We start from the raw sequence: 225,357 nt of genomic DNA, 5'->3' as shown, positions 1-225,357 counted from the left end.
ACTACCTCTAATCAGTTCTTCTCAAACAGTTTTTTGAGAGTTTTGAGAGAATGTTTTGCCAAACCATTGAACTTGTCTTCCTATCAGGACATGCTCAATCAGAGCCATCGGGAAAGAAAAGAATCCGCTTCAGCCAATGAAAACTCTCGGCCAGGGGTTGGACTTGTAAAGCAATGTCTAATTAACCCTGGCTTGCCTACTGAACAAAAATATCATACCTTCATTTATATATATATATATATATATATATATATATATATATAGAGAGAGAGAGAGAGAGAGAAAAGCTCGTACCTTTATGGTGCTTGATGCTTGGTTCAAAACAAAAGTATCGGTCGCCAGCTCTTTCCAAATCTAAGTACAGCCAGCCTAACCTTAGCTTAAGCTCATGCAAGGACTGACGCCTATGAGCCTATCACATTACACTAACCTCTTTGTCAACCCATATGGGTATATGATTAATCTCCATAATTTAATACATACGCTGTATTATGAAAAACACAAAAAAAACACGAGATCGAAGAGATTTTTGAGTAAACCGACCCCAAGATTGAAAAGTTCAGCTTCGGTTGTGAAGCCTGCCGCATCGACAAGTTAACAACCCAGGCTTTCCAGGCAAAATTGAGAGTGTTCCCCCACATGTTTCCAAAGACATACTAATAATAATAAAGCACATATACATTCCATGGCTAACTTACATCTACAACTTCATTTCTGTCAAACAGTTAAATTCCTAAAATACCATTTTACCGTCCAAAGAAGTATACAAGAAATATATGCAAATTTTGCAAATAGACGTCTCCCAAAGGCATATACGCATCCAAGGCGTAACAATACAAAAAGGATTCACAATAGGCATTTGATCACTTTTGACTTTTGAGAGGATCCAAGCAGCTTTTTACACTGGCTGCTATCCTGGTGATAAAATTAATTTTCCGTGCAAAAACTGATGAACATTTTTCATCCTCACAAGCAGATGCCTCAAATCATTATGGAGAGTGAGAACCAATCAAGTCTGCATTGCCTCATCTTCCTCAGCCTCTCCTGGTACTTCACTGAACATGTATTCGCTCTGATACTCCATCAGGTATTGGGTTGACCTTTTCACATCGAGGAACAATTGATACACCCTGCTAATGTCTTCCATTTCCACGACTTTCCCTTTGCGCTTCTGGCAGGCCAAGGAGGCAGAAGTGATCAAGTTAATCGCATACCTCAAAGATGTCTCAATACCAATTTTTGTTAACAGAACTTTGGCATCCTCAGACATGTCAACGTCCTCCTCTTGACTTCGAATGTCAATGATCTTTCTTATCTCGTCCTCTGTATATGGCTGGGTTGTAATGATCAGCAATCGATCAAGAAAATCAATAGGAATACCGTGTGGGGACTTGTAATTTGTGCCCCTGATGGTTGTAATTCCTCTGTTGGTAGCAACGACCAATATGGGTGCCATTTCATTTTCCAAAGCCCGGTTGAGAAAGGAAAAACATTCAATGTCGAGCATGTGAACCTCATCTATGAACAGAACACCCGGGATGATTTCAGCCTTTCCTTCCTCTCTCCATTCTGCAACCTTGGTATCGATCTGCTCCCGCACCTCAGTACGGATCTCACCGGTGTCACCAGTGAACAAGGCTAGGAATCCCTGTGTTCTGATTCCAAATGCTTGGTAAGAATTATTAGCAGCAGAATACAACTTGATCATCAAAACAGAAGTTTACAGATGCTACCTAGGGATATCCAACACACAATAACAATTATATGCATCTAAGGACTGAAGGAAGCAAGTACAGCAAAAGCACTGGGCAACATTTTGTTACAGCCCTACTTGCTAGGAAATATAAACATAGAGAAGAAATTACAACACCTGTGGATATTAAAGCAAAACACGCAAATGTTCGAATCCAGGGCTGAAGCACACAGATACATGGTAATACAGACAAGAAAAATTGTTTGAAGCACACAGAGAATAGGAAGCACCCTTGTTTCAAAGGGAACACCTTCTGTGGACCTTAAAGCAAAATGTGCACAATTAAGCATGACATGAATAAAATCATAATCCTAGAACAAAACAGCAAAAATTGGCAATGCCAATTGTAAAGACTTGGAAGGTACTATCTCGCCTGGTTGTCAGTAAATTCTTAAAATATTCTTAGCAGCATTCAACATGAATTCCATAAGACACGTGAATCAGTAACTATTAACTAGCATAGGCTGCAGAAAAAAATGCATTAATCATATATCATGATAATTCTCTCTTTAACAACGTGTTCACTACTACCTTCACTGTAACACAAAATAGCATCTGTTGCATCACTTCAATATGAAAACATTGTTTCATCTCAGCTTCCAACTGCGCTACAAAATTTCCATTGTAGAGTTGAGATAGTCATTTGGAAGAAACCAATCTTAGGCCACTAGTTCCTAACAGAGAAGCTGAGACTACATTAGGGAGATTACCTTGGGAACTTTGGTCAAACAACTCAAGCTTCAGTTCAAACGTTTAATCTAAGAAAGAGCTAGGGCCAACCGAGCAGCGAGATGGATCTTTGAGCTTTCTAGCAGAATTGCCAAGCACTGAGAATAAAGTAATTAATTATCATGAACTAATTTTGAATTGACGGTCAAAAACTTTGTTTGTGATGAGTAGGGACAACCAAGAATGCTATCAAATCAATATGGGCATGGGTCTTCCTTAGAGAAAAAGAGAGGAATAGTACATCCAAAAACTAGCAGATCAACATCAAGCGCTCCTAGGCACAGGGCAGCAACCTAGACTGAGATACCTAGACAACCTAAACCTAAAGAAACAATTATTTCTTAAATTTGACTCTGAAGAAATTACATGAATTTAGCACAGGAGACATAGTGCATGCCAGGGCTAAACCAGCTTCTTAGTCATGGCCAAAGACTCAAAATGACCTTGCAGTCTTTGCACCCTGACTTCTCTTTTAGCGAGCTAAGATGAGCTTGTATATAAATTGATAAGCTATGTCACATGGGTGTGGGGTGCAAGTGCTGGTGCGGGTGTGGGTTCTGGTGCAGGATGCAACAAGTTCCCAAAAAAAACAAGAAAAAAAGAACGGGTGCAGTCGGCAGCACCCGATTCGGTTTGACCGAGTCGGGCGCCGTGTCGGGCCGCGCCCACACCGGTGCGGGTGTGTTGTGTGACTTTAGCTGATAAGCATTTCAAGTAGAAAAAGAGAAAGAAATATCATTATGTTTTCCCCCATGTTGTTCATCGAGATAATAGCCACAGCCAGTGTTGTACGTATCGTACGATACGTATCGTACGATACGTATCGTATCGATTACGTTTTACGATACGATACACCCCCTGTATCATACGATATGGGGCGATACGCCCCGTATCGCATGATACATGCTAATTTTTAAAAAGAGGCACCCGACGCCTCCTTTTTCACTTTTTCTTTAAAACGTCTGAGGGTTCTTCATTTGTAACATGAGGATTGTGTGTCCAAGGGGGAGATCATCAATTTTCACCATGAAAACATTGATTTTCACCATGAAAACATCGATTTTCACCATGAAATCGAAGATTAAAGGGTCGATTTGTGCGTGGGTGGTTGATTTTCGTTTGGGAGGAAAGGGGTTTTCTTCATTTCTTCTTTGTAAGGTATGAAATCTCATGTTTTTACCATATATTCATAATTTTTTACTGTACAATCATAGATTGAAAGATTTTGAATGTTTTTCATTAAGTTTACCATAGGATTTCGCTTTTTTTTTTAAGATATGGATCCTACATGGCAATGGTGAGAAAGGGTGAATGACAATAACCGCTTGAAACACAAATGTAGCTTTTGTGGGAATACATTTTCAGGAGGGATTAGTAGAATGAAACACCATTTGGCAGGGACCTCCAAAGATGCGTCTCTTTGTGTTGGAGGACCAAACAAACCTTTGTCTCCATTTGTGAGTCAGCAATGTTTAGATATGCTTCATGCTTTACGTCAAAAGAGGACACAAAAAGAAATTGAAGAGACAGATGTAGGCTATAATGAGCCTTTCGAAGATGAAGAAGAAGAGGAAGAAGCTTATGAATGTGATGATGAAGATGATAGCAGTCTAAGAACATATTTGGAGACCTCAAGAGGTAGAGATCGTAGAGGAAAAGAGATCATGTATGAAGGAGGTCGATCTGGCATAACGAGAAGGAAGAGAAGAGGCACAACAAATATTAGGGCCAGGCGTGGTAGGCGACCACCTAATGGTAGAGTTCCTACTGGTAGGTCTAGTGTTGGTTCTATTAAGAGTTTTTTCTCTTCATATACTAGCCCAGGTGGTCAGCCGCAGATTCGTGCTGCTATGACATCTAAAGATATGTTATAGCATGCACAAAAGGTGGTAGGGAAATGGTTTTATGATGCATGTATTCCATTTAATGCAGCTAATTCTTTTCAATTCCAAGCCATGGCATATGCACTTGCTTCCATAGGGCCCGGATTCAAAATGCCATCATATCATCAATTGAGGGGGAAAATTCTTCAGGATACGGTCAAAGAACTGTCTGAACATTGCAATGAGTTGAAATTATGTTGAAAGGAAACATGTGTTCCATTATGTCAGATGGATGGACTGATACAAGGTCAATAACACTTGTAAATTTTATTGTTTATTGCCCTAAATGTACAATGTTCTTGAAATCTCTTGACTTATTAGATGTTCCTAACACTGCTGAGATTTTGTTCAATGTTTTTGATAATGTCGTACAAGAAGTTGGACCTGCAAACATTGTACAATTTATTACAGATAATGCTGCAAATTATAGAGCTACAGGAGATTTGTTATTTCAAAAGCATAGAACATTTTTTTGGAGTCCATGTGCCACTCATTGTGTTAATCTAATGCTTCAAGATCTTAATGAGATGCATGATATTAAATCAGCCATTGACCAATGTCAAGAGGTAACAAAATTTATTTAAAATCATGCACATGTATTGAGTTTGATGAGAAAGTTTACAAAAGGAGTTGAATTAATACGACCTGCACAAACTAGATTTGCCACAAATGTATTGACTGTGCAGAGTGTGGTGAAACAAATAACTTCTTTGAGGCAGATGTTCGCTAGTGAAGAATGGGCTGCATATCCACATGCTCATAAAAGAAATGCTTCTTTAATTGTGGATATTGTATCCAATAACGAATTTTGGGAATCATGTGTGAAGCTATTGAAGGTTTGTGTTCCATTAGTTAAAGTTCTCAGGTTAGCTTACAGCGAGGATAGAACTTCCATAGGCTACTTATATGAGGCTATGGATAAAGCAAAAGAAGCAATTCGAGACAACTTGAAAGGAAAGAAAAAGTTATATATGCCCATATGGAAGATTATAAATAAAAGGTGGACTGGACAGCTTCATCAACCTCTTCATGCAGCAACTTACTATCTAAATCCTGCAATTAGATTTTCTCCTACATTTAAGAAGGACAGAGAAGTCTTAGGTGGTTTGTTGGATTGTATTAACGTGTTAGTGGCAGATTCTAGAGAACAAGATGTTGTGCACAATGAGTTGGATCTATGTGATACTTGTTTTCGGAACATGGGACAACATGTCGCCATTCGAGCCACGACAACCATGCGTCCAGGTAAATACATAGAAATTTTTAATTTACTTTGCATTTGTTACATTTGGTTCTTTTAAAACTTTCACATTGATTTGTTATATTATTTAGATTTGTGGTGGAATAGGTATGAGTTTGATTGTTCAAACCTAGCACGTTTTGCAATCAAAGTCCTCAGCCAAACATGCAGTGCTAGTGGATGCGAAAAGAACTGGAGTGTGTTTCAACATATCCATAGCAAAAAAATGAATAGGCTCGAACATAAAAGGTTGACTGACCTTGTCTTTGTTTGATATAATATGAGGTTGAAACAAATGTAATATAGGCATATAGCTTAATGTTTACATTTTTTGTACAATATATTTATATGAAATTATATATTAACAAATTTTCTCTTATTTAACGTAGAGAATTAGAAAAAACATTAGCAAGGAAGCACACATCTCAGTTCCATCCTATCAGCTTGGAAAATTTTGACGATCTAGAGTTATGGATTGAGGAAGAACCAGCTACAATATTTGATGATGAAGATCTTGAATGCTTCAACCATGAAACTGAAGCAACAGAAGACTTTGTTGACGAAGGAGGGTCTGCTACTGGCATTGTTGGTGCTGAATATGTTGGTGAGGATCTTCCAATTCTCGACGATGAAGATGAAGATGAAGATGAAGATGAAGAAGAAGATGAAGATGATGAAGATTATGAAGGATGAATCATGATTGAGAGTCAAGTCAAGACTCAAGAGTGCTTTCATTTTATATGTACCGAACGCTTTAAGAGTTATGAATCTATGGTTGTTGAACACTTGAATGTTTTATTACTTTATGGCTTATGCTTTGTTGAATGATATTGTTATGAATTTTGATGTCTATGAATGATGAACTATTGAACACGTAAGTTTATAGCAATAATAAGTCTATCATTATCTCAAACATGTTTTCTATGAAGAATTTATTATTTTTAATTTTTTTTGATTTTTTATGAATTTTCCGTTTTTTTTTAATTTTTTCTGATTTATTAATAATTTTTTTAAAAAATTTACGATACGGTTACGATACATTACGATATGGCATATCTTAAAGCCCGACCGATACGGCTTACGATACGCGTTTTACAACATTGGCCACAGCTACCGTGACAGGATACTACTATTTAAAAAGAAAAAAAATGAGAAAACATGAAAAAGAACAAGTTTAACACGTTGTTATCACAATTTCCATGCCTTTCGCTTATTTAGTTGGAGCAGTTTACAAAAAGGCATTATGACCATTAAAGGAATTTTTAAGAATGAATTTAGCATGTTGTGAAATGTTGTCTCTACAAGGGGCGCTCAAAGCTAAAAAGTAGGTGAAGCAGACGATTCTGAACATGCAGTTCCTTTTCAATGGCAAAAAAGGAACTGAAAGGAATGTTTGGGGCTTCCTAGAATTTAGCCCTTACATTTGCAACTTGCAATCTTAAAGCTGAGACTTGGGAGGAATGTCACACTCAGGAGAAGCTTGCGATATTGAGGGCATTGAGATTGGGAGGAGAGAGGAAAGGAGGTAAAAGGAGAGAGGAAAGGAGGTAAAAAATAGGCAGAAGGTCCTATTGAGCATGTTGTACATACATATATCATTTGCTTGACTGATTTTGTTACTATGCTGATCCTTCTGTTTTTTTTTTGTCTACTACGGTTCAGAATCTCGGATGCTTCATTGAATTAAAAGAGAAGCGGAAAAAAAAAACCAAGAGGATTCTAATAAGTTTTGGTCGTTTTTTATCATACTCAAAGGCTTAAAACAACTGACATGTACGTATTCATTTTTTATTTATTTATCAAATTTTTGTTCCATTTTCTTTGTCTGCTGACTAGTCTGTTGTTTTATGTTGTTGTCTATGGTTCAAATGCTTAGTTAAATTAAAAGAAGAAGGAAGAACAAAAAAGGGGTAATCAGATAGGAATTATTAGAGCTTACGATTTTTTATACTCTACTCGCACAGCTTTTATGCATGGATTCCACATTATTAACAAAATGGTTCTGTTTCTGCTATTTAGGTCCCACGAACTACCTTATAACAAGCCAATCGCCAAAAAGGAAAAAAATGCAGCAAAAGAAGTGAGCGTCCTCATCAACGATAACAAGATTACACACTAACTACGAACAAGTAAACTCAAGAATCAACTTAGAAACAACTAAGAGAAAAAATAAGAAGACGAAACCAGGCGATCATGCCAAGAGATATGCTACGAAGAAGCGAGTAAAAGATTACAACACAAGAAGAACAAAAGGGACAAGGAGGAAAGGAAAGGAAATGAGTAAGAGGAACCGATGAAAGTCGGTACCTGCTGTTGATAACATCGATCTCATGGAGGGTAACGCAGTGTACGACCTCTTTACGCTTCTGGAGTTCGCCGTCGGGACACTGAACGAATTTAGTATGAGGACCCATGGCATCGTAGTCCTTCGACCTCGCGAACGACCTGCCGAGCTTGGTAATCTTCCCGGACGACTTGTCAATGACGACGACATCGCCACTCTGAACCTTCTCCTTGTTGAGCGCCTCGATCATCTTGGCTCCCAGATCGTAGACGGTCTCCATCTCGGTGGTCTTGAGGGTGAGCTTGCCAGTCTTGGAGGCCGCGCCGGCGACAGCAGGGCGGTCAATCTGGAGCTCGACAACCTCGCCTTCTATTATCTCAGTCTCCTCCTTAATGCGGACACCAATGGCTCGGCGAAAGGACTGCATTAGGGCCTCAGTTTTGCTCATCTCCAGGGAATATAGCTCGCTGCCGGATAGCATGGCGAACGGGGTCTCGTGGCCGAGCGCCTTGGCCATGCCCATGGCAATGGCCGTCTTGCCGGTGCCAGGCTGCCCAGCAAGGAGAACGGCGCGGCCAGCGATCTTTCCATCGCGGATCATTTGGAGGATGACGCCGGCGGCCTTGCGAGCGGTATGCTGCCCCACCATCCCTTCGGAGGCGCCGCGGGGCTCCAGGGCGTCGTCAAGACCGAGGCCTCTGATATGGGAGTGGGCGCCAATGCGCTCCACCCGCGTCAAATCCCTCATCTCCGACAACTTCAGCTCCGCCATTGCCACCGGACTGTGAGAGAGAGAGAGAGCGAGCGAGAGAGAGAGAGAGAGACTCCTTTCCGGCCGCCCAGGAAAGAAGGGTTGGGGTTTTAAGACATAAACCCTACCACGCCAGTCCGGCGAGGGGAGGCCCTCGTCTAGAAAACGTCGTTACAAATACTTCACGGTAACACAACGGCATTGAAAATAACCACGAGAAATTGGAAAAACGTCAGCTTTTAAGAGAAAAAAAAAAGCCACATATTCCAAAGTTAAAAACGTAAAATATATATGAGAAGGAAAGAGAACTCGTTAGAATTGAGACGATAGTGCGACATGTAGGGCTGTTTAACAATAGTTAATATAGATTTGTTTAAGTGACAGACTAAACTTGTATAAATTGGCAAGAGAATATGTGAAAGTAATTTCACAAGATTATCACAAAAACACTAGTATTCTAGTACCTGGCGAATATCCAGCTGACTCGGCTCATGCTGGGCCTCGAAAAAAAAAAAGGCACCGGACTAACCGATCAGTTATCAGGTCGGCCCGGGTGGACCCGATTAAGCCTGGTTCTTCCTTAGAAGATTTTCTTTTAATATATATTTTATTGAGATTCATTATATTTATATATTATTTTATATTAAAAATATATATTTTTTAATTTAATTGAATTAGGCTAGAGTCTGGCTCGAGTTTTAAGTGTCCGGCTAGATTTCTGGTGTGGGAGACATAGTTTTGCAAATTTGCTTCTAAGTCATGTTTTTTTTTTATCAATTGTTGTCAGTGAAACAGATAAAAATTGCTTCTAATTTGTTTTAACTATTTAGTGCAAACCAAAGTCATTTTTTCAAACGAATTGAGGAGGATGACTGCAGAACGATAGTTAAGTTCATAAAGTATAATATTTTTAACTAGGGTGTTTTACCTCTAATAATTAGTATTCACGATGGCATATATTTTCAAAATGGGTAGGTTGCTTCCCACTATAACTTGCCATGGATAAACAAAATAGGATAAGAAAGATTTTCTTAAAAAAAAAAAAAAAGAACTTGTGTTCGCATGTCTTTCCATGGAAATTGAGATCACGATTGAAAAACCTTTATATGGCCTATTATTAATTGCAATAACTGACACATCCCAACCCGCGCCCTAACAGCATCGGTTTCACTCTTAAAAAAGCTAAAAGCCAAAATGACTAATCACTTATCAAACCTCTTTATAAGTCGCATGAGATTTCTCCCAAAACGTGATAAAAACTTTTTAAAATGGAGCATTACAATTATATTTTCACACAATATAATAAGTAATTTAGACAAGGTAGTGATACTTACGCCCTGTTTGGTTGGAGGGAAAGGGAGGGAAAGGGATGGAGGGAAAGGGAAAAGGTCGAGATCATTTAGTTTAAATGTGTCGAGACCATTTTGGACTCAGGTTTGAAGATCAATTGTAAAAACTATGGTATCCAGCTATGTTTATTAGTTTCACCTGCTTAATTTATTGATCTTCTAAATGCTCTTGAATTTGGATAAATATAATCTTTTTTATATATATATATATATCAGATTTGAGAGTGTTTGGTTTGGTCAAGATCCAGATCTCTTTTACACGACAATTCAGCCTTGCCTGGTAAACCACAAGGTTCATGAAATTTCTTTTGCTCTTCTCATATAGATCTGGTCGCATGCATTGTCGTACCAAGTTTTAATATATACCAAAGGTTAATGCAAATCCATTTCAAATCCACTATTGAAGTCTACTCGTCTAGATGCTATTAAAGGGGTAGAAGCATTTTCATAAGGGGGTCAAATTATAGTTTCAAAATTTCAATAGGGGTTGAAATATAATTTTTAAAATTTGTATGTAAGATAAATATGAAATTTTTTAAATTTACATGTAATTTTTTTTTTAGAGGGGGCCGTAAGCGGAAGCGTCTAGCATCAATTTCCAAGAGGTCGCGTGAAGGATCTCATCATATGGTGAACAAAGCAACCAGCTAAGATGGAAACTTGTCCCTTGCGTGAAGCAATTTGTCAGGAGGATTGTAGAGCCTGTCATGGTACAAAGCCCCGGGTGGCATAACATAACTGGTCAGTCAAGCAATCGCTAACATTGCGTCGTGGGATCGTTTATGTAAGTTTTACTTTTTTAAACTGCAAATGGTGGTAAGCACGACACTTCAATTACTATATATATGTGTTGCTACACTCCAGGGACAGAAACAAAGAGGGAGGCCGAGCATTGGGCCTAGCATTGTCAAACACAAACCACAAGTGTTTTAGAAAGAAGTAAGTTGGATTATGGATACTATCCTAAGTTGCTAAGGGGTCAACAACTAAGAGAGATAAGAGGTGGAGAGAGCGAGAACATATGGTTATGAACAGGGGCGGAGGCAAAAATTTTTCATGAGGGTGGGGGAGGGGGGTTGCGAATTAAAGTTTCTAAATTTTGATAAGAGTTGATTTTTCAAAATTTTTACATAAAACAAGTGAAATTTTTTAAAAATTACATGTAAATTTAAAACAAAATTAAGGGGCAGCCACGGCCCCTAAGGCCCCCCGTTGGCTCTGCCCCTGGTTATGAATAGAATGCACATGGTTAAGGAGCTTAAAGTTTAGACAGTGGGGCTGAACTGCCACTGAGGAGCAGAATGTCTCTCTTCCTCCTCATAAAACTGTTGTAAGGAAGTCCACTGTCAGGAATTGATCTCGAATTATCCTCTTCTTCTAAACATGTCCAAACTACGGGCCGATCCTGCCACTATTTCGATGATATATATATATATATATATATATATATATATATATGTGTGTGTGTGTGTGGAAATTGGTAGGAATAAAAACCAGAATCTTTAAAAAATTTTGTTAAATATTTTAAACCAATTTGGTATCAAACATGCTATAATTTAAGTTGTTTTTATGAAAAAAAATATGGATTTGTCTATTATCAAAATTTGTGTGTTATATGAGCTTTTCAGTTTTACTTATTATAAAAATGCAATAAATTAAAAAATTGTTCAACTTAATATATGTTTCCTATAGATTTATTCCTCAGATCAATATGTAAGGTTAGATTAAAAAGATATTTTAATCGTTGCATTAAATGGTCTGGTTTTTTCCCCGACCTAATGGTTTGGGACTTACCAATTACTCTCTCTCTCTTTCTTTCTCATTTACACACACATACATATATAAACTAGAACCTTTAATTCTTTATTAAAAAGAGTGTAAAAAACTAGACCCTTTAATTCTTTATTAAAAAGTTAGTTTACATAAAATATAAACATCCTAATATATTTATAAAAACTATTTTGATATAAAACGTGGTTTGAATCTAGGTGTTTTTATGAAAAATGTTGGATTTTTCTATTGCCATGAGAGCCATTCATTTTTTCTTATTATAAAAATACTATCAAAAGCCAAAAAATGATCAATTAACTTAATTAATATGTATTTTGCATCAACCTATCCTTAAGATCATATTGGTAAGGTTAGATTTCAAATAATAATAATAATAATAAAACACTTTAAATATTTTAAAGGATCTGCTTTCTACCAATTACCAAAATTAACGCGACCATTCTAATCTCATGCCTAAGCTACTCGTCATCTTAATATGCTATGAATTAGAACCCAAAGTAATAAACAAATCGAAGTATATATACAGTTTCCTCTAGCTATTATGACTTTCCTGAATGGATTACTGTTGACAAGTCAATCTAACATATGACATGTCTTAATTCATCTTTAAATTCATTCATTTATAGCCCTGATCTTATTCAACGGCTGTGATTTATTAATGCACGTTAGCGACCATATATAAAATAATTAAGAAGATTTGTTATAAAGGGCAATGAACATTGTCATTCAATGCCACAAGGTCAATTGTTTCTTCTTCGATCGTAATTTCCTATACATTTTATGCTGGTAAGTATCGCTTAAGATTTTAAAAGGTAATGGAGCCCTAAGTTTCTCTCTCTAGAATCTCCATATGGTTGAAACCAGTCAGTGGTGTTAGTGCAGTGTTTACAGAACACGACTTCACCATTGAAAGTACTTCAAGATTCACTGTTTTGGAGTCGACAAACCTCTATTTTCCATCTTGGAAGAGTTTGTTTTCATTTGGGTGGATGGATAACTTGGACATGGTACTTTGAAAGAATTAATGCATGGGAGACTGCCAACTTTCTGCGGAAAACAAACGGCGCAAATGGTATTGAAGGTGGAAAAACCCGCGAGAAAGTCATTGTAGATCATACTTCCAGGAGTACTGTGTGAGAAGAAATGTACTTGTTATAGGATGGATGTTGGATCTAAGGCTCCAACTCCTCTAAAAGAAATCAGTAACTTGACAAAGAATAGCGAGAGGACAACTACATAGACAATGATCAGATGCTTGAGGGTGTGTTTGGCATTGATACTGTTTCATAAATCTGTCCTTAAAAATGAGTAGATTCATAAAACAGTGTCTTACAGTATTTTATTAATTTATACTATTATCTGAAGTAGATTTATGAGACAGTAACAGTTTGTTCATGTTGCCAAATTTCACCTTAATATCTTGGTGAAGTGAGATGAATTTTGATGAGGATGCAGAGGGAGGGGAGGTGGTAGTGATTGGTTTTTTATGCATGTTGTTGCTTGGAATGAAAGGGATTAGTGAGAAACAATGTAGCTCAGACTAATCTCATGTTCATCTTTCATCATTTAAAACCTTGCTATATGTTTTACCTTTGATAATTTTTTTTGTCAAAGAGGAATCTCATGCTTATTACTAAAGAAGAATCCCACATGATCATAATTGAACGGGAATTCTGGGTTATGTCGTTAGCTCATTTTGATGGATGTCACAACAACCTTTTTCTTCACCCTAGTTGTGAATGTCAAGTAGGACCTTATGAGTCATCATGAAGAGTGAATGGTGTTAATGTTTACTTATCCTTCGCGGAACTTATTTCACTCAAGATTGGGTATCTATGCCAGGTGTTAGGCCCGTGGTTTCAGGGGGTATTCACGTTCGGCATTGCCTACATTGACCGAGATATTTGGGGATGATTTCGTGCTACAGTTCAGTGGAGGAACTTTGAGACACCGGGGCCCACATGAGCCCTGTCCCCACCTCAACTTTTTTTTAAAAAAATTACATATAAATTTTAAAAAATTTACTTGTTCTATATAAAAATTTTGAGAAATGATATTTCGACCCATATCAAAATTTAAAAACTTTAATTTGGCCCCCCTCATGAAAAATTTCTGGCTTTGCCCCTGGCACCTGGTGCAGTAGCTAATAAAAACGTAGCTTTAAAAGTTTGGTATACAAGCTCGTAACGAGCGACATGATCTTGCTCTTGAAGGTAATGAAGTTGTTTGTGAAGCTCGCAAACAAAGTCCTGAACTGGTTGCTGCTGTGAGGTATGAAAAGAGATCAAATTCGTATTCGAAGCAACGAATGCCTTCTAATATGGCTATTAAAAACTTTAAGTTCTTGTATCATGGTGAGATTATAGAGGTCAGCCTCTTCCTTGTATTCTAATTAGTCGTTTTAATTTCATCGAAAAGCGAGTTAATTTAGAAGATTAATGGTTTGACTTGAAATTAATTGGTAGGCCTATGGTGACAATTAATTGAATTTGTTGATATGATTGAGACCTTCATGACCAAGACTGGAGTTAAATTAACCGCTAATTTATCTTCAATTTATCCGGATGACAAGCAAACAGTATGGGGACCTTTCCTCAACAGACTGACGATAAATAGACAGCTCAAGGAATGGAGTGGGTCCGTGGCCACATGCAAAATGCTACTATCTTTCCCATGAGTCACGCCGTTGTGGGGTAGCAGGCCCAACCCTTGTATTTGGTTTTAAAAACAAGGACAAAGGAATTAATTAGTAGAAATAAAAGAAAAAAGTAAGTTATTTCTGCTTTATGTGAATGCAGTTTACCAGCTATTAATTAGTGGAAAAGAGGTCAGAAAACCTCTCCCTTCTATCTTGGGTCGTAAGTTGTATCAGGATCCATGTGGAGCAGAGTACTCCCATCAATAAGGAGGCGTTTGATATACCCAAAATAATAAAAGTTTAAAATCAAAATATTTATTTTAAATAAAAATACAATTATTAAACAAACGGGGTGTTTCGTTTCCGAAATTAGGAAACTGGACCTTGAAATTTTGATTCTATTCTAGTTTGAAAAGGAATTATGATTTTAAAATTTTCATTTTTGAATCAAAATTCGCTTAGAGTATGGTGATTCTACTATTTACAGTTCAAGTACCTACCAAAATCGAATTGATGACATACCTTCTATACAACTGCTCGACCAACTATGTTATGCCCCTCGAATGCACCTTTTTACTCATGAGAAAAGACTTTATGTTTCTACATCTTTTGTTACGGGTGCCACAAGTTGAGCTTACATATGATTAAACTCATTCAAAAATCTGATTTCTGAAAGTTGCCATTTTGCCCATGAAAGGTTACGAAAGCAAATCGATTTTAAAGAATTGGATTACTGGTCAACTGAAATTTGACGGACAAAATTTTGCTGTCTACAACAAGATATTAGAATATTCTACTTTTGTTTGAGAGCGTGGTGTTTGTTCGGCCTAGAACATGCAACATGCAACATCCATGGAAAATTGAAATGGAAGGTACTTATTACTTATCACTTATCATATAAAAAAAAAGAACATTTTCATCATTTTACCAACAAAATTTTTTCCCAAATTTATTTATGCAGCTAATATGTCCAACAATTCTCTTTGCCCCCATTGTTTTCGGAGTTATCGATAGAGAGTGAGATATCCATTGTTTTCAGAAGAATCGAATTGACAATCAGATTCATACTGGTCTACCAGTTCAACCAACTATGCTATGCTCAACTAACTACGCTATGCTACACGAAACAAAACACTGAGACAAAATTTCTTAATCCTACTTTTACCCATAAAAAATGGTGTTCCATTTAATTTACAAGGACAATTTAGTCATTTCCAACTTATCACATATGTGCCCTTGTTGGAGGCTTGCTGCCACACGAGAGGGGTGGGTCTCTTTTTCACATCCGAAAGCTACTCTCATAAAGCCTTCTCGGCTTTTTTGTGCCTCACTCTTAAAAAGTGAGGCACAATAAAGTAAGCTACACGTAAAGAAATTGACTAAATAATAACTAAACTCAGTTCCACTTCAATGTTTATTTACGCCATTGTATTATGAGAACAGAGGTATCTGGAAGATGGAGCGATGGATAAGGCTCTCTATTGAATTATGAGAAAAAGGTCATCCTCTAAACAGAGATCACGGCTTTTTCGTCTTGGGTAGGGGGAAGAAGGATGTTTTCTCTTCCTATAAGTACGTAGAGGGATTCCTGTGGGGAGCTTCCCCTCAACAGTGTTCTTTTCTTCGGGTTCTCAGGTTAAGTTGCAGGTTGAAGTTGAAGGAGACAATGGTGTCAAGAGTTCAGCAGCAACAGGCGCAGCAACAAGCTTTTCGGCATCATCACCAGCAGCAGCAGCAGCAGAACCACCAACAACAGAAGGCAGCAGCAGGAATGCTTTCGGCGCAGTTTGTGAAGATTAAGGGCTCCAAATTCAAGAGAAGCAGCGTCAACGGCGAAGACGATGCTGCTACATCCGCTATCCTCCTGATAGCTTGTGCTGTCTTCACTCCTTAACTTTTTCGCCTCTCTCTCTAGCTCATGCTTCAGAATGTAGACCAATCGTGTAGGTTGTTTCTCTGTTCATGTTGTGGAAAATTAGTGTTAATCTGTGCTGCCATGTGTAGAGAATCAGAACGTAAAGAGCTTGGGACTCGGTTGGTAGTGGTCGAAATCGAGTGTAATTCTGAGAAACTATTTCTTCTGTTGCTGGGAATCGAAGAGGCGCTGTGTTCAGATTCTGCAATTTTTTTTTTTTTGGTGCTGTTCCTTCCACAGTGAGCAATTCGTTTTCTTGCTGTCAAGTTTCAAACCAAACACCTACTTTGTCGAGTTGCTCTTCTTCTTCGATGTCCTATCTTTGGCTTCACTTTCCCTCTCCTGCTCTTATAAACGAATTGATCCTCTTCTGCATATAACCTTTATAACCTTTTCGTTGGATTTTGATTTCCTGTTTCATGATTAAGCAGCTCTGTCACCCATGTTGTGGGTTCAAATAACCTTTTTCTTTTTCTTCTTCAATGATGATTTTCCCTTGTCGTCTTCTATCTTTTGAGGCGGTGTTTGGTTTAGGGAAAGAGATGAGGAAGCAATTTCCTTGAGAGAAGAAACAATTGTTGATGTGATGCTCAAAATGATGCTAGGAAGGATGGGTTATGAGCAAAATGGTTTCAGTTTGTGATGTGTTAGATCAAAATCACAGATTAATGTTCGGAAATTAAACTGGGATTTACAAATCTTCCATGATCATTTTTTCCCAACGTATCATTCTGGTGCTTGCTTTATCTAGGACACGTTTGGAAGTCAGAAAGTATTTGCTACGTTTGGAAGTGAGAAAGAATCTGCTAAGGAAAGCAAATCCACAGAAGAGTAAATTTTGTTGCGACTTTTTTTTTTCTCTCTCTTTGTTTTTGCGTGACATAAGAAGAAAATTTTTACCGGGGCTATGTACGTAGAAAGCTACAAAATTAAAAAGTAGCAAAGTTTGCTAAGAAATCTTCATCAATCTCAACAGAAGGAAGAACTCAGGAAAAAGCCACTTCAGAAAATATTTGCTAGTGGATTTGTTCTTTCATTTTGAAAATACGAAACAGCTTTTCTTCCTCATAATTCTGCTTCTTAATTTCTCTACAACCCCTAGTTTCCTGGCTTCCAATTATGCCTTCAATATTAGGAAATGATTCTAATTTTCCCTCTCTTTATATAAATACATATATAAGTATAAACCAGACCAGTAGGCCCTTCAGTTTCTGCTAATCCTAATAAATTTATAAAAACTATTTTGATAAAAACATGCTTTAATTCAAGTCGTTTTTATAAAAACCGTATGGGAGTCATTCATTTTTACTTATTATAAAAACCCTATTAAAGTCTAAAAAATAATCAACTTAAATGCATCAACCTACTATTAAGATCAACTAAGATTGTATAAAATAATCAACTCCTATCCTAATGTTGGATATGATTTAACACTTGCTTTGTTCAAATCATTCATCGGGAAAGGTGACGGACGGTACAATATGACTGAGATTGTGAAAGGTTCCGAAATGGATCCGCCAAATGCATAAAGCCAAATTGGTTTCAGATATGGTACAGCCAAAAGACATGCCCTTGAACTTGGTACTTGAGAGCTGGCCCTGGAATAAGGTGTAATGAGTACATTCTCAAATATCGGCCACATTTTTTCAACACATTATCGGAGAAGCAAAGAATACATTACAGATGGTACTTGCCAATTTTTTCCCATCATTTATCAAAAAAGGTACAACTAAAAAAATTTTGTTAAAGTACCGGGTTTTCTTACATTGGGCTAATCAACTCAAATCTGGATCCATTGAACTGGATGTAGTAGGATCCAGTAAGTTGTCAGAGTTGGATTCAGTATGCAGTTCTATGTTGGAATCTGGATCCATGTCCAAGTTCCAACGAAGAACAACTTGATTACTTGTAAATGTCAGATCTTGTGTTAACTCGATCCAGATTTGATTTTAAGAGTTCAGAGTTCAGTTAGCAATCCAATTCTGGACCAAAATTTTGGAACGTATGAGGTTCTGCTAAGCCGGATCTGACAAATGCTGGACCGGGATCAAAATTTTAAAGATTGTATTTAAAATTTTAAGAGCCACAAATATAAAAATGAAAAAAAAAAATATTAATATAAAAACAATAAATTTTTTTGGAGTCCGTGTGGACAATTGCTCACACAGAACTCACACCTGACTAGTCTCTACATCCTTACCTGTCCACCACTCGGACAAGACCTTTTTTACAAGCTTTTATCTATCCATTGCTGGTCACAGTAATGAGACCAACCGCCGTTAATTGAACAATGGTGCGAGATCTCTTATCTTCCTCACCAAGCTCAACTACTTAGATTAGCTTTTTGAGTTTGAACAATTTTTTTTTTAATGTTTACTTAAAAGGGAAGCCGCTTTCAGCATAAAACCCCGAAGGCTATACCATTATATGATTATATCTTCAAGGTTTTATCTTTGCTTCCGAGCTTGGGTAGACTTACGATACAACCTTTAACTCAAGTGTCGCACTTGCCAACATTTGCAACCCATAGGAATAATGCACCGGAACTTGATAGCGGCCATGAGATTCAAACCACGAACCCCTTATATGTAAACTTGGTCCTTTTTCATGGCAAAACAAGGCAAAAATTTTGCATTCGAATTGCTTATTGGAAGCATCTTCGGTATCAATATCTTTCAAAACTTCAATTCAACTTGATATTTAGTCACAAGTTTCCACTTTTTTCGTGTTTCTAATATTGGCAGATTAAACCAGCATTGATCCTGGCTAGCCTCGCAGCAGTGATTCCTCCACTGTAAAAAGGAAGGGGGAAAAAGGATAGACAGTTCAGGTTAAAAAGAAAAGGGCTGACGTCTTCTTCTTGTTGGTTCATGTGAATGAGGACGACGAAGCAGTTCTTTGGTACCTGTAAAAGTTGAAAAAAGAGCCGTTCTTTTTGGTTTGCAGGATGTAGGAAACCAAGCATGATGTGAGCCTCATTACTCTGTCTGCTCTGCTGTACTTGCTTGCTTTTGTCTCTTCTTTTCTTTGTTTTCAAAGAGAAGGAATGTCGAGTTGTGCCCATTGCCTGTACTCTCTCGAAAGAGTGACTTCACTCTAAAATCAGGTGAAGAAGAATGTCAGTCCTCTCTCCACAACCAGCTTTCTTTTCTTCGATTTTCAGGCCAAACAATTATGCATTTGCATTACCAAGTGTTTGATCGCCTTAGATATTTAGCAATAAAAGTTTTTCGTCGCTAGTTAAAAGGACCTACGAGTCTCCCTTTAAGTTGGTGAAAATTTGTCATCTTGTCATATGAAAAATAAAATGAAAGGTATACTTCACTTTGTGAATATATCATCTTCTCATATGAAAAATAATTGACAAGAAAAATGTACTTCACTTTGAGAATATACTAAAATGGGGGTGTTTGAACAGAAAGATTGAATCTAGAGCAGGTAATCTGTTATGGCATTCCACGTTCACAGGTAGACACCCTCGATCGAATGTACTTATGCACTTCATTTCAAGCATTTAGTCCCAGGGAGCTTATCTTGGATAAGTCACTTCATTATATATATATATATATATATATAGCATTTTAGAGTCATCCAGTCATCTATATCTGATCCGATGGATGGTTAAGAGAAAAAAATGTGAAAAGTATTTTTGTCATCTATTATTAGTTCACACATTTTGTTCATTGTTTTTCTCTTAACAATTTATCTTATTGGATTGGATGGCTGAATAACTTTTAGAAGTTAGAGTCATTATTCACTCTATATATATATAATGTTTTTGTGTAATTTTCTTTTAGAAACCATTATAAATAGACACGCAATTTTTGAGCCCATAACAAATCTATGCTGCAGTTTTTAACTTTGAACAAAGAGGGCCCCAAGTTTTCACATTTAATATTGAGCAAATTATTTGAAGATTTGCATTGCTCAATCAACTTTTTCTCAAATCCCATGCTGTCCGAAGCCCAGCTAAGCTAACTCATATTCCTTTTCCAATAAGAAAGCATCTTCAAAAATAGCTTTTGAATTAGCGCTTGGGGGAAACCTAACTGATTTGAGTGAAACTGGACATGCTAGTATTAATAGTTATTAATTAAAATGGATTGTATAAAACTAATAAACACAAAATTTGGTTATATTGAGGATATTTTTGTTGTTTTAGATCATTGGCCAATCTTAAGTCAATCTTACTTGAGGATAATCTAATGTTATTACCGTTGCTAAGCTATGGTGTAGTTATGACAATATGAAAAAGTTAAGCTATGGTGTATTTATGATAATATGAAAAAGTTAACTTTTGTTTATTTGTCGTCCCCAAAGTTTTTTAGGTGTTCTTTAGAAATTCTCCCCTTTTTAGTAGAATGACAGAGAACCTCCAAGGCCATATCATATTGGTATCATGAAAGCCGCTTCTCTTTTTCAAACATTTTTTCAAACATTCATGATGCTGCTGCCGCTTTACTGCGCCCCACCACCACTTTTTAATTCTCTTTTTATTTTTTTTACTTAAATTTTTTATAAAACATGCCCAACTTTTGAAAGACTATAAAAACATCAATTATTTGTTATGTCTTTTCACCTGCGACGATGAAAATATTAAACATGCAGCAGCACAGCTCCCATCTGAGATAGTGAAATAGTAAATAGGCCTTCACCTTCACCTTATAGGTGTTGCGTCTCCATTCCCATTGCTGGATCAAAGACTGTTCAGTTTTCTTAAGAAATTCACCTTGTTCAGATGAATCAAATTTAGTATAAAATATTTCTTACACCATTTATTTTATTGTGTAGATCCATATTTGAAAAGAAAAAGTTTTGAATTTTAAGTTCTTTAAACGAAACACTGAAACACTAAATAGCTGAGAATTTGAAAGAGGTCGCGAAATCCAACACTGAAACATCGATGTATCCCATTTTATACAGAAAGGAAAAGAAAAAAAAAATGGTGGTGAAGTTTACAATGATAAAAGGCTTTCTTATCCAGCGATCTACCAAAGTAAAAAGTAAACCATTTTCTTCTACTTGTTTTTTGCCATTTTCACTGCTGATCCAAAGGCTGGAGATGAACAAGCTGTAAATATTATGTAGGCACTTGTTCATCTCCATATTGAATTCGACAAGTTGAATGAGGTCATGCCTGAGTTGAGAAAATTCTAGCTAAAGGAGTACTAATTACAAACTTTTAAATTTTAAAGAAATAGCCATAAGATTTTAAATTCTAAAGAGGTAACAATGTGTAAATAAAAATTACCCTAAAGTATTAAAATGAAAATGCTTCATTTTTGTTCGTCTGTATAGGCAATTTGCCCACACAGTATGAGCTCATAAGTTCTAGTTACAATTAAGCTGATTAAAAGATATAAAGGTTGCACATATTATAGAAAAAAATCTTTGGTGAGCACTTCAGCTCAGTTTGATATGCAGCTTGGCTCAAAGTCTGATCATATTGCTTCGGTCGCGACTAGCTCATCTATCTGCACGATCCATTTGCACCCTTAACTTTGCATAGAGGTTTGACCGTAAACAAGTCGCGGACACGGCCCGGACCGTTGGTGCAGGACCTCATTGAGCCGAGTCAACAACACGTTGCGGAGTCAACTTGGATCCGGCTAGCTTGCCAACTATGAAACCAATTAAACCATATGCAATCAACTACAGGGCCACATAGGTGGAATTTCAACCGGTGGTCCACTAGTGATACAAATCAGATCTCACTCGATCTAAATACTTATCCACAAAAGGAATAAGAATATATGCAAGTGGACGCACGCATCCAACCCGGCACCACATCCGAAAAAGTTTAGAAAGGGTGGCTGTAAAAGAGCCGTTTGGCAATAGTAATACATTGTTACCATCTCATATATACCCCAAAAAAATAGAACAGATTCATGGAACACTTTATGAGCGCAAAAGCGAACAGAGAAGGAAGAAAAGAAAGAACCGAGTCTAGAGGATCTATTGGATCTGGGAACCAAGTCATTTGGGCTCTGATCAAAGGGGGCTTAGTTAGGACTCCAAGACATCCAGGTCAGATAAGAAAATAAGTGGACGGTGAAGAATATATCTAACTTCCATGTTTTAGGACAAATTTCAGAAATTAACAAGGCAAATCAAACACTGAAGAGAAGCAATGACTGGCATGTAAAGTGCAAACTTAGTAAAATTTTAAAGAACCAAACCTATAGTAGGCTTAGTAGCTTTTTCCCCTTATCGTTTCCTAATGAATCGACCTTACTGCCACGAACAGAATCAAACGTTGAGCAGAAACAATGATCCCAACAACTGATGCTAACGTGCAAATTTCGTGGAATTCTATACAAGTTCATTTAAAGTAGCTTTTTCTCGTTTCCAATGAATTCTGTACAAGTACATTTAAAGTAGCTTTTTTCTCGTTTCCTAACAGGCTTCACATGTTAGTGGGAGATGTAGTAGAAAGATATTGCCATGACACTTTCAAAAGCAGACTGGTAAATTTCCTTGCAAAAATTTTGAGAAAACTTTCACGTTCGGTTCGGAGAGCACTTTAGTTGGATGTTATCTTAGACGACCCTATGATCGATTCCAGTGGTTCTGCTAACACTTGGGTTGTCAATAGTGTGTCTGCCTTGTAAACCCACGAGAAATCTGTGTTCCAAACAGGGATACCAAGTGGAGGACAAGGAAAACCGAATCATGGGGCACAAAAGGTTCAAAGTAACCCACATTACCGGCCGCGCCTGAACTAACAAGATAATATATCTGATCATGGAGTGAAAAATGATACAACAAGAACCTGTACACAGGATTTATGGACATTATGCAAGAAAGAACCTGTCAATAGCCATCTTCATCTTGAAACAAGATGGATACGTAAGCAAGACTCAACTAGGTTGGGATTCCAGTCTAGTCTCTCAAATGGTCATCTCCATCGTCAGGAGATTGGTCATGGTCACCTCTTCCTGCAGAACCATTCATGAGCAGGTCAAACAGCATGCTCATGTCAAGCACAAAGCAGAAATCTGTAGGAATTTCATGTGATTGCTAGTTTGCTCTTGAAAGGCATAAAGACAAAGACTTGCCCAAGCACACAGTAAGAAAATGGAAAAAAAATAACGAATAAAATGCTCAGAAAAATCAATGAAAGATGGTACTTAGACTTCACCTTCAGAACCCATATGGTGACTCCAATCAGTTGCTCGAGGATTAACCATATGCAATGTCCGAGATTGAAGCATAAACCCACCTCCCGGCATATGGTCACTGCTTCCTCCTTTACCTGAAAATTTTGAAGAGTCTGGCACTGATCTAAAGCTTACAGGTGTAACTGATGATGTAACCATTGATGAAGGCAACTTGCTAGCTGGAGCTTCAGATTTACCAGCATGGCCGAGGTCCTTCTTTAGATCCATGATAAATGAACCAATGATAACCTGTGAAGATTGATCGATTAGAGCCTATGCAAGGACAAAGGAGGACCGATAAACAGAGTTCCCCTTAATTGGAGTACCTGAACTGGGCTAGCCGCAATTAAAGGACCACCTACACCACCCCCAACAATACGGCCATCCGCCCCAGATAAGCATATACTAAGCCCGCCAGTTCTTGATGACGCTCCGCTTACTTCTGAATGTAAGAATGATCCCGACAATGATAAAATTTCAAACCTGCCCTGCAAGTCCCAATGAAAAAGTATTAAGAATTTATTACAACAAAATCAGCATCACTTGAAGCAGACTGCAGAACAGAATTCAACACCTATTGAAAGGAAAAAGACCGAACAAGCATCTGATTAAACAAGACCATGGAAAATACTCAGCTTGATGCATAGGAAACATTGACCTGATTTAACATTGTGAAACCAATGGAAGTAACATACTGGCAGCCAATCCAGTCTATTATAAAAAGAACATAGATTTCAAACAGAACAGAAACATAAAAATTAGCATCCAAACTGTCGTGGAGAAGCAAGAAAATATGCAAAATATTAGCAAACCTAGGATGGCAACTTATGTTTTGATTTCCACTTGAGAACAAAAGAAACAAATTTGAGATTTGGAGGATACCAGCAAATGGAAGCTATGAGAAAAACTCATCTCTAAGATGCTAGTTGAGAACAAAATCAAGACAAACAAATTCACAGAAGAAAAATAAGGAATTAAACCATGAGCTATGCCAACAAAATGCTTCAAATGGAAAGCATTTATATTTAAGGCTTATGCAACTATCACAAATGAAGGCCGCCAAAATTTTACTAGGGCAGTTGAGTGCAAGTTCTGTGATATAAGTAATACTGTGAATGCATCTTGAGTTACTTAAAAAACAAAATTCCATCCAAAGCAGGGGTATACAGTTACAATGCCAATGAAAAAACAAGATAACTTTGTTGTCCAAAATGCATCTTGACCCTGTCAATTACTCAATCTCAAGCATGTTCCAGATGAACCCCAGTAATAAATATGAAAAATGAATCCTTTTATATTCCAAAACATTCTTAACCTAGAACCCAAAGAAAGCAGACTTTAGAGATGCATCATGCATGCAAGCAGGAGCACACGACAATGAACATGTCTCCACACCACAAGTAGACACTGAGGTCCAAGAGTTTACAAAACATCTTAAATTTTTGTCCAAAGAGTTGACAATATGAAATGCTTTTCTCAATTTTTCAGATTTTAATTTCTTTAATCATTACAGTTTTCCTTTATCATGTCCAACCAAGAGAGAGAAATTTTGAAGATCCCAGAAAACAGAAATACTGATACAGGTGGTCATAATGAGCGAGTGCATGTCAGTATGAATCCTGAAAGCATTGAAGTGGTTTACAGATCACAATTAAAAATGAATATAAATAGGCAAGGAAGATAAAATAAATTGATCAAAAGTAAGAATTTCAGATGTTAGATCAGGAAAAGGAACACATTAAGGGAAGATATTGCATTTGCTATTCAGAAGTGCCTATTATATCTAGTTGCACATATGTAGTGGCATTCCACAGGTAATAACAAGGTTTCTGATAGTCACCTCATATGCCACAGTCCCTCCTGACATTGCTGGTTGCCGAAGACTTGCATTAGATATTGATCCATTTGCTGACAGGATACAGATAGCACGCTTTCGTTGCTGCATGAAGGACATGATTTTTTTGGAAACATCCTGTTCATAAGTATGTCATTAGCATCTTCATGAATGTCTTAGCATCTAGCATAGGAGACAGAAACCATAGTTGGCAAACCCATGAATTGGGCTCAGACCAGCTGAACACTGGGTCACGGGTCAGCGAGTTGACTTGGTGACTGGTTCAGGTCAGGTAATAAATTTTTATAGTCTGTTTTCAACAAGTTGATGAAGAAGTTGAACATAGTAAAGAAACATATGATAAACAAATACTTACTGAACTAAAAACTATGGTAAAGCTGCAAAGAATTGCATTTTAATAGTTAAGACATTGTATTATGAGATTAACAGATACATTAAGCAAACAATACTAATAAGACACATTAACTGAACTGCTAAAGTAGGGGTGCGTGTTTGTGTGTGTGTGAGAGAGAGAGGCATATCTGTCTGTTGTAGCCAGATGCCATTGGCTTTCTTAAAACACTCAGGCCCTAATGTGGGGGTTTATACTTTATACACAAGTGATTGAATCATTTTAAAACTTAAAGAACATGTCAAAAAGCAACACAACTCGCCAAGACTGAGTCCTGTCAACACAAAATGAATAGTCCAGTCTCTGGCGATCACGACCCAACCTGCTGAATCAATGATCCAGCCAACCCACACCTGATTCCCATAGAACTTGGGTGTAGGTCAGCTATGAAATTGAGATCTAGTTAATAGGTGATCTCAGTCAATTTTCCTAGTCAAAGGTTTGACAACTATGACAGGAACTCATGCAGACTGATAAATTTAAAATCCAGACAAATAAAACTACCAAAATTTGGCACTCAAATTGATGCACATGAATCCAGTAAAGTTAGCACTTTGGGGGGATAAAGCATCTCATGGAATCAAGCAATCGTTCCTATAACTGTTTAATTTCTCACAGAAAATTACTTTATATTCTGTTTATCGTAGATGCGACTCTAAAGAGATGCATGACCTACTAAAATGCTTGAAGTTTTTTTAGGAAAACAATGTGGCACAAGTGAAGCCATTGGCAAGATTCTGAAAATATCATGATTCTATTGCAAGATGTTGAGAAACTAATGTAACAAGTAAAACTTTAGAAGATATTTATTCGAAGTATAGAAGATTCAAATAGTTTGCAGATATTGCGATAATGTCCAGATACTGTCCAGCAAATTTCAATGATGTCCCTAATAACCAGTTTCCCTTTTTTCTTTTTCTCTGTTTCTACATTTTCAAATTTCTGAGATCTTCAGAAAACCATTAATATCATGAGTTTTTGCCTAACGCCTATATAACCAAAACCAACTTGTGAGTACTTTTTCCCTCTTCAAAGATCTAAAGTTTGGTTTCTCCCTCTTCAAAGATCGAAAGGAAAAAGCAATCTGCTGATCCATATTCTGTGCAAGAAAACAAGGTGCCTTCAAAGTATCCACCTAAACATGTTAAAGTACAGAAATATGGTAGCAACTAGCAATTTAACATGACTGACAAGTTTGACATAGTATGTATATCCATAACATTCTCCTAAAATAAAATTTTCCCCTTGAAACAGTAGATGTATTTGCATCTCATATATCTTAGAATATTGTTAAAACAAAATTTTTTTAACAAATTTGTGGTTACGAAAAGTGGCAATTGTTAATAAAAAAAAAACAATCAACAAATCCTTCTTTTAGAGCTTGATTGACTTTCAAGTATTTGCGCATCGGCAATGTATGCAGTCACCAAACTGTACACTGAGATGAACCAACTAGGATCAACCTCATAAGATTCTAATAATCCATCTCAAACCACTCTACCAAGATGACAATTTTTGCCACTCTTTTCATTGATCCTTATTTCTCCAACTCTGTCCAATCTAAGAAAAGCACATCTTTCATTTCTACTAATTATTCAAGGTAGACATTTAGTAAATAAGAGACATGCAAAAAAAAAAATTGCAGGAAACTGCCTTGAATTTCAGAAGCAAGATCAAGATGCAGATTCAACAATATAGCATGCTTTACATATCATGAATGGTTAAAGTGATAATTTGCTTAGTTTTACAAATAGAAGCTGCAGAACACAAATATATTTGAAAAGAAAACTTTTTGAATGGAATTCTTGGTCTGGAAAAATAGTATATATTACTCAAGCTGCTTGAATGAAACTAATCCATGACAAGGTTAAAACATGTATGCTGCCAATGCAATCCATTTGTAAAAGAGAAGATTGGCGCCACAAATTTGAAATCTCAGTCTTAAATACAAGATGTGATTTTTTTCTATTTTTTTTCACAAAAAGAAGGAGAATAGAATTATAACAGCGAGACACACTTCTCCAGCTGCAACCATGACAATATGAGGTGTGAATCCTTGCCCAGCATTGCCTGCATAATAGTGAAAAGAAGGATAATTATGGTCCAATTCAGAACCAACATGACAAAAGCATTGTGGAATGATAGTTAAGGCAGGCATAGATCTACATGCAACAACTAAGAAACCTGGAGGCAGACAAAGTCACAAACTTCATATCATGAAGGAACAGGCAACAAGATATCATAATGAAGCAGATTTTCCAATAATAAATTGCAGAACAAAGTAAAAGTAAAGCAGTCACCACTATCTATGCTTTATAAAAAAAGTCTCACATACTGCCTTCTTCAACCTGCATATAATTTATCTTTTAGACAATTCAAGTGATCATTGATATCCCCAGAGTTTCATGCCATTACTATCTTTGTTTGGCTGGTCCCACAGGTAGCAACAATTCATTTTGGTGGTGTCTCAAACGTGTATGTGATGCCCAGAAAATTACATTTACTAAACACCAACTATCTGTGACATTCATTTTCTATTCAGGAACTTTGCATCAGCACAACCTATTTAATTACAAGAGCAGGATGAAGAACCAAAGAAAGAGGAGAAAAAGTAAAGAAAATATTATGAGAAAAGAAAACTAGGAAGAAGAGGAGACAAGAGGAGGAAGAAGAAGAAAAGAAAAGGGAAACTGAAATATAGGCCTGGTCAAAATATTTCATCAGGCTATTTTTTGGACCAAGTTGATCCTGAACGCTGGATATGTTGCAGCTGATTTGGTGTAACTGCATCCAAGTGACCTGAGCCATATGCAATCAAGGGACTTTTTGTCTGATGTGTTGCATGCAGCAGCCAGACATGTGTGGCACCTTCACCTCCACCCACATCATGTCGTGTCTACAAGCATCTGTATTACAAAACGCAATCCCAAGAAAGCATGATAAAACAAAGGTATCGACTTTCATGTTATTTTGTTGCACCTAGTTAAAATAGTTCGAATGGGAGTTGATAAACCTTTCAATTGGATCCTTTTGGTTAGGATGCCTTGAAAATGCATCACATATTCTAAACTTGCGTCATCTTTGTGCACTTTCTTAAAAATATTCATGCTTATTGCAGGCTTACCTAGCGCCATTCTGCATATGCACAAGTCTTAATCATTTTAGTGGTTTTTTTCCAACAAGATGATGTCTCAGTTCTTCCTCTTACATGTCTGCTATTTAGACCTAGACTTCTTCTCGTTTATGTATGTTTCTCTTGGTCCTGTTCCTTTTTCTTTTCTGCCTCCACTAGCGTTTTCTGTAACTTTAATGGACCTTGTTTCGGTGTTATTTTCTCTATTACATGCTGTATATGATACTTCTCGCAACAGATTCGGACAACCTAAAATATCCCATTTATAATAGCTTCACCACATATAATGACAGTCATTTCCGTTCATCTTAATAACTGCTTGGTCGATTATAAATAAAGCACAAGGAAAGAAAACGTAATCCTCAGATCACATGTTAGGTGTTCAAAGATTCTTTATAAGCGCTCGTCAAACAAACTCGACTTTTGCAATACGACCGCCATAAGGTATTATCACAGGTGGAGAGCAGGTGGTAACATTGCAGTAAGGAAGGGTGCAGAGGTGAAGAGACTTGATCAAGTCGACAAGTCCCAACTCTGTCACTCTGCACCCTAAACATTTTGCTATGGTGTTGGCTCGTAAGGGACGAAAAAGTTGGGGATCCTCTTCATAAGCCTCTACGTCTTCAACAACAAAATCGAATACTGACAATGCATAACTTCGAGGTGAAACCCAAATTTCTCTGGAGAAAAACGGATAATTCAGTCTACAGTCCTCGGACTAACAGTCTACTCTTACTGTAAATTTCCAATACATACCCAGTTTGTTCGAGAACCCACAACGCAAAACCCTGCATCAAATAAATATGACATTCCCGAGTAGCAACTAGACAAGCTGTCCACGATAATGGGCATACGAAGAACACCAGTTTTCATCCATCTACAACCAAATACTCTAAGATCACCCAGCGAGAAAATAATTATGCCAAGCATGTAGAAAGAAATTACAGCAAAGGAGTAGGACAGGCAAAATTTTTCATTATATACATGCAAAAACTCAAAACCAAGAGACAGGTTTCAGAAAAAGCTCTGGAAAAATGAAACAGGCTCTAAAAAAAATCTCCAAAACAAGAAATGGGTGTTCAAGAGTTCTCAAAAATAAACAAATCGGTGGCCTCCAAACCGCTTAAAAAAACATACCAAGCGCAACCATTTGAGCCTTCTTAGCCGAAGCAGGCTCTTTCTTGCGAGCAACGGAGGACAGAGGAACACCTACAGCAGTAGAATGCCTCACGGGCGCATCTGCACCCGGTCCATACTTTCTCGGTCTGCCTCGTTTCCTCCGGACGACCTCCGGCACGGTGGCGGCAGGTCTGCCACCAGCAGAATGAGGGAAGACGAGTGCAGTCCCCTCAGAGTAAGGGGAAGTAGAAGAGGCGTTAAGGTTGGAGTGGGGAGGTGAACCAAACATGCCATTGTTGGCCGATGGGCCTGCCTGGTAGTAAGAGTTGAGGCCGCTCTCGCCGCCCTCCATGCATGGAAAGAAGCAAGACCTCAACTCATAGAAGACCAAAACACACACCAGAAAGTAAGAAGCAATAAGCAGCAAGGAGAACGAGTTGGCGTTCGGACTCCTCCCTTTCGCGCATTAATTTAGCAGATCCTCTGGTTTCTTTTGCAGTTCCACCTCTCCCACTCTCTCCTTCGGATGGTGAAAGAGAGGCTCTGCCTCTAAACTTTTGGATGAAGAAGGAATGTGCACGTTTGGGGATGGGATTCTTCTTCTATCACTTGGCCTTTGTTTTTATTTGGTTCATTGGTTTCTGGCTTGCATTATTTTTATCTATAAAGTGAGGAGACAATCCCAAATCTTCGACGGTTCTCATCTTTCCAGAGAGTGGCCTTAAACAAATGCGATGGGGATGAAGTTGGCCGCCGCCACGTGGGCTTGTGCCTTAGACAAGGTGGCAGAGCTGGTGGGCATTTTTTTTTTAAGGGAAGAACATTCCAAAATAGGAAAAAACAGCGACGATGGAGGTTCCAAATTGGGGCGGTGATATCAAAATCGAAGGTTTACTGTGGGTGAATAGTGATGGAAAGTTGATTCTTTTGGAAGGAAATGTGTGGGGCTTCTGGAATTTCATGGTTTGACTCCAACAAAGTGTGTAGATTTTCCTCAATAATGAAAAAGAGCTAGAGAAGTGGACATCAGGATTAAAGGAAAGAGGAAGGAAAAAGCAAAACACCGTGACAGAGATGGCGCAGGAGGATACGTGATGATTGCCGGGGCTTGACTCCAAAAGGAGTTCTGATTTTGGATGAAAGTGCACAGCAGTAGATTCAAAGACAGACAAGTAATTGGAAAGCTCCGGTCACCTAAGTTCCAAACTCGACAAACTTTTGCATAAAAAGAACAAGAATTCAATATTTCTTCGTATAAATAAAATGACAGAAGCCGTTTTAGAGATACACAATGAGTTCACTCCAACACTCTCCTAAAAACTTGACTCGAGTTTAAACCAGTCGAGAAAAATGTCAAACTAGTCAAGTTCAAACTATAAAAATTCAATCCGCTCAATTTTTAAACGATATTGTGATGCAAAATATGTGTATTTTTCCTTTCGTTTTTGTAAGATCAACTTTAAAAAGTAGCGTACGAGATGGGAGTTTTTTATTATGCACCATGATTTGACGTGACAATTTGAGGTAAGGCCCGAGTCTGTCATAGGGACTTGCGAGGAGGACAAACGAAGTGGACCTCAAGTTAGTTTAGCAAGGAAAAGGAAAAACCAATATAACCATGGCCTCAAGCGTAAGTGACTTCTTGTGCTCGAGGCTTTTTGTTGCCTAAAATCATTACTCTCAAGAGTTCTTTTCTGTGCTATGGCTTCCTCGACGAGTTCTCCAATCCTTATCATACACATATCATTGCAAAAGTTAAAAGATTGACGTTTAACTATTATTATTATTATTATTATATATATATTATATTGACATTCATACGTCTAAATGATGCACACGAGGAGCAGAGCCAAGGTAGCTCACCTTAATTTTTTTTTAAAAAAATTACATATAAATTTTACTTATCTTATATAAAAAAATCAAAATTTGATATTTTCAGTTCATGTTAAAATTTAAAAACTTTAATTCAGCTCCTCTCATATCAAAATTTTAATTATACTTTTGGGTGCACATTTTTTCCAAAGTTGAGAGTTGTTTGAAAAGTATATATATATTAAATATAAATTTTGTATGTACTTTTTACTATAATCGAGTCCGGCTGGGCCGACCCAACTTTTCTCCTCCCTTTTTAAAATAAAGACGAAAGCAGGAAACGAAGATAGTCATGATCTATTATTAGCATATTTGTTATAGGGTTCCAAAAATTATAGTTTGAAACATGTGAATAGTTTCTTGGAAACTCAACCATCAACTTTTGCTGAATAAATATGTTTCTTTGCGTCTCCTTCATTACGCTGAGACGTTAGCCTAATGTAATTTAATTGAGATGTCAAATTCGTTAGTAATTGCTCTTTAAAAATTTGTCGACAAAGTTAAATGATTTATTTAGATAAAAATATCCTGAAAATGCAGTCATATATTTGTTGTGAATATAAGGAGTTCAGAAACCTATTACCAATGCATAAATCACATTATTTAAACATTTACATAACTATTGTATAAAACATGAAATTAACAAAACATTAACTCAATTTAATTAACAAATAACAATTTTTTTCACTGCTGAGTCTATTAAGGCCGGCTTGTGAGCTAGCTCTTGAAGATCAAGGGTACTCCTAGTCCTGGAAAAGAAGATCAAGGGTAATCCAGTGAGTATTTAAGAGATGAAAGAAGAAAAGTAATAAGTTTTTTTTTTTTTTCGGTAAAACTATAATATCAAATAAGATTTTCATGCCCAAAAGTTTCAAGAATTAAGAGACGAACTTTTTCTTTTCATGCACACATAAGAACTAACAACATAAAAAGAAAAACTTTAGACCTTTTGTTTTTGAAGTTTCATGAAATCAGTATATTAAAGAAACATGTTTTTTTTTTTTTTTATCTTTGTGTTTAAGTAAGTTAACAAAAATTTAACGGCACAAATGAGATCCATGTTGTTAGAGAGGAGCAGAGGAGTTGCAACTATCTTGGTTAATATCGCGTTATTTTTCAAGTATGGAAGGAAGAATTTTTCGAATTCAATAAAAAATTCATGGTAAAATTCTCTGTGTTTGATGTTGCAGAAAAAAACCATATAAACTTGAAAAAAAAATTCACGTTTTTTCTTGTGCATTGAACGGGGCCAGGAAAGAAACATGATCACTGATACCAGAAAAATATATTATAGTAAATACATGATTTTATTGATGATATGAAGTCAGCCTTGACGCCTTGCCAAAATGTCAGTGAAAGGTGATCTTAATTCTATTTGGGCTTTTAATGACGCACTGGATACTCGTTGCAAATTGTTGGTATTCCTTTTCCTTCGGATCGCGCGACAGAACGTTATTTCAAATGCCTTTTTCAAACTTGTAACCACAGTATGGTTAACGTATACATAAATATCAATATAAATAATGTATAACCACTCATAATGGGCCCATCTAATAGTAGTGTCACACAAAAATTACATCAATAATAATCTATCGTTTACAACTATATGGTTTTAGGTGTTTAACTGAAGACTAGTAAGATAAAATAATCGGAACCGTGCTTTCATAAATCTACCCTATGAGTCGCTATATTGAAAAAAAAAATTAATTACATATGTATATATCCCAAAACAATTATGTTTTGTTTGTTCATGTTGAGGTCAACTTTGCTCAAAAGTTCACTATTCTTTCGTGACCGAGCCTAGTTGGTCTCAACCATGGGTTTGATGCTATGGCCATGGTAACTCAACTTTCCACTTTAAATTCATGTTTTTCATATCCTTTAAAGTTGTTTGGCAGCAGAGACACTTTGTGAATCTTTCAAAATAGGTTCATGGAATAATGGTTATAGTATTATATGAATTTGTCTTAAGTTTTAGGTAGATTCATCAAACATTTACAAAGTATTCTTACTACCAAAACTACCTTTGTAATGTACATTTGCCTTATGGAGCTATGTGCTCACACAAGACCGAGAATGTCATTGAGATTCTTGAGGGACTACTCTACTTCAGAATCATCCACCTTCCTATCCACAAATCCTTGCATGGGCAGGGAGCCGTGGTACCGAAGAAGGTAGCCCATTTTGTAACTTGGTTTTCCTTTTTAAGATGGCACGAGGCCAACTATATCAGTTACATGCAATTAAAAAGCAAGCACAAGTTGTTTTTCTAGGGCTTGTTTTGCATAAGTAACAACATGAGAGTGTTTCATGAATCTATCTCAAAATTAAAATATATTCATAAAATATTTGGACATTTGTTCAAATATTTCATCAGTCTATCTTAATTGTATGGCGAATTTATAAAACATTTGCATCTTGTTCCTAATGCCAAATGACTCGCTTAGAAAAATAAAGTAATTGAGTTCCTTGGGAATGCCTTTACTTGTGTATGTCCCGAGGAGCCAAAGCCTGCCCAGCCCATCCGTCAGGGTTCTAGAGAGGACTTAAGCCCCACGAATAAGGAGGAAAATAAATGCCCATAACAATAGTCGAGGTTAGGAATGGATAGAATCAGGCCCAGTCTCAATAGCCATCTTACTGTCACACACGCACATGCAAAAGCAAAAATGTTGTATTTAGGATTATCATTTTTAATAGTTTAGCATATTAATTTATTTTAGTTAATCTAATTATGTAAATATGTTCTTTTAGCTGGTTTAAAAGATAAAATATGTTGGCATTAACCACTTTTATGCGTCTAAGAAAGTAATCAATTGATCAACACTTAATTTAAAAAACGAGACGGTAAAAAGTGAAGTGCTTTTTTTTTTGGAAGAAAATTATGCAAACTAAAGCATTTCCATAACAAGCAAGCCATAGTGAATGGTCCTCGATGTCTTTATAAGTTTATACCAAGTCCAAATCATGCGTGCCAAATTTCCTTCTAGTTTGTCTTAGAAATAAACTATTCAAGGTACTAATCTCTCTCTCTCTCTCCCTCTCTCTGGAATAGGCTATAAGAAATTCATAGATAAAGAGGACAACTAGGTAAAAAATAAAAACCAAACACTTTGGATTTTTGTGAAAAGAATATTTTTCAACATGATATGAGCATTATAATATTGTTTATAAGAACTAATTTATATCAAGTGTGCTTCTAAGAAAGTGATTAACATTTCTCATCAATTATCAGTAAAATCAGATTGAAAAAAAAAAGAAACACTTTAGTAATCACATTTAAACAGACTTGTTTTTATCCCTGACCTAAGTGGTGTGGGATGTACCAACACAGACATACACATATACAAAAGTTCAGTTAATTCTTTGACTATTCGGTATGTAATGACTAAAATGCTTCTTATAAAAAAAAACGATTTTTAGAAGGATGAAAAGGGAATATGAAAATGTTAAAAGTTTAAAATATATATTTCTTTATAAATTTTTTTAAAGTACCTCAACTCTTTTCTTTTTTCTTTAAGTGTATATTTATTGTGTGCACAGTTTCTTTGCGATCTCCTTCCTTACGATTGCAAGAACTCATGCCTACACCTGGCCCGTTCAATCAATGAATTGGTTGTGTGACTGAGCCACCCAGACAAATATCAGGACTCCCCTTGTTTTATTTCATGTGCAATACAATTTCTTTGCTTTGACTTTTGACAGTCTTCGTCTCAACCAATTCATTAATGGAAGGGCCATTCTAGGAGGACTATAATGAGGTAAGGCAAAGAAATTTTCGTTCTGGTCGGTTCAGTTGATGCAATGGTAGAGAAGGAAATGACGGAGAAACTCTCTGGTTTTGGACGGAAGGTACAAGATAACAATTAACAAATGATGTCCCCCATGCAAAAACATATATACTTCCTCATGCGCTACTTCAGATCCATGAAAACTTGGTGCAACATGGATGCAGCGAATTCGTCGCTTCCACCAATATTTCTCATGTATTGTTTCATCTCTGCTGCCTTTGCGATTCTTGCCTGTAACAGGGCATCATCAACCCTTCTCCATCTAAGCAATTCTACCGATGAGGCTGCGCTTCTGTCCTTCAAATTCGCCATTGCAAGCGATCCTCAGGATGCACTGTCAAACTGGAACGCCACCAACTCCTTCTGCAATTGGAGTGGAGTTTCATGTGGTGGTCGTAGACAAAGAGTCGTAGCCCTGAACCTCACCGGCATGTCGTTGGCGGGCACTCTTTCTCCAAACGTCGCCAATCTATCTTTCTTACGTGCTCTTGATCTGGCTTCCAACAGTTTCTATGGCAGCCTTCTTGTAGATTTCAGCCGCCTAACCCGCTTAGAATATCTTCGGTTGGCGGGAAACCAGTTTGAAGGCCTGATCCCCCAAAGCTTGAGCTTCTGTCTTCGGCTACAGACGATTTCAATGGGAAGAAACCGATTCCATGGGGACATCCCCACATCATTAGGCAGTCTGGAGGGACTCATGACCCTGCTTCTTAGCCGCAACAATTTCACCGGCACCATTCCGGTTGCCTTTGCCAACCTTTCCAAATTGGAGACACTTGATCTTGCTTATAACAGCCTACGGGGGAGCATTCCAGCCGAGATGGGGAGCCTGGCCCGCCTGAGATGGTTTGCTGCAGAACAGAACAATCTCACAGGTACAGTGCCTGTGACCATTTTTAACTCCTCTTCTCTTCAGGCTATAAGCTTGACTAACAATCGGTTGGAGGGTTTTCTCCCTAAAGATATCGGCCTACTGCTGCCTAATATCCAGATCTTCTACATAGCAATCAACAGCTTTCATGGCGTAATACCAGCTTCCCTTTCTAATGCTACAAGACTCAGAAGTTTTGATCTGGGTACCAATAATTTTGGAGGTCCAATACCCTCGGAATTAGGCAGTCTCCAAGGTCTCAGAACCATTTATCTTGCTGAGAATATGCTTGTTAATGCCCCCAACAGCCGTGAAGTCTCCATCCTTGCATCATTGACCAAGTGCCCTGTGTTGGAAGAGGTTGAGCTCTCGGGCAACCCTCTAACTGGTATGCTTCCCGCATCCATTGGGAACCTGTCAAGCAGCTTAACGCGGCTCAACATTTTCTCCAACCAGATTGAAGGTACCATTCCTTCAAGCATATCTAATTTGACCAACTTGATATACTTCAATATGTTTGACAACAGAATTAGTGGGGTCATCCCACCAAGCATTGGAGCTCTAGGAAGGCTGCAATATTTGCATCTATCCAAGAACATGTTAGAAGGACCCCTGCCACCTCAACTTTACCAGCTGGTCAACTTGGGTGTTCTTTTCATCAGCAGAAATAAGATTTCTGGACCAATTTCAAGCTCCATAAAGAATATTACCAGATTGCAAAAGCTATACCTGTACTCTAATCTTCTGTCTTCAGCAATCCCTGCAAGTCTTTGGGATTTGAAGGATTTGGAATTTCTATATCTGCGAGAAAACTCCTTCACGGGTCCTCTTCCTCTGGAGGTTGGAAACCTTCCAGTACTAAACGAAATGGACTTGTCTGCAAACAAATTATCTGGCAGCTTGCCTGTTTCATTATCAAAACTCCAGATGCTTCATTACCTAAATGTTTCCAGCAATTCATTGGAAGGCCACATTCCCGAGGAACTTGGTGGCATGGTGAACATCCAGCTTCTCGACCTTTCTTACAATTCTTTCACTGGCACCATCCCAAAGTCATTGGAGAAGCTGAAAAACATGGAGACTCTGAACCTGTCATTCAATCGGTTGGAAGGAGAGATACCAAGTGGTGGCATTTTCTCAAACATTTCTAGGAAATTATGCACTATGTGGAGCTCCCAGATTCCAAGTGCCAATGTGTTCGGACAGGAACGCCAAGCCACAGCACAAGAGAGCAAATGTGATTAGAGCTACTGTGTGTGCAATAGGAGGCTTTACTCTTTTTCTTGTTGTTGGCTTACTGATTGTGATGGCAATTCGTCGTAAAAGGATGTCAAAAAGACAGGACTCTGTTCCAGATTTGACGAGAGTTGAACATCCGATGATCTCATATCGAGAAATACTGCAAGCAACCGGCGACTTTACCGATGCCAACTTGCTTGGAAGTGGAGGCTTTGGCTCAGTCTACAAAGCAATCCTATCAAATGGAGAAACTGTCGCAGTCAAGGTTTTCAATTTGTCATTTGAAGGGGCATCAAAAAGTTTTGACATCGAGTGCAATGTTATGCGCCAAATTAGACACAGGAATCTTGTTAAGATCATTACTTCTTGCTGCACGGAAGATTTCAGAGCTTTGGTTCTTCAGTACATGCCGCAGGGGAGCTTGGAGAATTGCCTGCATTTGAGTACCCATCAATTGAGCCTTTTGCAAAGGCTGAATATTATGATCGATGTCGCATGTGCTCTGAAATATCTTCACTGTGGTTATTCAGAGCCTATAGTTCATTGTGATTTGAAGCCAAGTAATGTACTTTTGGATGGGGCCATGACTGCATATGTTGGTGATTTTGGCATCGCAAGGATGTTGCTTGGGAAGAAGACTTCAACTCTTACCACCACTCTTGGCTCCACTGGATATATTGCACCAGGTACTACCCATTCCTACTCATAAGTTATTAAATTAAACGTCTCTCTTTCTCTCTCTCTCTCTCGAGTATTCAAGTTGTAAATAATTAGACAAGTGTTGCCGTTCAGATTTTGTTGCAAAGCTGCTTCACTGCGCAGTTAATTAATTTCATGTTTTGCTCCAGAAAAGTAACGACACAATTTTAAAGCAATGCACATAATTATATCATATCAAATATTAATTTTTTTGCCTATTCATTCTCAACTTATTGAATGGATGGATGATCAGAATTTGGGTCGGCCGGAAAGGTGTCAACCAAAGCAGATGTGTATAGCTACGGGATCTTGCTCTTGGAGATGCTTACAAGAAAGAAGCCTACTGATGCCATGTTTGATGGGGATCGGAGCTTGAGGCAATGGGTAGCGGAGGCGCATCCAGATGCCATTCTTGAGGTCATCGACAGTCATCTGCAGGACAAAAGTGCCGCCATCGGCCATGAAATTAGTGAGCAGCGAGAAAGTGAAAGATGTGCCATCAAAAACCAGCTCCTCGTGTCGATTGCAGAGATTGGTTTATCGTGCTCAATGGAGAATCCGGCGGACAGAATGGCCGTGGTGGAAGTAGTGGTCGCGCTGAAGAAGATAAGAGAAAGGCTGCAATTCTTGGAAACCAGTGCCACGTTAATCACTTTAATCAGAAAATAATAGAAACATGATCTCGTCTTTCAGTTGGAAATGGGCGCGGACGTGAAGGCCAGGCTTCTTATGAGATGCAGATTATACAGTACTGAACCAGTGATGTATTGCTTTGTGATTAATCTATCTTGAACTATGTTGTCTGTTGCTGCTAAACATGTGTCAGACCATTCAGAGAGAGAGAGAGAGAATCCAACTACTTGATTTGAATCAAAATGATCCAACTACTTGCAAGTAAAAGCTAGAATTTGTGTCACATTGAAATCCAGATTCTATTCAAAAAATTACTGGTGAGACCAATCTGGAACATGAAGCGGACTTATAGGTTTTAACCATTAATTGTTAACCTTGGTAAAAAGCTTGAACATGGCCGCCCACGTCCCTCTCTCAGAGACATAAATATACTGCCGTTTCTTAAACCAGACACTGCTGTTTCTTAAACCACAGTGCCCAAGAGTTGTTGCTATTTTTTTTTTTTTTTTTTAAAAAAAGATATGCTTTTGAGGAACATAGCTCAAACCGATCAGTTGAGACGTGCTATGCGAACCTCTCCAATTTTTGAAAAGAGAATTTATATGCAAGTTAAAGCAGGTGAATATCTCACTACCTAATACCAATATAATTCTAAACTTAATATCTCACTAAGGGTGAACGAGCTCAAACTCGTTAAAGTTTGGTTCCTGAACGAACGAGTTAGAGCTGAGTCATTTGCTTCACGAGAAGTTCATGAGTTGACTCATTCAAATAACCGAGTTGAGTTTGAACTCAACATTTAACTGTCGAGTCGACTTCGAGTCTTAATTGAGTTTGTCAAGCTTTAATGAAGTCGATATATTCAAACGAGTTTACGAATATATCAATCTCAATTGAGTCGAGTTCGAGTTCAACACCTAACGATGAATATCAATTTATTCAAATGAGTTTGTCGAGCTTTAATCGAACCAAGCTCGAGCTCAACAAATAACGATAAATATCAATTCTATTCAAACGAAATTATCGAATCTTAATTGAGTTGAGCTCGAGCTCAATAAGTAACTGCCAAGTTGAACTCTAGCCACTTCTATCGAGCTATTGTCGCCGTTTCTCGGGCTCGACTAAGGTCTTCACCCCTACTCACCACCTAGTACTAATATAATTCTAAATCTTTAACTTTTTTTGCTCACAGGAAATTATTTTTTAAATTTGACAAAAACAAAAAAAAATAAAGTGGCAGAAGCCAAAAGACAGCCATCCGTATCGGCCGATTCACCGGCCTCCTTAGGCCAAGTGATTAAAAAGTTGGTACAACTTAGTTGACTAGAAAGAAAAAATATATATATATATATAAGCCATTGAATTTTGTGTGGTTGAAGAAGGCGGAGGGTAACTTAGGCCGCAAGGCACCGATCAATCCCAAACGATGACCAGCGCCACCAATGGAGAAAAAACCGTCGTCCCCACGTTTCCTCGCCATTAAAAAAGCTCTCGGGCCCTCCCTCGGCCCATTGCTTCACTCCACCACCAACCTCTCCTTTCCCATCCTTCTCCTCCTTCAACCTCAACTTTCTGTTTCATGTTCTCTGATCGCGTCGAGAACCAGGAAATAAGCAAGAGGAGAGGAATGAGGAGGGAGGGCAGGCAGCACGGACTCGTTAGGAGCGTCATCACATCATCGACCAGAAATAGGGTCGTCAACAGGTTTGATTCTCTTCCGACGGCCGGAATGTTTCAAAAGGTTCCCTGCAAACCGACGAATCACTCCAAGTTTACCGGCCCCATGAGCTATGCTGGGTATCGAGCTTTGCCGGCTACCAAGTCCAGGGGAAAGGCCAAAGGCAACCACAAGTTGAAGTGCAACGATGTATCCATGAATCAAAAGTTCATTGCGTGGAGGGTCATGGACAAGCAGAGACAGTCCAATTACATCGGGTTGTCGGCGACCGAGATCTTGGATGGCCTGGTCAGAGATGATCCCAATGAATACGACGAGTACCATTTGGAGGAGGAAGAAGGAGACGAGTTCAACGATGAAATCGCCTTAAATGGTGGCGAAATTGAAGCGCCGAATGTTGTGGATGTCGATCATGCTGTTGCCGGAGAAAGTGGTGAGCTTTTCGACGTTCATGATTATGGTGATGATGATGACGATTATGATTTGGTATTCTATAATGTTGAAATTGATTACGAAAACGAGGGAGAGGAAGGTTGGTACCTGGTGGATGAAGAAATGTGTTGAAGAAGGTTGCTACCCAGCAATCAAAATCCAGTTTGGGAATAAAGAAGAAGCTGCCCTCATCCAAAGTGTATTTTGAGCATGGTTGGGGGGACAGTAACACGACAGATTAACACAAGTAGGGACCAATTGTTAGTTAGGAATTTCTTTCACCTGTACGGTTTGATTCAGCGATTGTTGATCATGTAGCAGTCTTCTGCTTTGTTTGATTGTTTCACCTTCATTCATCGTTGGAAAAATCTGAAAAGAAACTGTGACTTTGTTCTGATTCCATTTTTGGTTTTCTTCCTCGCTGATACCAATCTGTTGAATGTTCAACGAACTCCGTTTCATCGTGCCAAATTTGGAAGTGAAAGGAGGACCCTTTTCCAAGGGAAAAAATTTACCGGGTATTTATTTTCTCGTGAGAAGCAAGGGGGAAAAAAATTGTTTCGGTAGCATAGTTGGGTAGAGTGGGGGTATTGTAGACGGCACGTCCTCATTTCGAATCCCACCGGTACTTGGACTGTTAAGTGTTACGAGTGACTTCCAACTCTCGGGTCTCATTCAAACAGTGTTTTTTCATTCACAGGAGGTAACTCCGAGCCCATGAATGCAAGATCAAGTATTCCCATTTGCTCCAAGGGGGGTTTTGGCATGGGGGCAGGCCAAAAATGATTGGCAGGCGGTCATGGTTCGAACTTCATCGGTGGCAGCCCTTTTCTACAAGCTTAAGTAGCTATCTGTTGGTCTTAACATCACAAAAAAAACTTGAATTGTATACATTGACAAAACTATGTTACATATGTTTTTGCAATAAATCTATCGCTAAAGTTGTGTTTAAACGTTGGTAGTCCGACTCCTCAAAGAACTTAGGTTCGAAGCATGCTCTGTGAAAACTCAGGGGAGCAGGCACAGGTAGAGATGGTGGAATGAACCACTCACCCTTAAACAAAACAAAAAACGACAATCTCAAAAAATGGTATCCAGTGTTTTAACCAGAACCTAATTTTTATGTTTAGCTAATGAGAAAAAATAACCTTTTTGTGGATAATTCGGAGGAACTCACACCCATCTGAAAATGAAAATGTTGTTTTCTCAAAACTAGATTTTTCAGAAATCCAATTTCAACTGTCACCCACACACATGTTAAAGGCGCTAAACACACCCTAAAGGGTTAGCAACCGGTGACCTTATTTTTTAATATGGTTATTTTCTAAAATGGTCTTATAGAAATAGTTTGACAGTAAGAACATTTTGTAAGTGTTTCATGTAAGTAAGAACATTTTGTAAGTGTTTCATGATGTATCTGATAGAAAGATTGAAATAAATTCATAAAACACTTGTTTTAGTGTTCCATGAATCGCCATGAAACACCTACAAGAGTGTTCCTGCCACCACCAAACGACCTTATAAGGAACATTATAGTATTCATTGGTAGGAAAGAAGCCTACAATTTCTTTTTTTCTACATATTTTATCCGAAGCACCACTCTTAAAGGACATGTCATAGACTCATATGGGAGTTGACATAGATTGTCCAAACAGAACTGGAGTACCCATTTCTCCTGTAAATGGAGAATGCCTTCTAACTGTAGTCCTTCTAAAATTATTATCAATTATTTACAAGAAAAAATGCCTAAAAACAAAAAAGTTTCAAGCCAGATATTATGATAAAAAAATCTTTCATTTTCTGATTTTGGAACAAATGCATTCTTGAAAATTTGTGGTGGACAGAAGCTCGTGTAGGTTTCCATGGATTTCCTCTTCAATGGAACGGATAACTTCACTTAACAATGTAATGCAACAAACAGTGCTTTCATTCCTTCTTCCCTCCCGGGCAAGGGAAACCTCATAGGTCTTTGGACCTGCAGGTCTTTCAGATTCACGAGTAGAGACGTCAAGCATCGGGTAGAATTTGATTCCCCATTTTGTATCCGAAGCAAGCTAGATTGTTTTTCTCAGAAAGGCTAGATGTGACTGGGAAATTTTCAACAGCATGTAATAAAGAATTGATAATAATAGAAAATGCACATATATAACCTTTCGTATTGTTAAAAACAATACTTAAATTTTTCTATAGTTAACCGAAAAGATTCATAAGATTATTTTTGAAACTTTAATTGTTAAATCAGTAAAAATTTACTTAAAAACATAATGAAAAATATGTCTACTTTATTAATGTATTTAAGTTTTCATTGGAGAACTTTCTGCATTTAGTAAAAAATATCACATGATTACTTTAGATATTGATAGAAAAAAGTAATTTTGAAATCATTAGTGGATATAGTTGAGAAAATTAGTATAACATGATGGGCTTACAATGTGTTTGTGTTAAAGGTATGTAGGCGTTATTGTAGGTTAATTGAGAAATTATGGTTCATATTATGCTGCAAAACTTTAGATGAGGAGGAGGTTAACAATCTACTCCCTGAAAAAGACGTGCAGGGTAAGGGAAACTCTTCAACATGAATGTTACGATCCCACCTTTTATGGTATAGGAGCATAGCAGTATCGCACCCATGACAATCGAATAAGTGACGTGTCTTCTACACGCCTGCCTACCCGACTAGTTGTGCTTTGCCCTTTGAGGCTATTACGCTGCAAAACTTAGGTGTCTCCTTGACAATATAAACAAAGTTAGGAGTTGTACTATATCAATCCTGTAGGGCATGTTTATGAAGATTTTCCGATCTGATTGTTATTTGAATTTGAGTTTGTGACTCTTGTGGGTACCCATTTTGGCATTCAAATCTAAGTAGACGTAAAACAATTGGTTGCATGCCCAAAATCAAAGCTTAACCTGGACCCAACAAGCAGTGAGTGCTGTTAAATATGGCATAAACTGAATTTGATCTGGACCAAACACGCTGCATCTCTATTAAGGTAAAGTGCAATTAGCATTATTTGATCAAGTTATCCTTGGTTTAGGACGTTAGATACTCTCTCCCCACTCATGTATAGGGTTTCAGAGTAAACTCTCTGCATGTTCTAAAACCCTCTTCCTCGATGGTTTTAGAGCTCTCTCTCTCTCTCTATACCGGAGAGGGTTGTCTCAAGGGTTTTAGACCTCATTGTTCCTGGTTTCTGAAAAAACAAGCCAAATTCATGATGGTAATGGCTCGTTGCAAGATCTTGAACAACATACAATTTAGGTTTTGAGGGATGAACAAGTTCGGTGCACTGGGAATATTTTGGCCTTTTGCACTTCAAGAAAAGCGGAGTACAGGGATGTTCAATGACAAAGAAATTGTGCACATGAACTTCTCGGAGCATCAAATTTAATGCACAACATGCTGATTGGGTGGGAAGATGAAAAAAGTGAAATAAAAATTGAGACGATGGTTACTACGTTGTTGGCTGACCCAATTCTAAAGCCTTTTCTGTTCTGCAGAAAGCATAAATTTTCTGCTCATGCTTGCTTCAAATTACAGAACCAAAGAAGATGAAAGAAGTGAAATAAAAATTGAGACGATGGCCAATCCATTGTTGAATGAACCAATTCTAAAGCCTTTCTCTTCTTCAGAAAGCATAAATTTTCTGCCCATGCTTGCTTCAAATTACATAACCAAAAATACACGAAAAAAAAAAAAAAACTTTGTTCAATTACAAAAAGAGTATTGCTTCCAATGAGATGCTTCTTGCTCCTTTGGTGTCTCTAAAGCTGCCATGACATATGAAGCCAACACTGCTATGGAAGGTAAGACACCACTAGCACTTTCTTCCAACAATCACATATCAACCCACTTGCTCCAGCCTTCACTCTCATCAAAAAATAATTTAATTAATGTAAGCTCTTTCATTCCCTGAAAGGTCATAATCTCAATGAATTGCACATTACCTGTTATCTAGTAGATACTCTCTAAATTAATGCTTCACCAACTCATTGATCCAACAATTTTCTGTAATTATATAGAAGAGTATCTGTACTCCTAGAAGTTATATGTGGATCTACCTCAACGAACAATAAAGTTGAAAGCTAATTAAATCTCTAGGACTCTAGCCCCGTCATTGTTAAAGTCATGGCTATCAGCATTTAATTCCAGTACTGCAAATTGCAAGCTCTCATGTTATTTCTATTCTTTAGCCTTTGCCCTTTCCAGTCTTACTTTTTTCCTTGATAATACCACTGAGAGGACCAACAAGAACCCAAACACAGAAAGCATCCATACACAAACCATCCAATACCTAGGACGCACAATCACAACATCAGGTGGATCATGTAGGCTCTGTTGCAAATCTCGGTAAAGCCTAATTGTTGCTTTCTTTCTCTCTTGCCATCTACCGTTGGAAACATTCATTTTTGACTGGCTCAAGTTGTCTTTGCCTGCTTCAATGCACTTCCTTCTCATGTGATGAAGATAAAGGGCTTCGTTCAGCTTTTGGGCACATTCAATGGATAGTTTGTCCTTCACTAGAGTACTATCATCTGTAGAGGAAAGAGTTGAAGGATCAGGAGGCTCTGGAAACTTCGACCAGCAGATGTTGACTACATCAGTGTTCCGCCAATCTGCTTTGTCAAAACTCCAATTCCCTACTCCAAATTTCAGCCCATAATGAAAGACCCTAGGTTCAACTCCTTTCCGAGGGGAATAACCAGGGTAGATTAATATGTCTGGGTTAATTCTGTGCCTCAGATTTATCTGCAGCAATATGGAGATCGAAAGTGAAGGAGAGTCGAACAGGAAATAGATAATTAATAGCTTATCATCGTGCATGCAGGTAAGATAGGTTTTTATTTGCATTTAGGATCACAAACTATGTCACACAGGGCAAAAGAACATTGTGCAGATGGGGCAAAGTATATATATATATATATAAATAAAAAAAATCCACAAACAAGGAAACTAATAATTAACAGTTAATAAACTTATTTGACAAAAAAGAAATTGTCCACTGCTGCACCCACACGTGGCAACCCTTTTCAAGAGTCCCTGCACTTAGATCACAAAAAAAGTAATGTGGGAACTGTTCCCAAGTGCATGCACAACATTACTCTACCAAATAGAATGAAAACTCCTAGTTATTACTTAGTGCTACAGAGTATTCCCTACAGGTGGTTGAAAAAATGATGTAAGCATAAAAACAATTTTTTGGAAGAGTTAATGAACTTTTCTTTTCATTTTTGTCATTCATAATAGATAATTTAATAGTGAACATAGATTGGAAGTTTTTATCGCGTGTCTATCCTGGGGCACCTGCGCATACACGTGGGTATGTTTGCATATATGTGCATGTGTACCTGTGATGATACTATATGTTGGTTTTGGCATTAGACCATACCTCAGCAGCGCCAAAAGAATAGCCATACATTTCACTTATCCAGCCACTTGAATAAATGTCACCCGTAAATTTAGTTGCATAATGTTCCTTGTCAGCCCTCACTTCCTCTGTCTTATGGAGCCAAAATAGTGAAAACTTCCGTAGATCATCTATGTGCATGATGATTACTCCCCCAACTTTGTCACATGCTTCAGGATGCCGTGTATGAATTTGTGCAAGCACATTGTCACAACCAACAAGATACCTGTCACGACATGAACAAATATTTTAAATGGAATCTTCAAAATTTAAACAAGATAGTCCTTATAACTTACCCGTATGGAGTAGATACAGGATGCCCTCTCTCTGCATTGAACTCCCATGGTGTGATTGGACCTCTTAGAACCATGTCTGCATCTAGAATTACAATGTATTCTGCATCTATAGCTGCATGATTTAACCAGTGAAGAACTGCTGCTGGCTTATTAATTGCTGGATACCTGACAAGAAACTGGAATTTACTAAACACTTGAAACAATAAGCTAGACACATCAACCTCACAACATGTTTTCAAGATATAAAAAGTATTTTGTGCTCGAGAAGTCCACTAAGATTGAACTCTTGAAACCAATTATCATCAAGATCAATTAGTGGGAAGAAACAAATAAATGTAGCATATAAATAGAATACTATGAATGCAGATGTACAAACTAAGGTTCACGAAATTTCTGAAAACATAGAATGTGACATGTAAAAGTACTATTCACATGCAAAGGAACAGGGTGCATATTTATTAATGGAATGTAAAGAACATTTAGACCAGCTATAAAAGGATCTCGATGAACATAGTCACGGCTCATGTTTTAAGAAGCTAATTCGCTTTGGTGACATAGCATGGTTACAGATAGAGATGGGTAAAATAGTAAAGATAAGGGTGAGAGGATTTGGAACTAGATCACCTAGAGAGTCTTAGTTGTGGATTTTGAGGGAATAGTGGTTACACTTCCTGTTGATGCAATCAATACTTCTAGATATGCAAAAACAAGGAAACAAAAACTATCATGAACTCTTGATTATTGATAAAGAAAAATGTGTATAAAAATGCAACTACATTTCAAGGAAAGAATTAACAAGGACTCGTAAAAGATTTTAAATCTAAAGAAACTTTTTGTCCTTGAATACAGCCTGTATAGAGTCTAGAGACATTAGAAAATGTTCAAGATATATAAAAGGATTCGAAGTCTAAAAATATTTTTTCATCTTTGAGTTCAAAGTTACAAAGCTATAGAACCATTAGAGGATGTGCATGAAATATATAGGCTAGCCATAGAAAACTGACTTAACAATTCCCGCCCCCCCCCCAACCCCACCCGGCCAAAAAAAAAAAGAGATGCTCCTAGAAGCTAAAGAATATCCTTAAAAGAGGTACACAAGATAATGTTCGAAAATATATACTATGCAAAAGCTGCACTGAACTAAAGGACTAGCATCACTGGTAAAATAAGAATATTGTTGAACGAAAATGCTTTCAAATGCATAGGACAACAAGAGGAGATCACTCATTTATATAAATAGAAATGATATCCAACAATTGGACCAGCCAATGGCTACTCCATGTGGCAGGTCAACTTTCTATTGACCGAAACCAGAAACACTAAAGCAGAACAAAAGAAGCCTCAAGCATTTTAAAATATGTTAAAAAATCTTCTGAACAAATGTTAAAAACAATAACAATACAAAAAACATAATATTTTCATTTTGGCATTTTTTCAAAATATCCCTTTTATTTGTGCCTTTTTTGAAAAACATGCCAATATTTGTGACGGAACATATATAATATGCACATGTCAAGCATATGTGTGTGTGTGTATAAGGAGAGAGAAAATGAGGTAAAGTTCATGTCTTGTCCCCAATAGGAATTGGAAAAGAAAATATTTTCCAAAAGAAGTCTAAAGCATTACTCCTAAATTTTCAGAAATAATGAATGCACATTGAGACAAATAATGCCCATAACAAAAGAACAAACCAAACCACAAATACTAAAATATGAAATTATGTTTGAAAAAGAAAAAAAATTTGATGGCAGTTTACCAGTCTCCTGTCAAGGGGTGGCGACTCATTGATGGAACATAATGGGTAGGAGCTAGATCATGCCCTTTATATTTCATTAAATCCTTCTCTGTACAGCTTAAAAGTCGTGTGATATTGCCCGGTTGGCCACTAAGATGGAAGCTGTGCATGAGGCCAACAGTTTGCCAATCAAAATAAGGTGAGCATTCAGTTGAGAAAACAGTATGAATTTTTGGCTTTATTCCTCCTGGCTTTCCACTGGACTCTGTCTTTACTGCTTGCAATCTTTTGTGCATTTGAGGAGTTAATGATTTTGGTTTGGTCATTTCAGAAAACCTTTGGCTCTTTAAGAAGCTTAAATACTTTGACCATGTAGGTTTAGGGCAGCCAGTTGCTGCATGGTGTATCAGTAAACCTTCATTTAGAGTATTTACACATTCTATGCTTAGAAAAAAGCTTCGCCTTTTGTCAGAATCAGCTTCCATCTGTTCAACCTACAAAAAGTTGAATACAAAATAGTCAGCTTGATTCATTTCATCTATGCCATAATTTGAGAGCTGTCAACTTCTAAGACATAAGTTGAACAAATTGCATTTACAAATAAAACTTGTTTGAAGCTTACTTGTCTTGGATAAGGAGGGGGAGGAAAAAGCTTGCCACACTTGTACACAATATCATCTTCATGATGCTCTAATTTACTGAAAGACCAATTTCCCACTGAGAATGCCAAACCATAATGCAGAAGGAGAGGCTCGACATCCTTCCGAGGCACATACCCAGGATAAATCATCAGGTCATCAGTTGTCTTATGGTGCAGTCCCACCTGCTCATAAAAGGAAAAGTAAATATGGAAGGTGTATTGAAGGTGATGTGTTGGAACTTCTGAGATTCTAACTCAACCCGAGATAAAAGACACAAGTACTTTTCACAAGGAGCTAGTACATAACAATGTTTAATTATTGGAACTGGCTTTATTCTCACCTCTGCGGCACCAAAAGCATATCCATACATCTCACTTATCCAACCACTACTGTAAATATCACCTGTTATGTTAGTTGCCCAGTGTTCTCGATCCTGCCGTACTTCTTCTGTCTTCGAAAGCCACAATGGTGCCACTGCCTTCAAATCATCAATATGCATTATGAAAAGGCCACCAACTTTGTCACAATATTCTGGGTGTGCAGTATGCAGTTTCGCAAGAATGTTATCACAACCAATCAAGTATCTGCAACAGAATTGTAGGTGTGGACAATTACTTACTAGCAATTCTGCTATACATAGGAGTATAAAACAGAAACAGAAAATAATCACAGGCCAAGTAACAGAAATGGGATACATAAAAGAATGCAAAGAGTTCCCCAAAGACAACTACAAACCTCATGTTGATAAGATAAAGACATAGCCTTATAAAGACAAAAACATTAAACATAATACTGGTTAGTGTATCCGTAATCTTCAAACTTACAAAAATATAATCATGTGATTTAATAATGTGAAAATGAAGGTACTAGTAAAACTTGTCCTGATACATCAGTAGTTCCCAGAACAGCAATGATATGTCAAAAATATCAGCAATTGTTTGAAAATATCAGCAGTTAATTTACACTAGATATATGTTAATAACTACAACAGTGTTTTGGATCATCAATTGCCCCAGAGCATAATATTTCTGTGGTGCAGGCTAGTGCAAGGCAATGCAAATATTCAGTTTATATGTCTGCCAATAACATCTACACTTAAAACAGAGCTAATAAAAAGATGAGTATCACTGTCGGCAACCACTATGCGCCACCTTAGGAATAATTCATATGCCGCAACTGTAACAGGGCCACAGGCCCAATTTGCAGTCTTGAAGCGACTCTGGAAGTGTCTTTTATGAAAGGGAATACCAACTCTAGTCGATTATTATCAGAGACTGCAGTTGATTATTATCAGGGTTCAGTAAGAACTAGGTGTCACCTAAAGTTTCTCATTGAGGCCCTTCTGCAGGAGTATTTACTTGAAAATGGAGGCTTCCATATGTCTCACAGACAAATAGCTAACAGACTAATGGAGGCACACTTTGCCTGAACAGGAAATCTTTTAGATCAAGGTGCTTTCCTAAAACATCACACCAAGAAAAAAATGAACGTTAGAAACAGGCATTGTTAATCAGCAGAGAACACGAATTGAACAGAAGTTTCCCACGCTTCTCTGGATCAAGTCCACGATCAACTTGACCAAGTAAGCATCTCCAGATAAAAAACTTGTACAAGTTTAGCCAACATTTACATGAGACCTTAGTTTCTACAGTTACCAGTTTTCTGATATTATTCTGATTAAAAACCCTAGAGAAGAAAACAAAATTTTCATGTCAACAAAGGGCATTTTGATTAAGAAGTTCTTCACCCTACCCATAGTATGCTGCAACCGGCTTTCCCCTCTCGGCACCAACCTCCCATGGTAAAATAGGGCCTCTCATGATCATGTCAGCGTCCAAAATCACAACCCAATCAACGTTCTTTGCGTCTTCACTATGATTAAGCCAATGGGCAACTCCAGCAGGTTTATTGATTGCAGGATACCTAAAGATGTTTTGAAAAGGAACAAGTCACTACCAACAAGCTGTTGCAACACCAATTACCAGTAATGCTAACACTCTGTTCTTCCTAAGATCAATCACCATACTGCCATACAATCAGACAATTGGCACGTGAATCCAACACATCTTAGACACAAAACGCACAACTGTGTACGCGTCACAAACTCAGTATTACTTGTTTCCAGAAGATAGGAAAAAGTCACAAATTTCCTGAAGTAGTGAGGAGGAAAAAGTACTGGTAAATGCAACTTCTTAAAAGGAAGCCGACACGGATAAATCATTAGACACTGAAAAATAAAGAACTACAAGTTAGAAATAAACGCCCTTAGAGAAAACGGTCTAAGAAGAAAAACACCACCAAAACCCGTAACAACTAAAACAGCTCGGAAGTTGCCAAATTAAGAAACTTCAAAACCCAATTGTCAAGAGAGAGAGATGTCTGCGATGAGCATGTAAACCAATAAGACGGCAGCATCACATAACCTAATCCACTCAAGAAAGAGAGATGCGAAATTTGGGAAATCGATTATCAGAATGCACGGTTTCAAGCCATTTCTCAATTACCAGTCTCCTGTCTTGGGGTGCCTGCTCATCGAGGGCACCCGGAAGGTGGGCGCCAAATCCATCCCTCGATAGGCTTTCATCTCCTCATCCGTGCAGCTGAGCAGCCTGGTGATGGGCCCCGGCTGGCCGCTCTTCCTGAAGCTGTGCATGAGCCCCACCGTCTGCCAGTCGAAGTAGTCCTGGCACTCTACGGAGAACAGGGTGTGGATCCGCCACGGAGCTCTCCTCACCATGTCCCTATTGGATTCCGACGGATCGCATCGACCAACTATCGCCATCGCCGCCACCACGATCACCACCATCGCCATCACCATGCCCACCTTGTCCATCCCCATCCCCAAGTCCCCCATTGCACTGGATGTCACTCAGATGGGTTCCTCTTCTGTCTCCTCCCTCCAGCAGCATCCATGGTGGTCTGTTCTGAAAGTTCCTTTAAAAACAAAATTCACTTGATCTTTTTGTATTTCAAATATTCTTTTGTCAGATGTTTTAGTTGGATGATCGTGGAGTCGGACGTGAAGCATTGAAAAACTCAATGTGAACACCACTCCTATTCGGAACTTCCGTAGCCAATCATTAGTATTTATTTTTAGTTTACTATTTGCTACTGTAGCTAATCTTCATTATTCAGCACAGTAACAATAACAAATTTATTATTATTATTATTTCTGTTTTGATTATTGCTATTCCGTTGATCTACATTGCTTGCAACATCATTAAATTACTTCCAATAAACAATGTTGTTCCTGTTGTTCACTTATCAGACTCCTAATGGCTACATTAACTATTGTGGGCCGTTCGTGCATTAAATCGACAAGTCGGGTTCCATTATTTTGTGGAAAGACGAAAGCAGGATTCATGTAAGCTCTTTGGGTGGTTGCTTTAGGACTTCCCAATGATGATGTCAATGGCACTAAATTTTAGCAGTAGGGTCCATGAGACCGAAAGTTGTAAGATGAATGAACATATTTTGAACCTACAAGTCGATCGTTGAGAGTTCGTTCTTTTCTTTGAAAGACCGAGTGTATCTCAACTAATGAAGACGTTTCTTTATTTATTTCATGTGAAGACGATCCGTTTGGCTTTCGAGTGCTTCATAATTAAAAGGGCAGATGAACAAGAAAACCTTGAATTTGGTTTGCCTCTTGTATCGAGCTACTTTTAATTATTTGTGAAGCTCACAACTATCTCCTTAAAAGAACAACAAGGGTCATGTGTGTGTGTGTGCGCGAGTATATATATATATATATATATATATATATATATATATATATATATATATATATATATATATATATATATATATATATACACACACAAATTTAATAGGGGAGTCAATCGGGGATAAATTGAAAATATGAAAGTTAAGTTTTTTTAAAAGATTGAAATACCCCTCAATGGAGGAATGAGAGAAAGAAAGAAACAAATCAGTTTCCTAAATGCAAACGTTTGCCTTTTTTTGGAGAGTCTTTCAGTCTCTTGAAAAAAAACTTATAGACATTCATATTCTTGAAAAAAAACTAAGACATTCATATTTCAACCTAATCTTTCACCATCATCAGTCTCTTTGACATATCGATGGACGAATGTCTGGATAATATATATATATATATATATATATATATATATATATATATAGAGAGAGAGAGAGAGAGAGAGAGAGAGAGAGAGAGACTCAATTTTTAAATACACAGGCCAAATCTATCTGACAAAATAGTTGACATTTATATGTAGGACATATCTTTATCGGATCATGGTTCAGATATCAAACTCCGAAATAAAATTCAATTTTTTATTTGTGACTAAATTGAGATCTTTTTACCAGATCCGTGATAAGCAGCTTTGAATTTGCATGCGTAAACAGGTTCAATTTTGTTTGCAACTTTTAGTTAAAATATAAGTGTCTTCGTGACTCAGATTATTTAGTGAGATACTTGGTGAGATATCTCGACAATGCTTTCCAAGTCACTCCATTTGAACGGTACATTTCCTGAATCAAATAGACGAAGCGTCGATCGTACTAAACTCAATTTTCTATTGTCTCATTTTTACCTTAACATTTGTCCAAGTGGCAGGGGTGGGATTCGATGTCGTAGGTCATAGTTTGGAGAGAGAGTGTGATCTAACACCTTTTCTGCATAGAGAGCGTGACAGAGTCCTTCCCCGAGAGAGGGCTGCTCATTCTCATTACAAGAAAACAGCATAGGCCGCCGGATGCAGGGTGCATCGGACATCGATTCTCTCTCTCTCTCTCTCTCTCTATATATATATATATATATATATATATATATATGAAGTTAAAACTGCCATTTGCCGGATAACTAAAATTAAAAATTCATCATCGCTAAAGCTTTGATTCACTTGTTCCAATCTTTCTTTTGTTGATGAAAGGAAATGTTAGCCTTCATAACGTGTACAACACAATCTTGCCATTCCAAATAGTTGTAAGATTCATCGCAGATAGCAATCAAGGGAGTTACGAGATTGTGAAGTAGAAGCAGATGCAGCTCGATGACAAGTTACACCATGAACACCGGACGGTAAAATTAACTTCAGGTTCACAACCCAGATGTCTCAAAGTAAGAACCTAAACATTTCTAGTAGTAAGAAGAGTTACGAACACTCAACGTCAGCAATCCTAGACTTAGATCAGGTTAAATCATGTCTCAAATAGACTGATATACAATTCCATAAAGACCAACACAGTGAGATCTAGAAGGGAGGAAGGACAGGCCACCTCATTCAAGCATCTGACTTTCAGAATGGCAATGAGAGATGATTGCATTATTCTTAAAACTGGCATTGAAGAAGTCAATTAATTATTAACAGCACTGTCACATAACATTAGAAATTTACAGACAAGTAGAACAATTATAATATCAGCTGCTTGCTTTATTATAATCAACTTGCGCCATAGTCGATATTCAAAAAACCTGAGTCTCTCTAGTATAACAGGGCAAGCGTCATCAAAGTCTCAACCAACTGGTTAGATTTTTCAGAAACCATTCTGCTCTGCACTACATATGAGAAATGACAAGGAAAAAATATTTGGGACAAACTTAACATGATGTATTTTCCTCATGTTGCTAGTTGATCCTTGAAGAAAGCAAACTAAGTACCAGTGTATATGTGAGTTTTTGGCACACCTCATTACATGAGTTTCCTTGAAAAGCAGTATGGAACTCAGCCACCTCAACCTAGTTATTATCTTAGTCATGGTGGCATAGTTGCTTGGGGAATACATACATTGGACTGACAAAATCAGGATTGAGATATAAAGGATACATAATTGCATAGTAGCTCACACTAGAAGCTGATCTCCATCCAAGGGCAATCCCTCGTCCATAACAAGGTGTTCTGGACCATAGAGGCTGCTGGAGTCGAACACTGATTCACTCTGGAAGCAGCTTTGTATTTCTGCCTTGGATTTCAGTTCATTTATCTTAAAAGTCTCCACAACATCAGGCCCAAAATCTGCAAAGCAGTCAAATCCTTGAAGTGGATAGAGTTGGAACTCATTGTATGTGTAGTCCAAGCTGGAATCTTTTGGTAATACATGCAGATAAGGTGACTCCCATATGTCGATGCCTTTCTGATCAAGTTCATACATCTCATTGAGGATCGAGCTGCTAACAGAAGAGACTGCCCCCATAACCTGTTGGCTGAGCATTGGATTATCACCTTGGACAGCAAGGAGATTGTCTTGACCACATTCTGACGGGAATTCCAACCCTACAGCACAAGTGCTTCTGCAATCACTACATCCAAGCTCATTTTCATTAACGGGTGTGTCAATGTCAACACCAGAAACAGATGTTTTCCCATGGAGAAAGGGCTCTTCAGCCCTGCATGGTGGAAAGCCTTTTAACTGATCAAGAATGGCCTGGTGAGGCTGACTGCGCATTAGCATGTCAGGATAGTCGTTCTCCAGAAGGGCATATGAACTCTGAGAATGTGTGATATGCATCGGATGTTGCTTGAATTGGATACTTGAAGTCCTTTCACCCATTGGGTACCGTTGAGTCGTGGTCGTTTTAAGCAATGGTTTATCCATTTCTGGGACTGTCCTCTCAGTAGAAAGAACACAATTTACCTGGGAAATTGGGTTTGCTTTTGTAGTATCAACCATGTCATTGGTCAAAGGCCACGTGTTAACCGTGATTGGCAAGTTGATCCTACTCATATCATCTTCGTGAGCTCTTTGTATTTCATCACCTGAGAATCCAAAAGTTGTAGCTGAGTTTGCTCGATGTGCTGTAATTGAACTCAGGCAAGTGGAACTTCCTGACTCCACTGAGCCGCAGTCTGGTTGCATAGTCCCCCCAAAAGCAGGTTCTGGTTTACTTTGCTTCTGCAATCTTCCCAAGTACAGGCGATACTTCTGTAAAAGAAGATGCAGTTGATACACAACGCCCAATCAGGAAAAGTACATAAATAACCACATTTAGGCAGGGGAGGCTGAGGTGTGATTCATACTTGTCCTTTTCCAGTTCATAGGCTCAACCAGAAATGCAAGAATTGAAAAAGCAAAAAGTGCATTTATACAAGAAATATGAAAGACATTCTGAAAAGAAATGAGAAGGGTCATTACGAGGTTAACACGGACTGGAATGATAAGAGTAATCCCTACATAAGTCATACAAGAGCAAACATGTAATTTTGCTATGACAAGGACTATGTCTGAGGCTTGCAACTTCCCATCATCCAACTCTTGTTTGCCTTCCATTGTCTAAAATCCAAAAAAGAGCGCAGACATGGTCCTCACAAAAATCAACTTCTAATTAGGCATACTCAAGATTCTTGATGAAATCAACATCAATTTATTTTGACAATGAAAACTATTTTTTTCTGTGAATAATTTCCTTGTTTTTGGGCTCAGGCTCCTGGATTGGTGGATCCCAACCTGCATTCTAGCATATTCGGATCTTTCCCCAGAAGGGCAAGGAACCAGGACATTATCACTTAGCCGGCCCCCTTATATGTCTTCGAAGATTCATCTTCGTCTTTGATACAAGACTAAACTCTCACATTTACCCCCCTTAAAGTACACACCTCCATACGTGAGAGATCCCATGTCCGAGTGTCGAACCGGCTGTAATACCAACTGTCACAACATGGCCCACTCTCATACCGAGCTCAAGCTCTCGGTTTGGCAAATCTTAACATGCCCCCTAGCAGCTTTAGTTCCAACCCTAAAAGGGATAGAAAATAGGACAACTAACCATGTAGCCGACCCCCTTATATGTCCCCGAAGATTCTTCACAAACTTTGATATGAAACTAAATTTCACATCCATCTCCCCTTTAAGCACATGTGTCCGTGCGTGTGGGACCCCAGGTCGAAGTGTTGAACCGGCTCTGATACCAATCATCACAGCCTGAGCCTGATGTGGGAGTGGGTTGGGTTGTGATAGCGAGTGCTTCAGATTTATTTTTATCATTTTATTAAACTGCATTTTGTCTTGCACATTGTAAGTTTATCTGACACTTCATCAATTATATATGCAGATACAGCAGAAGTCTGTTTGGGATAGTCCATGGCGATCTCGATTATGATGGCATAAAGTTGTAAGCACCATCTTTGCATTGATTTAGGATGTGCCTAACACAGTTTCCATACTCGCCTGTATAATTTTATCATGTTCAGTGTTTGTATGATTTAATTGCTGCAATGGTAAGAAAATCAGAATCTTACACTCAAGAACATAAGGATGGTTTTGGTCTAAAAGACCACACTAGAGTGTGAGAGAACTAATATGGTAAATATGAGTAAGAGCACTAATTTATTTTTCTGAAGACCTGCACTCCATCTAGCTATGGTAGTTCACCACCAGTATAGCAGTACAAGCGCCTGCACATACACACACACACACACACAGAGAAATGGGGTTTCTCTCAGCGAAACCTTGTGGAGTTGGTTCCAGAACATATCCGTGTTTGCAGTTCCATCCCCTTTCAAGTGCTCTTCTATTTTATTTTATTTTGGTCTACATTCTTTAAGAAATTCTACTTTTTGAGCATGTTGTTTCATTGTTCCATATCGAACACAATTTTGATTATTATCTTAACTCATTGGTAGTGAAAAATTATAAATTTGCTACTTGCAACTTGAGTAATGTGAACACCTATTTTAATGTTCATCCTGTAGACAAGCACAAACAACCAAGAGCATGACCGAGGTATAAGTCGGTTAACCTTCCTTTTCATGCTCTGCTACAATTTCATTTTCTAGAACAAATCTAGGCCTTTCAGAAAACACGAAGGATTTTTTCATGTATCTGGATTCACTACAGAATAAACTGCCCAACCACGAGATTGAAGTTATTGAGGCAAAGCATCGAAGAGAACCTCAAGGAACAATTTTACTTCTAAAATTACACATCTAAACTAGCCCGCCAAACAAGGTACTTATCTTTTGACATGAGACATAACAGATATCATCAATGAGAACAGCATTCAGATGTTTTCAAGCTTAAAGTGGCCTTAAATAAATTTCACACTTTCTAACAGGATAGTTTCCCTTACTGGATAGCAAGTACCAAGCTTACTTCTGAGGATATGCACAGTTGTTCTCATCATGATTAGGCAATCTGCATAAATGCCATTGCCTCCTAAAAGAATTTAGCCACTGCTACTGTCTTAAAACATAAACTCGGGGCAATAGGTCCAAACAAAACGACATCTAATGCTTTCTGTTGTAAAACATAAAAAAGAGAAGCAATAGGTACAAACTACAAACAAAGGGCACATATTGATGTTAGAAAAATCAATTAGAGTTTTTGAATCACACCGAAGATGAAGCAGCTCCTTAAAAGGAAAAGGGATAAACTAAACACGACGCACATCTCAATGGCCTGAACAAGCAGAAGAAAATATCTCCAGATCTATGTTGCTGAAATGCTTATATTAGGAAATTAAGTCATCAGTAAGTTCATGAGTCTCCAAAACACAACATTGCCAATAACATGTCAGCAGCATGTATCATTAAGATTATGATAATACACCATGCAATAGGCAAAGGAAAAGAAATGAGCAGCTTTAGCTGGGATGGGAAAAATGGGTATGTCTACTGTAAATCCTAAAGCAAATTCAAGTTGTCACGGTTTATCAAAGAGTTACCTGCAGATGACTTGCAACATTTTCTCTTGTCAGACCAGGAACTTGCATCAAGTCGAGTATCTTCTTGGGGCCAACTTCTAAAGAACAAAACACAGTCCAAAATGGTAATCAGCAACCAACAAAAAAGCTAGAGGTAGGCTATTTCAGCCACAATTATGTACAATGGAATCATTTGGTAATCTTGGACTTTGATTCTGACAATGTGTTCTGATAGGGTCCAACTAATATCAAGGCTACAATAAACTCCAATTTTGGTTTAGACTCCACATCTCGTCTTCAAAAAAGTGTCAGACCAACCTAATCAAATTTTATTTACTTTTGGATCCAAAAGCCAAGGTCTAAACATCCACTCTAATGACCAATTTGTGGCCTGGGATTTTTGTGCTGCAACCAGTAGCTCGGTCCAAGGTCATCAAATGCATCCAACATAAGAAAATGAGAATTAGCACAGGATTACTCACTCTCAAGTCCTATCTGATTGACAGCATTGACAAATTTTTGATGTAGATCGACTGACCACACAACCCTAGCTTTCTTGACAGCAGAAGTGTCACCACTCTCATGTTCATCATCATCCTCATTTTTCAGGTCCTTCCTTTTTTTTGCTGATTTTGTATCACCTTCATTTGATACATGGTCGTCCTCAAAATCGTCCAGCACATTTTTTACAAGCTGAGTTTCTTCATTCTTGTCATGATTTTCAAAATCCTTCATCTCATGCCTTTTCTTTCTGAAAACATGCTGCCATATATTTCTAAGCTCCTTCATTCTTACAGGCTTAAGCAGGTAATCGCAAGCACCATGATGGATTCCTTTCATTACTCTGCTTGTTTCGCCGTCCACTGACATCACTGTTAACATAAAAAATTGCTAAAATGAGTAATATTTGAAAATTGAAGGCTAAAGCTAGAGCAGACAACATAAACAAGAAAAAGAACCCTGTCAACTAACTAATGACTGGCAGATCCATTTCAAGCCCAACATGTTCAAGAAGCTTGAAACCATCCATGTCAGGCATGTTAACATCACTTATGACAATGTCGAATCCATCTTTTCTTTCACGAAGAATACTCAGGGCTTCTCTCGCTAAACCACATGTTGTCACTGCAAGAGGAACATAGATAAATCAGCAAAAACCCATGCATTTTAGGCAGATGTTTGTCATGCATGTTAAGAATATCAAATTGAACTAGAAAAGACTCCGTGTAAAGAACATCAAAAAGCAAATCAAAAATGAGCAATTAATCAGAAAATTGTTCCTTTCTTCTGTGTTTTTAATTTTTCCACTTTATAATTAACGTTCAAGACCAAAAATAATAAATAATAAATAAATAAAAAAAGCAACCAGAACTGAGAATGGCTGAAATGACTGAGGATAAATTAACCATCTCTGGTGAACATTAACTGGTACATCACATCTCTGAATTTTAGTTTTCTGCTAAAAGAAAATATGATTAAGAAATTTTGAGATCCATGTGGAAGAAAAGTGATACACAATATTACCTCCATAAGGTTAACCAAATGTGATTCAATCAGGGTAGCCTATTCTGTCATGCTATAACAACAATAAACCAATTAAACTCTAAATACAAGGGTACCCTGAATGGCACAGACTCCTTCGGAAGTTTACTCCCTCCATGCATTTGTAAAGGGACCATTGTAATTTGAGAGCCAATAAACTCGATGCATACACTGTTAGGAAAAAAGAAAGATAATTTCCATTTGCAGATAGAATTTCCTCTTGGTCATTGTTTCCACTGGCAGATATTTGGAAGAAAATGCCAGTATCAAGCAAAAACTGTAAATGTTGGTTAATTTTCAGATCGTGCATCATTTCAGCAACCAAGAATACAGTGAGATTGCCATAATTAGCAAGGCCTCCAAAAGTGTCAACAGATACCTGTCTGGTGTACAATAAATTCCAAGATTCTTAGCTGTGCTGAGCAAACATCTGTAGATGATCTTTATTTTCTTCCTTTTTCTTTTTTTCCTCATGGACATGTATAACATAAAAGTAGAAATTCAAGAAAAGAATAAAGCCTTTTATGCTTCATCTTCCACAGTACCCAGGGTATCATATTTCATATTGCACAATCTTTTGCATGATTCTAGTCTCCACTAGATATAGATATAGAAGAATACTGGAGGATATCTTGAAGAGCATTTTCGTCCCACGAACCCCACCAAAAAAAAAAGATGGAAAAAGGGTGCTAGAGGAAAGCAAAAGATAAAGCGGTTTGATGTCATGACATACCGCCCCCCCAATCTAAGAAGTTTATTTTGTTATTTCTCAAAAGTTAGACATTTTCCTTTCCTCATGATGATAAAATGCAAAGACAATGAAGGAAACTCAATGAAACAGATAATGAACATCCAAGTTTAATTCTCTATTTCATGAGCATCCAAGTCTAAACTTCATTGCATCGAATAGCATTTACCAACTACCAACCATCCAAGTTTATTTCTCTACTTCATGAACATACACTTTAAGCGCTAAAAGATAAATTGGTAGCACTTCTTATAAAACAAGCGTCATCAACCGACAAACATAAACGAACGTAGCAATAAGAGATATGAAAACAAAAGAAGAGGAAGACACAACAAAAATTTGTCAAACTGATCCTCTTCAAAAGGTAAAGTTTCAGTTGGTTGTGAAAAGTAGCCCCCAGAACTATACTATATATAAAGCAAATGATGAAAACATTTCGACGCAACCATGGAATATATCACAGACAAAGACGGATGGCCACCTAAAGCTTCTTAACTAAGACCATAATATTCACCGGAAAAAAAAGGAAAAAAGAAAAAGAAACCTGCATGAACGAGGACGGACAGACATAAACCATGAAGTAGGACGGAAAATTCATCGAAAATTAGGAAAATCAACCTTCATATGAGCACTTCCTGAGCATTTTCTGCAGGATCTTGAGCCATGTGGGATCATCATCCACAACAAGAACCCGCAGTCCAGCTGGGAACTGAGGCTGCAGATTAAACCCATTATTTTCCATTACGAAAATCAACTACTACCTAGAGAACACTCAGCAGCAGCAGAAGAAGAAAACCCAAGTGGGTATTTTTCCTTCTTTGTTTCTGTTGTGGAGGAAGGCTAAGAGAAAGAGGAAGACGGTAATAAGAGTACAGACAGATTGTTGCAGATACAGAATGAAGACCCAAGCAAGTAAAAGGAGAGGAATAAAAGAATCTCTAAGCAGAGAAGGGGGGAGGTGCCTATAGACGGAGGCCAACTTTAAAGAGAGAGAAAGGAGCATCATTTCTAGGAGGAACTCTGCTTAGCTCGCTTTTCTCTCTTCCCTACAGATTGAATAAATGAATACTTTTAGTGTATATTAAAAATTGGGTATCGTTTTGCATGGGCAGGGAATAACCACATTAAAAACTAGTATCTAAATGGTAGTGAAATTCTATTGTATAGATGAATAAGCCACACTCCCCACTGTAGGTGGAAGAAGAGTCGAAAGGAAAACAAACGTAAAATGCGAGCCCCACTGTCTCTCTCTCTTCCTCTTACGTGCTTTCACAGGGAGAGCGCGTCGGGTGATTTGATGCTTAAAAGGAATAAAACCCAGGGAGAGAGAGAGAGAGAGAGAGAGAGAGAGAGAGAGCTTTTGGGTGGCCGTGGTGCTGTATCAACTGCCACACAGAATTCAGGTGCGGAGCATGTGACGGTTAAACAGCATCTCGGTCGGCAGGGTTTGCACGAATTTTTCGAGCCTACCTTGTTCTCCAAACTCATTCCTGTCAACAAAAGAGAGAAACGGGCAGACTAAAGTGAGTTTCAATATAATATTCCCCTTTTCAAGAAAGGTGAGAGGCACAAGGGACGGAGCATTACTTGAAAGTTTTAGGTTGTCTGAATGACTTTTCAGTAATCGACGTTTTACGAAAATCAGGTTTTGTGACAGTTTGGTTTTTGTTTACCAGTAATAAAAACTCGGTTTCTCTGTGTTTGGATTGAGCATATGTATCAATGAATATTTGAGTACTGGGGACCCCTTCTCTCTCTCTCTCTTTTTTTTCTCTCTCTCTCTCTCTCTCTCTATATATATATATATGTATATATATATATATATATATATTACTTCATGATGATGTCAACAGCAAGCTCCTTTAGAAACTCTTGACATATTGTCCATGGTTCCCTTTAAAAACTTTTGGCATATTGCTGAGCACTCCCTTTACTTGATATGTTGCAGAGAGTTCATGTGATATTAGAAAAGGAAATGTGTGAAGGGGGGCGCCTGATAGTCTTGGATTTAAGATCATCAAGATTTGAGAACTGTAGATTTAAGTAAATCCTCCTCCCTCCGATCTTAAATCCAACCAACCTTTTCTCAATGCAAATAAGCAAAATAAGTTTCTTAAATGTGGATCTTAGGCCTGATCTAGGATCTTTAGTTTGATAAACTATTGATTTTTTATCACATTAGCAAAAAGATGTCATGTCAGATCACACCAGATCCTAGATTTTAAATATGGAGTAACCAAATTCTCCTTAAGAATTTTAAATAAGGTGGTCATTGAATCGGGTATCCGATGGGTATAAAGTTGACGGTTGTGTCGACTAAGCAAGCCAGACTTGGGCTACCATCAGAGTCTTTGAGCCTGACCTAGTCCGGGATTGTCGAGCCTAGGGGGCCGTCGTTTGGATGACCCAACAAGAACGATGTTTTCACCCTATGAGGAAACCCGGCGTTTAGATCATGTAATCCAGTTTTATGAAAACCAAGTTTTTAATGAATTTTAAAAACCTTGTTTTTTTTTTTTTGAGTGACACATCTAAAATCTGAATAACCTAAGGGGTACTATGTTTTTTCAAAACTGTGTTTTCTTTAAACCCAATTTTGATGGCACTCAAACACCCCACAAACCTAGTTTTGAAGGCAAAACCAGATTTTACTTCCAAAACCTGGTTTTGGATGTCATCCAAACACCCCATAAGAAATTTCTACATTCCATATCTTAAATATTGAGTGGGTACCCTTGATTTTCTTTATGAGAGTTTAAATGGCTCTTGCATAGCAAACGCTCCTAGTTTTGGGAATAAACTTCCACAAACAAAGTCCATTTATATACACAAATTAGCCACAGGGCCAACCAAAATTGGTAAAAAAAGTGAAATAATTTAAGTAAGATCAAATCAGGTTTTCACGTTAACGGACGGACAGAATACTGCAAAGTAAACATGCAATTTCCCAAGTTGACAAATTGGGCCTGGTACCGGAGGGGGTACCTGATACCCAGCCTCATTCGGATCCATGCTAAGACCTTTATATATATATATATATATATATCCCACACTATTCCATCCAGGATAAAAAGTAGACCCTTTAAATCTTGATTAGAAAAATTTAAACAAAATATAAACATCCTAATGCATTTCTAAAAGCTATTTTAGTATGGTTAATGATTTGATTCCAGTCGTTTTAATGAGAAACGTAGACTTTTTCTGCTATCAAAATGTTGATATTATGGGAGCCGTTCATTTTTGCTTATTATTAAAATGCCGTTAAGCTCCAAAAATGATCAAATTAATAAATGTTGTCCATCAACTCAACTCATTCTTAAGATCACATCAATAAGATTAGATTGTAAGATTAACCATATTTAAGTCATCTGGTTTTTATCCCTGACCTAATGGCCTAGGACCTATCAATTTCCCTAGATATGTATAATTACATATATTTTGTTATAATTAGTTATATTTTTATAATTAAATTATATTTTTATAAAAATTGAATTTTGGTGGCCCAAGCCTAATGTTGCGGTCCTAATTGAGAGAACTCCAATGGTTCTTTCTAACATAGAAAAGGCAGCCATGATGTCTCAATTGTGCATAATATTATTGGGAATGCAATTAAATCTGCAAGAAACTTACGGTAAGTTTTGAGAAATATATGAATAGTTAATACCCAAGCTTGAACATTTTCATATGACCGTCTTTTTTCGATCTACGAGAGCACCTTCATCCGACCAATTATATAAGAGATAAAACCCAGACCAGCTAAAAAATAAGGTGTTTTTATTGTACAATCTAACTTTACGGATATGACTTTAAGAGTGATTTAACAAGGAACATATCTTAAATTAGTAATTTATTGACTTCAATAATGTTTTTTAACAATAAAAAATGAACGACTTTTATAATATCAAAACTTTGATAAGTAAAAAAAATCAATTTTTTTACCAAACATACTTAAATTAAAACATGATTTATGTGAAATTAGTGTTTATGATCATGTTGCGATGTTTATTTGCTGTTTCCAATATTTTTAAATAAAAATTAACCTAACCTGTCTATGTAAGTGATATATCTGTATATAAACACGCACCCACATACCATATGTCAATCCAGTTTAATTTTAAAATTTTGTTGACTGTATCTACATTAAAAAACGATTTTAAAAAAGGAATTAAGAAAATGAAATTGCATGTTTGGAGACACAGAAACTAACACAACTCACGTCTGTTAGACATGTAATGTGAAGTTTAATAATTAATATCTTATGAAACAATCATCTATGTATTTCAGAAAATTTATTTTTTAAAAAATAAGTTTATATCTCATAAATATAAAGATCATATATTGTTATGGTAATATATAACTAATGAAAAATGTTAAAAATAGATGGATTAAATTATTAATGGCACCATTCTCACGGGTCAGGAGGGGAACCCAATGCGCGGACAAAGGCACCATACAACCCGTCTATAGTTTCCTCTCTCTCTCTCTCTCTCTCTCTCTCTCTCTCTCTCTCTCTGACGCACACAGACACACACACACATATATATTAACATTCTAACGTGTTTATATACTAATTCAAGTTGTTCTCAAGGAAATCATTGATTTTTGTATTATTAAAAAGCTGAAGTTATAAGATCCCACCGTTTGTTTTACTGCTATTGAAACATGTTAATATAAAAAAATCACTAAATTCTCATAGAAAACATTCCTAAGATCATATCTGTATGGTTCAATTATACAGAAAAGTACTTCAATAATCAATTCTGAGTGGTATTGTTTTCATCCCTGTCTAGTGTGTGTGTATATATATATATACGGTGAGTCAACCAACCATTTAATGAGGGTCATCAATGGTTGAAAGAAAACAAAAAAAAAGGTATGAACTAATACTATATGAAGAATATATCTTTTTTTTTTTCTTAACTGTCTAGTATGATGTGTGTGTTACTGTGTTTTTCTTAACACACTATTATTTTCTCATGAATTTATACTAAAAAATGAGATAGATTTATGAAATACCGTTATAAATGTGCCATGAGTATGTATGAGCCCTAGTCATAAAGGAAGGAGAGAGATAAGACCATAATTTGGCAATCACAAAGCAAAAAAATCCCGTTCTACATAGCACAGAGTCACATATATTCAGGTGTGGGCAGTTGCATACTAAGCCCCACAAAAACTCTTTATATTCATATTGATGATTTGTTCATTTATAGACAATGGTGCCCTTTAGGACCACGATTTGGCACTCATAAAATAAAAAATTTCATTAGTAGAGCCATGTGTGGGTAGTTGTAAATTGTTCCTAGCATTAGCAAATTTTTTAATAATAACAATAACAATAATAAGAATAATAATAATAATATTATTATTATAATATTATTATTATTGTGACAATGGATCTATCACATGGCAAACTTAGCATCATCACATGCAAATTGTCTCTGTGCAGCGGATTCATCAAACTGTTGTCAATGCAAACTGATGTGCAGAATAATTTTAAGGTTCTCTACAACTTGTTCATCAAGTTGGCGCCTATGTCACCAACATCGCGTAGGCGTAAGCTTCCGTCCTCTCCCCATCGATTATCGCGTTAAAAATCTTGCCGACTCTTGCAAGATGCCCACGGCGACACGTTCCCAAGGCGGAGCGCCCCTTTTCAACGCATTGCAGAGTTTGTCAAAACACCAGCCCGCCCTTTGCTTTTGCTTTAATATATTCCCCTTTCACTATGTGCGCTTCCTAGTTTTATATAGATGCTACCACTTGTTTATAATGAGGAAGAAGAACATAACATCACTCCCGCCTAACCCACTGATGTCATGACCACCAAGACCCTTGGACCCGTTCTCGGCTCAATCACGCTTGACTAGCGTTCTCGGAACCGGTGGAACGGCACGTTGACCTGACTCGAACCATAGTCGGCAAACTTCCCGAGAAATTGCTCCGGTCTGCTCAGATCACCGATAAATCCAGCCGCAAGTCAAGGTTGACCAGGCTCACCCTAACTCCGCCGATTCGCCCTGTCTAATTCAACTGCAATGATTTACATTTTGGTTATTTGAATACTCAATCGAGTCGACGAATCAACTAGCTGACTCTGTAGGACCTTGTGGATGGAAACAAACAGTGGACATAAGGACATGGTGGGACCCACAGACATTTTCAAGTGAGCAGGGTTTTCTAGTTCGCCAAAGGGACAAAGTCTTCACCCAACCTCTTATTATCTCGTGGAGCATACTTTCAGTATCTCGAGATTTTGCCCATGCCGTGTTTCAACTTGTGCATCAATTGTGTTTTTTTTTATAACATAGAGATTTGACACCCAAAGGTTTGGAATAAAAACTGGCCGCCCACTAGTCTTCACCACTTGCACCAAACCCCTATTTGAACTCAACCAGACACCTTGTTATGTGTTCCCTGCAACCATAGAGGACGGTCCCATGCGTCCGTCCCGTTCAAACCACATGCTCAAAAACATCCAAAGTCAAGTCCTTTTCTTACACATTAAGTGCATTCTGCAAGAGCCCTTTTGTACTTGAGCGAATAAATTCGTTCTCTTAACAGTTTAATACCTAGGGTTTGCGTCCTTCGCTACAAGAGGGAAGCAGAGAAAAAACCATTCCGGTAGGCAAGATGCTAAACATGCATCTCCCAAGTCTCTCTCTCCCCCACTCTCTCTCTAATATATATATATATATATATAATTCATTTATTTATATAGAGACACACACACGTTATCATCTTATGCCTCAAAATATATTCGAAATATGATTACAGACATTGTTGGTTTTTCTGTATTCACTAAGCCAGTTGCTATCAGGAACCCACAGTTTTATGAGGAGATTTGAGTGTTTCATGATAATGAAATATTCGTGTGATGCATTTTGAAAAGCTTTTGCTATTCCTCTAGTTCAAAACCCATAGCTCTGCTCTTATTTGGATGCCAGAGGGCATGGAAGTAACAATGGCTCCCTAGTCAAACGATGATGGTGACTCCTTTTCAATGGGTGCTAAAGGTTAGGCAAGAATCCTGCAAGAGTAGATAGACAGACAGTGTGGACTTTGTATTAATATTTGCTTCTTCATAAGCGACAGTAACTAGTCATTTGCAAATATCACAAGCTTCTAATTGTAGGCAACCTTTAGATTCAGGTGAGAAGGAGAGAATCCGAAGTCTCATTCCTGCCCGCCCCTTGGGGTCCAGAGTTGCGTTGGGGCCGGGGTGATCTTACAGTACACCCTTCAACTCAAGTGCCACGTATACCACAGTTTACAGTCCAAATGAGTAACACCCACAAAAATCAAACTGAGGACGTGCCAATAACACACCACTCCCACGTCTTTTATAAAACAGATATCATTGGTCAGATAAACAGGGGCCACACATAGCTGAAGAGAAATTGATACGGAAATTTTAATGCTGAATCCAAAAATAGTTAAGCAAAAATAATATATATTAGCACATCTGTTAGATTTAGTTGGAGAAACCTAATCCACCCATAAGTCGAACTGGTCGCTTTCGTCTTTTCTTTGGCAAATTGGATTAATTCGAATTTATTTGAATCAGATGTTGGATAATCTGTAACATCCCTAAATAGAAAGGTTTGCAGCTAAGCATAAGAGTCTAGAATTGCTACATTTCAGATTTGCTAGCTATGGAGATCATTATATATGCAGATTCCTCATTGCATGTAGATTTAACAACTCAATTTTTTTTCTTCTTTTTATTAATTCAACTATGAACTAAAGAGGAGGCCATGCGAGTACCTTAACATAGTTTAGTGACAAAATTCCTGCTTTATTTGCCGAGATATGGTCATAGATATTCCAGACACATGGAGTCAAAATAAACGGTACATTGCCCAGCATTAGATTCGATCCGGAGAAAATGAACTTTTTCTTTTAATGAGCAGGCAATCTCTCCAGTGTGTCAGACTGATCCAAGTCAAGTTCAACTCCTAAATGAAAATTGTAGCAGCCTGTAGAATAACACTTTTGCATATTTGAGTTGCTGTCATTCTTTTAGGTCCTCATGAATAGCTGAACTTTTATAATTGAGCACATTGGTGACAAAATTCGTACACTCCAAAAGCTTAGCCTCATATTAAAACAAAGAAAAACATAACAAATAATAAGCAAAAAAAATTTAGCCTGGTTTTCCACCATTGAAGGCCACATCAGCTTTAAGGGGCAGAGAATGGCTGCTCGGAGCCAGGGCATATAGTTGGCACGTCTCTATTTTGATTCTCGTAGGTGCTACTATCCTGAGCTGTTAAAGGTGGAGTGAAAGGTGGCCTGCTGCCGAACTAGGCTCTAATGCAGCCTAGGACCCTGGAAGAAAGGAGAATGAGGGAACTCTTTGGGCCTCGTCCGTGGGGTGGATAATGCTGCCCACCTGAAAGGCCGCCATCGACCTTAGAATAGATGGTATTCATGTCCTTTATTTATAGAGTTTTTACATCTATGCGCAGCCTAAAATCGAGGAACAAAAACCAAGAACTTTATAATGGCAGCATTAATTTTGCAAAATTCCTTTTGATTTTGCTAATAAACATTCTTTGATTTTCTCCTGACCGACAATCTCTTTTGGTTTTGCCAACACATATATCTTGATTTCCTCCTTAATGCTAGCATGCATTGTAACTGTTGCATGCTTGAGATTAACCTCTCTTCCATCAGGTTCTTGGAAGTCTTCAAATGTTTAGTTGTAATGGTTCCACTTTCAAGGGAAATCTCACGCACATGATCCATTTTCTTTTATAGTATGAAAGACATGCGTGCATTTTGTCCATTTTATTTGCCATCCTTTGTGAGTTTTGGTTGTCAACTACTTCTTTTGTGGTACTGTTTTACATTCAGTATCTTTCTCCCTTCTATTTTTCTTGGTTATGCAGATCCTATTTGTGCGAGATGAAAGCCGAAGTCCCCTTCCTTCCCCTCCTAGGGCCTAGAGCTATTCGGTGTCTGGGTCTGAGCGTGCTGTATTTCAGCTCGTATATCACTTCCCTCTGTGGGCGCGTATGCTACTAAATCCAGAGACTAGCTGCCTACCAACCACTGACTGATCGAGCTAGTCGCCGTGCTACATCCCTCAGGGCCATCTGCTCCCTTCTAGTTACTTTTTAACTATTACTTTTGGCACTGAAAATAGGAATATTGTCAAACACTAACCCCATGACTATCATGTCTCATGAGCAGATATAAAAGGTCAATAATTTGCCATTTGTGCAGCCATCCATTGAGTTCAGTGTTCAAGAAGACATAGCAACCTGGTCAATTTAAGTATTCTTGTGACACTACATAAGTTAAATGGCTCCTGCCTTTAAACTTTTCATAGAATTGAGAATCATAGGGTGCCCACTTGATTGGTACTTATTCCAATTCTGTGACCTCTTCTAGATTTATGGGCCTTTGATTATACAGGTGATTAAGGATAAACCTCTCGTTCTTAACATTGATAATGAGCTTTTAGTCACCATGCATGATTGGTGCAAAACCAGAATGTGATTAAACAATGGCTTGATACCATTTTAACCCCTCGATCTTTGGTCCATAAACTATAAATAAACATCAGAAGTGGCTGTAGGCTTCATGAAAGGTTCTTTGTCTCTTTTGCTATAGAAAAAAGAGTAAAAAAAACTAAAGCATAGATAAACTATTTTCATGTCACATTTCAGCAAATGACCATATGATTGGGACATTGGTGCTACATGCACCCTACTTCATGAAATGATGAAGACAAAGATCATAGTGCATGCACTCACACACACACTCACATACACACAGAGGGTTAGATGGGTAGGCCTTTAAGATAAAAGGTTGCATGGAGATAAGCAAGTAAAGACAAGAACAAGGAAAGTGGCAAAATGCAAAATGAGAATCCAAGTGAAGCAACCACTGATGATGAAGGGCAGGAACAAACATAAAGTAAGAGGTAGCATAGGATTCAGGCACAAAACAAATTTCTTTTATTATAAAAAGGAAGTATCCCATCTTGGTCCTTGACCCACAACCTTAGCATTATTTAGGTCCTTCACAACAATATTATATATAAGTGTGCATCCAGCAAGGCATCACTACATAATGCTACTGAAAAGAGGCATAGGAAAATAAAATGTGGGAATCTTCTAAAGTTGATGATAATGCTACATTCATGGACTACTTTTTAGGGTTCACACACATAGTGTCCACATAAGACTACTCTACAACAATTGTTAATGAAAAGCAAATGATTTAAATAAGTTGAGAAGGTGACTGCACTTTGTCTCAGGCATAGCAAGAAGGGTCCTACATCTCCAATTGCAAAACAAAGGGGAAGTGCAGTATTTTATGCTAATTTTGGGATTGATGTGGAGAAAGAAATGTTTTCAAAATTTTAATGGGCTTTCCATTTTTTGCGTGGGTGATGTGCCTCAGATGAGACCCAAGCACAAGATGCATATGGAATAATTTCATGCTGGCAACAACATTCATGGGCTCCAATTCAGATTGCCAAGGCCTTGGCTATATGGCTAGGCATAAGGCTAGATGAAGTGATGTTTGATAAGAAAAATGCATCATGAACTTTTTTGTCATCTATTCCTGAATACTGACCTTTTAGCTTGCATAGGTTCCATGGCCAAACCACGCTAATTAATCAATCATTCATTCTACTTCAATGGAAGCTAATAGTGTGTCTCCTAACCAGTGGCGAAACCAAGATATTTTGGCTAAGGGGCACTCAAGCTAATAGTATGTCTCTTAACATAAAATCATTCTATTTTATGTTAAGGACGTTGATGCGAAGCGATGTGTTGAGCCTGTGTCGTGAGGCGATGCGCAATATAGCAAGGTGATGCGTAAGCATCAGGTTTAAAATTTTGAAATATATGATATTTTCAAAAAACGTAAAAAAATAAAAAATAAGATGTAGAAATAATTTGAAAAACTAAATTTATGATCAACTATTTATATAATATATATATATATATATTCTACAACTAATTGAAGCTAACTACAGATGTATGGTCTCCAACTTTAGAAACATAAAACAAAGAAAAAACATGTTTCATTAAAGTACTATAAAACTTCATGAAAATTTAAAAACCAAAGATTGACTGTTTTTCCTTCACTTGTAAGCTGCTATGTGTGCATGAAATAAAGAAAATCTTTGACTTTCAATTCATAAAACTTCTGAAATGAGAAATAAATGAGCTTAACATACAAGAACTTATAGTATATACCTAATAACAGGTGAAATCAAGTTGACAAGTTTGGTTCCATAAAATAAATTTCAGGTGACATAAAATCGAATCCAGATGTCGAATACCACATAGATGAACCAAAAAACATGTGATGTCCTAGAGAACTGAATGGCTGACAGCCAATTTGTTATTATTGTCAACATGCACCAACCATTCAATAGGAGGAGATAAAGATAAGAGAGATTGAACATTTGCAGAAGGTCAAGCAATAGCTGTAGGAGAGTTCATGGAAGAGTAGGGAAATGTTAACGCCATTGTCAGATGGACATAGAATGAGAAACCTTTTGTGGATGTTGAAAATCATTTATATGTGACGGGCCAAAGTTAAAAAAAAAACTTCTTTCTGATGCATCTCCTGGCATTTGGAGATTGTCGGGAATAGCTGCAGACTTCACCTGATCCACACGCATCACGCACTGGACATGCATCATCTTGCTGTGCGTCCGACTACGCCTCACCGTTACTTTTTGAGGTGTTTCTTCAATTGATGTTGTTGTGATAAGTGCACATCACACCTTGTGTCCGCGTATTTTACAACATTGATCACAATGTCATCTCTGCCGTTTCATGATCATCTAAACAGTCATGCTCATGCGTGGGATCATCTTAGACTTCTTTTCAAGTTTATTCTTTTCAATAATTCACCACTAGTGCTCCCTAAATATTGTGAACACATAATAATAGATTTTAGTTTGCCGTTTCCTTTGGCAGGTTTTTACCTCTTTTTCTTCTCATTGTCAGCCCTCTTAGGCAGAAAGAAATGTGTTTCAATAGAAGCCTGCAAATCAGTTCTGCAATTAGCTCCTTTCTTTCACCAATTCTTCACAGTTAGGGGCTCTCAAAGCCCGTTAACATATTGGTATTCTTCATTTTATATCTAAACTACTTCTACAAAGCAGAACTCGCGAAATTAAGCTCAAGATAAACTATGAGATCAAGTTGACATTCCTGAAAAGTTAATCAAAACATGTATATATTCCCATCTCTAAACATGTACATAATTGTTCCAATAATTAGAACCCACAACATTATTTTTTTAAAAGAAAAGGTCCGATACGCAATGCTAGCGCGAGCCCCTCGCTGGTTCGATCGTACAAGCGGCCCGCTCCAGCCCTCAGATAAGACAGATTAGATGATCTTCAAGGACTAAAACTTGCTTTTCTTGATTGATTGTAAGAAAAGGTTACTTTTCAGCACATATCAAAAGCCTATGACCTTCAGCACAGAAGAATGAGATGCTATAGATGGTTAGGTTGCATTATTATAAGCAAAGTGACTTTAGTTCGAATCTCAGGGGGTTAGCCCCAGCCTAGTCTTATTAAGAAATGAAAAGCAACATGTATGTGTGGCTTTCTTGTTCTAGCTAGGTTCAATGAAACACTCTATTCCTTGACATATTTTCTTATGCATTTGTAGTACTATGTATTTTGACCTTCAAGTCTTCCCTTCTTTTTTAAAACCATATCAACGGAAAGTCGATTAAGAACTTTAATTAGTACGCTAAGAATGTCCTAAGATTATCTTAAGCCGCCTGCATGTTTTTGTTTGCATCCTACTGAGTAGTGCAGATGACTGTGGAAGCTCATGGGAAACAGCACATAAGGCATGCAGTTGTCTCAAAAAGTAGCATCAGCTTAGTCAAGAAGGAAAGTGCTCCATTTATGAAATGCCAAACCAAAGGGAATTGGACATTATTGTACTGGATTTGCTGTTTTGTGCATTTCTGCTTGTTGGCATCCATCCATTTTTAATAGTAGGTGTTGCTATATCTTGCCTTACAGGTTAAATGCTTAAGTTCTTTAATTAGAAGGAACCTTTGGACATGAAGTGGATATCTAACAAAAGCAGTCACTGTTAGGATGAGCCCGAATCGGCTGATTCGAATCAAATTGGTGGTGAATCGATTCAATTTGGCCGCGGATTCAAGAGTGACAAGTGTCTGTTTTTAAATCTTTTAAAATGTCTTATGATTTTTTTGGGTTTGAACCATAGTCATAAATAACATCTCGGAGTTTTAAACAGTGAGGTTTTTCTCATGTATATTACGATGAGCTTAGAAAAATGAAAAAATATGGTAATTTTTTAAAAATTTTAGAAAACTAAAAATGCGGACAAAAAAAAAACAATTGAGAAACTAATAACACAAATATCACTAGATAAGTAGATTTATAACAAATAAAAAATAGAAAATAAAAAAAAAAAAACTGTTTAACATTAAAAAAGCTAAAAAAAATGAAAAAAGTGAAAAAACATGTTAAAAATGTGTTTTTTTGCTTTTAACATTTAAAAAAAAAAACACATTTTTTTAAGTTTTAAATGGTTTGTTAATTTATCGCATTTTTTCGAAAAAAAAAAGAAGCTTTCTGTGACTATATTTTGAACTAATTTTTTTCATTTTTTTTTGCTAATTGATTTTTTTTACCCATTTGGTAGGCTCACTGAGTCGGTTCATAGGTCGAACTTGAAAGTCAAGGGCAAGTCGGGCCGAGCCAGGAGCGGGTCGGGGGCGAATCATGCCAACCTTGGCGATACAAACTGACTCGGGCAGTTCCCAAGTCAGCCCCACGAGTTTGCCAACTATGAACAAAACACAGATGCTTGGAAATATATGTTTATGAAAATCATCCAAAGCTTTAATTAACTAATGTAAATGCACAAGAGTTGCAGGTGAAAGGGCAATGATACCTTTTCTTTTCTTTGGATATATTGACAGCAGTAGTCAGATATGGTGAATTGCACCCAAAGATGCTCACTCTGGGGTGGCCTTTAGGCGTCCGAGAATGCAAACTGGAAGTGGAAAACTTTTCCCAAATATGGAAATGAAGACCTTTCAGAAAGTTTGGCATAATAAGGACATGGATAAGCATATGTTTTGTCCACCTTTTATGTGAAAGCTGCCATAGCCACAACTTATATGCTAAAGCAGCAAATTCATTAAATAACTTGTGAGTTGAATGCAATGCTTCAAGTTTTTGTGATCTTCTTGGAGATAAAGAAGAACCTTCAGAGTAGTTCGAGGCACAAATTTGGATATGGCTTGTTCTAGTAAAAACAGCCGATATAGTGTAAAATTCAAGATGCCATACTGATATATGCTGCCCTTGTGCTTCTGGCTCTTGGGAATGTTTATTTCCCCGATTATGGATCACACGTCCTTCTCCCCATTTCGCCCAGATCGTGGCCTGAAAAGTGAGCATTGGAGTACACCCCACTAGTGCATGTCTTGAATTAAATTTGTCTCAAAATGATGTTTATTTGTGCTTTCTTTTATAGAACTTCACTTTTTTGTGTTTTAACTGGGCTTACACTGAATTATTTTTAAATTATTGATTAGGAACCTCTCTCTCTCTCTCTCTCTCTCTCTCTCTCTCTATATATATATATATATATATATATATATATATATATATATATATATATATATATATATATATAATAGCGAGAGAGAGAGAGAGAGAGAGTTAATGTAAATTGGCATATGTGATGGCAACAATGCACTTTTAACTTAGGTACTATGCACCACCATTTAAGATGCAAAGGCATAGCACCAGAGCTGGAGATCTTTTGGGGTGGGGGGGCTGAATAGTATTTTTACAATTTGAAATGGGGTGGAACAAGATTTTTTAGAAGTTTTACATATGTCAAGTTAAAAAATTTCAAAAATATAAACATAAATTTATTTTTTCCAACATGCAAGGAGGGGTTGCGGCCCCTGCCAACCCTCTTTCCCACGGTCTTTACACAACACGTATGAGAATCGAACTAGAGATCTCTCATGTTACAAGGTCCTAGCCCGACCAAATATTTGATTATCAATAGACTGGATTATCCTTCAGAGAGAGAGAGAGAGATTTCCTTAATGAGACACTTTCATGCATTTGAGGGGTACTTTAGTCTCTTGAAAAAACAGATTGGTTTTCATATGTTTAGTTTAATTTCTCATACAGTTGGATGATCCCAAAAAGTTTAGTATGTAAGAGTCTACTCTCTCTCTCTCTTTATATATATATATATAATGTTTAGATTATGTCACCCAAATATGCCACTTATGCATGTCTTTCTATTGCTTTCAGTTCTTTTCCACAAATCTAACCACATTATAGATGCAAATATATATGAAAATAAAATAATGAAAGCAAAACTTAGAAATTAGATATCGAGATCGGATTTTATAAGTCACATAAGCTAAGACCTTTAAGTGTAAACTAATTTTTGACAAGCTCAAATTTGCACGTCTGGTTGATTTTCCAATCTTCGCAAGTCATATATATGCCATGCAATTGAGAAAAACCAAATCATTGGAAAAATTAAATATATATGTCGTAAATATCTGCTGCTCTATTTCAATACTGTGTGTGTCTCCTTGATGGGGGGTCCGTGTACAAGAACCACCTCCTTAGCGACCAAGGCATAACAAAAGCCATCCTTGACACAAGAATCAAAGAAAGGCCAATCCAGTTAAAATGGATTGCTTAAGAGCTCAGCTGGTCCGGCTGAAAAAGATGTGCCACTAATTTGATTCCGGCGGGCACCATGGATGGGGTGGAGCAATATAACATCAAGTTGATGGTAGATATGCTCTTAAACATGATGGAATAGAGCAATATACCACCGAGTTGATGGTATACCATCTTTATACGATAGTTACAAATAATGTTTCGGAGTTTTAAACAATGAGGTTTTTCTCAGGTGTAATACGGACGAGCTTGAAAAATACAAGAAAAATAAGGTAAATTTTTACAAATTTGAAAAAACTAAAAATATGTAAAATAAAATAAAAATAAGTGAGAAATTAATAACACAAACGTCAAAACATTAGTAGATTTGAAACAAATAAAAAATAATAAACAATTGTTTGACATAAAAAAACTGAAAGAATGAAAAAAGTGATAAAAAAACAGGAAAAAACGTGTTTTTTCGTTTTTAACGTATTTTTTTAAAAAACGTGTTTTTTAAGTTTTAAACGATCATTTAATTTATCGCATTTTTTCTCTCGAAAAAACGTGTTTTCTGTGACTATGAGTCTATACTAGATCTCGATGCAGCTTTTGAATCCTACAAGTAATGGCGTAGCAAGGAATTCTGAATCAAACTATAGTTTCAAAATTTTAACAGGAGCTGAAACATCATTTTTCAAATTTTTACCTCCCGTCTTTTTTCTTTCGGTTTTGGATCAATGAACTGAAACACAAGGCGGTGATGGGATAGAAACTTTAACTGGAACTGGAATCCATGGAAAGCTTAGAACGAAAGAATCAAAGGAATAAAATGCTGAACTCAAACCACGAAGCCATGAAGGTCTGCTACGGTCGCGCTCCGTTGGCAGAGGCACTAAATATTATCATGGGCTGGTGGATTTTCCGTCGTAGTTAGTCCTTGACGAAGGTGGCAGAGGAAGTTGACGAGGGGAATGAACGATCCCAATCTGCTTACTGGTTTCTAATCGATCATCCTAATTTGTTTTTTTGACACGTTGCAGTAACAGGGTGAGTAAAAGCGATCCGAAGAAAGGCCCAAGCCCTCTTGCTTTTTCCTCACCATTAGGATTCAAGACTGCTTCGGAACGTTGTTGGACCTGTGGTGTACTCGTCAACTCTTATATCAGCAGTCAGAAGCAATGCCCATAGAAATGAAACTAACAACTGAAATCTTATCGGCTTGACAGCCCAACCAACTATGTTATATCCCTTGAAGCTATTTTGACTGCAATCTTAGGGTGTTTCCATTCCTTTCAAATGTCAAAAAGCTAAGTCATCCTATATATAACCATTTCATTGTTGGAGATCGACCCTAACATATCACGATCGAGATTCAGACCACAGAGATAGTTTTCAATTTTTGAGACCCAAATACATACAAGGGCCAAATTTGAGTTATATATATATATATATCAACCAAGCTCATTAGATTTAATTATTAACGTATTTTTCTAGAATCTAACCTTATAAATATAATCTTAAGGGTGATTTGGTGAGAAACATATATTAAGTTAGTCATTTTTTATTTTAGTAATTTTTTAAATAATCAAAACATAAAAGGCTATTATAACATCAAATTTTTGATAATAGATAAGACACGTTTTTTTACGAAAATAACTTGGGCTGAAACATGATTTATATAAATTTAGGGTTCATAAACACTTTAGGAGGTTCATATTTTGTTTAAAACACTTTACAACACAAATTTAAGAAGTCTGATTAGCACTTTTTAACATTACAAACTTAAGAAGTCTGGTTTTATTCCTTAAGCGGTCTCTCCATCCGAATTTAGACAGAAAATTTCTCCGCTAATACAGCGGGTGGTGTATGATGTCTCTCTCTCTCTTTCTCTCTCTCTCTCTCTCTCTCTATATATATATATATAAGAACTTGTAAAGTTTTCCTGCTGCGCAATTAAAGGGAGAGAAATATGTAGTTTTCTCCCACTTGACTTCGGAAATGGAATATACACAAGCAATGCTGCATCAAGTGACTGAAAAATACATTCTATTTGATAAATAATAATTGTTTACAAGAGTCAGAATTAATTTGTTGCGTACAATAGAGAAAGCATTTCAGGAATATATACATATATATATATATATATATAGATATATATATATATATAGAGAGAGAGAGAGAGAGAGAATTCAGAAACAGAAACAAATACGTTATCAGAAGTACACGCCACGATGCTTCGGAACATGAAAAATTGATGGACAAGACAGGAGGTTTCCAAGGATAAGCTCAACTTTTCACTATTGAAAAACGTGGTGATTACTTCTGTGAGGATGAGTTCTTGGATTTTGCTTTGCCTTTCTTTCTCAAGGAGGCTGCTGCATCCTCTTCTTCCTCTGCCTTCTGCTCCTCTTCCAGTCTGGCCAACTGAATCAACCAAACAAGGAACAGAAAATGAATTTGTGGTAATAGGAGAAACTTTCACGAGTTTTTCAAGTATAAAATGTGAAAGATAACTGACCTCCACAAGTATCGGTTGGAGCTCCCTGTAACGAGCCTCTGCAAGATCAAAGCCATCTTTACGTAATTCCTGCTCAGTTTGAAAACAGGTCCATCAGAAATAAAAAAAAAATGTTAGTAATATAAACATGGACGACCTACGATCATCAGCATGGTTGGGGACACATACTTGCACATTGACCCACGACCCATCAATACATATAAACACGTTGGTGTGTGGGTGCTCATGCACATTGATGTGCATTTCTGTCTACATGTGTATATGAGGTTACTCGATTGCAGTAAGCATGGAACTGATACCCGTCATGCATGCATATTACGAGACAATGAGCCTGTAAACAAATGATAGATAAATGATATATCCTATTCAGATTCTCAGAAGACTTTTTTCAAGCGTGCAACTCAAAGTGAGTATACATAACCGAAAATAGAGAAACCTGATTTGCCTTATATAATGGAGAGAGTGCAAGTCTTAGAGTTAAGACCGTCGAGAGACAGTAAAAACGACCTGATGACTAAGAAAAGGCGACACCTATAAACACTTGGCAATACAGTATCCAAATAAGTGAAGTAAAAAGTCAACGAACTTGTATAGGATGGCAGAATTGTTTAGCTCCAAGAAAATAATAATATATTTAGTAAATTACCAGACATAGAATACGTTATTAGTTCACATAAGAGATAGAACTCTTTGATTCTGCCCATAAAGAGAAAGACTGACCTTTCCAGTGTGTTGAGTATGTTCATGGGCAGCCATTTGCCAGTATAAGCTTGTTCGCCTGTAGAAATCCCTCAATGATTCCCCTGGCTTCATAACCAAAAGACATGATAATAGATTAATTACCACAAAATTGTATAAAGATGAAAAAGGGAAACAGTCACAGACAACAAATCAGACCAAATCGTGAAAAAAAAACGACATAACATGCATGACCATTACAACTACCCAAATATGTGATGCACTATATGTCATGCAAAACCTTCAAGAATTATGTTTTTGAAATGAAAGGTACCTAGAGACACTGAAGAAACCTAGATTCAGAATTACGATCAGCAAATATCTCCAAATACTTGAAGATTATTATTGAAAAGAAATACAATCTCATATGTTGCACAAAAAACTAAAGAAAAACATTCTCTTGCTCTATTATTTATTTATTCTCTATTCTAAACTCCTGCGATGTTCCAAAGGAAAACCGTATTCAATGTACCATGAAAAACAATCATTAATGTAAATGGAAGAAAATTTTTTGAAAGAAGGCTCACCATTGGAGTTCTCTGTGATTCTGAAAGGCCAAGGTTGGCTCTTATTTGGTCTATTCTTGCACGTCTTTCCTTCCGACGAAGAGTCACACCCTTGCCAGTCAGAATAGCAACAGCAGCCTCGATTCCTAAGTTCGTGTCCTCCACCTTTAAATGCCAAACAAGTTATTACAACAGAAAGATTACTATAGTACATCTATATGGACATAAATGTGCTTCACATCAAGTATGTGCAATAATATTGCATCACTCATTCTTGTGAAGGCTGCTTGACATGCTTGCCACTCTGCAACTTTTGTTAAATTGTGTGCATATTCATTGATTAAACAAGTTTCATTTGCTATTTCTAACGACCATTGGTCAATCCCAATGTTGTAAATATGTATTGTGATCTGTGTAGATCCGACCAATAGTTAGATATGCAACATAGTTTAAAAAAATTGTAATTTCCTTTAAAAATAAGAAAATTGCAACCTGCAGCCTACTCTGAAAGAATGCTTCACTATTATTTGCATATACTATCACCAATATGCAAAATCCATAATATTATATTTGAAATCTAGTGCTGCAACATATACAATATTCTGCTCCTACATTAAATATGCTTTAAGTTGTTGTAGCCAATTTAACAATGAGGAAGACTTCAAGGAATTGATGAAACATAGCGGATGTTTAGCTGAAAACTAAGCAGTAGAAGGACCCTTCACTGCAAAACAACTTGCAGCTTCCACCGGAAGAATAATCATTATCTTACATGTTGAGGCTCACTAGTGAGTCGTGACTCATTCTCAGCTAAAGAAATAAGTAACATTTTAGGAGTTCAAGAACCATTGGGAAATGTGAAGCACATATACATGAGAATTATATATAAGATAAATTCAAGGGGACACCAAATATGTGGGAAGACAAGCATAAGCCACTCCACTAAACCAGTGCAAGGTACACATTTACATATGTAGCTGCATGGTCCCACCTGGTCACTACTTTCAGACTCATCAGAATCACTCCCAGATTCACTTTCTTCACTGTCTGTATCCTCCACATCTTCATCTTCGCTGATATCAACCCATTGAGACTCCGATGCCTGATAGAAGGAAATAATAACAGTGAAATAACTCAAATTAGCTTGACCGGACTCTGATAGCACAATAAGTTACACTTTAACTAAACTCAACTGCTATAGTAGACAACTTGTCAAAGAAGACATGCATAGGAAGAAAAATAAAATGAAAAACTAATGGACACATTATAGCACCTTCTAACTAAAGAGGAGAAGTTGGAGTGGTACCATACACTGTCCAAAGGAGTACAGATACGCCCTATAGAATATAGACAGCTCAGAAGGAGCAGTATATAAAAATTCACAATTCATTATTAAGACTTGTACAGGAGTGGAGCCGCACCAGCAGTGGAAAAGTTACAAATGAGCAAACAGCAGATTGTAAATTGAGCTTGCACACTCAACTGTGGCTCTATAGTCTATTCACCTAGAAAAGCAAAGACATTTCGTAGGCAAATGGCAATGGAAGCCCCTAGATGAAAGCAAAGGCATATTTAATGGACGCATCTATGCAATAGGGAAGCTTAAGCAAAGGCATTTTGGTAGCTCAATAGCAGGGTATAGGATCATAAATTGGAGAATAGAGGTGAGATAGATTTACTTAAGTATATAGACCCTAATGCTTAGGAAAAGAGTAACCCTTTTACATTAAACTCTATCCTTCAAAGAGTATAACCACAAATGAAATCTTCAAACCAAATTTAGAAAGAGCATATCATAGTAACAAGGGGTTGAATATTTTGAAGAAGAAACAAGAATTGGAAACCTTGATTCAAGAAAACTTTTGGCCCTTAATGGTTCCTCAGGTGAGAGTGGTGCCTACACTAGAAAACCTACTAGATGATTAAAATATAATAATCTTGCACATCAAAAGTCCAATGCTGCAAACAAGTTGGATAAATCAGAAGCAATTCCACATAGGCACATACTGGTATTATGCATTTCCACTCATCAAGTTTTGCTAGATCCAGTGCATATAGATCATTCAAGGTAATCTCACGATCCCTGATCTCCATCATACCACCATAAAGATACAGCGTATCCTTTGCAACAGCTAGGCAAGCATTGATCCGCCCACATGGTTTTAGTGTCTGTAATACAGATGTGTTGTATTAATTTGATAAAATAATCAAATAAGGCAGCAAACTTTCTTCAGGAAAATGATTGACCTCTTGTGTGATTGTTGTGCTCACATCAGAAATTTCACTCTGCTTGTCATCACGTTCTCTGCTCACACTTGAACAGGAAACATGTTCAACCAAAGTACTATTAGAGAAACGATGAGAAATTTCCTGAATATGTTCCTCAGCTTTATGACCGTTCCCATATTTACTTGAATTGGAGTTAGAACATCCAGTATCATCATAGACATCTTTATCGCCATTAGAGTCACTTTTTGGTTGCAGTTCCATCCTCCCACCACTCATTATCTGAAAGGGTGACATAAATTTCATGTCAGATATCTGAAAAGGTGACACAAATTTCATGTCAGATAAAGTACCCTTAAACAGGAAATTTTACATATTTAGCAACTAGAAAGAACAAACAAAACCCGTATTCAGTAATAACAGAGAGTCAGATACTCTTCGGACCAATGTTGTACGTGACACCGTGTATATGTCAAACTTATAATACACCCCCTTATCATGCCTTACGGTACAATACAAGTGTAACTTGCATAGTTGCATTACACCTTGTAACCATAAAAAACAAAAAATTAAAAAAAGCAAACTTAAAGAAAAAATTGAAATTTAGAGATGATTTCATACAACAAAATTAGAGATTTCATGTAGTTTTTCTTACAAGAGCTTATGTTTATCCTCAAAAAAAAAAAAAAAAAAAAAAAACTATGACCATTAATTTGTTTAAAGACTCCAAATGAGTAAGTCAAACATAATGAAGACTTATGTATTTTGATACCTGTTTAAGCGTTTGGAGTAATTTAAGTGACTTATTTGGAACATTTCTAATGAAAGCATGTATGCTTAGGTATCACATATTTATTATTTTATCATGTTCATAAAATTCATATTCTCCACGGAGAGAATATTTTCCTAATTTGGCTATTACCTTTACATTTTTTATTTGTTAAATTCTTGTGAACTTTTAATATTAAAATTTTTATTTGCAAATTTTTTCATTACATTATGTATCTAACTGTGAACCCAACCGTCATGAATTTTTTTCTGCATTTTATAACATTAGTTTTCCCTGCTATTTAAAGATTAGAAGTCAAAGTAACCATGTCAATGGTAATACACTGCTTTGTCAACCTTATGTTCCTCATAAATACACATAGTTTGGCATCCAAAATCATGCTTAAGGCATATTCTCACTCTAGTTGTCATACTGTGAAATTCCTGAAGAGAGTGTTTATGAAGAAAAAAGGGACTGCCCATGCTATATTATCGAAAACACCCATAGGTTTGCCTAGGATGCTAGGCTTGGCCAATTGGCTCAGCTAGTTATCCCTAGGGAACCTGCCATGTGAAAACACTTATGACATTGCCTAGGCACTGACTCTCCTGCATTTTCATTTTGTTCAGCAACCTACAACTTTTTCGTTTCTTCTTCCTTTTCCATTTTCCTTCTACAACTTGAAGCAGATATTTCTTTCTTTTTATTTTTTTAACCTTCTTCTTCCATCTAGTTTCTTTCCCTCTTCTTCTTCTTCTTCTTCTTCTTCTTCTTCTTTTGTTTTTATGTAGATTTTCTGTTCCTCATCCTTTTTCATGTTGTATATAATATGACGCTAGAAGTGTGTGCACCATGAAGAATGACCCAATGAATTGCAATGAATATATTGATGATTTATGCTGCTTTCTTTAGTAGATAAGTAACTTGAAGCTTTAGTTTAGGTTTGTAGGTATTAGGAATTAGAAGAGAGATTTCGAGCTAACTTTTAGGAAATTTATATATTTTTTTATGTTCAATGAACAAACAATGATGACTGATGAGCATTGAGGTTAATTTTATTGTGCATTATGATTGTGCTATCTAGTAATAAATTGATAATCATGTGTTCTCTAATGAAAAGACTTTCATTTTTTCTTAAATTTGTCATTTAATATATAGCACTTTATTTTTTATATTTTATACAGCTTAATCAGCCAAGTCCCACCTAGCTTGTACCTAGACTTTTAAGAACATAGTTTCCATGGCCCCATAGGTTCTATAGTAAACCAGCACATATAAAACACACACTAAAGCAATCAAAGATTGTGCCCATGGAAGGGTCACCCATAACATCAAGGAATCTACAGAAGCACTACCTTATTCTTATTTGCCTTGCCCATCCGAAGCTCCAAAGGGTACCTGCAGAAACATATTTTTTGGAAATTTTGAGAAGAAATACCTTGAGATGGAACATGAAACCTGAGTACTCGAGGACCTTTTCCCACTGGTGACAATATTTCATAGAGAGTTGCAAAAAAATAGAATACAAAATTAACGAACTGGATGATACATTACATTCTTTAGCAGCACATTGAAGCTTGAAGGGAAAAAAAAGTACCAGCTATAGCATTCCGCTCATAAATGAAACCAAAACGATATTAGAAACCAAAGAAAACAGACAAACTGAACATTGTGTGTGTATATATATATATATATATATCCAGACGTCTCAAAAAGCATAAATATTTTTAAGTTAATAAGAAAATGCTTGTTTTTAGCATTGCTTCGCTACTATAAAACATTTTTGGGTTCAAATTGATTTGTATTACAAAACTCCAGACATTTTGTCATCAACATTTGGATGTTATAAGAGCCTTGATTCCTTTATTGCTGAAAAACACATCCAAGCATAAAAGCACATATTTCTTACTAAATAAATTGCAACAACACATCGACAAGGCTAGTGTATATATATATACATATATATATATATATATATATATATATATATGTAATTTGTCTCCAACATTTTCTATATAAATATTGTTCGTGGGTTTTTATCGGTTTTTCTTGGGTATTTTTCAGCAAAGTTGTTTTTACGAAAAATCTCGGTCCTTTTAAAAAAAAAAATCAAAATATTAGGTAAAAGTGCTATAAATGAGAAATTAATAAGAGGGCATCAAAGAACGTCTAATTAAAATCATAAAGTAATAAGCATTGTATTGCATCTAGGAGGTCACGTTAAACACCTAAAACAACAGGAAACAACAAAATGAAACAAAAGTTAAAAAAATAAAAACAGAAAATGAAATAAAAAAAATCAATGAGAAACTCGTGATAAAATTGCGATAAATTGATTTTCAATGTTTTTTCAAAATATCGTGATTTTTTACTTTTTTCTTTTTTTTTTTACACTCTTTTCATTAATACTATGATATTTTTGACACATCACAATATTGTAGCTATGATATATATATATATATATATATATATATATATATATATATATATATATATAGAGAGAGAGAGAGAGAGAGAGAGAACAGATAGTGATTATCCAATGATTCCAGCAAATTCTAACTGTCTTACACAAATTCAAATGTCTAGTGCCAACATCCACATCTATAAAATATATAAACAAAATTGCCGAAGTACATTGTAGAGATTGGATTTGTAAGGGTCAAAAATCATTATTTCTAAGCATTTCATGTCACAAAATCCAATCTATATATATATATAAAGGAAAATGGAACTTGAGTTCTCCAAATTTTGACAATCTGACGTCTATCATCGTCTTTTTTCTCCTAACAAATCACATTTAATAATAGAGGTAGAAGTCAGAGTTGTGGATGTCAGGATTCTGTTATATACATATATGTATATATATATATATATGATGACTTACATCATGTTGCTTGGAAATCAAAACATGAATCATCAAACCTTAACATCGGCACATTTTTGGCTGTTCATTTTTGCAAGATCTTAAGATAGCCATATTTCTTCTAGATTATTTAAAAGTTATTACTACTAAAGGAACATGTAAATTACATCTCCAAGGTTTGAATGGAACAAAGAAAAAAAAAAAACTCATCATTTATGAGATTAAAATTTTTAGTGGGTGTAGGTGCACATCAGCACCCTGCCATTACTAATATATATATACACACACACATACGAAAAAAAAAGATTTGACAGGGAGCATAAACAACAGATAATGTTGCTTTCTTATAAAAGACTTAATTTGGAAGCCAATAGCCAAAGCAGAGAAAAGTCAGTTAAATTTGCAAGCAAAGCTTCTCTAATAGATCTAACAAGAACACAACATTTAGCAAATTAATTTTCACGAATCAGATCATAGAGAATTGAACAAACCATCTATGGTTATCCATCTGGAACCCGTAGAGCTCATTCAGGAACACACTCATAAGGGAATCATCTGCAATAATAAAAGCAACCAATTTCTAGTTGATAGTGTGAACCCTAATGCATACAGAGACTGTTTTCTAGCTGAAGCAATTTGCACAAAGCTTTTCCTAAAAATAATAGTGCTAGGAGAATGCTTTATGCAAGTCAATGCTGTACTACTAACATTTTGAACAGGCCAATAATGTGGTCTATGGTGCTACTCAGCATATAGCAAGAACAGCAATGAAATACCATAAATCAATGCAGTTGGCAGAACTAGAAAATAGCACCAATCTTCAAAAACTGCAAAAGGTAAATTCATATACTGTGGCAGATATATAAATTTAAATTATTTAGAAAAAAAGGCCTGTCCAAAACCCCAAACAAGAAATGACCAACTATACAAGTGCAATTGTCTTATTAGTTAGTAGTACAAGGAATAAGGAGGGTATCAAAAATCAGATTGTGCAAGCTACTTTAGATTATCCCAATGGTAGTAATAAATCTGGATGAGCCCAATTAGCATCCCAGAACTAATATATGTACAAAATCTTGATACATGCCAATATATGATAAACATCCAGATACAGCAAAGTTATGAGACATACCGAGCCTATATTTAAGTAGTGTTTTTGAACGGTTTCAAGTCAGAAGAGCTAGTCAATAGGCCCACCGACAAACCGAAAAGGGGCTGTTCAGATTTGGGCTTGTCAAGCTTGAACAAGACTGAGCATGCTCATTTAAATAAAAGGTATCTTTTTGTAGTGACAACGGAAAGCTAAGCTCCTGCTTAAAACTGTACTTTTATGTTTATACAAGTCTACGCTAGCCCAGCATCCATATGTTTTGCTTCTTCCTGCTTATACCACAGAACAAGCTTCCTTTGTTGAACTTTATTCGGAAGCCTAAATGAGTTCTATTCTTCTATACAAGCTGATCAACAAGCTCTTGGGTTCCTTTATCAGATGATTCATGGTACTTGTAGGGAAATACTTCCACACATGGTAGGAAAGGTCCAGCAGACTACTTAATTGTGCTTGTGTATCTCTCTTATGTAAAAAATCATCAGGTATAGCTGTTTAGGGTTCTTTTAGTTTCAGGTTGTAGAAGTAGAAATATTAGAACAAGGCAACTTTTTGAGAAAAGATGGAGAAAACTGCATGAGGACATACATTTATCAAAACATCACTAAATATCACTTTTTTCACCCCATTTCCATACATCCTTTTCTGTAGAAAAACATGACTGTGCGCACACAGACATACAACTGCATGCATGCACATACACGCACAAAAAAATGTCAATCTCAATGTCTTCCAAAAGCTCATTTCTAGCAAGCAATGGGTGCACAAACACACCCATCCACTAGCCCACCCACCTATCTGCTGATCCAACCATACACATACGTGTACACATACACCTACACATGGAGAGGAGTTGCTCCAGGTATCAGTTAATGGCCTGTACCCATGTTAATATCCTTGTAACAATTAAAGGAGTAGCATACAAGCAAATACAATCTTAATTTTGGTAAAACATGTTCAGACAAAAGAAATGCTTAAAACAATCCACAGCTGAACAAAATCACATATTGACCTTCAACTTCCATGTCCACTACACCACCAAAAAGCAATGCTCGCTTCTTGTGCACACACATAGAAAAGCCAGCACGAGGACCAGGAGGCAGCCCACTCTTCTTAACCTGTTACCAAAACAAACATATAAATTTTATAAATACTAAAAGTTCTGTGCACCCAAATATTTGGACAACAATAATCATGAAAACCAGTACAAAAGAAAAAAAAAAGACCTTTCATGAATAGCATAGAAAAAAAAGAGTATGACAATAACTGTAGACATAATGACTGTAAATATAAGCAAGATACGCTGCCAAAAGAAACTGCCAGAAATAAAGAAAGAAAGAAAAGAAAAAAATAATAAGGCTGTTAACCTGCTGTTATATCTTCCACAGGGCTGGACCCAAGCAAATAACTCAATTACAAAGACATGGAAACAGATCAACTGATGGAACATTAAATTATAGCCATATGATGTATGAAATGCTGGATGGGAAAATAGAAACTAATTCTTCTTCAAAAGCTGTTTGACCTGGAATTTTTCTAAGAAAAGGAACTTTTCCTCCAAAAAATTAGTGACAACCGCTTGCACATGGACTAGATTGAAAACGTACTGCACCTATGTAGACATGGTCGGCCACAGGTGCAGAAACAGGTATGGCTTTAGACTCGGCATGGACACAATGCGGTTCCTGGTGCAGTCAATGCACCAGGTCCTTACTTGTCCAAATTTTGACTCAGTCAAAATTGACAATGTTCATTTTCATCCTTTTTTAGAGAAAATTTATTTAATGTGTTTAGATTGTCTTCAATTCTACCCCTTCAAATCTCCCTCCATGCAGCTCTTCTTCAGTTCATCAGGTTCGGCCGGGATGGAGCACTCTTTCTTTCTATGTGGAACATTGCGGGGAGAGAAGGCTGTGCACAGCAGCAACTACAAGCAAGAAGATTCATCAATGCTCTCTCTATCTCTACCTCTTGATCAGGGATTCAAAAACCTGAAAATTCTGCTGAACTGAAAACATTTCATTCATGGTTTCTTTGAAACATAAATGAAATTGATCTATCTACAGTATGCAAAATCAATATTTATTTTGACTATTTATCATTTTTCTAATTTCAATACATAAATGAAATTGACTTATCTAGTGCACTTTTTGATACAATGGTTATTTTATTTGTTTTGTCCATTTACAAATTAAGATTCGTACAAATTGAATGTATTATTTGCCCATTTAAAATCTTATTTTTCTTTCTGTTTCCCACTACACACGCTCTTCCTTTTATTCCATAAAAAAAAAATGCACAGGGCATCGGGAGGGAGGGGTATCGGGCCGGGCCGGGCCCAGCCCATTTAAATTAAAAAAATATTTTTTAATTATAAAATAACATTTTTTAATTATAAAATGTATTTATTAAGAATAAAAAATATTATTAAAACAAAAAAATTAAAATATATATATATATTTTTTAACTTGCCGGGCCTAAACGGGCCGGGCCTGGCTGTCGGGCCCGACGCCCAGCCTTAGGCATCGAGCCTCCCTGACAACCGGCAGGTCCATCACAGGAGGTAGACCATCATCTCCCTTCCGTAGTGCCAGCAACAACCAGGCGGAGCATTGCTGGCCGTGAGAAAAGGGTGAGTGTTTTGTAAAAAGAAAAAACTTGATAAAACATGTGCCATCCAATCTGAAGGAGATGGACGGCTCAAGTGCTGTGTAACAGTAAAGAAGTGATATTGTGTGGCTTATATATATATATGTGTGTGTGTGTGAATGAAGAAATCCACAGATCTTATATATATATATATATATATATATATAGAGAGAGAGAGAGAGAGAGAAAGAAAGTGTCTCATGACATCAATGCCCTGGCATAATGGGTGTGAATTTTTTTAAAAAAATCAGTCACTCTACGATCATGCATGGAAGTCACCTGCCAGCAAGGCCCTAGCATGCATCGCCAGTGCCACAAAGGGGATGTGATGGCCTCCCCATAGCGATGCTCAAGGTCCCTCCTTGGATGATCAACTTGGGTGCACACACACACACACACACACACACACACACACACACACACACACACACACATATATATATATATATATATATATATATATATATATATCAAAAAAATTACAAACAAAATAGCATATTCATAAATCATTAAATCATGATCCAAAATTTGTAGATACTAAGAATTTCAAGACAAAAAATCTGTCATTTGGGAGTTCCAAGGGGCGAAAAGGCGAGGAATGAGAGGGGCAAGGGGGGGAGAGGTGAGAAAGGCAAGAGGGGTGAAAGGGGCGAGAAGGCAAGGGACGAGAGGGGTGAGGGGGGTGAGGCAAGAGGGCAAAGGCATCGTGCGAGAGAGGGAAAAAAATGGTTTTTTAAAACGTGCAATGGACGATTTTGGACTCGGTCAACTTTGACCGAGTCTGAAAATGGTCGGATTCGACCTCGGGTACTTTGACTGTACCCGACACGGTCAACACCGCACCTAGGCCGTACCCGACACCGTACCCATACCGGTGTTGTACCGGTACGGTACTGGTACTGCTCCTTTGGAGCAGTACCCGTGTTACATAGCTGTTACACCAACGCATTCGTGTAAGTGTAACATATATATATATAAAAAGGTATTTCCCCTTATGCCAAGCATTTGGCGAAAGGGGTATGCTTCCTTTGGAGGGTTATGGGCCGCCAAAAACACCCCACCGAAAATCGCCAGCATAGCGAAGGGGAGGCGATGGGCTCCCTCTGTGCAATTGTCAGGGCATCTCTTCTGCTTCTTTTTTGTTTTTTATTTTTGAAAAGAAAATGGAGTGTCTGATTTTTGCGTATTCCTTATGCCAAACACCTGATGTAAGGGGACACACTATATATTATATAAGAGTTCATTTTTTACTATTAAAAAAACATTATTTAAGAATGAAAACGACTAACTTAATATATGTTTCTAGTCAAACCACTCTTTAAGATCATATCAATAAGGTTAGATTGCAAAAAAATTATTTTAATAATTTAAATTTATAAGACTGGTTTTTATCTCTTACCCAACTGGTCTGGTTTTTAGTTTTTACCGACTTTCCTATTTATATATATATATATATATATATACACACACACACACACACACACACACCAAAAAACTTTGATTTGAGGACATGACCATACATGCATATATATATATATATATATATATATATAGACACGCATATGCATGTACAGCCATGTCCCCACATCAAAGTTTTTTGAAAGTGCACCACACCCTTGCTACATGGTTGACACGTAGATTCATTTAGTTCACTTTAGATAGGTATTGCCAGAATCCCCATGTGTTTTCTCGATCTGATCTCAAATTGATTAAGGTAGAAAAAGTGGCTTGGAAGGAGAAGGCAGACAAACAGAACCAAAATGACCACTGTCACATTCAAAAATAGGGTCAAGAGGTCGTAATCCACACTTCATAGGAAACAGGAAAGAAAACAGAAAAAGCAAAAACAAAATCAAAATTATAAAATATGATAAAACCATCTATCATCTAATTTTCTATGTCATAATAACTTTGATAACAAAGATATGGAAGATGTATCTTATATTCTTATTAGTTTTCAACTTAATAGAGACGTACAATATAGTCTTGCAAAATCATACAAGACTTATCTGTACACACTGTAGATGCATCACCATCTTGAACTTTTATATGAAAAACCTTAAATTTATACCAAAACAAGATTTATGGAACCCGCAAGTCCAAATTCCATAATCTTAAGTGCAATTGTACACAAGAAGAAAATCACCTTCTACATTGTGTCCACATTCATGATCTTAAAAATTTAGAGAAAGCACAATCATTATCTGTTGCTTGAGACGGGGGGCTTTAGTGCAAAATCAACTCCAGGGTCCTGAGCCTTTTCAAGTTATTTACTGAATCTCACAGTCAAATTTAGCTCTCCTAAGGATAAAGACAAGAAGATCTTCACATAGTAAAGACAAGGGAGAGGACTAACACAATAAGAAACATGATAAACAGATTAAAAATTAAAACATATATTCTTGATGAAAATGTCAAAGGTTTCTAAAGTAAAAACAGAAGAAAATAAGAAACTCTAGCTACAACGAGTTCAAGTTCTGTGTTTTCTACTAATATTATTAAACCTTCTCTCCATCAAGCAACTCCATCTAAGAAGACAACTACTAAGGAAAAAAAATAGTACAAGCACAATGCTACCCTTGACAGTGCCAACTGCCAAGTATAGAAATGTCAATCAAGCTTACTTTGTTCCACTCCCAGCTCCTTGGATCAAGGGACCACATGTCTGCATGAACAACTCCCTTCTCAGAGGCACTCTTATCAGTTGATACAACTTTCGAGTAACCTCCATAAAGGAAAATCTACAGGTAGAAACCAAACTGAGTGTCATGTGACATATCATACTGAAAGCAGTAAGAAATTACCTTCAGTTACAGGCTTAACAGAAACCACTGAAGAATAAAAAAGTACCTCTGAGACCAACACCACATTATCAGAAAGAAAATATTTCTTGAAGCAACACTAACAAATAGAATGTAAGAACAGAAATAGGTTGTCCACTTCTTTAAGAGCCAAAGCAATCAACATATGGAAGAAAAAATTGATTCAAGTACAAACTAACGGGCCAGTTAGAGAACAAGACATGGAACGGAAACATCAGGTCTACCTCAAACCGGATGGTCATTAAAAACAAGGACTAGGAAATCCTTTTTTTTTAAAAAAAAAAAAGAACCCTTTTTGAGTGCTGAGCCACAGAGGCATGTGGATCTAAAATCCTCTTTTTTTCTTCTGAGAATATAGCAAAAGTACCAGCGAAGTGACAATGCACTGAGCAATTATATTACTTGGCTCCTACATGAGGCAAATAATAATGTATGCAGTTTATAGAAGGACAAAGACAAATAATTAGCACAGGAGATAGAAATTGAAGGGATCATGGCCACCGAAGAAGGAGCTTGCCCACATGTTTATGAAGATTGAAGATAAAAGACAACACAACACATTATTATAAATTTGACCAACCTCATCCTGGAAAACAAAAAATTGGAAGCCACTCCGAGAACTTGGCCACAAGCTTCCAGGCTTTGGTTTTATCTCTTGCCACTACAACATACATGATGAACAAACTCAACATATTTCTACAATGATAAAAATCAGACATAAACAATAAGAGAGAAAAAAAATCACCTTAAACTGATCGAGATCAAAAACATGCAAATCATTGTAATACCTGCCAAAAAAAGGTTCAGTAGTTATTAACTCAAGAAGCACATTCATAACCAAATAAAATAAATAAATTCAAGTTAGATAAAGAACAGCACACAATCACCAGCTAGTAAGTCAATTTGGTTTCAGTATGAAAGGGAAAAGGCTTCTGAAGGACAAGAAGTTACCTTCTTGTAAAGTATCTCCATGAACTTCAGTAATGAAAATATCACATAGAAAGAAGTCCTACACAAGTACTTGTGCTTTCAAGTCACAGATCAGAACAAGTATGGTCACTAAAGAAATTCTCAACCTTTTATTGGACATTGAATATATCATGAGTAAGACTTGGACTATACGAATCAAGATTTTACTATAGGCTACTGCGAGATTTATTGATCTCTCTGTCTCCCTCTTCGATTTAAATTATTTGGGGGGAAATTACTTGCATATGTACCTCCAAGTTTAGAAGACTATCAACATCAATTTTTAAATATGAGAAGGATGAAACTAAGAACAATTGATTCTGAAAACTTTGGATGAGAACAAACCAGTATATCAATTGTTTCTGACGGGTGGATAGACATTCAAAGGCATCAACTGTTTTCTTTTTTCAGGTTATGGTGGGTGGGCAGACGTTCAAAGGCATCCTTAACTATTCTTTTTGTGTGTTACTAAGTCCGATTTTCCAAGGACAAGTGATACATCTAAAGAACATGAAGACGTTGAATATTTGAGGCAGTCATCGATAGAAGTGATCAAAGAATTGGCCTTCACAGGGTAGCACAGATCATTGCAGAATGCTTCTATATGCAGTTGTGCAGCATTGAGTTTGAAAAATGAACTCCCTAAATATTTTTTTGGACTTCATCCACAGCACGCACTTTAGTTAATCTAACACTCAAGAACATGTGTAATCTAATAGCTCGTAATTTGTTATCTGTTTTTTGTTGACAATTTCTATATGATATATAGAATGCACCAACATAGACATTGAGTGTGGGGTGCAATTGTGGGTGCGTTGAGTGCAAGGTGTCATTTTGGGTGCACCTAGGCAGTTGTGTCATATAGGTCTCAATTGTATACCACATAGACATGTAAAAGTTGCTAAGATATATGTAGTTTCCTATGCCACACAAACTCGCCATAACCATGTCAAGTGTGATCTATGCATCCAAGTCTTGAACTGTCCAAATCCATAATCAACTTTGACCATGTCCATTTTTTATCCCTTTTAAGGTTATAGTAAATAAATTTATTTTAATAATAAAACGTAAAGATGATTGAGTTTGACTTTGACCAACTTCCCCTTTTTTTCTTCCTCAAGATTTTTTCTTTTCCTTCCTGAGAAAAGAAATGAAATGTCATATGTGGCTCTCTCTCTCTCAATAGTCAATATATCTCCCTCTTACTCAAATAGCCAGCAACCATCTTATCATTCGCAAAGACTCTCTCTCTCCCCCACTGAAATGCAGTCCCAGATGCAACCAGGTCTGTATTTTATTTCTTGCAATTGAAACACAAAGACCTACGTTCTTTTTCCCTTTTTTCCATTAAGTGCTCCCTCCCTCCCTCTCTGCAGAATGTAGAACTGGCTGCAACCAGGTCAGTTTTCCATTTTTTCTTTATGTTCTTTTACCTAACTCTTTGTGTGCTTGCACTATCGGTGGATACATGTATATGACCATGAAATTACTTAACTGCTATGATGCACAGACATACCTAAAAAGACAATTGCACCTCGGGTCAACATAGTGCACACAAGTGCACTTATTGGACAAGGATTGGACAAAATCAAAGTCATGTAAGGTGCAGACGTTGTCTGCCCTTTTGTCTAACTCTAAGCTAAGTCAACTTTAACTGAGCCCAATCCTGTCCTTTTTTATAGAACTTTAAAGCCTTTTTCCATCTGGACAATAGATATTTTTTTCCTAAAAGTTTTCAGTTGTAATTATCTTTATGGTACCTTGAGAGCTAGAGACCTTCATGCATTTAGTCACATTATTAATTACTTTTTTTATTTACTTTGAAAATGGTTTGCAAGTCCCACTCCATATAGGTCATGAAAGAGAGAGAGAGAGAGAGATCTTTTAATAGTAAATGTCTTTATGGTACATCCGAAGAGAAAAACTTTCATGAATTTAAGTCATATACCTAGAGCCAAGTTTTCTAAAATTTCTGTGCTCCAGTGTCTGCACCCCACCTAGGTAATTTTTTCCATGATACATTGCATGTATCTAATATTTCTTGATGTGATCAAGGTATACGTTCCTATTTATTCATTAGTTGACTGAAAGATATATATTTTATGCCCACTGTACAGACTGATATGGAAAAGGTACAGGTAGTAAAAGCATTACAGTCAAAATCCCAGCTAGTCAATCAAGTAGAACAACTAGTTGGCCATAGGTTATCAAGTCACTAATCATTATGCACAACTGGCAGTCCTAAAGTCAGTGACTAGGCACATCCTTGTGATAGAGTAGTTGGTGAAAAACAAAGAAACTAATAATATGGATTCAAAAATTTCAACTTCCTTCTTTCTCCCCCTCGCAATTAAGATGCATATTTCCTTTTCGTCCTTTCTTTTCTTTTTTATCCTTTTATTCCAGTCTATTTGTTCTCTCTCTTTCCTCTCCTGCCACCATGCTGCAGCCCGCAGTGCACTTCTTTTTCCATTTTTTCCAGACTATGCTGCCTTCTCTTTTTCCCCTCTTTTTCTAATTTTATTGATTTTCTTGCTAGAGACTGTTTGGACCCACTCAAGCTAACTAATCTCGTCTGGTCCAGACAAGTTGTTTTAGGACATTTACCAACTTATGCCTGACAAACAGTTTTGACTACATAGAATAGAAGCCTCAAGTATCACTTGTTTCTTTTCTTATTTGTATTATATTATGTTTATTAATTTATTTCATAGTCACAAAAAATGTCTTTTTCAAAAAGGTCTCAATAAAAACGTTAAAAGCAATGAAATTATGAAAACGAAAAAAACATATTTTGTCTTTTAAAAAAAAAAAACTCCAAAATCAATTTTTCGCATTTTTATCACATTTGTTTTCGTTATTTTTACATTATTTCTGTTTTGAAATTTAAAACTTAAGCTAAATTGTTTATTTTCATTTCTATCATTAATCTTTATCATTTTATTAAGTTATTTTTTACGTTTTCTAATTAGTTTTTCACTTACTTTATTTTTTCCTAATTTTTAGGATTTATTTATTTTCTAAAAAAAATTGGCAATTTTTTCCCAAGATTTTTAGCTTTGCTGAAAAATACCCAACAATTAAAACCCATTAACAATATTTGTGACTATAACTTTATTTACATAATTACTCACTCTTACCTTTCTATGTCAGGTTAATTTTAACCATGTCATTCTATGTTCTCAGTGGCTGGTTGAAGATAAAGTGATCAATCCAACAAACTGTGTCACCTCCTTCAAGCTATCCATTACGCAACACCTTCGGCATATGTAAAACAGTTCACTGTGTCATGATTGTCTGTAATGAGATGTATGCATTTTATTTTTCTTTTTCTCCAACAATTAACTGAAAGTTTTACTTTTAGCTAATTCCAGTTCATCTTGTTTCTGCTTCTATCATTTGTTTAAATTGGCTAATGGTTCATGATGAGGGGTAGTGCAAAGTGCAAACAAAATTAGGCTTCCTTTCTTATCGATGACCTAAAAAGGCAATTGATCTTCAGACTTCAATTTCCAGAACGCATGTGAAGACTTTAATAAAGGAAGAAAAGGAAAAGAAAGGAAAGATTCAGTAGATACATAAATACAATCTGATTACGTCCAGACAGGTGGAAGTAGATAATGTCATAAACTGGAGATGAATGCAATCAGAACCATACAAGGGAATCTTAAACATGAACGTACAAGTCAATGTAAAAGAACAAAAGTCAAAGCATGTCTGTTTCTTATTTATAACATAGACTTTGGATTATCTTTGTAACGAAAAGCTACTAGATACAGAAATATTTGAATAAATAACATTTGAAGTTTCAAGTTTCCAAAGCATTACCTAACTTCACGAAGAGTGTCATAGAAGCCACCAAAGATGATCAGCTTGTGCTTGTATAGTACCTACAAGACAAAGAAACAAGATATAATATTACAGAGAAGCATGTAAAAGTCAGATTTCCATCCAGCAAGCTTTTTGACAACAGCAACAAATATTTAAAAGCACATCCTTCAATAATAGGAGGAAATCAGACTGTTGGGATAACATTAAGTGCTCCATATAAATATGTTTGACATCTTAATCTTTTTTATAATTACAACTAAAGTTGCATGCTTCCTTTAAGCTATGGAATAAAGAAAATGTAACCTCAAAGACATTTATAATTACATACATCTTAAACAGATTACCATGTACCACAGCTTCCTTATTGTCATTATTATTAAACATATCCCAAGAACGTGCAGGGTCTGTGGTATCATGCATCATATAAGATCCCCATGCAGCAAATGCTCATCTATTTAGCATCCTTTGTGACAAGCAAAGTACGAACAACCATCCTATACAAGAACAGAAGAGTTCTACATGAAGGGCGCAAGAGGTGATGCCTTTTTGCTTGAATGCTATTTAGATTGCCCACGGACTGGTGGCTGACCACATCATGATCTATGTCACATGGGTACGGGTGCCGGTACTGGTACGGGTACGGACCATTTTCAAAAAACTTGGGTATGGCTGTACACACACACATATATATGTCAAAAAATGCAGAAAAATAACATATTTGCACATATCTATATCAAAAATTACACAATCACAATAACATATTGTCATATTCATAAATACAGTCATTACAATTTACAACTTATATGAAAACTTGAAAAGCACCTAGCAAAAGAGCTGCAAAACCAATAGAAACAAGGATCATTTCAAAAGGCGTACCCAACCCCGTACCCGTACCGGTACCCATGTCGTACCGGTACCATACGGGTACTCCTCCTTTGGAGGAGTACCCGTGTGACATAGATCATGATCTGTTTATAGTCCTTAAGGAACAAAAAGCCTAGTATGGGTTAGCTCTGGCACGCTTCCAAAGGTTCACAAAGAATGCATGCAGCCTGAATGCCACATCCCCATCTTCTGGCAAATGGCTTTCTTCCTTCAGATACATAAGATGCCCTTATGCACACCACTTGGTGGCATGCATCTGTCCACTCCTTTATGACTGAGGACATTGATTCTAAACCTCCTAATGTGTCATCATTAATTTGATACCTTATATTAGACAGTGTATAAATGGAGGACACTGGACATGGATTAGGCAGGACTAATTTGAAGTTAGATAAGTGGCTTTAGGAGGTCAATGGAATAACAAAAGAAACTTGCTAGTAATGTAGTAAATATCAAAGTTTTTCCTGAAGATGCATTTTTCAATTAAAAAACAAAGTATACTTGTTATATAATCATATAACATTGATAGCAAACCAACCAAAAAACCAATTTGACTATTCTATACATGATCCCAATGACTTGGCATGTAATAGACCAACCTACATTGGAAACGATGAAGATTGAACAATAATATGATAAAATATATATACACATTTCATAAACATAAAATACTTATGTGCAATATGCGGTAATCCGATAATGTATCTTAACAACTCTAAAGACAGTACTTAATATTTAACACCAAACCAATAAGGTATACATAAAAATAATATATATAGGGTCTTGACTGAAAAAGGAATTTTTTAAAAAAAAAAAAAGAAAGGAAAAAAGAGGAAGAGGAAGAAGAAAAAGGGAGGTACAATGCAACGATACTGGGGTCCTAGCAGGGCAAGAAGAAAAGAAGAGAAAAGAACTTAAAAGCTCAAAAGAAGAACAAAAGGGAGGGTAACTGGAAAAGAGGAGGACAACAAGATGATGGGAAAAGGACAGAGAAAAGAAAAGGGGGTTTGAACCCCCTCTTTTTGCTGTTCCCCAGAAAGAAGAACTTGTATCGTCACGCATAGGCGTAACTGTGCCTAGGCATGCTTAAGTGCACCAGAGTCAAGGCATGCTATTTATGCAGGCCACAAAGGGCTAAGCCTAGGCAACAAGTTCCCGCCTAGGAAGCCAGGGACCCCAGATGTAAGTTTAAGTGAGCTCTTGAGTATATAGTTAGGCATGCGGAAAAAATACAGAGGATTTGAAAGCCATAACAGGGAACCGGTTCACAAAAGACGAGGGATAAGGATATATATAAATAGCAATTCACGGGTTGCCATTGGCACCCTCAGAGAATCAACTTGATCATATGAAAAAATAACAAAAATAAGTGTTACTATCTTTCCATAATACCCTTTGATATCATGTTAATAACTAAAACTCTGCTAATTCATGCACCATGGTAACGGACACTAAGGCATTAACATAAAGAACGGACCGTTGCACAATATGCAATGACAAACAGGCACTATAGAATGCTGAAAAATCCCTCAAGAAAGTCTTAGCACTGAACTAAAATAATATGACATAACCATGTTCATGCACTTATAACCAATGGTTTATGAAGCAAGTGCCAATGTATTCTTGCAGCACCTTAACATTTAGATCAATGCAAATAACAAATTGGAACAGCTTGGCAAATGCTTTTTTGTTAAAGGTCTAAAATAGAGTCGCCCAACACCAGCTACAGAATCTATAAGCCATTAACTCAATTACAATTATCAAGACATATACGACAGATTTTCATTTTAAATAACAATAGGATTTCCCCTAGCAGAGTATGAAGGCAGTACCATACGATGACCAGAACGAGCACTTGGACAACCTTTCAAAAGAAGCTGCTCCCATTGGTTTGTTTTCAAATCTAGCATCCAGAAATCCTGCAGCAAAAAAGTGATAAGAGCCTTACCATTAGAAAGTCTCATCTTAAGTGGGAGGTCCATCCTTATTTCATTCTCCATTTAGGAATGTGTTATTTATGTCCATCACATATATGTGTCAAAATTTCGTTGAGTCACTGAAATATGCACTGTAAGAAACAAGAAAGAACAAGGATGCACTGAATCAAGACGAGTCCTAATATGGTTGTGAAATATTTCTTTGTATACTATATCAAGATTGTCCCAATATGGGTCGCAAACTAACTTTTTTTTATTTTATATCAAAGTTTTAGTACATCCTAACAATGCCTGCAACATAAATAAAAATCACGATAATGCATAATGCACCATAGGCAAAGGAATACATCTCCATTGGATCTGAGTCCAAACTAGATACATGTTATAGCATCCCTTGCTCCTGAATCCTGAGTTGAGCATGGTTTCAAAGAATCTGAACCATGGAGGACTTGTCTCTCAGGAACCAAAATTTATGTTTGACCAATCATTTTTTAATAGATCAGCCACTTGATCTTTAATCTGAATATAATGAAGCTCGATTTTTATCTTGAACCTTTTATCTAATGAAGTGTTGATCAAGCTCAATATCTTTTCTCTAATTATGGTGAATAGGGTTGAAGGAGATTTGTCCAGAATTTTTGTTATCACAAGGCAAGGACGATCTTGAAATAGGCTCTCTCAATTCCAAATCTCTAATCCATGTGACCTCTGCTATTTTAGCACCTACATATCCTTATTTTATTTTTCCTCCATGCTAGATCTAGCAACAGCTTTTTGTTTTGTTAATCCAAGTTACTAAATTTGATTCAACAAAAATACAATAGCATGAAATGATCATCTCTCATCAAGATTGTCTGCCCAATATGCATTTGTATAAGAAAATTATGTCATGCATGCCTCTACCTTACAAGAGTTTGTTCCCAGTAGTGTCTTTGAAATGTATGAACATTTTTTTCACTAAATCCATATGTCCTGTCTATAGTTCACGCATGAATTTTGATACTTCTATTGATAGTAGCCTAGTAGGCAATATTAGATCCAGTACAAGTGAGATAGCGAAGCATTCTCACTAGACCCCGCTATGCCGTAGAAGCATAGTAGAGGTCTTCATTTTGAAAGATTAGCTTTTGATTTATTTTACTAGGTTTGGCCAACGGTTTGCAATACTTCATTTCTGTTCTGCTCAGTAAGTTTGAAGTATTCTTGTCTTGAGTCAAGGTTAACTCTTCATCTTCGTCATTCACCTCCACACCAAAATAAGATAGGCTACCGAGATCTTTCATTTTGAACCCTCGACTGAATAAGTCTTTTTCTTCTTGAATATGGTTGTTGTGTTTTATGTCATAACTAAGCGTTTTATGTCATAACTAAGCAAAGACATATATACACAATAGTGTCAGTTAGAGATTATCAGTGATTGATCCAAAGAAAAATTTTGTCAAACCAAGAGCAAGAAACCTGTTAGAAGTCATAGATAGCACTCTTCAATTTGCATATATATGCCTCAGGGTCTTCTACTCTATATCTTTGGGAATGCTCTATATATACCACCTCTTTCAAGTCACCATGCAGAAAAACATTCTTTACATCTAACTCAGCATCCACCAACGATCAATGGCCAACAGAAGTATAATCTAAAAGGGTATCATTTTAACAACAAGACTAAGATTTTTCATCATAATCTTGTCTATAGTAGTCCTTTAAGAAGCCCTTTTGCTACAAGGCTAGTCTTATATAACTTTCAACGTTGACATCCACTTTTTGTTTAACTTTACACACACATTTGGAGCCTACCACATTCTTGTCTGAAGGTTAGGCAAAACTTTCCGCATTTAACACTCATGAAGGGTTTCTATTTCCTCATTCATAGCTTGAATCCATTCATTCAACACAGTTACTTGATGAAACATAATAGGTTCATTGTGCTTTCAAATTTGAGATAAAAAATAGTTGAAAATCTCTGGTAAAAAATTCATAACTAATTGATCGTTATTAGAATGTCAAACTCTCTGATATTCATATTTATTACTGCTTTGTGGGAGGAACATGGAGCTGATAATGGTGGAGAACGAATCTTGTTCTACTATACTGTGGGAGATAAAATTTTTGCTTCTTGTGTAGATTATAGACACTAGACCTGGGCATCGGGCCCGGGCCCAAAAAAACCAGCCTGGGCTGGCCCAGGTCGGCCCAATGGGGGTCTGATTTGGCACGATAAATTTTAATTATAATTTTTATTTTATGAATAATATATATTTTATTATTAAAAATATATTTTATATTCAAAAAAATTATTTTATGTTTAGAAAAAATTGTTGTAACAGGGCCAGGCACGGTCTCAGGTTTCGGGCATCGGGCTGGCCTGGAACCAGCTCTTATCGGGCCGGCCCGGCCCGATGCCCAGGTCTAATCTAATAGACACTCCTTGTGAATTTGTATATGTGAATGTGGTAAACCAGTTGCCTCTTGATTTTCAACAGCAACACCTTCTAAAAGTGGCTTATTTCAATTATAAGCAGAGCCCGAAAGACAATTATTGTCAATGTTGGAGAAGAGTTCGGAAATTAGCCATGGATAGTGGAGCTCCACGTTAGGATTCAATTGGGTAGAACCTGCAGCCATCTGTCTATTGATAGAAATGTAGCACCAATATCTGTAACCCGAAAACAGCACTCACGCAGGAGAGAGAGAGAGAGAGAGAGAGAGAGAGAGAGAGAGAGAGAATGAAAACAAGAAGAAACTGAGGAGAAGAAGCCGTAGCCAAAATGGTTTGCACGGCCTCTATTTATAATCTCATTTTCAGAATTCTAAGAGTCTCCAATCGTGGAATCCTAGGAGATTTCACAAGCTCCAAGGACATTAATTACATCATAGAAACCTAAGAGACTTCACATATTACAAGGATATTAACTACAACATAGAATCCTAGGAGACTTCCCATATAACAAGGATATTAACTATAACATAGAATCCTAGGAGACTTTTCACATGTTACAAGGACATTAAATATTTTAACACATTCTACAAGGAGGTGGAATCCTAAGAGACTCCTCTTCAACGTGCTGGTGAAGGATTTATATTTTAACACCCTCCCTCAAGTTGTGCATGGTTTTGCACCATGTACAACTTGCCTTTTAGAAACCAGAATCGTTCCTTTGTTAATTCTTTTGTAAATAAGTCTGCAACTTGTTCATCTGTACGAACATAAATAGGCTGAATTTCCTTGTCTTCCACCTTTTGTCTAACAAAGTGTTGATCAATCTCAATGTGCTTTGTTCGACCATGTTGTACGGGATTAAAGGCAATGTTAATAGCGCTTTGATTATCGCACATTAACATTGATGTTTTAATCTTTTCTCCAATGTCTTCTAGCAAATGTCTAACCCATGTAACTTCAGCAGTACCTGCAGCCATGCATCTGTATTCAGCTTCAGTGCTGGATCTTGCTACTGCCTTTTGCTTTCGACAACTCCAAGACACAAGATTACGTCCAATGAAAATACAAAAACCAGAAATGGACTTTCTTTGATCGGGATCTCCAGCCCAATCTGCATCTGTGAATGTCATAAGTTGATGTCCAGTAGTTACATTTTCACTCTTACCATAAACTAAGCCATCTCCTGCTGTCCCTTTAAGATATCTTAATATTCTTTTGACAGCATCCATGTGAGTATCTCTAGGTGCATGCATAAATTGGGATACTTGATTCACAGCATATATAATATCTGGTCTAGTAAATGTAAGATATTGAAGTGCCCCAACAATACTTCGATATTGCGTAGGATCTTCATATAACTCCCCATCTTGAGCACTTAGTCTTTGATTTAGAACACTAGGAGTTCCAACAGGCTTACAATCAGACATACCTGACTTTTTCAACAAATCCAACGTGTATTTTTGTTGTGTCAATGTGAGGCGATTATTGTGCCTATCAATCTCCACTCCAAGAAAGAATCGTAAATCACCAAGCTCTTTCATTTTGAAGTTTTGCATCATCAAAACTTTAGCTTCTTCTATGTGTTTTTCTGAATTGCCTGTGATAACAATATCATCAACATATATAAGAAGTAAAGTAAATATGTTTTCCTTTCGATAAATGAAAAGAGAGTGATCTAGAGGACATCTCCGAAAACCACATTCTTGAATCTTGCAAGAGAAACTGTCAAACCACGAACGTGAGGCCTGTTTAAGTCCATAAATAGATTTTCTTAGTTTGCAAACCCATGCATGAGAGTCTCCTTTCGTGTATCCTGGAGGTTGTTCCATATATACTTCCTCCCTTAAATCACCATGAAGAAAAGCATTCTTCACGTCCATTTGATGTAGTCTCCATCCATATTCAACTGCCAATGATATAATCACGCGAATTGTTCCCATTTTGATCACAGGGCTGAATGTCTCATCATAATCTTCTCCATATTGTTGTGTAAACCCTTTTGCTACTAACCTTGCTTTGTGTCTTTCTATGCTGCCGTCAGGTTTGTATTTAATTTTGTATACCCATTTGGAGCCCACTACGTTCTTTTCGTGTGGCCTCGGAACGATCTCCCATGTTCCACATTCATGCAAGGCATCCATTTCTTCTTTCATAGCCTTTCTCCAATGATGTGATTTTGATGCTTGATCAAATGAAGTAGGTTCTTCCTCCTTGCCAATTTTTGCCATGAATAACTGAAAATCAAGTGATAAAGAATCATAGCTAACCCACCTGTGAATGGGATGACGAATGCGTTGGGATCTTCTAAGGTGGGGCATGTTGTCTTCTTCACTGTGAGCATCTCTGTCCCTTAGTCGTCGACTGTAGATAAGACCCGAATACCGATGTGCATCGTTGCTCTGTTCATTATTGTTTTCGTGATGACTTGATGACTGTGTTGGATCTTCTTGATTTTCACTTTGAGCCATATCCGACGGTTGTATTGCTCTCTCTGAATCTTCACTTTGAGGCACATCATTTTCTATAACAGGATCTGCATTGAATAACTGTGTACTGGTCCAGGGATCATAAGATTCAATGGTCATAGGCATTTCATTTGTATTATCAAAACTATGTTCATCAAAAATGACATTTCTTGAAGTTTTGATACGTTTAGTTGTTGGATCATAGCATCGAAAACCTTTATATTCATCAGCATATCCAACGAATCTACATTGAATAGCTTTGACTTGAAACTTGTTCCTCAAGGCAGCATCAACGTGAACATAGCATACACAACCAAAAACCTTCAAGTTCTTGTAATCAGGTTGTTTGCCTAAGAGTGTAAAATATGGCGATTTAGACATCAAGAGTGTCATAGGCAAACAATTTATTATGTATACAGCAGTATGGAAGGCTTCAGTCCACAAGGAAATGGGCACATTAGTATCATGCATCATGCTCATGGCGCTTTCAACTATATGTCGATGTTTCCGCTCAACTACACCATTTTGTTGTGGTGTGTAAGGGCAGGAAATTTGTCTAGTTATCCATTTTTCACGTAGAAATTCAATAAAATCAAGCGAGGAATATTCTCCCCCTCCATCACATTGAAAATGCACCACATTGGATGAAAATTTAGTTTGAATCATGGCATAGAAGTTTCGAAATATGTGAGGTACTTCTGATTTGTGTTTCATGAAGTAAATCCAGGTGAAACGTGAGTAAGAGTCAATGAATAAGACATAATATCTTGACCCAGACATAGAATCAATAGGGGCTGGCCCCCATACATCAGAAAAAATAGTTTCAAAAGGTTTGGAAGCCCTTTGATTTATATTATGGAAAGGTAAAACATGACTCTTACAAAGTCCACAACTTGAACATTTTTTGACACTTGAAGTAAGAGGTAAACTTGATCTTGGAATGAGACTATCTGTGACAAGTTTTTCAATGAAATGTCGACCACAGTGTCCTAGCCGACTATGCCACAAATCAGACTCCAAAAATTGGTTAGGGCCCCTTACTTTTGATTGAAAATGGCAAGAACTTGATGACGCATTATGAGAAAGAGAAAATGTCTTCAATCCTATATCAAAAGTGGATGAATCCTTGGGTAGACATTCCTTGAGGACGTACATATTCCCTTGACGCTCCCCTCTAGCGAACATTTTCTTCGTTTGGAGGTCCTTGACATAGACAGAAGAAGGTGTGAATTCAACAGAAGAGCTTGTATCATCAATGAGTTTAGAAATGGATATGATGTTCTTTTTGATATTGGGAGCAAGAACAACATTAGACAGTGATAGAGACGAGGATGATAATGGAATATGTGCATTTCCAATATGTGTAATAGGATGAGATTTTCCATCACCTGTTATAATGCAACTTCTACCGTAATGAGGGGATAAGTTAGTCAATTTACCTGCATTTCCTGTCACATGGGTAGCTGCACCTGAATCCAAGAACCATTCTCCCTGCTCATTTTGCTTTATAGTCATCTTTGAGAATGCGGCCATCAATAGCTGTTGCATATCTTCAGCGGTGGATTTAGAACTTTGTCCTCCTTGTTTATAATCATGTCTTACCCCTTTGTTTTTATTTTGAGGATTAAACCAACATTGTGCCTTCATGTGTCCTTTCTTGTTGCACTGAAAACAAATTGGTATTTCTTGAAGTATCCAAAGGAGACATACCTTGGTTATGTGGTGTTGGTAGAATGCCACGACCACCATGGTTGGAGTTCCCATGGCTCTTACCAAACTTTACATTCATAGCCAACACATTTTGGGAGTTCCCTTGATCAGTCCTTTCAATGACTCTTTTCATATTCATTTCATGTTGGAGAAGTTTACCTTGTAGTTCGTTGAAGGAAGGCAGAACAGGAAGGACCTCAAGAGCTGTAATAAAAGCATGATAATCATGCCCAAGTCCATTCAAGGTTTGCTGCACCTTTTCCTTATCAGAAATGTTATTCCCTGAGGCAGCAAGTTGGTCTGCGACGGCCTTCATACGCCCCAAATAATCCATGATAGACGTTGAACCTTTGCTCAAATTCTGAAATTCTTTCTTTAAGTACATAATTCGAGCTTCTGATATTTGGGAAAAGGTATTAGCAAGGGTTTCCCATAATTCTTCTGCAGTACAATCATCAGAAACTGAAAGTAACACTTGTTGAGATAAAGTGGACAAAATATACGCAACCAGACTTTGATCACGTCTCATCCACATAACATGTTCAGGATTGTTGTCTTCATGAACAGCAATAACTTCTCCTGCCTCATTTTTTATTTCCTGTAAGACGGATATTGGTGGAGCCTTTGTTGAACCATCGAGATGTCCAAAGAGGCCTTGACTTCTTATGAAAGGCATGATTTGCCTTTTCCAGATCAGATAATTCTCATGGTTGAGTTTTTCGGTAATAAGGTGAGGAAGAAAACTTGAGGACATGCCAGAATGCGAAAGGTTTTCCATGACAGCAGAAAGGAATGGTATATAGGTAGAAGATGAGAGGGAAAGAAGACACGATATAACAAGATGTGTCCTTGGTAAGCAAGAAGAAAAAGGAACAAGAATTGCGCAAGAGAAAAGTAAATTCAGGATAGAGACAAGATGAGAAAAGAGTTCTAACCAGATCAGACCTGTTTGGGCATTTCGTTTGGTAGAGATAACGTAACCTGGCGCTCTGATACCATGATAGAAATGTAGCACCAATATCTGTAACCCGAAAACAGCACTCACGCAGGAGAGAGAGAGAGAGAGAGAGAGAGAGAGAGAGAGAGAGAGAGAGAGAGAGAGAGAATGAAAACAAGAAGAAACTGAGGAGAAGAAGCCGTAGCCAAAATGGTTTGCACGGCCTCTATTTATAATCTCATTTTCAGAATTCTAAGAGTCTCCAATCGTGGAATCCTAGGAGATTTCACAAGCTCCAAGGACATTAATTACATCATAGAAACCTAAGAGACTTCACATATTACAAGGATATTAACTACAACATAGAATCCTAGGAGACTTCCCATATAACAAGGATATTAACTATAACATAGAATCCTAGGAGACTCTTCACATGTTACAAGGACATTAAATATTTTAACACATTCTACAAGGAGGTGGAATCCTAAGAGACTCCTCTTCAACGTGCTGGTGAAGGATTTATATTTTAACATCTATGACATGCACATTCATTCTCAAAGTTGTCTTATCAAATAACAATGTCCCTTGATGTCTTAACTTGATTAGTTGCAAGATCACAACACCGATTCCCTTTATATTGACCTGAATAGCCGGCAAATATTTTCAAATGCCAGTAAGAAAGCTCTACTTTCATCTAGAATCCAAACAATACTTCAGCCAAATATAGGCCATCAATCTCCCTTCTTGAATGCTGAGCAACCAATTTCTTACCTTCCACCTGCTAGAATATTACTTTACTTCTAACAATCCAAGTTGCATTTTTTATGTCTACAAATAGACAAGAACTAAACCATGAGATAATGGACTCCTAACCATCAGATAATGGATCGCTTTTGGCTTATCCTCGTTTGTAACTTTAAGTTAAAGCAGTCTTCCACCTTTCCCAATTTTTTCTTTTCTTAGGACCAAATCATGTGTTGTAAAACTGCAGGCTATAGAAAAAATATCATTTAATCATGCAACCATCCTCAGTCATATGCAAAATAAGAAAAAGGGTTTTACAAAAAAAAAAATCTGTAATGGGTATGATGAGCACGATGGCATCCAAAAAAATTGTTGTAACAATATAACTTATAAATAGTGCCTTCTTCAGCAAAAATAAAAAATCTAATGTATGATAAGTACACAACTTAAACTTAATTCATGCTACAGAAGCAAAAATGACATGAAACTTTGGAAATCAACACCTATGTTAACCCCAAATGCACGAGGGAAAAGAAAAAATTATGGTGCTTGAAATACTCTTTGGTATTCCATGGAAATGTCTATGAAATGGGTATCTTCACAACTTCAAGCCTTCTGCAACAATTACTGTAGCAACTGCATCACTTCAAACAAGATCCCACAAAGTCACATGGAACAATATGTTGGATGTGCAGTAATACCTTATAGTGGTGGAAGCGTTCTTGATTTGGTGAAGTAAACTCACCACCTGAAGGAAACAAAAGTCAAATATGGAAAAGCTAAACTTAAATACTTAACACTCATGCAGCAAGTTTCTCACAAAAAAACAGACTAGTGAACATTGGAAAGGGAAATAAAGAAAATCAGGCTTCCCACCAAGAATATATAAGTGGTCTTTCCATGCAATTGCCTGGTGAGCACTACGAGGTGGCGGGCTGTTAGGACTAGAAATCAATTTCCATTCACATTTTTCTACATTGTATCGATAAAGATCACCATATACAAATGTCTGCATTAACAAATCCAGAAGAATAAGTATTACAGCTGATCATTTTGAATGTGCCAGTCGTTAATATAAATCTACAGGAGAATATCAATATGTATGTCTTTACACTTTTCTTTATTGAAGATGATCTGGTCCATACTCACTTTATTGCCATTGTAATATTCACCTCCATATAGTATCAACTCTGTCTCCTTTAGAGGGTTGATATTCAACTGCGTACACCGCTATTTGTTAGAAAGGCTTTCTGTTGTGCTATAATACAATAGAATGAAAATTTACAAGAACTGAATACCACATAATTCCTAGGAAATACTATCCCAAGTTACTATTATATGAATATTCCTGGTTGTGCCACAAATGCCAGATTAATGTGTTTTCTACCTTATGCATTATTTCATCCTCAAGTGCTAAAAGAAGTAAAAAGAAACATCTATTACAATTTACACCATACAGATGTTGTTGTGCTTACAAAGTGAAAGGAGAAAGACCAATCACTAGAGAAGAAACAGCATAAAGTTTAAAGACTCACAATGATGTGTACTCCCAAGATATATCATAGGATACACAGTTCTGACTCCCATTTCATAGCATAAAGTTCTTTCATGAGAAACTTAATATTCAGCCTTAAGGAATTTATGCAACTTAGAATTCAAAATTTTAATTTTTGGTTTTTTTTTTTTTTGAACGTGTAACGTAAGATACACCTCGTATTGTACCATAACATAAGATACAAGGGTGTATTGTAAGTTATATCGCATAAGGTATACACTATACACCCCATATCGTACCATAACATAAGATACAAGTGCATTGTTAGTTAGATCCAGTAAAAATGTTGTGACACCCATTGCTATAAATATTGGATTGGGTATTGTATATCAGACTTCTGAAAATACACTATACCACCCTGCATTAGACAATATGCACTGACCTGTATCAGCTGATACATATCAAATTGTCTAACAATATTTCTCTGAAGCTTTATTTTTAATGCAATTCTTTTCATCAAATTTAGGAAATTCAAGGATTATAGAAAAATTACAAAAAAAAATCAGCAAAATGCTACAAAAGTTTTGTAGCATTTTGCTGCAAGAGGTACAATAATTTGTTTATGCAAGATGTTAGTTATTGCTGTAAAGTCCATCCAACTTTCATCCATCATCAACATGGCCATAAATTAGATTAAGGAAAGAACTGACAAACAAAGGGAGACAAATACTTAAATATTGAAGGAAAGAAACTAAAAAATTCCAAAGTGAATCCCATATCTTACCATATTGAAAGAAAATAGCAATTGAACAAAAATACAAAGGAATTAAAACAGCGACCAGAATGCAAGCAAATGAAATCATATTGGGTTTGGCAACATATAAGGCGAGTTGTTGAAACCTAACACGCAAAAATTTGTGCAGTAAGCCTGTAATATATATATATAGAAGAGAGCAGGCATATCTTCATATCTTGTATATGATACAGAGGATACTCCACATAAACACAGGAGAATGAGAAGAAACAGATATGTACATATTTGCTTCCTTTATTTACTTCTACAACCTTCCTTCAATATCTCCACCATGATCATTGGGCATCAAGTTCTCCACTGAGATCCTTATTGCAATGTGATACCATCTTGACATGATTACCTTCTCAAGGATGGCAACTTAAAGTCAACAAGTAAGAACTTCTTTTATCTTTTCTTGACAATATGAAAACATCTTGAAAGTTGAACGGAACATATGCAAACCACCCATTGTTATGGTATTTGAAAGCTCCATGGCTCTGATAGATAAGGATTCTTTCTTCCAAGTATTGAAGAATCAACATGCCTTTTTATTATGATGGTGTATGAAAGATGTTATATGTCCTTGATAGTATTATATGTGTCAACTACTTCCCAGTTAGACTCATCAGTCCTGAAAGAGACCTTCTGGATTGTTATCATGTGCATCAAGTTAACAACATTGTCCTGGACCCCTGGTGATGTTATAGGCACTCTGGATGTTATAGCAGTCAGTGCCATTAGCAATGGTCAGCAGATTATTTCCATCTTTTGTGTCTCCTCCAGCTTTCTCGCCTCCTTCAAAACACATCCACAGTTGGTTCTCAATGCAGGCCTGCAGGGTAAGGTAAACTGCAAAGATACAGACAAAACCTTCCAAAAGTTTTGTGTCTTTTTATTTACTTCATTTATTTTACCTAACATGAAGAGGAAAGGGGAAGCATATGCAGACATGGTAAGCTACAAGCAATCAGACTGCATTATTGACTGACCATAGACGAGCGCTGTTTCGGACCCTTCATCACATTGACTCATTGAGTGATGCACATCATCAAGTACGGACCAATATGAAACAATTTTGACAACATTGGTTACATCCTTGAAACTAGTTTCAAGGCTTCAAGAGTGTAAACTGTAAAGTATTCATTTCCACTATACTTATTAGTTTCCATACAAATTGTGACATTTCTATGATACTTGCAACACTAGCCACGCCTTGGTCATCATGCTCTTAAAAGTAATAACGAACCACAAATATATTATGTAATAGAGATTTTATGAATAGTTTATAAAGAATGACTTTCAAATACAGGATAAACGCCATGCTACTAAGTAGTATTCATGACCCAGTAATGGTTGTGCGCTTCTCTTTTTATTCCTTTCTAGGAGAGACTTTTGAATAATAAGTGATTCACTTTCTTTCTTAGTGCTTCTGAATAATCCGCTTGTTGTCTCAAGTTCAAAACGAAAAAAAATGCAGAATCAGCTCAATTTGAAACAAGGCCACATTAAGTAAATCAATATTAATGGACTCCTTCATGATATGTAGCAAGATCAACTGGAATATACCGTGCAATTAGCTCTGGGAGAAGGGGCAGGGACGTTTTCTTCAACATGAACCTCCTTTTTCTTGGCTTCCTCTTTCTGTATGCTAGCCTACCGAGAGTTCAATTTTGCATGTGTAAGAGTTACGCAGGGAATACAAAGATAACAAGCTTGAAAGTTTCAGGAATGCACAAGTTCAAGGAACACGACCATAAAGAAAGCTTGTAAAAGAAACATGCAAAGATAAGAGTAGCAAATAAGCTACAAAATGAATAAGTGTACATATATGCAGAAAACAGACAAATACACGCACACACTAGCACGCATATGGAGGAAACAATGAAAATGTTAGTGAACAAAGCAGCTGAAGTCAACACCATATAAAGCAAAGCAGGTGAAGTCAATAGACAATATATTCGCACTAGAAGGAAATGCCAAAAAAGACACGTACTATAGATTAAGTAAAAGGCCAAAAAAGAGATCTGGCGGAATAAATAAAATAAGATAAATTGATGTTCAGGGAAAAATGAAGGAAAAAAAGATAACATATGATCCCCAGAGAACAGAAGCCAAGTGTCTGAACCAAAACCTCCGCTAAAAACTGCGCCAGTCAACTACTACTTGATTGACTGATGCAGAGAGTTGGCTAACGAATGCAAGAATATCCGTTAAAAGCTATCTGATCATGCAATGCCAGCAAGCGAGATATTAATGCCGCTGAATTCCTGACACAGAGACGATAGACGACCTAGAGACCGAAATTTCCTACTGGAATCGAGTGCCTGAACTCAATACTTCTTTATCTCCCCCATAGTCTGAATCCCAGAATAGAAGCATAAAAGCATAAGAAATAACTTAAAACAGGAAACATTGTAAATAAACCGAGCTCTCTGTCACCATCGACCACCATCACCGAAAACTCCATTTATTTCGAGTTGGGTGCGCGCTGAAGCTCAAGATTTTTTGTGTTCATACCAAGATGGCGTCTATGTCGTCCTCTATGGACACCTTTTTGCTCTCTCTCCTTGCCTTCTTTTCCTCTGCCTTCGCAGTTTTCCTTTCTGTTTTCTCCTTGCCCTTACCAGGCTTCCGCTGCTTCTTCCCCATCTCTTCAAACAGACGTCGATGTCTGTGTTGAAGCAGGAAAAGACCGATAGCCGAATTCCTTTCTGCGGCACTTTCCTCCTCCCACTCTGCAAGAACCGCTTCCCTCCACGGAACCGTCTTCAATTTCTTCGGTTCGGCCGGGAAATTGCTCAAGGAAGCCGTCGCCAACGAGTTGGATCTGGATCCGTTTGAAGTCTGTTTAGTGATCCAATAGGAGGTGATAACTGATAGGCATTTCGATGGGTTTGATCCAGTGTTATGAAAATCGGCCCAGATCAGCTTGAATCGGATCGAATCAGTGGTGCAGTCGATTCAAGAGTTCCACATGTCCAGTTTTAACCGATTCTTTCATGAATTTTATATCCTTTTAGTTATTTTCATATTTTTCTCCATTTAAATTTTAAAAACATTCTTAATATTTTTTAGCCTATATTGACAGATCCTCTAACAATGAAAAATCGTCCTTTTAAGGGGTCGTCAAATTTGTCCGAAATATTGGAAGTCATCTGTTGTACTTCATGAATTCATTCCAATTTTTGAAGAATATTTAAAAGATATTCACAAATTATCCATGCTGCCCTGCTCCTTAAATTTTAGGTAAATATTAGTTCAATTTGAATTTGGCGAGATGGGTTCGATAAGGAACTTTGGATTCAATTAGTATATGATTTGAATTTGCTAGCATGTTAGATGGATTCCTTATCTGTATTTGGATATTTGAATCTCCTTGTGAAATGTCAAATTCAGATTTGATTTTTGTACCTTCAAAAGCACATCCAATTATAGAACCGATCAATTTTGCCTGCATTGAAATTGTTGGGATGGAGGGGAAGCTTTGTGATTTTCACGGCGCCCATTGCATGAAGAGCCGGGAAACTGGGGTTTCCAAGACATTGCATTAGAACAGTCTCGGTAATGCAACTCGATCATCCGCACCATATTTCAATTCTATGTTGGCTCGATTATTCTTGATAATACACTACTGATTTTGACATGTCCTTCATCTTATCCCGTTAATAGAACAGGGAATGGCCCTTAGGAGGTGTTTAGTATCGGGATATTGCATCCTCTGAACAAAAGGTTCCATTAACGTATCTTATTAATAGATAAGAATGTCAATAGATCATATTCAAATGGGATATACCCTTGTTGTATTTGTTTTTTTGTAATATATGTTTAAATTGGATATACCGTTGTTGTATTTGTTTTTTTTTTAATATATGTTCACATATGCAAATTCAACTACGAATAAAAAAAAAAAGTCAGATCTAAATCTGAAACCATTTCGAATCTGAATTTTGAACCGAATTTGGTCAATTTTTCAAAATGGAAGAATATTGGATATAGGTATTTATTTAAAACTAAATATGATCCAAATCCGAACTTGAACTTGATTTGATGTCATTTTTTTAAATCTGAGTCTCATTCAGTTTTTTAATTGGATATTAAATTTTTTCATATCCGAGCATCTATTTCAAATTAATCTCGCATGTTTTTTTTACTTAACCAAAATTACCTAGAAACTACAAAAAAAAGTTATCGAAGCAGTACGTAGGTTTTGTAATTCCATAAATTTGGAAGAAAGAATATTTTTATTTGAATGCATGGCTCCCAGAAGAAGGTCTAATTAACTCCTACTAATTGCATCAACACTCCTCGGGTGGAACAAAAATGCAGTCGAAAGTAGGGAAAACGAGACTAATACAAGGACGATTATTATGAGTTTTAGCGACAGCTAAAACTGCCGTTGGTTCCAAGGTTTCCGTCACTATTGTTTGTTTGCAACGGCCAAAACTTCGCCAAAAGTAATAAAGACGGATTTAGGGGTCACCTTTTCCAAGTACCTCTTGCGACAACTATGTCAGTCGCTTTAGGGTATCATTAAATTGACTGAATTGGCCAAAAAAAAATGTTGTGGTTCACCTTCTTAACAAACAAAGACCAATTGTAAACAGATAACTATTTTTCCATTTCCTTTTGGCATACCCCGACAAAGTTCATTGTCTTTTTCAAAAGTTGCAATGGAAGCCCACTTTATTCATCACCAGTGGCAAAAAATTTCTGGTCCGTAGGCCTAGCATAGTCGGCCCGGCCCAACTCGGCCCGATAAGAGTCAGGTTCGGGTCAATCCGATGTCCAAAACCCGAACCCATGCCCAAAACCTGAGCCCAAATCCAACCTACAAAGTAGCGGACCCACCAGCTACAACGTAGCTCCACTACTGGCTCAAACCCAAGTCATGCTCGGTACTAAGTACATGTTGGGTACTGGCCACTCCCGTGCCCCCTCTTGGACCTCATTGGCATGTAATTATCCTGTATTGCTACAAACAAACAAAATGACGGTTCCCTACAATTTAGATGCAGTTGTTTGGAATTTCCAATGTAAATCTTGCCGGGAGTTAGTCATAATTTTTTTTCATAATAATGATAGATATAGATAATGGAGTCACAACGTACATTGTGACTTGGCATGTTCTTAGAAGTTAAGATATGTCCCCTAATTAAATTTTTTAAATTTTTTTAGTAAATCTAATCATAGAATGCATGCATAAAAGTGAAAAATGCATAAAAAAACTCAGTGCCTAGATAGATGTTTTTTTGGGAACCGAAGGTAAAATCTTTATTAGGAAATTTGTGGAATCTAAATATACACACGCATGTGTTTCGTGTTATCTTCCAAATCAAATGAATTTTAATATCGAGCATTCATCCGTACACTTAGATTGGTGGGCAATAATTTATAGTTCTTGGAAATTGGGCTCAACAGGCCAAAAAAACTGGAAAGGCGTGCTCTCTCTCTCTCTCATATATATATATATATATATATATATAAAATATAATGAGAATTGAAGAAAGTTAATATTCGGATTAGAGTTATTAGAATCAGGGTTAAACTAAGAGTTGAGCCAACTGGAGCTCGACTGATTGGGTTAAGCTTGACTCAAGCTCAACTCACGAAATTCAAGCTTATAAATGGGTCGATTCAAGCTCATTTAATTTTAGGTTATCGCTTTTCTCTACTTTTTCAACTTAAAAACAAAGGAAAAAAAAATCAAATCAAGCGAAGAATTGGCAAACAAGCTTAAATGAATTGACCTTGAGCTTGATCTCGGACCGGGACTTGGTTTACTGACTGGAGCTCAAGTCGACCTTGTACAACTCAACTCGAACTCAAAGCAAGCAATATATAGGTCGAGTGGCATGAAGCTGACCGCGCTCGAGCTCGAGCTCTACTCGATCAGCTCGTGTATTGCCGTAGTTAGAATCAAGTTACACACGCACATATTCTATTCTATCAACGAGAAATAATTGAATTAGCCGATTACATCATCACCAATGTGCTCGGATCATGTTTGTGGAGGATTCTCAAGATGCAGATTATATATATATATATATACACACACAATCTGGATAAGAAGCGAGGATATCTAAGGAGTGACACATAATTCCCAAGAGCTGGCAGACAATGCGTTGCTGTTGAATTGAATTTGTCAACGGATTCTTTATATCAAGAATCGTGGATCATGGTGGAAGAGCGAGGGAGGCAACTAGAATAATGGTATATATCACATACGTAACCATTAGTTGGTATCTCATCATCCTCTTTTACTCACTTTAAGATGTGACACCAGCTGGCCTAGCCTTAGTGAAGTGGTCAAGATGTCGTCGAAAGCGCTGACTAACACATATATATATATATATATATATATATATATATATATATATATATATATATAATATGAGGATTTCATCACCTGTTAACATGCCAGTACTGCTCAACTTCAAGCATATTCTCGGCATTAAAAAATTAATACTTGGATGAGATGTATATGTAGTTGACACAGCCTTGGACTTCGAGAGAGCTTCGGCTTTCATTCGGACAATGAGATTCTCCATGCACTCACCTGGTTGACAATTGCCTTTTTTTTCGTAGTACTTGATTCCTTTTCGTTTAGGTGAAGTTCTTTTCAGTATGAAATGAAACACTTAATTGAAGTTGCTTTTATAACTCCTTTTCTTATTGTTAGTTTCTTAATTTCTCTTTTTACTTTCGTAAGCCTTTTTTTTTTTCTTATATATAAATACTTGAACCAAAAGAATTAACACGTTCAATGAGTCAGATTCATATGGGTGTCAACTTTTTGCACTAGCAGATACAGTTTTTAGCAACAGTTTTCAAAGATTTTGTCATCCGGCAGTATTTTGGCAGCTGGTTGCTATCAATTCCTCTACAATGCACTGCTTTCTTCACAAGCAACCTTCGATTACAGAATAAACACAAAAAAAATTAATTGCTTAAATATATAATGTGAGTTTGGCCTTTGTAAAACTATTGGCCCCTGTGAAAATTTTTCAAAAGTTATACTTAGTGTTACACTGCAGTTTGCCCCCCAAGGGCAAAACCTTGGCTCCACCCCTGATTGAGAGTGTGATATTATTAATGTAAATCTAAGTTATATCTGTCCTTAAAGATAGATGAGTGTCCAATACTTACAATTACAAATAGGGCTGCACAATGAGCCGAGCCAACTCAGGTTTGACTCGAACTCACTCGAAAAAACTCAGCTCGTGCTCGACTCGTTTATAAACGAGTCGAGTTCAAGCTTACAAAGATACTCGAAATGATAAACGGGTAGAGTTCGAGTTTTAGGAACTCGACTCGTTTATACTCGACTCGACTCGTAAACCGATACTTTATATAATATTGCCAAAACCAATTTCACAAGTTACACAAGTTAAACGAGTTACACGAGTTAACGCTTACATGAGTTGAACGAGTTAATGCTTAAACGAGTTAATGCCTAAACGAGTTAACACCTAAACTAGTTAAATGGGTTAAACAAGTTGAGTTTGCTCGATTTTGTTTAGTCGAGTCGAGCTCGAGCTTGCTATAAGGAGCTCGAATCGAGTTCGAGCTTGAGCTCGAGTTTTTTGATCCGCATCGAACTCAAGCTGGCCAAACTCAGGCTCGACTCAACTCGTGTTCGGCCCTAATTACAAAGCCAGCGATCAAAATGGATCTGCACCTTAATTGTTGACAGATTTTTCTCCCATCATGATTTCCAAGTATAAAAGAATTTGGTAGTTCAAGCAATCTTCAGACCTCAACTTCGTTTGTTATTGCAATAGTCATGTGAAAATGACTCTAAAGGATCGATCTCGATTCTCATGGATCCTGCTTTCTCATGAAATGATATGTTGTGCCATGCTCTACTAGCGCATATTTACCATATTTTGGTGCTGCCCATTGGGAATCTGGTTCTTCACTAGTGACACGACCTTCTCGCATATTCTCTTGGCAAGTACAAGGTCCAAACAGGGCTAGAAGTTGGTCCGACCATATCCCCGTTTGGAATCCCTAGCTTCTGCTTCACACTTTTTGTTGATTAACGAATTGAAAACCTAAAGAGCCCAAGGATCTTTCATGATTTGCTTCTTTCTTTAATTTGTGCAGTTACCATTGTGGCAAATTTGGAGCAAGAGCATGCCCATTTGAAATGCATGAAAACATGTTTTTGAGTGATTTTTTTTCATTGGAGGATGGGGCCGCCAATACATAATTTTGGTCTCTCTGACACAGAGAAGCAGTACGTCATAGTGGCCGAGCCAGAAATTTTTGTTAAGGGGGCACTATTAATTCATCAAAATCTTTTAAGTGGCAGTCCTTATATAAATAATGAAATGATCATAAGGTATCAATATAAAATTATTCAAATTTATGTAGGCTGGTGTGGGCAACTGCCTACACTAGTACAGTTGCGCTTTATTCACATGAATTGAGAAACGCCACAGCTGATGGCCCTTATGTGATGATCAAAATAGTCTCATCAGAGTAAAGTAGACATTCACTAGTGTAACTTGGACCAGGCCCGAGCTGTGGGGAGTGGTCACCGCCCGGCCCAAGCCTAACATTTTATCGACCCGGCTCGATGTCCAGCCCTGAATGACAGTTAGTGACTATAGTGAGCATGGCCGCTTGTCTTAGGTTATATTTGGCATCTATGAGACAAGCTAAGGATAACTCTAGGTGCTATAGGCCTCATGTCCAAATAAATTTCTTCTATTTTACCTATTCAAATGTTGAAAAGTTTTAAATAGCACATGTGCGCATGGCTCCGATAAGTTTAGGTACAATCCAATACTGAAGCACAGGGGCGAAACCAGAAATTTTCCATGAGGGGGGTCAAGTTAAAGTTTCTAAATTTTGATAAGGGCCAAAATATTATTTTTCAAAATTTTTATATAAGAAAAGTAAAATTTACATGTAACTTCAAACAAAAAAATTGAAGTGGGACCAGGGCTCATACCCCTCCTAACTCCGCCCCTATTGAAGCATATGAACAGTTGATTTAGAGAGTGCTCAACAACCAAACATTTGGCTGCTCTGGTGGTCCGTTACAAAGCACATTAGATCATGGACTCTAAATCGCTCTTAGTGTTGACATATAGTTGCTTTATGTATACATGATGATGATCGTGCACTGTATATCAAACCATCATATATGGTAAAACTATAATTGATTTTTTATAATCAGCTGGTGACTTAGCATCACATTATTAACATGATAATTTTAATAATGGTCTAACATAATAATACTATAAACAACTATAATCAACACAAGTTGGATCACCGTCTGGTGGTTCAAATGCATGTAAATTCTTGTCACTTTCCTCTGCCTCTGCACGAGAGAGAGAGAGAGATTTGTTAGAATTACGGTTGAGTCCTTTAAATACATAAAGTTGATTCATACTAAAGCATGTCTCTTGATAATTAAACAATAACAAATATATCTTCTTCAAGCTCAAATGTGACAATAAAACACGACCAGCCTTGCCTTTTTGTTGGGGTAACGTGGTGCATGCGTAACGAAGAAAAAAGGACCATACATATATATATATATATATATATATATATAACAACTGAAATATGTCTACATATCGAAAATGGCAACTAAAAATTTGTGAAATTTATAATTTTTTTCAGGAATATGGTAAGTGTGTTTGACCATATGGTTCATTAAGGTAAAACATGTGAGAGGTGATAATATTTATTCAAATTTTGAATAATTATCTTTAAATATTTGTAGAACCATTAAGTAAGCAACTCGATCAAACAAAGTGTTTGACTCTTGAAAAAATTAATATTCATGTAGATCGCATTGATACTTTTGGAATAAAATAGATTAATATGCCATAATAAACATTAATCGTTATATGTAGATATGTATCACATAGTTTAGCTGAATATCTTAAATAGTTGCTAATGTGCATCTCACGAAATAAATCTCATAGATGAGATCACCAAGTTTGGATTCCTAGAAATAAATAATTGAATCATGTTCTTCTCGGAACCTCTACAATGTTTTATAATACTTGAAGATCGAGACTTTGGATTTTTTCAGTTTGTTAATATTATGTATGCTCATGACAGAAACACGTAACTAGAGTGCATCGATAGATCCACCTCTCTCTCTCTCTCTATGCACAGGCGTACATGTGTGTGCGTGTGCATATATTAAAGCATTGATTTGCATGCACACAATCTAGTTTGAATGACATGCACTTATTCTTTTTATCGTGTAGATATGTTGAGCTGGGTCGGGCACCAAATATAGAATATTTATTTCTATTTTCCCTTAAAGGTATTTGTTATAGCACTCTCAGCCAATTATCTTTCAGCCACCAGAAATATGCTTCAGGTTCCAATGCAAAGCTAATTTCCAGTACCAATCCAAAACTTCTACATCAAAATTATAGAGTAAGATTCGTTAACATGACAAGCAGTTAAATTGCATATCGATTAATCATATGTACATCTTCCATACAATATGCCACAGAAAAAGCTACTTTTTTGACGATCAGTAAGGTGGATTGAATGGCTATATAAATTGAAATCAGCAGGCCGTTGAATGAAAAAATATCTAAAAGCAGTTAGTAAAAATACCATGCAACAATTTATAGCATAGTGACAAGTGTATGGTGCTTGGTTTATGATATAATTAGCTATGGTTTTTAAATAATTAATCATCCAACAACATTCGTCAGCCGACTGATTCTGATATATATATATATATATATATATATATATATATGTTTGTGTGTGTGTGTGTGATGCACTAGCATGAGCATGAGTATATGTGTGTGGTGTTCAAGAGAGGAACCTGGTCCCCTAGTCATATCTACCAGCGTGGAAACACAGCGTTGGGCAGCATGTGGCTATGGTAAGGGTAGAATAATGCATGGCACCGTCTTGAAAAGAAAGAAGAAACGGAACAGCCCTAGCTGCTATGTGATCCGATAAGATTAGAGATACCATCTTCAAAATAGAATCAAAATGTCATGTCCCATCATGTTGCTGGCTTCTTGTTCTTGTTGTAAAGAATGGAAGGTCATCGTTGAATTTAATGTTGAAAAAAAAAAGTAGAAGAAGAAGATTTCAGAGGCGAAAGTAGCGGACATATAGTGCTCGCAGGCTGCTGGATTGTCACTTGCCCTTCAAACTTACGGCTTCGATGGGGAATCATTCTGCAGCCAGCATTCGATATGCTTGTAAAAATTTGATCGCTAGGCCCGAGAACAGATATGGTATCTATTGAAAACAGAAAGAATAATTAAGTTTTATGATCTTTAGTTTCACGAGTGAGCAAGAGGTTAACAATCCGCTGAGTAACCTGAAAAGAGGCCTCAAATCTCCCCATTCTCCTTGCCTCCACTGTCTTAAGAGGTACCGTATACTCATCAGTTAAGTGTTGTGATCCTATCATTTATGGTATAAGGAAATAGCGCTTATGGGAATTGAACTGACGACACACCTTCTACACAGCACTTGCCTAACCAGCTATGCTTCGCGCCTTAGTGCAATTTTTTCGTGACTGTTTCACAACTTATAAGATGCATTAAATATTTAAATATTTAAGATGCTTAGGAAGGTACTTTCTGAAACTAATCCTTTTGTCAAGCAGAAAATAACGATTTCATTTTTACTAAACGACTGGCAAGTTAAATGTTTAGAAACTCCTGCACCATTTTTACAAACCATTGAAAAGCCTAGAAGTGTTTTTGAAATGACAAAAAAAGTTTAGCTTTTTAGTTTCATTATTGTCAAATCTTCAGTGTCCTTTAAAATTTCCCAATATTCTTAAGTTAATTTTCAAGGTTTCTATCAAATCTTGTGCTGGCGGCTATTCTATCGCTAAAATCAATCTCTGATCTCTCCTTTATATACAGACAGAATTTTCCAGATACTTTCTAATAGCTTTGCATGCTTTTTCTATTCATTTGACCTCGTAAACACAATCTTTGGCTTCATCTGATGGGAAAATACTGTTTTCATAGTTAGATGTGATCTTTACGCAAGCAAAATATGAATTATTTCATACAATGTCATATGCTTGATGGAAAGCAAAATATTCTTTCTTCCTTTTTAATCTGCTCTAGGCAAAGCATGATTGAGAATACACGAAAAACAGCAACACGTGAAAGCATGTCCTTTTAGGTTTATGAATTTGTTTTGGACATAATTGAGAGAAGTATAGAGGATCAGTTCAGATTGACTTTGGTTCGAGGAAAATGTGGTCTGCGGAACTATATGTGGAGCATTTAGACATAAATTTGATAGGGACTCCCCATAATTTGGTAGCCTCACCTCCATTAACAAATGCTTATTTATGAATAATTCATCAGCGTATGCCTTTTATACTCAAGTCATGGATCGAGCCACTGGCAGAGCCAAAACATTTTGGCTGGGGGGCACTAACCGATCTCTCGTTTAAGAGGATGAGTGCTTGCAGGGCACTGACTTAGGTTTGGTGTGGACACCATATATGACTGGACCTAGTGAACATTAGTTTAGCTTAGTCCACAATACATGATTTTAGGGGCTGGTGTGGGCAGTGGCCCACACCAGTCACACAATAGCTCCACTACTGGACCCAGCCAATCTATGCCTTAAGCAGTCAAATAGTTAATGGAGAAACAATTTGAGTTATTAATGAGGTTGTAGGAGATTGATAGGTAAACACTAGTTTTGGTAGTGTACGAGAATCTATGAGTGTATTTGCTCATCTGATACGTCTCAAAAAGTTAACATTAGTCTTATTGGGACTATTTGGCAACAGAAACATTAAGAAATTGTTCTCAGAGATTGAAGTAGATTCATTGAATACTAAAACTTAGTGTTCCAAAGAGATTCATGAAACAATTTGTTATTATTCCCACTTCCAAACAGTGCCGTTGGGCCGCAACTGTTATTGATTGGGGGTGACGCAAACCATTTTATCAAACATTTAAAAACTTGAAAGCCTGAATCCATGCAGAATAGGCCCCAGTTGTGAGAAAATCTTAATTTATGTCACAGAAATAGAAATAAAGCAGGCATTGGATTCAAAACTGAAGCTAAAACTATAGATTGACGTCTTATTCAACCTGATTCTGAAACTTTTGCTACTAATATGTTATATATATATATATATATATATATATATATATAGGAATCTTTTGGCAGACCCCACCATGAAGCCCATATATTACCTTCACAAGTCTAATTTTGTCTATTATAAAGCTTATGTTTGTCATTGTATATTATACCTTGGATCGAATTCTCTGCGTTGGGTTCTTTTCGTAAGAGAAAAAGAAAGTTGATTTTTTTTTTGTTATGATAGTAGAGGATACTCCCCATCTTATATACTTTCAGAACAAAGTCCCCATTATTTTGGCGAACACTTCCTGGATTAACAAATATTGCGTTACTTTGACAGGAACTGTCAGACCGATAAAATTACATTTTCACCTTTTAAACAATAATTTTCTCAGCGGTGATTGAATTTTCATTTTCCAAAAGTTTCACAATGTAACAAACTTTTCTGCCTGCTTGGAGTACAGCAATAATAACATGTGTCACCGTTTCATGTATCAGCCTTAAAACTTCGACCAGGTTCATATAACAAAAAATATATCATGAATATACCTCAATTTTTGATATAGATACATGAAAATTTTTATTACTAAGCAATCCCTCTATGGCTTTGCCGTTTTTATGTTGCATTGCAATCAAGACCGAAGGGACCATGTTGGAAAGAATTCAATTTTTTTTAGCTAAACGATAAAGCACAATGATAATTATAATTAATTTATCTTCTAATTGAAAAGAGGATGTTTTGAAATTGAAATTCTTAGCAGGAAGAAAACGACTGTGGCATCCCAACTGAACCCATAGTTGAAATAATGCGAAAGAAACTTTGTCATAAATTCTTAGGCAGTGTCGCATCGTAAGGTTGACGCCGGCCACCAACTCAGCCATGCTTTTAGAATGATGTCATCATCGCCCAGTGACCATTATATCGAAAAGATAAAGAATAATTTTTAGCATATATATCTTGAATGGAAAAGAGAGCCACCGTTGCTTCCTTCATACACCATGCACTTAGACTTTGCCATATATATATATATATATATCATTCAATTAATGCATGGCAGTGCGCTAAGAGAGGCCGGTAGATTTCTCCATCTACTTGGTAAATACCAGACCGTTTGAGTAAGAGATAAAAAACTAGTTAGGCCTCTTAATTTGTGTTAAAAAATCTTACTTTAAACAAACTATGAACATCTTAATGTGTTTATAAACGCTAGAATGCTATTAAATTATGTTTTAATTCAATTTATTTTTGTAAAAAGTCTGATTTTTCTACTATCGAATTTTTGTTGTTATATGATCATTTCACCCTTTTATTATTGGAAAAACCTTAACATTATTTAAAGTAAAAAAGTGACCAACTCACTCATCAAATCACTTTTAAAATCACATCTATAAGGTTAAATTGCAAAAAAAAAAAAAACTTCAATATTTAATTTGAATTGGTCTGGTTTTGTTTCTTACCTACACACACACACACACACACAGATGTATATATATATAACCACTTAAGTCAAGACAAAACCGGACCACCCAAATTCATGCTAAAATACGTATGTTTTAAACAGGATATCATTTTAACATGTTTATCGTTCAATAATCCAATGCAGAACATGTTTTAATTCAAGTTATTTCAATGAAAGAATATTGAGCTTTTTACTACCAAAGGTTTAGTCTTCTCAAGCTGTTAATTAATGATTTTGATGATTAAGATAAGAACTTTAAAATTAAAGTGATTAACTTATTATATGTTGTCGATCAGATTAGATTTAAGATTATATATATACATAAGGTTATAATATTATACAAGAACAACATTGATAACCTGCTTTAAGAGTCAGTCTTGCCTGAGATGGTTATTTTTATCATATCATATAAGAACATTGATAACCTGTTTTAAGAGGTCTGTCTTGTCTGAGATGGTTACTTTGGAACGTACTCATTCTTCTCTCTCTAGCTCCCTTCCTTTCCCAACCCAGCATATATATATATATATATATATATATAGAAAGAGAAAGAGAGAGAGAGAGAGAGCTAGGCTAGCCATGAATCCAGTATGAGAATAAATTTCGAAGTGTGCATCTCAACAATGGAAAGGTGGAATTGGATGCTCTAGTTCAAGTGAATCATATAAATCTGAACACACACATATATAGGTCATGGGCCCCTTGCAGGAAAAGTTATGAAATAGAAGAGAGAGATTAAGACCTATTAAAAACACAACTTTCATTGAAACTATTAAACGGTTTGTCAAAAGTTTCTCTGCAATAAAAGTATCTTTTTCTTTTTTTCTTTTGGATGTAACTATTTTTACCTAGCACCAAGCAGCCCCTAACCACAAAGCAAAGAAAAATAAGAACAGGCTTGGGCAGTGGAGAAACCACGAGCCACATGGTGGCTGGTGTCTGGTGTGGGCAAAATTAGTTTAATATATATGCTAATGTTTTGATATATTTTATTATTATATATATAAATGCTCAAACAAATTAAAGTTATTGAATTAATGCTCCCCGAAAAAAAAATTTCTAACTTCGTTCATGGGCTTTGGCCGTTCCGACATATCTCTCCCTCCATCTCCCTTCAACAGCAACGTCCCATTGAAAGCTATAAATTCCCAAATGCCTGTCCAGACACTTTCGGGGTAGTTCTAGGAATATCATGTTAAAGAGTGGAGTTTACATAAAATTTTCAACGGTCAAGCAGGGTCCAGGTTTTACCCTCCACGAAAATGCCTATTCGAGGCGGAAATAGGTCATGGTAGGCCACGCCTGGCCCGTTGGCTGCACTTCTGCATCTGATTAAGAGGTTGGATATCTGGGATATCGCCGGATTATCTGAACGCCGGCCAAAAATCCGGTTGCATATACTTTATAAACCCTTTCTAATTAGCTACGACTGTCTATTCCATGAAATTAAATTACATTCATTAGTTTAATAACACCCAGATCAAAACAGAGCTGATTGTATCCTGCCAACAATGTAAGTGAGAAATCGATCTACAGAGGCTTGAACAGAAAAAGCAATTCATTAAACAAGAACAGGTGATTCATTGGCAGCAGTTACTTGGTTCTGTACCTTAGCCAGCACAGGGCGTTTCCTTTTGGCAAACCAATTCCTGGCGCAACCAATAAAATCAAAGGCATGGAGCACAATGTACACACCAATTCCTCCGATCAGCCCATTCGTTATGGAATAGGACAGAGGCATGAGCAGCATGGTGATGAAAGCCGGCACCCCTTCTTTCGCATCCTCCCATTTGACCTCCTTCACCACCTTCATCATCGTCGCCCCAACCAGTATCAGTGAAGGGCCAATCGCCCATGGAGGAATGTTCGCCAATAGAGGCGTGAAAAACAGAGAGACAAGGAAGTAAAATGCCACAGTAATGGCGGTCAGCCCTGTTCTTCCACCTTCCCTGATACCCGCGGACGACTCGATGAACGTGGCCACCGGCGAGGTCCCCAAGGCCGAGCCGACCATGATGGATCCGGCGTCGACCATGAAAGCCAAGTACTGACCTTCAAATTTCCCATTCTCATCAATGAAACCCCCAAACTCTGCCATGGAATACAGGGTTGCAGTAGTCGCAAGCACGTCTATGTACAACAGGGTGATGAGGGAGACCCAAACTGGCGTGTGGGAGAAGCCATTGAAGCTGAAGGCACCAGCAGTGGACTGAATCTTGTGGAAATCCACCACCCTCTTGAAGTAGCTGTAAGAAGCATCTCCCTCTGGTGTGTTTGGGAAGACGGTGACCTGTGTATTCCTGATCCAAGACACCAGGGTGACCACAACTATCCCATATATCATACTCCCCTTCACATTCTTCATCAGGCAGTAAGATGTCAGTACAAAGCCGGCGGCGCCCAGCCAAAATGTGGGGCTTTCCATGGTGTGGCTGCTGCACTGTGAGAAGCCACCAACCTCTGTGATGTACTGTTTGGGGCAAGCGGCCAGGGTGATGAGAGTTGAAGGGCTGGGGCCGACGAGGCCGACGCCTTGACCGGATTGCAGGCCGATGAATGCGAGAAAGAGTCCTATGCCGGCTCCACAGGCTAGTCGGACCGACCTAGGGGTGAGCCTGGCGAGCCATGACCTGAGTCCTAGCGCAGAGATCACGAAGAAGATGGCGCCTTCTAAAAAGACTATGGCCAGCCCGGTTTGGTAGGACAGCGGACCAGAGCCATGGAAGCCGACCAAGGTGTAAGCGAAGTAGGCGTTGCTCCCCATGCCGGGCGCTAGCGCCAGCGGCAGGTTGGCGAGCGCGCCCATGGCCAGGCTGCCGATGGCGGAAGAAAGAGCGGTGGCCACGATCAGGTCCTTCCTGGTCTTGGCTAGGCAGTTTTGGTAGCCGGGATTGGGTGCTGGGGTGTCTGACTTGCACTCGGGACCGGGCTGAACTAGTCGGAGCTGAATGGAGGCGGTGGTGTTGCCGTCGCGGGGGTGGTAATGGTAGAGGCCGTGGCAGTCGGACTCCGCTATTGTGGGGACGTTGCAGACCATGGAGCAGTCGCCGGCGGTGCAGGTGCCACCGGAGTCAGACAGGATGGTTGCATTGACGGCCAGGATGTAGGCCATGGTGAGGAAGGTGGCGGTGCCGGCGCGCAGCTCCTTGGTGAAGCAGGTCTTCCGCTCTTCCATCTTGAAGCGCCTCCCCAGCCTGCTCTGGTTAATTCTATCGTTCAATCTCTTCTCCATGTCGCTCCATGACTGCCCAAGTTTCTTCCAGACGTTCACCATCTCTGTCTCTCGCTAGAGCGATCTCTCTTTTCCACAGTTCGATGAACTCTCCTTTCTCCCTCTTTAAAAAGGAAAGGGGTTCCTCTGTTTCTTTCTTTCTAGACCTGGACCAGAGATGGCAGCCCCTTTCTCTCTATATATAAAGAAGGAAACGGGTATCTAATTTTCCAAATCTGCATGCGATTATAGACACTCTATCTATCTCTGAAATAATAGTACACAATGAATCTAGGCGACTCTGGGAGATGAATTGGAAGATAAGTAGAAGAGGTCGAGGGCGCTCGTTGGTCAAGTTGCATGGTTTCCAATGTGATTGATTGAATTATTTCAATATGATGAATATAATAATCTTCATTATGCTTTTTCCTGCCGCTACTCGAACTTCGATCATGTGGGCATCAATCTTTTGAGAAGATGGTCTTCTACTGGGAAATTGTGTGGTATATTCCTGGTGTCTAATAACTATAGCCAACTTGCCCTTTGTTTATTCTTAGTTTGTGGTACTTTAATTGCAATATGTTTTCAATTCGAACTATCATTCTTCGGCCCCCTTTCGATTTAGTCAATCAAATTTCGATCCGAGTGAAAGATGATTCTCTTTACCTTTCTTGAAAAATTTTCCTCCAAAATGGTGCCTGGGGTCAAGATGTATGCGTCCACTCGAACTTTCATAGCCTTTAAAACCAGATGTTATTTGGTGGAGGCAGGTGTGAGCATGAGGTAGGCAATAGCCCACACACGCTTACAAATAATGTTTATTTTCATATTAAAATTTTATGACCGTTTTTCTCATTTACATACAATTGTGTTTAAAATTTTAAAATTATATAACTAGTACCCCTTAACCAAAATTGGAGCTATTTTGATGCTAGTAGGGGTGAACACGAGCCGAGTCGAGCCCAAGTTCAATAAGGTCGAACTCGGCTTGACTAATAAAACCTCAAGCTCGACTCGGTTCGAGCTTGACTGAAGCAGCTTGAACTCGACTTCGTAGTTACATGCTGAGCTCGAGCTCAAGCTCGACTCGATTAAGGCTCGACAAATTCGTTTGAATAAAATTCATATTCATCGTTACGTGTTACGTGTTGAGCTCGAGCTTGACAAATTTGTTTGAATAGAATTGATATTCATCGTTACGTGTTACGTTCAAGCTTGGCTCAATTAAGGCTCGACAAACTCGTAAACTCATTTGAATATATCGACTTGATTAAGGCTCGACAAACTCGATTAAGGCTTGAGTTCGACTTGAGAGCTATGTTGAGCTCGAACTCCACTCGATTATTTGAACGAGTTGATTCATGAACCCAAGCTTGACTTGTTAAGTAAATGACTCAGCTCGAACTCGTTCACGAGCCGAGCTTTTATCAGTCGAGCTCGAGCTCGACACGTTGTTTACCCCTAGGTGCTAGTGAATAGGCGATTTCATAAAATACAGTCTTAGTCTTTATGGCAAACTTTGCAAATACACTTTAAAGCTTATATATTGACCATAACTTATATTGATCATAGCTTCAATAAATTCCAAGTTCGCTTTAAATTCCAAGTTTGCTTTTTAAATTTTATTTGACATAATGTGGCACCCAAGTCACATCTAGGTCTGGATTTTAAGCTGGGTCCCGGAATCCTCGTGCTAGAAACTTGACCTATGCCGGACTCACTCACTTTATATGTAGGTCAAAACCAGGTCTATTACAAATGTGGAAGCAAACGAGAAGGGAAGCCGTTTCCTTGAAAGGACTAAAACAATTGCGTGTTAAATTTGCAGAGTCGGTTTGTGAAAGGACAACAGACTGTTCTCTTCTCGCTTTTGTTTTCTTCCCTTTATAAAATCATTTGGAAAGTTGTAAAAATATTGCATCGATTCTCTCCCAATTTATAGGAGTATGGCACTGACACTGCGCTTTATGTGTGATCATTTCGTGCACGGTATTCCGGGTCCGTTGCAACCAACCTAACTTTTCGGTTCGGACCTTACATGGTCAATTTTGGTGCCATGATAACGGTAATTTTATGCTTATTTACATTTCCTTCTTCTTAGGTGTGGGTGCTCTTATTTACAATGAAGGCCGTTAAAAACCGAGAAACTAAAGAGGAACATGAATTGTTTTTCCCTTCCAAAATTAAGCTTTTTTTTCATAAAATTTTGTATTTGAAATTTTTTGAACTTGTTAATCTGAAATTCCATTTTTGAGTTTTATTGTTATTTATTTTTCTGAGGGATAGGTAAATTGACTAAGGTTAGATATAAGATGAACTTAAAAGTCAAGCTACCTATTTTCAAAATAATTTCACGTGGTCAAGTGAGTAGGATATAAGCTTGGGCATCAAACCAGCCTGACACTTAAACCTGGGTTTGTATCTGATTAAATTAAAAAATATATTTTGAATATAGAATAATATATAAACATAATTAATCATAATAAAATAATATAAATATATATATATAAATAAAATAAATATTAAAAAAATTATTGGGCCGAGCCTACGCACTTTTTTTTAGGCCAAGTAATGGGTACCCGCTAGCGGCCCGGCCCGATGCTCAAACTTAGTAGTAAGTTGTGTATCTCATCTTACCATCTGGTTGGTAGTTGAAGCCCCGACCCTTTTCTCTTTCTCTAAAGTACCAGGTCTGAATTCAGTGCTTTGTGTGGACTCCTCTGTTATAGTTCAACTTTCATATCGATGCTTTTGTTTCTTAACATAGAAGTGTTGATGCCATAGGAACTCAAAATGAAGTCTGGTCGCCTACCACTCACATCCCATCCATCGTAGCAACCGTTTAAAAAATCTAGCTAATTAACTTAGGATTCTTTACAAGTTCAAAGAAAATCCACATTTTTTCATATTTTGACTTTGGTATAGGCACGCGTAAGTCAACCAACTTCCGGAATAGATGCAAACTTTAATTAATTTACTTTTTTTCGTTGAATTTCAGATTAAATCGATCAAAGGAAAATGCTTCGTTGACCTGTTAATGAAGAATCTGACATCTTTTGAATCCATGGAGATTTTTTTGACTCAGGCCGGTGAGATTGCACTTACAAGCTTCGGATCCTAGCCGTGAAAGAAGGGCCACTTCAAACTAAAGGCACGAAGGAAATCAACGGCAAGAACAATGGAACTGTTAATTTACAGACACGACCCTATACATTCTCCTTAATCTGTGGTCGTTGCCGGTGTCTAAGAAAACATAAAAAATTCAGTTGCATTTTATGTCCTGTAGCATGGATGATCCAGCTTGTTTCACAAAAGATAGTTCTAATACTTGAGTCCGAATATGTATATATATATATGTTTGAATCTGAACCTGATTAGCTCAACTCCTATGAAGGAAGATCCGGTTAAAACAGAAGCGACAAATGGCGGATCTCACACCAGTAGTAGTACTCCACCGCTTACATCTGCTGATCAGAGATGAAAGCGATAAGTGGATTAGAATTGCATGTCTCAGGCAGGAGATGGTGAAAGTGGCTTCGGTTAGGTGAATCAGAATCTTCGAGTGCTGTGATCGATGCGGAAAGAAAGAAAGCAGCTGTGGGTTGGTCAGAGAGACAAAACCTGCCGACTTTGTATTAATGGCTGCCGTGAAAGTTGATTGGAAAGTGGGGGTAGGTTGATCTTGCACTCCTCGCCGGCCGGTCATCCTGCACTTGGGCTTCGTTCCCACTGACGAAATCCGTAGCTCCACCGACGGCCATGATGCCCAATCACCTCAAACAGACAAAACACTCACAGCTTTTGTTGTTTTCAATGTAAATCCACTCCTTTTTTTTGAACTAATTTTAAGCCTCTCTCTCTCTCTCTCTCTCTTGTTCCACGTGATGTAGATCCCCATGGAAACTTGATGAATAGATCTCCACTTGCATGTTTTGATTAAATTTGAGCGAATGCCCGCGCCGTGATTTTCTCACTTGCTTTTACGTTTGGAACTGAATCGCAGGCAAGCTAATTGATCGATTATATTATAGTCAAAAGAATTGAAATTGATTTCTTTCCCCGATAATAACAAATATTAACGATCATTTTACATCTTTTTATTTGTATATCATTGTTATTCAAGTGCAACATGATCGTGGCACAACGTGAAACTTCCAAAATATCGCCCATATCATGATCTCTTTGTGATATTATTGACACGCCGCTATAATAAGTTTCTCTTAAGTGATAATTATTTGTTCACATTTTACATTTATATTTTAATCTTTATTTACAGGAAACAGTTTCGGCATAAAAATCCTAAGGTTATATTCTTATATCTCTATTATTTTGTCTTGTTTTGGGATTTGGGTGGACCAATAATACATCCTTCAACTCAGTTATCATGCGACTAGAAAGTGACAGTAACCATGTTGATATGCTATATTGCTTGGTCGCATTATGCCCTTTGAGGTGTACCCTATGTTTATTTAATAGCTCCATGCTTTGTATGTGCTTTCTTGTTTTTCGGCAATTAAATGTGCTTACTAGTACAAAGAAAACACACTATTTGTGTTGTTGTATTGCCATCTTCAATTACTGATCTACAGGTAGCAACTAGCGACTCATGTTATTTCTCCACAAGAAATTGCATAAAATGGAACTCTTGCTTTTACAAATTTGATCAGACGTTTGCACAAGTAGCGTGATGTCTATTGATAAAGTAATCCTTCACCGTGTTTGTAGCAGTGAGAGTTCTATATGTTCTCCCTTAGGGCTTCCATTGTATCATTATCGTGACACTGAATGTGAAGTTCTAATTGCCGTATGATAGGTAGACACCTTCCCCCTGACTATAATTTAGACTTTAATAGCTAGCTCTGTTTGATTGGCACTGCGGACAGTGGGCTAGGTCTATAATTCTGCATGATTCACAATCTGGAGAACAATTTAGACATACCCAAGTTCATTGAACTAGCTCTAAGTTTTATGTCAATGTTTCTATTCATTAAAAAGTTTGCAGCAATAAGACAATTTATGTTATATAATAACTTTAAGAAGCTACTCTTTCCCTCGGTGGGACATTAGCGGAGCTACTGCGTGATTGTCGTGGGCGACTGTCCACACCTTCTCCTGAAGTCTTGCATTGTGATTAAGTTGGACCTAAATTCAGCTAGGTCCAGCCGCATGTAATGCCCCACACTAGACCTGAGTCAGTGCCCTGCAATCACTCATTCTCTTAAGTTAGTGCGCTTTGCCAATGCGGTTGGATCAACGCACAACTCAAGAAATAAAGGGCCAAGAAAATGAAAAAGCAACGGCAGTTAAAGAAGCAGCAAATTCACTCGTACAATAAAGGCACTTCATAAGTAACTAAATATCGTTGTTTCAACTCGTTATTTAATTATAATAATGGGGCGATCACAATTACCTGCTTTATCATCTGCCATTAGGAAAAATACTACTAACGTTACACGTCTTAATTATTATTATTATTATTGTGGTCAGCATTACTATTAAACCTTTGATCTGATGTTATAACTGAGTGTTGCTTTTAAGAAAACAAGGAATAACGAAAAGATAAAAGATAAGTTCAAAGTGATGGGTTGTTGTCAATATATTAATGTAAAGAAGTGCACTTCTTTTAATAATCCAAGGTGCCTGAATCTCGGTTGGAGTCTGCTTCACATCACAATTATATCACCCATGCCTTCGCTTTCTCGGCTTTGGAGAAACCCTTCAGCTTTGTGGTGCTAACTTTTCTTATGTGAATCATTACCTTGCAGCATTACAATTAAGAAGGAATATGTTTTCAAGGCTTTTTCTCAAAGAGAGGTACATTCAATAGTAAGTGGTCTATTCGAGTGGAAAACTAAGACCGGTTTGTGGGTTTGTCTTCTTCTATATAATTGAGGGAAGGTTCTTGGAAGAGATCTCGAAGTTCTTCGTTTCTTTCTTCTATTCCTTGTAATTTATCTGGCTTCGGGCGTATATACACGAAAATCTTTTTTCTTCAAGTTTTTTTATAAAGCCTTAAAAATATTACTCATGACTTCGCGTGGGTTTGGATGTATTCTACAAGAACTAATCTCAGGAGGGATAAACATTCTCTGACATGGATGAAAGAGGGAGATCAGAAGCATTAATTCTCTCCTAGCTGTCTCAAATTATAAGATAAAAATTTATTCAAGTTGCTCGAAACAAATTTGTAACTTCAACAACCTTTCCGACTAAAATCAAGAATCATTTTCTCTATATCTTTTGAAACATATACCTTCGCATACTTTGTTTAAGAATAGTATGAATCCAGCCATATTAATCGACCATATTACTGCATGGCAATTTACCAAGTTAATTAGGAACATGCAACTTTATGTTTCCAGGAGAAGCTATGAGAACTGAATTATGACAATAATCATCAGATAATACAGAACTATTACCGTGGACATATGAATTTGACTGTTGTAAATTAAATTTAAACTTATTCTGGGTTAGCAGTTAAATATATAGCTGCTCTTCCAGTGGCATAAAAACTCTATGGGCGCCCCTTTTAGGGAAAACTTCTGCCAAATAGCTTGCCCAAAAAATGCTAATCAGATGAGGACTTCAACTAATTTGGGTTAGGGGAGACATCCATATCCATGAACCAGAGTAATTGGACAGTCAATTTCTGAGTGAGACATAAAGTAGAAGATTGTCATTTTTCTCTGCATCTTTCTTAATTTAAGGACCAAAGGTTCATGTGTGCACAAATAGGACATAGACATGCTTCGGTCATATGCAATGAATATTAAAACCAATCTATTGCTTCAAAGATAACAAATAATATTTCAGTTCATGGTCCTGCCTCTTGTCTCATGATCTGCTCATTTATTGATTATGATATTAAGCCATGCATGGGGCAGACAGGCTTATTTCTTCTGATTGCTCCACTAAAGTTGAATCACAACGTTCACTTTTGGCTCCTGCAGGAACTCAACCAAGTGGGCATGAGTGGCTTCTTTCCGTATAAAAGAAAGACAGATCTGGCCAATTTTTATGAGATTAATTAGGAAGTGCAAATCACACGCAATATATTGATTATATCTATGTGTTGATATGCTCTTGAATTCAACAAGCTCATGGACTTGCTTCAGATTATTAAGGTACTGTATATGAAAATAAATAGTAAATTTTCTAAAACCATGACTAGCATTTCGTGAGTAATCCTTTGGGGCCCGTATGACAAATAGACAGTTTGCAACTGTTCCATGAATTTACTCTAAAAGTAAAGACAGATTTATAGAACACTTTTTAAGATGTTTCATAAATATGCTTCAATCTTTGAGCTATATTACTATTGTTCAATTTGCCAAACGGACGTTTAGTGACACTATTTTCACTAACCTTTTTCCTGCCAATAGTGCCGTCAGCGAAAGATTCACTGACGTTTTACCTCTTTATTTGCATCAATACAGGTCACCTTTTGCTATGCAGTAATTCCTCAATTTAACAATGACTTTCAGTGTAAGTGAGTCTGTGTGTGTGTATATATATTTTTTTTGTTGACAAGGAAACCACTATGTTTTGTGGACATGTATAACTTAGTCAAATTTCAAAATCAGTTCTAGAATACGAAAGATTGTTGACGACAACAAAGATTATGTCCGTCACACTTCCACAAGGCAACCTACTTTCTTCTGAAAAATCACCAAGAGAGAAGAGTGAAATTCTAAACCACATACTTATTGACTACACCGTACTGAAGACGATTCCACTGCTTCACTAGTTCATCTCCACTGAAATATAAATCACCAGTGCGTTGAGCGAAAGAAAGAAATACTGAGACTTGGTTTTCTCACAGAACAAGTGTCAGATTGATGCACTACCCAGAAGGGAGTGCAAGATCCTTTCATTAGGCACTTAGAGAGCAGTGCGCTAGTGCTGCCATTGTTGCCTATCTGTCTTGCTCCTAAGCCATATCTTTGTAATAATGGCTGTCTACCATCTTTTTCTCCCAGAGCTTTTCTTAATTTGCAGTTGGATTGAAGAAGACGCTTAACAAAAGGCCGCCTCAACCAATAAGTTGGGTAGTCTCGTTTTCACTGTCTCTCTTTAGAGTGACAAGCTTTGCCACCTTGGGCAAGTGGGTTTGGGGTATCCACACACTAACAGATCTTCTAAGACTTTAAAATTTCTAAGTTTGAAATTACACTGCACCAACTATGTCAAAAAGACCATGACTATGATGGGGAAGGGCACTAATTTTGCCACTTACCACCACCATTAAGCAACCTGGTTTTGTCTCATTTAGACACCAATTTTACTTTTGGGACTTGAATCTTTAGCTGCTAGATGCAAATCAGAGGACGGATCTGCAGGGACTAGGCCCTGCTCTGTATGCCACTAATTTAAGCTGCACTAGGGAGACTGAGAAAATCAAAACGTGTCGAAGATTAAAGAAAAGCTTCATATTTTTGCATTAAATATTGTTTATTCAAGATTCTCAGTAAGTCTATACAATGAGGTACTTGCAGGAAAAGAAGCAGACTGCCCCTAAGTCTAGTGCAAATCCAATTGATGAGGTGCCTAACAAGGAAGCAAGTGTATGTAATTACAGAGAATCTAAAAAACTGATCTGAATTCGAAGCAGATCATGTAGGTCCCAGTCTATGCCAACCTCAGACAAGTTCATCATGAAGGAGATGAATTTTAGGTTTATTTACCTCTGGGAAGACCAGTGTACCTTTTAAAGGAAAAAGTTTTGGATTCGTGAAAGTCCCAAAAGATATGCCTCCAACAAGCTTTGAACCTGAGAAAAGAAAAGGTAAAGAGAAGAAAATAAATAGGCCAACGCGAACTTTCGAAAGGATTCTGATAAACAGAGAATTCATGGGAAACAACAACGTACTGCAAATCAGAATTGCAGTTCTTTTTAAGAGAATCTTTGGAACTGTAGTAATTTCTTTTCCCCTTTTCTTTCAAGAAGAAAGAAAGCAGGATTCCTTTGTACTGCTTAACGATGTAAAGTAATCGGACTCGGACCGGTGGATTCTGGGCATTTAAATAATCAATTGTTCTAGGTGCATCCACCCACTAGTCATTTAGACGTTATTTTTCATATGTGACAAGTTCTTTTGTTTATTTAACCATATAGACAGACAGGCCTACCTCTCATTTGCCAAAAATATTCCCCTTTATGTACATACAAAGATGATGATCCTTTAATTTATACTTCACAATTTAAAAGCTTACATATATGTACCCCCGCGACCTAAGTTTCTGGCAGCTCTGTCTCTGCATATTGGTATGATCTACGCGCCTTCTTTTTTCAAGGAAAATGTATTCGAGGCACATGATCCTAACATGTTAGTGAAAATTCAATGGCCCAAAATGTAACAATCACTTAATTCTTTTTAATGTATATATATGTATATATATATATATATCATCGATCTTTAGTTACCTTTCAACCTTTGGGATTGACCATAATAGAGAAACTTAGCTACGCTTTTTATCACAATATCAATATCACTCTTCTCCAACAAACGGCTTTTCTTCCTTCCACTTGGATAAAGTTCCATGGCTGCCAGAAGATTGCAGATAGCCATCTGTTTTTCATGCCCACCAGAAATTACTTATGCATATATATTTTGGATTAAGTACCTGAATCGATTAAGTAGACCATGATAAATCCGTCTGTATGGGCATATAAGATGCACAGAGCTGCATGCAGAGATGAAGATCCGGCTCTGATGACAAGTGCGTCAATGTTCGACGGCAAATGTGGGGAGGAGCGTGTGGTGGAGCAACGATTCTTGATGATTGGCCGAAGAACGGAGCGACGGCGACGGGAGCAAAGAGAAATTGGGGAAGTCCGGAGAACAGCGAAATGAGTTTCACGGAAGAGGAGCTCGCTAAAGATTTTGGCATTTCAGAACATATAAATTGGATCAGCTATTACAGACCAGGATTATCTTGTCCTTGACTAAATGGTGCCCAAGTTGTCGAATTGAGAATGCCCTTTGAAGTGTAGAACATTTTGATCGAGTCCACATACGCTGCTCGATTCTAGGCTGAAAGTAATGTAGTTAAGAGAATAACTAACTACCATTTTGAATGTAGCCAATTTCTGTTGTTCTGATGATATGATTCTTCGTATTGTTGAAGCCTTGTGATCTAAACTTGCTGCATTGAAGACGTATACTGCAGTAGCTAGACGTGATCCCATATCATTGATGGAGATTCATGGTCCCATGTAGAATCAAGTAAATGGCCGATCATTAACTATGTGAATAAATCCGTTAACAGTGAGTACAGTGGAATCTCAAAACTGCGTTGTTTACCAATATTATGATAAGCCCAATGCGGATTTGAATATGAACAAAGAAAAGTCATATCCAACTTTCAAATCCAGTTTCACAACTCGGTTCCATTTTTCCCATTCATATCCGAATCCAAATCCAAATTTTGAACCAAATCAAAACGAAAGAATATTGAATGTAAGATATTTATTAAAACTAAATCGGGTCCAAATCCAATTTCTATCAGATATTTATGTATAATTGAATATGAATCCGATTAAATAGCATTTCTTAAATTTGATTTCGATCTGATTTCTTAATCAGATATTAATTGTTTGCGACATCTGATTTTTTCGGTACGGTTTGGTGGGATATCTGATTATTGACATCCCTACTAATGCTCCATCTATCAGGATTTCTCTTCTAATGCGGGGAATTCTACCAAGAACTCGTCTCCTTCTCGTGCCTACCATATGACAACACCAACCATGGAAGATTCTGATTTTCGAGCAATGCAGCATATTTTCAATTATCTCACTTCCCAACAGCATTCACACTCCTTATGTAGGCAAGGAAATTGTTCGTGTCAATAATGGTTCAAATTTTGCAAATTTGTAGCATTTGTTGTTCTTATTTGATTTCAACTAATGTCAAATTTCTACTGAAGGTACTCTTTATCCACCTGAAATCACTAAGAACTTGAACGTTATCGACAAGCTCACTAATGACAATCAAGTTACCATGGAATTTCAGCAAAATGTTTGTACTGTGAAGGATCTTGCGATAATGAAAAGTTTTATGTGTAGAGTGAGCCATAATCGTTGCTACAAGTTCAAGTTTGACAATAAGGACACTGAAGACAAGGTTGCCCATGCTAAAGATTGGACTGCTGGCTTCAATCCCTTGGTTACCCAGGTTAAAAGTGAGAAATTGTGAACAATTTTGGTTTACTTTATCATTGGAATATCAAAAAACTATTTTGTGAGGATTGTGTTAAGGGAAAGCTCAGGTATTATCTTTTCCCAAATTTATGCATAAAAACTCTGCTCATCTTGATCTTATTTTCTCAAATGCTTAAGGCTCAATACCCATTCTAAACATAAACAAGCATTGACAACATACATACATACTTTGTTATATTTTCTCCAAATATACTTGAAGTACATGTTCTTGCCCACAAGTATGATGTGGCAACAGCTTTCAAAAAGGAAAATCAAGTATTCTCGATCATGTTTTGTTTTGATACTAATGGCAATCAGTGACAGAAGTTCATCTCCAGACACCTTTGATCAGGATGGGATTGTTGGAAGAAAACACCAAAATGTAGTGAAGCTATGTCTTTGCTTACGAGTCAAAGCACATAGATATGCCTAAGTGATATTAGCCCTTTATGTTTGTCCATTGTTGAATTTCTTGCAGTTGTCTGCCATCTTATATGTCTGGGCAGCAAAAATCTGTTGAAAAATTGTTTGGAAGTTCACTACATTACAAGCTACAAGATTTGTTCAGAAGTGCTCGTTATCCATATATGAAAGCTTATCGTAAGGACAAACTTGATCTTCATGTTTTTCTTGGGATACAATGGCAAACATAAAAGGCTACTTTGCTTTAAATAAGATTATGGTAATTCGCCATGTTAATGATCATTCATTTGCGTTCTCCTATTCTAGACCTTTACCTAAATCAGATCCCATGTTTTCCATGCTCGATCTCCCCTTCACTTCATCCAGCACCCTTTCTCAATGGCTCAAATTGCTTGTTAACCTCTTCCACGTCTGACCCACTGCCCTTGTGCTGCTACTGCAAAACAACCAACCAACACCTGCTTCTCCACTGCAAATTGTGCCAAGCCAGTGTCTAGCTTGCAAACATCCGGCCCCTGCTTATCTATGACCAAGTGTTAAATGAGTGGCCTCCGCGTTTCCAAAGCTTTCTCCTTAACCTTTCATCCAACACCTACAATTCTCATCGCCTGACACTTGGATTTCCAAGAATTGAGGTCTTATAAACAAGTATGGCAAAATATTCACCTGTTGATACTATCAATTAAGAGTTCGGGTGAGCAGGAGGGAATTCAACTGCAAGTCCACCCCTTCCTTTCCAGCCTCTAGGTTCAGAATTGCATCCAATAAGATCCAAAATTGCATCAAGATTAGGTGAATTTATGGTTACTCCCTTCATCCCTTCAACTCAAGAGTAGTGTTTGTCATCCTTTGCAATATAAAAAAGTAGCACCAACAAGAACCAAACTGACAACCAGACTCTCACCAACCAACTAGCGCAGCTACACAACACCCCTCGGGGCTATGCAGTAGTAAGATTTCAATGCTCTTGTTGGCTATGCAGTAGTAAGAGTTCAATGCTCTTGTTGGCTATGCAGTAGTAAGAGTTCAATGCTCTTGTTGAAGACTGTACATAGACTCTTGTGCCTCGAGCTCCAAGCAGCATATTGTAAGTTCAAAAAGGATACATAAGCTTAAAGAAATGTTGAGTTCCTCTTGTAGCTTAAAGCTACACATAAAAAGCTGACATGTACTACTTTAAGGGGGTGTTTGATGCCCATGGACTTTTTACCACGGAAAAAGTTCATGGAATAGGGTGGAAGAGAAATTTTTTCCACCCATTCCTATTTGAGGTTGTGTTTGATGAATGCAGAAAATATATTTCTGAAAATATTCTAACTGTTTGATGAACATGGAAAATTTTCAGGATAAAATTCTAAAATGACTCATCAAGAACTAGACCGTTAACACACTAGAAACAGGACCGTTAACATATTACAAACGGCATTGATGTAGGTGTAGGTCACACAGGTAACGGAAGCAGGTCCTCAACTTGATAGTGTTGCCACTTGAGATCAGAGGTGGGATCAAAGTGTCAGGTATACTTCCCACCGAAAAATCAATATAATCAGAGTTGGAAAAGAAGGAACTTTTTATGAGAGTTGTTGCAGATATAGTCTGCAAGTGCTTGAGAAAAACTAACCTGCAGATCCAACTCTCGCCCAACTGCATCCGCCCGAATACCAATCAGTGAAGCAACCGATGAAAGCTCAACACAGATGACCGTGTTTTACAATTATGGCAGCCGAATCCTACGGAGCATAATGTACAACTTTATTCATGCTTTTCTTAAGAGCATTTTCACAAACACAAGCTCTGCATCTTCATTCTCTTGATTCAACCATAAAGATGTAACAAGGCATTCCAGATCGTGGCTTCTTTTCCATCGTGTGTTAAACTTAGTATAAAATTGAAATTGAAAATTGTAAAGCTTTGCTGTGCTGTCTTGAACGTTGAACCAAGAAGTGGCATACTCTAAACGACTAGATTTTCCAACGTTCAAGACAGCACGTCTCACTTCTTTCCTTCCTTGTTTAGCACTCCTTAATTAGGCTTTTCTTTTCCTACGGTTGAAAACTAAACGTTGTAAATCCTTTGTATATTTATTACCATTTAATGAAAGGGAAAAAGAATAGAACTGGCCATTTTCCTGCCCAACGCCCGTTTCTCTCATCTCTCACGTTCTCCATGAAGGAATTCCACATCGTGGATATCTCAAATACGTTTCACTTGGACAGAATCTAATCATTGTGACGAACAGTAAGGAAATGATTTGTGTTGCCCAACTTGGGCCACACATCATGTATTGGGTAGCGATCAGATCTCTACTCGACTAAAATATGAGTTCGCCAAGGATTTGCTGTTGCTTTCTGTGCTTGCCTTTACATAGAATTTCTGCAGACAGAGAAAGAGAGAGACTGTAACAACCCCCCACTCCCCCTTAAGGCACACGTGTCCGTGCGTGTGGGACCCCAAGTCCGAGTGTTGAAACCGGTTCTGATACCACTGTAACAACCCGACCCACTCTCGGGCTCGAGCCCCTGGTTCGGCGGATCCCAACCCGCCTCCTAGCAGTTTCAGTTTCAATCCTAAAAAGGCTAGGAACCAGGACAATCATCTCATTAATAGTCTCCCATTATAAGCCCTTGAAGATTCTTCACAATTTTCGATACGAGACTAAACTTCTGGGGTGTTACAGAGAGAGTCTACCGTGAGATAGGTCTCAGGCGGAGAGGACAAGAGGCTGAGGCATCCGACTTTGCGGGAGAGGCTAGCGCTGAGGCGAAGACTGTGCCGCTCAGGAGAGTCATTCCTGGGGCTCAACGGTGCGGCTAAGTAGGACGGAAGACGACAGGAAGGGAGACGACGCTCGAGCATTAGCAGGAACAACTTTTTTTTCCAAGGGAAAAAGCCGGGCCCGTGGATCATTTTCTCTGATCCAGTCTAAATTTGAGGAATTTTTTAGGGCTGCACAACGAGCTAGCTGCTTGACTTGGGCTCGAACCCACTCGTTTAAACTCGACCTATTTATAAACGAATTGAGCTCTAGTTTAATGCATACTTGAAATTTTAAACGAGTTGAGTTCGAGCTGTTGGAACTTGACTTGTTTAAACTATGCTCAACTCGACTACATGATAAATATTAAATTATAATGAAAAAATAGTTAAACCAGTTAATCTAGTTAAACGAATTAACGAGTTAGAAAAAACAAACATGTTTATGCACATAAACAAGTTAAATGAGTCAAGTTTGAGCTCGGCGTTGAATTGTTGAGTCGAGCTCAAGCTTGTTCTATCAAGCTCTAGTCAAGTTCAAGCTCGAACTTGTTCTAACAAGCTCGAGTTGCGTTCAAGCTCAAAGTGGGCTTGTCATATGAAGGCTTGCTTCTTTAAGAATACAAATATGCTACAAACATGTGAGTGCCGAACCTACGCCTGCACCCATGCCTTGATTAAATTCTAGGGCAAGGTTTTATATATGAATACCTACCATAACCTGACTGAGTATCTCACGCTAACTATGCCTGATCATTTTCTCTCAACAAAGTTTATGAATTCATGCAAACATCGGGCTTCCATCAAATGGATTCTTTAACAAACCAAAGAGACTTGAATTTGGTATTCTGCTATGTTCATCTAGCTTTTCTTGAATTGACTTCTTAAATTGGCTACTTCAAGGAGCACCACATGGATCTGCACCCTAGTTTGGAAGGTGCATATAGATTGATTGTCGATGACACACCTGAGCTTAGAAGGATTCAATTTCTTTTAAGGATACGTGAAACCCTCTTTCAGAAATAGATCTGTGTTTGAGTGGAAAACTTCCCCAGAGACTACACTACATGTCTAAAACCAGTACTGGTACGAGGAATGGTGAGTTTATCATGGTGATTTTTCTAAGTCAGGGAGTTTTGCTAAACTCCAGAGATGTGACTCTAAAAACTGTTTGTGGCTTTTTTCCACATAAAATATTTGGTGCCATTGTTTTCTGATTTTGTTTTTTTATTTTTTATTTTTATAGGTTTCTTTTGGGATTACTTTAAAGTGAAACAGAAGTGTTTACAGTTTTTTTTTTTATTAGTGTCGGAGTTTGTAGGATCTGGAGCTGAAGTGTTAATTGTCTTCAAATTGCTGAAGATTTAAGTAGACTTCTATAATTTTTAGTTACGGAACTTTGTTTGATTAATTTCTATGAGGTTTGAGTTAAGATAATGCTAGATAAGGTTGAAAATAAAGTAAACACCCTTGCTTTCTTATTTCATTTCGCTCTAAATTATTATTTCTGTTCTAGATAATGTTCTATTGTAGCTGGACAGCTATACCCTTGAGCGAAAGATCAAAAGGCAGATGTAGAGGCAGAGGTAGAAAAAAGCTTAAAGATTGGTAATAATATTTTAAGTACATTTATAAAAAATAATAATTTACTTTTGTCAGAAAGAAAGGCCGCATAATTGACCAGAGTATAACATAACTGAACATTAATGCCCTAACATTAGATGTGCATGATAAATATTCTTAATCCCATCGTTATCTCACACTTTTGTCATTATCTTATACTTATTATTATCTCCTACAATGACTGAGAATGCCGCAAATCATTGACAGAAAGTGGAATGAAATAATGATAGGTATAAAATAAGAAATAATTATTAGCTATATACAAATTTAAACTTTATTGAATCTCAAACCTTTACTTTTTCTTCTTTTTTTTCTCTATTCTCCAAGGGCATTTTTCGTCAATATAGACACAAACATTTCCTACACGTCCTTTGTCCTGTTTGCTTACCCGAATACCGAAATAGGTTAAACTTTTGCTCATCATTTACCCGAATAGGTTGAACTTTTGCTCAATACATACGGATCAGCCAATTAATCAGTGTATAAAAAGTGTAAACCGGTTAATTAAATCTACTACTGCGATTTGAAGATATCCCTGAAACATTTTTATACAAACACACTTTAATTCCAGAAGTCACCAAGGCTCATAACTGAAATGCCTGATCTCATACTTTACTGACAAAGAAGAGCAGGTCGTCCTGTGTTGAGAATGAAACAGAAACATATGCTTCATATTCGGAGGACCCAAGTTGGAACAAGGACCGGAAAAAGAAAACGAGGAAAAGAGATCAACGGCATGTGCATAAAAAGCCAATGAAAGTTTCCAAAACGGTTCCTTTATGCACAAGAAATCCGTTAAACAAGATATGGCATTATCATACCACCAAAGACCATTACTACATTTCTCCTCCTGCAACTCCCACAACCATCTCGAAGAGAAGCACAGGAAGAAAATTTAAAAGGAAAACCCTGACTCCCAAAAGGGAAGAGGAAAAAGAATCCGCTTTCTACAGACCTAAGCTTACAAGAACCTATCAGGAGGAAACCCCAGAACCCTCGAGCCCGATCTATCTATCTCTATCTATCTATATCAAGAAGGAACTGACCCCGTGTTTGAAGAGGAAGAAACTTCCACAGTAGCGGATTGAAAAGGCTTCTGCGTCAGCGTCTTCTGCACCTTTATCTGAGCTTTGCTCGCACCCTGGCATGGCACCTTCACCCCCCTTATCAACTGTCATGCGATACGAACAACCGTAGTTTCAAAAAAAAAAAAAAAAAACACAGACATATCCAGAGCGAGAGAGAGAGAGAGTACATATTTGCCACTTTTGACATCGGAGTAAATGACAATGAAGTCCCCTTCCTGCAAGCCGTTTGATCTCACGAAATCACCTGCACCAACGTCGAAAGAAACAAAAAAAGAAGAGAAAATCAGAAACAGTAAACATGGACAGGAATCTGATGAAAAGCATATCAGAAGCTAGATGACACGCGTTAGGCATGCATGTGTCATGTCGCTCATCACCGCTACCTGTATTCTCGAGGAGATACATCCTACTTTTGTTGTTGGGCCAGAATCTGCACACGTTTATGTGATCATTAATTGAAAACGAAGCTTAAGGAAAAAGCAACCTGAAATAAACCTTTCTTTTGGAAATTAAGTATTATTTCATAGGAAAAACATAAAAGCAAAAAGCAGCAACGATCTTAAGCTTGATCACAACGACTTAGCATTGAAGTTATAACTTAATTAACTGGAAAGACGAAGGCTTAAATCATTAATGCTGCACAACGAAAAGTAGAGATATGTACCTGTAACGCATGTTCCATACGTGAGAAGTCCCGATGTCCTCCATGGCTATGGAAATGCCATCCCTAGCTTCAAGTTCAGGAAGATGCGCCTCTGCCTCCTTCTGGTCATACACAATATCGAATAAGCTCCTGAATTCCGCTTTCCTCATAATAAGGATAAAATGAAGATTCGAGCTTACTTTGGGGAGTACAATCCTACCCAAGTTGCCCACGTCGCTTTGCTTCAACACCTTTTGAAGAAGAAATCTCAAGTTCTTCTCGCTCTTCAATCCCTGCAACCATGAAGATCTGCATTAAATGTCTCCTGATATTTCGTTTGCATGGGAACGCTGGAATTGTTTTATTAACTGCACCCCCTTAGCCCACCAACAAATTTTGGCATCCAAGGTATGGAGCTATAAACCTGGACTTCGAAGTTTGAACCACATCATACAATTCATGACCATGGTACTATTATTTTTAATGAAAATGGAAAATGTATGCACAAATATATGGTTGGACAGGATTGGTAACTTAGATTTTTTCAGAAAGTTGTTCCGAATAAGGTCATATAACCCTAACAATCACATATAGTAAAGTCTTCCATAAAGAGCATGCAAGATGGGTTCTTACCTGCCGCCTGTCCACATGCGCCGGCCGGAGAAACGCCTGCTGGCATTCCGGCGAAGGATTGGCCGGTGAAGAAGAGGACCAAACCATGCAATTAGATCTGTCCTTTAGGTTGCCATTACTGCTGTGATTCTCCATTACCACCGTCTTCTCTGCAACATTACTGTGCCTGTGGTGGAAAAGGAATCGTCGTTGGCGAGCCATCCGCTTCTTCCTCGCCTCCTTCGTCGCCGATTTGGACATGCAATCCGTTTGCTGCACCATGGAGTTGTAATTGGTGCTGTTGCTAGATCCAGGAGGGAAGCTCATCAATGAAGCATCATCTGGGTAGAACTGATGGGGCTGAGCCCATGATCCTGCGTCAACAAGATTATCACAAGGGGCAGGAGGAGAAGCAGCCAGTGGGAATGCTTGAATGGGATCACCAAGCAATCCATATCCCATTTCCACGCTAGGGTAACCTACAACTGTAGGGAAGGAAGCCATGCAGGGATCATAAACAGGTGCTTGTCGAAAGGGGGAAGCAGCAGTAGGCAGACACCATGAATTGGTGTTAGGCAAACCAAAACCCTGCTGCTGCTGCTGCTGTTGATAATAACAAGGCATGTTAGAAATGTCATCACAAGAAGGTAAATACTGTTTCTGCTTCTTTTGCAGGTGGTGGTTTTGCACCCAAGTAAGAATGAGCTTTAGCAAGTGCAACATCCCATTCTTCCCTCCCCCTAAGCGCTTGACAGCACTCTCTATGGTGGATTTTTTCAGCCTTATGCTCCTCAAATCTTCTGGAGAAATGGATTCCTTGTTTGATCTCAACCAGTCAAAGAACACTTGGGCTAATTCCTGAGACGAGATGCTGTCGTTCTCTTGGCCCTCATGCTGGCCGTCGTAAATGGTCGGTGGGCTCCCAGCGAAGCAGTTTTCTTCCTCTTGAGAGCTGTTGGGGTTAACGTCAGTTTGGAACATGGAAGCGTCCCAACTGATATCAACCGTGTCCAGTATGCCCATCTCTCCAAATCCATCAAGAACAGTATCCATCCGTTCTTCCTTTGGTACCACCAGCATAGGCGACGAACATCCGGCCGCGGTTGTTGCCGCCGACTGCGCCGCCAGGGAATTCGCCGCCAGAGAATCCGCCGGGTCACCACTTTGCCTAACAGAACTGTCATTCTCTTCTTTCTTAGCAATACTCCATGGAGAGGATGAACAGGAGGAACTACATGCAGATGATGAAGACGACGACGATGACAGGGACGATGATGACTGTGATGATGACCGCATGGTGGGGAACTCGGCAATGGAAGGGAGGACATCGTCGAATATGCTTGACGCATCAACTGCACCGAGCAAGTCTGTGTCTATGGGATCACAATCGACCGGCCATTCGTTCACCATCTCCTCATTTGGGGGGTTGACAATATTCTTGTCGTCCTCTCTGTGATCCATCTCCACTTGGGTGTTCCTGCCATTGTTATTACTGTTATCTCCTTCCTGTTTCTGTGGATCCGTCATCTTTCTTGTTATGGCCGGTCCAAACGGATGCTGACTCGCTCCAACCAGTAAAAGAACCCTAGTCTCACGCTTGCCCTTAAAAATCTTATCCTTCCTTCCTTCCCTGCCTGCCTCCCTCCTTCCTTGAAAAAGACCTGTCTCCTCCCTCCAAAAGACAACCACTTTGAGCTTCCACTGTTTCGGCACAGATACTACTGAGAGAGGGAAAAAGAAAGACCACACAGAAAAAGAGTCATGCTCAAACCCGCTTCAGAGATGCAGAAATCAAAAAACCTTCTCTCATATGCACAGTCAACCCCCAAAAACATGAATTAAAAAAAAAGAGAGGAAAAAACAATATGCCAACGAGACCCTAGACTATGTGAGTACACTGACTGCATAGGCTTCTTCGAGGACTGCAACTATGAACAGCAAATTAAATGAGTGAATACAACTCTAACGGCGCTTCCTCACCTTATTCCTACTCAAAGTTTGAGAAACTCTTTAAGGGAAAGATTTTCCAAAACTCTCCTTACATTTTCCTTCCTCTTGTCTCCAAATAAAGGAAGAAGATGACCAACCATTAACCGTCGCTTTGGTTTCTCTTCTCAGAGTGAAACCACAGGAAGTAAACCTCCCCCTACCATGAAGCAGCTCCAAGAGAGCCAAAATCCAGTAGTATCTCAGAACACACTATCATGTGAAGGAAAATGACGGTTGTGCAACAATGGCTTCTCACTTATATAACCACAAGGACAGTTATGCAAAGAAGATTAATTAATCCGCCAACTAAACAATCACTAAAAGGTTAATAGAATATCTCATGCATTTTATACCTTCCTGTCTGTCTCTCTCTCTCTCTCTCTCTCTCTCTCTCTCTCTCTACCTTCGTACATTCTACACCATCCTCACCCAAACTTATCATTCAACTCTCTAGCACCTTCGAAAAACAATACTTCTTCTTGCACCTTTCCTTCTTTCAAGATTTTGACCTTTCGATAACAATCTAGAACAGTGCAGAAGACTCCCCCTGGTTCTTCTCTCTCATTCTCTCTCTAACCCTTTTTACTCCTTGGAAGGAGAGCGACCGAGAGGCCATACGTATGGAGGTGAATGGTGACACATTCGGTTGTCTTTACCATTCATTCCGCATCTCTCCCTCTCTCCTCTATTTGCTTCAACCCCATTCTTTTTCTTTCCTCCTCCTTTAGCGCATGAGACTTTGTTATGATTCGACTTCCAAACGGCGGTGCCCCTAATAAAATGCTACGTGTCTTCCGCACCCCACTGTTCTCCTTCTCGGCGTTACCACGATTTATTTTCTCCACCACGATCAGAGCAGTTAAACGTACTTGAGTTATTTTTCTCAACTAAGTAATCGAAGTGCCTCTTTAACGAAGAAAGTTCCCGTTGAGATGAACATGATGGTAGTTCTATATATAGTTCAATGTGTGACGCCAATCTTATGTCATCTTTCCACGTCTGGTTGATGTGAAAACGTTAATTTATTGCACCAACGAAGTGCCAGTTATGTTCGACGTTTAGAATCATACAGAAATGTTCAAAATTTCAAACAGTAGAAAGCGTCAGGTGATTGTCGTCGGAAACTTGAAGTAGAGCCTACTTGTCCCCATTGTTTAGCATTGCCAAATGCCTCAGGGAATCTCTGATAGTGTTGTAGGTAAGGACTTTTACAGAAAAAAATAGCAAGAACTTTTACAGAAGCTCAGAAAACATGAATCATTGGTGCCTGTTGTTTAGCTTAGTTTGCTGCGCCAGGTGTGTCGAGTTTTAGGAAAACTGCCCTCGCAGATCTGTCCTCCTGTTACGGTGGAAAACGCCAGGTAAAAATAGAAATTTGTTACTTGTTCAGGTAATCTTGAGGCAGGGGTAATGGAAGAGTCTTCTTGCCTCGTTCTGGCCGGACAGCCGGAATGAACCTCTCGCTAACATGAAACTACCATGAAAGTCGGCCACTGCATTCCTGCCTCATTCAAGGCAGCAGGAATGAACCTCTCACTAACATGATAGAGACTCTGGTGAAATCAATTAGTATCTGCTTGATAAAGAACCTGTGGTGAAATCAATTCATATCTGCAGAAGTACTCCTTAGAAAGGGTTTTGGCTATGCAAATTAATGGTATCAACAGGAGATAGAAGACAAATTAATTTAAAAAGGCTCCCAACTTTTTTGGCAAATAGTAAATCAATGTTCAACTTTTATAAGTTAAAGAGAATACACTTGTATGAAAAATTCTCGAGGAGCCGCTTATTGACAGAAAATGTATATTATTTTTTTATATAAATTGACAAAAATTCCTTGGATAGATAACCATTTCAATCAATTCCATTGGCCACTTAAAGACAATATTTTTCTCTCTAGAAATTAAGGGTATTTGTTATTTTATACAAAAATTATATTTTTGTGGTCGATAAGCAGCTTTTCGAAAATGCTTTTATAAGTTCTGCACCTATTGAGTCAACATTTGTTATAATCTGTTCGAGCTTCAGGCACCTTTTTGTATTTTTTCTAACTAAACTTATCCACCGGAATACAATTAAAAGTATCCGCATTTATTTCATTGTCTAATATGGGTTTCTTTTAGTTCAAAAAATTTAGGTCAGTTTATTTTCGGATTCCTTGATTTCTTTCTTGGTGATTATTAAATGCGAGGTCCCTTCCAGTGCTTAAGCAGCAGAAATTAAGTTCCATAATGGCTCTTATTTTACATCCGTGTACCAGATCTGACGATCAAATTAACCTCTGAAAACTGCCCGGTTTCCACTCTTTCTTCATGTTCTTGATCCTTATCTTCCATTCTTGAACACTTCTGCAATTCATGAGATGCCCGAATATATAAGAACTGGTGTAGAGTCAGCCCAGTAGAACAGGTGGTGCTATTCTCATTGACTGCTATCCATGTTTTATTTGAGTACTATGCATTTTCAAGTCAAAATAACACAAGCTATAGTAGTTTACTGATATGGATAGTCATCTTCCTTCATGTGAATTTCTTCTTTGCATCCTGCTGTGGCAAACTTATAGAAATTTTAATTAGTCACTTGTTTTGGAATAGGGTAAATTAGTCTTTGAGAGGACATGGCATGTTTTTATTGATTTAGGGTACCTTTAGTGAAACTGCTCCCTGTACTGTTGTCTATATATATATATATTGTGTATTCACACTCAGATTACTTTTCTTTGTGCTGTTTTTGAGGATCCGTTTGGATAGCCGGAACTTTACTATGGAAATGAAACAAAAGTTCAAATTTAGTGGAGAGTTTCTCATAAAACAAATGCAGAACAAAACACCCGAGAAACATTACTTCCAGCAATAAAGTTCCACTCAAATACGTAGAACTTTATTTCAGAGCATTTTTTCTTTACTGTTGAAGTGCTTCCATTTTCTTAATTTATTGTTGTTGAATTATTGTTAGAAGCAGATATTTAAGTTCCATGCGCAATCAAACATGTACATGTACCTGTAAGATACTCAGAACAAAAACTTTAGGAAATCAAACAAATGGGGGTATATGAAAGTTGGAACAAAAATTCCACCAAAAAGGTACCTGATACTAAATACCCAGCATTCTGATAAGGTGGTATTCAGTTCTAGGCGTTCAAACCTTACCTAAAGGGACCTTGCAATGACTTCTGGTAGCAAAAGCAATAGTAAGTGCTAGAAGGAAACCTTCTGTTTGATCGAGATGAAAGAAGGAAACCTTCTGTTTGAACAATGTCAGCTAATTTTGCATTAGATTTGCAGGATGGGGCATCAGAATCTAAACTAATAGTATTGTTAATTTGATGAACGGGTAAAAGTGCTTTGTTGTCTTGATATGCACGAAATCATGGCCATGTCAGTAATGCATACAGATTCTGTGTAGTGTTGCCTGTTACAAAATTCAGCTTCTTGCTTCTGCTGTTTTTTCGAGCATAATAATTAATATCTAATTTTTTTCTGCTGTTGCGTACACTAGGGTGGTGCATGTAACTTTAATGCACCTCTGAAAAAGAAGGTGGAAGTTCGGACACTTTTTAAGAAATTTTCGAAGAAGAAATGTCATTTAACTAGAAAAGTTAAGATAACTCCGAAGAACTTTTTGGACTTTTAACTTTTGCACACTGCCCTTTTGTCCTTACCAAAAAAGCTTTTGTTGTTTATGATCAAGGCCATTCTGGTCATTATATAGGGTGGTGCACCAGATTGCACACAACAGCACCAAAGGGGGTGGAGGTATTTTTTATTATTTTATAACAATAATAGGTATTTTAGATTTTTTAACTTCTTTATAATATTTTTTATCCTTTTTAAAAAGTTTTATTTTATTTTTAATGAAGGTGTTTTGGTCATTGCGCATCCGTATGCACAATTTTTTGCAGGCAATAATAAGATTTCACGTAGATTATTGACACAGGAGGTTGCATAACGATTGTTCCTGGCTTACCTAATAGCATTGTCAGAAAGAACCCAGCTTTTTCCAAAAGAAAAAAAATGTATAAATGTTTCATACTACCAAATAGATCAGCCAAAAACAGTCGTGCCCATCTTTTTGATAAAGATGCCAAAATGACAAAATCAACCCCTTTTCATGTTTTTTGGCAATTTTGCATTTTCTTATTTTCACATTTTTTGCATTTTATTTTTACGGTTTTTTGTTTTGTTTTTAAACTTGTCAAGATGATTTTCAAAATTGCGATGCTACATCGGAGGAAAATCTAAAAGCTGTAAAAAATATTTATGACTAGGCCACATAGAAGCAATTAAGCAAAGTAAAATATTCAAAGGAAATAATAAATCTTACATTGCCATTTGCAGTTTCAGAAAAGTGGCGGGTTCATAAATTGGGGAGCCGTTTCTCAAGGAAGTTTTGTCCAAAACAGTTACTAAGCCTGTGAATCACCCAATTTTTATGTTATATCTTGAATTTTTTCATGAAATATAGTATTGCTTCTGAATAGTGTTGTTGAGGCCACCAGATGCTTCTCTATAGTTATCAATTAATTTTGTTTTCTTGGTTATTAGCTTAATTCAGGTCCTTGGTCATGTAGAAGATGGTCTTAACCTGAAAATGCTATATCTTTTTATTTATAAGTGAAATTAATGCAGCACCTTATTTCAAGCAACGTGATAATTTAGTAAATAGTCATTCAATGTTCTAAAAAAAGTTAGAAATTTAGGATTCCATTTTTCTTCTTGCCTGATAAAAAAATTTATGGGTTAGTGTTAATATTTTTTACACACTGGAAAATCAGTTCCCTCATAATTTAAGGCGTTAGTGTTAATGTTTTTTTTTTTTTTTAATACAAACTTTTGGCGATGCTTTCTTTGATCTAGCAATCCATCAATATATATTAAAAGAGGAAGAAAAATCATCAAAACGGATACGTTGATATCGACTCCAATCGGCGCTCAAGTTTTTGGATCATGAGCACAGTTTATGCTTTTGTCCTTGTCTTTGATTGTGGTAACTGATTTGGAGATAAATAAAACAAGAAATGCATGGCCATAGTAAAAATATAACGAGAAGGGCTGTATTGATTGTGACAATTATTAGAGGCCCAACTAGGGGTTGAGCTATAATTTTTTTGCTGCAGGAACCAAACTATAATTTCAAAATTTTAAGAAGGTCGAAGCATAAATTTTCAAATTTTCATTAAACTAATATTTTGAAAATATATCAATAAAATTTTGATTTTTTTAATCCGAAGGGAGGGCCAGAGCAACTGCCCGCCCCGCTGCCTCTACCCCTGAGGCCATCCAAATACATGCTGGTTAATTTTAGTGAAACCACCTGCCTATATTTAAAAATTATGTTTTTCTCGTCACTTAATATATTATTGCATATATAAGAACTCATTTAATCAATTTGACAATATCATATTTTAAAATAAAATGGATTATTATTTTTTCTTTATTAACAAAACAATGAAAAAGAGATATGAATTTGGAAAACTACATAAGATAGACGCCTGGACACTAGTGGCTAAGAAGATCGTTATCCGAATGTTGACATGCATCTAACTAAAGGAGGTATTGATCTATCTTGTTGTTTATTGAAGAACAGGAGGGAGTCCTTGTGGATGTAAACTGCAGCCACCCAATTAACCAGTTAGAACTAATGGAATCTATTGAATATAGAAAATAAGGTGGAGATTATTACCAAAAAAACTATGAAAGCTCACCATACCGTCCATGGCGGTTTGTGAAGTCAAGTCCATCTGTCAGCATGCAATGGACACCCACCTGAAAATAACAGGACAAGCGATCTATGTACCATAAAATGTGTATATGTGTGTATATATATATATCGACCATTTTGATCATATGTTCTCTTACCTAAAGGAGGTCAGTTTGTTAAACGCAGGTTCACTTGTCTTTCTTGGCAAAAATTTACTTAAGCTTGAAGCCAATTTACTACGGCAACAACACAAGCATCCGTCCATCGGCCCCTTTTCTTTTGTCAATATTTGGCATTTCTCTTCGTCATTTTGAAGTGGTCAGTCGAGCTTTTAGAGACAACTATGGGCCTTCTTAAATGCCATTCGGATGACTGGCCCCAATGAAGATACAATGGATCCATGCAGTTGAATCACAAAAAATATTAAAGCTATTTACCTTACCATTGAAGATCATTATAGAAACACATCTAAGGAGTTACGGATGTCTGACTTCGGCACTTATTGCCTAAATTATATATCCCAAGACTTTTTTAATTTCATATAATTGGATATGTTTGTTTTTCTTTTTTTTTTTCCCCTTCTCTGAACCACATGCTATTCCATTCTTGCAGATGAAAAAAAGTAGGCAAGCAAGGGAAAAAAAAAAAAGACAGATCTCTTCTTAATTTAATTATGGATCGTATATATGACGTCCTCTTACAAGTTAATCAACTGAGTAGGAATTAAGGTTCCTTGACCTTAGTTCCAAGTATACAAATTAAACGATAGGCAGATGAAAACTCTTAATTTGAAACCTAAGAATGAACATAAGAGGTATATCCTTGAACAGCCAGCAAAATTTATAGTAGGGAGGATCATTTCACAGCTGAGGCTCAAGACAAGTGTCAAGGTTGTGTCAACCCATTATGCTGCAAAAGATGAGTCAATTGCGCACTTTGAAGCACAGTGGGGGTGGCATTCCAAGGCATCAAAAACAATCACGAACTATAAACCGGCCTTATATAACAAAAGTGGTTGGTAGTAGGCAAAAGAATTTTACCCAGGATTTTGATCGCACCTCTTCGGCGAGATTAAAATCTATGGAAACTAATCCCATATCGGCCTCTAAACTCCCGCATTTGTTTCCATGTTTGAAAAAAGTGATCATTTTCCGGATCTCACTTCTACAGTAGAATCCACGCTTGCCAAACAAGCTCTTAAAGCTTGACGGAGAAGCCTCAGCACAAGAAAAATTGCCCTTATATTTTATAAATGGCATTAACTTTCTACTAATTGTACATTAATTTGAGCACTTTGCTAAAAGATGCTTTAATTAGGTCATCCGGCATGTGACAAGTATTGCAGCAGCGCCTGATACGTACAGCAAGCTACATGTTTGTTCCTCTCCAAATTAAAGGTCATCAAACATTTGAGAGATATTGCAGTTGTATGAATATTCAAAAAATTTAGAGTACCTTGTCCACCTCTGTTCTTCTTTTCATCCAAGGCCAATCGCATCTCCCGTTTACCTTGTTTAGATGGAGGCTCATAGAAGGATTGTGCTTATTGATCAAAGATCGGAAAAGACGTTGGCATGAATTTGAAATACCTGAAAGTAAGACTGTCTAGGATTATAGACTTCTAGTGTCTCACCTAAAGTTGATCAAAATAAGTCGAGTTTTAAGTATGAAGGTTGATCGACAAAGAATGAATCAGCTCTTTTGCTGCTCTAGCTTTCCAAAACTTCTACCGTGGAAATTCAGCAATACTTGATCTTTGGTATTCATCCTTTTGAAGAATGAGAGCCATAACCGATGTCACACAGACTCTTGAAAAAAGGGTCGCACTTTGACACAACGCTAGTACTGGTACTGGTGCAGCTCCCATGCACACCCCCAACTGTGCTTTTTTTTTTTTTACAAGTTCAAAATATTTTTCATGTTTTTCTTCTTCGTGTCTTTTTCTTTTTTATGTATAGTAATAAAAGTTTTCTTTTTTATGTATAGTAATAAAAGTAAAAAAAAATGACAGATTAAGTTAACAAGTTAAAATTATATATATCATGAATACATACATATATATATAATAAATAATTTATATATATACACTCTCGGCGCACCCTCACACCCAAATTTTTTGGGATACGTCGCACCAGCATCTGCATCCACAGCCACACCCCTCACGCATGTAACATAGACTATAACCACGTCAATGCTATTGAAGTGATCTGTCGTTTTCTTTTAAAAGGATACATGTATGAGAGAGAGTGAGAGAGAGAGAGGTGATATATACATATATATATATATATATATATATACATGTTGAAAGCCTAAGAATCTCTAAGAAAATTTATACCTTTACAATTGGTAAGTGTCTGATTAAATTTCTTCATCCGTAACGTTTCTGTAGTACTGGTTGTAGGATGACTGAAATGTATGAACCACGAAACAAAACGGAAAGATAAAGTATGTAAATTTGATTTCTAAGTCAAGAAAACTAAGAATGCATTAGTTAACGTTGAATAAATTAATTTCCTCAATTAAGCTTGTAAGGTCAATAGTCTTCGTAATTCGGTGGCTCATAAAATCAGAACAGGATATTGGATTGACATCCTTTTTATTATAACTATATAATATATATTACACATTAATTGAAAATTGACGAGGCACTTACGCTAACTTGAGAAATGGGCTTTATGATGTTTAGATAACTGCTACGATATTTAACATTCGCTTATTACTAATCTGGATCATATATGGTTCGGATTCATCTGACCCATTGACGTTCATGACACCGGCGGGAAGTATATAATATATGGAATACCAAATGATATGACAATTGATGAACTTTGCACGGTACCCTCGTATGGTTAACCTCACCGTAAAGCAGTTGCGGGGTGTGGTTAGTTGCCCACACCAGTGTTTTCGTAGGGGGCTACATGTGGATAGTGTAGGCACCAGCACATTAAAATTTCTTTATTTTACATAAACATTATATATATATATATATATACATATATTATTCACAGTCTTAGAATTTTAAATGAAGAAGTTTTTTTCGGACATAATACACCCGGCTTGAAAAATATGAAAAAAAACGGTTCTTTAATTTAAAAAGTAAAAATAGAAAAATAAAATAAGTGAGACACAGGTTAGCAACAAATAAAAAATAAGAAATGAAAAAAAAACTGGTTAACATAAAAAAAAGAAAAAAAGTGAAAAAAACACGTTAAAATGTGTTTCTTTTGTTTTTAATGTTTTTTTCAAAAAAACACGTTTTTTTTAGTTTTAAACAGCACTTCATTTCTTGCATTTTTTTCATTTTTTTTAAATAACGCATATTTTGAGATTATGACATATATATATATATATATATATATATATATATATATATATATATATATATATATATAGCACAACAAATTGTACGTATATGACTCATATATATATATATGACTCAAATTGAAGGACAACCTCCACGGCTCCGATCAGCATCCCTGCGTTCTAAACTCATATTGGCCCTCCTCCTTGCTTCCCAATTCCACCAGCAACATTAGTACCGATCCATGCCACTGGTTTGGAATTATCTGTGACCGCCATGCAAGGAGCATCGTTGAGATCAATCTTCCGAATGCATTCATTGAAGGTACACTTGGTTTCTTCGATTTCTCAACCCTCTTCTCTCTCACTGCACTCAATCTCAGTGCCAACAACCTATATAGATTAATTCCTGTTGGCATTGGCAGCCTCTCCGAACTCTCATTGCTTGACTTGTCAAAAAATCTTCTATTTGGCAACATGCCGCATTCTATGGCCAACATTACCAGCATTTCTGACCTTAGAATTGGGGACAACAGGATCAATGGGCAGTTGCTTCCAAACTTCTTCATCAATGGGAAAATTTTGTCAGTATTGTATCTTGGAGGTAATATGATCACAGGTGCCATTCCAGTGGACACAGTAGTATAGGAAACCCGTCGAGTTTGGTAAGTTCAGGTTTGACTACCAATAACTTGGTCGGACCCATTCCTCTAGAGACAGGAAACTTGACAAATCTCATTCATTTGGAAGTGGGCATGAAATCTTTGAATGGTATCATCCCATCAATAATAGGAAATTTGTCTAACATTAGGACTTTGTACCTCTACAAGAATCATTTAACCGGAATCAACCCTTCTGAAATAGGCAACTTGAAGAACCTTACTGATTTGTCACTAAGCACAAATAATTCTTGTCTAGCCTTATAACTTTGTACCTCGATGCCAACAAACTAACCGGATTGATCGCTTCATAAATAGGAAATTTGAAAAACCTCAGTTATTTGGGTCCTAGCACTAACTCTTTCGAGGGCCCAATCCCAAAAACAATAGAAAATTTGTTTAACCTTAAGACTTTGTTTCTCCGTGAGAACAAATTAAATGGAAACATCCCCTCGGAAATAGGATGGCTTCAATTGCAACAGTTTGCAATTGACAATAATCATTTGGTAGGTTCTCTTCCAGAAAAAATATGCATTGGTGGGTCACTTACCTACCTTTTGGCATTTGATAATCAATTAACTGGGCCTATGCCAAGCAGCTTAAAGAATTGCAAAAGTTTGGTCCGGGTTAGATTAGAGAGAAACAATATCAATGACAATTGGTACATATCCAAACTTGAAACATTTGGCTGTAAACAAAAATGCACTCTTTGGTGAACTTTCACTAGATTTGAAATCATATAGGAAGCTTGAGCACTTGGATCTGTCTGGCAATCACGTTACTGGCAAGATATCACCATCCATTAGTGGCATGAGACAAGTACAAAGGCTACTTCATGACTTACATGGAGAGATTCCAAAAGAGGTTGGGTGAATGTTGCTAATGGAGTTGAATCTGAGCAACAACCACCTTTCAGGAAATATATTTGACACTGTTGGCAAGTTAGTGAATATTCAGAGGCTTGACTTGTCTATTAATATTCTCAGTGGAAACATAGCTCAAGAACTTGGAAGCTGTACAGAATTAATTTTACAGAAGCTGAATGCTAATAACTTAACTGGTGAGATTCCGTTTGAAATTGGAAACCTAGTAAATTTTTAGGAACTGTTGGATCTCAGTAAAAATGCACTCAATGGGTCAATACCTGCACAATTTCAAAAGCTAAAAATGTTGGGGTGTCTTAACCTCTCTCATAACGAAGTAACAGGTGGCATTCCCTCTTCACTGGTGGAAATGAAAAGTTTTGAGTATAGTTAATATCTGTTATAATGATCTGAAGGTCCTTTGCCTAACAGTAAGGCATTTTCAAAGGCCAAACCAAATGCATTTATAGGTAACTCCCCCTTATGTGGAGAACCTAATGAAGGCTTCCCTCCTTGCAATATATCTACCATAGGTGGAGTGATTAAAAAGACATTCTTGGTCATTATTGCTTTCACCACAGTGATTACTTCTGTTTTACTTATTAGCATTGCAATTTATGGTATCTATTACAAGTTCTGCATGAACATCAACAAGATGGCTACAACAAGAGCAAATCATGGAGATAATTTGTTTTCAGTGTGGAGCTATGACGGAAAAGTTGTCTAAGATGATATTATAAATGCCTCAGAGAACTTCAATAAAAAATATTGCATTGGTAGGGGAATACATGGAAGTGTTTATAGGATTATGCTTCCAACAGGTCAAGTAGTTGCAGTGAAAGAATTGACAAACCAGAGGAAAGTTTTGATGAGAAAAGCTTTGTAAATGAAGTTCAATCCCGAACTGAGATCCGACAACGAAATATAGTGAAACTTCATGGATTTTGTTGGCATGTTAGGGATACATTCTTAGCGTAAGAGTATGTGGAGAAGGGAAACTTGAAAAACATGTTGAGTGACGTTAAAAAGGCCGTGGAATTGGATTGGGCTAAGAGAATAACGCTTGTGAAAGGACTCGCAGAAGCACTATCGTACATGCACCACAGCCATCCAAGACCTATTCGCAGGGTTTTGTTGCATGCATGAACAAAATACTCTTCGACTGGCTGGATCTAGGGTATGTGGATTTTGTGTGAATCTCAACGTCATATTGTTCCCATTATTAGCAACACCTTCTTCATCCTTGTCATATCAGGACACTTTTTGCTTCCGACTCAAATTGATGAAGATTTCTTCCTAAAGTTTTCTGCTCGAGCATACACTACGAATTCCCTTGGTGTATGGCCCAGTTCCTACTTATGGCTTCTAACCTAGCCTACCTCCAGTGAAAGGACAAGCCATAGCCCTAACAACAAAATAACTTTCGCAAGCCATGAACAGTGCTAGCAATACTACAAATGAAAAATGCACCAAAAGCAAGCAAACAAGAAATAAACAGAGTAAAAACTTTCACCCTTGGCCACTCTGCAATTTCATAAGTTACAATTCATGACAAGTTCTGATAATGCAACAAAATTACAAAGATACAGACATCCTAACATATACCAAAAAATATGAATAAAAGATAATTCTCCTAAAGAAAACAAGAGAATAAAAAAAAATCTACAGAAAATTAAAAATCAAGGAATTTGATTTAGAAAACAGGGAAAACATAATTCTGTTCTTACAGAGAAGAAACATGGATTTGCCAAAAAATTCAATCTCTCTTTCTACAACTCCAAAAATTCAGAATGTTACATTGACAAGGTATCTTTGTTTTTGATAGCTTGAAATCAACATGTCAAAATGGGGATTCTTCTGAAAATATTTTCCTTAAGTAGCTTTTGGTCTCTGCTTTAAACAAATAAAATATGCCCAAACCAAAAATTAGAAATTTTCAACCAGATTCAATATTTTAAAATGAATTTAAATGTCAAACAACCTTCTGTTGAAGAATACAGAGCTTTTCTTTTCTGTTTATTATGGCTAGAAAGATGCACAAGCAAACTAAAACATGCAAGCACTCAGGAACAACAAAAACATACAAATAAACTTTAACAAAATGAAAGCTCAAAAAATTTAAAACAGAACGAGCACTTACCTGTCCACTCGCTCGTTTTCACGCAATCACCATAACAACTCAAGCAAGTAGAAGTGAGCCTAGAAATGTGATGTATATGAATCTACATGTAACTAACTATATTCAAAACCTATATGTAACTAACTAACTAATCTAACCTTAGAAAGCAATAAGAATATCAATAAAGCCATTCTAATACTTGGAAGTCGAAATACAACAAGCTTCATATATGATCAAAAAAGCTTTTTAAAACAAAATCAGATCCAATCAACTACACAACAATCAATATTGAGGCATCAACAAATTCAAATTCATATATGATTGAATATTTTCACCCAAAAAAAAAAAATGAACACTTCACCTTTCAACAGCATGATCTTCTACAACACTTTCGATCAGACCCACAATAGATCTCCTTCTCCACACCCACAATCAGACACACTTTTGATTTCTTTTCCACCATGAATGCTCTGATCCCCATCTGAGTTTTCCAACAGGAATGCATCAGATATGTGCCCATATACACGATGTCCACAAGTTTTAGATTTACCAGGGCAATCAAGAGAAAGAGGCATTGCTGCATTGTGGTTGCAACTGATCAAATCCAAGATCGCCAGATCTCCCAGGATATCAGTAGATTTTAGTGATTAACAAATCCAGGAAGGAGACTACGACAACTAGAAAACATCCACAATCGAGATATGTTAGATCACATCTAGAGATGGTGTCAGATGACCTTAGATTCAAGCTACCTTTGGTTCCATGTTGACAAGGAAGGAAGAGGGTCAGAAAAAATGTCTTTTATTGACTCTAAGACTATTAGTTCATCCTAATCTGGGTCCACATCAAGAAGTAGCATATACCTCGTCCACCTTGAGGCACCAACCATGTGCCTCATGCAATCAAATTAAAAGTTTAAAAGCTTCAAAAACAGTCACTGAGAAATAGAACTTTGGGGATGAAGAAAATAAAAATGGATGGAAACAAACATAATTTAGATATAAAACAATTCAATTTCTAGACATTCGATAGAAAAATCATACAAACAAAGCCATCATCCAAGCACCACACCTTATAACAATCAAAGCCACTGCAGATACAAAATCCAAACACAAATTCAGTGAACCAACACATACATACTCAAAAAGGGGTAAAAGAAAGCCTTAGGAGAGCGTGGTTTTCAGCAACATTCAACTAACATTTATGTCATTCACGGAAAAGCTCTCAATAACAACATAATAGAGGAAGACTATGAACATAACGTTGGATGAAAGTTATGAAATACATGAGAATTACACAACAAACAAAGGAAATCAAATACAAATCAGCCAAGCGAATCATGGATTTGTGGGTTCACGGAGGGAACTTAACACAACACAAAAAGCTCTACTGCAACTGTATAGAATCGAGCAAAATGATGCATCCGCGGGAAAAATTGTATTCTGATGAGACAAAAGAAAAAGGTTGAAGAGGAAAAATGGCAAACAACATGAATAAGATGGCAACGTGAGATAGAAGAGAGTAATTCATTTAATGGGCAGTGGTTTGGGTATGAAGGAAAGAAGGGAGAAACAAACAATACCTCGAAATCAGACCCTCCGATGGATGCCAAGGAGGCGAGTAGGCCGCGAAGAGGTTCATCTGAGAAGGTTTAGGGCTGCTGATCAGCCGATCTTCAATGGCCTTCACCAGCTGCGAGAGATTCGAGATTAGGTTCGTTGTATTTGCAAACCCAAGAAACCTGACAAAGGGGTCCCCGAAGACGGAAAAGCTCATTGCATTCCACCGGCTCTGCCTCTGCTTGAAACCACAAGCAGAACACCCACGACAATCACCAGTGCGGTCTCTTTCTCTCTCTCAGATTTCAAGAAAGCGTCCTTCTGCTCTCTTTCTCCCACGGTAATCACACTTCCACCACCAGCACTACCACTCTTGCTCTATCCACTGCATGAACTGCAGAGAAGCGTCTTCTAAAAACATGAGAAATGGTTACAGAAGCAGACCATGTCAATAGGAGTTAACGGGACTAGAAAGAGGGAGCCGACAAAATGCAAGACAAAACATCAAACAAAATTTCTAGTAACTCTAGCCTTTCCGGGTTTAGAAGTTTTTCTAGCACTGTAGAAAGGAAAGCCCATCAACTTTAATTAGGTTGCCTTCCAAGGAGGACCAAGCTACCTGATAGAGATGAGTGCGTTTTGCCAACATTGTGAGAAAGAAAGCATGTCGACTTCAACCTTAAGAAAGTTGCTTTCCGAGGTGGATTGAAGGTCCTGATAGGCGGAGTAAGGGCCGGCAGGGGCCCCTTTAGGCTTTGGAAAAATTGAAATTTTACCATATAAATTTCACCAAAATTCTCACATGGCCCCGTGAAAATTTTTGAAACTTATATAATGGCCCCTGTTAGGAAAAGAAAATCTCCACAACCATGCATAGGCTTGTTTACAAAAGTTGTGGCTGTGCCAAGCTGGTTAAATGGTGCAAAATTATCAGGATGCCCCTGATTTACAAAAAGTAAAGCCCCCTCCTTAAGGGAAAAAAGGCAGAAAAATAAAAAGGGTAAATTTACCAAAATATGCATTTCTTTGCCCCAAATTCCTTTCGGTGGATATTTGTGTCAAGCAACAACTACCCTCCACTTGGACAGAATATTGGTCGCATCCTCCACTTGGGCGAAATCTTCCATTGAGTTGCTCCTATTCAACCCTCCCATCACATGTATCGCTTTCCATGACCAATTATTGCTACATAGCTAATTAGAAAATAAATAATGTGCAAAACCAGGTTTTCCAAATGGGACCTTGTAACAGATTTTCAAGTTACAAAATCCTGGTATCGCTTTCCATGACCAATTATTGCTACATAGCTAATTAGAAAATAAATAATGTACAAAACCAGGTTTTCCAAATGGGACCTTGTAACAGATTTTCAAGTTACAAAATCCTGGTCAAGAATGAAAAGGACCAGGAGACCTGTTTTTCACTTGTCATTCAATACCTAAGATGCACTTAAATCTCACGCATTCTGATGGTGCACAATTATCAGGATGCCCCTGGTATACAAAAAGTAAAGCCCATCCTTAAGGGCAAAAAAATAGAAAATTAAAAGGGTAAAGCAACAATTTGTGTAAAGCATTTCTTTGTCCAATTACCTTTCAGTGGATATTTGTGTAAAGCAACAACCACCCACCACTTGGACAAATTATTGGTGACATCCTCCACTCGGACAAAATCTTACATTGAGTCGCTCCCATTCAACCCTCCGATCACATTTTTCCCTTTCCATGACCAATTATCGCTACAAAGCTAATTATAAAATAAAATAATGTGCAAAAACCAGATTTTCCAAACTGGACCTTGTAACCGATTTTCAAATTACAAAAACCTGCTCAAGAATGAAAATGAGGCCTGTTTTTCACTTGTCATCTATGTCACACGGATACGGGTACGGGTACGGGTACTTGGATACGGCAATTTTCAAAATTTTAGGATACGTGGATACGGTGAATTTTATATTCTAAAAAAATAAAAAGGATAATAAAATAAAAAAACATTAAATTAATAATTCACTCTTACAATCTCATAAGTCACAAGAAAGAAAGTCTCAGATTCTCAAACAAAACATTGTTCATGACCAATCTTATAAGTCATAAGAAAGAAAGTCTCAAACAAAACAAAGAATGTCGGGTTAGTAAAGTGGTTTGGATCGGGTCTGACCCAGACCCGATCCAAAATGTATCCTGCCGTGTCCAAGTGTCGGTATCCAGGTGTCGGAGTGTCGACACCGGTACGTGGCCCATTTTGCCGTGTCCGTGTGACATAGCTTGTCATTCAATACCTAACATGCAATTAAACCAATAAAAAAAAAGGAAGAGAAGCTAGCTGACTGAGTAGATCTTCACAAGTTGCCCTCCTGCTTCTCTGCTCCTGCTGATGCTGCTGTGAGCTTCTTCCTTTTTTTCCCCCATCACTTGCTCCCATTGCAGCTTCTCTTTCTTTCTTTTTCCTTTTTTTTTGCTCCCACATACTCTCTCTCCTCCACTCCCTTCTGTCCCTCTCTTGTTCTCTCTTTCTCTCAATCTCCCTCTGTTTTATTCAGCCTCTCAATCTGTTGCTGTCTCCGATCAATAGGCCTTTCTCTCTCATCTCTCGACCTTTTTAATTTGGATGAAACATGAGAGTTGGTAGGTGAGATCGAGTTAGTCTGAACCTTTTCATCAACCTCAAGTCCCCTCCTTCATTTCGCTTATGTATATACACTTTACATATATATATATATATATATATATATATATATATTATGTATGCTTTTTAAGAAATAACTCTAATAAACATGAACTAACACAAGAATTCTCAAAACCACCCATTTACATCCACGACCTTCGGCTGCTGACACCCTTTTTGCTGTACACACCCATATACACATTGTACAATCTTCTAACTCATTCTTGACCCTAGAATTTCATATTTTCAAATGGAAATTCAGGGTTCATCACCACATATATGTATATATTCTAGAATTATCCTTTATGGAGTTATGGTAGGTAACAATTCCAATTCACACATTATAATATTTGCTCTTGGATTTGTATGCATTGGAGAAGCATAAATACCTATTTTTAAGGCTCCTTGGGCATAAATTCAATGCTAATTATCCCTAGCTACATGAAATTCCATTTTTACCCCAATTCATAATTAATAGCAAAAAGATCAGGTTTTTAATAAAAAAGCCAGATGATATCACATTTCTACCTTCATAAAAGAAAATTTCATCCTCCAGCATTAGATTGTACCTTTCTTTACAAAAGATCAGGGTAATTCTTTTCCTTCTCCAGCTCCAATCACAGGTACATTCTTTGCGGCCATGGTGTTGCTAATCTACCTTTCTTTGCGGCCATGGTGTTGCTAATCTACCTTTGACTAACAGAATCCGCTTGATCTGAAGCACTTGTTCTATTCAGCCCACAATCCTATGTGCTTCTCTTCAATTGTCATGTCAATTTATATTTGAATATCCTTGAAGTTTATTATTTACTTTGAATCTAGCACATATTTCAGAACATAGATACATGGAAGATAGGTGTACACTTGACTGAACTTGCGAGGTAGTGCTAGTCTGTAAGCCAGTTCTCCAATTTTTCAAGATCATAAATTGTTTATATAGTATATTTTTTTCCAAATAGTCCACAATCAACATCTCTAACCGTCAATCATACGTCCAACATTTTTTTGATGAGAAAGAATATCATAAAAATAACAGAAGATGAAATCTGAGAATTTGGACCAGAGGTCTGATCTGACCCAGACAAGGTGTTGAACTTGGATTTAAAACCTCGGTATGAATAAAAATCTAACCCAACCCAGCACAAGTGTTGGATTTTGGTTTGGGATCAATGATTTCAATAAGATGCTTAAACTGATTCATATCTTGGGTTTGGACCAGAGGTCTTATCTGTCCGCCTTTAGGTGTTGGATTTGGATTTTGCAACAACTGTGTAGATCACAAGTCTAATATGATCATATTTAAATGTAGGGCTTCGATTGGCATTTAAGTGTAGGATCGACATCTACGATCCCCTTTTCAAAATCATGTGGGTGATCACCTAAGCATACCAATAAACAAGTTGAGAGAACATGAGTAACGAAAATGATCTTTGTCCAATTGATAAATATTTCAATTTTCTACGCACAATTATAACATACGAAATATTCAATACAAAATCTTGGAATAGGAGTAATGAAAGATAATTTCCAAGGTTGAATTATCTAAATTTGGTTCAAACATTAATATCAACCTTCTCGACAACACTGTCCAAAGAATAATTGAATATCATAAATTGTTCATACAGTATACATCACTTTTTCTAAAATCGTCCACAATCAACTTCCCGAACCACGAGTCATACATCCAAGATTTATTTGATGGAAAGAATACCACACCAATGATACACAATGTCATATTGGGATCTTGGATCAAAGGTTTGACCTGACCCGGAAAATCGGATTTAAAATCTCGATTTGAATTAGGGGTCTAATCTGATCCGTCTTAGGTGTTGGATTTTGATTTGCGACCAACGATTTCGATTAGAGGCTAAACCTGATTCAATTAAGATGTTGAATTTGGATCAGGGATCTCATTTGATCCGTTATAGATGTTGAAATTGGGATCATGGGTCCGAACGAGAGGTCTGATCTGTCTGGCTTTAGGTATTTGCAACTAGAGTCTAGATCAAAGGTCTAATATAATCTTATTTAGAAGTTGTACCTGGGTTGGGATTTATGTTTATGATTGTGATCTACAATCCACTTTTCAGCATCATGTAGGTGATCCCCTAAGCATCCTAATAAACAAGTTGAAAGGTCATAAGTAATGAAAATGATCATTGTCTCAAAGATAAGGATTTTAATTTTCCATGCACATTTATTACATATGAAATATTCAATAACAAATCTTTCAATAGGGAACATCAAAGATAACTATCCAAACTTAGAATATCCTAATCCATCATTCAAATATATATATCAATCTTCTTGGAAAAATAATACAAAGAATCATTGAAGATCACAAACTGCACATATAGTGTACTCCTCCTCCTCTAAAATGGTCCACAATCAACTTCTCAAACCGTCAATCATACGTCCAACATTTATTTGATGAGAAAGAATAACAAAGAAATGATAGAAGATGTCGAATGGGAATTTGGATCATAGGTTTGATCTGACCTAGACAAGGTGTTGAACTTGGATTTCAAATCTCGGTATGAATCAGAAGTCTAATCTGATCTGGCATAAGTGTTGGATTTTGGTTTTGGATCAATGATTTGAATAAAATGCTTAACCCAATTCATATCTTGGGTTTAGACAGAGGTCTTATCTGTCTGCCTTTAAATGTTGGACTTGGATTTTGCAACAATAATGTAGATCACAAGTTTAAAATGATCATATTTAAATGCAGTGCTTTGATTTGCATTTAAGCGTAGCATCGACATCTACGATCCCCTTTTCGGGATCATGTGGGTGATCAACTAAGCATCCCAATAAACAAGTTGAAAGGACATGATCAAAAGGATCTTTGTCCAATTGAATATATTTCAATTTTGCATGTACAATTATAATATACAAAATATTCAATACAAAATCTGGGAATGGAGAACATGAAAGATAATTTTCCAAGGTTGAATTACCAAAATTTGATTCAAATATTAATATCAATATTCTTGGCAACAACGTCCAAAAAAAAATTGAATATCATAAATTGTTGATACAGTATACATCACTTTTTCTAAAATCATCCACAATAAAAAAGAATATCATACCAATGATACACAATGTCATATTGGGATTTCGAATTAGAGGTCCGACCTGACCCAGATAAGTGTTGAGCTCGGATTTAAAATCTCGATTTCAATCAGGAGTCTAATCTGATCTGTCTTAGGTGTTTGATTTTGATTTCTGACCAATGATTTGGATTAGATGTTGAATCTGATTCAATTAAGATGTTGAATTTGGATCAGGGGGCCAATATGATCCGTTATAAATGTTGAAATTTAGATCATAGGTCTGGACAAGAGGTCTCATCTGTCCGGCTTTAAGTGTTTGCAACAAGAGTCTAGATCACAGGTCTAATATGATCTTATTCAGATGTTGTACTTGGGCTTGGATTTATGTCTATGATAGTGATCTACAATCCAATTTTCAACATCATGTGGGAGATCTCCTAAGCATCCCAATAAACAAGTTGAAAGGTCATAAGTAATGAAAATGATTGTTGTCCCAAAGATAAGGATTTTAATTTTCCATACACATTTATTACATATGAAATATTTAATAACAAATCTTACAACGGGAAACATAATTATCCAACCGTGGAAAATCTTAATCCACAATTCAGATACTTATATCAATCGTCTTCGAAAAATAATACACAAAAGCAATGAAGATCACAATCTGCACATATAGTGTACTTCTCCTCTTTTAAAATGATCCACAATCAACTTCTCGAACTTGGCAATCATACGTCCAATATTTATTTGATGAAAAACAATATCAGAGAAATGATAGAAGATGTCAAACGGGAATTTGGATAAGAGGTCTGATCTGACCCAGACAAGGTATCGACATCTACGATCCACTTTTCGGGATCATGTGGGGGATCAACTAAGCATCCCAATAAACAAGTTGAAAGGACATGTTGAAAAGGATCTTTGTCCAACTTATAAATCAATTTTCCATGAACAATTATAATATACGAAATATTCAATACAAAATCAGGGAATGGCGGACATGAAAGATAATTTTCCAAGGTTAAATTACCGAAATTTGATTCAAATATTAATATCAATCTTCTTGACAACAATGTCCAAAGAATAATACATCACTTTTACTAAAATCGTCCGCAATCAACTTCCTGAACCCCAGTCATACATCCAACATTTATCTTATGAGCAAGAATATCATACTAATGACACACAATGTCATATTGGGATTTCGGATCAGAGGTCTGACCTGACCCGGATAAGCAGTAGAGCTCAGATTTGAAATCTCGATTTGAATCAGGGGTCTAATCTGATCCATCTTAGGTGTTGGATTTTGATTTGGGACCAATGATTTGGATTAGATGCAGAATTTCATTCATTTAAGATGTTGAATTCGGATCAGGGGTCTCATCTGATTCGGTATAGATGTTGAAATTTAGATCACAGGTCTGGACCAGAGGTCTCATCTGTCCGGCTTTAGGTGTTTTGCAAAGAGAGTCTAGATCACAGGTCTAATGTGATCTTATTCAGACGTTGCACTTAGGTTTGGATTTATGTCTACGATCGTGATCTACAATCCACTTTTCAACATCATGTGGGAGATCTCCTAAGCTTCCCAATAAACAAGTTGAAAGGTCATAAGTAATGAAAACAACGCTTAACCTGATTCATATCTTGGGTCTGGACAGAGGTCTTACCTGTCCGCCTTTAGGTGTTGGATTTGAATACAACGCTTAACCTGATTCATATCTTGGGTCTGGACAGAGGTCTTACCTGTCCGCCTTTAGGTGTTGGATTTGAATTTTGCAACAACAGTCTAGATCACAAGACTAATATGATCATATTAAAATGTTGTCCTTCGAATTGCATTTAAGTGTAGGATCGACATCTACGATCCACTTTTCGGGATCATGTGGGGGATCAACTAAGCATCCCAATAAACAAGTTGAAAGGACCTGTTGAAAAGGATCTTTGTCCAACTTATAAATCAATTTTCCATGAACAATTATAATATACGAAATGTTCAATACAAAATCAGGGAATGGCGGACATGAAAGATAATTTTCCAAGGTTAAATTACCGAAATTTGATTCAAATATTAATATCAATCTTCTTGACAACAATGTCCAAAGAATAATTCAATATCATAAATTGTTGATATAGTATACATCACTTTTACTAAAATCGTCCGCAATCAACTTCCTGAACCCCAGTCATACATCCAACATTTATCTTATGAGCAAGAATATCATACTAATGACACACAATGTCATATTGGGATTTCGGATCAGAGGTCTGACCTGACCCGGATAAGCAGTAGAGCTCAGATTTGAAATCTCGATTTGAATCAGGGGTCTAATCTGATCCATCTTAGGTGTTGGATTTTGATTTGGGACCAATGATTTGGATTAGATGCAGAATTTCATTCATTTAAGATGTTGAATTCGGATCAGGGGTCTCATCTGATTCGGTATAGATGTTGAAATTTAGATCACAGGTCTGGACCAGAGGTCTCATCTGTCCGGCTTTAGGTGTTTTGCAAAGAGAGTCTAGATCACAGGTCTAATGTGATCTTATTCAGACGTTGCACTTAGGTTTGGATTTATGTCTACGATCGTGATCTACAATCCACTTTTCAACATCATGTGGGAGATCTCCTAAGCTTCCCAATAAACAAGTTGAAAGGTCATAAGTAATGAAAACAACGCTTAACCTGATTCATATCTTGGGTCTGGACAGAGGTCTTACCTGTCCGCCTTTAGGTGTTGGATTTGAATACAACGCTTAACCTGATTCATATCTTGGGTCTGGACAGAGGTCTTACCTGTCCGCCTTTAGGTGTTGGATTTGAATTTTGCAACAACAGTCTAGATCACAAGACTAATATGATCATATTAAAATGTTGTCCTTCGAATTGCATTTAAGTGTAGGATCGACATCTACGATCCACTTTTCGGGATCATGTGGGGGATCAACTAAGCATCCCAATAAACAAGTTGAAAGGACCTGTTGAAAAGGATCTTTGTCCAACTTATAAATCAATTTTCCATGAACAATTGTAATATACGAAATGTTCAATACAAAATCAGGGAATGGCGGACATGAAAGATAATTTTCCAAGGTTAAATTACCGAAATTTGATTCAAATATTAATATCAATCTTCTTGACAACAATGTCCAAAGAATAATTCAATATCATAAATTGTTGATATAGTATACATCACTTTTACTAAAATCGTCCGCAATCAACTTCCTGAACCCCAGTCATACATCCAACATTTATCTTATGAGCAAGAATATCATACTAATGACACACAATGTCATATTGGGATTTCGGATCAGAGGTCTGACCTGACCCGGATAAGCAGTAGAGCTCAGATTTGAAATCTCGATTTGAATCAGGGGTCTAATCTGATCCATCTTAGGTGTTGGATTTTGATTTGGGACCAATGATTTGGATTAGATGCAGAATTTCATTCATTTAAGATGTTGAATTCGGATCAGGGGTCTCATCTGATTCGGTATAGATGTTGAAATTTAGATCACAGGTCTGGACCAGAGGTCTCATCTGTCCGGCTTTAGGTGTTTTGCAAAGAGAGTCTAGATCACAGGTCTAATGTGATCTTATTCAGACGTTGCACTTAGGTTTGGATTTATGTCTACGATCGTGATCTACAATCCACTTTTCAACATCATGTGGGAGATCTCCTAAGCTTCCCAATAAACAAGTTGAAAGGTCATAAGTAATGAAAACAACGCTTAACCTGATTCATATCTTGGGTCTGGACAGAGGTCTTACCTGTCCGCCTTTAGGTGTTGGATTTGAATACAACGCTTAACCTGATTCATATCTTGGGTCTGGACAGAGGTCTTACCTGTCCGCCTTTAGGTGTTGGATTTGAATTTTGCAACAACAGTCTAGATCACAAGACTAATATGATCATATTAAAATGTTGTCCTTCGAATTGCATTTAAGTGTAGGATCGACATCTACGATCCACTTTTCGGGATCATGTGGGGGATCAACTAAGCATCCCAATAAACAAGTTGAAAGGACCTGTTGAAAAGGATCTTTGTCCAACTTATAAATCAATTTTCCATGAACAATTGTAATATACGAAATGTTCAATACAAAATCAGGGAATGGCGGACATGAAAGATAATTTTCCAAGGTTAAATTACCGAAATTTGATTCAAATATTAATATCAATCTTCTTGACAACAATGTCCAAAGAATAATTCAATATCATAAATTGTTGATATAGTATACATCACTTTTACTAAAATCGTCCGCAATCAACTTCCTGAACCCCAGTCATACATCCAACATTTATCTTATGAGCAAGAATATCATACTAATGACACACAATGTCATATTGGGATTTCGGATCAGAGGTCTGACCTGACCCGGATAAGCAGTAGAGCTCAGATTTGAAATCTCGATTTGAATCAGGGGTCTAATCTGATCCATCTTAGGTGTTGGATTTTGATTTGGGACCAATGATTTGGATTAGATGCAGAATTTCATTCATTTAAGATGTTGAATTCGGATCAGGGGTCTCATCTGATTCGGTATAGATGTTGAAATTTAGATCACAGGTCTGGACCAGAGGTCTCATCTGTCCGGCTTTAGGTGTTTTGCAAAGAGAGTCTAGATCACAGGTCTAATGTGATCTTATTCAGACGTTGCACTTAGGTTTGGATTTATGTCTACGATCGTGATCTACAATCCACTTTTCAACATCATGTGGGAGATCTCCTAAGCTTCCCAATAAACAAGTTGAAAGGTCATAAGTAATGAAAATGATCGTTATCCCAAAGATAAGGATTTTAATTTTCCATGCATATTTATTACATATGAAATATTCAATAACAAATCTTTCAATGGGGAACATCAAAGATAACTATCCAACCTAGGAATATCCTAATCCATCATTCAAATATATATATCAATCTTCTCGGAAAAATAACACAAAGAATCATTGAAGATCACAAACTGTACATATAGTGTAGTCCTCCTCTTCTAAAATGATCCACAATCAACTTCTTGAACCGTCAATCATACGTCCAACATTTATTTGATGAGAAAGAATAACAAAGAAATGATAGAAGATGTCGAATGGGAATTTGGATCAGAGGTTTGATCTGACCTAGACAACGTGTTGAACTCGGATTTCAAATCTCGGTATGAATCAGAAGTCTAATCCGATCCGTCATAAGTGTTGGATTTTGGTTTTGGATCATTGATTTGAATAAGATGCTTAACCTGATTCATATCTTGGGTCTGGACAGAGGTCTTATCTGTCTGCCTTTAAATGTTGGACTTGGATTTCGCAACAACAGTGTAGGATCGACATCTACGATCCACTTTTCGAGATCATGTGGGAGATCAACTAATCATCCCAATAAACAAGTTGAAAGGACATGATGAAAAGGATCTTTGTGAAATTGATAAATCAATTTTCCACGTACAATTATAATATACGAAATATTCAATACAAAATCTGGGAATGGGGGACACGAAAGATAGTTTTCCAAGGTTGAATTACCAAAATTTGATTCAAATATTAATATCAATCTTCTTGACAACAACGTCCAAAGAATAATTCAATATCATAAATTGCTGACATAGTATACATCACTTTTACTAAAATCGTCCACAATCAACTTACCGAACCCCAATTATACATCCAACATTTATCTTATGAGAAAGAATATCATACTAATGATACACAATGTCATATTGGGATTTCGGATCAGAGGTCTAATCTGATCCATCTTAGGTGTTGGATTTTGATTTGGACCAATGATTTGGATTATATGCAGAATTTGATTCAATTAAAGAAGTTGAATTTGGATCAGGGGTCTTATCTGATCCGGTATAGATGTTGAATTTGGATCAGGGGTCTCATCTGATCATGGGTCAGGTCCGGCTTTAGATGTTTGCAACTAGAGTCTAGATCACAGGTCTAATATGATCTTATTCAGAAGTTGCACATAGGTTTGGATTTATGTCTATGATCGTGATTTACAATCCACTTTTCAGCATCATGTGAGAGATCGCCTAAGCATCCCAATAAAAAAGATGAAAGGACGTAAGTAATGAAAATGATCGTTGTCCCAAAGATAAGGATTTTAATTTTTCATGCACATTTATCACATATGAAATATTCAATAACAAATCTTTCAATGGGCAACATCAAAGATAACTATCCAACCTTGGAATATCCTAATCCATCATTCAAATATATATATCAATCTTCTTGGAAAAATAATACAAAGAATCATTGAAGATCACAAACTACACATATAGTGTACTTCTCCCCCTCTAAAATGGTTCACAATCAACTTCTCGAACCGTCAATCATTAGTCCAACATTTATTTGTAGAGAAAGAATAACAAAGAAATGATAGAAGATGTCAGATAAGAATTTGAACCAGAGGTTTGATCTGACCTAGACAAGGTGTTGAACTCGGATTTCAAATCTCGGTATGAATCAGAAGTGTAATGCGATCCAGCATAAGTGTTGGATTTTGGTTCTGGATCAATGATTTGAATAAAATGCTTAACCTGATTCATATCTTGGGTCTGGACAGAGGTCTTATCTGTCTGCCTTTAAATGTTGGACTTGGATTTTGCAACAACAGTGTAGATCACAAGTTTAATATAAACATATTTAAATGCAGTGCTTCGATTTGCATTCAAGTGCAGGGTCGACATCTACGATCCACTTTTCGGGATCATGTGGGTGATCAACTAAGCATCCCAATAAACAAGTTGAAAGGACATGATGAAAAGGATCTTTGTCAAATTGATAAATCAATTTTCCACGTACAATTATAATATACAAAATATTCAATACAAAATCTAGGAATGGGGGCATGAAAGTTAATTTTCCAAGGTTGAATTTCTGAAATTTGATTCAAATATTAATATCAATTTCTTGACAACAATGTACAAAGAATAATTCAATATCATAAATTGATGATATAATATACATCACTTTTACTAAAATCGTCCACAATCAACTTCCCAAACCCTAGTCATACATCCAACATTTATCTTATGCGAAAGAATATGATACTAATGATACACAATGTCATATTGGGATTTCAGATCAGATGTCTGACCTGACCCGGATAAGCAATTGAGTTCATATTTAAAATCTTGATTTGAATCAGGGGCCTAATCAGATCCATCTTAGGTGTTGGATTGTGATTTGGATTAGATGTTGAATCTAGTTCAATTAAGATGTAAAATTTGGATCAAGGGTCTCATCTGATCCGGTATAAATGTAGAAATTTAGATCATGGGTCCGAAGGAGAGGTCTCATCTGTCCGGTTTTAGGTCTATGCTCGTGATCTACAATCTACTTTTCAGCATCACGTGGGAGATCAACTAAGCATCCCAATAAACAAGTTGAAAGGTCATAAGTAATGAAAATGATGTTGTCCCTAAGATAAGGATTTTAATTTTCCATGCACATTTATTACATATGAAATATTCAATAACAAATCTTTCAATGGGGAAATTCAAAGCTAATTATCCAACCTTGAAATATCCTAATCCATCATTTAAATACTTATATCACTCTTCCTAGAAAATTAGTACAAAGAAATTGCACATATAGTGTACTCCTTTCTAAAATGGTCCACCATCAACTTCCCGAACTGTCGTACGTCCAATATTTATTTGAAAGAATATCAAAGAAATGATAGAAGTTGTCAAATGGGAATTTGGTTCAGAGGTCTAATATAAACCCAGACAAGGTGTTGAACTCGAATTTAAAATCTCGGTATGAATCAGAAGTCTAATCCGATCCAGCATAAGTGTTGGATTTTGGTTTGGGATCAATGATTTGAATAAAACGCTTAACCTGATTCTCATTTTTTGTTTTTTGTTTCTGGACAAAGATAATCTGCCTTTAGGTGTTGGATTCAGATTTTACAACAATAGTGTAGATCACAAGTCTAATATGATCACACTTAAATGTAATGCTTCGATTTGCATTTAAGTGTAGGATCGACATCTACGATCCACTTTTCAACATCGTGTGAGTAATCTCCTAAGCATCCCAATAAACAAGTTGAAAGGACGCGAGTAATGAAAATGATATTCGTCCAATCGATAAATATATCAATTTTCCATGCACAATTATAATATATGAAATATTCAATACATAATCTTGGAATAGGGGTAATGAAAGATAATTTTCCGAGGTTGAATTAAACAAATTTGGATCAAATACTAATATCAACCTTCTAGACAACATTGCCCAAAGAATAATTGAATATCATAAATTGTTCATATAGTATACATCACTATTTCCAAATCGTCCACAATCAACTTCTCGAACCACCAGTCATACATTCAATATTTATTTGATGGAAAGAATATCACACCAATGACACACAATGTCATATTGGGAGTTTGGATTAGAGATCTGACCTGACCCGCATAAGCTGTTGAGCTAGGATTTAAAATATCGATATGAATTAGGGGTCTAATATGATCTGTCTTAGATGTTGGATTTCCATTTGGGATCATCGATTTCGAATATAGGCTAAATTTGATTCAATTAAAATGTTGAAATTGATCAGGGGTCTAATGTGATCCGGTAGAAATGTTGAAATTTAGATCATGGATCCGAACCAGAGGTCTGATCTTTCCGGCTTTAGGTGTTTGCAACTACAGCCTAGATCAGAGGTCTAATATAATCTTATTTAGATGTTGTACTTGGGTTCGGATTGCTGTTTATGATCGTGATATACAAATCCACTTTTCAGCATCATGTAGGTGATCCCCTAAGCATCCCAATAAACAAGTTGAAAGGTCATAAGTAATGAAAATGATCGTTGTCCCTAAGATAAGGATTTTAATTTTCCATGCACATTTATTACATATGAAATATTCAATAACAAATCTTTCATTGGTGAACATCAAAGATAATTATACAACCTTGGAATATCCTAATCCATCATTTGAAATATTTATATCAATCTTCTTAGAAAAATAATATAAAGAATCATTGAAGATCACAAACTGTGCATATAGTATACTTCTCCTTTTCTAAAATGGTCCGTAATCAACTTCTCGAACCGTCAATCATACTTCCGACATTTATTTAACGAGAAAGAGTATCAAAGAAATGATAAAAGATGTCAAATGGGAATTTGGATCAGAGGTCTAATCTGACCTGAACAAGGTGTTGAACTCGGATTTGAAATCTGGGTATGAATCAGAAGTCTATTCCGATCCAGCATAATTGTTGGATTTTGGTTTGGGATCAATGATTTGAATAAAACGCTTAACCTGATTCATATATTGGGTCTGGACAGAGGTCTTCTATGTCCATCTTTAAATGTTGGATTTGGATTTTGCAACAACAGTGTAGATCACAAGTTTAATATGATCATATTTAAATGTAGTGCTTCGATTTGCATTTCAGTGTAGGATCGACATCTACGATTCACTGTTCGGCATCATCTGGGTGATCTTTAAAGCATCTCAATAAACAAGTTCAAAGGACATGAGTAATGAAAAGGATCTTTGTCCAATTGAACATATTTCAATTTTCCATGTACAATTATATTGTACGAAATATTCAATACAAAATCATGGAATGGGGACATGAAAGATAATTTTTCAAGGTTGAATTACAGAAATTTGATTCAAGTATTTATATCAATCTTCTAGACAACATTGTCCAAAGAATAATTTAATATCATAAATTGTTGATATAGTATACATCATTTTTTCTAAAATAATCCACAATCAATTTCCCGAAACCAGTCATACATCCAACATTTATTTGATGGAAAGAATTATCACACGAATGATACATAATGTCATATGGGAAGTTTGGATCAGAGGTCTCTGACCTGACCCGCATAAGCTGTTGAGCTCAGATTTAAAATTTCGATTAGAATCACGGGTCTAACCTTATCCATCTTAGGTGTGATATTTTGATTTGGGACGAACGATTTCGATTAGAGGCTAAATCTGATTATATTAAGATGTTGAATTTGGATCAGGGTTTAATTTCATCTGGTATAAAGGTTGAAATTTAGATCATGGATCCAGACCAGAGGTCTCATCTGTCCAGCTTTAGGTGTTTGCAACTAGAGTCTAGATCACAGGTCTAATATGATATTATTCAGATGTTGCACTTAGGTTTGGATTTATGTCTATGATCGTGATCTACAATCCACTTTTCAGCATCATGTGGGAGATCTCCTAAGCTTCTCAATATACAAGTTGAAAGCTCATAAGTAATGAAAATGATCGTTGTCCCAAAGATAAGGATTTTAATTTTCCATGCACATTTATTACATATGAAATAGTCAATAACAAATCTTTCAATGGAAAACATCAAAGATAACTATCCAACCTTGGAATATCCTAATCCATCATTCAAATATATATATCAATCTTCTAGGAAAAATAATACAAAGAATCATTGAAGATCACAAACTACACATATAGTGTACTCCTCCCTCTTTTAAAATGGTCCACAAACAGCTTCTCGAACCGTCAATCATACGTCCAACATTTATTTGATGAGAAAGGATAACAAAGAAATGATAGAAGATGTCGAATGGGAATTTGGATCAGAGGTTTGATCTGATCTAGACAAGGTGTTGAACTCGGATTTCAAATATCGGTATGAATCAGAAGTCTAATCCGATCCGGCATAAGTGTTGGATTTTGGTTTTGGATCAATGATTTGAATAAAATGCTTAACCTGATTCATATCTTGGGTCTGGACAGAGGTCTTATCTGTCCGCCTTTAAATGTTGGACTTGCATTTTGCAACAACAGTGTAGATCACAAGTTTAAAATGACCATATTTAAATGCAGTGCTTCAATTTGCATTTAAGCATAGGATCGACATCTACGATCCGCTTTTCGGGATTATGTGGGTGATCAACTAAGCATCCCAATAAACAAGTTGAAAGGACATGAAGAAAAGGATCTTTGTCCAATTGATAAATCAATTTTCCACGTACAATTATAATATACGAAATATTCAATACAAAATCTAGGAATGGGGGACATGATAGATAATTTTCCAAGGTTGAATTACCGAAATTTGATTCAAATATTAATATCAATCTTCTTGACAACAACGTCCAAAGAATAATTCAATATCATAAATGGCTGACATAGTATACATCAGTTTTACTAAAATCGTCCACAATAAAATTACCGAACCCCGGTCATACATCCAACATTTATCTTATGAGAAAGAATATCATACTAATGACACACAACGTCATATTGAGATTTCGGATCAGAGGTCTAATCTGATCCATCTTGGGTGTTAGATTTTGATTTGGACTAATGATTTGGATTAGATGCAGAATTTGATTCAATTAAGATGTTGAATTTGGATCAGGGGTCTCATCTGATCCGGTATAGATGTTGAATTTGGATCAGGGGTCTCATCTGATCATGGGTCTGGCCCAGAGGTCTCATCTGTCCGGCTTTAGATGTTTGCAACTAGAGTCTAAATCACAGATCTAAAATGATCTTATTAAGATGTTGCACTTAGGTGTGGATTTATGTCGATGACCGTGATCTACAATCCACTTTTCAGCATCATGTGGGAGATCTCCTAAGCTTCCCAATAAAAAAGTAGAAAGGTCGTAAGTAATGAAAATGATCGGTGTCCCAAAGATAAGGATTTTAATTTTCCATGCACATTTATTACATATGAAATAGTCAATAACAAATCTTTCAATGGGGAACATCAAAGATAACTATCCAACCTTGGAATATCCTAATCCATCATTCAAATATATATATCAATCTTCTTGGAAAAATAATACAAAGAATCATTGAAGATCACAAACTGCACATACAGTGTACTTCTCCCCTTCTAAAATGGTGCACAATCAACTTCTCGAACCGTCAATCATTATGATCATATGCCCATCATTTATTTGTTGAGAAAGAATAACAAAGAAATGATAGAAGATGTCAGATGGGAATTTGGATCAGAGGTCTGATCTGACTTAGACAAGGTATGAATCAGAAGTGTAATGCAATCCGGCATAAGTGTTGGATTTTGGTTTCGGATCAATGATTTTAATAAAATGCTTAACCTGATTCATATCTTGGGTCTCGACAGAGGTCTTATCTGTCTTTAAATATTGGACTTGGATTTTGCAACAACAGTATAGATCACAAGTTTAATATGATCATATTTAAATGCAGTGCTTCGATTTGCATTTAAGTGCAGAATGACATCAACGATCCACTTTTCGGAATCATGTGGGTGATCAACTAAGCATCCTAATAAACAAGTTGAAAGGACGTGAGTAATGAAAATGATATTTGTCCAATCGATAAATATTTCAATTTTTCATGCACAATTATAATATATGAAATATTCAATACATAATCTTGGAATAGGGGTAATGAAAGATAATTTTTCGAGATTGAATTAAACAAATTTGGTTCAAATATTAATATCAACCTTCTCGACAACATTGCCCAAAGAATAATTGAAATCATAAATTGTTCAAATAGAATACATCACTATTTCTAAAATCGTCCACAATCAACTTCCCGAACCACCAGTCATACATTCAACATTTATTTGATGGAAAGAATATCACACCAATGATACACAATGTCATATCGGGAGTTTGGATCAGAGATCCGACCTGATCCGCATAAGCTGTTGAGCTCGGATTTAAAATCACGATTTGATTTAGGGGTCTAATATGATCTGTCTTAGTTGTTGGATTTTCATTTTGGATCATCGATTTCGAATACAGGCTAAATCTGATTCAGTTAAAATCTTGAATTTGGATCAAGGGTCTCATGTGATCCGGTAGAAATGTTGAAATTTAGATCATGGATCCGAACCAGAGGTCTGATCTTTCCAGCTTTAGGTGTTTGCAACTACAGAGGTCTAATATAATCTTATTTACATGTTGTACTTTGGTTCGGATTTCTGTTTATGATCGTGATCTACAATCCACTTTTCAGCATCATGTAAGTGATCCCCTAAGCATCCCAATAAACAAGTTGAAAGGTCATAAGTAAAGAAAATGATCGTTGCCCTTAAGATAAGGATTTTAATTTTCCATGCACATTTATTACATATGAAATATTCAATAACAAATCTTTCATTGGTGAACATCAAAGATAATTATCCAACCTTGAAATATCCTAATCCATCATTTGAAATATTTATATCAATCTTCTTAGAAAAATAATACAAAGAATCATTGAAGATCACAAACTGTGCATATAATATACTTCTCCTTTTCTAAAATGGTCCGTAATCAACTTCTCGAACCTTCAATCATACTTCCGACATTTATTTGACGAGAAAGAGTATCAAAAAAATGATAGAAGATGTCAAATGGAAATTTGGATCAGAGGTCTAATCTGACCCGAACAAGGTGTTGAACTCGGATTTGAAATCTGGGTATGAATCATAAGTCTAATCCAATCCGGCATAATTGTTGGATTTTGGTTTGGGATCAATGATTTGAATAAAACGCTTAACATGATTCATATCTTGGGTCTGGACAGAGGGTCTTATCTGTCCGCCTTTAAATGTTGGATTTGGATTTTGCAACAACAGTGTAGATCACAAGTTTAATATGATCATATTTAAATGTAGTGCTTCGATTTGCATTTCAGTGTAGGATCGACATCTACGATTCACTTTTCGGCGTCATGTGGGTGATCTTCAAAGCATCCCAATAAACAAGCTGAAAGGACATGAGTAATGAAAAGGATCTTTGTCCAATTGAACATATCTCAATTTTCCATGTACAATTATAATGTACGAAATATTCAATACAAAATCATTGAATGGGGGTCATGAAAGATAATTTTCCAAGGTTGAATTATAGAAATTTGATTCAAGTAATTATATCAATCTTCTTGACAACATTTTCCAAAGAATAATTTAATATCATAAATTGTTGATATAGTATACATCATTTTTTCTAAAATAATCCACAATCAACTTCCCGAACCACCAGTCATACATCCGACATTTATTTGATGGAAAGAATTATCACACGAATGATACATAATGTCATATGGGAAGTTTGGATCAGAGGTCTCTGACCTGACCCGGATAAGCTGTTGAGCTCGGATTTAAAATCTCGATTTGAATCACGGGTCTAATCTTATCCATCTTAGGTGTTGTATTTTGATTGTATTTTGATTTGGGACCAACGATTTCGATTAGAGGCTAAATCTGATTAAATTAAGATGTTGAATTTGGATCAGGGGTTTCATTTCATCTGGTATAAATGTTGAAGTTTAGATCATGGATCCAGACCAGAGGTCTCATCTGTCCGGCTTTAGGTGTTTGCAACTAGAGTCTAGATCATAGGTATAATATGATCTTATTCAGATGTTGCACTTAGGTTTGGATTTATGTCTATGATCGTGATCTACAATCTACTTTTCAGCATCATGTGGGAGATCTCCTAAGCTTCCCAATAAACAAGTTGAAAGCTCATAAGTAATGAAAATGATCGTTGTCCCAAAGATAAGGATTTTAATTTTCCATGCACATTTATTACATATGAAATAGTCAATAACAAATCTTTCAATGGAGAACATCAAAGATAACTATCCAACCGTGGAATATCCTAATCCATCATTCAAATATATATATCAATCTTCTTGGAAAAATAATACAAAGAATCATTGAAGATCACAAACTGCACATATAGTGTACTCCTCCCTCTTCTAAAATGGTCCACAATCAGCTTCTCGAACCGTCAATCATACGTCCAACATTTATTTGATGAGAAATAATAACAAAGAAATGATAAAAGATGTGGAATGAGAATTTGGATCAGAGGTTTGATCTGACCTAGACAAGGTGTTGAACTCGGATTTCAAATCTCGGTATGAATCAGAAGTCTAATCTGATCCGACATAAGTGTTGGATTTTGGTTTTGGATCAATGATTTGAATAAAATGCTTAACCTGATTCATATCTTGGGTCTGGACAGAGGTCTTTATTTGTCTGCCTTTAAATGTTGGACTTGAATTTTGCAACAACAGTGTAGATCACAAGTTTAAAATGATCATATATGCAGTGCTTCAATTTGCATTAAGGTAGGATCGACATCTACGATCCACTTTTCGGGATCATGTGGGTGATCAACTAAGCATCCCAATAAACAAGTAGAAATGACATGAGTAACAAAATGATCTTTGTCCAATTGATAAATATTGTGATTTTCCATGTACAATTATAACATACAGAATATTCAACACTAAATCTTGGAATAGGGGTGATGAAAGATAATTTTCCAAGGTTGAATTATCCAAATTTGGTTCAAATATTAATAGAGACGCTTGAAATTTTTTTTAAGCAAATAAAGAATGGCTACACTGTTAAGAATTTCAAACAAACAGTTTAAAGTTTCACAAAAAATGTTCAAAAATGGGCAACTTATAAAAGCTGAAACCATTGTCAAAATCACACAAAATGTTCAAAAGTTTTAGAAATTAGAAACAACATTTGAATTTTTTTCAAAAATTATCAAGCTATTGAAATTTCCAAAAAGTGTACTTTGAAATTCGTCAAAAAGTTTGTAGTCATTATAAAATATGTAAAAAATCTTGTAAAACAAAAATAATTTTTGTCATATTTAAAAAAAAATGCAAAAAAAAACTCAAGACAATGGTAGCTTGAAACAGGCCGAAAGAATTGCCAAAAGGTCTCCAAAAGACAAAAATTTTACAAGTTCAAACCATACTTCCAAAATTTTCAAAAGTTGAAAAATGCGTTAAGCTTATTAAATCCTCATGATTTTACTTGTAAAATGTCAAGAATCTACAACATTTGTGAAAGTTGTAAATTTTGTAAATTAAAAACAGTTTGCAATGTAAGAGCTTTGTAAACTTGAAAAACTGATGGCAATCTTGAAGGTCTCCTTTCCAAAATTGTTCATCTGAATGATGAAACAAACGTAGAAGAACTCATCAAGGTGTTTATAACGATCCTCATGAGACAACCCATCAAATGATGGTAACATATGAATCAAATGGGGTTCAACCTCTAAGTTGTATGTTGCAATCTTAGGTCCTTTGATTGCAAGATTTAGTTGCAGGAAGCATGAACAAAATATGCTTTGACTGGATGGATCTAGGGTCGTGGATTTTGTGTGAATCTCAACGTCACATTGTTCCCATTATTTGGGACACCTTCTTCACTTTAAATCAGGAGGCCTTTTGAGTGTCCTTGTCTTATTAGGACACTTTTTGCTTCTGATTCAAATTGATGAAGAATTCTTCATAAAGTTTTTTGCCCCAGCATACACTACGAATGCCCTTGGTGTACGGCCCAGTTCCAACTTATGGCTTCTAGCCTAGCCTACCTCCTGTGAAAGGACAAGCCATAGTCCTAACTCAGCGAGTTGACAACAAAATAACTTTTGCTAGCCATGAACAGTGCTAGCAATACTACAAATGAAATGAAAAATGCACCAAAAGCAAGCAAACAAGAAATAAACAGAGTAAATATTTTCACCCTTGGCCACCCTGCACTTTCATAACTTACAATTCATGACAAGTTCTGTAATGCAACAAAATTACAAAGACACGGACGTCCTAAAATCCACCAAAAATATGAAATAAAAGATAAGTCTCCTAAGGAAAACAAGAGAATAAAAAAAAATCTACAGAAAATTAAAAATCAAGGAATTTGAATTAGAAAACAGGGAAAACATAATTTTGTTTTTACAGAGAAAAACATGGATTTTGCCAAAAATTCAGTATCTCTCTTCTCTTTTTGCAACTCCAAAAATTCCAAACTTTTGGCACACTTCCCAGAAGTATTTAGAAAGTTACTGACCAAAAATGAGCCCATAGTTCTAACTTCAACCTTCTGAAATGTGCTCAGAAAGCCTCTATTCTGTTACATCGACAACCTTTCTTTGTTTTTGATTGTTTGAAATCGACATGTCAAAATGAGGATTCTTCTGAAAATATTTTACTTAAGTAGCCTTTGGTCTTTGTTTTAAACAAATAAAATATGCCCAAAACCAAAAATTAGAAATTTTCAACCAGATTCAATATTTTTAAATGAATTTAAATCTCAAACAGAATAGAATATGTAGGTTGGAAATCAGAGCTTTTCTTTTCTGTTTTTTATGGCTAGAAAGATGCACAAGCTACTCTAAAACATGCAAGCACTCAGGAACAACAAAAAACATACAAATAAACTTTAACAAAATGAAAGTTCAAAAAATTTAAAACAGATCTAGTACTTACATGTCCACTCGCTCATTTCCATGCAATCACCATAACAACTCAAGCAAATAGAAAAGTGAGCCTAGAAACATGATGTATGTGAATCTACATGTAACTGACTATATTCAAAACCTATATGTAACTAACTAACTAATCTAACCTTAGAAAGCAATAAAAATATCAACAAAGTCATTCTAATACTTGGAAGTCCAAATACAACAAACTTCATATATGATCAAAAAAGCTTTAAAAAAAAAATCAGGTCCAAACAACTTCACAACAATCAATATTGAGGCATCAACAAATGCAAAAACGACTTCATCTAAGGTTTGAGACTCCGAATATTTCCACAAAAAAAAAAAAAACAAAGAATTGAACACTTCACCTTCCAACAGCATGATCTTCTACAACACTTACGATCAGTCCCACAATAGATCTCCTTCTCCACACCCACAATCAGACACACTTTTGATTTCTTTTCCACCAAGAATTCTCTGATTCCTATCTGAGTTTTCCAACAGCAACGCATCAGATATGTGCCATATACACGATGTCCACAAATTTTAGATTTACCTGAGCAATCAAGAGAAAGAGGCATTGCTACATTGTGGTTGCAACTTATGAGATCCAAGATCGCCAGATCTCCAAGGTTATCGGTAGATTTTGATGATTAACACATCCAGGAAGGAGACTACAACAACTAAGAAAACACCCACAATCGAGATATGTTAGATCGCATCTAGAGATGGTATCAAATGCATTAGATTCAAGCTACCGTTGATTCCATGTTGACAAGGAAGGAAGATAATGAGAAAAAATGTCCTTTATTAACTCTAAGACTATTAGTCCATCCTAATCTCGTTCCACATCAAGAAGTAGCATACACCTCGTCCACCTTGAGGCACCAACCATGTGCCTCATGCAATCAAATTAAAAGTTTAAAAGCTTCAAAAACGGTCACTGTAAAATAAAACTTTGGGGATGAAGAAAAAAGAAATGGATGAAAACCAACATAATTTAGATATAAAGCAATTCAACTTCTAGACATTCGATAGAAAAATCATACAAACAAAGCCATCATCCAAGCACCACACCTTATAACAATCAAAGCCACTGCAGATACAAAATCCAAACACGAATTCAGTGAACAAACAGATACACACTCAAAAAGGGGTAAAAGAAAGCCTTAGGAGAGTGTGGTTTTCAGCAACATTCAACTAACATCAATGCCATTCATGGAAACGCTCTCAAAATAATAACATAATTGAGGAAGACTGTGAACATAACATTGGATGAAAGTTATGAAATAAACGAGAAATACACGACAAACAAAGGAAACCAAATACAAAGCAGCCAAGCGAATCATCGACTCGTGGATTCACGGAAGCAACTTGACAGAGCACAAAAAGCTCTAATGCAACTACAGAGAATCGAGAAAAATGATGCATCCGCAGGAAAAAATTGTATTCTGATGAGACGAAAGAAAAAAGTTCAAGAGGAAAAATAGCAAAACAACATGAATGAGATGGAAGCGTGTGAGAGAGAAGAAAAGAGTAGTTCATTTAATGGTCAGTGGTTTGGGTTTGAAGGAAAGAAAACAATACCTCAAAACCAGACCCTCCGATGGCTGCCAAGGAGGCGAGTAGGCTGCGAAGGGGTTCATCTGAGAAGGTTTAGGGCTGCCGATCTTCGATGGCCTTCACCGGCTGGGAGTGATTCGAGAATAGGTTCGTCGGATTCGCAAACCCAAGGAACCTGTTCCCCGAAGCCCGAAAAGTTCGTTGCATCCACCGGCTCTGCCTCTGCTTGAAACCACAAGCCCCACCCACGACGACGACCAGTGCGAGCTCTATCTCTCAAGAAATAGGTCTTCTGCTCTCACTCTCCCGCGGCAATGGCTTTACCCACGAAACATTCAAGATCGCCGTTCAACTTCGTAGTCGGTTAAATAAAATAAAAGGATATCGCTACAGCTGTTCGTCCAAGAAAGGAAACTTGCTTACTAGTGGAACGGAAAGGCGGTTAAGTCCAAACTAGCGTGCTCGTCAAGATTAGCTACGAAATATAAAAACGGAATCAAAATAACTCGCTTTCCGTAAAAACCAAGGAATACGTTGTGGGAATGGCAAAATTCGATAAGGAAATAACACTTAAAATTTGAATTGAATACTGATCGTGTTTTTAACGGTATTATGTGTACTAAGAAATAACAAATTGTTTTATCGAAATTCGACTAAGAAATCAGATCAAATTCAGATTGGAATTTAATAAATGAAATCTGATTGGATTAGGGTTCACATTCAGATCTAAATAATGCCTGGCTGGAACCAAACTTGGATACACATGAAATTTGGGTCTAGATAAATATCATATATTGATCTCAACTGGATTGGGCAAATCTCCCCATTTTCCATGTTATTCCCTGTAAATGAAAACCCTTAAAGTGGTAGCAAGTTTTGCCTCTTTGGCTCCTGATATTAGCATAAAGAAAACGACAATCTTTTTATTCTTTGTTTATAACTCAACAAAGACTATATTTAAACTTAAAAGACTATCTTGAAATAGAAGCTCTATCAAGTATCAAGATAACATCGTTCAGACTGGAGAGTTCTTTTAGTCCCATCATCTCTTAAAATTATCGCTAAAAGTTAGCCCCTAACAACATACTTCCTTTATCTTTTATTTAATTTCATTTTGCTTAAGTATATCAGTACTAAGATTGTGCCAAGAGAGCCACTGTCTTTATCGAGCCATTGAAGGAGACTTCAACCTGAATCTCCTGAAGAAACATCTTGTTCAGAGACAACTGAGAACTACGTTTCTTGTCGCAAAAGGTACTCGGCGAGGGTCCGAACTCGGAAGCAGTATCCGGTTACCGGACCACAGAATTTGCTTTCCACTTGTGTCCTCACGGGTGACGTTGTCTCGCCATCGACAGGACTCATCTTGGAATTTGGAGAATGCAATTTTTTGGGTTCTCAAGGAAGATGAAATGTCAAGCACGTCGTCCTCGAGAACGTCCGATCCCGTCAGAAGAACGTCGCCGGCGTCAAGCTCCCGCGGTTCGAGTACTTCAGCGACGGCGAGACCAAGAATGATATGATCGGGCTAGCGGAGGGGCGGGCAGCAGATCCAGCTCTGCCGCACAGCCTACATCAAGGCCATCGACGTCCCAGTCGAGCTCGCTTCTCTGCAGACGTCGTTCCTGACGATCGATGAGGCGATAAAAACGACGAATCGGAGGATCAACGCGCTCGAGAACACAATCAATTACATCGAGGGTGAGCACGATGAGGGTTTCTTTCGGCTTGAGAAGATTCAGGGGTACAAGAAGAGGGAAATCGAGCGGCAAATGCTAGCGGCCAAGCAGTACGCAGAGGAGCATGAGGCGGAGAAGATTTCTCTCAAGAAGGGGATCTCAATCAATGCCGCGCACAATCTTCTGGCAGTGGAGAAGGATAAAGACGAACACAGGTGCTAAACATTGAAGGTGAGCAGGGACTGATCCTCAAAAAAAATTCAACTGTTGAAACCACTCTGGGCGCGAAATAAAGAGGTGCATGGACAAGAAGTTTTGGAATGAAGGGTCACAACCACTGAAGCCTTCAGCACACGTTCTCCAACAAAATCAACAATTCTCTAAGTTCAATTACCTATTAACTTGGTAAATCCTACGTGGGGGCTCAAAGTGAAGGAGCCAAGAGCTCTATGATATGATATGACATGTTTTAATATGGAGGAGATGGAAGTGGCCAGACTTAAAAGAGGAGAGGGTTTGGAAAGAGGAGGGCAGCAGGATACATAGCTGGGTCTGCCTTTGCAAATCGGCGATTTGTCTGAATATCAAGGAGGAGAGGAACCCTTACCGTCATGTGTAAGCAAGCTAATGAGGATAGTGATCAGATGTTCCTCAAATACAGAGAAGGCCACAAAGCTGCGAGAAATTTTGGCCGCCGTAAGATGAAAGGTTCTAAACCTCAGGAAGCGACGCAGTGGTGTAGCAGAAAGATGCTCTGCAGACTGCTAGAAAGTGCTGGAAAAGCATATTCCATGTGACCATTTGGTACATGTGGAAATTAATAAACAGGAAGAGACATGACCAAAGGGAATCCATGGGGAAGGAGGAAAAGGGTGCGTGGCTATGGTGCAGAGACTACCACTTAAACTGTAAACGGGGAGAAGAGGATAGAGTCGCAGTCCATACCTGGTTGGAGATTGTAGCTCGTTGGGGCGATTGAGTGCGGGACGACTGACGAGGCATATGGACTAACGTCCATGTCAGCTCTTGGTCAAGGCAGGCAGGGTAGGTATTGCTTCCATGGTGAAGACTAGAAATGGACAGCATGGTTTTGCGATGACAGTCTTGGGATTCGTTTTCCGCCCCCAATGGGATGGGGAATGTTTAACCTCTGTCCCTTCATCTTTCTGAAAAGCCGCAACGCGGAGTTGACGAAGCAACGGAAACCGCCCACGTCTATCGAAGCAGAAATCCACCGAGACATCCACTGCCATAACGATTTGTTTCTTGATCTTCCTTCCATAAGAAAAAAAAATCGACCATCTTACCATCTTCATTCCCACCATCTTCATCCAATCCCACTCGTTCCGGAGGGTCCCAATCCCTTCCTCATCCCCCGGCCGACTCTCCTATTATAGAATAGTTCTTTCTACTTCTCTCATGGATTCCCGAGATACTTCTACTTATATGATATAATACAATACTTTTCATATGATATAATACAATACTTTTCAGCTCATGGGTCTCGTCGAAAGACCTTTGTTGGTTGATATTGAAGCACTAGTAGCATTTAGTGTATAGTATAACTGCTCCAACGATCCCTCCTCACACTTTGGCTTCACTATTTCCACCTACGGATTCTGATGCCGCATCAGTCTGAAAAAAAACTAACTGACAAGGGGCTGCACACCAGTGTCCCAAACCAACCATCTGAAACAAAGACCCTTTATCCGACCTTTGGATTCTGCACATCATCGAGTTGCTTAGTGAGCAAAGAAGCAATCTCAGGTTCAGAATCAACCACCTCAACGGCGCAAAGAACTTTCAACGAGGAGGAGGCACCATTCTCATAGTAAGTAATGGAGAATTGTGCAGAAATGTAAAGAACGGAACGTAAGGGAGGATCCAGCAAAACAAACTTTTTTGCAGGAGAGGCTGGCATGCTATAGACGTTAACTGCAAGGGCAGGGGTGACGTGTAGGCAATTGCCCACACAAACCTCAAAAAACTTCTCCTTTTTAAATTGATATTTTAAAGTAATTTTTCTCATTGCATATAATGCCCCTTAAAAATTTAAAATTTTGAACCTAGCACTCCATAATTTTCTGGGTTTCTCTCTTGTTAACTGGACGTACAGCAGGGAGCTGGACTCATCCAAATCCATATACACATTCTGTCTTCTTTTTTTTGAAGGCAGGGTCAGAAAATATGACCCCCATTTGATTTTTTTTTTTTTTTTTTTGCTGTAAATATCTTCCAATTTTCTTTTAATAAAAACAGAAGGGTTAAATATCTTCCAGTTTTGTTTTTAATAAAGGCAGAGTGATCAAGGTTGTCAATAGATCAGATTCCAGCCAAAGTATGGAGTAATCAGCTAGTGACTTAAGTTTTTTTTTTGTAATTAGGGTTGTCAATAGATCAGATTCCAGTGAATGTTATCATATTCGATTTTTTGGATATTCACAACTCAAATTTAGATTTGATATGAATGAAAATACTATCCAATATCGGTGTGAATCCAAAAGCCGTCCAATCTAAATCTGATTTCTAGATTCATATTCGAACCTGAATCCAGTCTTCTAAACTGCACCATATCTGCAACTTTCAGAATCTGTGGATATTGGATGTATAAGATGTTTATTTAAAACTAAACTCCATCTAAATTCAAACCTGAATCTGATCCAATATTTATTTAAATCCAATCAGACGAGATGTTATGATATTTACAGGCTGATGTTTTCAAGGGTGGCCACCAGGAAGAAAACGTAGTTTGCCCAGCATCGTCCACACATCCCACAAACAGTGTTAAAATTCGGGGCTGTCATCCTTTCACTTGCTATGAAACCCTTCAAAGGGCAATCTCTCACAAGATAGTTTACTTATCCCGTAAATTGGTGGATTCAACAAGAGGGAGTAAGAAGATATCTAGTTTAATAGAACAAATTTAAAGAAGGCTCACTGTCGTGTGAAGTGTAAACTACAAATTTTTTTAGGACACTTCGATCTTTTTTTGGTCTATATTTTGAACGAACGTCCATTGCTGTTAATTTGTCGGAATGTATGCCAACTGCCCCTTTCATAGTGACCTAGTTATCTTAGTATGCTTCTCGGGAGATTCAGTGTTTCCTGGTCTGTTCTTGCTTTAATGGATCAGTTGCCTGGCCAAATCTTCGTTGTAGAAGAGGAAAGAAGAATTATTTTGGTACATGTTTTAGTTGGAATCACATTCTATTTGCATATGACCCCTCCCCTTTAATTTCAAAGATCTTTGGAAGAAATAATGGTGGTTCTTGGAGAATTTGAGAAGTTTTGGGCTTTCGAAGTCAGCCTATCAAAATCAAGTTTCATTCCGTTTCATTGTTCAGATCACAGAAAGATTCAAATCAAAAATGTTAAGGGTGGGGATAATGATGTGGACCTCTAGTGAGATAGCGAAATCATCTTCCGCAAGTGCATTGTTCTTGTTTTGTGAAAGTCTCGACTCAAGTGGGAAGAAAAAGGTGACAAGAAATGCAAGCGAAACAAAAAAATCTAAAAGAGAGAAGGACAAGATGAAAGGAAAAACAATAGCAAAAATTTTAAAGATGTACCACACGAATGATAAATTCAGTCAGTTTGAGGTCAAAGAATTTTCAGAATTCAGATCATAGTGCAGAACGAAGACTAAGAAGCTTGGAACATATCGCAGAGCAGGAATGTGCTCCGAAAGAAGAGACACTACTAAACGCAAATTTATTCAACTGAAGGTTAAAAAACTTTACACTCCCAAATGTATAAAGCAGAATTTCACGTCATATGGCGCCGTGAAGATATGTGCTAGCGACAGATAGAGATAGAGAGAACCAAATGCATCCTTTTGGAAGTAATTGAACATATAAAATGTGAATCTCTTTATTTTCACACTTCTAACAGCACCAATTAAGCTCCATTCTAAGGACTGTACCCTCAATCCATACTGCACCATTTCAGCCATTAAAGATTGTGGCCGTTCTTCCTTGTATCATATAAACACTAAACCATCTACCAATTGAACAATATATTTTATTATTATTTACGCAAATAGCGGCGAAACTAGCAATTGCCCACTGCAGCTGCAAATCACGATCCTCCTGCCACCGGAGAAATCAGAATCCCCCCACCCTCAAGTTTTTTTTTTTTTAAGAAAAAGATCAGGTTTTTTTTTCTCATTGCAGTTCGTTGATACCCCCTCTTCCCGATGACCTCCAAATCCAATTCTTTTATGCAAACGACTGCTTTTTCTCTTCCCCAAAATCGTTTATGCTGTATCCTCTTACCTAACCTTCTTCACCGATTCCAACTCAGAACGTGAATCAGAAACACAGGCCTCCAATTTCAACCTGGAAACCCTCTTTTGATACAGTTCCGCCCAGAGATTAGATATCCACAAGATGCTCACCGCAATGGCCGTGACCACAACAATCATCCAAGACCAACATAACCACCGAGGGATCACGCCGTCGGCCTTCCCACTAAGATAGAACGCCCCCATTTTGTAGGTAAAGATCGGGGCGATGATCCCCCTGACGACGGAATAGTAGACGTAGAACGGAGGAGAGAGGAGATCGCAGAGCTTGCGGGCGAAGGCAGACTCACCTCGGCGAGCCCTGGCGAGCGTCCAGACGTTCTGACAGAAGCTGGTGACCTCGGCGAGGAGGAGGAGGCCGAGGACGGCGCAGGCGCCGTGAGAGACGAGGTAGCGGCAGGTAGCGAGGACGAAACCGGTGGCGAGATGGTGGGCAATGAAGAGGACGTCGTCGGGGTGGAAGAGGACGTAGTGGAGAAGGTCAGTGGAGAAGTAGGCGAGGCTGAAGTCGAGCACTTCGTTCTGGAAGGGTGTATTGGCAGCGGCAAAGGAAGAAGGCAGCCGTTCCTGGTGGTGGAGGAGGGAGCGGGCAGCCATGACGGCAACCGGGGTGCCGTGAGCGAGCGAGATGACGCAGCTGGCCGACTCCGCCCGGACGGCGAGGTTGCTCCGTCGCCGGAAAATCACGCCGTAGGAGAAGGTGTACAGGAGAAGGAAACCCAGAAAGACAGGGATCAAGATTTCCATCTCCCCTGCACTCGCCCTCCCCCGTCACTCTCTAGGGTTTTGGCGTTTTGCCACAGAGAGAGATAGAGAGAGAGCGGGAATCGAGGAAGAGGGAAGCGACAGGTATCATTTTGATGGGCCTTTTAAATCATTTTGTTGATGCTGAGGTAACTGCTGAAGCACTCAAATGTGAAGGGGAAGAAACCTTTCGGTGTAATTTTTTGGAATAATTGGAAAATCAAGGGATAAATTTGGTAACCCGCAAAACTATATGACAAATGGCAAATGCGGATGTCAGGCTTTATTTTTAGGAATTACAGCTAACGAATGTGTAGCAAGAAGTAATGAAGTATATACGAAACGGCTGGAGAACGGACGGGTATATGCGAATTCTCCTTGGATAACGGCAACCCGGGAATATGCTTATCTGGATCCGGATACAGCTACCGGGTCCGGTTATTCAGTGGCACCGAAACTGGATCAGAGTGGGCAGAAAATATGAGATGGATCCCAACCGGGTTGGATACGGGGCAGGTCTTGTTTGATACATTTTACATCGGTTTTAAGTATCAGCACCTGAAGACTCGTAGTTCTTATGATTCAAAGCTTGTATAACTTCACATTAATCTTTTAGAAATAAACGGCCCAAACTTTCTTGTGAAATTTTGACAAATACACGTATGAATTTGAAATAATAAAAAACGCTCCTGCCACTTACGTACCATTCAAAAAATGAACATATTTTTTCTAAAAAATAGTTTAAAGTTGTCAAATTGGAAAAGTTTTTTTTTTTTAAAAAAAAAAAGCAAGATAATCTTTAATCAGAAGCATCCCTATTCCCTATCCAATTATTTATTTTAGGGGCGTAGGTTTCTTATACGTAAAGGTTTCTCTTTCCAAGACGGAAGCTTATTAAAAAATTCATTTTCAAATCTAAGTTCTATATTTTTTTTTCATTTCTCTCTTATGATATAATTACCTCTAAACTATAGGATTATTAGATTTTTCCAAACATAGGTGTGGGTAATGTGTGGGCAAATGCTGTACAGAGCCAAAGATCGGTGGAAACGAAGAGGTCTATCATTTCTAAATAGATGTATAATTTGGTCTCAACAAATTTTTGTCATACTTACAAATAACTACTTAATGTGTAAGAAATTATAGGTATTTGCTTGAGTTCATAAAAAAAAGATCACAAACATATCATTCATGAATAAACAATGTCAAGATATATTTAAAAAGATTATTTTACCCTTAGAAAGAAATTAAAAGATAATTTCTCAAAGAAATTTCACAAAACAATTTCACATCACACACAAACACATCTCCTCAGTCTTTTGATTTTTACCATCACGCTTGAGAACCATGTGAATATATAGGTACTCACTTCCACTTTAAAGAAGGTTATTGCATTTCGTGTAAAAGATTAATAAAAGCTAATAGCTCGGACATCGTAACAATCTAAATTGCTTTTTCCGTCTATCGGATTGAACGCGCAATGACTTTTTAACTAAGTTACTTACATGTAAGTCTCATTGATCACGCTGCCTGTCATCAGTTGCTTCAACGAAAGTGCAGATAGTTTAAATGTAACTCTCATTCTCAATGTCGAATTGTTACTTAAATTATGTATGAGATTACGTGGATAATAACATGACTAGGCCTTCAAATTATATGGAAATTTGCAAATATATTATGAATATTGTTATGCTATCTAGCTTTGAAATTCTTGTAGATCATGTCAAATGTAGTTGTTACAGCAAACAAGTTTGAAAAAATTACACTACAAATTTTGCATGCAGCAAGTGAAACCAAAAAAGCTAGATCGCCCAGTCTCTACAGTGGCAAAGATATCATTTCCCGATTATATATCTTGGCCTTCCCCTCTTTATTCTGATGTGAGAATGATAAACGGCAGATATTTTATTTCAGTTATCAGGCTTTTGTTATATGCACTATTACGTTATGTGTCATAAAGGGTCGTTTGGTAGTAAGAACATTTAAGGAGTGCCCAACGAATCTGCTCAAAACTGCGAGTATCCTTCCTACCAAACGGCTCCTGAATGTTCATCCCCACCTGAACACTTCTAGTCACTTCAATTTTTTACCTTGAGGTTAGGTTTGCTGATAGATGGTATGCCTTTCCAATGAGATCACATGAGCACCCTCACAATACTAAATGAGAGAAATAACTTCCGAGATAACATATTTCTGGACAATTTAAGGCCGGTTTATTGACTACAGTAAGCTATTAACTATGGCCGAATGTAACAAATTGATGAATTTTGTCTTAAGAATACGAAAGTCGGATGAATATTGACAACTACAATTTCTTTAAGAATGGGTTTGTCAATGTCCTAAAAGTCAGATAAATTTGAAAGAGAACCCTTGATTTTTATTCTGGCAAACATATGTTGTTTTGAGGTTCTTGCTTCTGTTCGAGACGATCCCCTAGCGAAGCTTCAGCAAAAGAATCACGTCAAAATCATGATTCACATTCTTCTATTCACATGAATGAAAATAACAAAGCAATAGCAACAGAGACAGACTGTTGATCTCTCCCCGAATCAAAACCAGAACCACAAATTTTACAATTGATTACACCATCAACACACCGATTGATGTTCCCTACCTCTCATCAACAAATAGATGAGGAATGAAAATCATGGGGCTTGCTCGTGATCTGCCTTGCAGGAGCCTTACTCCCAGTAAGTTAAAAACAATTACAAGTAAATACACCCATGCTCAGAATGCCCCTCTTCTATCAAATGGAAAGACAGCCGCTCCTCACCGCACTACATTACTGAACAGTTGCACTTAGACTCAAGCTTTGGAGGTTTCATGCTGTCCGGCTGGTTTGGTACAGTAGAATGGTCTATTTTTGTTTCCCGAACTTTTACTTCTTCGGTTTTGACCAAGGGACTGCTGTCATTTTTTTGTGACCGCTGCTTTGTTCTTGGTCTCTGTAATCGTTGTGTTCGCCTTCCAGAAGAAACACTTGGTTTTCTAGCATCCTTAAGACCAGAATTACCCAAGATGGTAACGGTGGGCCTAGCATCTTCAAGGCAAAGTGAAGACTCCTCCTTTTCCATGGCAATAGATGCTGCTTTGTGTGCTAGACTATGAACAATCGAGCTGCAGAACAGTACTGTGTCAGTGGCTTCCTCCAAAGTAATGTTTCTTGACAAACAACCTTTTGGACCCTCAACCTTTGTGACCTCTTCATCTGTCAAGAAGAAAATGTCAGTAAATAACAAGATTCAAACAGGAAGCCTTCAACACCAAGATTACTACATGCAGAAAAAGATAGAAAAATGAAACAATCTACACTTCATCATGCAATACATGCTAACCATGAAAGGTTTGCTAAATACAGTCAAAGCTTCGTCTTTATGATTTTATGTTCTTCAACTTGGTGGTAAAGGGTCAATGATTAGCCAAATAGTCCTCAAAAGGGTCACCATAGAGTACACACAAAGAACCATATTTTAAAATTTTAAAGAACCATTTTTTTAAATTTGACATCCCAAGTTCGAAAATTATAAGCATTCGTAAAGAACGATGACAGAAATGCTTTGATTCAGTTCAGCCATGTATTCTTCTGTATACATCACTTAGTGATGCAGCGGAGTAGTTGATGTCACTGCATATGGCATACAACAAGAGCAAGAACTTCACACACACACATATACATATGTATAGAGAGAAAGAGAGAAAGATGTTATCATCTCTCTGTTTGTCAAGCAATTTTAAGATAAGCCTTACAAATTATTCCTTTAAGTAGCTTCAGAAGTAATCTGAATGTTGCATGGTAAGTCCCATGTGATGGTTAAGAGTTAGGAACTGAAACCTTAGCTCTAACATGAAGTTAGGTATGTCGTCAAAGGTACACCTAGCACACTCCTAGGCTCACTGAGGCCACTACATTTGGCTGGTTTTCCAACATGAAATTTTCAAAAGTGATACAGGTGGATATCCTGGTTTTCCATGTTTTCTACAGGTTAATATCCAGGTTTTCATTTTCTTACCAGGTTGATGACTGTAATTCACTGAGTGAGTCCGGTGAGGCAACTCAGTTGATTGACCTAATTTTCAAACACTGACCATGCAGATAGTTTGGTTTCTTAAGGTAGCGTTTGATGGGCCGGAATTCTACTGTAGCAGAAGAAATTTATTTCAAATTTTTAAAATATTTCCAGTTTATCAAACATGGATTTTTTTTTTACCGTTGAGATGGGAAACCGAAACAAATTTCCGGAAATATCTTTCCACCTGGAGAGGTGGAAATATATTTCGAAATTTTTTTTTTGCCCGTTGGGGCTTCGTCCTCACGTTCACACCTTCGTCTATTTTTTTTTTGCCTGTTGGGGCTTCGTCCTCACGCTCACGCTTTCGTCTTCACGTTCACACCTTCGTCTTCACGCTCATGCTCGGTTCCTCCCTCTCGAGCACGCAGGTTGCGAGTTTCCTTCCCCGTTTCAAGTTTGCGAGGGAAGAACACTTTCCCTCCACTCAGAGCCCGGCAATTCCTTCCATCGCAGGCACAAAGAGAGGGAGAAGGAGAGGGAAAGGGAAAGGGGGAGAGAGAGAGAAAGAATGGCTGCAGAGACACATCTTCTTCTTCCTCCTCCTCTGCCTCCCTTCTTCCTCCTCCCTCCTTCCCTTCTTCCTCTGTCTCCCTTTTTCCTCTCTCGCTCCCTTTTTCCTTCTTCCCTTATTCCTCTGCCTCCCTTCTTCCTCCCTCGCTCCCTTTTTTCTTCTTCCCTTATTCCTCTGCCTCCCTTCTTCCTCCCTCGCTCCCTTTTTCCTCCTTCCCTTCTTCCTCTGCCTCCCTTCTTCCTCCCTCGCTCTCTTTTTCCCCCTTCCCTTCTTCCTCTGCCTCCCTTCTTCCTCCCTCGCTCCCTTTTTCCTCCTCCAGCCACATCTTCTTCTTCCTCCTCCTCCTCCTTCCCTTCTTCATCTGCCTCCCTCGCTCCCTTTTTCCACCGCACCCACCATTTCCACCGATTCTAACTTTTCGCCATCAAACGAAGAAATTTGTTTCCAAGAAAATAATTCCAAGTTAACAAACACAACGTGGTTTTGGAAATATGGAATTTTATTTCCCATTCACAAATTCCAGAAATAAAATTCTGGAAACTTCTTTTCGGAAACATATTTCCAGCCATCAAACGCTACCTAAAGGATGGTGGAGCATGATTCAAAGACATGCACAACTTGAGAGGAGATCTTGAGGCACATATTTGGAAATGGTGGAGTTCTATTTTTGAGTTTTCAATATATTAATCAATTGTGTCCACATCTTCACATTTGTAGTTTATGATCTGTTAGAGCCTAAGTCACATAGGTTACTTTAGTAAGGTCTATGTACCTGTGTTGCCATATTCATATTTAAAGTGGGTACTTAGACACACTTTGGGTATTTTTAGCTTCAAACTGATCCAAACTACTTAATTTTACTTTATTTAATTTTTCTAACTCAGTTTTTATTCTGTTTTTTAGAGTTATTGTTTATTAACATATGATGTTTTTATTTACATCATTTGTTATTCAAATGTTGCTTTCATTTTGATTTTTTTTTTTTGTGTTATTTTGTTTATATAAGTATACATACATATCATGCCATATCTCCATACTCATATTTTCTAAAATTACTGTGTCTATATATATATATATATATATATATATATATATATATATATATATCTTTGTACCTGTACCCAAATCATACCAGTACCAATGTGAGGTTAGAGCGTACTTTGGTCATTATTTTACCATATGTTGAAGGACACATGTAGAGACTTCTATAAATAGAGGAAACTAACAGTTCTGTCAGTACTAAAAGAAAATTATTTCGACCATCATTACTGTAAGTGTCTAGCTTGTGTCTTGTTCCCTTATACAAGCTTGATCTCAAATTCTTATACATAAAAGTGCTTTATGGATCTATACTTCTGTTTAATGACTGGAGCTGACTATTGCTCACCAACATCTTCTGTTTTCTGCCATTATTGATGGTCAGGGTATTGCGATGAAATCATTATCCATATGGGTATTTATTACCACATAGAAGTAGCAGAAGATAAAGCTCAACTCCCAAATCAATTAAAAAACCAACGAGCTAGAACTTTCTCACTTCCTGATTCTACCTCCTAAATGTGGTTGCCGCCAGCTACTTGGACATTGCTGTACCTTATCAATTTTCCAACGTCATTACATTGATTATATTCAGTGTAAATAATTTGGTTCCAGGATATTCACCTTCTGCATTAAGGGCACAAGATTGCTTCCTTTAAGCAGCATTATCTAATTAAATGTCAGCTTTTATTGAGTACATGGACAAGAAAAATCTTGTTTGATACCTTCGAATGCAGGCTGCAGACCGAGAAAGTGAAGAAAACTACATGGTGGTGTCATTCATATGTTTGGATGAACGTAGGACAGATAATACAGCACAGCCATAGAGTAGGCTATCAAAAATATGACATTCTGAAAATACCAAGAAGCAAAAATTTACTGCCTTTGTTTTCTGCAGAATTGTTCCCGGTATATCGAGAGGTTAAGAAAACAAACCATCCATTACTAGTGAATTTCAACCAATATACATATATGTGTTTAGGATCTAAAAATTGGCCATAGATTCATCATATTGTAAAAACTATGATGCATGAAAACATAGATGAATATGTCCACGACCATTTTCACAAAGTTTTTCATGGGTATTAATAAGGAAGCTTGTTTTCCTCAAGAAAATCTTGGGAATTCAAAAAATAAAAAAACAATAAAACATAATACAAAAAATTACAAAATTTTGAGTTTTTATAAAAATATTGGTAAAGTTCAAAATAGTTATTAAAATGTTAAAAAAAATTCAAGAATTTTTAAATATATTTCTGAAAAAATGGAATAAGAATTTTTCATTTTGGGCATTTTGGTTTCCTGTACTAAACATGTTCTTTCAAGGTAAATTAGTGACATTTGTTCAATGAGAAGTACGTACCTATGTACATTTGAACCATCAGATGTAAAAATTACCAAGTTTCCTGTCCTTTTAAATCTGTGTGTATCATTCACATCAGATATAGATATTTCTGTTCCATCAGTTGCATTCTCTTAGAGTTGCCTTCCCTTACAATGTGGTCCCAGCCCACTAACTGGATACCAAGCCATCTGGTCCATTAGAAAATGACAACTGCCTATGGATGAGGTAAATGGGAAATTCCCAAGGGAAGGTAGCCCCATTTTTTCTGCAACAGTTTCACAGGCAACAGAGGGGGAGGGAGAGAGAGGAGAGGGTCTACGGAAACAATCAGGAGAGAGAAATACAGCAGAAAGGAGAATAGTCAACGCGTGCATGTGCACGAGAGAGAGAGAGAGAGTATTTGTCAACAAGCTTGTATTGCTGGGCCCTGAGACTTTGCTTGGAGAAAGAAGAAGGGGTAGAGGCAGAAGAAGAAGGTCCACCTCAACTCTGTTTCATCTTTAATAACAATCTTATTAATTAATTTTATCCCTAAGCAAGGATGAAATTGCACTAGTTCAAAGTTGACAGAGTTAATATTTGCAAAAAGAGACACAGGTCTGTTGACTGCACCTAGGGGTTGGCCATGTAACCCCAAAGTCCTGGCCTGCACCTGTGTCGCCATGGGTGTAGCACCCTTCTGGGGGAGTCCTTGTGACATAGGTAAGCAGGTATCTTCAGAAATGAATAGAACTCATAATGCATGAAAACTTGCTAGCCTGTTGAATGATCCTGTTACACCAAGTAGACACAAAGCAAGATTTGACCCTTAAAAATAAACCATGCCAAACAGCATACATAGGCTCAAATGAAGTTCATAAAATCTCACCTATGTTTTCCACCTAAACGGTTATGCATTTTCAATAGTACAAGATAATTCCAACCACCCCCTTCCCCCCAAACAAAAACAGCACACGCACATGGACATCTTATGCCACAATATGTGATAGAATGCCAGAAAGGGCAGATATTGCATCAGGAAATTTTTTAAAAACCAACTAAAACATGATTAACATGTGGTCAACCAGAAAAAGTTAAATGGTAATACAGATTAAACATACTAGCAACATATGTTGAGACAATATATGTATAACTATGTGGACTACAATTCAACGTTTGTCATGTCAACAGCAGGATTCTTGAAACTAAATCATCAGTCAAGGAAAAAGGCATCGATCTCAGGAAGAAAACAAACCTTTGGAGCATAGGGTATGATGGAGAATTTCTGGTTCCGGAATGTTGCGCGAAGAACCTGCTTCCTCAGCTGCATAAGGAGAAGGCTCCTGATCCAAAATGCCTTCTGCAGATGGCAATACAGCTGAATCTGAATGTAATCTAGTGATGTTATCATGCCCGTTTTCTTGATCTCCTGATACATTGACTGAGCAGTCTTCTGCAACTGCATCAACCACCTCAACCTGAACAGTATTGCTACCAATGGTGTCACTATCCATGGCCCCAACAGATTCTATGTCCTGTAAAGATTGATCCTTTTCTGGAATGTACTGGGAGCAGTTAGGGTAGCAAATTTCAGGAGTCTCCAGTAAACTTCCGTTTTTGACAAGTTTACATGATTCATCCAGAATTTTGGCATCTGATGTATCAAATGAAATTTCAAGCTGAGCATGATCAAAATCACTGGATGTTTCCGCTGTAGATGAATCCACAGGCAACATTTGTTTATCCTTGACATCCAGCTGATCATACTCTTGGCCAGTAGCCTCAACTGATAAGTAACTCGCTTTTTCAGACTGTACATGCTCCAATGCCATGCTTTTTTCACAATGAACCATTGTAGTGTCCTCCAAAACTTCCCCCTCCATAGTTAGGAGAGAACTCTCCAAATTTTCTTGGTTAGAACTTACAGAATGGACCTCAGCTTCTAAAGCAATGGCAGGACCTCTAGGAGAAATTGGTCCAACATGTTGTAATTGTAATTCTGCATGAGTATCAGTTCTCGGGCTCTCCAAGTCAGACCTCCTACTTGACTGCCGCTGAAAACGAGCACTGATTTGCCTTGTTGAGGCAGTTTCAGTGGACGAAGAGCTAGATGCATTGCTCAAACCTCTCGTAGCATTTAAACTGTTTGTAAAAAAAGAAGGATTATCAGAAGTTATACTTGAAACAGCCAACGATTTGCCATGAACTACAGGCCAATTCCCACTGCTTGACCTTGAGAGCAACAAGGAAATGCCAGCACCCTCTGCAACTTCAACTGTCAAGCTTGGATGAGCATTTCCCTCCTTAACTGGTAAGCTTTTGTTAATGTCACTGAGATTACCCTGAGATTGCATGGACTCAATTGATTTCAATTCCTCAGAATTATCATGTACTTCAGTTATATCTTTGGATTCACTCTTTGTTTCCAAATTATCCACAGCGAAATTCTCCATCTGTTCATCCAGAACCAGAAGGCAAGAACTTCCATGTTCTCTTTCTTCTTGACCATAATCATTTTCAGGGGCATCATTACATTGTGGATCGTTGGATAATTGGAAGTCAATTTCTACATCAGTGTCCATTTCATTTTGTTCTCTTCCATCATTTGAAGAGACAGCTTCTGAGTTTCTCTCAATCATCTGAAGATTCTGAACTTCAGTTGTTATATTGCTTGGCATTGCTAGCAATTGTAACTGACATGCTAGAAGTTTGTTTTGCTTGATGCAGCTTTGACAAATATTTAAATTCTCATCCATGTTCTCCAACATGAGGAACTTTCTGCCACACTTAGAACAAATAGCAACCAAATCACCAAAACTACCAGCCATCGATCCATCTAATACAGTAACCCCAGCATTCAGCTCATCAATCTCACTGTTTGTGAGTTTTTCAGATGCTAAAACCTCAGCCTCACCAAGTGTTGCCAAAATGCTAGAATCAGCTTCTGAGTACAAAACATCTCCAATCCTTTCCGAATCAACAATATGAAGCTCCATGTCAGGTTTGTTTTTGCCTAATTGCTCTGCCTTTTCATAGGAAAGCATTTCTTCTTGCACATCAGAAAATGGTGCCCTTTCCCATTCACCATCCAGAACATCATGCTCATGATCACTGCCATCAGTGTCAGGTACAACACTAGCACCTTGTTCAGAACTTGCATTGCTGCTGGTGGTGACAGAGGAGTTCATAGAGACCATGCGTTGATGGAAAGTGCTTCCTTTGCCAACATAGAATGAAGTAGAAGGGACACTTGACAGCAATGGCCTGAACATGTTCTGATGATTTTTCCGATGATCCTGTACAGAATACATAAATAACCATGATAATTTGAAGAAACAACATAACTGGAAGCAAACAAGGGCAGAAATTGAGAGCTCACAGGTAACTTAAATTGATTATAACAGAAAATGTCATCCCAATTAGCAAAACATTGAAGAATTCTATATTCAAAGGTTCTTAACCATAGAAAATAGCATGGTATCAAAGCCTAACAAACTAATCTAAATCAAAATTCTTGAAGAAATAGCAAATCCACCATGGTTCTTGCAGGCAAACTAGGCTTCAAGATGAATTACATCAACGTTCAATCACTTTAATTACAATTTAGAAATTAAGGATGATCCACATACTAACAAGATTGTTTGTCAGCCTTATTAGAGATAGGGGAAGTGATCACGTCTGTTTAGCTAAACCTTGCAACTTCATTATCCAAAAACCATATTAGCCATATCTCAGTCATCAATTACTGATATGATAGTTATCAAGAAAAGATACTGGAAAAACAAAGTGTGAACACCAACTCTTCAGTTTAAGAAATCTATTGGTAATAGTTGTTATGCTAGATTGACACAGCACATATACTTCACACTTTGAACTGCCAGACTATGTGAAGCGTTTGATTAAATGGATTGTTCAAAACTCTCCCATCTTAGATCCACGGAGCAAGCTGTATGATGCATGGCCCCATACCAAGATCCAAGGCATTTCAATCTGATGGCAAAAGCTATAGCAACAATATGATAAAAAAACATACAATTTGGCGCATTGCAGAATCAAAGGACCGTTTTGGAGCAGAGCCTGATGATATGGGATGAGAAACTCTTTTTGGAAATGCCAAAACTTTTTTATTTGAATGTCCAGAATTTCCTGGGAAGACTTCAGGTTTGGCTGGAAGTGTGGATTGCACAGACTCCACTTCCTCATCAAAAGAAGAACCAACAGAGCTTTTGATGTGTAAGCTGAACTGATCATGATATTGGTGGTGCGGCGAGCTGGAACTTCTAGAAACTGTCGGTGATGGTGATTGCCTTCTGTGTCCACTTGTATCCCTTCCATTCCTTGATGCAGGAGATGAACCTCTGACATATGATGCAGGACGATCTCCCAATGAAGTCCGAAGATTTGGAGGGGCATCAGAAGAGAATCCTGGAAGACTCGACTGCCAAGCACTTAACTTGGGAGAAGAAGAGCTCCCACGATTAGTCTTCACAGGCGAAGGTCCTCTTCTTCCAGATGAGGAAGGGTAACCACTTGATCCAGTACTCATTCTGCGAGAAGTAGGAGTTGAAGCCCTTGGTGCCTGATTGCTAGGCTTGCCTGGTGGAGTAGAAGGCCTTCGAGAGGGAGTAGAAGGGCGAATGAAGCTAGAGTTAGGAGCAGAAGATGGTCGACCTCTTGACTGTACCATGCTGCTAGTTGACCTAGGTGATGGGCTAAGTCTGTGAGGACTTGCACTAGTTCTACTAGCCCTGCTGCTGTAACTCTTCTCCATCTAACATGAAATCAGTAAATGTACAAAGTGAGAGATATTACAAATGGAATCAAATTTTCTGCAATGCCATTTCAGATCATAAAGCAAATTATATGTATTTATCATGCTTAATCTTCTGTGGCTCTACCTGCTGTGTGCAACTACGTGTGTGAGTGTGTGATTGCCTGTTGCTTGTCTGTGCATGTGCATGTGCATGTATACAAGCCCACGTATGCGTTGCTAGGAGCATTTCCCCTTAGAGCTAGAACACTGTCAATAATTTAAGAGACTAAGACACTGTGAACAAAGAATACCAAAAATAAAACCAATATCTTACCGTATTTGATCTTGATATAGAAATTGGCTGACTGCGTGGCCTGCCTCTTTGTGAAAGATTAGGAGGTGGAATAGTTTCATCATCCAAGGAAGGGAAGAGTGGTGTATCAGGAGGAGTCAGAAGCCTGAAAAAAGAAACATCAAGAAAAAAAATGACAACAATGAGAACCATTCCAAAGAAAGAAACTCGTACCAAGAGAACCTAAAGTCCACATTGATATCATACTATGTCAAGATATTTAAAAGATTGAGGAAGACTAACTGAAAGTTCTTGCAATAATAACTTATGAAAGTTACATTTCCTTCTGAAGATGCATGGAATTCAGGATGAAGAAACAAGCTGATGTGCATAAAGCACACGATTGTCAGAAGTTCCACAGGGACACATATAGAATATGCATTTTTAACCAAAACTAGCTTAGCTTTTCAGTGCTCATAGAACAAAAGTAACCACTATATACAAATCAATGTTGCTAAGAAAGAATGGAGAACTAAGAAGCAAGAAATGGGAAATGGGAAGTTGGTGCAAAACATCATAAATGGAATTAGAAGTTATTTTATTTAATTTAAACAAAATTTGAGAGAAAAAAATTATTTCAATTTAAAGTTTGTCGTTCTTCAATAATTAAAGTAGGTCAACAGTGGTACTCATCAAATAGATCCATTATTTATGGTGAACAGCGAATTTTCATGATAAAAATCTGATGTCCATTTAAATCTGCTGCTGCTAATAAGGAACTATATTTCAGAAGCCTAATTTCCCACTCTGAAAGGGGCTCCATACTTTAGTAGAAGCGACAAATAACCATTTAACACAAGGAAATCCACCCATAGGAGACACACCCATTAGAAACCAGAAATAACAAGCGTTCAATGTTCTGAAAATGTTTCATATCAAACAACATCGTCTTCATGATGCTTTTCCACCAGATTTATGGTGCTTCACTCACTTCACACCAAAGCCGAGCTGTGATTGTCTTTTCATTTCCCAACAATCAGTAAATATGGAAGCCTGTGCACAACTTTTGGCAACGATAAACACAAGAGGTGAATTTCATGTGAAGCATCACACCTAATTCGGTTAATCCTCAATGTACCACCAGATCTACATGTCAAAAATAGATATTTACAAATGCCCACCATGCATATCGAATTATTCTATGCTCAAACAATGGGTTTCCAATTGAATTCAACAGCCACAAAAATTGAAGAACATTTTAATGAATTATATTAACCTAGCAGTTCAATGTTCAGCTCATTTATGAGAAATGAGTATGAAATGATTGCGGATTTAAAACGCCGTTAACAACTTAACTAACTGAACAAAAATGCCATCTAAAGAAAGTTCCACACTCATCCTTAAAAATCTGAATTACTAAGAAAATTTGACACAAATTTTATGAGACTCTAGTCCTGAACCAACTTGATCTCGAGCTTCGTTCATTACTAACAAGGAAAATGGAGAAGCGAAAGCAACGATGCAGAAACCCAAGATTCGTGAAGAGAAATAGATCCAATGCGGGAAACCACTAGTAAGTATACCAACAGAATCTCACCAATCATAATCATTTTTTTCGCCATCCGCATTGAGAAGGTCGCTGCCGTCGGCCCGTGCAGGAATCGTCACACCGAGCTTGAAGTCCGAGAAATACTTCAATTTCATCGCTGCACATAAAATCAATAGAGAGGATGGGTGAGCGGGGAATGGGGATAGGGCAGGAACCAAGAAAAAGACGCTAGAAATCGAGATGGAAATCAAGAAGATTACAAATAGAGTCGTCAAAATCTTCGTTGCGGCATGGTATCAAGAAATTGTCTCTCTCCCTGGAGTTCATATCGTTGAAGAGTGCAAGGTCGTCGTCCTTCTCTCTGAACATTAACCCACTTTCGAAGCTCCGGCCCCGCTTGTGGCTCTCCATCTTCCTCGACGGCGAGTACCGCAACGCCGGCGAAGGAGGCATTTCCGCCGCCACAGAAGCCCCAGTCTGTCAGTCAAAGGCAGCTCAAAACCAAATTCTTCGACCCCAAATCTCTTCCAACGCCTTTGCAGTCCCATAATTGAAGCCCATATCCGAACCAGTAAAGCTCACAAACCCCAGCTCCTCGAAACGTCCAAGAATCAGCGAATTCTGCTAAATTTTGAGTGTGAACTAAGGAGAAAGGAAAAGGACCCACATCACCCAGCTCACTGCTTCCGCCATTAAAGCTCTACTGGCCGCTTCAGATCCTCTGCATTGCTGCCTTCACACAGATCCGAGCAGATCGACCACCCAGAAGGGAAGAAAATATAACAAGAATAAAACCCAATTCTAATAAATTTCCCCTCGACTGTAGACTTCTTCTGCTCAGACGACCAACAAGTGAGAGAGAGGTGAGGGGGGAGAAAGAGAGAGAGAGAGAGAGAGAGAGAGATTCTTGTTTCCCCTTTTTTTTTTCTCTTTTTTCCTTTTTCTTCTTCAGCAATTCGTCCTGAGGTTTCCTTTCTGGTTTGCTCTGCTAAGTGAGAGCTCTTCTAATTTATTTTTTAACTGTTTTTTGGGTGCTTGGTTTTCACTTCACTCCTCCCCACGCCTCTTTTTGTTTCGCAATTTTTGTCTCGACACTCACTCTAAACCCCAATATTTTTTTTTTAATTCATACTCTTTTACAACAATGCCACTGAGGATCACACAATCCGGCAGAAGAAGCCCTGCAATTGTTCATTATTTTAAAAGGATGCCGACGATCCACATTGTGATGCCCATGTTTGCTAAATTATACTTATCTTTATCTTTACTTCATGAGAGAAACAAAAAGCGGACAAAAGAGAAAGAAACAAGGGTATTTGATTATATTGGATCTCATATTTTGGGATCTTAGACAAGAAGATTTCAAATCTATGATTTTAACTTCTTGCTAGAACTATAATTTTTCAAATGGGCATCATGTTCAATCAGGCCCTGGGTTCTTACCTTCAGGTCATGAAGCGCCCCTGCTGCACGATCCGAGATTTCCAAAATTCTAAGAACTCAGAAGTTGTAGATTGCTGTATCCAAACTTTGCAGATGTTTGGTTTGCAGAAGATGGGCACCATCTCCCATAAAGCAGATTATTTTCACCAATATCAAGAACTTGTTCACATGGTTGACTTACTGCAAATCTGAGGTCTTTTATGCGTCTCACGAGAGTTACCTCGTGAATTTGACGGCCGTTTTACACTGTTCTGGTAACTGTTCTGCCATGGCGATGTAAGTTGCAGATTTTTGCTCACTCAATTTCTTCCACTGGTAATGCAAATCCATGTCTTTTCCTCGCTTTCTTCATCAAGAAACAATGTGAAAGCTCATAAAAGTGGTCATCCTTCTTGTGGTACAAGTATGACCCTTGTGTCAGTGTCAGAAGCATCACATTCTGTTACATCACCTCTCTGTTCCACGAAGGTTTGATTCTTTCCTTCCCCATTAATGGTTCATCTTTTTTCTCCTTGATGTGTTCCAGACACCAAATTTTTACCTGCTTCAACCAGCCAGTTGGAGGTGGCAGTTGTGGTTTTTAACCTTGATTACATCAGGATGCCGTCAGTTTCACTGTTCCTTTCAAGCATAATGAGACCTCAATTAGAGCTTGGCAGAATCACCTTTTCATTCGCACACGTCACTGAGAATGACTTCCAAAGCACTCGTAATGCGAGTTTGAGATAAGCGAAAGCATCATCTCTCAACATTATTGAAGTAAGATTTCAACAAAAGGTAGAAAGATGATAGATAACTTGTCAGGAGAAACTGTTCATCTGGGAGGAGCAACCTGTAAATTCCAGGAAGTAGATTGAACATATCTTCAGTTTGAACTCGATATATGTGTACACATCACAACGAGGCCAGAGTTTTCATGTACAAGAACAATTTTACCAGTAAGGTAGGAATATTGTACAAGCTAATGTAGCAGTACTCCTACAGTTCTTAACTTTTTAACTTCAGATGTGATCTACATTGTTGATTTCAAGAGTAGACTGTAGCTTGACTTTAACCAACATTGAATATTTAATGGCATTTGAAATCATGGGCAGCGATAAAAATGCCAATTCAATCCATGAGAATGTATTTTCACATCAGAAAAACGAAAGACAGAACTTGATTCAGCCATATAAATGCCATCTATAAGCAAAATTCAATGGAAACAACTCAACAATGACTGTCGATTATATATAATCGTGGAGATAAATCTTAACTTGATGCCAGGGAAATTACCAGTGAGGAAGTAGAACTTTTTTACCTGGTTGTCCGATAAAATCATCGAAAGAAACAAGTTTAGCCACCCCCGTCGTGCCAACGTTGTACACTTTTAAGTAGAACAAAAGCGTCACTGTCTAATGCTAGTGATAATATTCCTTTGGAAATATTTGTTTGCAGATCACAAGAATCAACCATTGAAAGGATACGCAATGCAACACATGTGCCTCTCCAATAAATCAATTCAGTGTTATTGACGTCGAATCAGCCAAATTGCCGCTTCAGTGAATCTACAAATTCTTCTGAATCGGTTCTAAATTGGCAAAACATAAGATTATACATGTTCTCTAATAAATAAATTACTTCAAAAAATTTTAAGATTTAAAAAATTTATAAAAAAAATGTTCAACAACTCTATTTGTGGTTATTCTTTCTTCCTTTTCCTCCTGTTTTAGTTTTTAGTTGTCGAATGTAAGTGAAGAGTTGCCCATGAGAAAAGTGTACAACAATCCATATGTTTGAACTTTGACTAGGAATTAAGTATGATTCCCCTACACCTTAAATTATTTAAGGGCATTTTCGTCATTTCGAAAGTAACATAGTCCTTGATATTAGAGTCCCCATGAAGAGAGAGAGGGACATGGGCCCAGATCATGCATAAAGAAAAAAGAGAATTTTCATTTAGCTGTTTACCTTTTAACCACAATTGCAAAATTAACCCTCACAACTATTATAATTTCCTGAGAAAATCAACTTTGGCTAACAAATGAGAAGTAAGAACACACCTTTACTATTGTCCCTTAACAAATCAGTGAAATTAGGTGAATTGATAGCTCTTGAAAGCATGAAAAATTTCACAATTTTCTTCATCAAACAGTACAGATTCCCTAAACATATTTGACAGTGGTCAGCAAAAGTTGGGCCTTAAACGTAAAACACATAAAATTATAACAAAGGAATAGTAACAGAAGGATGGTGTAAATTTCCCTAAAGGGTCACAGTTCAAATAAACTAAGAAACAAACTTGTACTTGTGAGAGAAACTTGAAAACTGTTTTGGAAGAATTAAATGAGTGTGCAAACAGCCACTTCATATGCTAAAGACATCTGCTTTGTTTCTGAAAAGAATTGTAGCTTTACTGTTGTGAGAAATATTATATCAGAAAACTGTTAGATTAGACTGTCAATCTATCAGTGGCTTTGAAGTCCCACTGAGGTGTAGTTGGATCAAGCAAGGACAGATCAATGTGGGAAGGTGGGTAGCCTGTCACAATTGACAACTAGGACCAAGTTCATAAAATTGGGCAAAAAAATTTTCTGTGTGCCCAAAGCAATCTAGAACTTCCTTGAATTTCAAGCATGCCAACCCACCATTAACAAACTTGGCAAGTTCTGAAGATTTTAGTTCTTCAAAAGAATTTACTTTGTGCTCTTATATCAAGTGAAGAAAAATGGAGGATACCCAATTCCTTAAAATGCTGCATTTAAGTTGTTTGATATAAGGCTAAATTTTGACTAAAGGAAATGTATAAGTGGGAAAAATGTCCTGCAAGATATTGGAAGATAGTGCAGACTCGTCACGTAGAGAGAGAGAGAGAGAGAGAGAGAGAGTTTACAGAAGAATTTTACAAAAGCAAGCCACATTAGTGTAACAGAAACATGCTGAAGTTTGAATTTCTTTCGTCTGAACTCCTAAACTAAAGACGAAATATGCATCTAAATCAAGAATCTAAGCTTAAGTAAGGTTGTCGTTATACCAACTAAATTTTTTTAGCAAAGTTTTGTAAAAGAATTCCACATAAATGACATGTTGGTGTTCTTCCCAAAATTTCCGCTTCTCTTCTTTTTCTTATTGAACCACTTGATTCCCCCCAACATATTGACATTGGTTCCTAGGGTCTCACCGTTGGTTACTTCAAGAACCAGTACAGAGTACATCTTTGGCAACTTAGACAAGAGGAGAACAAAAATGGAGCAAACATAGATAAGTGGACCAGTTACAACTCCCCATGATTCACAGACTCAAAATTTTCTACAGTTGACAGAAATGGAAAGTAGAAGACAGCAACCAGACTGAGAATGCTTCTTCCCTGTCAGAATGTCTGTCAAAACAAGGCTTTGTACACTCTGCAAATGGAGTTCAACTACTTCAAGCCCTATTTCTGTGTCCCATCCATCTTCTCATGTTAAATTTGATGTGCCCTAATAATCTTTCTTGGAAGGCACACCACTGTGTCTCCAAGTAGCAGGCAGTAGTGCAGCAGAACAGGAGCAAGCAGGACTGACAGCCCTTGACTCTTCTTATGTGGAAGGGGCAGCAAGAATATCCCAAGAAATCATGGCAGGCAGTGCTTCTGTTAGTCAATTTCTTGAATTAGCCGCATGAGAGACTTCCATGCGACCAGCCACAATTTGTTAATGGAAAGACAGCGCCTCTTAACTAGCCAATAATCTCTTGGGCTTTCTAGTGCAGTGCTTTATTAATGGTCTTGTTTCTTGAGCAGGTCATATGTTATGACCCCTAACAAGGGACCCTGTGTTATGGGTTATAAATGACCAAAAATGCCCCTGGTGTTAAATGAAAGACCCCTCTTATAAGGGCAGAAAGTGGAGCCTAGATTTTTTTTTTCCTTATAAAATTACGAAAATACCCATATGATGGAACATGGGAACATGCCTTCTTTTATTTTAGATATTCTTAGAAATGAACTGCTGCACTCAAATTGTTTCTGGGATCGCTTGAAAGAGAATCAAGTATTGTTTTACATTTAATTCATAAATAAATTAGAAATATGAACACAAAATTTGGTGGTTTTGTGTGTGCAAATCTAATTGAAAATTCAAGTATATGTTCAAAAGCAATATGAAAATTCAATGTGTAAAATCAAATGGCATAAGAATTTCATGACTGGTGAATCGACGAGGGGATGAAACTTCCCCCCTTTCTCCCCTACCATTAGGAATTAAGGTTGCTTTGGGACCTGGTTGGTAACCAATACCCGTCAACTGTGCTATAGTACATTTACTATTTATATTTAGAGGCGCAACGGTCATGGAAATCAAACTGACGACTGGACTTTCACCGACCCACTAGCTCAACTAGCTCTGCTACGCCCACGCTCACCTATAATTTTGTGATCTACACTCTTAACTTTCTTCACTCATAAAATATGAGTTGAACATGATCTTTTTCCAAAAAAAAAAGAAGTGCATAAAGCATTAGAGGTGTCACTCACGTGGCATAGTCTATGTTGGCATACAAGGCCAAAAGTGTGTTACAGTTGATGGGGGCTGAAATGGTAACCTCTTTACACTAACTCAATATGGATCAACAAAATTCTGGGAAAGTTTGTTCTTTCTCTCTCTCTCTCTCTCTCTCTCTATATATATATATATATATATATATATATATATATATATATATATATATATATATATATGCCGATATGATTTTCTGAATTTTCATGATTATAATGAACTTATTATGAAGAGAGAGAGAGAGGAGAGAGAGAGAGAGAGAGTTCCTCCAAAAGCATCCATCCCCATTTACCAGTAGATCAGGGTCCTTCGCTTGCTTAAAGTAAACTGCCAGAGAAAAAGCAGCTGCATTATCTTCCTGCTTTAGTGCGGTCGATAGGGCAGATCTTAACCCGATTGGAGTTCGACCAATCTAGATTTTCCGATAAGCTTTACAGTAAGGTCTGGCCTTTCATCAGATCCACGACCCAACTTACCTGCATGAAGTGAAGATCTGCAAGTACATTCTTACATGTGGATCCAGCTAAGGACATATGTGGTGGATCCGGTACTCAGGTCCGTTGATTCCTCATTTCCAGATCTGTGCCCGAACCATCAGATCCAATTCCCAGGAAGATCCGATATGGTGTATGAAAAAAGGTGAATATGTTCTGCCAAGAGATTGATAATATGGAAAGAACTTCAATCGCATTAATATATCGGTATAAATATATGAAGATTTGCTAGCAATGTGAAATATATATATATATATATATATATACTTGGATACCCAATGAAAAGGGCAAATTGTTCAATTTATTTGCCAACATTTCGGTACGTAGCTGTGAAGAATCAATGAACCTTACACATTTCTTAGAAGCAAAATAACTTGAACATTGGATCATTCAAATACACCCGATCTATTTCATTTAGAATTAATATAAAATTTAAAAACCAAAAAAAAAAGGAAAAGAAAGGTAGAACCCCATCATATTAAGTTGGAAAATTTCTTAAATTAATCGTTCTAATTTTATCGGATGTGAACTGTTTGTGAATCGGCAAAACTCACGCCAAATTTTTTTTTTATTGAAAGTTAAACAGAAAATTATAGAAATAATTGGAAGATAAAAACCTTAAAATATAAAAAAAAAAACTTAGAAATTGTTGTGTGGCTCTTGAATCAGCCATTGAATCTAATTGGTTTGCCACATATCCAAATCGAATTCATCCATTCAAGACGATTCAGATATCAATCATTTTGACACAAGATTTTTCAGAAAACCTTGATATATGGTGACCATGGAATGACATAATTTTCATGGTGAAGTGACCAGTTTATGATCCGAACCGGACTCCACTGACACCCAAAATATGCATTAGCAAGACCCGCCAAGAGATACACGGGTTGGATCCACAGGATCTATACGTGAATGGTCCGGAGAATCGACCTTGTGCTGGTGCAGGAGTACCTGGGGGTAGTGGATAAATATCAGATCCAAAATCCAGATCCAGATCCTTGGCCCCCCAACCTTTAGCAAATTGCTTTCCCCTTAAGACATGCAAAAATCCAATGAAGCCATGTTTGGCCCATCTGTATGTTGCAAGTTGGTGGGAGTGACGGAAATCATGGAGCCCAATTAGATCTTCAGATGCACTGCATCTGTAATCGGGTCAGCTCAGCTCAGGTGTTCTTGTCATTCGGTCAGATCTCATTCTGAATTCATTCCAACAATCAAGACAAGTTCCCTGTCATTTTCACAAGTGTTTTTTTCCACATCAACTTGTGCCATCCCTGCCTGAATAGGTCCAGTTTACGCATTGATCAGCCTCAGCCATGGCCAGGAACTCCCGGACTGTGGACAGATTGCCTTGGCGGGTTTGGCATCCCTGTCCGGCCAGCGGCCAGCGGTGTTGCCTCCAAAGCAGCTCTGGACCCTAGAGACAGAACACGAGGCCTTGTCTCTTCGAGACATCACTACCAAGGAAGGATGGATGAGAATCAGGCCAGGCTACATCTCTTGACTAGAGATGCAAAGGTTGCATGCACCGTTATGCGTGTGCAAAGAGCGATATTTTAGTAATAAAAAAAAAACATATCATTTGTAGTCATTTTATTTTTTTTATTTCTATTTTTGTTTTAAACTTGTGTTTTTTTTTATTTGAACGAGGGGTACTTTTGTCATTACCATTATTGGCACATGAAATTTTGTGCACCAGTATCGCACATATAACAGGTGGCAGAAAATTGGGGGATGCAGTTTTATCTCTTGATAATTTATTGTGAATATCAAGAGTATTATATCTCTCATTTCTCATTTCTCTTTTTTTTTCTCCCTGGTAAATAAACTGCCTTTTGAAGGAAAGACCCCATATGCAATGCATTTGGATCTTGGTTAGTTTTAATACTAAGTCTCTTCAAGATTTTTTTGTTCATTGATCAAGCATGTAGGTAACACTCAATAGCTGAGCATTATTGGCTCATCAAATTTGAACTCTTGACTAAAAAAAGCTTACTTTTGTATTAAAAGGCCTCAAGGAACTGGCATACTTGGTGTGAGCCTTAAAGAGTGTTTGGTAGGAGGAACAATGCATTTTTTGGGACCCAGTTTTATAATGATCCCCGGATCATTCACGGAACACTGCCAAACACCCTCTTAGATGCCATTAGGGCAGGTGCGGAGATAGGTGTGGGCTACGTGTAAGTAATATACTTCAATCTTTAGGTCATATTCATGAAAAAGTTACATGCAAATTGATTTTGTTTGTCTCCACCACTAGTGAAAGCAGTAAACCTAAAAACTAGGATTTTAAACTAACAAAACAATATAAAATGTTCTATTAAAGAAAACTAAGTCATTGGAAAAATCCACAATTTCGAAAAGACTCTCTGAATAAGTTAGTATGATGAAGAGTTCTTGTGTTTATGTTCTCCCATGGTTGTGTTTGTTTCACCGTGGATTTGAGATCCGCGGTGATATGAAATCCTACAATCTTAGATCATCATAATTTAAATTCATAGTTTTTAACATGTAGCATGAATTTAAAATCCACGTTACTGAGTTTCTCAGTCTGTTTAAACACAACCTATACTTATATAAAAGCAAGTTATAAATATAAAAGCAAGTGATGTCAAGTGTCTGAGCCATCAATTTCAAATAATATCAAGTGATGGTGATTAAATTATTACAAATATAAAAGCAAGTTACTTATATAATTAGTTGCAATAACCAAAACTTGTGTCATTTTTTACATTTTTATCTCTCCATGTGATGAACGTTATGACAGAGACAAATTCTTCGTCATGCACGCCTCTTTTGATCAATGCCCATATTTTGTTGTTCTTTCAAGATCATGAATTGCAACCTAGGAGTTTTAAATAACAAGCTAAGGCCCAAGTAGAATTTTAAAATGAAATTTCCAGTTAAGGACAACCCCATTAATCTAATGGCATTAACGAGCCTCCCATCTCCGATTTTATTAACATAAACCTCGTTTATGCCTACAATTACCAAACAAAAGGATCAATTAAATGAGGTCGGCTTAGAACACATGAAACTTATGTTTTCCTTTTCAAGTTCATTTTCACTTTTCAAAAAAGGAAAGTACAGTACCATTGATATTTTTTTCGAGAAGGTTGAGTTGTTAATTTTAAAGCTCTTCGCTAATCCCTAGTACTGGTTTCATCTTTCTTCTCCTTAGTTAATTACGAACAAGAGCAGATTTAGAAGTGCTAGACAGCAAACGGAACATGTGTGATCTGCCCTTTACCTATGCTCGATAGGTCAACAAGAAAGGAAATGTCTGTTTCTGAGAATGTACTCTCTCTCTCTCTCTCTCTCTCTCTCTCTATATATATATATATATATATATATATATATATATATATATATATATATATATATATATATATATATATATATAGAGAGAGAGAGAGAGAGAGAGAGAGAGAGTATGAACATGATGATGTTAGGCTGATATTGGCATGCATGTGGTGGATTTCAAATGATAAATGCATTAGTAACCCTATGATCATAGTAGTTGACAAGATTATTCTGTTGTTTCATATGGATCATAGTAGTTGACAAGATTAAAATGAAAAGGATTGTGCTTTGACTGGACTGTAAAAAGACTTAACGTGATATGACAAAGAAAAGTTCCGGCAAAATGTATTTCGGAATCCAGATGAAGTGAGATAAACACAATCAAATACAGCGTTAGATCAACTGTGATCGTGGTTGAGGACCTGATCTTGGATTAAAGGTTGAATATGGCCAAAATAGATCTAAATCAGTAGATTTTGAAGCTTAATTAAAACCAAACTTAAAGTTAAGGATTTTGGGTTTCTGAAACATGTCTATCACTGTTAAAAGTTCCAAAATAGGCTGCTTAGGAAAATTCATGTGAAATTTAGGTTTCTATGTGTCAAATGTGGCGTAAGCCCATGCCCTTAAGAACTATTATGATATGCATGTCGATGAAATAGCTAGAACAATTGCGAGTTGTCTCTATCTACCAAAATAACAATATTGTAGTCCATAGCATATCACGTCACATTCATTTATATGAGAGTTGGCTTTATTATAACTGAAATTTGATCTGTTTTGGCATACATTTACTTGCCAAGATCAGTCTAGTCATGAACATCAATCTTTTATAATAGCCTTCAATTTGATTTGTTAGTTTCTGTGTTAAAACAAATGATGGTAAACACTATAAAGTGATGCAATTTTGTTCTTCACAAGGTGAGTACGAGTACGACTATAGTTAATAATGGTCATCATCTTCCTAAATAATTAATAATTGGTTGTACAAAGTGTGGTTCGACCCTCTCATATTATACTGCATGTTATGATGTGTGATGAATGAAGTCAATTAGAGAAAAAAATGATCATGCATGGGCGCCGATTTGATCGATCAGCACATGAAGAACAGACACCCAAGTCGTCAATTTTTCTTGGGCACTCAGTTACATTTTATGCATGTTATGCATACTTGTGTTACATATTTGCATATGAACATGAGATACGTATAAAAATGTATAAAGATATAAGATGTTACATTGTCTATGAGAGTGTTTGGTAGCCAATGCTGCAGCAATTGGAACAAAGTGTTCCACGAATGTGTCTCAATCGTTGGCATGGAATGCTGTGTTCTTATTCCATGAATATGCCACAATATGCATATGAATATTAAACTGAATATCCGCATGCAATTTTTACTTTTTATATGTTGTACATATATATTGATGCATATTGTCATTCACTGGGTTAGGAACCTTATGGTGCTAAAAAAAAAATTTGACCAAGGGCTACTAGTTATAAAATTTAAAATTTTTAAGGACACCAATATGTAAATAAAAGATTACCTTGAAGCATCAAGATGCAAATAAACATTTTTCTGAGTCTTGTGGGTAATTGCCCACACAGTGCCCACACCCAGCTCCAAGACTGATTAGGAACCTTATTTATATATTCCAGTTTGTAGATGGGTGTCTGGGGTGGTTACTTAATTTTGGATACTTAATCCGGATCTACTTGAGGCTAGAACAGGTTTTCTTAATCCACATCCTTTTGAATCCAAATGTGTCTAGTAGACCCAAATATGTGTAAGATCTAAAATCGGTTCGTCAATCCACATATGGCTGTGATATAGATCAAATTTGTTGGCATATCATTTCTACATACAAAGCCACCCATTGATTTGTACATGAGATCATAATTGGGTTGCCAATAGGAATTCACTTGAGATCTGGATTTGTCTTAATCTAACCCTGCAAACCTATACTTCTTGGTACCACATGCCTACCCAAAATGAAAGGAAAAATGAAAGAATCCTTTCACCCCATTCTGACCTATCACCAAGAAAATCATCTCTGGTGATCATCCAGCTGAAAACACCAGAAAGCCAAGAGAGAAATTCTGAATCCTTTTGAGTAAGAAATTTGATTGAAGCATGAATACAACGGAAAAATAAGGTAAATTCCAGAATGAGAAAGATATTCACGCTTGCTGTCCAACATCGAAAGGTAATAAAAATCCATTGATGGCATCACCAAAAAGACAAAGCCTTGGCATCATATAAACCATCACCAAAAGCAAGCAATATAATATTGCAATCCTCCTTTGCATGTAGTTCGAGTAAAACGTAGCAGCTGTCCATTCCATCAAATAAGGATCCAACTCTATTTGAAAACATAATTTTCTTAGAACTAAGGAACGACATTTTTCACGCTAGCGCCAGGTCCAATGACAAAAAGACTCGCGACAGTATGGTCATGAATGATGATGATAGACAAACCACTTATTTTAAGAACTAAATGTGCTAAAATTTGAAAGTCAGCCGTTATGAGGCCAAAGAGAGTTTTACTTCCACCAGCAGTTAGCTCTACGAGAAGATAGAGAAATTAAGACCAAGAGTGATGTTATCAGGAACATATGTACATTGTTTTCTTACACAATCACTACAGCTGCCTGCCGTTTCAGCTGCGATGTTTCAAGAAACCGGCGATGCACTTGTAACCGAGCAGCACCAACGGAAAACTGTCTAGGCACGAGGAATAGACGTACGTTATTGAGCTACTCCAAGTTGGTAACCTTTAAAAATGGACCTTAACATGGTTTCCACTGCTCCAGTACTGTATTCACTCTATCAAATGGACGAAAAACAGAAGAATATGACATGCAGACAAAAAAATTCTGTAGCATGGGAATTTAGATTGTTCTTGTACAAGTGCAAGCATGAAGCGTGAGGTCAATCACATTATCAAGACTTGGTAGTGATCTCTGTGACTTTCTTAGAATTATTTCGTTTCCTACGAACTTTTGCAAGGGCCTTCCCCAAATCCTCCTGCAAAATGTGTATAAAGATAACATTGGTAAATATAAAGTTGAATCCCCTCAACCAAAAAAAAAAAGTTTTAATACAGCTATTTCTTTTCTTTATTCATGGGAAAAGTTTTCCACCTGTTCAAATTGCTAATATTTAGCTCTGTCAAGCACAATTTTACTGAAAAAAATGTAAAACGAAGAAGTCAACCTTGTAGAATGTGTATAGTAATGTATGTCAACGGGGACAACAGGTTGGATGAATGGTAACTGTTCAAGTCAGTGTTGTAAAAATGTACAATGTAAAGTTTATCGGACCAATAGTCAAATATGTAACATCGGCATTTTTTTAATATAACAACATGAATAATTAAAAAATCAGAGATTCAGAAAAGATAGGAAAATTTTCCTAATACGAAAAATGAATGGTGCAAACATAAGTCACATAAAAAGTAACAGAGGACCATGAAACACCAATTCACCATAACTTGTATAGGAATCAAAGTGTATATACTCAAAGAACATACTTCAAGTCCCTGACGCACAAGTGTAACAATAAAAGTTATAGGATACGATTCTAAAACTCAAATGCCAACGACCTTAGTCTAATTAAATGAAGAGGAAATATATATCGACAAAAGGGACTTGGAAGAGGAAATATATATCCGCAATAAGGAATTGATGGTTTCACTAGGTTCCTTTGGTTTGCTAGGTTTTCCTATTCCACTAGGTTCTTCTTGATGTGGGCGTCAAGCCATGGATTTCACCTAAAATGGATTCCAAATCAGGCTAAGAGGCTAACACTGAGATCCCATGCTATCAAACATAGCCTTAGAATTGGGAAAAATTAGATTTTATAACATATCATTTTTATTTTCAGAGTCGAGGGCCAATGATAATGTTACATACAATATGGTACCATGCATACAGGTTGTCACAATAATTACGTTATATAATAATATAATGTATCACATGATACAGTATGTTACACACAACATTGATTCAAGTACATACAGCAGGCTTTTTCTTGGCACAACCTTAGATTTTCCACTCAAGTACACTTGATCTTGCAGCAGGGACACAATGAGTGCATTTTCCTTTTCTTTTTTTTTTTGACTAGCAAAAACAATTTCATGTCAAAAGGGCACACCTTTTCTTTAGTCTATCTGTAGGGTCACCAGCCAAGCCTAACACAGAGCTCCACTAACTCCCATACATGCTTCCTTTTGTCTAGGTACAGTTCCAAGGCAGTAATTAGTGATGTTTCACATCTTGTTGATGTTCACATACTTAAGTTAGAAATTTAGAACCACTGAACAGACTACAGAGTGCAGTTCTCTAATGTCCAATATATTTTGGTCAGTTTATCATATTCTGTTAAGGTTGAAACCATGATACCTGATTTTCTTCAGGCTGCACCTGCTTTATCGCCAAACAATTTAGCTGCATTAAGTAATTACATTCTCTCTCCCTCTCTCTTGCTCTCTCTCTATACACAGACACATATATAAGACATGTATTCTGTTGTATATAAACCCTCACTAGTAATTCCACTTTCAATATCCAAGAGGAACAACTCAAACAGCCAAACAATTCCAGGACACGTATACTATTGTAGTCCATTGAATTGACAACCAGTTCATACAAGCAAGAGTATAGAAAGATATATGCTAAGCAAACCTGATTTGGAGCCCTCGGCTGCATTTCTGTTGTCCAAAGGCTTTCCAAATTGTAGTAGGATCTGGCCTTCTCATCAAGTGCATGCACGATTATGCCACCTAAGGGATCATATGAAGTACAAAGAGGAGAGAAGTTGTCAAAAAGCTGCAGAAAATATGGAAAGAAAGAAGGTACAAATAGGGCTTCTTATCACAAAAATGTAGCCGCTGGCTGAGCATCTAATTCAACTATTAGCCAATGTGTTACATATCTGAACCATGTTAACCCTGACATACAACTCAAATCAACTGACCAGAATCTATAACAACCCACTGTCCGGATTCATGCCCTTGCACACTCGGCAGCATCAACCGATCAGCTCCCTTCTGCTTCTGTTTCACCTGTTTAACAAAGAACAAAAATAGTGGAGAATGAGAACAACTATCTCATATACAGGCTTTTTGCTTGTCACCAGAGTTTGAGTCAGAGAAAGAACCTTCAACTAGATAAGGCCATTTCAAGTTCTCCACAAAATATGAACAAGGAATAGAAAAACGAAGCGCCAAAGTTATTGATATAACTGGCATAACTTAAGATAGATCAATACGCTTTTGTGCAACAGTATAGTACATGGAAATACCTGTATTTCCCTATATTGCTGTAGCTATTTGAACTCCCACTAGACAAATATTTCCTCTTCCAAAGGTGGCATCGAACTAGCACTAGCGATGGTGCCAAAAAAAAATGACAAACACTTTCATCTTGTAGTTCTTATAAGGAGCAACGAGATTTAATGCTAACACCAAAATGAGCAAGTCCCAACTTAGGAGTTTCCCATAACCAGGAAGGACAAAATCCGAAGGCCCACCAGAAAAAAAAGAAAAAAAAAGAAAACTAGGATGTTGATGAATAAGAAGATTTTATAACCGAAAATAGGAGCAGGGTTCTACAAAGAGTCCCAATTTATGGATTTTCAGAATCAAAGAAGCCGAAAACGGCCCCACGAAAAGCTAGTGATCTTGAGAATGACAACATGAAAATGAGCTTCAACAAGAGAAACGGAATAACGGAATGAGCTTAAACAAAAGCCCCCCAAATTAAAAGAATCCAGATTGATTGAAGAGTGTAAATTTTATAATGAAAGGAAAAAAACTGGGATAATGAGTGCCTTATAGATGAGCGCTTGAGCAATGTTCTTGACATGCCACGCGGAGCGGCCTGAAGCGATCACCATGAAGTCAGCCCAGTCGTACCGCTCGGAGACAGGGACGACTCGGACGTCACCAGCCTTCACGTCTCTCAGCACCCTCTCCACTTCCTCCAGCTCCAGCAGCGAAGAAGAAGATGAAGCAGACGCAGAAGAGAAGAGAGCTTTCGTCAAGGATGCTGCCCATGGCTGAACCGACGGGACTCGGACTCGCGAGACTGCCCACATCCAAATCGCTGTCTCCCCTCCCCTCTCTCCACCTTTCTCTCTCTGGCCGCCTTCATCTTCGCTATTTTGAGTTCAGGGCAGGAGCTCAGAGTCTTCGGATCGGGTCTTGCATACTACGGGGATTGGAATTAAATTGGTGATACATTGCATCTGTTTTTTTTTTTTCTATATTCGCATATTCACATTTGAATCCGAATTTAAATACGAATAAAGAAAATCCTATTTCACAATTCAACTTCGATATAGATCTCATTTTTACATTTATATTTGAATCTGAATCTGAATTTTGCAACCAAAATTGATTGATTTTCAACATATAAAGACATTAAATATAGGATATTTGTTTAAAATTAAGTTTGATCCGAATCCAAATCCAATTAAATATTTATGTATATTTATATCTAAATCCGAGTCCAATCAAATGTCATTTCTTGAATCTGAATTCAATGTGATTTCTTAATCGGACATATTTCTTTTCATTTGATTTGTTTTGAAGAGTTTGATTGGGTATCTTATCCAGACAAGACATAATGTCATTTTCTAAATTTAAACCTCAATCTATTTCTTAATGAGATATTAATTTTTTTTCATATCCGATGCTATTTGAATGGGTTGGTTTGGTCATATATGTGATCCAAATCGAATATATTGACATCTCTATCAATCTCAGTGTTTGGTTCCGCTTCGGCAACAAAATGTCCTTTGGAGAAGAGGCAAATGGATCTATGGAAAAGAAGCTAGGACCAATTAGAAACTAGTGTAACTTATTTAAAAATGTCAGTTTAATCTCTTTAAATTTTTTTGAAAAAAAGCAAAAATTGGCCCGACTATAATTGTATTGAAACATTGTTTAATGAGGCATGGGGTTGAGAAATCCTTGCTCCGCCACTATTGGGCTGCCCTCTTATGGCCAAACATACAACTCTATGCTTGCCTTTGTAGCATTGTTATATTATTTTTGAAAGATAGAAGATATTTAACCTGATAGAGAAGAAGAATATTTGGCATTTATAACATATTGTTACTATTCAGTGGTTTTTTTGTCTCAAAATTTGAGATAGATTCATAAAATACTATGTTACCAAGTTTTACAAATCTATTCTAATTTTTTAAACAGGTTCATTGGATGTAAACAAATTGTTACTGGTGCAAACGGCCTCTAAAATTCTAAGTATTAATTT

At 37.2% G+C, this 225,357-nt stretch overlaps 13 protein-coding genes and 1 pseudogene across 20 annotated transcripts; 4 read left to right on the top strand and 10 right to left on the bottom strand.

Annotated features, from left to right (window-relative positions):
• Positions 1-657: 657 nt before the first annotated feature.
• Positions 658-8,785, bottom strand: LOC116251233 (uncharacterized). The gene is made up of 2 exons (XM_031625382.2): positions 7,913-8,785; positions 658-1,655 (listed from the first exon to the last, which is right to left on the bottom strand). Exons 1-2 carry the CDS (start codon positions 8,659-8,661, stop codon positions 1,010-1,012), a joined length of 1,395 nt encoding a protein of 464 aa, XP_031481242.1. The 5' UTR covers positions 8,662-8,785; the 3' UTR covers positions 658-1,009.
• Positions 8,786-23,050: 14,265 nt separating this feature from the next.
• LOC116250892 (AT-hook motif nuclear-localized protein 14-like) lies at positions 23,051-30,610 on the bottom strand. Its single transcript, XM_031624873.2, has 6 exons — positions 30,010-30,610; positions 27,757-27,809; positions 25,334-25,465; positions 23,820-23,981; positions 23,475-23,742; positions 23,051-23,271 (listed from the first exon to the last, which is right to left on the bottom strand). Exons 1-6 carry the CDS (start codon positions 30,341-30,343, stop codon positions 23,216-23,218), a joined length of 1,005 nt encoding a protein of 334 aa, XP_031480733.1. The 5' UTR covers positions 30,344-30,610; the 3' UTR covers positions 23,051-23,215.
• Positions 30,611-35,808: 5,198 nt separating this feature from the next.
• LOC126409877 (putative receptor-like protein kinase At3g47110) lies at positions 35,809-37,676 on the top strand. The gene is made up of 2 exons (XM_050076583.1): positions 35,809-37,577; positions 37,637-37,676. Exons 1-2 carry the CDS (start codon positions 35,809-35,811, stop codon positions 37,674-37,676), a joined length of 1,809 nt encoding a protein of 602 aa, XP_049932540.1.
• On the top strand, positions 37,592-39,307 carry LOC116249893 (probable LRR receptor-like serine/threonine-protein kinase At3g47570). The gene is made up of 2 exons (XM_031623204.2): positions 37,592-38,450; positions 38,717-39,307. Exons 1-2 carry the CDS (start codon positions 37,718-37,720, stop codon positions 39,130-39,132), a joined length of 1,149 nt encoding a protein of 382 aa, XP_031479064.2. The 5' UTR covers positions 37,592-37,717; the 3' UTR covers positions 39,133-39,307.
• A 1,236-nt stretch (positions 39,308-40,543) lies between these two features.
• LOC116250812 (uncharacterized) lies at positions 40,544-41,608 on the top strand. Its single transcript, XM_031624753.2, has one exon. It carries the CDS (start codon positions 40,676-40,678, stop codon positions 41,336-41,338), a length of 663 nt encoding a protein of 220 aa, XP_031480613.1. The 5' UTR covers positions 40,544-40,675; the 3' UTR covers positions 41,339-41,608.
• Positions 41,609-44,799: 3,191 nt separating this feature from the next.
• Positions 44,800-52,250, bottom strand: LOC116250735 (peptidyl serine alpha-galactosyltransferase). Of its 2 annotated transcripts, XR_004171492.2 has the most exons (9): positions 51,791-52,250; positions 51,039-51,209; positions 49,627-49,870; positions 49,268-49,468; positions 48,667-49,139; positions 46,911-47,075; positions 46,597-46,840; positions 45,155-45,956; positions 44,800-45,070 (listed from the first exon to the last, which is right to left on the bottom strand). XR_004171492.2 is itself a non-coding variant. In XM_031624618.2 (8 exons), exons 1-8 carry the CDS (start codon positions 52,138-52,140, stop codon positions 45,390-45,392), a joined length of 2,415 nt encoding a protein of 804 aa, XP_031480478.1. In that variant the 5' UTR covers positions 52,141-52,250; the 3' UTR covers positions 44,800-45,389. The 2 variants fall into 2 exon arrangements, 1 of the variants encoding a protein (XP_031480478.1); XM_031624618.2 differs by having other exon boundaries at positions 44,800-45,956.
• Positions 52,251-54,837: 2,587 nt separating this feature from the next.
• On the bottom strand, positions 54,838-62,673 carry LOC116250990 (two-component response regulator ORR26-like). Of its 5 annotated transcripts, none has more exons than XM_031625024.2 (5): positions 62,648-62,673; positions 59,860-60,012; positions 59,370-59,759; positions 58,909-58,985; positions 54,838-56,171 (listed from the first exon to the last, which is right to left on the bottom strand). In XM_031625024.2, the coding sequence occupies exons 2-5, from the start codon at positions 59,924-59,926 to the stop codon at positions 55,092-55,094; spliced, it is 1,614 nt and encodes a 537-aa protein (XP_031480884.1). In that variant the 5' UTR covers positions 59,927-60,012; positions 62,648-62,673; the 3' UTR covers positions 54,838-55,091. The 5 variants fall into 5 exon arrangements, with proteins under 5 accessions (XP_031480884.1, XP_031480881.1, XP_031480883.1 ...); XM_031625021.2 differs by lacking the exon at positions 62,648-62,673 and adding an exon at positions 61,796-62,638; XM_031625023.2 differs by lacking the exon at positions 62,648-62,673 and adding an exon at positions 60,507-61,932.
• Positions 62,674-78,888: 16,215 nt separating this feature from the next.
• Positions 78,889-114,037, bottom strand: LOC116250664 (uncharacterized). The gene is made up of 20 exons (XM_031624470.2): positions 113,779-114,037; positions 112,828-112,914; positions 110,123-110,191; positions 109,850-109,982; positions 109,675-109,721; positions 100,576-100,662; positions 97,856-97,917; positions 93,804-93,846; positions 93,639-93,719; positions 92,861-92,977; positions 88,600-88,705; positions 86,971-87,034; positions 84,972-85,014; positions 82,869-83,129; positions 82,629-82,790; positions 81,613-81,723; positions 80,643-80,786; positions 80,098-80,184; positions 79,378-79,446; positions 78,889-79,283 (listed from the first exon to the last, which is right to left on the bottom strand). Exons 1-20 carry the CDS (start codon positions 113,908-113,910, stop codon positions 79,176-79,178), a joined length of 2,013 nt encoding a protein of 670 aa, XP_031480330.1. The 5' UTR covers positions 113,911-114,037; the 3' UTR covers positions 78,889-79,175.
• Positions 114,038-127,225: 13,188 nt separating this feature from the next.
• LOC116249957 (adenine/guanine permease AZG2-like) lies at positions 127,226-129,194 on the bottom strand. Its single transcript, XM_031623275.2, has one exon. It carries the CDS (start codon positions 129,061-129,063, stop codon positions 127,351-127,353), a length of 1,713 nt encoding a protein of 570 aa, XP_031479135.1. The 5' UTR covers positions 129,064-129,194; the 3' UTR covers positions 127,226-127,350.
• Positions 129,195-145,729: 16,535 nt separating this feature from the next.
• Positions 145,730-149,913, bottom strand: LOC116251172 (B3 domain-containing transcription factor ABI3-like). 3 transcript variants are annotated; one of them, XM_050077052.1, is made up of 7 exons: positions 149,689-149,913; positions 147,368-149,067; positions 146,935-147,027; positions 146,756-146,856; positions 146,475-146,521; positions 146,259-146,335; positions 145,730-146,174 (listed from the first exon to the last, which is right to left on the bottom strand). In XM_050077052.1, exons 2-7 carry the CDS (start codon positions 148,871-148,873, stop codon positions 146,034-146,036), a joined length of 1,965 nt encoding a protein of 654 aa, XP_049933009.1. In that variant the 5' UTR covers positions 148,874-149,067; positions 149,689-149,913; the 3' UTR covers positions 145,730-146,033. The 3 variants fall into 3 exon arrangements, with proteins under 3 accessions (XP_049933009.1, XP_031481140.1, XP_031481141.1); XM_031625280.1 differs by lacking the exon at positions 149,689-149,913 and having other exon boundaries at positions 147,368-149,151; XM_031625281.1 differs by lacking the exon at positions 149,689-149,913 and having other exon boundaries at positions 146,756-146,853; positions 147,368-149,151.
• Positions 149,914-189,470: 39,557 nt separating this feature from the next.
• LOC116249888 (V-type proton ATPase subunit D-like) lies at positions 189,471-191,434 on the top strand (annotated as a pseudogene).
• A 1,998-nt stretch (positions 191,435-193,432) lies between these two features.
• On the bottom strand, positions 193,433-194,870 carry LOC116250799 (TLC domain-containing protein At5g14285-like). The gene has a single exon (XM_031624735.2). The coding sequence runs from the start codon at positions 194,786-194,788 to the stop codon at positions 194,009-194,011; it is 780 nt and encodes a 259-aa protein (XP_031480595.1). The 5' UTR covers positions 194,789-194,870; the 3' UTR covers positions 193,433-194,008.
• A 2,358-nt stretch (positions 194,871-197,228) lies between these two features.
• On the bottom strand, positions 197,229-209,352 carry LOC116250509 (uncharacterized). Its single transcript, XM_031624165.2, has 6 exons — positions 208,583-209,352; positions 208,371-208,479; positions 206,816-206,939; positions 205,762-206,499; positions 202,984-205,024; positions 197,229-197,993 (listed from the first exon to the last, which is right to left on the bottom strand). Exons 1-6 carry the CDS (start codon positions 208,773-208,775, stop codon positions 197,563-197,565), a joined length of 3,636 nt encoding a protein of 1,211 aa, XP_031480025.1. The 5' UTR covers positions 208,776-209,352; the 3' UTR covers positions 197,229-197,562.
• Positions 209,353-220,580: 11,228 nt separating this feature from the next.
• Positions 220,581-224,233, bottom strand: LOC116249847 (protein Iojap-related, mitochondrial). The gene is made up of 4 exons (XM_031623149.2): positions 223,910-224,233; positions 223,055-223,142; positions 222,763-222,860; positions 220,581-221,104 (listed from the first exon to the last, which is right to left on the bottom strand). Exons 1-4 carry the CDS (start codon positions 224,174-224,176, stop codon positions 221,021-221,023), a joined length of 537 nt encoding a protein of 178 aa, XP_031479009.1. The 5' UTR covers positions 224,177-224,233; the 3' UTR covers positions 220,581-221,020.
• Between the last annotated feature and the right edge of the window lie 1,124 nt (positions 224,234-225,357).

The sequence above is a fragment of the Nymphaea colorata genome, chromosome 3 (assembly GCF_008831285.2).
Source record: "Nymphaea colorata isolate Beijing-Zhang1983 chromosome 3, ASM883128v2, whole genome shotgun sequence".
In the NCBI taxonomy this organism is placed as follows: Eukaryota; Viridiplantae; Streptophyta; class Magnoliopsida; order Nymphaeales; family Nymphaeaceae; genus Nymphaea; species Nymphaea colorata.
Note: the sequence above shows the minus strand (reverse complement) of the source record. Positions and strands in the feature narration are given on the sequence as shown.

What these genes read in the sequence shown, in the direction of transcription:
- LOC116251233 (XM_031625382.2), bottom strand. Translation starts at nt 8,661, where the DNA reads ATGGCGGAGCTGAAGTTGTCGGAGATGAGGGATTTGACGCGGGTGGAG. An exon ending in ATCGATGTTATCAACAGCAG is followed by an intron (nt 1,656 to 7,912) that starts GTACCGACTTTC and finishes ATTTGGAATCAG; the next exon opens with AACACAGGGATTCCTAGCCT.
- LOC116250892 (XM_031624873.2), bottom strand. Translation starts at nt 30,343, where the DNA reads ATGGAGGGCGGCGAGAGCGGCCTCAACTCTTACTACCAGGCAGGCCCA. An exon ending in TTGCGGCTAGCCCAGTTCAG is followed by an intron (nt 23,743 to 23,819) that starts GTACTCCAATTA and finishes CAATCTTCACAG; the next exon opens with GTTATCATTGGTTCATTTAT. An exon ending in TCACCATATGGGTTCTGAAG is followed by an intron (nt 23,272 to 23,474) that starts GTGAAGTCTAAG and finishes ATGGTTCTGCAG; the next exon opens with GAAGAGGTGACCATGACCAA.
- LOC126409877 (XM_050076583.1), top strand. Translation starts at nt 35,809, where the DNA reads ATGGATGCAGCGAATTCGTCGCTTCCACCAATATTTCTCATGTATTGT. An exon ending in TTCACTGGCACCATCCCAAA is followed by an intron (nt 37,578 to 37,636) that starts GTCATTGGAGAA and finishes ATCGGTTGGAAG; the next exon opens with GAGAGATACCAAGTGGTGGC.
- LOC116249893 (XM_031623204.2), top strand. Translation starts at nt 37,718, where the DNA reads ATGTGTTCGGACAGGAACGCCAAGCCACAGCACAAGAGAGCAAATGTG. An exon ending in CACTGGATATATTGCACCAG is followed by an intron (nt 38,451 to 38,716) that starts GTACTACCCATT and finishes ATGGATGATCAG; the next exon opens with AATTTGGGTCGGCCGGAAAG.
- LOC116250812 (XM_031624753.2), top strand. Translation starts at nt 40,676, where the DNA reads ATGTTCTCTGATCGCGTCGAGAACCAGGAAATAAGCAAGAGGAGAGGA.
- LOC116250735 (XM_031624618.2), bottom strand. Translation starts at nt 52,140, where the DNA reads ATGGGGGACTTGGGGATGGGGATGGACAAGGTGGGCATGGTGATGGCG. An exon ending in ATGCTTTTGGTGCCGCAGAG is followed by an intron (nt 49,469 to 49,626) that starts GTGAGAATAAAG and finishes TTTTATGAGCAG; the next exon opens with GTGGGACTGCACCATAAGAC. An exon ending in ATTCTTTTGGCGCTGCTGAG is followed by an intron (nt 45,957 to 46,596) that starts GTATGGTCTAAT and finishes ATATTGCTGCAG; the next exon opens with ATAAATCTGAGGCACAGAAT.
- LOC116250990 (XM_031625021.2), bottom strand. Translation starts at nt 61,919, where the DNA reads ATGGAAAATAATGGGTTTAATCTGCAGCCTCAGTTCCCAGCTGGACTG. An exon ending in CAATCAGATAGGACTTGAGA is followed by an intron (nt 58,986 to 59,369) that starts GTGAGTAATCCT and finishes TTTGTTCTTTAG; the next exon opens with AAGTTGGCCCCAAGAAGATA. An exon ending in ATGTTGCAAGTCATCTGCAG is followed by an intron (nt 56,172 to 58,908) that starts GTAACTCTTTGA and finishes CTTCTTTTACAG; the next exon opens with AAGTATCGCCTGTACTTGGG.
- LOC116250664 (XM_031624470.2), bottom strand. Translation starts at nt 113,910, where the DNA reads ATGGGGAAGAAGCAGCGGAAGCCTGGTAAGGGCAAGGAGAAAACAGAA. An exon ending in GCAAGGCAAATAAGAATAAG is followed by an intron (nt 83,130 to 84,971) that starts GTAGTGCTTCTG and finishes TCACCCTTTCAG; the next exon opens with ATAATGAGTGGTGGGAGGAT. An exon ending in TCCAACCGATACTTGTGGAG is followed by an intron (nt 79,284 to 79,377) that starts GTCAGTTATCTT and finishes TGGTTGATTCAG; the next exon opens with TTGGCCAGACTGGAAGAGGA.
- LOC116249957 (XM_031623275.2), bottom strand. Translation starts at nt 129,063, where the DNA reads ATGGTGAACGTCTGGAAGAAACTTGGGCAGTCATGGAGCGACATGGAG.
- LOC116251172 (XM_050077052.1), bottom strand. Translation starts at nt 148,873, where the DNA reads ATGACGGATCCACAGAAACAGGAAGGAGATAACAGTAATAACAATGGC. An exon ending in CGCATGTGGACAGGCGGCAG is followed by an intron (nt 147,028 to 147,367) that starts GTAAGAACCCAT and finishes TCATGGTTGCAG; the next exon opens with GGATTGAAGAGCGAGAAGAA. An exon ending in GTATCTCCTCGAGAATACAG is followed by an intron (nt 146,336 to 146,474) that starts GTAGCGGTGATG and finishes ACGTTGGTGCAG; the next exon opens with GTGATTTCGTGAGATCAAAC.
- LOC116250799 (XM_031624735.2), bottom strand. Translation starts at nt 194,788, where the DNA reads ATGGAAATCTTGATCCCTGTCTTTCTGGGTTTCCTTCTCCTGTACACC.
- LOC116250509 (XM_031624165.2), bottom strand. Translation starts at nt 208,775, where the DNA reads ATGCCTCCTTCGCCGGCGTTGCGGTACTCGCCGTCGAGGAAGATGGAG. An exon ending in GAAAAAAATGATTATGATTG is followed by an intron (nt 206,940 to 208,370) that starts GTGAGATTCTGT and finishes TTCTTTTTTCAG; the next exon opens with GCTTCTGACTCCTCCTGATA. An exon ending in ATTCTGCAATGCGCCAAATT is followed by an intron (nt 205,025 to 205,761) that starts GTATGTTTTTTT and finishes TATTCTGTACAG; the next exon opens with GATCATCGGAAAAATCATCA.
- LOC116249847 (XM_031623149.2), bottom strand. Translation starts at nt 224,176, where the DNA reads ATGTGGGCAGTCTCGCGAGTCCGAGTCCCGTCGGTTCAGCCATGGGCA. An exon ending in GTGGGTTGTTATAGATTCTG is followed by an intron (nt 222,861 to 223,054) that starts GTCAGTTGATTT and finishes ATGATCCCTTAG; the next exon opens with GTGGCATAATCGTGCATGCA. An exon ending in AGCCGAGGGCTCCAAATCAG is followed by an intron (nt 221,105 to 222,762) that starts GTTTGCTTAGCA and finishes CACATTTTGCAG; the next exon opens with GAGGATTTGGGGAAGGCCCT.